Here is a 249905-nt window from a genome sequence, read left to right as displayed (position 1 = left end):
GCCACGCCTATCGTGCGCTGCGCGTGATTGTGAACCTTATCGGAAAGCACGAAGTTTGATATTTACCTGTAGCCACGCGCGTCAGACGTCTGGCGGTCGGAGTGTTAAGGGAGTGCAGGGGGTAGGTAAGAAAAACAAGTTTTTTTGATAAATCGCACCAGATTACTAAGATTAATCCGCAATGAAGAAGGTATTAATTGTAGAAAGGAAATTATTTAAAAAAATCTTGACTTATGACAATTGAACTAGATGGCGGTATAGTTTGTGATAAGTGAATAGAGACTATTATGAAAAACTGCGTATAGAGCGCCACTAGCACATCCTGAGGGCGCGAAACACAAAAATGGAAATTTCGTTATTGGCCTTCTCTTGCATATTCGAGCGATTGAGAAGCAGGTAACGAAATATAGATTTTCGCATTTCGCAATAGGCTCTCTGTAAACAAACCGCCTTGATGCATCAATGTCTTAACTTAGCTCATCAAAACTTGTTACTGAAAACTGTTTAAAGCATAGGCATGGTACGTATACGTCACTATGATTTACAATATGTGCTAGTGTTGCACTCTAGCGGTAGAACATTGCAGTAATACCCCCTATAGTTAAACGTCGACTTTTGACAAACGAAGATACCGCATCATCATTCGAGACACGTTTTTTCTTGGATTTAACATCTTTTAATGTAATAACTCCGTAACTTATGATAATCTGCTCAATTTGGATCCATTTAGTCCACTTTAATGATATTTAAAATAGGTAGTTCAGACTAAAAAATACTTTGAACGGTGTTACACGCTAAATCAGAACACAAATGTATTGACAGATGAAGTTAAAGTTTTTATGGACACTTGAAAATTAAGACGAAGACAGTGTAATAAATGCAAAGTATTATAGACTGAACTATACTCTGTATCTTTAGGTATTTAAATAAAAGTAAACAATCAATTTGTACATTTTCAGGTAGTTATAACATTTATTGGTTAAGCAACCAAATACAAAACCGCCTGGATCTGTCACTGAACGACCTGACTTTTACCTACATTATTTGAATCTACCCTCAACTAACTTAAGGAGACGTTTGAAGGTAGATTTTGTTTAATTTTATTAAAATACCTAAAGATACAGAGTATAGATGGCGCTGTATAGCCTTGCACAGTCAGCTGCAGAGAAAAGGAACCCTCCTGCATAGAAATTTGTATGAAAAAATGCTAAGCTAATAGTATTTGTGACCACATAATGAAATAACTATGATATGGTTGGGCAATCTAGTTATCGCATAATGTATGTTTATCACTACTTTGATATATCTATTGAGTCGTATGATGATTCCTATGAAAGTCCTTTAAGTCTCATTTAGTTGGACTTAATTTAACCTTTTGAACGCCAAGAACACCTAAAGACGTCGTTACTAGTGCCCACAGCGCCAAGGACAACTATAGGTGTTATGGCGTACGCTGTCAAAGTAACTTTCACACTTAGACTTGATATGAAGTCGTGGCGTGTGGGGCTCGAAATGTACTGACTTTATATCAAGTCGATGGCGTCGAAAAGGTTAAAAATTATATTTCTAAATGAATTAATGTGCAAAACTTCTATACAATGTCTACCAACATTGTTCATGACAGCTATTCCATATAAAAATGAAATGTCGTTGGGGTCATTATTCGACGCGAGATGTGTTTGTCTGTTCAGTATATCTGTCATCATTTTAACGTGTAACCACGCTCTTAATATACGATTTGCTATTCCTTCAATAGATAGCACAGGTTTTTATAATGAAGGTGACATTATTTGTAAATTTCGCAAGTGTACATTTGTTTCATTTAAGCTTGTATAGTAGAGTTGTGCCCGCTCGATCTTTAAAAAGAGCGCTCCGATCTCGGTCAATCGGTCAAACGAACTAGTTCGCTCTTTTAGGTCCTTTAGTTCAGGAGCAAATCTCGAGATCTGAATGAGGATGACTAGGTTATATCTTGCTCTCGCTCGCAAATAAACAGAGCGAGAGCGTGAGAGAGCGAATTTCTTGACCTTGACTCATTCCGATCATTCGCTCCCGACCGATTTGTTACTTGGTACTGAGGGCCTACCGCGAACCACGTTCGACGTGTTGCCTCTCTGTCGCACTTGTAAATTCGTACGTAAGTGTGACAGGGAGGCAACCCGTCGAACGTGGTTCGCGGTAGGCCCGCTGACATACCGACTACTGAACTAAAGGACCGAGACCGATTAAGAGCGCTTAAGATGAACTAGTTCCTTTCGGTCTGTGGTGGGATTTCATTCCTTTTAGTTCTTCGGTCCTGACCGACTCAAGCCTATTGTATAGAGAGGTAATAATATAAGTTTATATTGTGCCTCGATCTCAACTGTTAGTGGTCGAAATATCGAAACTCCTGGTTGGCGATGTTATCCTGGTACAGCATCAAATAGCGACGATCAAATTCAACTATATTTTAACATACTGGGTTCAAATCCTGGTAAGGCCATTTATTTCCGGTTCCATTACAAATATTTGTTCCTGGGTTAGACCAAGATAAGTTGGCAGCGATTTTTACAGCCCAGAGTGTTATTTTAAACCTCAAATTTCTATTATGACGTCTGCTTAACACTTGCACAGGCTAGGCTATCATAATCGCTGTCAACTTAGCTAGGTATGGATGTTTTTTTCTGTATATAAGTATTTATATATTTCTTATTTACTTAGATATATTATTTATTTCGTACCCACAACTCAAGCCTTATTGAGCTAACTGTGGGACTCGGTGGAGTGCAAGGTTATCCCATAACACAGGATGTTTATGTAATCACCTAATATACAAGTCATACTGAGGAACTTTTACTATGGGACCAACCCGAAATCGCGAAAATAAATTGGCTGTTTCATACATTTAGGCTGGCTGACCTTGACATTTTGACGGGAGACTAAACATTTTTTTCGCGATTTCGCGATCCAAAGTAGAAGTTGCTCAATATGACCTATATATTCAACCCGTACATGATTGCAGGTGACTATGTCTGTACCTTTATAATTTAAATAAAAGTAAACAAACTATTTGTACATTTTCGGGTAGCTATAACATTTATTGGTTAACCAACCAAATACAAAACCGCCTGGATCTGTCACTGAACGACCTGACTTTAACCTACATTATTTTATCATGTAATGTTTTCATCTACCCTCAACTGGCTTAAAGAGCCATTTGAGGGTAGATTTTGTTTACTTTTATTTAAATACGTAAAGATACAGAGTATAAGTAAACAGTATTTGTGACGTTTCACAACCTTATGGCGGTTGGCGCTTACTTTGCATAGGGCCTCGTTATTATTGGAGCATCGCTAATAATAGCGTAAACGCCAACCGTCATAAGGTACCTTTACATCGGAAAACATCCTTATTTCTAACGTAACAAAGGTGTGTTAAGATATAATTGGCCACTTCGCCAGTGACTATTTGATGTACTGTACCAGATAGTTTTGGTACCGATTTTTGATTGAACTGAAAACCGGTACCGAAATCCGATACAGAAAGTGTGTAGGGTAAGCAATCCTATTGTTGGTGCCTTTAAATCTTAAGGCTGCGTTTCTACCAGAGATGTGCGAGGACACGTACACGTAGCGAGGGATGTGTTTGTTCCGAACCAATAAAACCACTGCACGCTGAGCGCGAATAGGTAAATTCTATTAGTGGGATCACTTAAGTAATTTACCTACCACTAATGTCAAAAAGAAGTACCCACTTAGGGCGGCACGTATTGCATCCATATGAGGTACAAAACATACCGGCCCAAAGTATCAGGAACTTCGGGTATTAGTAATGAACTTTAAAGTGCTGTCACAATAGACCTGGTCGACGTGGCACTCAAAGGCCCACAAACTCCAATAATAATGAATAATAGTGATTCTATTGGCTCTTAACAAACACATTCCTAGCTACGCATCCTCGCACATCTCTGGTGCAAACGCAGCTTAAGGAAGTGCAGAGACTTCCCTAAAAAAAATTGGTACTAGATACTGGTTTCAGTGTCAACGATTGGGTAGTTTACCCTACAAGCGCTCTCTTTTTATCAGTACAGTCGCCATCAGATATCTCGGAGCGGCCGAGGTGCCCACAAATATCTGAACACGCCTCTATTGTCAATGCGCTAGAGTGCGTGTTCAGATATTTTTGAGCACCTCGGCCGCTCCGATATATCTGATGGCGACTGCACAATGAACTTCATAAACATCTTTACAAGCCAATGTTCCAAAAATATGTATACACGCCTCTAAGACTGACAATAAGGTTGTGTAAGGGGGTTTTCGGAAAAAAGTGTGACGTTTAATTTTTTCGAAAAACCCAAAACTTTTTGGGTTATTTCGACTCGGAACCACGTGGACTATTGATTGGAACAAAGAAAAAATGTGTCCTCAATTTTTCATACAAATTTTGGGCGTCAGTTTTGGGACGGTCCATACAAAATTAATGTGAAAATGTGTCTCAAAACTGTCATTTTTGTTCTTCGAGTAGAAATAACCCAAGAGTTGATTTAAAAAAAGTAAATGGTACACTTTTAAGTGAAAACGCCCATACATATATACATGTATATTTGGAACGTTGGTTTGTACAGTCGGGTTCATAAATATGTAAACAATTTTTCACCTTATCGTAATGAATTAAGGCGAAGAAATGTATACATATTTATGACCTCGACTATAAAGATGTTATTGAACTCGACCGTACTAGATCTCAATCAGAGACGGGCGATTTATATTCGAATTGTAATTTGGGAAGAACTGTAAGAAAATTTAGTCTAAAATGTTAAGTTTATTCTTATTTGCCAGAACTAACGTCACTTTTTAATAGGGAATATTACTCAATAATTTGCGTAGGGGGCGTCACTAGCACAAACAGTAACAAACCGCCTTGATGCATCAATATCATAATATATTTATTAGTAAGAAATAATCTGTGAAAATTTGCCAATAAACTTTTTACGGAATAGTATATAAGTGTCTTCCGGTTCGAGCGCCATCTTGATAGTTAGCCTCGTGTTTAATCCCTTTAGTTTTTTGCTCATTAATATTGTTTAAATTGTAATGTTGATAGCTTATTATACAGCAAACTAATATGGTAGTATGCAGTGAATGGAGAAATTAATATTGAAGCGCGTTTAACCACCATTTTGGAGTCAACGGTCGGTAGTCCACGTGCTACTTGTAAAGTCCAGCTATCGCTTCACAAGAGCTGATAAAATCACCGTACACTGTATTGTATTAACCATACAATTTTAATCGTATTTAAAGCTTCTAATACCTTGATACTGGGGAAATAGTTCCACTGGAATGAAACCATAATTTTAAAAGAATTAATGTATATATAAGTTATTCTGGTTCACGGGTTGTGCTAGTACTGCACTCTGGCGGCAGAACATTGCAGTAATACTCCCTATTGCGTGGATTTTTAAATGCTACCATAGACAAAGCAATACTAGAACACATGTAGTGTAAACAATTGTAGCTGCATATAGCTGCAATAGAGGGCGCTGCACCCATTCTGTGACTAGTCCCCGGCCAATGTTGACAGCTATGAATTGACCCTTATATTGACGAAGTTATGACCAACCGTTTGACTGATAGCCTTATTGTCATATATATACGGGTCAATTCATAATTCAAAATTGACTTCTTACCGTCCGGGGCTACAGCAAAGAGTAAAGTAAGTAACCCCCTTATTCATAAACGTCTACTAAAGTTGACAAGCCGCTAATAATTGTTTGTCCCTTTCCATCATACCAATAAGTAGGAAAGGGACAAACGATTATTAGCGGCTTGTCAACTTTAGTAGACGTTTATGAATAAGGGGGATAGTCTACAGGTTCTCAGTCAGCGCCATCTACATACTTTAGCTATCATTTCTGCTTGCTGCTGTGTCGTATTGTTTTGTACATGGTAGTGCTATAAAAATGGGTGTAGTGACTATAGTTATAAAATTTTGTAAATATAGATCAGTATATAACTAAAATACTAACAGGTCACACTTAAGGCCTGTTTCATAATTTCCAAGTAAAGTCCTGAATAAGTTACATGCCATTCTGACGAATAAAGTGATAGCTTAACTAGTGGATAAAGTGCTATGTTTTGCAGGGTGTTTTATCTGGCAGTTAATTTATTTGCTAATTAGCTACCCAATAGTTTGACATTGTTAAACAGGCCCTTAGAGTCACAGGTAAAGATGTACCCCCTTATTCATAAACGTCTACTAAAGTTGACAAGCCGCTAATATTCGTTTGTCCCTTTCCGACGTATTGGTATGATGGAAAGGGACAAATGATTATTAGCGGCTTGTCAACTTGAGTAGACGTTTATGAATAAGGGGGGTAGTGCATAATTGTTTTTCATCGTATTTTCTTGGAAACATTCGTATTTTTCATGCTACTTCAGTCAACCTCAGTACTTTTTGTACTGAGACTGACTGAAATAGCGTATCGTTCGTACGTTTCCGTGAAAATACGATGGAAAATAATTATTACTACGAGGGGGGGCGGGTTTAGGGTCGGCAACGCGCATGTAACTCCTCTGGAGTTGCAGGCGTACATAGGCTACGGAGACTGCTTACCATCAGGCGGGCCGTATGCTTGTTTGCCACCGACGTAGTATAAAAAAATAATAATTATGCACATCTGTATTTGAATGTCCATGCCAAGTTTCATGGCGTTTTAAAATGTGAGCTGAACCTAAATTGTATGGCGTCGGCTAGGTTTTTGTGACTCAAATCATAATGGGTAAAGTAAGGATGCTTACTACAAGGAATTTAGTTCATTGACTCGCTTGTTTCTATCTCTATCGCTCGCGCGTAATTTTATTACTGTCCATGATTTATTTGTTCAAACTATTTGTACAAATAAAGAAAGGTGTACAACACATGGCGGACTTAATTCTAAAAGGCATTCTCTACCAGTTTCAAACAGAGGCCTTTGTATATGTTGGTGCAGGAGAAATTAATAACTAACAAGGACAAATGGGACCGTAAAGTCAAACAATATTAAATATAAACATAAAATAAGCATACAACAAATATATATGTAGTTAAATACTACTACTTATATAATGTATAAAATATAGACTAATACATATAATTATGACATGATGACAGCGGTCAATGAACTGTGCGAGCGGGAAGCAATATAATTATGCGCGTGCAAAAGAGATAGAAACAGGTGGGTCAATGCACGAAATTTATCTTGCTAAGCATCTTTTCTTTAGCTAAATGTGTGTACATAATAAATAATAATGTAATAACTAAAGATCAGAATATATTAAGAACCTCGCTTAAAAGAGATCGCTTTTTAGAGATAAGACCGCCTGTTGTCTACATTTATTTTAAAATTATTAACTGTGTTTTTTATGTTATTTTTTTGTAAATAAAGATTTGTAATGTAACGTGAGAATGGAGTTTATTTCGATCTGCACTGGCAGTTGTGATCGAGCCTCATTTTAGGTAAAATCTAATACCTTACAACGAGCAATTCTTGTATATTTATATATGTCGGGGATCTCGGAAATGGCTGTAATTATTTCGATGAAATTTCCTATATGGAGGTTTTAGGGAGCTAAAAATCGAATCGTCTTATCACTAGGAAAAGATATTTAAATAAATATGCAAAACTACAGGGTGTAAATTTAGTCACCTGCAATAATTTACAATCTAAATATATAGGTCATACTGAGCAACTTTTACTATTGGACCAACCCCGAAATCATGAAAAAAAAATTTGGCTGTTTCATGTTGCTGGTCCGATGTTGACAGAGTAAATTTTTTTTCGCGATTTTGGGGTTGGGCTGATAATAAAAGTTGCTCAGTATAACCTATACACCGTGTACCCACTACCCACCCCACTTTCAGTGGCTGGAGTAGCACGTTGTATACGCCGTAAATTATTGCAGGTGACTAAATTTACAACCTGTATAGCTGTCGCGTCGAATGATCCTGGAACAGTTCATTTTATATCGAGTTACTATCACGTAAAATGTTTGTGGGCATTTTTAAAGAAATGTAATGTACCTACAAGTAATAAAAATATGGTAAAATAGTAGATTGTTGACCAAGGGCGAGTCAGAATGGCGGGTGTACTTAAATATAAATTCATAAAAATCTTCCTTAGAAAAATCATTTTTAAGACATGATTTACTGAGTTATTTAATCTTAACAGATTAAACATTAAAGGTACTAATTCCTGGCGTAATAAAAATAATTGTACTTTAGCGCTTTTTCTTAAAAATTAGATCGATAACTTGAAAAATTATAACGCCTGCAAAAGTGTAATAGCAAGCAAAATATAAATGAGTAAAACTTGGAAACCACAAATAAAATGGCTCATATTAAAATTGAATATGAAGGTACAAAAATTTGGCTTTTATAGAATGTATCAATATCCACGGGAATATAGCGTAATAAAGTACACCCGCCATTCTGACTGTCAGGATGGCGGGTGTACTGTTTTTAGGGTTCCGTAGCCAAATGGCAAAAAACGGAACCCTTATAGATTCGTCATGTCCGTCTGTCTGTCCGATTCTGTCACAGCCACTTTTTTCCGAAACTATAAAAGCTATACTGTTCAAACTTGGTAAGTAGATGTATTCTATGAACCGCATTATGATGTTTACACAAAAATAGAAAAAAACAATAAATTTTGGGGGTTCCCCATACTTAGAACTGAAACTCAAAAAATCTTTTTTCATCAAACCCATACGTGTGGGGTATCTATGGATAGGTCTTTAAAAATGATATTGAGGTTTTTAATATCATTTTTTTCTAAACTGAAGAGTTTGCGCGAGAGACACTTCCAAAGTGGTAAAAAGTGTGTCCCCCCCCCCCCCCGTAACTTCTAAAATAACAGAATGAAAAATCTAAAAAATATATATGATATACATTGCCATGCAAACTTCCACCGAAAATTGGTTCGAACGAGATCTAGTAAGTAGTTTTTTTTTAATACGTCATAAAAATTAAAAAATAATTTTTTTTTCATCAAACCCATACGTGTGGGGTATCTAGGGATAGGTCTTCAAAAATGATATTTAGGTTTCTAATATCATTTTTTACTAAACTGAATAGTTTGCGCGAGAGACACTACCAAAGTGAAAAAATGTGTCCCCCCCCCCCCCCGTAACTTCTAAAATAACAGAATGAAAAATCTAAAAAAAATATATGATATACATTCCCATGCAAACTTCCACCGAAAATTGGTTTGAACGAGATCTAGTGAGTAGTTTTTTTTTTAAAACGTCATAAAATTTAAAAAAAAAAATTTTCATCAAACCTATACGTGTGGGGTATCTATGGATACCCCAAAAAAATATATATATATATATTTAGGTTCCTAATATCATTTTTTTCTAAACTGAATAGTTTGCGCGAGAGACACTTCCAAAGTAGTAAAATGTGTGTCCAAAGTGGTAAAATGTTGAACAAGATCTAGTAAGTAGATTTTTTTAATACGTCTTAAATGGTACGGAACCCTTCATGCGCGAGTCCGACTCGCACTTGGCCGCTTTTTGGTGATAACTTTAAGTACCGTGAGGTACAATTTTTTTTAAAGGAGGTACTAAATAGTACAAATTAGGTACAAAAATATGGTATGGTTTTCATTTAATTTTATTTAGGTACACCCGCCATTCTGACTCACGACGAAAGGCATTTCTGTCGAGGTATGTTAACGGCATCAATTATGGGTAATTTAAGAGGAAATTTGGACTATTTTTGAAATTTCATGGACATCTGTAAAATTTCTACCACTTTATGCCTTAAAAGTCGAATGTCATATTCATCCTTTATGTTGTATTTGTTGAAAGCTACTGCAATTGGTTTCAATATTATTATAGTAGTTTATGTGACTGCGACATAATGAAAGACATTAAAACACAAGTGTGGGTTTAAGAAACGAACGAAGTGAGTTTGTGTATGTAATGTACGTGATTATCTTATCATGAGTAAGGTTGGATCAGTATGTTTGTCGACGAGTGTGTAAATATATATATATTGTAATGATCTTAGCCTAAGAGACTGCGGACTTTACTATAATAAAAGAGGCCACAATACAACATATTATTAAAACATACTGGTGATTTTATTCTACAACCGCAATTAATCTATCGCAAGAAAGACTCATCATCTTCCTGGCGTTGTCTCAGCTTTTTTCCATGTCCCATGGTAGGGCCCAAGAGCATTCTTCCGTTTCACCAAATATTAGCACTTAGTTTAAAATATTTGAAATTTAAAAAAAAATGGTTCATATGCAAAAATATCAGAGACAAAGTATTTTTTGCCTTTCAAATATTGTTAACGACGTTGGTATTCCGTGAAACGGAAAACGATTATTGGGACTGCTTATCGGGGCACGATATCGGGAAGTGTGGATGTATTGGCGCTTTAGAGCATGCTCATTTTTAGGGTTCCGTACCCAAAGGGTAAAACGGGACTCTATTACTAAGACTTCGCTGTCCGTCCGTCCGTCTGTCACCAGGCTGTATCTCATGAACCGTGATAATTAGACTGTTGAAATTTTCACAGATGATGTATTTCTGTTGCCGCTATAACAACAAATACTAAAAAACAGAATAAAATAAATATTTAAGGGGCCTCTCATACAACAATCTTTTTGCCGTTTTTATAGATGGTACGGAACCCTTCGTGCGCGAGTCCGACTCGCACTTGGCCGGTTTTTTTGACAATATCACCTGCTTTCTTTAGGTATACTGGAATTACTGGATATAGGAGCGGCAAGTGGTTGAATATTCTTATTTACGTTTCTTTATTTTATTGGATTTAATTTAGTTTGTTTTTAGTTAAATCGAATTGCATTCAATATGCAAGAATATCGTGTTAGGTTTAGACCAAGCCCAGACTGTGCGAGACTTATTTATAGATTTATATGTTGTTAAGGGTTCCGTAGCGGACAAATGGAACCATTAGTTTATTTGTGAAGTATAATATGGCCAATAATATAAGTTTGGATCAAAGAATATAATTGGTTTGGATCCTTTGAACAGTACATCCGAACTTCGACCCACAGAAAAAAAAAACTAAATGTCACTAAAACTAGAACATTGAGGTTATGTTTGTTATTGATTTAATTTTGTGATTGTAAATTTTGGAATCCTTAACGAAATAACATTGTATATCCATCAGAAAGTTCTTAATACATTTAATATGTCAGATATGGAGGAACCACCAATGAAAGTATTAAAAATGGATGTGAGTACCATAACTTCTCTTTTCGCAATTTCGTACTGTACATTTTTACGCATTTCTATTTCATTAATCATAGCTACAAATCAAAACCATATATTAAATACTTGCTTTTGGTACAAGAATGAAGATTTACATGAGTTAAAGTGTCTTGGTATCCACCATTATGAAGATTCTCACAAGAGATATGCATACAATCTTGACGATGATATTTCGTAGCAACTCATGTTTGTCATGTCGCAGGTAGCACCATCGTCCCTGGACTCTACCATGGAGGGTCAGGAGGAGGGCCAGGAGGAGTGGCTGAGTGAGGGGGTCCTCACAGATGATGACTATATGGCGGCTAATGTAAGTATACATTCCAATAGCACTATCTCTGTCACACTTACCTATGGTGAGTAGATGTGATAGAAAACACACTACGTATTTGTATGCAGCAAGTGTTTGATTTTACTATAAGTGTCATTAAATAGGTATTCAATTTTAATAGTTTTTAGTGTATTGTTTTTTAATACATCCTGACATTTTGAGACATTTTCTGCACTTAAGGTGATAAGGTGGACCACAGATCTACAACATTGCTTGTCAAATATTTAAATTGTGACCAAAATAGAAATGATGTCATTAATAGTATTGAATAAATAAATTAAATGTGTATTCCTAGATATAATTGCCCGCCTTATCTCCTTAATACAGCTTCTCGTATTTTCTACTAAACTTTATGTTTTAATACATTCAACAACAACCAGTCTGGCTTAGTGGGGAGTACCCTGCATATGAAGCCAATGGTTCCGGGTTTGAATCCCTGTAAGGGCATTTATTTGTGTGAGGAGCACAGATATTTGTTCCTGAGTCATGGGTGTTTTCTATGTATTTAAGTATTTGTATATTATATATATCGTTGTCTGAGTACCCACAACACAAGCCTTCTTGAGCTTACCGTGGGACTTAGTCAATCTGTGTAAGAATGTCCATTAATATTTATTTATTTATTATTTAACCAAGCCAAGCAGCCAATAGCAACTACTATTAGATCAAAAGTCGTCATGTTTTTTTTTGTTTGTAGTCTGCCTCTTTCGCACTCATGAATTGGTCATATATACAGTCAGTTGCAGAGATAACTGACTCTCCCTGCATAGATATTTGTTTGCAGGGGGGTCAACTACCTCGGCAACTGACTGTCTGCGATGACTTCCTTTTTGTACACTTCAGTGAAATTATCTTTAAGTGCAGGCATCATTCTAGATCTGTGCACTAAAAGAACATATAGATCGTGCCATTCACGACTATGCATGCCTTGACTTGTAATGTCATGTTATGAAAGGCTAGATTTGACAAGTCTGCGCATCATGGATGACACAAACTACAATTTTTTTTTTTTTTTTTCTCTAGTTATATCTGCGATCAGTCAGACTATAAGCAGATTGGTTGAATGCTTAATAACGTGACGAGCGAGTCCTCCAGTGAGGGCTTCTACTCTTTTTTTTTTCCCTCTTTCTATGTATCAAGGAAGATGTCTTTTCTTTTTAACCTTTTTTCATATCCCTTGTCTGTGAGTTTTGCTGCCAGGTCATTTGGGTGGTGGCTTAATCTACGTTGATATGCTTTAGTTGCATGAAGGATTTCTTCCTTCACAGTATTGATTTGCAGGTATTTATGTATTTCCGAGTTGGTTGTGAACCACGGAGCGTTACATATGGACCGCAGTATGTTGTTTTGCATTCTTTGTATTATTGAGATGTTAGAGTTACTGGCACTGCCCCATAGTTGTATGCCGTACATCCATGCTACACTACAATACAATAATCACTGTCAAAGTTACTGTTATCATCATTTAAATTGTAACCCAAGACAAAAATTGTAAACATGGTAGTCAACGCTTTATGCTATTCATATCTAAAACTGAAAACAGGGTTTCAATTTTGAGAGTTACAGCAATATTCAGCTGAAATCCAGTACCTATATTATTTTTTCTTTCTCAGTCAAGTCAAGAGCAACAGCCAGACGCCAACACCACAGCGGAGTCTTCCCAGAACCTGGAGCTGGAACCCCAGCAGGTGGTGCGTGAAGCCAACATCACTATGGAACAAAATATTGAAGAAACACTTAACAACTTGGAAGGCATGGAGAGTTCTAAGGTAACTGTAGTTTTGCAATGTTATAATTTATTTATATTACACCTAGTTTTTTCAGTGAAGTCAAGCAGCGCTTATAGCTAGCCTCACTCACCTGTAATCTGAAGTGATAGGTAAATTACTGATATTTTGTGATTTTTATTTTAATCTACAAAAACCATTTGTCAATAAGCTGAGGCCACACAGAACAAGCAAGTATATGATTTCCGGTTCGAGCGCCATCTTGATAGTCACGTCTTGTGATTAATTCCTTTGTTTTTTTCTCATACATATTGTATAAAGTGTAAATTGGTGGTTAATATTCAGTAAACTAACGTGGTAGGGTAGTGTGCAGTGAATGGAGAGTTAATCTTGAAACGCGTTTAACCACCATTTTAGAGTCAACGGCCAATAGTCCTCGTGCTACTTGTAAAGTCCAGCTATCGCTTTACAAGAGCTGATAAAATCACCGTACACTGTCTTGTACTAACCGTACAATTTTAGTCGCATTTAAAGCTCCTCATACCTTGATACTGGCGAAATAGTCCCACTGGACCAAAGCCATAATTTTAAATGAATGAATGAATGAAAAAGCAATATTGCTGTGTGAAGCAGTTTGGTCCATAAAGATGTTTATCGCAAGGCAGCTCTGTCTGTAGACCCCTGCATATCACAAACTGAGATGATAGACAAACTGAGGATATCAGTTGTCCACGACCATGAGAGGTCTACGTTGTATTCGAAATATCGCAATTAAACATACATACTATACAGCATTTGTTCAAATCGCAATTTGTAATGTTGTTGAACTCTTAGTTTCAAAAATATCTCAAGACAAGAGATGTGTCATAGCTCAGCAAATAGTTCTCCGTATCCGCGGCAACGTCAGTAGATGTAGATGTAGTGTAGGGACGCCCGGCCGGAAAAAGGCGGGCTGTCGATCGCATGCTGCGTTCATTCAGCCCAATTCCCTGAAGTTTGAGCTGCAGGTTACTGTCCCGGCGGTATTCCCATACCAATCTCAAATCCTCTTTAAGCTCGCCGTCCTTTAGTTCGTTTTCTTTTAGTAAGTCTCTACCGTGCCGCGTACATAATACACACTGCTAGTAAGTGGAAGCTAGTCTCCTCCTTACCACAGGAGGCGTTTCTTTTTATTTCCAAAACTTTGAGATGTTTGTTGAGAGCGTTATGACCAGTGATAATACCCGTCAGGAGTCTCAGACTGCTCTTACCTAGTTTCAAAAGATACCTGGTTCTCCTGTGATCTATACCATTGATCATCATCTTCGACTGTCTGCAGCTAGTCTCTTCTCATTCTCTCTGTGCTTCCATTTCTTTTACCTTTTCAATAACTCCAACGTCAGTAGATGAAGTGCAGACACGCCCGGCCGGAAACGGGCGGGCTGATCGCTTATTGCATTCAATCAGTTCAATTCCCTGGAGTTGGAGGAGATCGTCGGCGGTGGGCGGTGCTGTGAGTTTACTAAATGCTCCTTCCATAATTTCTCAGTTGAGTCCCAACACCATAGCGGAGCCAGTAGAGAGCTTGGAACAAAAAACCGACAGTCAGCCGCTTGAAAGTATCCTACAGCAGAACATCGAAGAGTCACTGAACAATTTGGAAGGCATGGAGACTTCTGCAAAGGTAATTTTGTCTTCATGCATACCAAAGGGCCATTTGCACCAACCACGGCTAAAGCAACGTTGGTGGTCGGTTCTGTAAGTGGTAACTAGAAGTGGCGGTGCGTTAATAATATTACAAGAATAAGTATTCTGACTGTATTAAAATGGAAATCGCGTCTTTAAATCGAAAACTGCTCGACATTTTACACATAATTTCATCATTATATTGAGAAAATAATGTTTGTTATCTGGACTTCAAAGTCAATGGAATTTGTGGGTAGATATATACGCTTCGCCACTGTAACTATTTAAGCACGTCTGTGCAATAACTTCTCAGCCGAGTCAAGAGCCAGCCAGCGCTATGGAGTCGGAGAGCCAAAAACAGCATGAGGACCTCGAAACAGTCATGCAGCAAGATATAGAAGACACATTGAATAATTTTGAAGGAGTTGAGACTGCTCCTAAGGTAATTTTTGGAAATTTTATCATAATAAATCATAAGTAAATGTGGCTTCATGCGAAGGACCCTGGACCTTCTCTGATGGAAAGTCACAAGTAAAATACCATAACAACATTGCATGAATTTTAACATGTTCATCTGCTTATTGGCTATATCATCCACATTCTATGGCTATGTACATGACTATGACGTCGCCTGAAGGCTATATACCCATCATAAACAATAATGTATGTACGTAATTTAGCTAGTAAGTTGTGTGCAAATAGTAGTCCAGATTCCTGTTAATTCGAGTAGGGTCTGTAAGTCTTAGAAATAAAGAAAACAATTCGGTTCGGTGTTCAACAGTTGAAACTCGTCGGTCGGTCCAGCATACCTAACTAACAAGGAAAGGTACCCAACTGTCCGGGTCCCATTTGATTTATATTTATATATGTTATAGAGTAGTCTAAAATAACGGACACGTATTTTTTCTAGCTGCCGAAACTCAACCTATTGGGAGAAATTGTCCTCCAAAGTACTAAAAAGTTACAAAATCTTCTAACTCCTATAGAAAGTGATGCTCAAGCAACTTGCTAGTTAATGGCTGATTTGAGTATATGTTTGAAAGCAGCAAAAAATAATGAGCACGTGTTTTGTTATATCAGCTAAAACTCATTTTTTCCTAAAAAAACACCCGTCTTTATGTCCCGTTGTCATGAAGAGTACAAATGGCGGACTTAAATTAAGTCACTTAATGCCAGACGGCATGTAAGGTGCAATTTGTTATTTGAAATAAATGATAATAAAAACACAAAACTTAACGCAATAAAGCTCTCGAAATTTGTAGTTAAGTACATTTGATTGCATATGTTTTCAGTCCTGTGCAATATCTGGTCAAGATGGTAACCGTTTGCGCTATGACAACGAAAAGCTATCTGTCTCTCTATCGCACAACGTAACGAGAGATAGAAAACTTCGTTGAATCGCAAACAAGTAGCGTCTTGTCTAGACCCTCGGATAATTATCGGTTGATACCACTGCAACGCTCATTTAATTTCATAATAAATTCACGCTTCTCCATCGGTTTCGGGTACCCATTGACTTCGCAGTGCATTATGATTATATGAAATGAAATTTGATCACAGGATGAGTTCAACCATCTGAAGAACCCTAAAGACAGCGAACCCTCACACTCGGAGCACAGTGATGATGGCCACAACACAGATGAGCTGCTGGTGAGTATCCTGGTACATTTAAGGTTAACAATCAGAGTAAAAACCAAAAATGCGACATTTTCAAGCAATAACTTATCAAATTTTAGATGGTTAATGTTGTACATTCGCCATCAAATATATCGGAGCGGCCAAGGTGCTCACGAATATCTGAACACGCACTCTAAGGGTGCGTGTTAATTATAAACAATGTTTGTGATACACTGTTTCTGAAACACTATGCAGACTAGTCTAGTCAGAGTAGTCTATCTTGACATGAACAATGTTTTAGCTCACATAGTGCGGACGGTCTTCATCCATACAATGAACATGGCGATAAACAATAGTGTTTGCTCAAACATACTCCGAAATGTATATGTTAATGTAACGAAATGAAGACATGAAGTTGTTCATTTATGGCTCCTTACATTACTTCTTGACCTAGGCTAAGAAGTAATGTAGGGAGTTAGTATGAAACGTACATTATTGTCCGCTGCTCTAACTTTTTAAATTTGCTCACTAAGATTAGACTGACAAAGGAAATATTACATACAGCCAACGACCACTCTCTCTCTGTAAGCATTAAAAAAAAAAGTAAAATCTATGGTACTATGTATATAAGCGGTTAAACATGGTGGTTAAAAAATAAAAAAGGCGGCAATTTACATGTTTATTTATTCTCGTTAAAATATATAATAATTAAGTAATCCAACATTAATTAGAAACAAAGATTTATTAAAAAGGAATTAAATGTCGGGCACAATAAAAATAAACTAACTTATCTATTAAATAAAACTAAATTAAAACTAAAAACTAATACTAAATAAAATTAAAATATGTCTAAAAAATTTGGCCCCTTTGGCATGGTGCCAAGTGGTGGATGCTGGCAGCATTTCCCCGCTGTATAGCGATGCTGATACGTTGTGCGAGAAAGCTGCCAGCTCTTCGGTCACCTGTGAAGTCGACCAGCCTTTTTAATAGCTCTTTAAAAAGTTGTAGAGCATTAGGACCCCACGGGCCAAGCGTCTCGACCCCAAATGGCATAAAAATGTATTCGGGGCCGAGACCCCTGTACTTTTGTATTTTAAGCTTTTCGGCCCCTTTAGCCGCGGCACCCGCACCGATACTGGTTCCGGTGAGGTGGGAAGGGGCTAGTGTGTCTACACAGGTTGCCTCCCACACCAGCGCCCTTCCCAAACTCCATTAATTAGTGTGTGAAAAAATATGCATTTTTTTTCATATTAAACTTATTTACTTGATTACTTAGTAGTTATTTTAATTATAATATTTTCTTACATTGTTTGAGAAAAGCACTATACAATCCTTGGCCGGAACAGGGATTGCAACACTTGCTTTATCCGCTGCCCTCTACCGCAATCTCGTCCTGCAATCCCTTACTTCACGGCTTCTGCAGTAATGTTCTATTTCTCAACCTTGCAATGAAATGTTGACATGACTTACTTCAAATTAGGTCCGGAAATACTACGTATCAGGTGCGATGAGTGAAGATGATATGTAAAGGAATTTCATACAGCCTTACACACCTAGGCCTGTAAGTCAACCTTCTTTTGTTTTTAAACGTCAAATTGTGACACAACGTCTTGGCATTCAACCATCAAACAGTGGTAGATTCGTAATTTGTTTTTAGTTGTACAGTTTTGTTTCATTGCCAGTTTGAGAAAAGCACTATACAAATCTCGGCGAGAAACGGGGTTGTCGGCCGCGTATCTCTATCACCTTAACCCAATATTAATTTTTTTTAATAACATGGTGTTTTTTACAACTTTTAAAATTTCTCGCGATACTCGGGAAATGCTGGTCGAGTAATCCCGTGCCTCGAAAAATGAAAAAGGTCGACAAACCAGAAACGCTAAAACTGACAGTTTTATTTGGTAAGATGTGCCGTTTTAGACATTAGTCATTAAAATATTGACTTTTCAACAGCGCATGTTGGGCGAAGACGACGGCGCGAAGAAAAAAGTGCTCACAACAATTCGTGAAAAGAACGCCCGACGCGCCGCCCGCTCCAGCGAGGAAGACTACTTTTTAGAGGTAATTTAAACCTTCTTTCAAAGGTATTAGAGTTTATTCTTCAACAGATGGTAGCAAGAAGATAGTGCTAACACTGCTAACCATTCGCCCGCTCTAGTGAAAATAACTACTTTTTAGAGGTAATTTGAACCTTCTGTCGAATGCATTAGAGTTGTTAATGCAACGAAGAAAAAATTATACACATGAAAATAATATGGGGACAAAATTCTTTCCTATCGCGCGATACCTTTATAATAAAAGGCCATCTTCCGTTCTTCGACAAGGCTGCGTTTCCACCAGAAATGTGCAAGTGCGACTCGTCTTGCACGTTTTCCTACTATATCATAAAAACCCATGCGAATTTGCGAACTTTTTAACAGTGCTGAACAACTGACCCTAAGGCTGCGTTTCCACCAGAGATATGCGATGATGCGTAGCGAGGGATATGTTTGTTAAGAAACAATAGAATAACAGTTATGAATGATTCAGGGTTAGTTTCACTAGACTTAAATCGACCGGGCTTTAAACCGTGATTAACTTTTATATTGTTTTTGAGCTCCCGATATTTCGACGCAGTTACATGCTTCTTGTTCACGGGTAACTGGAGATAGCGGCTGGGTGTCAAAGTTGTGTAGACCGCGCTCGGTCTACCCTCATTCGTGCGCGTCGGTTGCATTCGCTTTCAACGTTACCACTGGTAGCCACTGGTTGGTTGGTGGTTGCGTCGAAATATCGAGAGCTCAAAAACAATGTAAAAGGTAATCACGGTTTATATCCCGGTCGATTTCAGTCTAGTGGAACCAATAGAATATTGTCCACTAGAGTTGCGCTGAGGATAGGTAAATGACGTGATTCCATTGAAAGAAAGAAAGAAAATAAATTTATTCAGGACGCTTACAATATTGCTTAAATCTATTAAAACACAATTATTAGTAAAAAGTTCTATTGGTTCTTATCAAACAAAAATCTGGCCTGTGGTAGACCATGTCAGTCTCGCATCGGTCTATTCAGCCACCAAAAACGGTGTATCCGGCGTTACGCCATCAATCGTCTGCAATAGACGCAAAGCCTAATGATGATAATGATATCAAATAGATTTAGATTTATTTATTTCACAACATATGATTACAGTACAAGTTACATCAATGTCAATTTATAAGAATCTATATTGTGACCGTCAGAAATTAACTTAAATAATAGCAAGATAATCCAAATAAATTAATTTCAATAATAATATATATATGAAAATTTTCACCTGAAAAGGATCGTCAAATAATATCAAGAATAAGCAAAGACAATGTCAAATCATTATGCAATTATAAATTATACAGTTATGTCAAAAAATTCACTTATTGAATATAATGGGTTGTCCAGTAAAAAGTTTCTCAATAGACGCTTGAATGTTGTATCGGATGTTTCCGTCCTTATTTCTGCAGGTAATCGCTCTTAATAAGTCGGACCGATGACACGCGGGTTATTTGCTGCAAGTGCCATGCGACGTGGAACTGTTCGCAATCGACCTGTAGTTCTAATGTTTATACCAGCTACCTCAACGCGTTTAAACAAAGATAGGTTATTTCTAACATACATTAGGATTTCGATCAAATATAACGAATAGACCCCTCGCTTTGCAATCTTCGCATCCTCGCACATCTCAGGTGGAAACGCAACCTTAGGGTCGGTTGTTCAGCAATGTTAAAAAGTTCGCAAATTTGTTATATGGGATTTGTTATATTTTATGACATGGGAGGCAAACGAGCAAGTCGAGTCGCCTGATGGTAAGCGATTGACGTTGCCCATGGACACACCCACAACACCAGGGGGTTTTAAGTGCGGTGCCACTTTCCCACACTCGTGAACGGGTGCTGTTCGTGGAGACCGGTCTGTTTAAGCTTACACGGGCTACATGTTGTGTTATAAGTATGTAACTGTACTTTTGAGTGGCATTAACGTGAGACACTTCATAATTATTTATAAAAACTCAAGTCTTGGAGACCCTTTACATCTCTAAGTATATTTTAATGATAGTTTTTTTAAATTATATTTTATCTCTGACACATAAAGTCTTTTACATCTCTAAAGAATTTGTTGTTTGTATTTTTTTTATCATAGTTTTTTTGTGTAATTCGTCATTTAGAGACTGTATACATCTCTAAGTTTGTTTGTTGCCGGCTTTGAAGATGGGAGTACGCAATTATTTTTTTAAGTCGTATCGGTCCGGAAATGCCGCAGGCGACAGTTCATTCCACAGTTTGGCTGTGCGAGGCAGAAAGTTTCTGGAGAAACGCACAGTTAAGGACTGCCAACCATGACTTTACGACCTAGGAGGTCATGTAATAGCAAAGATACTTACATTAATTAAGATGCCTAAAATCTAAGACAATTTTTTGCTTACATTTGTTGTTATAGCGACAACAGAAATACATCATTTGTGAAAATTTCAACTGTCTAGCTATCACAGTTCTTGAGATATAGCCTGGTGACAGACAGTAATAGGGTCCCGTTTGACCCTTTAGGTACGGAACCCTTGGTGGGCGAGTCCGACTCGCACTTGTCCGGTTTTTTTTCTTAGACTCTACCTCTCTACTACAATCGATTCTTTTTGATAATAGAAATATTAACATAACATTAACATTTCAGGGGGCGAAAGTGACCAAGTTGAAAGTGGCCAAAAACGCCATCATACGGACACAGCCGGTAAAGGCCGAGCCCGAGAACTTCAGCGACAGGGACAGCGATATGGTAGGACTAGAGTTAGAGTGAGACGGTTATACTTCTACGTTTATACGTACATATTTTTTTGTTTCATTGTGTGTATGGTGGCGGCCGATCGTAAAATCCGGCCGATCATAAAGTTCCTGTGTAATGTTTTCACGGTAGTCACATTGAACCAATAGATAGATAGGATTGTGTATATGGCGGCGGCCGAGCGTAAAATCCGGCCGATCGTAAAGTTCCTGTGTAATGACTTTGACCGTAGTAACATAAAACCAATAGGTTCGTTAGGTTACTTCAGATGCCCGAAGGGCAAAGTTTAGAAATAGGAGCCCCGCGTAGCGGGGCTTCGTCGACTCGGAACGAGACAAAGATTTTCACATTTCACGATATGTCTAGGAGTTTCATGATCTGCCGGATTTTACGATCGGCCGCCGACATGTACACGTTGGTAACGGTGATTAACCGATGGTTTTTGTTCATAGTTTCATACGAATCGAAGTTACGCTCTTATTTTAAAACGACATTCTGTAATGATGTGAAATTTGACATGTACATTCAAGTAACATATATTTCTGTCTGTTACTAGTTTTCTTTGATAGAAATTGATATTATTTATTTATTTCATGAATTTTAGCATGATGAATTATTTATATTTATTAATTGTAATACAAATAAATGACAGCAAGTATAGTTTTTATTCTACTTGCTCTATGGTCCTAGATACCAGAGCCGCCAGACCTTACTCATTTTCTGATGAATAAAATGTATGGGATAATGTAGTGTTAGTATGTACTTTTGTATGTCTGCATACTTGCTATATTGGCCTGACGGCCATTTGTCCGGTACAAGGTGCTAAACATAGGTAAAAATATTACTAACTTTCCTTAAATTCTCATGGCTGATTTTAATGTATTTTTTAGAAAATACTGTTAAAAATTGATAATCAACTTTGCCAGACAATTTCCGCTGGCGGTAACGTTTACCAGACGTTTTAAAGCTGCCAAGAAAAATATTGTATTTCTTGGCAGCTTTTGCACTAGTTTATACGAAAGCAACTGCCATCTGACCTTCCAACCCACAGGTTAAACTAGGCCTTATTGGGATCAGTTCGGTTTCCTCTCAAAATGTTCTTTCACCGAAAAACGACTGTTAACCTTTTGAACGCCACGCCTATCGCACGCGGCGCTTAATCGTGAACCTTGTCGGTACGCATGAAGGTTGATATTGGACTGTAGCCGCGCGCGTCATATGACCTCTTTGGCGGTCAAAAGGTTAAATATCAAATGATGTTTCGTATATAAGTTCCGATAAAGTCATTGATATGAGCCGAGGTTTGATCCCGTGACCTCTGGATTGCAAGTCGCATGCTCTTACCGCTAGGCTGGTGGCTTGACTTACTTGTTTTTTTTATATCTTTTTATATGAGTCAATTTTTAGCAGAAAAGCTAGCACCTTACATTACATATTTGTTATGTAATTGTGAACGCCGGCAAAACGTCCCACTTTGTCGCTTGCCATAAGGACGAAATTTGCTTATATCTGTATACGAATAAGCTGACAAGGCGTCCTTATGGCAAGCGATAAAATGAGACGTTTTGCCGGCCGCGGTCATAAATGTACATGCCAAGTTTCCTTTTAAAAACGAGTGTGTAACTTTTATAGTACGTTTTAAATATCTACTTTTCTGTTCGTGTTAAGATACAAAAACAAATGTATAAAAACTATCTGTCAATCACGTATAGTCAGACCAAGCTAAGTTAGCAACGATTTTGATATCCCAGCCTGTGAAAGTGTTAAAAAAACGTCATAATTTCATAGCACTTTCACTGTCTAAGCTGTTAAAATCGCTGCTAACTTATCGTGGTCTGACTAGCTGTCAATACAGTACAATTTTTGACTTCGAAACGTGGAATTGAACCGGAGTGACAGTGTTCACAGGCGCAGTCGTAACCGAGGACACATACTTATACTCGTGTCAAATGATGGGCAATATGCCAGTTCCTTCCTGCCATTGACATATATATCTAAGGACGGGTCTTACGGGCACTAAGAATGGCGCTAGTTCACTGGTGTTACTCTCGAATTCGAGCCAATCGTGCAGTCTAACGCAACTAGTTGCGACCAATCGCGCGCGTGATGCGAACACATCTACCAATCGCGGTGTGGCGTTAGACTGCACGATTGGCTCGAATTTGTGTGCGTGACACCGCTGTACTGGCACCATTCTTATTGTCCGTCAGGCCCGTCCTTAAGTAAGTAAAAGAGTCATTTATTCAAGAAGGATTTTACAATCTCTTTTGAATCGTCAAAAGCAAATTATAATATAATTATTACATTTCATAAATTATTCATTTATTTATAGGAGGCCATGTATTTTTCTCATTAATATACTCTTCGACTGTGTAATATGCTGTAGACCAGATTTAACATATTTTTTAAGTCCAGGAAATGGTAAATCCAGTGCTTCCCTTGGCAACTTATTGTAGAACTGATATTTGACCCATGTTCTTTCATGTCCCATGTTAAAGGTATAAGATTATTAAATAAATATGCTTTACAGTACATATGGTGCTACTTTACCGCACTAGTGCGAAAATTAGCATATTACGTTACTATGTCAAACATTTAAAGAGCCATATGTACTGTAAAACGTTGTACGATACATGTGCGAATAGGTAATTCGCAACTCGTGTCGATTTAAAACACTCCCTTCGGTCGTGTTTTAATTTATCGCCACTCGTTTCGAATTTACTACTTTTCGCACTTATATCGTAATGTACTATTACCGTATTTTTATAACATGTAAAATAAAATTAAATGTGATAGCTAGTATTGCTACTCCTTATAAAAATGAACTGTCATTAATAAATATAGGATCATTTGATAAGATATGGGGGGCGGGGGGGAAATACCGAACGGGATGGTCTTATAGAACTTTCGGTAGGAGTAGCAGAGAAAACGCTATTATTCTTTGTCCTTGTCAGTCCCACTTTTCATTTGTATATGTTCTGTCCCTCACACACATGGCCCATTGACAGAAATCCTATGTATAAAGACCGTCATTCGACGCGAGAGAGTAAGTGTGTAATATGTTATTTGAGAATTTCATACAAATATTTTATTTTGAACCTTTGGTCGGCACATCTTCAACCTTCTATGAAGGCGTTAGTGGTGATTTTCCTATAAAAGTGCTAATAATTGAAAGTTTTTAGTGTCAATCATGGGCTGTTACTATTAGCCGATTTTTATTTTGATGTCGATTTTATGGTCAGTTTTCGATATCATTTGGTGAATAGATAGTTCCCTGTTCTGTACAATTTAAGCGCAATTTCACCGTATCTCGTAGAAAATCTTCCCCCGAGTTACGAAAACGTATGGAAATATCGTAAATCAATGCAAAATTACACTTATCTGTGATCTTAAGCATAGAAAACGTCTTGGTCTTCAGTTCTTTATGCCATCTTCCGCATTTAATCTTAGAATTTAGTCACAATATTTCACGAGAGTCGGTTGAGAATTGCGACCTGTAGAGGATAACATCCGGACATACGAAAGCAGATTGCCCGAGTCAAAACGGATGCCTTCACTAACGCTACGGTAATAGTTATTTGTGCAACAAGGGAGGAAAGTTAGTTTTTCTTGCGAGTGTTGATTTTGAGTCCTGAGTAAGCGAAAGATTCGCGAGTGATTCTAAGTTAGAATCTAACACGAGATGTACAATAACTTATCTCTCGTGTGACATATACAACTTATCACCTCAGTAGTGAGAGCATATTAAAGGTTAAAAAAATTCAACATCGAGTAATGTTAACCACATTTATTTACATGCATGAATAAAAGACATCATTATGATGAAAACTTGTCTCACTTCCTGGAGTGAGGAAAACTGCACTTTCGTCACTTTCCGGAGTGACGAAAGTCGGCTTGTTCGAGCTGCTGAGGTGAAAATATTTTTTTTTGTCGCAAATTGGATTTAGTGTTTATTCCGCCCAGAATGTGGAGCTCATACCAAATTTTATCAAAATCTGACCAAAAGAGATCGTCTCAAATCTCACTTCGGTACCAGGCTGACATAAGAACGCAGAACACAATATGTTTTATAAGAATTATATAAAACAGTTCCCGGGGGCCGCGGCAGAGGAGACGGCCGAGTCTCCGAGCTACGCGGCCGCTAAAAGTACAGCCAAGTTTTCTATACCTCACGCGTCGAATGATAATAACTGTGACAGTTCGTTTTTATATGGAGTAGCTGTTACGTATGTTTGTAGACATATTTTGGAAGTTTAACACATTAAGTTATTTGGAAATGTAACATTTAAGTAATAAAAATACGGTAAAACATATTTCTTGAATTCTTTTTTGAATTAAGCCAACCCAAAAGAGTTTGAATGCTGTCATAGGGACTATCATTCGATGCGAGGGGTATAGCGAAGCACAGCGTGCAAAATTGGTTTCATATCGGACACCTTCCAAATAATGGCTTGATAAATAACCGCAAAGGTAAAAGTATGAAACCCCTATTAGTCAATTCCTTACAGTTCTCAAGATGTACACGTAAAAATGACGATATTTTATGCACACGCGACTCTCAATTTTATAAATTTGCTTTTTAAACTGACTATAGAAATTAATAAATATTATAAATACATATTTTTCTTTTTGTCAAAAGATACTTCGTTTTTTGGCAGTAGAAAGAAGGTAAACAATCTTGACGTGTATTTATATTGAAAAACGCTTTTACATATGAAAGCAAATAAATGTTTGCTTGTGTATGATTTGTAATTGTTACATATATTTGCTGTGACTTATTTTTCAAAAGTGTATTTCAATAAAAAAAAGACACGTCATGATCGCTTACCTTCATTTTAATGCAAAAAAAAACGAAGGCATATTTTAAAGGCCGACAACGCACTTACAACCCCTTTGGTGTTGCAGGTGTCCATGGGCGGCGGTAATCGCTTACCATCAGGTGATCTGTCTGCTCGTTTGCCTTAAAAAACATAACTTAAAAAATTGCGAGTTTCGTTTTTTTCAAATACTTTTACAGCTATTCATTAGGCTATTTTTGGGAGATATCTGATTTGAAGCCATTTTTCCACTCTGTGTATAGCGTAGTGTAAACCTAGCCTGTACAGAGCACGAAATTTTACTTATACTCTTTATACCCGCTTTTTCTAATTATTAATGAATAACTAAAAACCTCAAATTTAACATTTTATCATTTATATGCCATATTATATATGATGTTAGATACATACGAGGCAATAAGGGATTAAATCACGCCTTGCCAATTCCTTAACGTCCTATATAGTATAAATATATTTATGTTAATAGGCGAGTCCACACATAGCGAGCATACGCGCGAGGCGATTTCCTCGCGCAAAAAATGGCCAGTGTAGACGTCCCTCGGCCGGTTTGTGCGCGAAGAAATTGCCTCCTGTGTATGCTCGCTCTGTGTGGACCAGCCTAATGGCTAATTTTTCTCTGCGATTTTGAATTTCCGATTGAATTGAGAGTTACCTGAAAATTTACCCTTGTCGCTATTGCCAATAGATATGTCGGCGTGTATGAAGTTCTCAAAAATATTGAAACAACCAACCTAACCTAACCTAACACCTAACATATTGGAATGTTCAGATATTGGTGAGCACTTTGCCCGCTCTGATATATCTGATGGAAAATAGATTTTCAGTTATCTCTATGAACAAACATGTAGACTAGATTTTTCGATTAATGTAGCTTTTTGGTGATGAATTAAGGTAAATGTGGGGAAGATCGCGATATACAACTTTTGGTTGGGAAGACCGTCAATGCAAGAACACTCGAATTTATATACGCACGTGCTCAGACACGGTCAGAAAGGACGAACTTACGCAGCTTACTAAAAGCGTCGGAAAAGCTTGTAGACGATCTTACCTATTAAACGGTCTTAGCCACATTTATCTTACCCTTAATTTAAGACTTGTTATAAGCAGGGACTGAAAAACCGCAAAAGACCGGTAACCTAAAATAAAGGTATCAATTGAATAGGTATCCAAAGCTAAGGGTACCCGAATAAAATCGCAAAAGACCGATACCTAAGATAAGGGTATCAATTGAATAGGTATCCAAAGCTAACGGTACCCGAATAAAATCGCACAAGACCGATACCTAAACTAAGGGTATCAATTGAAAAGCTATAGAACTGTAACGGTACCCGAATAAAATCGCAAACGACCGATACCTACACAAAGGGTATCAATTGAATAGGTATCCAAAGCTAACGGTACCCGAATAAAATCGCACAAGACCGATACCTAAACTAAGGGTATCAATTGAAAAGCTATACAACTGTAACGGTACCCGAATAAATAAAATGTAATAGGTACATTTTTCAAACGGTACCGCTACAGTTGAAAGGGTACCGTACGGTACCGTTTCAAGTAGACTTCTACTTTGGAATCCAAGATGGCGGCTGTGCACTCGTCATAAAAGTCGTCATGGATATCGTTTTATAGGTTTTAGGGAGTGCAGATTTCGAAATTGATGACCATTTTGGAATCCAAGATGGCGGCCGTGCACTCTGTCATAAAAGTCGTCATGGATATCGTTTTATAGGTTTTAGGGAGTGCAGATTTCGAAAATGATGACCATTTTGGAATCCAAGACGGCGGCCGTGCATTCTGTCATAACAGTCGTCATGGATATCGTTTTATAGGTTTTAGGGAGTGCAGATTTCGAAAATATTGACCATTTTGGAATCCAAGATGGCAGCCGTGCACTCTGTCATAAAAGTCGTCATGGATATCGTTTTATAGGTTTTAGGGAGTGCAGATTTCGAAAATGATGACCATTTTGGAATCCAAGATGGCGGCCGTGCACTCTTGTCATAAAAGTCGTCATGGATATCGTTTTATAGGTTTTAGGGAGTGCAGATTTCGAAAATGATGACCATTTTGGAATCCAAGATGGCGGCCGTGCATTCTGTCATAAAAGTCGTCATGGATATCGTTTTATAGGTTTTAGGGAGTGCAGATTTCGAACATATTGACCATTTTGGAATCCAAGATGGCGGCCGTGCACTCTGTCATAAAAGTCGTCATGGATATCGTTTTATAGGTTTTAGGGAGTGCAGATTTCGAAAATGATGACCATTTTGGAATCCAAGATGGCGGCCGTGCATTCTGTCATAAAAGTCGTCATGGATATCGTTTTATAGGTTTTAGGGAGTGCAGATTTCGAAAATATTGACCATTTTGGAATCCAAGATGGCGGCCGTGCACTCTGTCATAAAAGTCGTCATGGATATCGTTTTATAGGTTTTAGGGAGTGCAGATTACGAAAATGATGACCATTTTGGAATCCAAGATGGCGGCCGTGCATTCTGTCTTAAAAGTCGTCATGGATATCGTTTTATAGGTTTTAGGGAGTGCAGATTTCGAAATTGATGACCATTTTGGAATCCAAGATGGCGGCCGTGCATTCTGTCATAAAAGTCGTCATGGATATCGTTTTATAGGTTTTAGGGAGTGCAGATTTCGAAAATATTGACCATTTTGGAATCCAAGATGGCGGCCGTGCACTCTGTCATAAAAGTCGTCATGGATATCGTTTTATAGGTTTTAGGGAGTACAGATTTCGAAAATGATGACCATTTTGGAATCCAAGATGTCGGCCGTGCACTCTGTCATAAAAGTCGTCATGGATATCGTTTTATAGGTTTTAGGGAGTGCAGATTTCGAAAATGATGACCATTTTGGAATCCAAGATGGCGGCCGTGCATTCTGTCATAAAAGTCGTCATGGATATCGTTTTATAGGTTTTAGGGAGTGCAGATTTCGAACATATTGACCATTTTGGAATCCAAGATGGCGGCCGTGCACTCTGTCATAAAAGTCGTCATGGATATCGTTTTATAGGTTTTAGGGAGTGCAGATTTCGAAAATGATGACCATTTTGGAATCCAAGATGGCGGCCGTGCATTCTGTCTTAAAAGTCGTCATGGATATCGTTTTATAGGTTTTAGGGAGTGCAGATTTCGAAATTGATGACCATTTTGGAATCCAAGATGGCGGCCGTGCATTCTGTCATAAAAGTCGTCATGGATATCGTTTTATAGGTTTTAGGGAGTGCAGATTTCGAAAATATTGACCATTTTGGAATCCAAGATGGCGGCCGTGCACTCTGTCATAAAAGTCGTCATGGATATCGTTTTATAGGTTTTAGGGAGTACAGATTTCGAAAATGATGACCATTTTGGAATCCAAGATGTCGGCCGTGCACTCTGTCATAAAAGTCGTCATGGATATCGTTTTATAGGTTTTAGGGAGTGCAGATTTCGAAAATGATGACCATTTTGGAATCCAAGATGGCGGCCGTGCATTCTGTCATAAAAGTCGTCATGGATATCGTTTTATAGGTTTTAGGGAGTGCAGATTTCGAACATATTGACCATTTTGGAATCCAAGATGGCGGCCGTGCACTCTGTCATAAAAGTCGTCATGGATATCGTTTTATAGGTTTTAGGGAGTGCAGATTTCGAAATTGATGACCATTTTGGAATCCAAGATGGCGGCCGTGCACTCTGCCATAAAAGTCGTCATGGATATCGTTTTATAGGTTTTACGGAGTGCAGATTTCGAAAATGATGACCATTTTGGAATCCAAGATGGCGGCCGTGCATTCTGTCATAAAAGTCGTCATGGATATCGTTTTATAGGTTTTAGGGAGTGCAGATTTCGAAAATGATGACCATTTTGGAATCCAAGATGGCGGCCGTGCACTCTGTCATAAAAGTCGTCATGGATATCGTTTTATAGGTTTTAGGGAGTGCAGATTTCGAAATTGATGACCATTTTGGAATCCAAGATGGCGGCCGTGCAATCTGTCATAAAAGTCGTCATGGATATCGTTTTATAGGTTTTAGGGAGTGCAGATTTCGAAAATGATGACCATTTTGGAATCCAAGATGGCGGCCGTGCACTCTGTCATAAAAGTCGTCATGGATATCGTTTTATAGGTTTTAGGGAGTGCAGATTTCGAAAATGATGACCATTTTGGAATCCAAGATGGCGGCCGTGCACTGTCATAAAAGTCGTCATGGATATCGTTTCATAGGTTTTAGGGAGTGCAGATTTCGAAAATGATGACCATTTTGGAATCCAAGATGGCGGCCGCACTGTGGGCTGAAAATCGGCCTTCATAGAAATAGAAACCGAAGTATTAATTTTGAATTTTTTTATTGGAATAGCTTTTGTTTGGTTTTATTATGTCCAAAAATTAATCTTAGCTAATTTGGTTGGAGAAATAATTAATTATATTTTTTTTTTTTCAAAATCTTTGTATGGCGCGTATCAGAAAAATCGAGTTTTCTCCGAAAATAAAATTTAACCGTAATATCCTGACAGATGATTTTAAAACCAATTATTCTTGATTTTTCCATATAATTAGATTTTTCCTACGGGGTGCACTTTTTTTTTAAATCGATGTAATTTTTTAATTTTTTTTTGTATTTTTTTATTGTAATACGGTTAAACTTGTTACTTTGACTACAAAAAAATAATTTGAGTTTGATCGAACCAATAATCTACGCGTAGTGAATTTTTGTTTTAACCAAATGTATGGAGCGTACGAGTAAAACGGTTCTTTTTTTTCAAAAATTAATTGTATACCGTAATATCCTTGCAGATGTACCAACCTTGTATCAATTATTAAGGATATTTTGACATAACGCGAACTTTTCTACCGTATGCACTTATCTAATAAAAAATAAAAAAAACTTATTTTTTCATGCTGAAATAACTTTTGCTCATTGTTTTAATTAAGTAGATAAATAATAAACACACAAGTTACAAGTAGAAAATTGAAAATAAAACCATTACATCCATCATTCACTACGCGTAAGTTATTGGTTCGATCAAACTCAAATTCATTTTTTGTAGTCAAAATAACGAATATAACCGTATTAAAAAAAATCGATTTAAAACAAAGTGCACCCCGTAGGAAAATTCTAATTATGTGGAAAAATCAAGAATAATTGGTTTTAAAATCATCTGTCAGGATATTACGGTAAAATTTTATTTTCGGAGAAAACTCGATTTTTCTGATACGCGCCATACAAAGATTTTGAAAAAAAAATATAACTAATTATTTTTCCAACCAAATTAGCTAAGATTTGAGCTATATGTTTGAGCCTTTTGGGGTGGAAACCCTTGGCCCGTGGGGACCTGGCGCTCACAACATTTTTAAAGAGCTTTCGAAGCGCCTCGTGTAGGCAACGGGTGACAAGAGGGCTGGCTCTTACCTCGCACAACGCATTGGCATTGCTGTCCAGCGCGGCAATGCCGCCAGCCTTCTAGGCACCTTGCCACAAGGCACCGAGCTGGAGCCAATTTTTAGGGTTCCGTAGCCAAATGGCAAAAAACGGAACCCTTATAGATTCGTCATGTCCGTCTTTCTGTCCGATTCTGTCACAGCCACTTTTTTCCGAAACTATAAGAGCTATATTGTTCAAAAAAACTTAGTAAGTGGATGTATTCTATGATCCGCATTAAGATGTTCACACAAAAATAGAAAAAAAACAATAAATTTTGGGGGTTCCCCATACTTAGAACTGAAACTCAAAAAATCTTTTTTCATCAAACCGGTCTTCAAAAATGATATTGAGGTTTCTAATATCATTTTTTTCTAAAATGAATAGTTTGCGCGAGAGACACTTCCAAAGTGGTAAAATGTGTGTCCCCCCCCCCCCCCTGTAACTTCTAAAATAACAGAATGAAAAATCTAAAAAAAATATATGATATACATTACCATGCAAACTTCCACCTTCCAAATTGGTTTGAACGAGATCTAGTGAGTAGTTTTTTTTTATGCAGCGGAGGTCAAGGACATAATTACCAAGCCGCCAGCGACGGAAAAATACGACAAATTAAAGTCTGAGCTGATTTACAGATTGTCCGTGTCCAAGGACAAGCGAGTGGAGGAGTTGGTGTCTCAAGCTGAACTGGGTAATCGTAAGCCCTCGCAGTTTTTACGACACCTACGTGACCTGGCCGGTACCGACTTATCGGACGACTTTTTGCGCAGCATATGGGCTAAACGTTTACCGCCGCATGTGCAAACCGTTATTGCTACGATGTCAGATGCCAGTTTGGACAAGGTTGCCGCGCTGGCCGACCGAGTGAATGACATTGTAGTACACACACCTCACGTTGCGGAAGCTTCTGGGTCGGCTGTTCCTGTTCCCGTGCCGTCATCTGCACCGAGCTCTATGGAGGAACGTCTCAACCGCCGTATAGATGGCCTTGTGCGGCAAGTAGCTGCCTTAACGACTGGAAATTCCCGTGGGCGAGCTACATCGCGCTCGCGCTCCAGGGGACGTCTCAGCTCTCGCTCAAGGAGTCGCGCGGGGGACAACGGCAGATGCTGGTACCATGACAGATTCGGCCCCCGTGCAACTAAGTGTCGCGCGCCGTGCAGCTGGACCGAGGGAAATGCCAGCGGCGGTCACTAATGACGACGAGTGATTGCCAGGTTTCCCCAGGTCGTCTTTTCGTCACCGACAAGAACACTAAACTGACATTTTTAGTAGATAGTGGCTCTGATCTTTGTGTTTTTCCTTTTACTTCTGTAAATCCTCAGTACCGCACTAAAGATAAATACCAATTGTTTGCTGCTAATGGTACCCCTATACCTACTTATGGCTCAATTAGTCTTACGCTTGATTTTGGCTTACGCCGTGCTTTTCATTGGCGTTTTATCTTGGCCGAAGTGACAAAGCCTATTATCGGCGTAGATTTTTTAGCTTTTTATAATCTAGTAATAGATGTTAGGCATAAACGGCTTATAGATTATTGTACTCTGCTTACTGCTCGTGCTTATTCAGCCTCTTCTTGCTCTGTGAGCAGCATTAAGTCGATTGCAGGTACAACGGCGTATCACGAAATACTGCAGCAGTTTCCTGAAATTACGAGACCTGTGGGTGACCCGACGGAGCGAACCGTGAAGCACAATACGGTTCACTATATCCGTACCACCCCTGGTCCGCCGGTGTACTGTCGTCCTAGACGGTTGGACGCAGAGCGGCTCAAAATAGCCAAGCAGGAGTTCGACGATATGGTGCGTACAGGTATAGCACGTCGCTCCGATAGCCCCTGGTCGTCGCCTCTTCACATGGTCCCCAAAAAGAACAACGGCTGGCGGCCTTGCGGCGACTATCGCGCATTGAACGCCCGCACCATACCAGATAGGTATCCTGTTAGGCATCTTGCCGATTTCTCGCACAACTTACACGGCTGTCAGATTTTTAGCACATTGGACCTGGTTCGTGCCTACAACCAGATTCCGGTGTTTAAGGATGACATTGCTAAAACAGCCATAACGACGCCGTTTGGGTTGTTCGAGTTCAGCTTTATGGGGTTCGGGTTACGCAATGCCGCGCAGACTTTCCAGCGGTTCATTGACGAGATCCTCGGTGACCTGGAATTCTGCTTCCCGTATTTAGATGACATTCTCGTGGCATCTTCTTGCGCGACCGAGCATGAGAAGCACCTTAGGCAAGTATTCGAGCGACTGCGTGAGCATGGTGTTCTAATAAACACCGCGAAGTGCGTATTTGGTGAAGCTGAGGTTACATTCCTTGGCCATCGCATCTCCAGCTCAGGCACGTCACCCTTGCCTGAGAAGGTGAAGGCCATCATGGACTTCCCTCGCCCCACCAACATCAAGGCACTCCGTCGTTTCTTGGGCATGCTGAATTTTTATCGGCGTTTTCTACCGCACGCAGCCCAGAAACAGGCACCGCTAAATGGTTTGTTGGTCGGTCATCACTGCAAGAGCTCTGCTAAGATTGAGTGGAATGCTGACCTCAACGCAGCTTTCGAGGCTTGCAAGGCGAGTCTAGGTGAGGCTACACTTCTTGTCCATCCACGTCCGAATGCTGAACTGGCTCTGGTCAGTGACGCCTCGGACATAGCGATCGGTGGTGTGATACAACAATTGGTAGGTAACACGTGGGAACCACTGGGTTTTTTCTCGCGTAAGTTGAACCCAGCCCAGCGCAAGTTCAGCCCGTACGACCGCGAGTTACTCGCAATTTACGAGTCTGTCAAGTACTTTCGGCATATGCTGGAGCTGAAGCCGTTCAGAATCTACACCGATCACAAACCAATCGTGTATGCCTTTAGCAAACCCTTGGACAAGTGCTCACCTCGCCAGTTTCGGTACTTGGATTTCCTTGCGCAGTTTTCCACCGACATCCGCCACATAGCAGGTGAGGAGAACGTGGTCGCTGACGCACTCTCTCGTCCTGTCGATGCAATCAGCGGCAAGGCCATTGACTACAATGCGTTAGCTTCTGCTCAGGAACGTGATGCTGAGTTCCAGCAGTTGCTAAAGACCGGATCGTCATTGCAGCTTAAAAGGTTGGTTGTTCCTGGTACGGCTGGTGACGCTGCAGTTTATTGTGACACATCAGGACCAATGGCTCGTCCCTATCTGACTCCCCAGTTCCGTCGACAAGCTTTCGACTCGATACATGGACTTAGTCATCCTAGCGCTAAGGCTACGACGAAGCTTGTAGCTCAGCGATATGTCTGGCCTGGGGTAAATAAAGACTGCCACAATTGGTCTAGAGCTTGTCAACACTGCCAGCGATGCAAAGTGTCAAGGCATGTGCACTCGCCTATAATGTCGTTTGCGACCGAGACAGAGCGTTTTGCACACGTGCACATTGACCTGGTCGGTCCGTTGCCGTTTTCACAGGGTTTCCAGTACTGCCTGACGGCATTGGACCGCTTTACAAGGTGGCCTGAGGTGATGCCAATTTCTGACATTAAAGCAGAAACCGTCACTCAAGCATTTTTCTCCGGGTGGGTGTCGCGATTCGGATGCCCCAAGCGTATAACAACGGATAGGGGGAGGCAGTTTATTTCCGAGACTTTCCGGCGCTTGGCGAAGTCCATCGGAGCTGAGCACATACAGACGACTGCCTACCACCCTGCGGCGAATGGCATGCTGGAGCGATTCCATAGACAGATGAAGGCTGCCATTAAATGCCATGCGAGCGAGGATTGGGTTGAAGTCCTGCCTCTGGTTCTTTTAGGAATCAGGACGGCATGGAAGGACGATTTAGCCGCTTCCACCGCGGAATATGTGTACGGCCAGCAACTGCGCTTGCCAGGGGATTTCTTTGAATCCTCGGGTCAAGATGCGCCAGTTGACTACACAGACTTCCTCTCTCGCTTGCAGCTTATAATGCGCAAATTACAGCCTTCACCAGTGGTTCGCCATGGTTCGCGTAAAGTTTTTGTTCATAAAGACCTGACTACGTCCACGCATGTGTTTCTACGTAACGATGCCGTGCGAAAGCCCCTGCAACCTACGTATACTGGGCCTTATCAGGTAGTTGAACGGGGAGACAAGTTTTTCAAGATTCTTATTAAAGGTAAGCCAAATAATGTCTCCATCGACCGGCTCAAGCCCGCGTACATGCTAAGCGAACCCGATCCTAGTCCAGCTTCTGATCAGCAGCTCGTAGCGCCACAACCAGCAAAGACTGAACGCAGAACTCGTTCAGGACGTGTTGTACGTTTTCCTAGCTACTTGTAATCGACCTAAAGGTCTCCGAAGGGGCTGATGTAGCAACACATATTATGTATGTTTAAATCGTTTTTGTTGTCAATGTTAGTTGCCTGCGCGCCGCGCTTCCGCGCCGCGCGTTGTACCCAAAAGTAACGGTCCAATCTTCGGGCGCATTCGTGCGCGCTCGGTTTTCCTAGCCAACTCAGTCATATCCGATACTTGACGCCGGGAGGCTGCGCGCAGGCCGATCGCTCTCGCTTGCATTTTAATTACGTTTTATGTGTACTTTTCTGTATTTCTTCTTCTACGGTGTTCTGTGCTATTTTCTTTCTTCCGTACTGTACTGACTATCTTCTGTGGACTGTGTTTAACCTATAATAAACTTTATAAATGTTAAACTACAGCATATTATTTAATAGCCCCATAGCTACAATCTAGTAAGTAGATTTTTTTTAATACGTCTTAAATGGTACGGAACCCTTCATGCGCGAGTCCGACTCGCACTTGGCCGCTTTTTACTTATAACTTTAGTTGTAGTTTTAGTTTTGAATCTTTTTCCTTTTTATCTTTATGTAGTTTTGTTTAAGATATATTTTAATGTAGTTTTTATTTTTTATTTTTTAATAATATATTCTTAGACGCTACTTACGATAGATTAATTTTGGGACATAATAAAACCCAACAAAAGCTATTCCAATAAAAAAAGTTCAAATTTAAGACTTCGGTTTCTATTTCTATGAAGGCCGATTTTCAGCCCACCGTGCGCCGTTTTGTCACCTAACTAGAGACGGACGGACGGTCATTTTTTGGTAGGTACATGGAGATTGTATTCCTTACGTCCGACTTCCATATTTAAATTGTATCAATTTTATAGTGACATCTGGTGGCGTAGTTTGCATAATCGGAAGTCGACTTTAAGCAAAAGTTAGAGATGTCTCGCTTCAATTAATATAAATCGCCTCCATCTTAACTAATGTTAACTAAATTTCTAAGTGTCGCCCCATGAGTAAGACTGACACCGACAAGGCCAGAGTTGAAACGCGAGTGCAAGACATTCACCATGGAATTCGTGGATTTAGATAAAGTGAAAAGTAAAAGTAAGTTATGTTATATTCATAAAATAGGTCCTCTGGGATCCTCAGATATTGATTTTCATCTCAATCTGAGCTTAAATGCCGAAATCAAAACTGGCGTGCGTTTTCTAAAAATTTGACCTCAGAATCATAATAAAGGTCCTCTGGGATCCTCAGATATCGTTTTTCATCTTAATCGGACCTAAAATGCCGAAATTTAAAATGGCGTGCGTTTTCTAAAAATTTGACCTCAGATTCACAATAAAGGTCCTCTGGGATCCTCAGATATCGATTTTCATCTTAATCTGAGCTTAAATGCCGAAACTTAAAATGGCGTGCGTTTTCTAAAAATTTGAACTCGGAATCATAATAAAGGTCCTCTGGGATCCTCAGATATCGATTTTCATCTCAATCTGAGCTTAAATGCCGAAATTTAAAATGGCGTGCGTTTTCTAAAAATTTGACCTCAGAATCATAATAAAGGTCCTCTGGGATCCTCAGATATCGATTTTCATCTCAATCTGAGCTTAAATACCGAAAACAAAAATGGCGTGCGTTTTCTAAAAATTTGACCTCAGAATCATAATAAAGGTCCTCTGGGATACTCAGATATCGATTTTCATCTCAATCTGAGCTTAAATGCCGAAATCAAAAATGGCGTGCGTTTTCTAAAAATTTGACCTCGGAATCATAATAAAGGTCCTCTGGGATCCTCAGATATCGATTTTTATCTCAATCTGAGCTTAAATGCCGAAATTTAAAATGGCGTGCGTTTTCTAAAAATTTGACCTCAGAATCATAATAAAGGTCCTCTGGGATCCTCAGATATCGATTTTCATCTCAATCTGAGCTTAAATGCCGAAATCAAAAATGGCGTGCGTTTTCTAAAAATTTGACCTCAGAATCATAATAAAGGTCCTCTGGGATCCTCAGATATCGATTTTCATCTCAATCTGAGCTTAAATGCCGAAATCAAAACTGGCGTGCGTTTTCTAAAAATTTGACCTCAGAATCATAATAAAGGTCCTCTGGGATCCTCAGATATCGTTTTTCATCTTAATCGGACCTAAAATGCCGAAATTTAAAATGGCGTGCGTTTTCTAAAAATTTGACCTCAGATTCACAATAAAGGTCCTCTGGGATCCTCAGATATCGTTTTTCATCTTAATCGGACCTAAAATGCCGAAATTTAAAATGGCGTGCGTTTTCTAAAAATTTGACCTCAGATTCACAATAAAGGTCCTCTGGGATCCTCAGATATCGATTTTCATCTTAATCTGAGCTTAAATGCCGAAACTTAAAATGGCGTGCGTTTTCTAAAAATTTGAACTCGGAATCATAATAAAGGTCCTCTGGGATCCTCAGATATCGATTTTCATCTCAATCTGAGCTTAAATGCCGAAATTTAAAATGGCGTGCGTTTTCTAAAAATTTGACCTCAGAATCATAATAAAGGTCCTCTGGGATCCTCAGATATCGATTTTCATCTCAATCTGAGCTTAAATACCGAAAACAAAAATGGCGTGCGTTTTCTAAAAATTTGACCTCAGAATCATAATAAAGGTCCTCTGGGATACTCAGATATCGATTTTCATCTCAATCTGAGCTTAAATGCCGAAATCAAAAATGGCGTGCGTTTTCTAAAAATTTGACCTCGGAATCATAATAAAGGTCCTCTGGGATCCTCAGATATCGATTTTTATCTCAATCTGAGCTTAAATGCCGAAATTTAAAATGGCGTGCGTTTTCTAAAAATTTGACCTCAGAATCATAATAAAGGTCCTCTGGGATCCTCAGATATCGATTTTCATCTCAATCTGAGCTTAAATGCCGAAATCAAAAATGGCGTGCGTTTTCTAAAAATTTGACCTCAGAATCATAATAAAGGTCCTCTGGGATCCTCAGATATCGATTTTCATCTCAATCTGAGCTTAAATGCCGAAATCAAAAATGGCGTGCGTTTTCTAAAAATTTGACCTCGGAATCATAATAAAGGTCCTCTGGGATCCTCAGATATCGATTTTCATCTCAATCTGAGCTTAAATGCCGAAATTTAAAATGGCGTGCGTTTTCTAAAAATTTGACCTCGGAATCATAATAAAGGTCCTCTGGGATCCTCAGATATCGATTTTCATCTCAATCTGAGCTTAAATGCCAAAATCAAAAATGGCGTGCGTTTTCTAAAAATTTGACCTCAGAATCATAATAAAGGTCCTCTGGGATCCTCAGATATCGATTTTCATCTCAATCTGAGCTTAAATGCCGAAATTTAAAATGGCGTGCGTTTTCTAAAAATTTGACCTCGGAATCATAATAAAGGTCCTCTGGGATCCTCAGATATCGATTTTCATCTCAATCTGAGCTTAAATGCCGAAAACAAAAATGGCGTGCGTTTTCTAAAAATTTGACCTCAGAATCATAATAAAGGTCCTCTGGGATCCTCAGATATCGATTTTCATCTCAATCTGAGCTTAAATGCCGAAAACATAAATGGCGTGCGTTTTCTAAAAATTTGACTTCAGAATCATAATAAAGGTCCTCAGGGATCCTCAGATATCGATTTTCATCTCAATCTGAGCTTAAATGCCGAAATTTTAAATGGCGTGCGTTTTCTAAAAATTTGACCTCAGAATCATAATAAAGGTCCTCTGGGATCCTCAGATATCGATTTTCATCTCAATCTGAGCTTAAATGCCGAAAACAAAAATGGCGTGCGTTTTCTAAAAATTTGACCTCAGAATCATAATAAAGGTCCTCTGGGATCCTCAGATATCGATTTTCATCTCAATCTGAGCTTAAATGCCGAAAACAAAAATGGCGTGCGTTTTCTAAAAATTTGAGCTCAGAATCATAATAAAGGTCCTCTGGGATCCTCAGATATCGATTTTCATCTCAATCTGAGCTTAAATGCCGAAATTTAAAATGGCGTGCGTTTTCTAAAAATTTGACCTCAGAATCATAATAAAGGTCCTCTGGGATACTCAGATATCGATTTTCATCTCAATCTGAGCTTAAATGCCGAAATCAAAAATGGCGTGCGTTTTCTAAAAATTTGACCTCGGAATCATAATAAAGGTCCTCTGGGATCCTCAGATATCGATTTTTATCTCAATCTGAGCTTAAATGCCGAAATTCAAAATGGCGTGCGTTTTCTAAAAATTTGACCTCAGAATCATAATAAAGGTCCTCTGGGATCCTCAGATATCGATTTTCATCTCAATCTGAGCTTAAATGCCGAAATTTAAAATGGCGTGCGTTTTCTAAAAATTTGACCTCGGAATCATAATAAAGGTCCTCTGGGATCCTCAGATATCGATTTTCATCTCAATCTGAGCTTAAATGCCGAAAACAAAAATGGCGTGCGTTTTCTAAAAATTTGACCTCAGAATCATAATAAAGGTCCTCTGGGATCCTCAGATATCGATTTTTATCTCAATCTGAGCTTAAATGCCGAAATTCAAAATGGCGTGCGTTTTCTAAAAAATTGACCTCAGAATCATAATAAAGGTCCTCTGGGATACTCAGATATCGATTTTCATCTTAATCTGAGCTTAAATGCCGAAACTTAAAATGGCGTGCGTTTTCTAAAAATTTGAACTCGGAATCATAATAAAGGTCCTCTGGGATCCTCAGATATCGATTTTCATCTCAATCTGAGCTTAAATGCCGAAATTTAAAATGGCGTGCGTTTTCTAAAAATTTGACCTCAGAATCATAATAAAGGTCCTCTGGGATCCTCAGATATCGATTTTCATCTCAATCTGAGCTTAAATACCGAAAACAAAAATGGCGTGCGTTTTCTAAAAATTTGACCTCAGAATCATAATAAAGGTCCTCTGGGATACTCAGATATCGATTTTCATCTCAATCTGAGCTTAAATGCCGAAATCAAAAATGGCGTGCGTTTTCTAAAAATTTGACCTCGGAATCATAATAAAGGTCCTCTGGGATCCTCAGATATCGATTTTTATCTCAATCTGAGCTTAAATGCCGAAATTCAAAATGGCGTGCGTTTTCTAAAAATTTGACCTCAGAATCATAATAAAGGTCCTCTGGGATCCTCAGATATCGATTTTCATCTCAATCTGAGCTTAAATGCCGAAATTTAAAATGGCGTGCGTTTTCTAAAAATTTGACCTCAGAATCATAATAAAGGTCCTCTGGGATCCTCAGATATCGATTTTCATCTCAATCTGAGCTTAAATGCCGAAATCAAAAATGGCGTGCGTTTTCTAAAAATTTGACCTCGGAATCATAATAAAGGTCCTCTGGGATCCTCAGATATCGATTTTCATCTCAATCTGAGCTTAAATGCCGAAATTTAAAATGGCGTGCGTTTTCTAAAAATTTGACCTCGGAATCATAATAAAGGTCCTCTGGGATCCTCAGATATCGATTTTCATCTCAATCTGAGCTTAAATGCCAAAATCAAAAATGGCGTGCGTTTTCTAAAAATTTGACCTCAGAATCATAATAAAGGTCCTCTGGGATCCTCAGATATCGATTTTCATCTCAATCTGAGCTTAAATGCCGAAATTTAAAATGGCGTGCGTTTTCTAAAAATTTGACCTCGGAATCATAATAAAGGTCCTCTGGGATCCTCAGATATCGATTTTCATCTCAATCTGAGCTTAAATGCCGAAAACAAAAATGGCGTGCGTTTTCTAAAAATTTGACCTCAGAATCATAATAAAGGTCCTCTGGGATCCTCAGATATCGATTTTCATCTCAATCTGAGCTTAAATGCCGAAAACAAAAATGGCGTGCGTTTTCTAAAAATTTGACTTCAGAATCATAATAAAGGTCCTCAGGGATCCTCAGATATCGATTTTCATCTCAATCTGAGCTTAAATGCCGAAATTTAAAATGGCGTGCGTTTTCTAAAAATTTGACCTCAGAATCATAATAAAGGTCCTCTGGGATCCTCAGATATCGATTTTCATCTCAATCTGAGCTTAAATGCCGAAAACAAAAATGGCGTGCGTTTTCTAAAAATTTGACCTCAGAATCATAATAAAGGTCCTCTGGGATCCTCAGATATCGATTTTCATCTCAATCTGAGCTTAAATGCCGAAAACAAAAATGGCGTGCGTTTTCTAAAAATTTGAGCTCAGAATCATAATAAAGGTCCTCTGGGATCCTCAGATATCGATTTTCATCTCAATCTGAGCTTAAATGCCGAAATTTAAAATGGCGTGCGTTTTCTAAAAATTTGACCTCAGAATCATAATAAAGGTCCTCTGGGATACTCAGATATCGATTTTCATCTCAATCTGAGCTTAAATGCCGAAATCAAAAATGGCGTGCGTTTTCTAAAAATTTGACCTCGGAATCATAATAAAGGTCCTCTGGGATCCTCAGATATCGATTTTTATCTCAATCTGAGCTTAAATGCCGAAATTCAAAATGGCGTGCGTTTTCTAAAAATTTGACCTCAGAATCATAATAAAGGTCCTCTGGGATCCTCAGATATCGATTTTCATCTCAATCTGAGCTTAAATGCCGAAATTTAAAATGGCGTGCGTTTTCTAAAAATTTGACCTCGGAATCATAATAAAGGTCCTCTGGGATCCTCAGATATCGATTTTCATCTCAATCTGAGCTTAAATGCCGAAAACAAAAATGGCGTGCGTTTTCTAAAAATTTGACCTCAGAATCATAATAAAGGTCCTCTGGGATCCTCAGATATCGATTTTCATCTCAATCTGAGCTTAAATGCCGAAATTTAAAATGGCGTGCGTTTTCTAAAAATTTGACCTCGGAATCATAATAAAGGTCCTCTGGGATCCTCAGATATCGATTTTCATCTCAATCTGAGCTTAAATGCCGAAATTTAAAATGGCGTGCGTTTTCTAAAAATTTGACCTCGGAATCATAATAAAGGTCCTCTGGGATCCTCAGATATCGATTTTCATCTCAATCTGAGCTTAAATGCCGAAAACAAAAATGGCGTGCGTTTTCTAAAAATTTGACCTCAGAATCATAATAAAGGTCCTCTGGGATCCTCAGATATCGATTTTCATCTCAATCTGAGCTTAAATGCCGAAAACAAAAATGGCGTGCGTTTTCTAAAAATTTGAGCTCAGAATCATAATAAAGGTCCTCTGGGATCCTCAGATATCGATTTTCATCTCATTCTGAGCTTAAATGCCGAAATTTAAAATGGCGTGCGTTTTCTAAAAATTTGACCTCAGAATCATAATAAAGGTCCTCTGGGATACTCAGATATCGATTTTCATCTCAATCTGAGCTTAAATGCCGAAATCAAAAATGGCGTGCGTTTTCTAAAAATTTGACCTCGGAATCATAATAAAGGTCCTCTGGGATCCTCAGATATCGATTTTTATCTCAATCTGAGCTTAAATGCCGAAATTCAAAATGGCGTGCGTTTTCTAAAAATTTGACCTCAGAATCATAATAAAGGTCCTCTGGGATCCTCAGATATCGATTTTCATCTCAATCTGAGCTTAAATGCCGAAATTTAAAATGGCGTGCGTTTTCTAAAAATTTGACCTCAGAATCATAATAAAGGTCCTCTGGGATCCTCAGATATCGATTTTCATCTCAATCTGAGCTTAAATGCCGAAATCAAAAATGGCGTGCGTTTTCTAAAAATTTGACCTCGGAATCATAATAAAGGTCCTCTGGGATCCTCAGATATCGATTTTCATCTCAATCTGAGCTTAAATGCCAAAATCAAAAATGGCGTGCGTTTTCTAAAAATTTGACCTCAGAATCATAATAAAGGTCCTCTGGGATCCTCAGATATCGATTTTCATCTCAATCTGAGCTTAAATGCCGAAATTTAAAATGACGTGCGTTTTCTAAAAATTTGACCTCGGAATCATAATAAAGGTCCTCTGGGATCCTCAGATATCGATTTTCATCTCAATCTGAGCTTAAATGCCGAAAACAAAAATGGCGTGCGTTTTCTAAAAATTTGACCTCAGAATCATAATAAAGGTCCTCTGGGATCCTCAGATATCGATTTTCATCTCAATCTGAGCTTAAATGCCGAAATAAAATGGCGTGCGTTTTCTAAAAATTTGACCTCGGAATCGGAATCATTATAAAGGTCCTCTGGGATCCTCAGATATCGATTTTCATCTCAATCTGAGCTTAAATGCCGAAATTTAAAATGGCGTGCGTTTTCTAAAAATTTGACCTCAGAATCATAATAAAGGTCCTCTGGGATCCTCAGATATCGATTTTCATCTCAATCTGAGCTTAAATGCCGAAAACAAAAATGGCGTGCGTTTTCTAAAAATTTGAGCTCAGAATCATAATAAAGGTCCTCTGGGATCCTCAGATATCGATTTTCATCTCAATCTGAGCTTAAATGCCGAAAACAAAAATGGCGTGCGTTTTCTAAAAATTTGACCTCGGAATCATAATAAAGGTCCTCTGGGATCCTCAGATATCGATTTTCATCTCAATCTGAGCTTAAATGCCGAAAACAAAAATGGCGTGCGTTTTCTAAAAATTTGACCTCAGAATCATAATAAAGGTCCTCTGGGATCCTCAGATATCGATTTTCATCTCAATCTGAGCTTAAATGCCGAAAACAAAAATGGCGTGCGTTTTCTAAAAATTTGACTTCAGAATCATAATAAAGGTCCTCAGGGATCCTCAGATATCGATTTTCATCTCAATCTGAGCTTAAATGCCGAAATCAAAAATGGCGTGCGTTTTCTAATAATTTGACCTCGGAATCATAATAACGGTCCTCTGGGATCCTCAGATATCGATTTTCATCTCAATCTGAGCTTAAATGCCGAAATTTAAAATGGCGTGCGTTTTCTAAAAATTTGACCTCGGAATCATTATAAAGGTCCTCTGGGATCCTCAGATATCGATTTTCATCTCAATCTGAGCTTAAATGCCGAAATTTAAAATGGCGTGCGTTTTCTAAAAAAATGACCTCGGAATCATAATAAAGGTCCTCTGGGATCCTCAGATATCGATTTTCATCTCAATCTGAGCTTAAATGCCGAAAACAAAAATGGCGTGCGTTTTCTAAAAATTTGACCCCAGAATCATAATAAAGGTCCTCTGGGATCCTCAGATATCGATTTTCATCTCAATCTGAGCTTAAATGCCGAAATTTAAAATGGCGTGCGTTTTCTAAAAATTTGACCTCGGAATCATTATAAAGGTCCTCTGGGATCCTCAGATATCGATTTTCATCTCAATCTGAGCTTAAATGCCGAAATTTAAAATGGCGTGCGTTTTCTAAAAAATTGACCTCGGAATCATAATAAAGGTCCTCTGGGATCCTCAGATATCGATTTACATTTGAATCTGAGCTTAAATGCCCAAATCCAAGATGGCGGACGATCATTCAAATTGAGTGACCGGTTTGTATTGGGGTATCCGATCGCGTGGCAAGATACTTTTACTTAAGGGTAACGTTTGGACGGAAGCTTGTTTGGATACCCAAAGTATTGATATCGCTTCCGGAATGCTATTTTAACGGTCGGGTACCCTTTCAAAATTGTTTTAAAGTCTAAGGGTACCGTTTGAACGGAAGCTTGTTTGGATACCTAAAGTATTGATACCGCTTCCGTAATGCTATTTCAGCGGTCGGGTACCGTTTCAAAATGGTTTTAAAGGTACTTTTATTTAACGGTACCGTTTGGTCGGAAGCTTATTTGGATACCCAAAGCGTTGATATCGGTACCGAAATGCTAGTTTAACGGTCGGGTACCCTTTAAAAAGACCGGTCAAAACCGTTTTTAAGGGTACCTTTTCAGTCCCTGGTTATAAGTGGTGTTTAGTTCGAGTATGAAGACTCCAGGGGACATTGATGCCAGATGTTAAGTTTTTGCATTCGTATTGTCTTAAATTAAGTACCTTATTAACCTAAAACTTTTAATGAAGTATATTTGGTACAGTCGTTGTCAAAGATATGTTTACAGTTTTGCTCCTTACTAATAAGGCGAAAAATGTAAACATATCTCTGACGTCGACTGTACATTTTCTGAGTCTACTTGAAGTAAGAGTAGAATTGATAAAAAGGAACCCCCTGAACTCTTTGTGTGGGTAGATCAACTTTTTTGTGTAGTTATTCTGTCCCGCTGCCCAGGGAGCAATAGTGTTACAGTTTACTAGAACAAATGTTTTAGACCTAAAACATGCTTATAGCTCGTTTTTTTGCATTTTAGAAAAAAGTTAAACAATCTTTTTATTGAAAAACGCTTTTTACAAGCTTTTATTTAACTTGCCCTGTTAGTATGTATGGGACAAATCTTGCAAGTTAAATTTGCCCCACTTCCCGGTTTCCGATGAAGCTGAAAATTTGCATACATATGTTAGTTGGGTGACAATTTAATTTTATGGTACCATCAAGCTGATCTCATGATGGAGACAGGAGGTAGCCATAGGAACTCTGTGGAAAAAAGTACAGTCAGTGATAAAAGCTTGTATCAAAAATGCAATTTTTGCCAAAAACTTATTTTTCAAAAGTGTTTTTCAACTAAAACACGTTAAAATCGCTTACCTTCTTTCTAATGCTGAAAAACGAACTATAGCAGATGGTTTATTATGAAAATGGCTTATAGCTATCACAAAAATGCATGTTTGGTACATTTAACAATAAAATCAGGAGTTTAAGAGTTGTCGTGCTGAACGTAGCCATGGCAACCAGTTACACTAAAAAGTTGATACGCTCATATGCACGAGTATAATGAGATGTTTCTGTAACTATGCTGTTTATGTTTCAGTCCGACGACGAAGGAAGCACAGTGAAGAGAATGTTTACTTCCAAGCCCCGCCCGACCGTAGGACGAGCGCTGAAATCATCGTCATACACTAAAGTTAAAACTGGTAAGAACTTGGCGCGCACTTCCGTGCACCTTTTTTTAATTTATTTAATTTTAAATAAAAACCGGAAAAGTGCGAATCGGACTCGCCCACCGAGGGTTCCGTACTTTTTAGTATTTGTCGTTATAGTGGCAACAGAAATACATCATCTGTGAAAATTTCATCTGTCTAGCCAGTACGGTACAATTATTTTTATTACGCCAGGAATTAGTACCTTTAATGTTTAATCTGTTAACTTCAAATAACTCAGAAAATCATGTTTTTAAAAACGCTAGGCGCCAATTAAAAAGGATAGTTATTTGAAGTTAACATATTAAACATTAAAGGTAATAATTCCTGGCGTAATTAAAATAATTGTACCTTAGCGTTTTTTTCTTAAAAATGAGATCGATAACTTGAAAAATTATAACGCCTGCAAAAGTGTAATAGCAAGCAAAATATAAATAAGTAAAAAATGGAAACCACAAATAAAATGGCTCATATTATAATTGAATATGAAGGTACAAAAATTTGGCTTTTATAGAATTTATCAATAACCACGGGTACATAGCGTAATAAAGTACACCCGCCATTCTGACTGTCAGGATGGCGGGTGTACTGTTTTTTGATGATAACTTTATGTACCGTGAGGTACATTTTTTTTTAACGGAGGTACTAAATAGTACAAATTAGGTTTCATTTATTTTTATTTAGGTACACTCGCCATTCTGACTCTCACGACATTGATGTGCACGTATCAGCTATAAGCTGCCTGTGCATTCATAAATAATAATAAATAATAATAAAAATCTCAGGCCTTTAGTAACATCGTCGATACGAAACCTGATTTCTTGACTTTTGCTCGATATAAAAAATCTCGAACATAGGCCAAAAAAACACCTTAAAAACTTGTACCTAACTGTTTTTGCACATACTCATCGTTTACTTTTTTAGGGTTCCGTAGCCAAATGGCAAAAAACGGAACCCTTATAGATTCGTCATGTCCGTCTGTCTGTCGGATTATTTTTCCTCTACTTGAAACGGTCAACCGTAGCGGTACCGTTTGAAGAAGGTACCTATTTAATGTTATTTATTTGGGTACCGTTGTTGGAAATCTTTATTTTAGATTACCGGTCTTTTACCGTCTGATTCGGGTACCTTTACTGTTGGATACCTATGCAACTGATACCTTTATTTTAGGTTACCGGTCTTTTGTCGTTTTATTATGGTACCGTTACTGTTGGATACCTATGCAACTGATACCTTTATTTTAGGTTACCGGTCATTTGTCGTTTTATTATGGTACCGTTACTGTTGGATACCTATGCAACTGATACCTTTATTTTAGGTTACCGGGCTTTTATCGTTTTATTATGGTACCGTTACTGTTGGATACCTATTCAATTGATGGCTTTATTTTAGGTTACCGGGCTTTTATCGTTTTATTATGGTACCGTTACTGTTGGATACCTATTCAATTGATAACTTTATTTTAGGTTACCGGGCTTTTGCGGTTTTTCAGTCCCTGTATCGAAATGAGTATTTATTTGTATTTTGTATTAATATTATTATATTTTATTATTTATTGTTCAAACGGATACAATATTATAGTGTACGTAAATATTCTTCGCAGAGAAACCTGCACCCACCCCCGTGAAGCAGTACACCAACACTAGCAAGAACAAATCACTTCTCAAGCCAAAAAAGGAGCACCCGGAGATCATCAACGAAGAGGAATTCTTGGAGGACGACGACTTTGACCTTGACGAGGTGAGTGACCCCTTGTAGTATACAGCAAGAATAAATCAATTCTTAAACCAAAAATATAGCACCCGGAGATCATCAACAAAGAAGAGTTGGAGACTTTCACTTTGACGAGGTGAGTGACCCGCCGTGAGTGACCCAATATAGCAAGAACAAATCCTTTCTCGAACCACAAAAGGAGCACCCGGAGATCATTACCGAAGAAGAGTTTCTGAAGGACGACAACTTTGACCTTGACGAGGTGGGTGACCACTTTTAGTATGCAGCAAGCACAAATCCCTTAACAAACCACAAAAGGAACACCCGGAGATCATCAACGAAGAATAATGCCTGGAGGACCTGACGAGGTGAGTGACACGCCGTGAGTGACCTCTTGTAGTACACAGTATGCAGCAAGAACAAATTTCTTATTTTAAATCTTCATTTCAGGATGTCGGCGAAGAATGGCAACCCGACGACGAGGACGTGACGACACTGACGACAACCAAGTCGCAGCCGATCCGGCGCCCCGAGCGGATGGATGAGGAGATACCGAGCGACGACGACAGCCACTCTGAGGACGACAGCTTGTATGACGTGAGTACGACATGAGGGCGACACGACAACGACACGGGGAGGTGCCGAGCGGATGGACGAGGAGATACCGAGCAACGACGACAGCCACTCTGAGGACGACAGCTTGTATGACGTGAGTACGACATGAGGGCGACACGACAACGACACGGGGAGGTGCCGAGCGGATGGACGAGGAGATACCGAGCAACGACGACAGCCACTCTGAGGACGACAGCTTGTATGACGTCAGTACGGCACGGGGGCGACACAACAACGACACGGGGAGGTCCAGGGCGGATGGACGAGGAGATACCGAGCGACGACGGTTGCCACTCTGAGGACGACAACTTGTATGCCGTGAGTACGACACGCCTGCGACTCGACGGCGACACGACACTCACTCATCACTCATCAGTATTAGGATTTACCAGAATATAGCTTTACATATTGATCGTATACGATCCGGCATGGGTAGGTACTTTAACGGTTTGATAATGGAGATGTGTTTAGATTTTGTGACCATTTTAGCTTCGTTAAGTCTGATGGCGACCGTACACCGAGCTGCAAAAGTACACACCCATTTTATGAATGCATTCCATAATGTTTTGTCATCAAAAAAACTTACATATTTTAAGGTGGTTCGATTTTCATACAAAAAACAATCGCTATTAATTAATTAATTACACAATATTATTACATAAATAGTTGCGCATCTATCTAATTTCGAATATTCATTTGCGCTAAATTAATAGAAAAACTTTGTTTCATACAGAAATCATGCAATAATCAACGTTATATTTTTATAAATTTTACTCATGTGTGTGTGACAAATGTCGTGTACAAATACATTGCGGCGTTGCCACTCCATGCCTCGGCCGGTCATCGGCGCGACGTTGCGATGTTTGACGCGTTTATAGCTGACTTTGTCGACACTGACACTCAGTGTGACCAGGCGTACGATAATTGTCGTACATGTACGATAATTTGGGCCCCGGTATGACGTAATGTTCCAAAGAGCATTATCGTACACTAAAGTACTATACTTTCAGCCCTTGGATGATGCCACCTTAAAACGCTAGTAATTTGAAGCAAAATATGACACTTTCTCTCAGAAATAGGCTAAAATTAGTATCTTTTGGGTGTTCGGCTCCTTGGTGTAAGTTTAAAGTTTAAAATGTCACAATTTCCTGTATACCGTTTGAGTCTATCCCAAAAATACACAAACATAAACAGATTTTTTGCGCAATTTAGACGAAAATTGTCTTTTTTTATTATTAATTGGAAATTTAAGCTTATTTTGCTAGACATTTTTAGGGGCTGCCTTTTTGATTGGCGTAGGTACGATATTTTTTTCAACGGTACAATAATATTGACACTCAAATACGATAATTCTCTTCCGCTCACCTGGCAACACTGCTGAAACTTGACAGAATCTGGGGGCCTACCGCGAAAACCTAAATTCGCAAATTGCGGGGATCTTTCTCTTTTACTCTCACTAAGACGTAATTAGAGTGACAGAGAAAAATGCCCGAAATTGACGAATTTCGATTTTCCCGGTAGCCGCTCTGGTGCTTGAGGTACTTGATAGAAAACAACGCTGCCGCATGTTCTGAATTGTGATTTTATGTGTTTTTGGATTGAAAATGATAGCAACGTCTAAATCAAGTTACAAAAATCATCGATATTCTGGTCCGCGAAAAACCAGGAAAAGTGTAACTGTAATTGGAGTCTACAAAAATGACCAATTCATAGAAAATATAACCTAGAAACTAGTTCACTTTTATAAAACTCAATTTTGCCCGAGATTGTACTTAGGCGAATACCTAAGGGAGCTAAGTGTATTGATCTTGAATAATTAGTTGGCTAATACATATATGACTCCAACATGATATGGACATTTACATCATAACTATTATACCTAGTTGGTTACTAAGTTCTGTTACTCGATTTCTTTCTTTCTTCCTAGCGTTGTCCCAGCATATTGCCACGGCTCAATGGAGCTTGGGGTCCGCTTTGACAACTAATCCCAAGATTTGGCGTAGGCACTAGTTTTTACGAAAGCCACTGCCATCTGACCTTCCAACCCAGAGGGTAAAACTAAGCCTTTTTGGGATTAGTCCAGTTTCCTCACGATGTTTTCCTTCACCGAAAAGCGACTGGTAAATATCAAATGATATCTGTTCTGAAGTTCTGTTACTCGATTTGCAACCTCTTTATTTCCGTTAAAACAAATGCTACCGAAAAAATAAAAAATGACATAATGTGGTGGATTTGTGAGCTATAATTATATACCACACATAACGCTTATCTCGTCGTATCTATAATGAATTGGGGCCTAAAAGAGAATCGTATTCCAATTTTTTGAAACGCTTGTATTACTTTCTATATTAACTAAAAGTTGCCTTAAAATTCAGTTTTTATACTAAAAACGGCTTTAAATATGTTAAATTAACAAAATATATTTTGACAGATGCTTTCGCGCCCAAGACGCTCTTTGAAAATTGTTGACGTCACAGTTTATGGTTTGACACATAACTACATACATACGTAGAAGATACGAACTGTCAACTGATATTTGTCATTTGTTGTTAATCGCCTAACTGTCAACAGTGTCAATCCGAGAGTTGTGACGTCATCAGAATCTTCAATGACGTTTCGAGTTTGGTCACGTGATGTGTACCAAAAGTTATTTTAAATTCAATTTTTATAAAAATATGGTCATTACAGGTCCCCTAAAAGCAGTTTAACATGTTCTTATAATCCAAAAGAATTTATTGGGATACAATTATGCCCTAAGATTTGTAGATGGAAACAACCCTATTGCGTTGCACAAATGTGGGCACCCGCCAAACATGATTTTGGGTGTGTCATACTCAGGGCTAATACAGATTCATTTCTGTGAAAAAAGTGTGAAAACCGGAAACTGGAAACCGTTCTCGAACCAATAGTGAAGCACTTAAGCCACACTCTATTTCAAAACCAGCCATGGATCTTTGAACAGGACTCAGCTCCTGCACATAAGGCAAAAACAACTCAAGCCTGGTTTCGAAGGAACAAAATTGACTTTATTGCCCACGAAGACTGGCCGTCCTCCAGCCCGGACCTTAAGCCCCTGGATTATGCCATATAGCAGGTTATTGAGGAGAAAGCCTGTGCTAAACCCCACACAAATCTTAACTCCCTCAAGCGGGCCATAGTTAAGACAGTGACGGAATTAGACATGACAATCGTGCGTGCCGCTATTGATGACTGGCCTCGTCGTTTGAGGGCCTGTGTCAAAGCCAGAGGAGGCGATTTTGAATGATATTGTCATATGTAATTCCTGATTTTGTGTACTTCATTTTAATATATACTTTTTTAAACTTTCGTTGGTATATTTTATGTAGATAAAGATTATTGCAGTAACAGAATGTAATAACCAACTAGGTAGAAAATAAATTGGATATGATGTGATCCGTTGAATGAAATTGACAATAAATAAAATAAATAAATAATTTTCTATCTCTAGGCATTGTGTGAAACTTCTAGTTGTGTCAAAATATCGGGAAATCAATAATATAAACAAACATGGTAAATATCTCATTTCTTTTTATAATGGTTATAAATAGAAGGCCATGCAATTTTGTAACTCACTGTAATTTAATTAAATGTATCGTAAAAAAATGTTTTAATTCTACTGTAAAATAGTACCTACTTTTTTAAAGGCTGGGCAGTAAGGGATTGCTTTAATTTTAGAACAAAACAGCGTTTTTTTTGAAAAAAAATACCGGAAAATCTGACTTACAAATTTAGACTTTCTTAGGTTCATTCTAATTAGAATCTTCTCCACCCTAGCATTAAAAAAAGATATCCTAAAATATCCATACCATTACGTCACATTTTAGTGTGAAAGAAATTACAATGTAAAACTAAAATTTCAATACAAATTTTCGGGTTTTTTTTAGCACGAGGATTGATTATGCTAGTGATTCTGAGTTGGAAGAACCCAAAAATATCATGATGTGTGAGAATCAGATTTTTAATATTTTCATGGAAAACGCTGATATTTCTCATAAAATAATTTAATAATAATAGGTACTTCATAATACTGATAACAAAAAATTTTCTAACTAGTCTCGAACCCACATCCTCTTGCATGTATTTCCACGTACATACCGCAACGCCATTGAAGCTTACTCACGCTGTGCCAAATTGTCTACTACATGGATCCCAGTAAGACTGTTTCAATGTGTGAGTGATACTTAGAAATAGAGTCAAGAAACATTCTGTCGACATTAAGGGGTAGTTTTTGTACAATGAAGTGTTCAATGTTTGTTGTAATAGTTCAATATTTATTTAAAGAGTGCGCTAAATATAATTTACAGTATAGAAATACCAAGACTACTCCACAAAAAAATTAAAACTCAAAATTTGCAATTGTGGCGCCATCTAGTGAGGTTTAAGCTTTGGGTAACCTAGTCGAACCACCTTAACACGCTTTTATTAGGTCGACCTGTATGTAACTATGTAATGGAATGTAAGGTCATGTCACGTCATGAAAATTGGCAGCTGTATGTAGTTCTGATGACAATACAATAATATGGTACTGTCGAACTGATCTGATGATGGAGCCGGAAGATATGAACTGGAACTTCATGATGGAACATCGTATCATAGCTGTGTTTGGATTTGTTAGAACTTTGACCACGATTAGGTTTCAAGGTCTGATGATGAAGCCGGAAGATAGGCATTGGCATTCCATGATGGAATATCGTATCATAGTCGTGTGTGCACTTGTAAGAAAGGTCACTTAGTTTTTTTTTAAACTATTAATTATTTATAGGTTATGCCATCTTCAGACTCGGATGATATGGACGATTGGTTCACATTGGACATCCGTGCCGAGCGCGCGGGCGACTACTTGCCTTGGCTGGGTGAGTAACTGGCTTTAGGTCCACCGTTCTGAGGTTGGCAAGGAGTTATTAGGTTGCGTTTCCACCAGCGATGTGCGAGTATGAGTAGCGAGGGATGTGTTTTTTTATGGAGGATAGGCAGGCGTTTGACCACGATCACACCTGATGGTAAGTGATGATGCGGTCTACAATGGAGCACGCTTACCTATGAGATACCTATTTACTCTAGCCTTGAAGAGATCCAGATTGTACTCATGCGGAAACACAGACTCGGGCAGGGCATTCCACTCCTTGGCAGTTCGCATAAGGAATGTTGAAGCGAAACGCTTCGTACGTATTTGTGAAATACCTACCATGAAGCGAATTGATTGTTAAAAACCAAAAGCTACATTTCATTTACCTATCCTGGCTCAGCGCAGCTCTAGTGGACAATATTCTATTAGTAATATGGTTCATTATGGCTATATGAACTTATGTTAGTAGGTAATTAGTGACTTTTTGCTAGTCACCTGACGATATGGAAACCCAAACCCAAAATGAGAAAGACGTCAAGGATAAAATAAAATAGTATCGCTTTCATATGCGCTAGCAACTGATAAGTTTGAAGTCGGTGCCAAGCCAAACAGTTACAAACGTATGGAAAAAGAAAGCTTACGGCAATATCCGTCTTTTGTAGGTACGAAAAGTTTGTTATTGTATTATAAATAAAAAATCTTGCTTACGCCTCACAGGTGACAAAGCGCACAAACTCCTAACCGAAGAGAAGCACCGCGTGTCGTCTCGCCTCGCCGCCCTGCGCCAGAGCATGACAGCACTACAGAGCAGCGGCCGCGTGCAAAACGACCAGATCAAGGTCGCCACCGAGGCGCTACATGAACTCGATGCTATGTTAGCTGCCGCTTGATTTATGTGAGCCTGGTACTTCGATAGTAAAATGTGTCTTGTTAACTTGGTTTTGCGACTCAATTTGCTGTATAAAAAATACTTTGTTCAATATGATATCAGCTGTTTATTGTACTACTACATTACTGGTACTTCGATAGTAAAATGTTTCTTTTTAACTTAGGTTTGGTGACTCAATTTGCTGTCTACTGTTGTCTACTTATTCAATACGATATCAGCTGACTGCATATGTTTTATTCCTCTCAGCTACTACTATTTCAAAAAGCGCCCAGATCAAGGTCGCCGGAGGCCCTACATGAGCTCGATGCTATGATAGCTGCCGCCTGATTTATGTCAGCCTAGTACTGCGGTAGCGTTAAACAGCCAAAATACACTCATAAGCAATGAAAATCGGTCACATTTAATTGAAATTTCCATATAAAATGACCCTGCTTCGAAGTACATCATCAATCGATGTAGCTTTACTATCAATGAATCTTAGACATACAATTTTAAGATATAAACTAGGTGCAATGTAACGTCAAATACTGCCATCACTCAAAAAAAATGGGTACAGGTTTCCTCAAAATATGTACAAAACTAGTCTAAGTTTTATAACCTAGTCTAAAATATAATAAGTAGTCTACCACGGCCTTAGCAGTGTCCAACTGACATATTCGCTAACTTCTGCGTAACTTCCTTTCTATACATCTCGGTCGCACTGGAAAGTAAGTTACGGTAGCGAATATCTCAGTTTCAAACTAGTGGTTGCCCTATAGGTGTATTGGGGTAATTACGAATACTTCAGAATTTCGGGCAATTAGGATAAACGCGCAAAGATTAACCCTTTGACCGTCAAAGATCCTGACTCATCCATTCCAAGTTGGGGTTTATCTGTCAAATCCTTCGAATAGTGTCCAATGTGGAATGAGCTTCCTGCCGAGGTTTTCCCGTGGGGCTACAGTATGGGGTTCTTCAAAAAAGGAGTGTACAGGTTTTTAAAGGGTCGGTAACGCGCATGTAATGCCTCTGGTGTTGCAGGCGTCCATAGGCTACGGTGACTGCTTACCATCAGGCGGGCCGTATGCTTGTTTGCCACCGTCGTGGTATAATAAAAAAAATCCTTTTTTCGCCTCATTCATTTAATTTTTCCCTTTGAGAGGAAATAATAGTTTTGCGATACTAGCGAAATAACGGTACTTTTTCTATGAAATTCCATTTCGGGAGAAAACGTTTTCATTAACTAAATCTTAACAAATCACTTTGATTTTGATATCGATCGCTTCAGCATATATTCTAGGTTTATAGGTTTTGCTTAAAAAAAATGTTTTGCATAGTTTGAAAATAAGGAAAACCTATAAATCTAGTATTTCATTGTGTCAATAACGTACTAAAAAACATGGAGAATGGAAAATATTTAGAAGTGGAAAAACGTTTTCTCTTTTTGTATGGTCGATCATGTCGTTTTCCTCTTAAGCTTCATCTCAGAGACAGGTATAATATATGCTGGCGACATCTATAAAAACCTTCGACTATGAATTCACCCGATATTCTTAAATGTTCGAAATTACACAATAGGTAAACACTTCCAAAACGCCTCTAACATGTCTAAGGTCAATGCGGCGAAGATCGTCTTATATGTACATATAGGGAGCGTGTAGGGTTTGCAATCCGGATCAGGAATGTATGAAATTATCCGGATCTGGATCCACGTATTCCAATACATTTCATATCTGTCGTCCAAATCCTATACTCGGTATCTTTGGGTATTTAAATAAAAGTAAACAAACAATTTGTACATTTTCGGGTAGTTACAACACTTATTGGTTTATAACCAACCAAATGCAAAACCTAAATCTGTCACCGAACGACCTGACTTTATTTGACATTATTTGATCATGTAATGTTTTCATCTGCCATAAACTGGCTTTAGGAGCAATTTGAGGGTAGATTTTGCTTACTTTTATTGAAATACCTAAAGATACAGGGTATGCATCGAGTCAGGTCGGAGCGTGCATGAACTGTAGACGGCACAGAAGCCCCCTATACATTGGCGCGAAGCATTATGTCTAGTTTCCATTTTTAGATTTAAGCCAGTAGATGGCAGACCCTACTATGTGAAATAGAGCCATCGTAAAGTGTAGGGGGCAGCACCTGCTTAGAAGCGTGAATTGTTTCCGCTTTAGATTCGGGTCACGAGATGGCAGACCCTCTAACACGCACGGTCTCCACACCGTGTTTTTATTTAATTCCGTTAACTTCGGGGTAGGTATGGCTAAGTGCGTTTAAGGAAACTAAATGGCAAAAAATATTTATTTATTTTTATAAAAACTAATTAAATGTTGCATATAGCATTGTTGTAACACGGGCATTACATTTAACTTTTAACAATCGAAAACTGTGACATATCAATGTCATTTCGGACATCGATTATCCGAGATGTTTACGTACGCACTCACGTTTAGTAGCAAAAGTAGCAATCTTGTACAAAACACTCATCAATATGCAAACAGGTTCTAAGGTAAGTGTACACACTTGTAGGGGCCTTATCAGATACAAATAAATTATTGATTATCTCGGAAACGGAGTTAATAGAATACCCATGGCTTTGAGAAGGTTGCTTAATTTAAACTCAGGAGCACCCTTGAAATTAACGGAAATTAACAAAAACACGGTGTATAAGGGAAGACAGCCAGCTAATTCGTCGCTTTTAATCCTTGCGTTTGTACACACTACATATACTAAATATACGGTAGGTCGATAGAGCAGGGGCCCATTTCTCGAACGATATTAGACTAATATTATTAGTCCACCAGTCAAATCATATGGGTTACCATGGCAACACTAGTAATATTAGACTACCGTTCGAGAAAAGGGGCCCCTGGAATGAAGCTCTTCCTTTCTGACTGTCTAAGCGACGTCCGTATACAAATACTACAGCTCTTGCCCTTTGACGGTCTTCCCAACCAAACATTTTATATGCTGGAGCCCATTTCTCGAACGGTATTAGACTAATATTATTAGCCCACGAACCGTCAAATAGTATGGGTTACCATGGCAACGCACTAATAATATTAGTCTAATAAAGTTTGAGAAATGGGCTCCTGGTCTCCTCCACATTGACCTTAGATTGTGAAAGAACTATGGAATATCTAAATTCAAATGTGTTACCGTCAAGTGTAAAAATGTGGCTTTCCACAGAGAAGGGTCCAGCTTCATGTGCAGGACCTTTTTATCAGAATTTCTGTTGGAATATGCAATGGACTGATGGAAAGCCACAAATATGGGTGCACATATCTGACTCAAAAATCTGTCCCATAGAACTATGAGGCATACTTTTGCTTGAGTAAGTTGTATGCACTTATATTATTAAACTTGAATAACTGTACATATATATGAACTTATATAACACTTTTAAGGATTTTAAATATTTGTCAAATATTATATAACAATTTATTTTAAACTTATCTAAACATTATAATACTTGGAGGATTATTCTTCAATTTAAAATCTGTATAATCCCATCCCATTAACTTTTTATTTACTTATGATTGATGCAGGGAGGTTACACTTCGTTTAAAGTTTGTTTATTGATATTCCACGTGTAAACAGCAATAACTTTTTTTATTGTTACTAATAATAATATGTAAGGAATGTGTTAAAAATTCGAAGAATTATAGGAAATCTTGGAAAGAAAAAGAAAGGGAAATATATTTGCCGCCTTTTTAAAAGTTATTAGGGTTCAATTTTGTATACTTTTGACACCTTACGCCTGTTAGAGGGAGATTGGTAGTAGTTGGTGGTAAAATTTTGATCAGAATATTATAAAACTAATATAAGTGCGAAAAATAGAAAATAGTACGATCGACACAAGTTGCAAATTACCTATTCACACGAGTGTCGTACAACGTTTTACAGTACATACGGCCCTTTAAACTTTCGATATAGGCACGGAAAGTCCCCATTCCCGCCCTAGTGCAGGAAAGTAGCACTATATGTACGTTAAAATTGTTTTCTTTACTCTGGCACACCTAGTTTGTCAGTAAGAAAACACGGCAAATTTAAAAAATGTAAGTTTGCAGGGTAGTCTGCCCATAGAAAATTTGAATTTGGCGCCTTTTCTACTGACAATTTGGTTGTGCCAAAGTATAATTACAATGTATTTTTGTTTTAGTGAGTTCCCGATATTTCGACATACTTGCACGTGCCATCTTCACGTAGGGTTGCCATAAGTCATGATTTCCTCTGCTGACTTGTCAGAATTTTTGGTCCTTTGTCAGTATTACAGGGGAAGGGTTTTTTGGAAACCTCGACTAACATTAAGCCCCCTCCAGACTATGCGCGGGAATCGCGGCGCGATTTCGCGGAGTGAACATACCGCGACGTTGACGTAGACTCCACACTCGCACAACTTCACGGCGATTTCGCAGTTTGGTTCGCGGCAAGATGGCGCCGAAGCGTCAGCTGATCGGATTTAGTTTGCGGCAAGGCACTGATTCAAACTGGGAACTGTCAAATTGATTTTTGGTTGATCAAGTTCGCACCAAATATAACCAAGTAGCCGCCATAGGAAGTTATGACAGTTTAACAGATTAACCGACTCGAGTGTGGAGTTTTGCAAGTTCGCGTCGCGTCTTCTTTGACGCGGGCCAAATACCGACAAAAAACGGGGAATAAGGCGCGAAGGCGTGAACAATCTGCGAAATCGACGCCAGGGCCCTCCACACTCGCGTTCGCGGCTTCGCGCCTCGATTCGCGCACGAGTGTGGAAGCTACACAAGGTTGGATTGGGAGGAGGTAAGGGGAGGTTATGTAGTATTTCTTAAAGAGAGTGAGCACGAACGAAACAATTGCCACTCGGACCAATTATAGGTTTAAAAAATAAATATATCACCTAAAAGTTTTCTTGGATAAAAGTGTTTAATAAATTTACTAAAAGATTTAAAAAAAACTTCGAGATATGAATGTTGGAGGAATGATCGTCCAGGAAATGTCAGGATTTTCAGTCTAATGTCCGGACTTTGGTCAGGATATTCGATTTTTTCATATGGTGACCCTAAACTGTGCCGAAATTTCATATAGGGATCTCGCTAATAGTATTTATAATGTACCTAAATGAGATTGTTAGCTTGAAATTCGATCAGAACATTTGTCTGTGTGTAGTAAGCTTGTTCGGTAGATGTGCGCCTGTATTGTGTAAGATGAAATGTTATGGAAAATTATATTTTTGATTCCATTCAACGGTTTGTTTTATTTCACTTTTATCATACCTTTCCTTTACGTATAATCTTATACGTTTAGACGCTTGTATGTATATTTATATATATTTCAGGGATCTTTGAAACGGCCCTAATAATTTCGATGACTTTTTGTGACAGGAGGCAAACGAGCAGACGGATCACCTGATGGTAACCGATTACTGCCGCCCATGGATACCTGCAATATGGTGCTCCTATATGGTGGTTTTTGGGGGCAAAAAATTTATCAACCTAGGTCTTATCTGAGAAAACGCGCATTTTTAGTTTATATGTTTTCCGAGCAAGGCTCGGTCTCCCATATATTAATTATTAACCTGTGACCGCGAGACGTCCACCTGGCGCGCATGGCTACAGCCCCAATCAACCTTATGTGCATTGCCGGCTGCCGCGGCCACTGCTGGAAACCGTCGCGAGCGCAGACTTCTGGCCGAATCCCGCATCGGGACAGGTAGCGCACCAGAAAACTGCGTCGCCAAAATGATACATTTTATTTTTGAGGGAACTCCTTGATTAACACTTTCGACACCGCGTACCCGACACTCGGGCACTCGTAAACTTTACTCAGACGCCGGCGTACCCGGTAGTCGGGCACGAGCTATAAACCTACACGCGACGCCAAAGTACCCGACAGGCGGGCAAGCATTGCATCATCTTCGCTACCTCAGGGCTGCCACTGCCACTAACAGAAAAAGTCTTCTGATCATTATGTACTTGTGTGGTCGAAAAATTGGTACAGTTGATTATTATATTTTATTACTTCTCTTTGTATTTTTATTTACTTAACCTAATGCGATTACAAAATAAAAATTCTTATTAGTTGGTTACGTTAAATTGCATACACGGGTATGTATCAATAGGAGTTAGAATTTTCGTAAATCGTACAACCTAATTTTTGTTTAAGAATATTTAGCAACTATAGGTATACACCTATTTCATGAGTACTCAAAGGCTGTTTTTTGTGAAACAAAATTCGGAGAAAAATAAACCAAGAAATAAACAGATGAGACAGCAGATTTAATTTTATTTACGTAAGTATACGAAAGTTTCTTGGCACAGCCCCGAGCGTCCGCCGCTTGCCCGACTAGACTAGAGTTGCACGTCGTTGCTCGACTAGCGAGTACTGTCGGTTTCTGGGGTATTGTTCGAAATTTTGCCTGGTTGCGAAAGTGTTTGAAAGAAGCTTTTTTGGTTATAACTTCAAATTCATTCAAAAACATGATATCCGCGGCTCCGAGCACGCACATTCGTCTCGCTCACGGTTACGCTCTGTGAGAGTGAAAGAAGAACCCAAACCTAAGGGGCCTTAAGCCTTAATGTACGAAATTCTTCGTGCTTAGCATTCTTATAGACGGTCAATACTTGTAACCTCTTTAGAGAATAGCCTCCTTGACTGGTAACCAAGCAACCAAATTGATTTAACAATCAACTTGACAGATAACACCATGTTTATTTATCTTGTTATCGAATCGCGAACGCTCTACTAAATAGAATACCACGATAAAATAACTTGCAGAACAGAGTACCAGATAACGTTAGGAACATGAGTGAAACGGTGTTCGAGCGGCGAGGCCCGGTCGGCGACAGCATGAGAATACATGATTATTTGTACGGTGAGTCTGAAGTTCTTAACTATACAACATAATACATTTTTTTAGTAAAACCTAAACTAAAATAAAAATTCACCCCTCGGCAAGGTGCCGTAGATGCTGGCAGCATTACCCCGCTGGATTGCAATACTAATGCGCTGTGCGAGGAAGCTGCCAGCCCTACGGTCCCCAGTCGCATCCACAAGCCTCTTTGACAAAGCCCCAAAAAATTTCAGGGCACCGGGACCCCACGGGCCAAGTGTGTTAGTTCTTAACTTAGATGTCAAGATAACTTATTTGTTTTACAAGGGGGCAATGTTGTTGTTTATAATAACATTAATAACCCCTCGTATAGTCGAAATGTCGTTCCAAGTGACCCACGAGCGTGAGCGAGTGGTTCAAAATGTGGAATCTTAAGCGTTACGATTGTTTCAAGGGCTCAAGGTACTTTGGTACCAACTGAAACACAAAATTTGTCTTCACACCAACGCGAGGAAATTACTAACTTTAAAACATTACATGGGAAATCCAAATAAACTAGAAATATTACGATTTAAATTTGTTTTAATCATAACTTAAAAGTCAAATTCTACCTTTTTTTATTAGGAAAAGGAAAGCATTTGACCACAATCTCACCTGATGGTAATTACCGATGCAGTCTATAGTGCTTACCTAAAAGATGTCTATTCACTCTCGATTTAAAAAGATCCAAATTATAGTGTAATAGATTTGCAGGAAGTGAATTCCACTCCATAGCCGTTCGCATGATGAAGCTGGATGCACAATAGCGTTTAGTGCGAATCAGCGGCAGAGTAACGACGTAAGTCCGCGTCTAGTCCCACGGTGGCAGAACGGAGATGAGGAGAGTAGATTATGTAATCCCATCGCACACTCCCCGAAATGTATCCTGTTGAATACCGATAAACAGGCTACCTTTCTACGGTGCTCTAGGCTCTGTAGTCTAGCCTCTACCAATCTCGCATCTCCAATAAGCTTCCTAACGCGTTTGTCTATTGAATCTAAGGCAGCTGATACTTGGCAGATCCATCCCAAAGGTGGCTGCAATACTCGATACACGACCGGACTTGAGCTATGTAAAGCAGAAGAAGCTACCCCGGTGTGAAGTACCGTTTGACCTTAGAAAGGACGCCTAACCGTCTAGCTGCAGATTTAGCCAGAGATTCAATATACGCCCCAAGGCTCAGGTTAGACGAGATACTTGTGCCAAGTAGCTGAAGATGGTTGGATATCGGTACGGATACATCTCGGAAAGTCGAAGTCAGGTTGAAATGAAAGGACTCCGTTTCGCAGAGAACAGACCCGCCTGCGTTTTGGTAGCGTTGACCAGCCAATCTACTTACTTTGATTTAATTTATTATTTTCAAATTACACATTATATGTTTATTCATTATTTAATTTAATTTATTGTAATTGGTATATTGTGTATAACTATAGACTTATTATTATTAAATACATTTTACTTTTTTTGAAGAGTAAAGAGAGCTTTTGCGAGCTAATGTGGTGCGAGCGATATAAGGGCAGGGGCTACCGCGAAAACCGGAATTCGCAAATTGCGGGGATTTTTCCCTTTTACTCCAATGAAGGCGTAATTAGTGACAGAGAAAAATGCCCGCAATTTGCGAACATCGATTTTTACGGCTATAGCCCAGATTACGAAATTTCTGTTCGCGGCTGCAACTTCGTTATTTGTCTGCCTTTATATCGCTCGTTATGCAAGAGCGAGAGGCACAAGGGGCTGCCGCGAATACCGAAGTTCGCAAATTGGGGGCATCTTTCTCTTTTACTTCAATTAAGATGTAATTAGAGTGGCAGAGAAAGATGGCCGCAATTTGCGAACTTCGTTATTCGCGGTAGGCCTTCTGCTATCGATCGTAATGTTCGTATATGCAAGAGCGAGAGGCACAGTGTACTGACGATCACTTGTTGTAGACTCGGCCTTCATCGTGTCGGGCGCTCGAGACTACGCGCGGGCCGCCTTCAAAGCCGCCATGGCGTCTGCACAAATTGTAAGTTTATCATAGAATTATATATAGGTATCATATAAGGCTGTAGACAGGACCAGTGCCGGATTAACCCTTAAGCAAAATAAGCACTTGCTTAGGGCACCACGTCTAGGAGGGGCACCAAAATCGTAGGCAAAAAAAATTGTATTATGAAACTTTTTGTACGTGTACAAGTAGGAAAACGAAAGGACGTAAGACTCGTAAGAGTACTCTTACTCTCATAGTAAGAGCACGTAAGCACGTCTTCAACGTAGGCCTTTGATTCGACCTTATACGCGGAGGGCCTCAAAGCTCATGGCCAAAAAATCTTGCGGTCGGGATCGCCTACCCGTCAGCCGATTTTTCGACATAGGCTACTGATTTTGTAGCGAATTTGCTCTCTTGCACGCCAGATTTGTCGGCCAGGCCGAGCCGCAATCCTGCGACTGAATTGTCAATTTTTTAAGTGTTATAAGGGGCCCCAACCAAACCAAAAGAATCCTATCAAGTCGCGCATTCGAATAAATCCAAAGGCCAAGCAGTACATACAGGTGATTACATAACTTCGATTTCAAGCCACTGTTTTGCAGTTGGTGGGTCTTATGCGGAGCTAGGCTTTCTAGAGGTTCTCTGGATCATTGCCGATAGTTATATTGCCAAATGTCATTTCGCAGCCTATTATTCGCATAATTTCATTTTGCCTAATGATCAAGTAACAACTAACTATTAGCAACTGTATGTTTGGCTAACAACAAATAAATGCTTTTGACTTTTCGACTTTTAACATCAAAAAGACACTTTTTAAAACGTAACGTTTTCTCAAGTCGATCTTCTGCCTCTCTTACTCGGGTGGCAGTAATCGCTTACCATCAGGTGATCCGTCTGCACGTTTGCCTCCTGTATCATAAAAAAAACTTACACTATGGCCATGGATCCAAATCCAAGCTTTCCTCTCTCGCAGCTCGGCCTTCGGCCTCGTCCATACTTCGCCATTGATCAATTTCAAACTCTGCTTTCTTGCAGCTCGACCTTTTGTAACCTCATTCGTAAGCGCCAATCGGATGCTCCGCGCCTTCAGCCTTGTTATAATCTCAGCCATAGACTTTGCCTTTACACATTATTATTTTCGAAAACGGGACTTAATCGCGTTTAATTAAGTTCTAAAATTACCTCCAACGTCAAGATAATGATGTCGACTTTAGCCAGTCTTCTCCGAGACCATGGGGATAACGCCATCCTTAAAACGTCGGAGGTAATTTTAAAACTTAATTATACGTGATTAAGTCTCGTTTCCGTACTCGATAATTTGCTTTTTAAATTTGGCCATTAGTTGAGTCAGAGCCAAGCCCAAAAGCTTAAGAGGTTGAAAAATCCTGCGCGGAGCACGGCCAATGTCTTCGCTTACACTTGGACATCGGTTGGCTCGGCCTTCGGCCTCGCACGGATTCCCGACACGGTCGGATGTTCTGGGCCTCCGGCTTTTTTTACCTTTATTATATATTTATGGCATCGCACGGTCTTCAATAAATTAAATACACTGTTCAAAACTTTCAGGGTACTCTTGGGCAGGTGTATAAGTCATGTTGCCTACACGGGGATTATTTGAGGATTGGAAACCAAAACACGTTTCAATCGCATAGTAAAGCAAGCACAGAATGATAATGATGATATATGTCATATGTATTAGGTAATTTCGGTAATTTCGTTTAAATAGGCGCTTTAATAAAGGTGGCATTCAGATGGCGACTTCAGCAGCATTGCTGTTCCAACTACAACGTTACTGCTGCAGCACTGTCAATATCCATGATAAAATGATGTGACAGGTTGATAATTCTATTTTCAACAATGTGGCATTGAACGTCACTCAATTTACCAAGAAAATTCAATATAATCATGATGACTCTAGGGACAGGGGGCACCATGGTCTAGAAATGCTTAGGGCACCAAAACATCTTAATCCGGCACTGGACAGGACGCAAGCGGCGCACAACGCGGCTAGCGGCAATTCAAGGCCGTTCAAACATTGACGGCCTCCTAGGCTAATCGGTAGTGAGCATGGGCGTTGGCAGCAGGCAGCAGCAGCAGGCGCACCAGTGGCAGCAGGGGGGGGGGGGGGGGGACGGTTTTAAACAGATTTTCAGAAAAATGATATCATTGCTTATATCTTGTAGATTCTTTTTTTTCTGCTCAAAAAGCAGCAAATTCACATTCAAGCGCATGTTGCGCAAGTATTTCCTTGACAACCTTTCTTCTTCATCAACTTAATGATTCACACTTGGTATAATTATGTATGTATTAATATGTGACGATCCACGGTAAAAGGTACCTTATGGCGGTTGGCGCTTACGCTGTTATTTTCGACGCTCCAATACTAATGCCATGCTATGCAACGTAAGCGCCAACCGCCATAAGGTACCTTTTACCGTGGATCGTCACATATATGTATGTTTATTTGTATTAAGTATATGTGTACGTTTATCAATATATAATATAGTTTATATTCATACATAGTCTCGGTTACAAATTCATTTACTTTAAAAGACACTGCACCTACTTAATCTTTCTGGTAGAGAATGCCTTAAGGCATTAAGTCCGCCATTTGTACCTTCATGTATTGTGCAATAAAGATTAAATAAATAAATAAATAAAATTGACATATATCTATCTATCTAAAGACGACCCCTACGGGCAGTAAGAATGGGGCCAGTACAGCGGTGTCACGCACACGAATTCGAGCCAATCGCTCAGCGTAACGCCACAACGCGATTTGTTGATGAGATGGAATCACGCGCGGGATTGGTCGCAACTAGTTGCGTTCGGCGGCACGATTCGCTCGAATTCGTGAGTGACACCGCTGTATTGGCCCCATTCTTACTGCCCGTATATAGGGGTCGTCTTTAGATATATATGTCAATTTTATTTATTTCTTTAGGACTATTCTTAGCGCCCGCCCGTAGGCCCGGTCCTTGGATATATGTCAATGTCAAAAAGTGTCATATTTAATATAAAAAATGGTTCAGAGTACTTAGTTTTACGTTATTTTGCGGGAGGAGGAGCTTTAATTAATTTAATTATTTTTCACAGAATATACAGCCGCTGTACAAGACCATGTTTTCGGAGCTGAAAACAGCGCCCAGCGCACAAGTCGGTGAGTACAGAAATTAATTTTAAATACCTACATTAATAGGACTTTAAGATCCGCTTAATAGGTGTCCAATCACGGTCTTGCAATAAGTATCATCAATACAATCATCATATCAGCCTTTTATCGCCCACTGCTGAGCATAGGCCTCTCTTCTAGTACGCCACTTATCCCGGTCCCGAGCCAATCTCATCCAGAAGTGACCCGCAGTCTTCCGAATGTTGTCCACCCAACGAGCCAACGGACGCCAGGCACTCCTTTCGTCTGAAAGCGGCCACCATTCCGTTAGCATTTTGGTCCACCTGCCATCACTCTGCCCGGCAACATGTCCCGCCCAGTTCCATTTGAATTTGGTAATGACGTGTCCGACGTCTTGCACCTTGGTGCGACGATCAATACAATAAGTAATAATAAGTTGCATCGGTATTGTTTTTGGTTTCTGACCTGACTAACCCAAACATGTGTTGACCATCGTTATCGGTCTATCAGTTGCATTTTAAACGGCCTCCTGTCAACAACGCTTTCCTTAAGACACGTCAATTGAACGTTCAGTCACTATGCCAGCAAACTTAAGTGGATTGGAGAGGAGTAAAATTGTGGTCATGTGGGAGCAAGGTTACAAGAAAGCACAAACAGCAAGGGAGTTACACCTCACGGTAAGTTAATAAACTCCATTACAATAATAATAAATATTATACGGCATTATACGGCATTATTACACAAATTGACTAAGTCCCACAGTAAGCTCAATAAGGCTTGTGTTGAGGGTACTTAGTTTAGACAACGATACATATAATATATAAATATTTATAAATACTTAAATACATAGAAAACACCCATGACTCAGGAACAAATATCCATGCTCATCACACGAATAAATGCCCTTACCAGGATTTGAACCCGGGACCATCAGCTTCGTAGGCAGGGTCACTACCCACTAGGCCAAACCGGTCGTCAAATATAATAGTTATTTATTATACCTACACGGGAGCAAAGTATTTGCTCCCTCGCAACGCTCTAGATTTCCATCAATTCCATGAATGATCCCATCCACTTTTGAACCACTCGCTACTCTCGTGGCTCATTTTTGGCATCTTTCGCTTGCTTGGGCCTCATTAAAAGCGCGAGACGTTGAACAAACTTTGCTGCCGAGTGTAATACAACATTTTTCACCACAACAAACTCTTACCGATACCCCGAACCCCGAAGTGAACGGAATTCAATAAAAACACGGTATATACTGTAAAACGTTGTACGATATATGGGCGAATAGGTAATTCGCAGCTCGTATCGTTTTAAAACACTCCCTTCGAGCGTGTTTTAATTTATTGCAACTCGTTGCAAATTTCACATTTTTCACACTTGTATCGTAATATACTAATTACAGTACATATGGTGCTACTTTTCCGCACTAGTGCGTAAATTAGCACATTATGTAACTATGTATGTCGAAAATTTAAAGGGTCATATGTACTGTAAAACGTTGTATGATACATGTGCGGATAGGTAATTCGCAACTCGTGTCGATTTAAGACACTCCCTTCGGTCGTGTTTTAATTTATCGCCACTCGTTACGAATTTCCTATTTTTCCCACTTGTATCGTAAATAACTATTACAGTACATATGGTGGTACTTTACCGCACTAGTGCGAAAATTAGCATATTACGTTACTATGTCGAACATTTAAAGGGCCATATGTACTGTAAAACGTTGTACGATACATGTGCGAATAGGTAATTCGCAACTCGTGTCGATTTAAAACACTCCCTTCGGTCGTGTTTTAATTTATCGCCACTCGTTTCGAATTTCCTTTTTTCGCACTTGTATCGTAATGTACTATTAAGCAATTCAATAACAATTTAATAAAGGAAATGCATTTATAAGTTTTATAACACGGCAACAAACGTCCGAATATTAGTATTTTATACAATCTTCAAATTAAATCGTGGTACCTAACTTACACATTTTCTTGCACTTATTGTATGTGTATTATTATGTGTATTATCATGATTCTCTTCTTAATTGTATTTTATAAGAACAAGTACCTATTTGTTTATTAAATTATTGAATTACTAAATCTGTAGAGCACCTAGGTTCACAAGTGAATCAACGTAACTGCTTGCCTATTGCTTGCTTTAGATGAACGAGTATTTCAACAATACTTGTTTATCGCGCAATGGAATAAAAACGTTTACAACGAACACGATCACAATCAAGTACATAATGGCCTTAGTAATAACCGACCTACTCGCCTTGTTTCGTCATCCACGTTCCTCATGGCCGCGCCCGCGCGCCGTCGCCTTCGCGTAACGGCACCGTGAATGAATGTTATCTGTCTCGTTCACTCTAGGTGCTTAAAATATGGTCATCACGTCTTGTCAATGCGAAGCGCTCACTGCGCGATACTCGCATTCCGTCAGTGTGATCCAAGTCAGTGCCGCGCGCTCCACGCAAAATGGCGGACGTTCCATTATCAGACGATGCGTTATCAAAAGCCAGTAAATGTTTCAACTACAACGAAGCGAAAAAAAGATACTTGGAACAAGTAAAAATGTATTACGCGAACAAGAAGTTACCTGTAATAACACCGTTTACACGGGAGGTCGTGGATAGAATAAAAATGCTTATAAAAGAGATGCAGTTTTTGAAGTCAGTCGGATATCCTTCGGAGCATGTGAAGTATAAAGTTGCACAAAAATACGAAGTTATTGAACAAAATGGCGAGGAATTATTGATTTGTAAAAGATTTCTACCGGATGATCCTATAGTTCAAATTGTGCCAGCGGAAGACTGTTTCGATATTTTGGTTAAAGCTCATTTACAGACTAAGCACGGGGGAAAAGCGAAAATGTTGAACACAATAAAGAGAGGCAAATATGTCGTGCCACAGACTAGCATCGACTTTTTATTAGTCGTTTGTCAAGTTTGCAACTTCAGGGGTAGATCAAAAAGACGAGCTGATGAAAGGATACCTCACGTATTTCATTCTAGAGGTCAAGTAAGTTTAGTAGACATGAGTGACGCGCCAGATAATCAATTTAAACATATTTTGTGTTATGTAGACAGGTTCACAAGTTTCATGCTTTTGCGACCGCTCATGACAGACACTGTGCAAGAGACAGCCATGGAATTACTGAAGATATTCTTCGATTTTGGACCACCAGAAAAATTAGAGACGTACAAGAGACCCTTCTTCAACCAAGTAATGAGCATAATAAACACTGCACACAGTGAATTTAATATAAGTCTGGTGTTGCCAGTGAAAATGCCTGATATAACTCCGTTACGAGTAAAAGAAATGCTTCGAAAATGGCAAACTGAGACTGGTAGCAGCAATTGGGCCATGGGATGTTACATGGTTCAATGGAATAATAACTCTGAAATGAATATCAATAAACCATCGCCATATTTTTCAGTATTTAAACGTTCTTTGGTTGGAATAGGTAAAAAAGGTAAAAGAGAACAAGGAAAAGAGAAGCCTGAAGAAAATAGGTTAAACAACGAAAGTGCTACTGCCAGTACTTCTCGTCTAGCTTCTGGGGATGATAATAGTCAATCAAGCTCTTCCACAATACTAGACGGTGACGGTGAAGAAGTTATTATGCAACAAGAGAATGGCCTCAGCGAAGATGATGAAGATTGTTTAATAACGATAACCGAGGCCCCTAACGAATCTGTATCAAGTGTACCCTTATCGAATAAAGAACCTAATTATATACCTAATATCCTTAAAAAGAAGCATATGGAAGATAGTAGTAATGGACACATAGTTAATGTGAATGAGCCGTTGCTCGTTTTATCACCATTTAAAAATGTAGCGAACGCGAAAAACAATAATATTCTAAAAGAGCAGAAGCAAGATGAATGCAAAGATTCGCCAAAACCTTCGAACAAAAGGTGTCATGTTTGTAAAACTGAAATAAAGAACGCCTACATATGTACCAAATGCGATAGGAATGTGCACTTATTTTGTTCTGATAGATTATTACAACCTAACACTTCCCCAGAAGTTAAAAGTGTAACGTGTACCTCCTGTGCCCTCACAAATAAGAGGAATGAAACGACGAAACGGAAACGCGAAGAGACTAATAATATTATAACTATTACAGATTGAAATATTCACAATTTAAATTGACGTCCAAAAAAGCACAAACATGAAAGAGTGATTGTTTTTTTTTGTATTTTTGTATCTACCTACGAATGAAAATGAATGCTTTCGTCCTACCTACATTCCTTAATTTTTGATAGTGAAACAATATAAAAATGGACACCCTACTTTAAAACATGCTACGTGCGAAGTGCATGGTGGGGGTAAGTAAAGCGATCGCAGCGCATGCGGTGATGAAAATTGGAACTAACCGTAGTTATCATCTTTATAGACTAAAGGAAAATTAACCACAAGTCTCCTTCACGATTTTCGTAGACATCTCTTCTAAATACCTAAAACTGCTATGGATGTGTTCCCCGTTAAGTCCAGAATACGAATTGACTGGTTTTAGTTTATGGAGGTGGGGACGGGTCGATAAAAAGGGGGGGGGGGGACAGATGGCGGCCAACCATCATTGATATTTGTTCACATCTTGAGTGCTATGGGACCGATCGGTTCGTGTGAGGTGTGGTTCGAGAGATAATTAAACGTACTATTATTGTTTCTTAACAACCGTAGTCATAACTGTAGTCGTTTACAAAATATACGATTTTTTACCATGCATGGATGGCATAAGTACTGATAAAACATGCTTCTAACTCAATAAATTGTAAATTTACCGCAATTAATGTTATTACAAAATATACGTAAAATTTCATTAGCTTTCCAAATATATAAGTTTTATTGGTGTATGATATTATATAACCAAGTAATGATGAATTTTGTTCAGCATGGGTCACTACGCACCGTTACATAAATGGCGGCCGACCGTCGTCGACCTTTCGTTATTTCTCGTGTTCTATTTTACTGATCAATTCGTGTGATATGTTCATATGTTGTTTGAAAGATCTTTAAACGTACTATTATTGTTTATTAACAACCTTAGTCATAACCATAATAGTCGTTTACAAAACATTTCACAACGTGTGATTTTTACTGTGCATGGATAGCATAAGTACTGATAAAACATGCTTCTAACTCAATAAATTATAATTTAACCGCAATAAAGTTTACTACAAAATATACGGAATATTTTATAATATTTCCAAAAACATAAGTTTTATTGCAGTATAGTGTTACATAACCAAGTAATAATCAATTTTGTTAACATGGGCACTGCGCACCTTCATATAAATGGCACCCAGCTATCGTTGGTTTTTTCATTATTGTTCAAATTCTATTTTACTGATCAATTCGTGATGGATACCATTTGCAAGCATATTAAATGTAATCATGATACCCGGTTATTTGATATCTGAGGCATAAAATGAACCACTTTGAAAATGTTAAAGAAAATGTTACATTTTTACCTAAAAGGTTTGCTTAGTGACCGATAATTTGAGAAAGAGTTAATATAGTAAATATAGGGTGAAAATTTTCTGAATAAAAATGTATTATTAGAGTTCTATAATTACCTTTAGATTTTGTTACCATACACCTATAAACATATATGCCAGGATTCATTTCGTCAAGCAAGTACAAATGGCGCGGCGGGTGTCTCGGTAGACCAGCAGCATTCTATTATTGTTTGACAGTACATTTATACTGTTCTCAAATGTGAGGTGCTGTTATAGCATATCGTTAAAAATAGTGATTTTTTAGAGTACATTTAGTAATGGAAGCCAGCAGCGAAATAATTATTATTGTTTGACAGTACATTTATACTGTTCTCAAATGTGAGGTGCTGTTATAGCATATCGTTAAAAATAGTGATTTTTTAGAGTACATTTAGTAATGGAAGCCAGCAGCGAAATAATTTGGTTTCGATGATGGTGCCGCCCTTCCACACTCCGACCGACAGACTGACTTCTGAACTTTATCATTATCATAGTTAATTTTTTTGTATCCGACATTTATTTATTTAATTTCTACTATTATAATCTGTATTGTATTTGCTGAATAAATGTTTTTCTCTTTATTAATCAATATTTTTGTTTTTTATCACCAGTGATCGGTTATTTGGATTCTCCCTCGCGGGATATCATGTAGAAAAGTTAATATAGATACGACAGTTTCCCGCGATACCGAACAAACCGTACAAAAATAAAACAATTTAAATTATCTCTAAGGAATTTTTAACTCTTGCATGATACGGCAAAGTTAAGACAAAAACTTCTATTCTTTTCCTAATCTCAACATTTTATTTAAAGCAAAATATATTAAAACCTCCACAAAGTATTAGCTTATATCTCTGTCATGATGGAAAAAATACCTACTTCAAAATCTTGACATTGACATTTCATTATTTTCTCTGGATTTCAGTTCTAATTATTTTTTGTGAGCAATGAAACCATTTGACATTGTGGACATTGTTTTTCTCAAACTACCTCTCAGTTGAAAGAAGTGTAATTCACTTTTTGATAACGAATTCATTTATTCAAACAATTAACCCGAAGTAACCATATATTAGCTGATAGACACGCGTACTTACTCGCCGAACTTTTATCCAAACGGTACAAAATGTGCCGCTTTGGAGGCAGCAAATGAGCTGTCAGTGTAAACACTTGTGCTCATTTGTTCGATTTAGACAAAAGAACGGTGAGTAAGTACTCGTCTATCAGCTACTTAGATGTTTTAAAGTGTAATAAAATAAACACATTGTATTTTTTTGCCTTTTCTAACAACATAAAGCCTGGATTCCCGGGCATATCCATACTAACATAATGATTGAGGTCGTTCACCCTATGTCGAATCCAAAAAACCGATCACTGTTTATCACAGGTAATTTATGTTTTCACAAATAGTCCTAGTTTCATAACTTCGTTAAGCTTGTAGCTTCATGATTGCGAGACGACTGCACATAAAGTACTGAATATATGTGTCCTGTGTCCTTATTTGACTCACGTCTTCACATAAAACGTTTTCGAACCCACTCCGTAGTTATTAATTTAAAATCACCTTCAAAATCTAACGCTTGTGATAGTGATATTTGTCGTCGTACGCTTCAGGGTGCCAAATAAGTGACTACTAACTATTTGTTTAGGTAGTAGTATAGGTTCATAAAGATGATACTTTAGCTTTAGATGGTATATTTGCATTTATGGTCAACATTTGGAACAATCTACAAGGAAATTTTTTATTACTTTACTTTTTGCCACTTGGTTGCAGATGTTTCCATTTTGGATTATTAATCGTAGGTAAGCTTACTCTGTGACAGCCAGAGCCTGTAGGCTAAGACTATGTAGCTATTCGAGAGCCGTTCTACGTCTTTAGGTAATAAATAGGTGCTAAGGGTCGCCTAATTGTTTGTTGGGATTTATATGACGGTGCGCAGCGACTCATACTGAACAACATTCATCATTAATTGGTTCTGTAATATCATATACAAAAAAAAAAATTTTATTTGGGAAGCTCATAAAATTTCCCGTATATTTTGTAATAACATTAATTGCGGTAAAGTAATAGTTTATTGAGTTAGAAGCATGTTTTATCAGTACTTATGCCATCCATGCACTGTAAAAAATCATATATTTTCAAATATTTTGTAAACGACTACGGTTATTAAAAAAACAATAATTATAGTACGTATAATTATCTTTCAAACGACACCTCACACGAACCAATCGGTCCCATAGGACTCAAGATGTGAATAAATATCAATGATATTCCGGCGCCATCTCTCCCCCCGCTTTTTTCGACCCCCCCCCCCCCCCCTCCATAAACTAAAACCGGTCAATTCGAATTCTGGAGACAACGAGAAACACATCCATACTAGTTTTAGGTATTTAGAAGAGTTATCGACGACTTTTCTTAAAATATATAGGCCGGTTTACTCCAGACTATTAACATTTCATACAAGTTATATGGCTCGAAACGGAACTTAATTTACGATTACTCCTGACATATTCATTTAAATTGTACGGTGTAAGGGACCATTGTAATCTATATGATGTATGAAATGCTTAATATAAGTAACGTATTTAATTTTTTGAAAATTATTAATACTGTATCTGTGTAAATAGCTTTGCAAATGCCACAGGTTATGTGATCATTTTCTAGAAGTTAAGAATGGGTATAGTAATAGTAAGTTTAAAAGATAGACATTAAACATCGCGGCCTTTTTTGTAGACCCAAAAAAAATTGAAAAAGAGAACTCCACCATACTGGTCCTACGCCAGCGTGAATTTTTCCGACTACATCGTCATATTTCAACCAATTTAGACAAAACCTTAACAAGTTTTTTATCTAAGTAAACCTTCCTCAAGAATCACTCTAATGATAAGGGCCCTCCACACTCGTGCGCGAAGCCGCGAACGCGAGTGTGGAGGGCCCTTGCGTCGATTTCGCAGATTGTTCACGCCTTCGCGCCTTATTCCCCGTTTTTTGTCGGTATTTGGCCCGCGTCAAAGGAGACGCGAAGCGCGAACTTGCAAGACTCCACACTCGCAATCGCTTCGCGCCACGATTCGCTCACGGGTCGGTTAATCCGATAAACTGTCATAACCTACTATGGCGGCTACTTGGTTATATTCGGTGCGAATAGGTGCGAACTTGATCAACCAGAAATCAATTTGACAGTTCCCAGTTTGAATCAGTGCCTTGCCGCAAACTAAATCAGATCAGCTGACGCTTCGGCACCATCTTGCCGCGAACCAAACTGCGAAATCGCCGTGAAGTTGTGCGAGTGTAGAGTCTACGTCAACGTCGCGGTATGTTCGCTCCGCGAAGCTGCGCCGCGATTCGCGCGCATAGTCTGGAGGGGGCTATAGATGAAAGTCGTATGAAAATCCGTTCAGTAATTTTTACTTTTGGAGTATTTTTTTATAAGATGTAGTGAATTGACATTTTCCCCCAGATTTACGGATGCTAGGGTGCGTGACACTTGACAGTCGTGCACAGTATAGCGAATAGCTCAAACGGATTATTAGGCAGCGTTTCCGAATAAAGCTCCTAGCCAGCGTGTTTTTTTCCGACAACATCGTCTTCAACCAATTTACACAAAACCTTAACAATTTTTATACCTGAACCTTCCTCAAGAATCACTCTATTGATATTTTATTTTATTTTATTTTATTTTGATAGGTACAATAACACAATGCAGGCAACAACATTTTAAAATATTCCATATATAAGTATCTTATACACTACCCACACCACGATTACAATTGTACACAACACAACCACGGAACAATTATTAAGCTAAATACAATTTTTCACTATAAAATCTTGTTATTAAAGGCAGTAAAGAATATAGTAAAATATAACAAACTGTTACGATAAGATATTTACTTACAATTTTGGGACAGCAAAACATTTTGAACTTAGGTAAAGACACGTTCAAAATATCTAAATCAATATCTAAATTATTATATACACGACACATTCTAAAGACAGGCGCATTATTGGATACATTGTTATTAGAAACCATAGGCAAGGCAAACAATTCTAGATTCCGTGTTCTCTTATTGTTGGCTCTAAGTGAAAGTCGTATGAAAATCCGTTCAGCAGTTTTTAGTTTTGGAGTAAATTTACAAGATGTAGTGGATTGACGTTTTCCCCTAGATTTGCGGCTGCTAGGTTGCGTGACAGTCGTGCACATAGCGAATAATACAAAAAAGATATGGAGCTAAGCGCGTGCGTCGACGGCGGCTAAAAAGCAACTACTTCCGTCTCTTTCTCTCTCCCGATAACCCGCGTACCGCGCCGTTGCCGCTCCGAGCGAGAATCCCGCCTGACAAGTCTGTGCGATTAGCAAGTTAGCAAGTCTCTCAATACGCTTTAAATCTTCTAGTATAACTTGATCCCTCAACGAACGAATATAACAGCTAAGCGTAGTTGAATATATAAATTATAATACTGGTCATTTGGCACTGTATCATACATAACGCAGCAGAGTCAAGCGTCCTGAATTACCAGTGTAATCTGACCTACACATGTATAACAAGTGTGCGTAATCGAATAGCGCTCTTAGACTGGTTTCTGTGTATTCGGCTCGCAATCGAAAGATCCCAGTAGAGTTTAGAATAACAATGCTGAACAAACTTATTTTTGCGAGCAACAATGTCGCCACCGTCGATCACACGCTAAAGTTTTGTATTCAATGCTGTTAGTTCCAAATTTTACCACCCGATTAAGATTAGTTTGTAATTGTACGGAGCGCAAGTGAATGAATTATGAAAGGTGTTCTATTATGTGTTAAGGAATATTGATAATTTGTTATTATTTTAATTAAGTACGTTTCTAATAGTTGTTGATACTAAATTTCATGTTTAAGTAGAAAATTGTGAATGAAAAAAAAAACGGAGTTGCCTTAATAAGAAATAGTTATTGCGTTCAACGTGTTAATAATAGAAATATTATTATCTTATACGGTGGTTTTATTTAATCGTGGAAACATTATTATTATTATTGGTAAATCATTCCCCTTGGCATCTCGGTTTCCTGTTTTAATCGAAGAAATAACTACAATTTTCATTGATCCCCTCCCACTCCTATGTAAGAAAAAATAAGAATAGGTCGGCCCCCTCCCCCCTATATTACGTAAGAATGTAAAGGAAAAAATAATACACGTTTGGTTTGTATTAGTTTAAATTAAAAAAAGAATATTTTTGGATTGTTTATTTGTACCCACAAATATACTGGAGTCCGTCTAAGCTAACTCTGCATCGTGTTTGACAGCATAGAGTATGGTAATATTATTTAAAACAAAAAATCTATCTTTCTGATCTACAGCGGTGATGGCCGAGTGGATCTGACGTCCGACTTTCAATTCGGAGGTCGCGGGTTCAAATCCCGGCCCATGAATGAATTTTTCGGAACTTATGTACGGAATATAATTTGATATTTACCGCACCGGGAGGAAACCTGCATCCGCGAAGGAATTCAAAGGTATGTGATTGTGAAGTCTCCAACCCGCATTGGGCCAGCGTGGGGACTACAGCCCAAGCCCTCTCGCGCATGAGAGGAGGCCTGTGCCCAGCAGTAGGACGTATATAGGCTGTATTATTATTATTGTAGTCTTACGTAAAAACTATGAAGACCTTCCGCCCCCTTGTCAGAAAAATAACAACGGGTTGCACTCCAGGAGTGCCGGCAGAAGTGAAAACTTGAATATTAACGTTGTGCATTTTTGATATTTTGGAATGTTAAGGAATAATTTTGCACAAATTGCTTTAATTATTAGTATAAAAGTACTATAATTTATGCATACATTTTCGCCGCGCTGTAGAAAGAGAGGGGGATACTTCCTCTCCTACGCCGCGCCGGTGGTCTACTGGCTTCGATGACACACACAAACACAGTTAACAGTTTTTCGATCAGGTCACGTGTCCGCCTTACGAATTTTCAATCTGACGAATCTGTCGGTCACGTGACCTGTCGCGAGTTTACCATTTTTTCCCCATCACAAAAAGTGCACAGTGCAGCGCCGCTAAATATGTTTTCACTTCAATAAGATATGTTCGACCCCCCTGCCCCCTACATCATCTTACGTACTTAATAAATGAATGTCACCTAACAACTTGTATGGCGAATCTGGTTGCACGGTAGTGCCCCGCCAAGACGAGCTAAGCGAAGCCCAAGGGCACTACCTACCTTTTCTTGAAGCGCTTCGTCGTTTTTTTTAACCCTCATAACTTGGGTATCGAATATCCCAGATAAACTAAATTCTCGGGTTATGATTTCGTTAATGGACTTATTAAACATATAAAGTTTCAATTGTATAGGTAGCTTTTATTGATATCTTATATATACTTACTTTAGATTTTATTGATATCTAAAAAACCCAAATTTCGACACTGATTCACTGATGATCCTCAACAACCCTAAATAGCCGAAAGGGATAGTGCCATACATTAGAATGGGACAGCACGATTCGTCCCTGAATCGTTGCCAACCTTCGGTTTTGTAGGAAGTGTCATTTCTGTACAGTTGTACTATTATTTATTCTGTGGTTTAGCTACGGATTGCTTGAAGGTTTGACTGTATGAAGCTGATTTGTATTATGATATAAATAAGAATATATTGATTTCAAAAATTTGGCATTACATTGAACCCCTCACTAGGCTCAGCCTGTAACGTGGGAATCTCAGAGAAGTATCGAAATGGTGCGGTTAAATTACCTATGTTAATATTAAATAGAATACCTGAGATACGTAATACGTGGCAGACCTAGAGTAGGTAGGATGCACTATTATATAAGTAGTAGAAACTGAAGAAAGAACCATGAAAAATATAACTACTTACTGTCATTCTGAGTAAACTTGTAAATTCGTAAGTAAGTGTGACAGGGAGGCAACACGTCGAACGTGGTTCGCGGTAGGCCCTCAGAACTCCTACTAGTATCCTCGACGCCGACGAGTCGTACAGCGCCTTTCTCTCTCTGACAACCCTCATGACAGAAAAGAAAATGACACAACAGAAAAGTTAGTGAGAATGCCGGCATGTTAAAATTAAGAAACACAAGTTTGTAAGAATATATATTTAAATCATACGCAAATTAAAAATACCTACGTTTATAGATTAACAGTAACGTCAACGCGGCCATATCCTGCCTGCGGGAAATTCCATAAGCCCCCTCTAGAGGGCCTGCCGCGAACCACGTTTGTCGTGTTGCCTCCCTATTACACTTACGTACGAATTTACAAGAGCGACAGAGAGGCAACACGTCGAACGTGGTTCGCGGTAGGTCCTCTGACTTTCCGCATGAATGAGCTAACATACCGCGACGTTGACGTAGACTCCACACTCGCACAACTTCACGGCGATTTCGCAGTTTGGTCCGCGGCAAGATGGCGCCGAAGCGTCAGCTGATCGGATTTAGTTTGCGGCAAGGCACTGATTCAAACTGGGAACTGTCAAAATGATTTTTGGTTGTTCAAGTTCGCACCCAATATAACCAAGTAACCGCCATAGAAGGTTATGACAGTTTAGATTAACCGACTCGTGAGCGAATCGCGGCGCGAAGCAATTGCGAGTCTTGCGAGATCGCGCTTCGCGTCTCCTTTGACGCGGGCCGACATAAAACGGGGAATGAGGCGCGAAGGCGTGAACAATCTGCGAAATCGACGCGAGGGCCCTCCACACTCGCGTTCGCGGCTTCGCGCCTCGATTCGCGCACGAGTGTGGAGGGCCCTATACACGAGCTTATAGTACCTATAGCTTATTTTTTTTCAATCGTAGCTACAGAATAAGTAATAGTACTACCGTACAGAAAGGAAACTTCCTACAAAACCGAAGTTTGACAGCGATTCAGGGCCGAATCATGTTGTCCCTTTCTAATGTATGATAGATAGATAGATAGATAGATAGATAAATCATTTATTTGGCAGCTGCAAAAACACACAATATATAGTTTAAATCATCATAAAGAACACAAATTATTACAGGAACAAAATAAAAATAGCACAAAAGAAAATTGAGACAGCAAAATAGGCATAATTAATAAACAATAAAATAAAATAAAAGTACCTACCTACATACTGTGTGCGTTGCAGCAGGACAAAAGGGTCACGGCTCAGTGATACTCTTCACTCTTTCGAGTAAAGCACTGGTTTTCTGCCGGAACCCAGGTCACAGCAGATGTATAAAATGAGGGTATGTGTGTGTTACATGTTTATAATATATAAGTCGTATGTGATAATAAATAAGTCAGCAAGGGTGTGAACAGTGTGTAAAGTGTGTCTGCCTGCCATCTCCACCATGTTAGATTCTGAAATCTGCGACCAAAAAGCCGTATGGAATACCAGCGGTTTGTTTATCGAGGAGGATCTTTTTAAAACTATGTTTAAATGATTTTTTGGACTTCAGCTCTCTCAAAGAAACTATCCCTTTCGGCTATTTAGGGCTGTCAAAATTTATGTAATTATCTGTGGGAGTGCACGCAAAGAAACGTCAAGTTGTGTCAACCCTAATAATTGCTCTGAGCACTTGCTAGCAATGTTGAGCCGAACGGAGCCGAGAACGCCCGAACGCTCTAGTGTCCTCCCCCTGCCGTAGCGTAGCTAGGTATTAGAACACACCTACTTAATGACTGAAATTTAGAGCAATAGCTGCTTAGTCGACGAAGGTAGGTAAGTATACATATAACAATCGTGTATTATGGTTTGAAAAAGCGCTCATATATCGATGTTCATATACAGAAGGATAAAGGATTTTGCCGCATTGACCTCTTAATAGTTAAATAATTTAGGAATAACATAAGAAATCCTTACATTTATGGATAATGTTTAAATGCATTTACTCTAAAGTTGTATGAAAATGGGCTGTGTTTTAAACGCTTCACACAACTTAATTCAGATTCATCAAAAATGTAACCGCATTAGTAAGAGCCTGACTGCACTAACTTATAATATATAGTGGCGGATGGTTCAAATAACTCGATTCACACCGGCTTGTCTAATTTCAGCCCGTTGAGTACTATCACGATCGGTTCATGGAGAAAAGGAAAGCAATTTTTGCTTCGGATTTCCTCCAATATTTGTGACGCGCCGTCACTGCTAACTAGGAACAATTTTTGTTGGACTCTAGTTAGGATGAAAGTTAAAGAAGCATGTGTGTGAAGCGTTATAGATGAAATTTACCAACGCATTTAGTTCATTCACGGCAGTAAGCATAGCTTGAGTATATTAGCACTATACATATTATATTATGTTTATATAAATTTTAAAGAAACCATAATTGGAACGAAAATTAAATAGGTATCCCACTTGATTTCTAATTTCAATGGCGCGCCTGACCAATGATATTATAACTTCAGCAAGTTTTTTATACTAAGACGGTGACCAACAAGCATACGGGCCGCCTGATGGTAAGCAGTCACCGTAGCCTATGGACGCCTGCAACTCCAGAGGTGTTACATAGTACTCGAGAATGTAGAGAGGCGTCAATGAGATCGGACGTGTTTATGAAAATAATTAATTATTCGCGTGCAAATTTCGTGACTGTCTGCATTTCCAATCGTGCATTATCTGGGTCATTAGTCATCTATCGCACCCACGGCTATAGTATAATGTCTAAGTGGAGCAAAAATGTCGGAAAATAGCCCATTTAATCGTAGTGGACTAACACGCCGCAGCCCGCCCTCAACACCCACACCGCAGCCCGGCCCGCCCGGGCCCGCACCCGCAAACATGCAACAGGAAGAAGAGCCCCCGAAGGTATTTCCCACAAGTGACATCCAAACCTGGCTAAAGAAGATTGAACTGAACCTGCAAGACGTATGCGCTACATCTGCAGAAGGTAAACTTAACTCTGACCAGAAGATTAGAATTAACAACCTGTGTCGTACCGTGACCCACTATGCCTCACAAATGGCTGTTGAATATCAAGCCCTGAAACAACATGCAATCCAAGCATATCAGTCCCGCCAAGCTCACCAGGAAAAAATAGACCTCGCACAACGCTTCAAAGAACTAAAGGAGTCGATTGAGGAATCAAGCCGATCAGTCTCGGGATCTGTCTCGTTTGCCGACGCCCTTAAGAAAAATGGATCAAGGTACGTCCAACCATCTAACATCAGTTCAGTCGCAATTTACCCGGTCGACAAATTGAAATCGAGCGAGGAGACAAAATCCCTCGTTCAAAAGATTATCCGGCCCGACGAAATGAAGCTGCACGTGAGAGGGTTGCGCAAGATCAGAAACGGCGGTGTAGTTATAAGCACTGACTCCAGAGAGGACGTCATAAAACTCAAGCAATCAGCGCATCTTACGACCTCTGGACTTACTGTTGATGAGCCACAAAAACGCAAGCCCAGAATTGTAGTCATCGGAGTTCCCACGGACATGCAGGAACCTGAAGTTCTGAAATGTATTTACCAACAAAACTTAGCCGATAAATTACAAGGTTGGTCGCTTGAAAAATTTATGGCATCGATTAAGCTAAGTCACAAATCCGGGAAAAAAGGCGCCGAGACCTGTAATTATATAATTGAGGTCTCTGGAGTGATACGCAAGGCCTTAATTACGAACGATAGAGTTTTTGTGAACTGGTCATCGTGCCCTGTAAGGGATTTCACCCTGGTTACCCGCTGCTTTAAATGTCAATTCTACGGTCATGCAGCGAAGACCTGCAAAATGGAGTCTAACGTCTGCGGACATTGCGGCGAAGCGGGTCACTCATTTAAGGAATGTACAAAAAAGGACAAAGCACCAAAGTGTGCAACATGCTTCCACTACAAGAAACCATGCGACCACGAAACAGGCGACGCCGAATGCCCAGCTAGACAAATGGCCGAAAAAAGGTATATAAACTCCATAGATTATGAAGGCGCCTAAGAGCGCTAACTTTTCACATATTTATATAGCACTTATTGTTTTCATTAGTTTAACTACCTATGAATAATAGCATATTCTCTGACCTAGATAGTTTCTCTGTATCAGAGTCTAAAGCATGCGATGTCGAAACTTGCAAACAACACATTCGTCTCTGTCAGAATTCATTATCAATTTTAACTCAAAACATACGCAGTATTTCCAAAAATTTTGATAATTTTAATGTATTTCAACAAAGACTGGATATTACTTGTGACATCATTGTACTGACAGAATGTTGGCTTAATACCCATACTAATCTACCAAATATGCCAGGTTTCATATCGTATAGCAGTAAGTTTAATTATAACCAAAACGACGGGGTAGTAGTTTATGTTAAAAATAACTTAAACATCACAGTTGAGGAACCCCATATACTAGATTGCAATCGGCTTTTAATTAAAATCGGATCAGATACTGCAATATTAGCCTTGTATAGACCCCCCTCCTTTAAAAATATAAGTAATTTTATCGAATCTCTGGATGAAAATCTAAGTAAATTAACATCCTTTAAAAATATAATATTGATAGGAGATATTAATATCAACATACTAGCTGAAAGCAGCGAATCGTCTTTGACAGCCCAGAGCTACCTTAACCTATGCTCTTTCCATGGCTTACTCCCAGCGCACACGCTTCCTACGCACCAAAGCGGGTCTTGCTTAGATCATATTATGGTAAAATCGAATTATTCGGCATTAGCACTTGTTACTAACTCTACAGTGACCGACCATAGAGCTGCCCTACTAACCCTATATCGTAAATCACGTAACACATGCACTCGCACGCAATTTGTCTCTAAATTAAACATAAACAAACTTAGAGATGATTTATGCAATATTGACTTTGGCCCCGTTTATAATTCTGCTGATGCAGAAAATAGTATGCTCTACTTGATTAAAAATGTCCAACAAGCAATATTACTTAACACTTATAATACACGTTTAAATAGCAAGAATTTTAATATAAAACCATGGATTACCCCAGGACTTCTTCGATCCATGAGACACAGGGATAAACTTCACCTGAAAGCTAATAGACCAATAGTGGGACCGGATTTTTGCCCTATAAGTTTCGATAATTCTAAAGAGTGAAAAGTGATGTTTATCTGGTATGGGACATATTTTTAAGCATATTTGTAATATATGAAGAAAATTTAGAACGAGCGTTAGTTATAAATAAGGTATTTATGTATTTTTATTGATGAATTTTGAATATTGAATTAAAGTACAAAATTTAAGCATCGTCTTTTATAATATGTATGAGGCTTTATGCTATCAAATTTTTAGAAAAAAAATCAACGTGCTACTTTGTCAAACTCAAATTAGCTTATTATTTTGTCAATATTGAATTAAAGTTTGAAAAATCCACAATATCATATCTAAATTCTTAAGTTAATAGGCAAGGCAAAAAATTAGAAGAATAGGATATGTGCTTTACAATTAATATGCGTTTTTTGTCCTGTAAGATCTAATATTGAATTAAAGTCCGTAGAGATAAGTCTATTACTATAAAATAATATATGCAGCCATTTTATGGAAAGTAAGAAATATCTGTGTGTAGCTTGCATTGTAATAGTAAAATCAACTTAAAAAGGCGCGAAATTCATAGCCACGCCGCGCTGGTCCGTCAACATGTCGGCTCGGCGCGCGGGAGCCTATCGTAGCCGACCTAGTGAGCGATAGATACCTCGCCCCGCCCGCGCCCCCCGCTCAGCTTCGCAAGCGCTGTTTGTCTTTTCTTTCAAATCATTCATTTGTTTGTTTATCGTGCACATAAATTAGATGCGGACATTACATGAATTTAATTATAGAATAAAAGTTATTATGACTTCAAAATGAGTGAAAAATGTTTGATATGTGTACTGTACTGACTTAGTAACAGAGAAAAAACGAGGAATTGAGCAGCTAATAACTGCGAGCAAATAATCTTTCTTGGTGATGGGAAAGTTAAATATTTCTACGGGAAGGAGGAACTACGTTTCCATAAAAAGTGTAGATTATACATTGAGTCGAAGGCTATACCGGCGTACAAAAGACTAATGGAGGTGGCATCAGAGGGCTTACCGCGATCCACGTTCGACGTGTTGCCTCCCTGTCATACTTACGTACGAATTTACAAGTGCGACAGAGAGGTAACACGTCGAACGTGGTTCGCGATAGGCCCTCAAATGTACAGCCAAGTGACGATGATGAAAATTACATTTTCAAAACTTTTGTCTTTTGTTACCATTGTGTTAGCCGCCTGTACTTACTTTCAACATATATTAGTAGTTTATGTTACTGCTACATAATAAAAGGCATTAAAATACACGAGTGTGGGCTTAGGAAACGAACGAAGTGAGTTTCTTAAAAAGATCACACGAGTGTTTTAATGCCTAATTATCTTAAACCTTTAAACGAGCAATTCTTGTATATATATATTTCCGGGATCTCGGAAACGGCTCTAACGATTTTGCTGAAATTTGGTATATGGGGGTTTTTGGGGGTAAACAATCGATCTAGATTAGTCTTATGTTTGGGAAAACGCGTGTTTTCGAGTTTTCATGCGTTTTTCTTTCGACGCAGAATATGGTCGCTAATTTCGTGTTGCCGGCCACTGTCCGTCTGGTCCAGCGGGTTAAGACGCGGACTGCTAAACGAGTGTTACGGGTTTGAATCTCGCCTGGTGACTAACTTTTGTTTTTTTTTATATGTTCAATTTTATATATTTTTTTTTAATTTTTATTGTTTTAGACAAGTTTAATTTAGTAAAAGAATGTAGTTAAGATTATCACCTATACACCACCATATTACAATAAATAGTTAGTTATAACCGAGCAAAGCTCGGTCGCCCAGGTACTGTATAGTTATTGCAGGTAGTTCGCAATCACATTTTTAGCACAGGCATTATAAGAGAGGTATGGGCATTGTAAATGTCATCTGGCTCTGTGTGGTAGGGCACAGCACAGCGGATGTCATTCCAGATCTAGAGCAGAACCCAACTGGGGAAGTACCTCCACCTTACAGAAAATCGCAGCCAAATAACACTAGACCCTACTCATAGTGTTGTGTTCCTGCCGGTGAGTAAGGTTGCCAGAGCTCAACGAGGGGAGGGAGGGTGTTAGGGTCGGCAACGCGCATGTAACTCCTCTGGAGTTGCAGGCGTACATAGGCTACGGATACTGCTTACCATCAGGCAGGCCGTATGCTTGTTTGCCACCGACGTAGTATAAAAATAAATAAAAAAAAACACACAATTAAAATATTTCATACGACATGTGCTAATTATTTGTCTCAGTGTAAACAAAAATATATCATAATTATGATATCAATTTTCAAATTCAAAATGGCGGACATGTTATATAACTTATTTTAAGAAATTATGAGTAGTTTAAGACTTTAAAAAGCAAGAAATTGTTTCTTGCTTCTGTTTGTATATGTATCATGTAGTATTTGATGTTTTCATTATTTTTGAAAGTCCTCAGGGTGCCGATTACGAAAATGACATCCATTATGGAACCCAAGATGGCGGACATTCATTTTTCTTAAAAATCGGTATGGGTGTCATCTCCGAGGTTCTTCGAGGTTCCGATTACGAAAATGACGTCCATTTTGCAATCCAAGATGGCGAACATTATTTTTTCTTAAAAATCGATATGGGTGTCATCTCCGAGGTTCCTCGGGGATCCGATTACGAAAATGACGTTCATTTTGAAATCCAAGATGGCGGAAATTATTTTTTCTTAAGTCGATATGGGTGTCATATCCGAGGGTCCTCGGGATTCCGATTACGAAAATGACGTCTATTTTGAAATCCAAGATGGCGGACATTAATTTTTCTTAAAAATCGATATGGGTGTCATCTCCGAGGTTCCTCGGGGTTCCGATTACGAAAATGACGTTCATTTTGAAATCCAAGATGGCGGACATTAATTTTTCTTAAAAATCGATATGGGTGCCATCTCCGAGGTTCCTCGGGATTCCGATTACGAAAATGACGTCTATTTTGAAATCCAAGATGGCGGACATTAATTTTTCTTAAAAATCGATATGGGTGTCATCTCCGAGGTTCCTCGGGGTTCCAATTACAAAAATGACGTCAATTTTGGCGGTTCTTGTTGGTGCAGATTTCAAAAATAGAGACCATTATAGAATTAAAGGTGGTTGATATCACGGCTACACACATCGACACCCATTTCAAAAAGTAGCGTCCGCCATATTTATTTTCAAAATAGATGCCATTTTTGAAATCCACACCCCTAAAAACCCAGAAAACAACACCCATGACGACTTTTTCAAAAAAGTGACGTCCGCCATCTTTATTTCCAAAATGGACGTCATTTGTAAAATTAGTACACATACATCATACAACATGAAAACTAAAAACATTTCCATCCTCTTTTGGGCAGTTGTGTAAGTCTGTGATAACCCTAGGTAGGTATGGAGACCTTGAGCGGTGTCGGCATTTACGCAAACATCAAAGGCGTCGGCCCACTGTTACTTTTTACACTGTGCTTTTAGTGTGTAAACGAAAACGTCACATGATATATCAAAAGCAAAGTTATTTTATCTTATACCTTTAAACGAGCAATTCTTGTATATACATATATATATATATATTTCTGTGATCTCAGAAACGGCTCTAACGATTTCGCTGAAATTTGGTATATAGGGGTTTTTGGGGGTATACAATCTATCTAGATTAGTCTTATGTTTGGGAAAACGCGTGTTTTCGAGTTTTCATGCGTTTTTCTTTCGACGCAGAATATGGTCACTAATTTCGTGTTGCCGGCCACTGTCCGTCTGGTCCAGCGGGTTAAGACGCGGACTGCTAAACGAGTGTTACGGGTTCGAATCTCGCCCGGTGACTAACTTTTGTTTTTTTTTTTTTGTATGTTCAAGTTTATATATAATTTTTATTGTTTTACACAAGTTTAATTTAATAAAAAAAATGACCTATGTAATAAGAGAAATCGACAATAGATGGCGTTACTCTGTGACAAGTGCTGTAAGGTTAAAATCGATTGTAAATAATAATAATTGTCAGTTCACATTTTACTTTTTAAGTTTATGTAGATTATCACCACCATATTACAATAAATAGTTATAACCGAGCCAAGCTCGGTCGCCCAGGTACTATATTACTAACTGTTTTAGGTTGCCTTTTTAACAAGTTGGTCCAGTCCATGGTTGCCTACATTTTATATAAAAATCGGTTAATCTAGGCGACCATTAACTGGACCAACTTTTTTAATACGGCAACTTTCAAATAAGCTTTCATTTGATATATCATACGATGAAATAACAAACAAAAAAACTATCCGTACGCAATCTTACAAGGCAACCTACTTGAAATGTATCACTGTGAATTTTGTCTTACATTTATTTCTTATCAGAAATAAATAACATGAGGGTGCATATACCTTATAACGTATCTCTATATAACTATCGGTTATCAATATTAGCATTAGCGGTTAACAACAACATTCCCCTTAAAACAAATAACTATCGCGAGGAAAATACCAAGTCCAAACATCTGAAAAAAATCGGGAAAGAAAAGATGCAACTGGCTTTTAAAATGGTACAAGGAAGGGTGGTCATCTGTATGAGAATGTGTTTTTTTTGTCTCTATTTGACCCAATGGTTGACTGGTAGAGAATGCCTTTTGGCATTAAGTCCGCCATTTGTGTTTTTTTTTGTTTGTGCAATAAAGTTTAAATAAATAAATAATATTCATGTAACGCGATAACGAATTCTACGTGAATGAAACCGCGGGCAATACCTATTATAGTAACAACAAAATAACAATTTTCTATTGCTATTAATTTAAAACACGCTTTAGGAATTTTTTTGATGGACCGTAGACGCAGTCAAGGGCACCCCGCTCCCCACTACCGTTGTTCGCTGCCTCCTGCCACTTGCCGCTCGTTTGAAACGTAACGTATTTATATAAGCAAGGAATGCATACATATCAGTAATGAGTGTCGCCGTGATTTTATATTTCTAAATTTTTGTTTAGTAACTGAGATCATTGTTGATGATCGATTATTATTAACTCTACAAACTTTAATTCAATATTAGCTATACTGCTTAACCTGAAATCAATATCTAGACAAGCACATTGTCTACATGTCTAACTTTTTACTAGAATACTAAGTTGATCGATAATATCGTAATTTTGCAATATCAGCAACTCTAATTCTATATTTACAAAATAACTCGTGTTTTTACGTTTACCAGAAAGCAGCTGTTCCAGATTTCTAAAAACTGAAAATTGTACATAAATTGAAGTGTTATTCAATATGCTAAAGTTTTCTGTTACTTTAATTCTATATTTACTTAGTTATTAGCAAAAATTAAAATATTTAAATATAACCGAAAGCTCAACCTTAAAATTTCTAACTTTTTACCAAAGTATTATTTAACATACTCCCAATGACATATCAAAAAAGAAAAAACTTTAATATTATCGAAACCCATTTTTGTTCAACCGCTGGTCTATAAAGCAAATCCAGACAATCTTATATTGCAACTGTCGTATAAAAGATATCGTAATTGTTGTAACAATCTATTGAAAAACGTAAAAACAAACTACGACAAAAAACAGCTGGAAATTGCTGGAAAAAACAGTAAATTAGTTTGGAAATATATTAAAAACGTAACATACACAACAAAACAACGTGAATCATCTGCAAGTTTGTTGAAAGTAGGCCCGTCTGAATTGCTAGCTGCAAATAGCACAAATGAATTTTTCGTTAACATAGGAAAAAACCTGGCTGATAAAATCCAGGAGGATCCGTCTTCACCCCCCTCAAGAATACATTTTAGTACATATAAATCCTCGAAATCATTTGTCCTATTAAACACGGATGAAGCTGAGGTTGAAAGGATTATCATGAGCCTAAAAGACGATTCCGCGGTCGGTTGGGATGGCATATCGAACAAAATAATAAAGGCATTCAGACATATCCTGGTTCCACCACTAACATATATATTTCAAAAGTGCATCTCTGAAGGAATATTTCCGAAATGTCTTAAAAAATCCGTTGTAATTCCTGTCTATAAATCTGGAAGCAAAGTTCAAGTAACAAATTATAGACCGATTTCTCTTTTGCCAGCGACATCAAAAATTCTGGAAAAAATTATTAATAATAGACTTGTGCAATATTTGGAGAAGCATGCTTTTTTGTCAAAGACGCAGTTTGGTTTTAGGTCCAAGTTATCAACTGCAGATGCTGTACACGAATTGACAGACTATTTAGTTCAGGAACTAGACAAGGGTAATAAGACAATTGGAATTTTTCTGGACCTCGCAAAAGCTTTTGACACCGTTTCTATTTCCATTTTACTGCACAAGCTTGAATCACTAGGTATTAGGGGCACACAGCACAAATTAATCGCGAGCTACCTAAACGGACGAACTCAATGCGTAAAAATAGATAACATCATCAGCTCAGATTTAGAAAACACATCTTACGGCTTGCCACAAGGGAGCGTTTTGGCCTCTACCCTATTTTTAATTTACATTAATGACCTATGCAATCTAAAGATAGATAGTGGCAAAATCATTTCCTACGCAGATGACACTGCGCTACTTTTTTCCGCAAAGTCAACAAACGAGGTTTACGAGTACGCACAACGAGGATTCAATGTTGTAACTAACTGGCTAAAACTTCATCTACTAACACTGAACTCTGACAAAACAAACTTTATAAGCTTTTCCATGCGGAAATCAGACCCAATGTCAAATAATCACACACTTTACGCACATAACTGTGAGGACGAAACAAATAAGCCCTGTACATGCCCATCTATAGCTATTACTGACAACATTAAGTATTTGGGAGTCATTATTGACGAAACTCTCTCTTTTAAAAATCACATTGAAGCATTGTGCAATAGAGTTCGAAAATTAATATTTGTATTTAAAAAACTTCGATCGATAGGTGATCAAACTTTAATCAAGCAAGTATACTTTTCACTGTGTCAATCGATACTAAGTTACTGTATTTCTTCCTGGGGTGGTACAGCTAAAACAACACTAATAAACCTAGAAAGAGCCCAGAGAGCTGTACTAAAGGTAGCTACTTACCGCCCATTCTTATACCCCACTGAACTCCTTTATAAAGCATGTGAAGTACTAACTGTTCGTCAACTATTTATATTAAGCACAACACTTAAGCAGCACACCAAAATTCCTTTCAACACTGCATATACTAACAAAAGGCGCAAAGATATTATATGTAGGTATACAAAGCGTACAAAGAAAACACGTATTTTCTTCTAGATTTTTTGTCTTTTTGGGCCCTTATTTGTACAACAGGTTAAATTCAAAATTAGACTTATACCCACTTAGCTATGTTGGTTGTAAGAATATTCTACGACGCGCCCTTCAAAAAATGACATACGATGATACAGAGAACTTACTAATAGTCGTAAAATGATTTCTTACTGTACTTTGATATAGAATACTTAAATAAGTTATATTGTTAAGATTATCACCCTACCAGATTTTTATTGTGTACTATTTATAATTATAATTAAGTGAATAATTACAAATTAATTAATATGGTCCTATTCTGCCTGAAACACAGGAACTCCTAGTTCAGGCATTTGTAAACTTTTCCTTATCCTTAATCCTTAGTCTTTAAGTGCTAACACTGTACTTATACTGTTTTCAATAAAATTATTTGTATTTGTATTTGTATAGGCGTTCCTAAATTGAAGCGCTTAAAATGTACAGTTGCTCTTTAGTTGCGCCTAGACTCGCGCTAACGAGCCCACGGAGAAAGAGACGCAAGATTAATGTTCAACAATGATTGCAACAAAATGAATGAAGTTTGTTAAAGAAAATTTTGTAGCTACAGTAAATTTACTGCCATCTTTCGACACATGATTAAAACTAGCCGATGCCCGGTATGACGGCGCCACTTTTTGATATTTTACAAATTTTACATATATCAGTGAAAGTGAAAGAATAAGGATCAAAGTCAAATAGCGTTCCAAAAGTTTTAATCATGTGTCGAAAGATGGCAGTAAATTTACTGTGGCTACAACCTGTCTGTTATATAATATCACCAGGCCCAGATTTGGAGACCCCCCCTAACTAAAACATTGCCTGGGCCCCTAGGGGTGTGTGCCTGGGCCCCTAGGGGTGTGTGCCTGGGCCCCTAGGGGTGTGTGCCTGGGCCCCTAGGGGTGTGTGCCTGGGCCCCTAGGGGTGTGTGCCTAGGCCCTGAATATCATTGCCGCTAACCTAATCACATTAGAATCTTCTATCCTTTATAAGCATACCTGATAAAAATAGAAACTAAATTAACTAATACTAGCCGTTCTTTGTTTGCCAACAAGCATGTTCCATAGTCTTATTCTTATTTAACATTTTAATATAGTTAGAGAGAGACCATTAATTTGGGTTTCTCCAGATTTGACCAGTTTTTAATAAATGTGTAATTCTTACAGGACTTGCCAATACTTATAGTTTTATCTATAAATTTAATTAGTATAACAAGACAAGGTTTATTGAGCTTACTGTGGGACTTAGTCAATTTGTGTAAAAAATCATGTCCTATAATAATCATTTATTTATGAATATTATTTTTTATTTACTTAAGGAATATTAATACAAATATTAGTTAGTAAGGATAATGCATATATCTTATTTATTTTTTATCGTTAGCATTTTTCCCATTAATTTCCATCTTCGAAATACCATTGATAACATCATCAGGAATTCTTAATACCAGAGCTCTAACCAATTCAGGAATCCCCTTTTGGCAAGCCAGTTGTATGAGAGCATCAAATGTTTCTACCTTGACTGTTGAGACCAGCTTTTCGATACAAGCAGCCGCTAGCTTATCCATCAAACAATACTTAGCCACTACAAGAAGCGGCTCCAGCCCTTCATCGGGAACAGTGCCCAAGTACATATACTGTTTCAGGTGCTGAAGGGTCTGCACTGTCACCCCGGGCATCCTCATGCTGTCTGCCTCTGTTTCCTTCCACTGTCCTCTCAGCATTCCCCTGAACATTTCACTGTGAACGAATAGTACACTCTTGTGCATCGGCATACTACCATCATCTGCCTGAAGTTCAAAATCTGTGAACTCTGTTTCTTCGTAAATTTCATTACATATACTTGAGACTGCAGGCATGGTGGCATGAACAGTAATGTTTAGCTCAATAACATACAACATTGAGTATGGGGATGAGCCTACACAAGAATCATATTTTTTTGAACTCATTGGGACTTCTACCCCTTCATGTTGGCAGAAGAATTGTTTTTTGAAATCAGCTGAAGCGATATCTATTGTTACTATTAAGTTCTTTGCATTGTCAGTTTTCTTGAACTGAATATTCTGCCCAATGTGATATTGAGGTTCTGTAAGACCCTTTAATTTTATAATGATCTCAGCCATATCATTAATATTAATAGGTCCAGTGGTCATTTCGTTGTAATCATTATGGAACCTCATGACTGAAAGTGTGATTTTCACAAATGTGCCACGATGGTGTGTCTTCACTGTACTGTAATAGAAAATATATTAATAAAACATCAAAAGATATAAAAATGGATTTTGCAAAAATTACAATTTTGGTACATTGACTGTACTTTTACTTCCACATACAATACAACTAATACTCATCAACACAATTTTAACATCCCCAAATTGCGTGTTGTATCACAGAGTTCCCATGGCCATGTCCTGTCTCTATTGTCAGCTGATCAGCTCCATGTCATCATAATATTGCATTGTTATCCGATTTACATATGTATGCAAAATTTCAGCTCCTTCAGAAATCGAGAAGTGGGTTAAATTTAGCTTCCAAGATTTGACCCACACTACATACATACATACTAACAGGGCAAGTTAAATAAAATCTTGTAAAAAGCGAGGTAATTCTCAATTTGTCAGAATCTTGTTGAAGTGAAAACTTCTTTAGTTACGCTGTGCACTTTTTGTGATGGGGAAAAAAAGTTAAACTCGCGACAAAATGTAAAATTCGTAAGACGGACACGAGACCTGATCGTAAAACTGTTACAATGTCATTGAAGCCAGTAGTTAAATATTTAATGTAATATAAATTGTCATGTTTGTGTATGATCGCAATAAATGAATATGGTATTTTACCACATAAATGATAGTACTTTTTATGCTGATAATTAAAGCAATTCGTGCAAAATTATTCCCTAACCATTCCAAAATATCAAAAATGCACAAAGTTAATATTCAAGTTTTTACTTCTGTTGGCACTCCGGTTTACTTGGGTTGCACTCCGGGTGCAACCCATGGTTTTTTTTTTCATCTATATTTATATTTTACACAGAGACTATTACATATTCTTTTTTTGTTTGAATGTGTATGCATTCTAGGTGGTCCCATTATGAAGTCAGGATCTGATGACAGTATCATGAAGAAATTTAGGGATCTCTTCAATATTATAGGCACACGGACACCAATAGTGTTTTCAGTAGGTTGTGCACTTGCTGTTAAGAAGCATCATTTGGTGAAGTAGAATTACTGATGAACCCATAAAATAATGGTATTTTAAACTGCCTTGAGAAGAAGATTATTTTATTGCAAAAGTTATTTAAAAACCTATATTTAATGGTTTATTGCAAAATATACAAAAATAATGAGAAAACAGTGGTAGGAGAAAATTAAGATCGTAAGAAGATTAGAAGATAAAGAAGTTATTTATATTTACACAACAGACAGACCTGGTTACCTGAAATTCCTCAATCAGTCCCCTAGATTTAATTTATCTTGGAAGAGGGAAATATATAAAGCACTGGCATTTAATGTGTAATAGGTATTCGACTAAAACGATTAAGTACCTAAGTGCAAGTATTACGTTACAATAAAACTTTTACTTACAGTTTAGACATTGTCTCGTTATGTTGGAATTGTAACTACACAATTATTTGCCAACTAACACTTCATTAATTAGTTAAATAATAGAAATTGCACTGTTTATTTTATTTATATCTTGTATCATGACTGACTGCCACGCACGCATTGAGCATTGAGATTGTTGAATTTGTTGAGCTTTCGAGATTCATTTCCACCGCAGGAAGTGCAGGAACTCCCGTTCATCTGGCAACACAGCACTTATTTAAGGCAGTCCAGACGGAACAATTTATCGCACAATGTGATTAAACTGTCAATTTGATTAACGCCCTTATAAAATCTTTCCTTTTTCAAGTTACTTTATAAAGAAGGCCGGTGCATCTATTATCTATAGGGCCAATTACATCCACACTAAATTGGGCCTGATGTCAGGCCCGGAGTTAGGCCCGAGTAAGAACATCTTTCCGCTTCACCAATTATTAGCATTTTTTTACAATATTTAAAATACTTTGTCTATAATTGCCAAAAATGTTCAATGTTTGATATTTTTGCATATGAACCATTTATTTACATTTCAAATATTGTTAACGATGTGCTTGTGCTGATATTCCTTGAAACGAAAAACGATTTTTCAGGCTTGACATCCGGGGGCCTACCGGGAAAATCGAAATTCGTAAATTGCGGGGATCTTTCTCTTTTACTCTCACTACGACGTAATTAGAGTGACAGAAAAAAATGCCCGCAATTGACGAACTTCGATTTTCGCGGTAGGCCTCCGGGACTAAAGCGCCAATTGCATCGATACTTTATCGGGCCTATCAGACGCGATTTCAGGCCCGAGAAAGATAATTTTTTCCGTTTCACCAAATATCAGCATACCGTTTACAATATTTGAAATGTAAAAAAATGGTTCATATGCAAAAATATCAAACATTGAACATTTTTGGCAATTAGAGACAAAATATTTTTTACATTGCATATATTGATAACGATGTGCTGATATTCCGTGAAACGGAAAACGATAAAAATACTCTTGCTCGGGCCCGAAATCTGGTCTGATATCAGGCCTGATAAAGTGTGGATGTATTTGGCAAATCGTCGGACATCGGGCCATAGCGAGTGTGTAATCGGCCCTTAAGCCTCTATGCCAGATGCCAGCAAAATAATCGTATGCTTATGTTGCTAGGTCTGTAGTTGTTTTTTATTTATTGTCATTTTTTAATAATAAATTACCCTCCTCTTTTGCTTACTTTCACTTATTTTAATGCCTGCCTACGTGTCTCTATTCCACCTTATCCACGTCACAGTAAATACCAGGCAGATCATTATTTTATTTGTGCATTTATACAATTTGAAACTAATCAATTAATCATGTCAAAGTGGTAAGTACCTACATTTCTATTTATCCCAGTTTAATTTACAAATAGCCAGTTTGTAAATTAAACATTTGATAAATAATTACGTTACTATTTAAAAAAAGTAATTTATGAAGAAGTTAAACTGATCTTGTTTAAACAACACTCGTTACGTACAATGAAGTGTTTATTAAGTACTTACACTCTCAATCCTTTTAATGAGCTAAAATTACATGGATTTAGATGGAAGGATTTTATAAATAAGTACCTAATTATAAATTCCTCCTTAATTGACTAAATGTATTCGTTAATTAATGAGGATTTCATAAGTTTATTAGAAAATGTGGTAAGCTACAAAACTGAAGTACTTAATCATTTTCTTTTTCTTACAGTATATGGAAGACACAAAAGCGTGGGCAAACTTTGAAGATAATATATTTTCTATCAAGGTTTGGTAGTGTAAGTTCCTCTGAAATGTCCTCTGAAACTATTACTGTTGATGACTTGGCTGTAGTTGAAGTAAAGGTTAAGCTTTCTGGTAATAATACTATTATTTTTATTGTGAGACTGAAAAAGGGTGACAATGCAAAGAATTTAACAATTCTTGTCAATGTAACATATGAGAAAACTAATCAACAATTCTTTTGTCCAGATGATTGGGTAGAAATCGTTATAGGACAAAAAGAAAAAGATTATTCTTTCCAGAGTAAGGATTATATGTACATATATACTGCAGAAATAAACATTACTGTGCAAGAGATTAAGCCTGTAGCTTTAACTCTATGTGATGAACTATACAAAGATACAAAGTCGATGGACTTTCATCGGCAACCGATGGCACTGTGTCAGTGCACAAGAGCATACTATTTGTTCACAGTGAGATGTTCAGGACCATGCTCAAAGGAGAGTGGAAGGAAACTGAGCAAGACACCATTAAGATGCCCGGAGAGACAGTACAGACACTGCAACATCTGATAGACTACATGTACTTGGGTGTTCTTCCTGAAGAAGGGATCGAAGCCCTTCTCCTTCTGGCCAAACGTTGTTTAATGGATAAGCTGGCAGCTGCTTGCATTGACAAGCTAATCAAAGCAGTCAAGCCGGACACCTTTGACGCTCTTGTCAAATTCACTTGCGAAAACAACATACCAGAATTAGTGAGAGGTCTTGTATTAAGAACACCAGATGATGTGGTAAATAGCATGCCACTAATAAAAATATCAGAAAATAAATAAGATTGGTCAGCTGGGTTATGTCTACTTGGCGCGAACATTCTATCTACCATACCATATCATATTATTTGACTTACTTACATTACTTCATTCTTTAGTGTTATTAGGATGTTAATTGTTTCACTTTTGCTTATTTAATCGTTCCATCGTAATTCACCCTAATGCACCTAATCATTAACCATTTAAAATTACTTTCTTTTAATTTTATGATTTTTAATTAGTTAATGCTTTATCTCTTGAATTATATACTTTTTTATCTTTTGCGTGTTTATGTTCATTTTCTATCACATAGGTATCGATCCCTTTCTTGTCAATATGGTTCTTGGGTTTGCTGGTCCACATTATATGCTGGTATACATTACACATGGCGCCAGTATAAGTTTTACCTTTCAATTCTACAAATAGTTTAAAGATTAAATGGGCATTGGAAAAATTTAAACCATTTAAATCGGCGGGAGAAGACGGAGTGTTTCTAGCACTTATATAGTAGTATAGTAATATGTGATTCACAGCCAACAACTTAAAACTTAACACTAAAAAGACGAATGTGATTTTATTTTCCGCTACTTTGAACACTTCGGATAACCTAAACATTACTCGTAATTTAAACGGAAGCAAAATCTTACACGCTGAAGTTGTGAAATTTCTGGGGGTTCATATTGATGCCCAGTTGAATTGGAAACATGAAGTACAGGTACTAACCAACTCCATAAGCTCTGATGCATGCTATGCCCTTCGCTGCTTGCGGGATATAATTCATACGACTTCAGCTTAAAGCAGTTTACTATGCTCCAGTGGAGTCTAAACTGCGATACAGCATCAAGCAATGGGGTAATAGTTATCAATATAACATTGAAGCAGCTTTCATACTTCAAAAAAGGGCTATTAGGATAATTGTTAGAATACCTCAGAGGGAGTCTTGTGGAGAACATTTTATAAAGCTTAATATCCTCACTGTACCGTAGCTTTATATCCTCGTACTCCTAACAGATTTAATTAAGCATTTAAATAAATATGAGAGCATTACAGACAGGGAAATCAGGCTGTCGACTAGACGGAAGGATTTGAAATGCAACTTTGTCCCACGTCTTAATATCATGAAGCATGCCGCTAGCTATCATTATCAGTCAGTCTTTCTGTCTAACAAGTTACCAATCGAACTAAAATCTATTTTAAATAGCAAATTGTTTAATGCAAGGCTCAAACAGTATCTTTAAAAATATCCTATTACTCAATAGCAGATTTCTCATCAGACGATCAATGCTAGTGTTTTTTCTAAGTCTACAATATTGAAAGCAATTGTTAATGTTTTATATTATTGTAATAGGAATTTATTCAGTTATTTTTAAGTAGACCGACATTTGATTTGACTTGAGATTGGCATTTGTAATTTCTAGTAAGTGATTGTTAATTTGGATGTGTACTGTGAATTTTTATTCTAATAATTTTGTAAATTTGTTGACATTGTAATTGTAAAATACAAATTTTTAATTATCTTTAATATTTATTTTAATTTTTAATAGGTACAATGTAGATAATTTTAATTATTAAGTAATTATGTTCGACACAATAATTATTGTTGAGAATTATTAATAATAACCACGGGAGTTGTTCCTAAAACATTAAGCAACAGCTTGGAAACCCTACATATCCCAACCCAAGTAATACACACCCTACAAAAAGCTACAATCCTAAACACATGCCGAATAACAAGGAAATTTATGACTTCATCTATGATAACAGAAAACACCACTTAATAACTATTTATAATGCTTGGTTATGGCCCCTTTAAAAAGGAGATAAATAAAATAAAAACAATAATAATAATAAAACTTTTACAGCAAGGACGTACACGAGCTCCTCCTCCCGCATCAGGCCAGAATATTCCGAGCAAGTTTTGCATGGGGAATGATACCAGATCAATGGACTAGGGTCAAGGTACGCTTGACCCTAGTCCATTGGTCCGCAGGGAAAAAGGACTATTCACAACCTAAATCCTTCAGACCTATTAGTCCAACATCGTTCCTACTTAAAACGATGGAAAGAATCATTGATCAGCACATTAGAGCGAAATATACTTGGTAGACAGACCACTAAGTGTAAACCAGCATGCTTACCAAAAGGGAAAATCTATGAAGACTGCCCTACTTGACCGGGTTGACAAGGTGCAGAAATCCCTAGAGGATAAGCAAACCGCTCTATGTGCGTTCCTTGATGTCGAGGGTGCTTTCGACAATACGCCCACGGAGACCATACTCAATGATATGAATTCAAAGGGAGTAGACGAAACCACCACCAGATGGGTACATAACATGCTCTTGAACAAAGTAGCCACTCTAACCCTCGATACAACAGAGCATGAATTTTATATCACTAAAGGGTGTCCACAAGGACGCGTTCTATCCCCACTATTATGGACCCTAGCAGTGGACCAACTCCTTGCAATTATGACAGGCCAAGACTATGACACACAATTCTTCGCAGTCTGGTGTAACAAAACCAACCAAAAGACAACAGCCTGCAACGCACGGCTTATCTAACAGTAACAGGCGCCTTCTCCTCGACACTGGGGGCGGCCTTAGATGCACAGCTAGACATTATACCACTCCGCTGCACCGGCAAGTGGCCACTTGCCGGTGCAAAAGGAGGCCAAGCAGTGTCTACAGAATATGCACGCTAAACAAGCCAAAATGGCGCTCTTAAGCATTAACCAAACTAAAGGCCTGGGTTTTTGCAAAAAAACCCTTAGCTTGCCAACTGATGACACGCACACCGAAAGTCATTTTACCAAACTGTACACAGTGGAAATACCCCAAGAGACAAATGGGCCAACGACCAAATGTTCGTCGAAGAGGGAAGCCATATATGGTACCTACACGGATAGTTCCAAGAAAGGCAATGATGTAGGACGTGGGATCTATGGTGAGAGGCCTAAGCTCAGAGCTAGGGCAGACAGGCCTCAATTTTCCAGGTAGAAGTCTTCGCTATCAACAAATGTGCGGAGATTAAAAACCTGAGATACCAACATATCTACATCAACTCAGACAGCCAGGCTTCTCGGCTGGCACTAGCACTTCGACATTAACGGAAACGAAGAAGCAGACAAACTTGCTGGAAAGGGCGCAGTCACACCCCTGGTCGGCCCAGAACCGTTCTGTGGAATCACAAAACGGGATACATATTCTCTGCTCAACAACGTGGAAAAAACAAGAGCAATCGATTGGTGGAAGTTCGCAAGTTCGTCAAAGGACAAGAATACTCGAAAGCTCTAATCAAAGGGTTCAACAGCAAACCTGCTAGGGTCTAGGGCTCAAAAGACACAAAACCTGCGCGGTAACTAGAATATTGACTGAACACTGTAAGTTGAACAAACACATGTTTGAAATTGGAAAGAAACAAGATGCGACATGCAGGTTCTGCCAGGAGTCCGAGGAGACTGCAATGTACATTATCTGTTCCTGTGGACCATTAATGTCAAAAAGAAGTGCCTACTTAAAGCGGCATGTATTGCAACCCTATGAGGTACAGAACATTACTACCCAAAGAATATGGAACTTCCTGGATTCCACGGGCATTAGTAATGAACTTTAAAGGGCCGTCACAATAGATCACTGCTTGATCGACTTGGCCCCAAAGGCACGCAACACCCCAATAATAATAATAAATAAATAGCCCTTTAAGATTGAGTCGAGCGTCCAGTGGCGCCTTCATGAGGGGAATTGTGTTTTCTAATAAACCAATTCATTTTTGTATACACCAGTATACGAGGGTTGATTGAAAAATTCGCGGCCTTGCCAATTAAAAAAAAAACTTTTTTCTTTTTTCTGCCGCCATTTTGAACTGTCATTATTCAACTGTCTTCCCGCGAAATTTCAATTGGCGTCTATATTTAAAAGCAATTTTACGGCATATTTAAAGTTACGTGTCGGTAGATACCGTGAAAATGGAGAAATTAGAGCAGCGTGCTGTGATTAAATACCTGCATAAAAAAGGATTGACACCGAAGCAAATTTATGATGATATGCAAAGTACATTAGGGTAATCCTGTCCATCATATACGATGGTGAAAAAATGGGCAGCTGAATTCAAGCGTGGACAAGATAGTATCGCAGATGACCCTCGTCCCGGGAGGCCAACAACTGTGACTAACACGGACAATGTGGGAATTATATGCGAAATGATAACGAAAGACCGGCGATTAAAGGTGCGGGAAATACCTAGCTACGATGTCAGCTATTTCTGTTATGAAAGAACTCAAAATATTATAGTTAACGAATTAGGTTTTTCCAAGGTGTCGGCGAGATAGGTCCTGAGGCTTCTTTCAGTGGAACAAAAAATCGCTCGCCGTACTGTATGAAGCCGATACTCAAGACTTTTTGGACAGATTTGTAACTATGGACGAGACGTGGGTCCACCACTACACACCAGAGACCAAACAGCAATCGAAGCAGTGGGTTCGTCCTGGATCTCCGCCTCCCAAAAAAGCCAAAGCAATTTTGTCGGCCAATAAAGTCATGGCATCTGTTTTCTGGGATGCAAAGGGAATAATAATGGTTGACTATCTCCAGAGAGGTAAAACTATAAACTCCGACAATTATTGCGAGTTATTACACAGACGCGAGGCTCTGAAGATAAAAAGACCTAGAATGTTGACAAAGAAAGTTATCTTCCACCAGGACAATGCACGTGTTCACACGTCACTAAAGTCGATGGCGGAGATTGCCAAATGTGGGTTTGAATTATTGCCCCACCCACCCTATTCACCCGATTTAGCACCATCGGACTTTCATCTGTTTCCCAATTTAAAAAAACATATGGGTGGTATGAGATTTTCAAGCAACGCCGAGGTCCAACCTGAGGTGGATGCCTATTTTGAAGGTCTTCAAAAGCTTCTTCAAAAGTGGTGTAATGGCTTTGGAATCCAGATGGAACAAGTGCATTCAACTCGACGGGGACTATGTAGAAAAATAATAATAAATTAAAAAACCTGTTTTGTTTTAATATTCAGGCCGCGAATTTTTCAATCCACCCTCGTATTATAGTACATTGTGCAACGAGGGGGGTAAGTGAAATTTTGGATAAGAGGAATTAAAGACCCGAGTTTGCAATATTCTTACCCCCGGAGTTACACACAAAGTTTTTCATCACACTTGCGAAGAAAAAACTAAATTTTAAGCGAAATAATTCTTAAATACGGTGACATATCAAACATTCATTCGCCATTTTGTAATTTCTTGGAAGGTGAGGAATCGAAGGCACAGACCTATTCGGCATTCAGCCACGATTTAAAACTATGTAAAAATATTTTAAACGGCTGTTAAATTAAATAATTTAAAACACAAACAAAAATATTAAATGATAAACGTCAGTATTTTAAAAGTAAAACTCATTTATGCTACTTGGTTTGTATGAATAAGTGACATAATTAAAAATAGCTATAACTCCCCAGGGAGTTATACCTTTTTTTTTCACAATCCATAACTCCCGGGGGAACAAAATAGGCCATTGTCCTTCAGCCCACCTACACGAAATAAGATCTTTTTCGAGCAAGTGTGATGAAAATATTGTTGTCCTTCTTGTTGCCAAATGTTTGATCTATGGGATGTGATATTGTTTTATATTACTTTTGACTTCATCATCTATAAACGAAAAAAATAAAAGTAAAATTTTTTTTTAGGAAAGATTTTATTTAAATGCTCTAAAAAGATGAAAATAAAATTTTCCTTTAACATTTTAATCATCAACTTATAACCTCATTATACACAATTTATATGTTCATAAAAGCTTGTCGCGCGTAGGTACTCTTGTCGGTGCGGCTCGATGAAGTTGTCTCCACCTTGGTCGATCCGATGCCAGCCCTTTAGTGTCCTGGTACGACACGGCTCCTGATTTATACATGAATTTATTGGTTTATTAAAAAACACAATTCCCCTAATGAGGGCGCCACAATTCCCCTAATGAGCGCGCTTGGCACTGAAAGTGTTTAGCCAAATATTTTAGAAGAAAACTAGAGACAGATAAAACGTATGCTGGTTCCATCTTTAAAAAACCATTGACAGTTGTCAACCTAATTTTAACATAAGTTCTAAACTACTCAATGATTCTAATTCTGACTGTCTTCTTGTATACCTACTTGGTTTATCTACCAAGATTTTTTATCAAAGAGGACAAGTTATATAACAGGACATTTTCTCCATAGAAAACCGTAAAGTAAATTACCTTATGTAAATAAGTATAATTAAAATTATGGTTTTCTATCACAACGAAATATTTATTTTTCTACTCATCGACTGTAATAGTTGAATTAAGATTTCGTAGACCAAACTATAATTGCATACGTTTCATGTATGGGCTCCCAACTCAACTATAAAATTTCTTTCGATACGCTGTAGCCAACTATAAAACTCACGTGCCGCCGCGCTCCCATAGAACGGGTGACAGGCGGGCGGGGGCTCGCGCGTTTATGTCTTTTGTACTACATTTTTGTCTACTTAGATACTTACCAATTTTTATTACTTATTTAGGTTTTATAGTAAAAAAATTTTTTTTATTGATGTTTCGTAGAAAATGTATTGTATACAATAGTGATATAATCAAGCTTTTCAATCTGGAACCTCACTTAGGCAACTCTCCAACTCAGCAAGCTTCGTTGCCTAAACACGGTACTCGACTGAAAAGCTCTTTATTATGTCACGGTTGTATAAAATCAGGGATGCAACGATATGGCTATTACGATACCGATACGAATGACGAATGTATCGTAATAGCGAATACGATAACGAATGCATTACGATTATTTAATTTACATGTAATAAAACAAGTCAATTCAGTAAAATCAACATTTACTTAAGTTTTAAGGACAATTTACCACCTAAATGTCGTAATTAAAATCAATTTCTTTTAAATTCTTGTTAAGAAAACATATTTTTTTTAAATTATCTGGTTTGAGTCTGTTTCTTATATCCGTATGGATTAAACCGGCCTTTTTGGCATGGTTTTCTATTATAAACAACACCAAGACGTACAAAAACAGTAAATAGATACCACACACAACACAATATTTCCTAATGGGTAAAGAAACCTCCTGCGAAAAACAAACGTCACAAATTGTCAATGTCAGTGGCAAACGTCAAAAATATGAAAGATGCTGCCATTCCTTTTCACGTTTTTTTTACATCAATCTAGTTTTAAGAATCGTTATAAATCGTAATACTTTTTACGATACCGATGATCGTCAAAAATAACGATAACCTGCGGTTTACGATTATCGGCATCGGTATCGTTGCATCCCTATATAAAATGCTATCTTAAATTACTCAGTTATAAATACTTTGAATGGATTAGCAGTTTTTTGTAAGAATTGAGAATGTTTTTCCGTCTTCTTCTTCTCTTCCGTCAGAACCTTAAAACCTACACTAATAAACGACCAGTGCAGCGCTAGTCAATGTACTTATATGAATAAATATATATGCATATTACATATATTTGTATTGTAAGTTATGTAGGTACTGTAAATATTTGCAAGAAAATATGACACGTAGTTATTATACTTATTAATTTTTAAGATATGAGCGGTTTTTGCGATTTTCGAAGCGCTGTAGTTTTTTCAAAATAAAATAATCCAAAAAAGCAAAACAGCGGCACAGATGTTGATGATATTGATCTTATTTGAAAAAATCATTGCCTTAGGTTAAAAATCCATGAAGGAAACAGTCGAGGGCGTTTGTATGGAAAAATCGCAACTATTAGGAATTCCTCTTAAGGTCTGGTGATTGTGGTGGCCATATCATGTTTTTAACACACCTTGCTGTTCTTTATTAGCTGTGTACCCTCCACAGGTCTTTGTCGAATGTTTGAGATCATTGTCTTCTTGAAAGACAAAAGGGTTACCTATTAAACGTGTTCCTGAAATGAAAATGAAACTAAAAAGTGTGTTTGGTCTTAAACTTTTTGACGGTAGTGTACTTATAAAGTACTTAATCTATTATGCATATGTACGTGTTTCTTTGCAAACTGTAGGTACACGCTAAAAGTTTTTCCACCACACCAACTAGTAAAAGCCCTCTTGATTGTTCAAAAACTAATGAGAAAGTTGCATTCTATCCACATGTGGGGCAAAGTAACCGGATGCAAATTTTTAGTTGTTTCCTTATGTTAGCTGGTAGAACTGACTTTTGAATGATGATTTTGGATGATATTTTTAGGGTTCCGTAGCCAAATGGCAAAAAACGGAACCCTTATAGATTCGTCATATCCGTCTGTCTGTCCGATTATGTCACAGCCACTTTTTTCCGAAACTATAAGAGCTATATATATATTATGATGTATTCTATGAACCGCATTAAGATGTTCACACAAAAATAGAAAAAAAAAAACAATAAATTTTGGGGGTTCCCCATACTTAGAACTGAAACTCAAAAAATCTTTTTTCATCAAACCCATACGTGTGGGGTATCTATGGATAGGTCTTCAAAAATGATATTTAGGTTTCTAATATCATTTTTTTCTAAACTTACTAGTTTGCGCGAGAGACACTTCCAAAGTGAAAAAATGTGTGTCCAAAGTGGTAAAATGTTGAACAAGATCTAGCAAGTAGATTTTTTTTAATACGTCTTAAATGGTACGGAACCCTTCATACGCGAGTCCGACCTGGCCGCTTTTTTTTACTACGTTAATTGTATTGTATTGTATATCTTTATTTGCTAATTAATTAATAATTTGGATTTGATTTAATTAGATTCTTTTGGTATTTCATAGTAGGTAAGCAGTTTTCTCGCGTTGGTCTGGTGAAAAACTTTGTGTTTCACTCGGAGGCAAAGTTTGTTTTACCCTCGGGCCATGAAACCCTCGCTACGCTCGTGGTTCAATTTTGGAATCTTTCGCTTGCTCGGGTATCAATATTAGCACGAGCGGTTAAACAACAACTTTGCCCCCTTGACAACAAACAACTATTTTACCATTATATTTTTGTCCAGTATACCACCCAAACTGCCGCCTACCCCGCCACTTGGACCGTTCGTACGCGGCCTACGTGGCCAGAGTGGAGGTCGACCGCAGCGCGCCCACTCCGGAGCTGACCGGCAAGGACCGCTACCGCTTCGCCGCCAAGTAAGACTGTCTCTCTCCCTCGTGCTAGCTGTCTCTCTCTCTAACAGCCACCTCGCTCGTACGCCTACGTGGCCAGAGTGGAGGTCGATCGCAGCGCGCCAACTCCGGAGCTGACCGACAAGGACCGCTACCGCTTCGCCGCCAAGTAAGACTGTCTCTCTCCCTCGTGCTAGCTGTATTTCTCTAACACCCACCTCGCGTACGCCTACGTGGCCCGAGTGGAGATCGACCGCAGTGCGCCCACTCTGGAGCTGACCGGCAAGGACCGCTACCGCTTCGCCGCCAAGTAAGACTGTCTCTCTCCCTCGTGCTAGCTGCCTCTCTCTAACAGCCACTCGGAAGTCTCGGAACTAACCAGCAGACTGCCTGCCTGCCTCTGTCTCTGTAGGTCTGTGCAGACGATTTCCAATTTTGTAGTCTACTGACGCTTCCCGAAGACTGTCTCGGTGTTTTAAGGTGCGCCTTACGCGGTAAATGCAGCTCAAAGACGCCGAAGCTTCCCGAAGGCTGCTTCGGCGTTTTGGCATGCCTAGGCTAGGGTATCGAGTTGTGCCGTGCCTTACCGATAGTGAGCGACGGGCCTAAGGGCTGATTTAGACGGCACGCGAACTCGCATGCGATTTTACATTTCGGACTACCGATCAAATACCGCAATGTAAACTTGCATGCGAGGTTCTCACACCGTCTAAATGAGCCCTAAGACACCTTGGTATTTCTGAGAACGCCTGAGGGATGCCTCGACATTCCCAAGCGGCCTGAGGACTGCATGCATCCCACTATCGAGTGGGCGCCGGGCCTTAACTAGATACTTGACTAATACGTACCTTATATAAATAGTGTTTCGGTGAACTGTATGTCACTCCAGAATTTGTTTAATATGATTTTATTTACACATGATATGACTGTTAAAAACTTTGGCGGCAATTTGAAAACTAGATGTAATGTGGTGGCATTTCATCAATACAACCGAATAATTTTCAGGCCAAAGAAGGTTCTAGACATGGCCAGCGTGACTCCGCAGTTCCAGCCTCCCACGCCACTGGTGGTCCCTGGGGATGGCCGACCTAAGAACAAAGGGACCCAGAGCAAATACAGGTACAGAATCGTCCAATAACGTAGCAATTTGAATATACTTATGATTTTTTTTTCTGCTTTAAGGCAAGATTGGCATATGTCTCGGAGGTGAGGTTCTATTAAACCTTTTTTAAGTTCATAATTATATCGCCTTAGATTTAGAATTTACGAGGCTAAGTCACTTCAGTTAAGTTAAAGCCTCAGATCATAAAAAGTAAAGCGAACGCGGCTGCGTCGGTGAGCGCGTGTGGTAGCCTACTGCTTTTTGTTCTGTCTGCGGCGGGCGACGCGTAGGTATCAATCCAAGGTTGCGCGGAGAGTTCCATAGACATAGGAAGAAGAGGCTTCTGGACATAGCTGACGTGACCCCGTAGTGGTTCCCGGTAATGGATGAACTAAGAATAAAAGGACGCAGAGTACCTATAAATGCGCGCTGAGTGCGCGGCGATGCTCAGCAGAGTGCGCGCCAGCCGCAACAGCGTCCTAGCAATGATCGCAGACAGGCTGGACTGCCCCTATTTGAGTCGCAAATGTTGACTCTACCCGGCCTCTACATATTAGAAATCTCAATTTTTGTCAGAAAAAATACCGAACCATTTGAATACTGTAAAAGCTCACGCCGAAATAATAAACTCATCCCCCCAGAAGTAATCTTAGAAATGTACAAAAAAGGCCCGTATTTCAGGGCAATACAGGTGTACAACAAATTGCCCAACACAATAAGAAACATAGAACAATTAAACCCTTTCATATCAAAACTACAATCCTTTTTAATAGAGAAAGCATATTGCTCTACCCAAGAATTTATGGCAAATAATAAGAAATATTAATTATAAGTAGTACTTGGTAGGTATATATATATTATACTTATATGTATTTAAAAATAATGTTCATAAATGGGCACTACTAGGTATATTAAATAACTTTAGTCCTAGCTAGCTATAAGAATACTTACAATACCCTTTGTAGGGTGCCATGTGTTTCTATAATTTAAATGTAATAACTATGTACCATGGCTCGCAATAAATGATTTCTGATAAGTGTTCACGTAGGTACGGGTACCAGTAATTGACAAGAAGGATTTTATATAATTTAATGTATTTTTATTTAATTTATAACAAAGTTTAATTCTATTTTTATTGTATTGTCTATTTTAATCTTAATACAAAGTGGGTCTAAATAGCGCGGCCGAATCAACGTAAGCCTTAAAATAAAACCGATCGTCACGCCAGATGGCTATTCCGGGGTGGACAGGTATTTTAGAGCTTCGTCACTTTAGCGGTATCTTGAACGCCCGGACGGACGTTTTCCACCCACTTGCCCCATATACTCTCTTCTCACAGCGCGATCCTCTCCCATCCTCTCCATGGTGACCGAGCCAGCTTTGATCTCGCTAGTCATGTTGGGCACCGCAACCAGCTCTTCTTTAGCTCCCTCTTCTTCCTAACGCCTGCATTTTCGTGACAATCCCACATAAAATTTACTCCGGCATTCATTGTTTGTACCAGGGAGTCATCAGCGCAGACAGTCCCATGGCAGCCGGACGGCAAGCAAGCGGAGGATTGCGAGAATACACCTGAAGTGCTTTATCTAGACAAGCTGGAGTGGGGTGAGTGAGGTGTTTTTTAAAGTGTTATTAAATATATCCTCTCGGCGGATACTTTTATGATGGCATTTTGCTCCTAAGAGGAACTTTGATTCTAGTTGTGGTATTCTTCTACGTACTTTACACCACTATCTATAAAAATATGTACGAGCTTAAAAATGTACTTTTTTTTATTATCTTGAAGGTCCGGGGAAACCATTCCGACTCGGAGACTTACCAGCTGATTTTCACACAACGGAAATTATAAACAAGTACGTATTCTTAATAAGTTACCAGTGTAAAATCCTTGCGAATGCCATTGAATATCGTTACAAAAAAATATCTTTAAAGTAACTAGGCGTTACTACATATGGGGGCTGAAATGGACTCATCAGAAATTCAGAACCGGAATCGTAATACTAATAACTTTAGATATTTATTGTATGGCAATCGCACCTGAAGCGATTCCTGTGCTGTTTTTCTGATGATCCGGCCCGTGTGTGGTGTGCCTTATACGAGTAATATCATATGCAGTTAGTTCATTCCAATATGTTCAAATCATGAATAATTCAGACTTCTACCAGCCGTGCGTTTCGCACGTCTTACTTAATGAAGTAATTGACGACAGGACTGAGACGCAGCAATATGCAGAATTGAGATTTCTACCTTGTCTAATTTATAGCTGTGTCCCTGTCATCTAAATATTGCTGAATAAAGTAAAGTGTTTGAAGCGCTTTAATCTGCGTTCTTGTTGTTCAGAATGCGTCACGCTCGAACATGGACTTCAGTAGTAGAGAGCGCGCAGTTCCCGCGCTGGATGAAACGGCGCGACGACATAATCAGCGACGTGGAGACAAGGGACTGGATCTTCAGAGAGGCCGTACGTAGACCCTGGCTATACTGCCACATCCATGGCATATCTTCAGGTGTGCATAGTGTCCTCGAACATGGACTTCAGTAGTGGAGAGCGCGCAGTTCCTGCGTTGGATGAAAAGGCGCGATATCATCAGCAACGTGGAGACCAGAGACTGGATCTTCAAAGAGGCTGTACGTAGCCCTTAGCTATAGGTACTGCCACGACCTCCGTAGTATATCCTGTAATGGAGTTTTATGAACTTCTGGATTTTCTATGAGGCTAAACGTATACCATACTTTATTCTTCGGTATACTGGCTAAATGCACTGTATTATTCGTGAAACCTCTAAAAATATCTAGATGCGATTAATATTGGTCTGTAACAGCGCCATTGTACAATAGTCTTCGTTTAAGAGCGCTGCGCAGGTCATTGCAGCTTTTGCTCTAATTTAATAAGGGGTCTGTCTAAAATAAACTGTCTGGCAAACAGGACGAATAATAAACAAACCTACCCCGCTAGGAAAAATATGTTAAGGAAAAGTTAGAGACGTAATAATTAAAGAAAAGCCAGTAATAGTTGGATGTCCCAAACCGCAAGGTTTAAAGCATAACCAATTCCCGTTTTTCCAGGAGATCGACGAGCTGCAAGACATCCGGCTCGAGCTGCTGCACCAGCTGCAGAAGCAGCAGCGCAGCAAGCAGACATCACGGACTATGAGGAAGCTGCAGAATCTCTGGGTGGAGAAGAAACAGGAGATGGAGCGACGCGTCGACCATATACGGAAGATGAGAGATCGAGGTAGATTTCTTAGGAGTTTATCCCTTTTCTCTGGTCCAATGATCCTGGAGAAATCGAGAGAATTAATTAAATTTTATAGCCATTCCCTTTAGCGATATAGGTATTTTTAAAGTACAGTCGCTATCAGATATATTAGCCCGGCCGAGGTGCTCAAAAATATCTGAACACGCACTCTAACGCCTTGAGATAGAGATTAGAGGCGTGTTCAGATATTTGTGAGCACCTTGGCTGCTCCGATATATCTGATGGTAACTACATAGCATGTGTGTAATCGTGCGTTTGCTTTCGAAAGGTACAGTTGTGCGAAATAGACCTGCTGACAAAGATCATAAAATGATGGTGTTTTAACCCCTAAATTGCCAACGAAAAATAGCAGGTACATTACATTTGACCTTCTTTTTGAATTTTTTTTCTGAAACAGAATGAACAGAACAGGAGGCTTACGACCATCCATGTATTTTGGATGGGTTTAAATAAATCCTCCCCTGTTTATCGGTGATTTTCAGAGATCCGCAAACTGACCATGGCGCACGCATACGGCCGCGAAGGCCTTGTGGGGCGCCTGCGAGGCGCGCGCGGCGGGGGCTCGGTCACGTACACGGCCGCGGACCCCACGTCGGACCTGCACGCACCCATGGCGCGCCACGGGTACCAGGCGCGCAGGAAGCATGCCGTCATATACTACGATCCTTCGTTACTAGGTCAGTATGATCCACGGACTAAGAAAATAATCGTCTGATCATGGCGCACTCGTATGGCGGCGAATGGCTCGGGGGGCGTCTGCTATCCTTCGCTGTTGGGTAAGACTTTACTTGGCTTGCTGCCAGCTTTTCTGTTGTGTCTTATTATTGGAACCCTTTAGCCATTTAGAATTGCGCAATGATTTATAACCTAATTTAAATTTTAATTGAAACTTTAGGTGTTTTCGAAACTGATTCGAAGACTGGATGATTTTAATTGTCTCTATGTAATGCATGATGAAGTTTCTTCTTCGTCGGTACATTATTTGTTTTGACAAGAAAACATGTAGCACCAGATGCAGTTATACTTTAGATCTTCTTTAATGAAGAGGTTAGTCATAGCAAGAGAGCTTTGAAGTGTTATCTTAAACGTCAAATATCTGTGAAATTATGACGTTTAAAATAGTACTTCCACGCTCTGTGCTATCAAACTCGCTGCAGACTTATCTTGGTCCGACTCTATTAGATCTATCCTACAAATAAAGCTTTTTGCTTTTAACTGTACACAAAAGGTCAACTTTCTTGCCTTGCAGCATATTAAATGAAACAACTATCCATAATGTAGATTTAAAGGTTGCCTTGCACCATATTAAATGAAACAACTACCAATAATGTAGATTTAAAGGTTGCCTTGCACCATATTAAATGAAACAACTAACAATAATGTAGATTTAAAGGAAAACATAACAATAGATAACATCACATATAGACATTTCTGTTCCAGCGCTCGAAGACCACGAGAAGCTCTCAAAGCCGCCAGCATGGCTCGACCAGTGCGGTCAGAACTTAAAGAAGTCCTGCTCGGGACACCATCTTCCTAGGGATCCTATGCAGCTTTGTGAGCGCGAAACTAAGTGGAGCGAAGAGTTTTTGGAGCAGTTACATAATGATCTGAAAAGTAAGGGCCTGCGAGTAGTGTCAGAAATCAAAATGCTGTTGTTTTAAAGGAGCCTTCCCTGTCAATTAAGTTACTATGAAATGAAATGACAGCCTGAAACTGATCGTTTAATAGACAAAAATGTTTCAGCAAAAATAAATTATGGTTTAAATGCAAATTTCTAGGAAATAACGCTTACACTTTGGGGAGAAACCATACTCGTGCAACACATAAACCACACCTTTAAGGATTTTAAGTTCGTTTTACCATAAACACAGGCACAAAATCTACGTAATACATATATAGATGCGCTCAAATAACGATATCGTAATCAAATCGAGGAACATTAAATCGCTAACTTTCATATTTATGCAAGTGATTGATTAAATTCAATATTCTTTAAAAAAAAGTACAACCAGAAATTAGCAATGATTAATGAAAGTGGCTCTCGCGTATAGGTATTTAATATTGTAGAGTATGCAGAAGATAAATTACACACTACTGACACTTCCAGAGGCGCGTCTCGGCGCTGGCGAGAAACAATCAGCCGGGCCGCTGCGCGTGCTGAAGCCGCGCCGCGTCGGCCGCGCCCCGCGCCCCGCCACCCCGGAGGTGGACGCGGTGCCGGACAGCGACGAGACTTGCCACCAGGCGGCGCTCACGCTGCAGAGGATCATTCGAGGACGCGCTGTGCAATGTTTGGTAAGTTTTTTTACAAGCTGTGTTTGATAGGCCTGATGAGAGATTTTTGCATTTCACTAAAAATTAATGATAAAATACAAATTTCAAGGAAATAACGCTTACACATTGGAGAGAAATCATACTCATGCAACACTTGCAACATTTCTGTATCAGATAAACTCTAATTTTGAAGGTATTATTGTCTCCCGGAAGTACGTTGGAATTTGGGTGATTGGTGAATGTGTCAGTGACAAAATTAGAAAACCTTGGGTAGGGATGATAACCACCACCAGGCGGCGCTTACTTCTAGTAGTCTAGAGGATTCTTAGAGGACGCGCTGTGAAATGCTCTAGAGGATTCTTAGAGGACGCGCTGTGAAATGCTTGGTGAACTTTAGGTTTGTTTGTTTAGGTTTTATAGTAGCTTTTTACTATGCTCTGATAGACGGAGTGCAGTATATTTTAGTTATTCCTTACTTTATAACACTAATTGTGTTTGTAATTTGAGGCGTGTGCGTTGGCTCGAAGTTCTTTAGAATTTTGATGATCGGGGAGTGTGTCAGTAATTGAAAAACTTGAACAGTAATTATAATTATTGCTGTAATTTATTAACATAGAACAGTAAACCTTTTCACACTTAAATATTAATTTTACACACCTTACCGTACATAAACTGTTCATTCAAAAGAGTCTAGCAGGCAATAAAGTTACTATGAAACGAAATGACATCCTGAAACTGACCGATGGATAGACAAAATTGTTGCAGTAATAAGAACAGATGGTACAAACACAAATTTCTGGGAATTACCGCTTACACACTGGGGAGAAACCATACTATTTTAAGATAATAAACGCCAATTTTGAGACTGCTGTTTTTTGCCCACAGATGTATGAAGGCCGTACTCGCGCAGCCGAACTGACCGAAGAACTGAAGACCACACACGGTCTACAGAAGGAAGATAAGATCCACATCGCTAAGGAGGAGGCTCGTGCCCGTGACCATCACGTTGTACAGACGCAGGCGGATCGAGAGGTAATGTGTTCTTCTAACTTATCTCCTACTATAAGGTACCTGAAGAATGACCATACACGATTTAGAAGGAAGATAAGATACACATCCCTAAAGAGGAGGCTCCTACCCGTGACCATCACGTTGTACAGACGCAGGCGGATCGAGAGGTAATGTGTTCTTATAACTTTACTCCTAGTGCAAGGTACCTGAAGAGTTGACCGCACAGGATCTAGAAGGAAAACAAGATTCACATCGCTAAAGAAGAGGCTTGTGCCCGTGACCATCACGTTGTACAGATGCAGGCGGATCGAGAGGTAATGTGTTCATTTAACTGATATCCTGGTACAGTACAAGGTACCTGAGGAGTTGACCACACACTATCTAGAAGGAAGACAAGATACATATCGCTAAGCAGGAGGCTCGTGCCCGTGACCATCTCGTCGTGCAGACCCAAGCGGATAGTGAGGTCACATACTCTTTGCTATTCACTTAGGGGTTCTAATAGCTTTGGTAATGAAAGATTGTACCACAACAAATCAGAAATTTTTGTGTCTTAACCAATTTTACTTTGGAGCACAAACAAAGATTGTTTAGCCTAATCTACGGTTGACTGGCAGTTAATGTTGGTATTAATGCCGCATTTGTAGATTGTTCTGTTTTGTGCCATATTAGAACTTTATTAAATAAATTAAAAACATACATAGAAATATGCTATTTGAGTTGTCACCAAATTCTCTTAATTGTAACAGTTTTTTTTATTCGAAAAACCAGCAGCTTAAGTAACTAAAACTAGGTAAACATAGATACGAGTATGCATCAGAGAAGCGAATTAAAGGCTTTCCAAAGACAGGTCACAAAGAAAGGTTTACTACAGGCTAGCACAAAATTAAAGATATTACAAACGCCAAAACATGCTACAAGAAAAGAAAGAAGTAATTTGTTTATTATTTAAATTAAACATTAAATTAAACCTAAGCTGATTTCTGCAGACAGGAGAGCAAAGAAACTAGATGCCATGAGGTTTTTAATTATTGCGGGTTACTTTAGATGTAAATTCAGCTAATCGTTGCTATGACACAGTTCATTCATTGACCTCGGAGCTCGGTCAAAGTATGAATTTTGACGACGGTTGGTTTTGGTCGGTGGAAGTGACAAAGGGCGGTAGTGTCTAGAAGAAGCTCTCGGGATACGAAATAGTACATTACTATAGAGGCTGGGAAACGAAGGGTTGCAGGCCAAGTAGATACATAGATATACGCGGATAGAGATACGCGGTCGGCAACCCCGTTTCTCGTCGAGATATGTATAGTGCTTTTCTCAAACTTGCAATTAAAACAAAGAAATGTAATCAATTTGTTTTGTGGCGACCTACTCGGCTCGCCACTCTACCAGCGGTGTACAACCTTACGCGCGTAGGTCCGCGCGCCTGCGCGATGCGCCACCGCCTTTGCTTAGCAACGAATATGCACAACAAACCACCGTACCAAGCTAACTGAAGCTAATAGTTGATGGTTGGATGCCAAAACGTTGTGTCACAATTTGACGTTAAAAAACAAAAGAAGGTTGCTTTGCAGTCCTAGGTGTGTAAGGCAGCATGAAATTCCTTTACATATCATCTTCACTCATCGCACCTGATATGTAGTATTTCCGGACCTAATTTGACGTAAGTCATGTCATCATTTCATAGCAAGTTTGATAAAATTAATTTTGTTGGCCTACTCTAGGTCTTGTCACAAGAGAATGTGGTAATTTCAAAATCGAACTATTATAGTAATAATATAATTTCGTGTTTTGTTTTTATGTTTAGGAAACCGCCATTGCGACCCTAGTGGATGAACTATGCGGCAGCACGGTGTCGGCCGCGCTTGACTTTTTGGAGAAAGAACTGCGAAGACTGAAGGAGGAAAGGAGACAGCATGCGTTCCTTCTCATTGCAGGTTCGTTCCAACATTAATACCCATAAGGCATTCTCGTCTAACTTTATCAAACAGAAAATAAGAAACTACAGAGTCAACCCACAGCAATTGAATATTTACAATAGAATTATAAATTCTAAAAAAAGGATTACCTACATTGCAACGGAAAGCTGGGTGGGATATGTAGTATGGTCTATCAAGTAGGGCGTCACCAGCTGATGAGAAAGAGAGGGGGGGGGGGGCGCTTTATATGACCCATTGACCAAGGGGAGGGGGAGGGGCATACATTAATTAACAAATTATATTATGTAGGAGGGGCAGCTGCCCCCTTGACCCCCTTGGCGACGCCCTTGTCAATCAAGTAATATAACCTGGTAATAATTAATGCAAATAAAATACTTATGTACTTAAATCCACTTTTACTATTTGCCTTCTTTTTTTTTTCGCCTATGCCTAGTAAGAACAATGGTAAATGAGGGCCCTATCGGTTTTAGTTCGCGAGAAAACAATGCGAGAAGCGGCCGAGGCCGGAAGAAGGCAGAAGGAGGAGCACCGCCGGCGCGAACACGACGAAATGTTCAGACAGGTTTGATGCCTTCTAGATACGAACACAGTAGGAGTACTATGAAAATCGAAGTTCAAAATCGTCTATTTGACTTTAGGCGCGCAAACTACTGGAAATGATTGTACGTAGACAAATTAACAGCATACGTAGATAACACTACGATTGTCAAATGTTAGCGCTTATAAGTATTTTTTAATCAGATGTCATCTCCATATATGTAATTATTAACTTAAAAACGCCAAATCACGCAAAATTACATTGAAATTATACCTGTGAGCGTACCCATCGAGTTTTAATAATTATAACTTATAACAGAAAGCGGTGGTGGTGGAGGTCGCGGGTTCAGATTCTGGCTCGTACCAATGAGTTTTTCTGTACTTATGTACGAAATATAATTAGCTTTTCGTTGAAGGAAAACATCGTAAGGAAACCTGCATACATATGCGAAGAAATTGAAGTCACCAATCCGCATTGGGCTAGCGTGAGGACTATAGCCCAAGACCTCTCGCGCATTAGAGGAGGCCTGTGCCCAGCAGTAGAACGTATATATTCTGAATTATTATATTATAACAAAACGTTCATCCATTTAAACCTCTAGCTTTTTGACAGATCATAGGCGTAACCCAGGAGACAGTGGACGCGTACTTGCACGACGTGATCGCACAGGGGATAGAGCTGGGTGTAGAGGAGGAGGCGGTGCGTCGCGCTGAACGGAGGGCGGAGGAGATTGAGAGGGACATGCAGGAGAATGAGGCTATGTGAGTTTGACAAGGGGTGACTCAGGAGACAGGCGCGTGTCTCCACGTGGTCGCACAGGGGATAGAGCTGGGTGTAGAGGAGGACGTGGTGCGTCGCGCTGAACGGAAGGCGGAAGAGATTGAGAGGGACATGCAGGAGAACGAGGCTATGTACATGGGGTAACACGGGAGACAGTAACACAGGAGATAGAGCTCGGAGTTCCGTGCTGGTGCGTCGCGCTGAGCGGAGGGCGACATGCAGGACAATAATCCATTTTAGCTCGAGCTAAAATGCTTTGTCTAGCTGGTACGACGTCTTCTCTATATGTCGTGCTTCTTTACCAATTTTCGTGAAATTTCGAGAAAGTTCCATATTTATGTAGATTTTTTTAAATCAATTTAATGTTTAAGTTATGCGGTGTCTTAGTAGACATGTGACTTTGTTCGTCTATGATGTTAGTAACTTATATGTCGTCGAATGACAACCAAAAATCACTAATTACAAAAAATAATTAAAAAACAAAAACAAGTTTGTCTTGTTACTAGTAATATTTACTATGGCTCTGAACTTATGGTAGTAATTAGTGAGTTTTGAAACTTTTGAAGTGATGATATCTGGATGAATTAACTTTTTCCCCGAGACAAATCTATCTATAGCTGTAAACTTAGTTGTAAAATTTCACTTTTAAATACTTAATGGCCTTTTGGTGTTTCCCTTTATGGTGTTTGTTAAAACATTGAAACGTTTACGTATGTTAACCTAATAAATAGAAACTATATAAGTATATTAGTATATTATATATATCGTTGTCTGAGTACCCAAAACACAAACCTTCTTGGCTTTGCGTGGGACTTAGTCAATTTGTGTAAGAAAGTCCCTATAATATTTATTTATTTCTTGGTAACTCCAGAGACATTTTGAGTAATGCAGGAGACACTCAAAACTGATTCAAAAAGTTGATTCGCCCATCTTCTGTGTGCCAGGTCAACAGCAGAACAGAACGAGCTGGTAGCTGAGCTGGTCCAGCAGTTCCTCCTCCCTGAAGCCCACAAATGCGCGTCCAGACACCGCGTGTCCGCACTGCAGAGTGCTAGGACGGAATCCGCTAGGAAAACCATATTCGGACTCATAGACGATGCTGAGATTAAAGAAGGTAAACTAAATCAATCGATCGATGCATGTGTCTATAGATGGTAATAGTTTAAATCACTCTACGGCACGTGGACCAACGGAGGTCAATAAACTGTCACGGTCGCCATGTACAGAATACAGATGGCGTTAGAAAAAATGTTAATCAAACAAATGTTAGGCTCGACCTGAAATGTATTGGATACTAAGCACGATTAGGTATATAGTGTACATAAAGTTGAATATACATAACGTTTATTTATTTATTCGTATGAAATTAACAGAGTAGTATAATTTTATAAATTATAACACAATATCTAATTTCTTCACCCATTGGGCAGCGTTTGCATTAGGCGAGTCCGACAAATTTAAATAGTGTTGATGAGTTACCACTACATGTATATAGGGTCTATTTTTATTTAAAATGGTTCATATGCAAAAATATCAAAAATTGAAAATTTTTGGCATTTAGAGACAAAAAAAAATTGTACATGTCAAATATTGTAAAAGATGTGCTGATATTTGGTGAAACGGAAAAATACCTACTCTTGCTCGGGCCCGACGTAGGGCATCGAGCGATAGCGAGTGTGGATGTAATTAGCACTTAACGGAGAAAGGAACTAAAATTGTACGGAAATCTTCGAACAGTGTTTTCCTTCCTCCAAGGACAGAGCTCGTGATTCTAAGTAGAAATAACTTAAATCTTTTTTTTATGTTAGCACTCTGCATCCGCTGCGGCCAGTATTTGGACGACGAATGCCGCTGTCTGTCCTGCAAGATCACGATGGAACCGAAGGAGACAGAGCACCGACAAGACCCGCGCTGGAAGTACACCATAGGTACCTTTTATTGATCAAGTAACAGTAAGCATCAATAGTAACGTATTAAAATATGCATCAAAATCTGACACTCTCGAATACTTTCCAAAAAGAAATATGATTCGATTCTCGAAAGTTCGTTTTCAAACATATCTCAAATAGTTTAATTATTCTGTATAAAGAGACATATCTCTTTTTGTTAAGCTAGCAGAGAATGAGATATTATGCATAGTCTGATATAGTAAACACCCCTATAATTTCTTATTTGTATCCGTCATTGTTTGTCAGTGGTATGGTCGGGATGGATACATTAGAGTTGCGGCGGAAGTTGTTACTGATGGTGCATTACTATAAGCTACTACGCAACCTATTCGCGAATCCATCTGCACTGTCAAGAATAGGTCTGTCTGTTCCGCCCCCTCGCCGCTGCCCCGCGGCGGGGGCGGGCGGGGCGGGGCGGGGGTGTCGCGGCGGCGCCGGCGCCTGTTCGCGAGCCCGGCGAGGCGCACGCGCCCAGCCGCAAACGCTCCCTCTGCAAGAGCTATCGCTCTGTTGAATGATATGTCTCTGCGATTACCTGACGTTGACATTTTTTATCCTGCATCTTACCAAATTATTAAAGGCATTTATGAATTTTTTAATTTAACTTAATTTAATTGATTATCATTCCTATTTATTTACTTTATTGACATAATATTATATAATCGAATTTGGTTTTTGTTTTTGTAAGTTTGACATGTAATTCTAATAGTGTAAGTGGGTGAATCAACTTTTTTTGTTTTGTTATCCTGTCCCGTTGTCCAAGGGACAACAGTGGCACAGTTTGTTTGAAGAGACGTTGTATGCCGTTCTATTAACATGCTTAGTAGGGGGCCCATTATGGACATTGGTTATAACGACCACAAAAACGCAAGTTTGATACATTTAAGTACCATAAAAATCAGTATTTCAATGAACTTTTGTCCCCAGGACAACTAATCGTAACCATGGCAACGAGTGACGCTAAAAAGTTGATTCTCCCAAGTGTGACATAGCATGTATAATAATTGTAATAACATTACTTATAAGCCCCTTGGTTTATTAGACTGTAAGCTTATTTGTGAATAAAATCTAAAATAAATAAATGGAATGGAATGGATGGAATGGATGGAGCTGCTTAAGTTTAATTTTTCATTGATCTTTGTTAGTTCGAAAACTAAGGAGCAGAAAAGCATAGTTTTAATTGGTTAATAATAGTGAAACCAGTTCCAGTAGCTTTCATTAAATACATAGAAAATATAGAGCACGAATTGGACATTCAACTTATAAACCAATAATGCGGTAGAAATTTTACAGATGTCGGCGAAATATCAAAAATACTCAATTTTTTCTCTCAAATGTCTCATAATTGGTCCAGTTATCATACGCTACTTTTGATGCTGAGTGGACACTGTGTCAAGCCACAGTGACTGTGTCAAGCCACAGTGACTTTGTCAAGCCACAGTGACTGTGTCAATATGACGGGTATAATGACACTGTTCTGTTTGACTTTGTTTTGTTCGACTGTTGCTAGACCCTACCCGTGTTGTTCCTGCCGGTGAGTAAGGTTGCCAGAGCTCAACGAGGGCGCGGAGTATTAGGGTCGGCAACGCGCATGTAACTCCTCTGGAGTTGCAGGCGTACAGTCAACCAATTAGAATCCTAGGCCACTATAGAACCTTGTCGCTTTCAGAAATCAGAAATCAGAAATCAGAAATCATAGCATTTATTCGTGATAAACTATGACATACAAAAGTATAACAACATAACAAAAGGAAGAAACATAGAATAAATAAATATTTTACCACGAAATGGTCCCGCCTCAGCATTAATGCTAACCCAAAAGTCAGCGCTGATCTTCCGGCGAGACCATTTGTGGGTCACGAACGCAGCTGTACGACACGGCATAAACATAAAACAAAACTGAACGCGGCTTTGCGGCGGCGAAAGGGCGGCGATCAACGCCATCTAGTCTGACGGCGAGACGTCATGATGAGAAAAGAGGCCATGTCGTACGCGTGCTGATAGATACAGATAACAACGATAACAAGACCATTTATTACTTACTTTTTTAGTCTATTACTTACTAGCATCAGTGCAAAACATGAACGAAAATAAACGTGTTTACATGGCAAGAAATTAAACAGAAATTCAATTCAATCTTACAATATTAAAACTAAGGATACCACCTAGGTGATTAAGGTTTTATAACTACCATAACAATGTGTTAACTTCGCCAAAGTGAGAGTGTTTACCCATGAATGATAATAAAAAACAATCAAAATAATCAAACTTTAGCTTTAGCTTTAACTACTATAGATACTTGACACGCATCCTTCAATAAGCACTGTCGTAGAAGTCATTATGACATGGTTCTATAGTGGCCTAGGAATCAAATTGGTTGACTGTACATAGGCTACGGAGACTGCTTACCATCAAGCGAACCGTATGCTTGTTTGCCACCGACGTAGTATAAAAAAAGTATGTTTTACATATTTAACAATGTTATTTACCACAGGTGCTCCCATCAAGCATACGAAGACCACAGAGGATCGTTTCCCGCCTGCGCACGAGACGCGGCGTCTGCTCAACGCCATCGTGGATGACGGTAATTCATTACATTAGCATCAAAACTATCTACATTTCTATAATAAATAGCTTTACAAAACGTCGGCTGAGAATATGTTTGTGCGATATAATTTTTTTAGCAAAATCATATTTTAATGATTCCTAAAATAACAAAAAATATCCTATCATTGACACTAATCGGTTTAACAAAAAAACTTAATTTTTCAAAAATGTTGTTACACATATCCAAAACTTTGTCAATTGTACTTTTAACATTTACTCATTAAAAACCGATATGGCAATAATAAAAATCCTTTTATTTCATGATTTTCACTATGTATATACTACCCACACTAATAAGTTATTGGTGTTATACAGCGGTCCTGGAGTCCCGTCGTCGCTTCGCCGACCAGCAGTTCGTCCGGCGCGAGTTCACCGGGGCCCTGCGGGAGCGGCTGGAAGGCGAGCTCGAGGCTAGGGACCTGCTCGAACACGGTCAGTACTTTACATAAATAAACATTAATGGCCTGTTTCATATTGTCCAAGTGTATTGGAATGGCATAGACAAATCCTTTAAAACAAGTATTTACCATCAGTTTTTAATCGCTGGCAACATTTTACCATAAACAAGAGCCAAAGAGCTGCTTAAGTTTAATTTTTAATTGATACTTGTTATTTTGAAAATGAATGGCGCCATACATTCCATGACTGGAGCAAAAAAACACAGTTTTCAATGGTTAAAAATATTGAAACCAATTGCAGTAGCAATTTCAATTCAATTCAAATATACTTTATTCATGTAGGCCTAGCAACAAGCACTTATGAATAGTAAGACAGTATTACATATAATTATCTTAATCTAATTATCAGAGCAATTTATTGATGTTGTAAATATTATTCCATATATAATACTAATGAATATAATTCATAGATAAAATTTAATACTAAAACTTTCACAAAATAGTCATACAAAAAAAAAATGTATAAAAAATACTTGTCTAGATTGTTTCTAGAATAAATTCTAAATGTCAAACAAATATAATAAAAACAACAAAGGAAATACATGCATTGGAATATCCATTTCATCATCATTATTCAAATATAATAAATAATTAATCATTTCGAATCACAATTAATCCCACGTTGTTTCATCATTCATGTAGTCTTGTGTGGTATAATAAGCTTTAGAAATAAGTTTACGCTTTACATGATTCTTAAATTTATTAATTGGTAACTCAGTAATATGGTTTGGAAGTTTATTATAAAATCTCACACAATTACCCATGAATGATTTTTTAATTTTATGGAGCCGAGTGAAGGGCACGGCGAGCTTATGTTTATTTCTAGTATTAATATTATGAATGTCACAATTTTTCTTAAAATCGGCAATATTTTTATGCACATACAGAATATTCTCATAAATGTATTGACAGTGCACTGTCATGATGTCAATTTCCTTAAATTTATCTCTCAGTGAGTCTCTATGGTTCATTTTATATATTGCTCGAATAGCCCTCTTCTGCAGAACAAAAATGGTATTTATCTCTGAAGCACCACCCCACAGTAAAATACCATATGACATAATGCTATGGAAGTAACTAAAATATACTAATCGAGCTGTTTTGACATCAGTTAACTGACGGATTTTGCTTACTGCAAAAGCTGCAGAACTCAGTCTATTCGAAAGAGTAGCAATATGGGGACCCCACTGGAGTTTAGAATCTAAAGTTATACCAAGAAAAACTGTACTATCAACTAGTTCCAATTCCTCATCCTTCACAATGACACTTGTTTGTACATGCCTTACATTACTAGTGACAAACTTAATACATTTAGTCTTATTCTCATTTAACAATAAATTATTAACATTGAACCAATTTACTACTTTAGAAATAGCATCGTTTACATCATTGTAAGCTTGTTGCTGTCGTTTGACTTTGAAAATAAGTGAAGTGTCGTCTGCAAACAATACTATATCATGGTGGGTCTTTACAAGGAATGGCAAGTCATTTATGTAGATAAGGAACAGGAAAGGTCCCAATATTGACCCCTGTGGTACACCCATAGAGACCAATGACCCCGGTGATCGCTGTCCATTCACATCGACCCTTTGTATTCTACCATTTAAGTAGGACTTAAGTAAATCCAGTGCCGTTCCTCTAACTCCATAATAGTGTAGTTTCCTGATTAATGTTTCATGACAAACGCAGTCGAAGGCCTTAGACAAATCACAGAAGATACCTATAGCATCTCGTGACTCCTCCCAGGCATCGAAGATATGCTTAATTAGTTCAACACCAGCATCGGTTGTCGAGCGACCCCGTGTAAAACCAAACTGCTTATTATGCATTAAATTATTGACGTTAAAATGTCGTACTAATTGAGAAAGAATTAATTTTTCAAAAATCTTACTGAACGTTGGTAGCACAGATATCGGTCTAAAGTTAGTGGGGTCAGAGTTGCTACCCGATTTAAATAAAGGAGTTATTTTACTATGTTTCATTAAATCAGGAAACTCGCCGCAATCAACACTGTTGTTAAATATAATTACTAAGTCAGGCGCTATAATTTCTACTAAGGATTTGACAGCATGGACAGAGACTCCCCAGAGGTCATTCGTTTTTTTGACATTAACCGAATTAAACGCCTTTACTACATCGGAGGTACAAACACGTTCAAAATGAAAATCTCCACAACACTCTGGAGCGTTATCTTTTAATAGAGTAACAGCAGATGAGGGTGATGAATTTAAATCCTTAGTTGTGAAAACTGGTACGTCAGTGAAAAAAATTTCAAATTCTGTAGCTACTTCTAAATTGGAATCTATAATTTTGTTATCAATATTTAGTTTAAAATCATTCACTCTGTGTTTCGAGCGACCAGTCTCCACATTGATTACTTTCCAGGTTGCTTTAATAATGTTGGTACTATTTTTTATTCTTTGACTTAGATAATTTCGCTTAGCTATATGACAATCTATTTTAAACTTTTTCGAATATTGCTTGACATGTTCTTTAAATTCATCACTCGTGTTAAACCGCCGTTCCTCATACAAGGCATACAGTGCACGTCTTCGTTGATGTAAGTCCGCAGTAGCCCACTCACTAAAAACTGATGCACCACTAACTACGACCGATTTTGAAGTAAATATCGCATTATAATGATCCATAAAAGTGTGAAAGAATGAATTATACATACTATTTGGACCCATATCGGAAGACAAAAAGGGTAGCGCCTGAACTAAACTTTGCTTCATTCTTTCTACGCGGTCCGAGGTTACTGGTACAAAAGTTATTTGTTTTCTCAAAGTATTTTTCCTTAATGTCTCAAATACCATTAATTGACCTAAGTGGTCTGATTCTAAATTACTGATAACTTTTTTAGTAATAGGAACAATATCAGTGAAAATATTATCTATACAGGTTGCACTAGTAGCAGTCACTCTAGTAGGCTCCATAAACATGTGGTTGAGATTACCAGATTTGAATAGATTCAACAATCTACAAGACATTGTTGAATTTTCCAAAATATTTACATTAAAGTCGCCGCATATAAATAATTTCTTACTAGAAGATGATATTTTAAGTAGCACAGAATCCATTACACTTTCAAATATTTCAAAATTACTTAATGGCGGCCTATACACACAGACAACAATAAATTGCTCCAATTCTACTGCACTTAGTTCTATAGTCCGTTCAACAGACATGGATACAATATCCTTACGTTCCTTAAATTTTAACTGACTATTTAATATAATTAACGACCCACCATGTATGGAACTAATTCTGGTGAACGAACTTCCCACCTGATGATTATTAAATTGAGGCATTAATTCATTATTTGTTAACCAATGTTCAGTAATGCATAAAATATCAACATAAAAATCGTTCATAAAAAGTTCAATCTGCAAATCTTTTCCTCTAATACATTGAATGTTTTGATGCACCAGGTGGATATACTTTCCATGTTTACAGTATTTTTCATTATATTTATTTAAAACTAAATTGCCAGAGACAGAATCTTTTGTCTTAACAGCTAGTTTAAATCATTGGTTATGACTGGAACCAATTCCAAGCTCACACTGGGCTGCTCAATAGGAGCAGAGTTGTCTGCCAAATTCTTGGCAGAAATGTCAAGTAAATAGGATAGCGATAAAGCTATTTGTCTCTTGTAATAATTTGAAAGGTAACACTTACCTTTAGTCAAAAACACCATAGGCATATGGTATTTACTAACAAATTTGTTAGTGTCAATTATGATAAACTTACTACTATATGTACAAAGATTATATAGAGATATATTCAACTTATGTCTAATGTTATGCTAGCTTTCATTAAATACATAGAAAACATGAAGCACGAATTGGACATCCAACTTTTAAAGCGTAAAGCGGTAGACATTTTACAGGTGTCGGTGAAATATCAAAAACACTCCAAATTTTCTCTTAAATGTTCCATGATTGGTGCCGTTAACATAATTAACAAATAAATTAACTGGCAGATAAAATGTCCTACAAAACTTAGCATTTTATCGACCAGTTAAGCTTATTTGAAGATTGTGAAACGCCAACGATGACTTTATTCGTCAGAGTGGCATGTAGCTTACTCGTATTCAGGACTTTACTTGGACATTGTGAAACAGGCCCTAAGAGGGAAGCATACCAAATACTCGTAAATACAAAAAGAGAAAACGTTTTTCCACTTCTAAATATTTTCCATTCTCCATGTTTTTTAGTATGTTGTTGACACAATGAAAAACTAGGTTTATATGTTTTCCTTTTTTTTTCAAAATGTGCAATACGAAATAAAGCGAAACGTATAAACCTAGAATATATTATGCTGAAGCGATCGACATCAAAATCAAAGTGATTTGTTAAGATTTAGTTAGTGGAAGACGTTTTCTCCCGAAATGGAATATCATGGAAAAATTACCGTTATTTCGCTCTAGGCTCGCAAAGCTATTTTTACCTCTTACGGTTCAGGTTAAAAAAAAGTCGATACGGCTTTTTTGGATCACAATACGGTTGCTATAAATTTAATCAGCAATATGTGCATAGCGATGTCTCACTCACACAGCGGATCCGCGTCAATGTAACCGAAACATCGTGGGCATGTTTCAAATTTGGGATTAGAAATGGCTGTGATACTTATTGCCCCGAAAATCTCCTAAATAGACCGCGGGTATATCGTCAGTCATCGCCTCCCGGCTCATACTTTGTCAGGTGATAGTTTAGATGCTGTTTTAGATTTAAAAAACCGTCAGCCGGTTGTATCGCGGTGGAAAGACCGTCAGCTATTCACATGAACATGTAAAAAATACGCGCCTTACCACTTTATGTCGGCAAAGTATACGTAATGTGTAACATGCGTAATCAGTTTATTTGAAACGCCTGATGGAATGCTTCACGATTTTGTTTTACTATCATAAAAAGGTAAAGCGCTTATTTTTTACATGTTCACGCGACCAGTTGACGTTCTTACCACCGCGACACAACCGGCTGATGATTTTTTTAACAATAGCATATGAACTATCATCTGACAAAGTATCAAACGGGTGGCGATGACAATTTTTTTTACGCGTTTTGGTGGCTGCCATACCTCAACCCACCAACGGAGCGGCCGATGACGTCCACGAGGGTTCATCATACATAGCCGTTAACCACTACACGAGTTTTCGCCCGGGAGGCGATTGTTCATGGGAATCTGTTCCTGGCTCGTGGTTTAAAAGCATTGAGACAGGCACTGAGAGACTGTAAAGTAACGTACATAGACCTAGACGTCTACATACATACACGTCTACATACATACACGTCTACATACATACATAGACGTCTGGCCTAGTGGGTAGTGACCCTGCCTATGAAGCCGATGGTCCCGGGTTCAAATCCTGGTAAGGGCATGTATTCGTGTGATGAGCATGGATATTTGTTCCTGAGTCATGGCTGTTTTCTATGTATTTAAGTATTTATAAATATTTTATATTATATATATATCGTTGTCTAAGTACCCTCAACAGAAGCCTTATGAGCTTACTGTGGGCCTTAGTCAATTTGTGTAATAATGTCCTATAATATTTATTTATTTTATTTATAGAATTTGTTAAACTACCCAGTTTAACAAATTCTATGTGGATGAAGTCACAGGCATAAAAAAATTGACCTGTATCTCTGACCGTAGGTACCTGTTCTTACAAATAAAACAGTTTTGATTTGATTTATGGATACATTTTTCAGTGCTGGACCTCGCTACCGGCGTGACCATGGCGCCCGCCCGCAAGCGGCGCGACTACGGCTACGTCATGAGACGCATTCACGAGGACGCCTTGGAGCGCACGGAGCCCCCCACGGCAACCCCGGGTATGTGGAACATATACCTATGTACCTAATAATCTATCTATTCGATTAGCATATTAAAATAATGTAATAATGACTCTTCAAAAAGAAAAAAAAAAAACAAAAACTTCCTGCACATCTATTCCCAGTCCACTATAATTTGGATCTTTTTAAATCGAGAGTGAATAGACATCTTTTAGGTAAGCATGTTGCATCCTAGACTGTATCGGCACTTTCCATTAGGTGAGATTGTGGTCAAATGCTTACCTTATCCTAATAAAAAAAAAACCGGGCAAGTGCGAGTCGGACTCGCGCACGAAGGGTTCCGTACCATTTATGACGTATTAAAAAAACTACTTACTAGATCTCGTTCAAACAAATTTTCGGTGAAAGTTTGCATGGTGGTTGGTTTAGATTTTTCATTCTGTACCCCTAGTGTAAATTTAGTAGATAGCGAAACGTGACGTACGCGTTTGCGTTAAGTCTCATTTTGTATGGGTTTTTGAACAGCGCGCCAAGCGGGACGTTTTGGAAAGTCAAAAATCTCACACTAGGGGTACTGTTATTTTAGAAGTTACAGGGGGGGGGGGGGGGGGGACACTTTTTTTCACTTTGGAAGTGTCTCTCGCGCAAACTATTCAGTTTAGAAAAAAATGATATTAGAAACCTACATATCATTTTTGAAGACCTATCCATAGATACCCCACACGTATGGGTTTGATGAAAAAAAATTTTTTTTTTAAATTTTATGACGTATTAAAAAAAACTACTTACTAGATCTCGTTCAAACCAATTTTCGGTGGAAGTTTGCATGGCAATATATATCATATATTTTTTTTAGATTTTTCATTCTGTTATTTTAGAAGTTACGGGTCACACATTTTACCACTTTGGAAGTGTCTCTCGCGCAAACTATTCAGTTTAGAAAAAAGCGGCCAAGTGCGAGTCGGACTCGCCCATGAAGGGTTCCGTACCATTTATGACGTATTAAAAAAACTACTTACTAGATCTGGTTCAAACCAATTTTCGTTGGAAGTTTGCATGGTAATGTATATCATATATTTTTTTTAGATTTTTCATTCCGTTATTTTAGAAGTTACAGGGGGGGGGACACACCTTTTTTCACTTTGGAAGTGTCTCTCGCGCAAACTATTCATTTTAGAAAAAAATGATATTATAAACCTAAATATCATTTTTGAAGACCTATCCTTAGATACCCCACACGTATGGGTTTGATGAAAAAAAAATTTTAAAATTTTTATGACGTATTAAAAAAAACTACTTACTAGATCTCGTTTGAACCAATTTTCGGTGGAAGTTTGCATGGCAATGTATATCATATATTTTTTTTAGATTTTTCATTCTGTTATTTTAGAAGTTACGGGGGGGGGGACACACTTTTTACCACTTTGGAAGTGTCTCTCGCGCAAACTATTCAGTTTAGAAAAAAATGATATTAGAAACCTCAATATCATTTTTAAAGACCTATCCATAGATACCCCACACGTATGGGTTTTATGAAAAAAGATTTTTTGAGTTTCAGTTCTAAGTATGGGGAACCCCCAAAATTTATTGTTTTTTTTCTATTTTTGTATAAACATCATAATGCGGTTCATAGAATACATCTACTTACCAAGTTTGAACAGTATAGCTTTTATAGTTTCAGAAAAAAGTGGCTGTGACAGAATCGGACAGACAGACGGACATGACGAATCTATAAGGGTTCCGTTTTTTGCCATTTGGCTACGGAACCCTAAAAAATGATATTAGAAACCTCAATATCTTTTTTAAAGACCTATCCATAGATAACCCACACGTATTGATGGTTTGATGAAAAAAGATTTTTCGAGTTTCAGTTCTAAGTATGGGGAACCCCCAAAATTTATTGTTTTTTTTTCTATGTTTGTGTAAAAATCCAAATGCGGTTCATAGAATACATCTACTTACCAAGTTTGAACAGTATAGCTCTTATAGTTTCGGAAAAAAGTGGCGGTGACATAATCGGACAGACAGACGGACATGACAAATCTATAAGGGTTCCGTTTTTTGCCATTTGGCTACGGAACCCTAAAAACCCAACCTTAGGACTCAGTAATTTCACCAATGACAGGGGGAGGAAACTAGAGCGTTCGGGCGTTCTCGGTTCCGTTTGGCTCATCTTGTAGATATAGTGTTAAGTTTAAGTAGAGTAGCTTTGGTTTTGTTTGAAAATTAATCGACACAAAACATATGTGTAGTCGCCGTGCAGGTCAGGATCTCGACGACTCAAATAAAACTTCGATTTTGCAGTGTTAGGTACTCGTATAATCTTCCAAAAGGTACTGTTTTACAAGGGTTCTTGCCAAAACGGTTAAACGTAGAAAGTGGTTGGTTGTTGATAGTATGGAAGATGATGACAGAGTGATTTTGCAATATTTGATCAGTACAAAAGGTGGTTTAAACTTAGGTGCTTTTAATTGGCCGCGATACAGAATATGCGGAGCGCTCCTATTGGTCCTTTTGAAAAGCGTCTGAATACGAGCCGAGCCCGACGGCTGCGTTTAGCTACTGCATTAGGAATATTTTTATATAATAATTTGCATTTACAACAATATGCAACTCTGTTCCACTCGAATATGACATAAAATCGCTTGGTCGTAGGCCCGATGGAGTTGCCTTCGCAGCTCCGCGCGCGCGAGCTCGCCGAGCTGCTGCGCCGCGACCCGCGCTGCTACTGCCACGAGAAGAAGGACAAGGTCAAGTTCACGTTCAGTGAGTTCAAACTTCAACATTTATCCAGCGAGGCTTGTGGCATTTTTACACGGCAACGTGGAATTTACATACAAGCAAAAAACACAATAATTATAAAATACAACTAACTGCTTCAAGCTAAAATATTATAATTACTTAGAGATGTATAAAGTCTCTTACGGGGGTCCCTAACGCCAATGACTTTCGATCTGAATCCCTTAGTTTTCTAATATTTTTTGTAGCTTATCATTTTAACAGCAACGGCTGTAAGCAATATAGTACACCATTTTTACTTCAAAGTTCACTGTCTACGAGATAATTGGCATCAAAGTTGAACAATTTAAGGCCAAAAACTGGTTTACTGGCCATAACTTTTGTGTTAATTAGTTTAAAATTAAAATCTCTGACCAGTTTTTAGAGACGTCAAAGACGGACCCAAATGTGTAGATTTCGTACTTGTAAAATCCTTCACAGTAATGTAGTAACAAAAAAAGTGTTTATTAGAACAATGTTTAAAAAATATATTAAAAAATAAGTGTTCATTTCTTTCCAAAACCGGAAAACCAGAATGGAAATAAAAGATTGAATAACCGATAGCCGTTTGTCTTATAATTCTATCGTTAGAGCTATATGCTCCAGTAGTGGAAGTGAAACATGCATAAGACCCAATTTGGCACAGTGGCTGTTATCACTTACTCTATAACCTACCCCTAACTCCCCTTTCCCCTTACCATTACCTTTTTATTACCATTTGACCGCCAAGAACACAACTAACGCTTGCGGCTAATACAGATCAACCGTCGTACAATTCGACAAGGTTCACATGCAGCTCGCCGCGCGCGATAGGCATAGTGTTCAAAAGGTTAGGTTACCTAATTGATCAGAATATTCAGAATTCAAGCATGTTATAAATTTTCAGGTGACATATCGGAGAAAGAGAAACAGAAGATGCTGCCATCAGAGCTGAGAGAGCTAGAAGACATGCTGCGCTGCAAATGCGACATACCGACCCCTTCACCCAGTGCCGAGAGCGCACCAGGTGGGTTACTTACTGATTATATTGAAAATACGGGTCATTCACGTATTTCAAGTCGAAGACATATATTTTGATCCATAATGAGAAGCTTCAACGCTCCCGTTGGTGGAACGACACAGACTGCGGGCTGCAGCTCCCGCTCGGCGCGGGCGACGGCGGCAGGGGACGGGAAAAGCTACCTACCCTCGTTTTCGATAATATTGTCAAATGATTATTGATCGGTTGCATTTGTCGACGAAAAGGAACCAAGGTTGTATTGTATATCCCATCTACGTCATTTTGATGAGGTACTGCGACTCATCAAAATGACGTAGATGCCATGGATGTCGTTTTATAGTTTTCCGGGAGTACAATGAAAAAAACTTTCCTTAAATTTTCTGCTTAAAATAGGCTAAATCTTGATCGGTAGGTCCCTATTCAAGATGAGTAGGTCTAAACCTCATAAATTTCATACAAAACCTCTGAACATCCAAAATTGCCATACAGAATGGGTTTTGAGTGAATGCGCCATATGCGCCTGAGAGTGATCCTATCCTAATAAAAATTTCACGTCATCAGAATGAGTTAAAGCACGCATTAATATAAAGAATGACAGCCTAATTACTACAGTTTCTCTAATCTATAATCTTTTAGTTTACCCCTTTCACTTGTTGCAGATGGCGTAGTTGAGGAGGCTTCGGACGTTAGTTCTGAGGTCAACGACACCAAGTTAGACTGATGGAAGTCAGAATGTTTAACCATTTGACTGCTAAAGACGTCAGCTGACGCGCGCTGCAGCCCGATATCAACCTTTGTGCGTTCCGATAAGGTTCACTATGACGCACCGCATACGTTAGACTTGGCTTTTTAATTTTTCTGATAGTTCCTGGATTCTTAAAGACCGTAGTAGATACGATTTTTTTTATTGACTGAAGCGTTAGCGAAGGTCTCTATTTTAACTTAGGCATTTGTTGTCATCTACAGCTACAGGTCGCAACAATAAGTTATATTTTCAACAAATAAACATTTTCATTGCGTGACCTCTAAACTGGCTCATTCCAGAAACTGTCAGTATTACCCACGTAGTATAGTTATGGTTGCCATAATTATTGGGTACTGATACGGGACAGTGGGGTACGAACGGAATTACGGGGGCGGGGTGGGGGATTGCAAAATGCAAATACGTCGTATTCATATAGCTTTAACTCACATAGCTGAGGAAACAAGGTGGTTAAACAGAGATGATTGTGACCCGTTTTTGAAGGTATTCTGTTTATTCTGCAGCGGTATTGATATACGGGACAAAAACGGGACGGGAAAAACTACGGGACGCGACAAAAAAAATACAGTGACAATCCCGTATATGCAACCCTAAGTATAGTGCATATACCTGAGCGTTTCTTTAAAAAAAACTGGTACTTCCATTAATTTAGTATTTTTTCATACATTTTTTGTTTTTTCTACTTAGAATCACGAGCTATTTCGATCCTAATGAGATAAAAAATGTCCTAGAGTTTCTTTCCTATTGTGTTACCATTTCCCTATATATTTTGTAAGACGGTAACAAAAAGGAAAGTTTAACAAAGGTATGGAAATTTTGGGAGACTTTTTCTCCTATAAAGGTGAAATGGGCTCGCGATTCTGACTAGAAATAAACACAAAAATGGCAAAAAAATCACATAAAATAAAAAAGTAGCAAAAAAAAGAAACGCTCACCTAGTTAGTTAATTGATTATTTATTTTTACCGTATTATGGTCAATATCCATTGTTATGCATACTTACAAAAATTACGAAATGAAATTAATGAGTCTATAAAGATATACCATACTAAAGCCTTTACCGTGTATTATTTCAAAATATCCGCCATTTTCTTTTAACAAATTCAGTGTTCAATGTTAAACACGAGGAAACTCGTACACGCCTGTTTCTATCTCTGTCGCACGCGAGTAATTATATTACTAGCATACTGTCTCGCCCGTGATGTCGGCGGTCAGTGTCACTGTGCGAGCGGGACATCAACATAACTACGCGCGTGCGATAGAGATAGGTGTGTCAATGTAGGTACGAAATCCCTCGTGTTAAGCGTCTCTTTGTCAGTTTTATCAGTCAAATTCAAGAAAGTTTTTTAATTTGGAAAAAACATAAAAAGGCACTACAGCGCCATCTACCTATTCCAACTGTCAAATTTGGGGGTACGAATTCCGCATTAAGCTCCGCATCGATTTTATGCGGATGCGGATTTTGAAAATAATGTGGAAGTACCGCGGTTGCGGATGCGAAAATATTCGCAGCATCCCTTGATCGTGTGATCGAATCACGTGTTTGTTTAAATTCTGATATATAAGTAGATAAGCAGTTACCTAAACACAGACTATAGGTTAAAATGATAGACTAGGGTTAAATTTATATCGGACCGGTCAAGAAGATAAACACTATTATTTATATCTATTTTATTGCTCGAAATCATGGGCAGTATTGACAATCGGTATAAAACAAATATCCATACATGTCTATAAAAATTCGCAATATTAGGCAAAAGTTGCGTACTCACTTAGTAAAGCTTATTTTACGATCAGTATAACGGTGCAATATATACTACTTAAATTATAATTCTGAGTTTAAATTGGGATTACCTCAACTTAAACCTCAAAGACTTTCCTCAAAGTCAAAGTAACCTCAATTTGTTCTCGAGTGATGTTGATTCGAATTCTGTTGACGTCAAAGATATGTTAACACTTTTATATCTTGTTTTATTGTATGTAGGCACCTACAGTAGCTATCAGACATATAGAAGCGATCAAGCTGTTAGAAAATATCTCAGTATGAACTCTAACACCTTGGCTATAAAGGCGTGTTCAGATATTTGTGAGCACCTAGGCCGCTCATTTATTTCTGACAAACTGTAACAATAGTAAAAATCTTTGAAGTTAACCGTGTTTTTACACAATATATGATTCTAGCTTTTATTATGAAAATGTTTGACATCTCATACCAAAACATACAAAATAACTATTAACTAATTATAATAGCTGATAAATAAATGGTCAATTCCACATTAAAATATGAATCGTATGTCAGAAAAGACTTATTTCGTATAAATTTTTGAATTTCATTTACACTGTCCTAGATTTATTTAGTAATGTATAAAATCTATCTGGAACTCACAATTTTCTACGATATAAATCGTCCAATAACAATGTTGTTCTTTTTAGGAAAAATTCAAATATTTCACTGAAATGTATTCGACAAATTTTTGAATTAAAAAATACTTTTTAATAATATTTTGATGCTCTAAGTTTTCATTTCATGGTTTGATATTACAGTACTATCTATGAACGCAGCCAAGAAGCGTATTGTACATATATGGTAGAAAACTTATCACAGCCAAGGGAAAGAAACTTGAAATAGTAACTCTTTGGTAGGGTCCACGCGCCAAGTCTCCATTTTTAAAAATGGGCATTTTAAAAGTAAAAGTCAATTTTAATTTCAAACTTTTATTAACACATTCACTGTCTGTGCCCCGTATATGGGTCACGACAAGCCTCATAAAGCCGTAAGGTTGACAGTTCAGTTTGGGACAGTGAACGTGTTAACAGACAATAATCATATTTTAGTGTAAAGTGAAGTGATTCAAGTGATATATAGGAAAGTTTTCCACCCGCCACGGGATAGATAACCCGACACGTGGACATACAAGCTTATAGTAATAGTAGGATGTTTGCAACTTAATTCAACATATAAAAACTACGTACGCGAGTGAAGTACATATTAGTGTGGCTTGAAATATTTGTACACATTTGTCATTTATCTAGTCAAGTTTTATAAGAATTATAAGAGAAAAAAATGTGTAGTCTGTATGTATATTGATACAGTAATTATATAATATACCTTGGTAGTTTGTAAAGGTCATGCTTTCATCATTTTCAGTTAACTTTATTACCTCAAAATCAAAGTGACTGATCTAAGATCTTACCTCAAAGTCATTTTTATATACTTACTTACCTAAGTAGTTTTTAAGTCTTGCCCTTAACGTTTTCAGTTAGCCTCGAGATTAACATTATTACCTCAAAGTCAAAGTGACTGATCTTACCTCAAAGTCATTTTTATATACCTAAGTAGTTTTTAAGTAATGCCTTTATCGTTTTCAGTTAACCTTGCGGTTATCTCAAAATCAAAGTGACGTTTATCTTACCTCAAAGTAATTTTGATAACATGAAAATGGAATTTATGTTCAAATTATGAGGGGGCAAGGGTCCCCGAAACAATATAAGATGTTCAAATATTACAAGCCAAGAAATATAGTTTTGTATAGAATATAATGGCGTGATGTACCTTTAGCGTAAAATGCGACTAAACTAACAATATTAATATTAATTTGTTACGTTAATAGATATTTTAATGGACAAATTTCCTGCTGATTGTGCCCTTTGAGAGACTTTGGGTTAAGACGAATGGGGACGGCCGTCTTTCCATACAAACTTAGTCCCCATTTTCCCCTCTATATATTGTCATTATTATTCTTTTTGCATAATTTGATGTGTATTAACCATAGCTAATACCCTTACGTTTGACTTTATTCGATTTTTTGATTATCGTAAATGTAAATGCTTATAACTCTTATAAAATAAAATATTCGAAAACAAATCAACGTAGGAGGATAGCTGTGGTTCATATACAACTATTTGTGTCAAAATATTTTCAATAATGTTAATATATAAAAAGGAAAATGAGGAATACGTTTGTATAAAATGGCGATATCGCACGGGTCCTCTGCCTTCGTCTTAAGCGCTTATCACATCGACACGGTCGCCGGGTATAATTTGTAGGAAAGTCAGTCCTTACAAAAAGTGTCCGACGACCGTGTGGATGTGATAAACGCTTTACGATCAGGATTGTTTCACTATTTTTCTACTTCATAGTTAGTCTCTGTTTCTTTAGGTATATTAATAAAAGTAAACAAACAATTTGTACATTTTCGGGTAGTTATAACATTTATTAGTTAACCAACCAAATACAAAACCGCCTGGATCTGTCGCTGAACGACTTAACTTTAACCTACATTATTTGATCATGTAATGTTTTCATCTACCCTCAAATGGCTTTTTTGAGATTTGAGAGTAGATTTTGTTTACTTTTATTTAAATACCTAAAGAAAGATACAGAGTATAGTTATTAAAATTATAACTGGAGGAAATTTTAGTACCGTTACATAGGCCTTTATATCTTTCCGACCGTTTTCTCTAGTCTCCTACGATCAACTGTGTCGCTTAGTGATAAAGGTCAATTTTGATTAACAAAAAAGTTACAGGAAGATTAAATATCTACTAATCTAGAAGCAATTTCTTATAGCGACAGGAATCATGATGCCTGGATAAGCGTTGCGGAAATAATCGTGTCATTGACGAAGACGCTAGCCTTGACTCGTTTTGTCATGTCATGTTATTAACGTTAGATTTGACAAACCTGCGCGTCGCCGTGACACGAACTAGTACGTAAGTATTGCCGAAATATAAAGTGCTTCTGTTTTAGAAGATATTAGCGATTTTTTAATTTTACCCGCTTTCGAAGTGAATAGCCAAATTCTTTTGGTTCTATATACATATCCCTCCATCAATATCTTATACTTGCAGTAGATACTGGAAACTAAATCGAAAAGAAACAATCCTGCCTGCATTAGCCCGTCCTCTGTTAGCTCTGTATCAAGAGAAAGATGGTGGTGTATATTAGCGGTGCAAGAGCGCCGTGGAGCGTGCGAGGCGCGCCGTTGCATGCGTCCGCGTCGTTGCAGCTCTGCAGGCAGCCGTGCACGTATCTGGAAGATATTGAGTTATTATTATATATCATATAGAGAATCCTTAGAACACCCAGAAGTTTAGGATTAGAGTTACTTCGGGACTTTGCTCCAAGCTCCAACACGCAACACCGAGTACTCTGTGCAACACCAAGTACTCTGTGCAACACCAACACCGCTTCTGTCAACGCCCGGTGAGTAACTGTCGACCCCCACGTTAGGTGTGACGTATGCGCCAGCGATAAGACATAGCAACATTAGCAACAGTACACATACTGTAGGCGAGGAGAGCGGGGCGTAACCGCGACCAAAACCTCATAAGCGCCGTGAAATACATGGCGATTAAGCGTTTAGGTCGCCAGTTCACAAAATACTGGTTCTCTATGCCGGTTCTATACGTAGTAATAATAGTTCAATGCTGGAAGAACATTGTATAGCGCTTAGTACATCTATGCAGTCGCCCGGACAGTTTTCGTAGGAAAGCCGGTCAATCGCCGATACAATATAACTTAATTAGCATCCTAATGCAGTTCCATTTCACATAATATCAGGATACCCTTACCAATAAACTTAAAAATTTAATTTAATTCTATTTCCAAAATTTCCAAAACATTTCTATTTGAGTTTAAGCAATGGTTAAAATATAAAACATATAGGCCCACTTGCACCGTCCCACTAACCCGGGATTAAGCAGTTAAACCATTAACCCAGTGTCAAATTGTATAGGTAACCACGGTAACTCCAGGTTTAACCGGTTAACTCCGGGTTATTGAAATGGTGCAAGTAGCGCTTAAATTTTTGCCAATTAGAGACAAAGTATGTTTTTACATTTCAAGTTGTTCTGATATTTCGTGAAACGAAAAGCTCAGCTTTTCAGAAAATGAATTAATATCTGTGTACGTAACTTATTCTAGTTATTCTACTCGTCGATACCTACTACCGACTATTCGGCGCGGGCGACGGCGGTGGCAGGGGAGGCGAGTTACTGCCCTCATCTTCGGCGTGCTGCTGAAGCTCCTCGTTATGGAGCGATATTTTTATATTTAATATGTCTGTGTCTCGCGGAAGTTTTATATACCTGTCGTTGTAGTAGAACCGGCCGCAGTGCGACATGCGAATGATTTCTGTATCCGTCGTCGCAGTACCAGAGTCCAGTCCGCAGCCCCGCACCGTGATGCTCTCGCCTGTGTCATCTGCAAATATATAAATGATATGCCATCAAATACATAACTTGTAAATAAAACCAAGTCTCGCAACTCAGTTCCTCTACCGTAAAAAGTTGTGAGATCCATATAATACCAAGTCGGTTAATTTCTTCGGTACGTACTTAAGGGACCTTCGGTCTTAAGTTAATACGTAATTAGCTAACCTAACAACATCTTATAATAAATAGATCGACTTTGCAATCGCACTAAACAATCTAATTTAATCTAATATGTATTACTTGTGAGATACATTGTGTTTTCATGCAATAGCCAAGTCATTCTGCTACTGTGGTCAAGTCATTTATATAATGCCTGCTATGTAGTGTTTCAATTTTTATTTAAACCATGCCAAAGCCATGCCAGAAAGCGCTTATTTTTTACATGTTCATGCGACCAGCTGACGTTCTTACCACCGTGATACAACCGGCTGACGATTTTTTTAATTAACAATAGCATCTGAACTATTATCTGACAAAGTATCATACGGGAGGCGATAACTATTTTTTTGTTACGTGTTTCGGTGGCTGCTCAATCCATCAACGGAACGGCAGCTGACGTTCACGAGGGTTCATCATACATAGCTGTTAACCACTATACGAGTTTTTACTTAGTACGTACTTATAGCCGTTATAGGTAAACAAAAGAGCAACTACAAATTAAACACTAATCGACTCCCACTATCATAACAATTTTATAGGAAAAACTTAATAATTACCTACTTACTACTTATCTATGTAGTTAGATGAAGCGAATTTTCTTTTCTTTGACGTCGGAATCGTACATAAGTAAATACTTAAAATTATAAATGTGAAATTAGCAGAGGCGGCGTTAGGCGTGGGGGACGTGGGCCACCGCCTACGGCCTAGCGGTCCGAGGGGCCTCGCGCCTCTAATAAGTATAACTCGAACACAACGTAAAAAATGTTCGTTTCTTGCGGCACAAGAGGGCCTCGCTAAATGTACCTTGCCCACATAAAATTTTGGACTAGCCCGGCCACTGGAAACTAGGGTACTGCTTAGTGAAAACATATTAGCATAGGAAGGAAACTGCTAGATGTCTGTGACTGTATGCGTTGGTGTGAGACAGGCAGAGAGAAGGAGCAAGAAATAGGCAACTCACCAAAAACTCCAGCAATTTTTATACACGAAGTAGCCGGAAATAACCCATCGCGGCCCTTCCGCCCCCCCATACACGGCGCCTCCAACATCTGCAGCGAATGATTGTTGTGGAACGGGTCGTCGCACGCCGCGAATTTTCCATTCATTGAAACGCATTTGAAGCAGTCGATGGCTTGCACTGGAACAACGGAAATAGAGTCAGACCAAGATAAGTTGGCAGCGATTTTGACAGCCCAAATAGTGCAAGTGTTATTTTAAACATCAAACTTCTATGAAATTATGACGCTCACTGAACACTTGCACAGGCTGGGCTATCAAAATCGCTGCCAACATAGCTGGAGAGTATTTTTCCGTTTCGCCAAACATCAGAACATCGTTTACAATATTTTAAATGTAAAAAAAATAGAGATGTGCTGATACTCCGTGAAACGGAAAACGATTATCAGGGGGCCTACCGCGAAAATCGAAGTTCGTCAATTGCGGGCATTTGTCTCTGTCACTCTCATTACGTCTTAGTGGGAGTAAAAGAAAAAGATCCGCGTAATTAGCGAATTTCGATTTTTGCGGTAGGCCCCCAGGCCCGAATCCGAAATCGACACTAATCGATTACAGGCCCGATATCGAGAAGTGAGGATGTAATTGGCACTTTATGTAGTTTTTCCTGCATTCTGTTGATTGCAATCGCATGCGTTCAACGCTGCGTTGATCCCATAAAACAACCGCGCGCTTTAAATTAACAATAATATTTGCGTAGAATGAAACGCTTCATGTGTCTACCGGGCACCGGGTCTCCCGTCTCCCTAGTCACAGGGTTGCCAGGAGTACGACAATTTTTAAGGCAAATATGAAACTTTCACTTTCTTCTTTCAAAAAGTAATAATAGGATACAATTAGCATTATTCGGCTCTTGCAACGGCGTTTCGTGCTATTAAAACAAAAAAAATGCTATTTTGGTGATTTTTTATCACATAAACAGCGATTAGCCTTTTTATCGTAAACAAAATGGCGGAATGCAGTCCTGCATCAAAATTAATAGCATAGGCACGCCAAGCCACTGACAATCCTGCGCGGCGGCCTCCAAGCGGTGGGCGGGGCTTGCAGGCTTTACAGGACCCAAGAGGCATCCTGCTTCGGGGTTGCAGGACGCCCCATGCAATCCGCGACCACATACACAATCCTACAAAATGAGGCAGACTGCAATGTAAGAGTATGAATGTGGGGCGTAACGGGCTCTCAGTTAATGACGGATACGTTAAACGCTATACGGTGCCTATGTGTGAACAAAGCATACAGTTTTGTTGTATCCGTTAAAACGGGTACCGTAAATACGGAGACTCTGTGTGAACGGGCTGTAAGGCTACCTGCTTTTTAGTTAACTTAAGGGTAGTGCCTTTTTTTACAGGTATACGATAGTTTTTTCATCGGTATGATAATTATGACCCTTAAGTATGGTAATATTGGTAATTGACTTGCACTTACCTGGCAACCCTGTATCAATCATCTATCTATGTTCTAAGTTTCAGTAGATATAGATACGATACATACATTTAATACATTTTACAGTTTTTCTTACAAATATTAAAAATATCCAAGTACCAATAATAATTATGCCTCCTACGGCTCCGACTCATATTACGCGGAGGTGGTAAGTACCTAAAGTTGTTATCTATCGATTGAGCCATGCTTTAGCCTTAGCCGTTCGCGCTCACGAATCAAAACCTCGATGAAAAGAACAAAAGATTTATGATTATGATTTGATAAAATAAAGATTCAAAATACAATAAAGAACAACATACTTTAGAAATACAATATAGTTTGTTATTCTTCTCAAGTGTTTTTATTAATTTATGTGTTTTTATCATGTTTTACTTGTTTTTTGTTGTGCCAATAAAAATACATTTCTTCTCAACTGAGAACTCTGAGAAGGCAAGTGGGCCGATATTTTATTTTCAGTCAAGTTTGGATGAAGTATGGAAGTTTAGTAGGTAACTTATCGAAACAAATTGCAATACCTACCTATTGTATACTTACCACAGTCAAAAAGAAAAAAAAAAATACCAGTAACCTTACCACGACTGCCTTAGCAGTGTGAAACTGACATATTTGCTAACGTCTGCGCAACTTTATATATCTCACTCGTGCTCGCATATTTGTAAACCCGTACTGCAAGTTGGCGGCAGTTCCCATACAAGTTGCAGTCAGGTTGCAGCCTGTCTGTACTGACCCTATTATATGAGTTTGAGCGAGATACATAGAAAGGAAGTGTCTGGTGCAGCCGTAAGGTGCCATAAGGTTCTTGAATTATTATCTACTTATATACTATTTTCTTTGCAGCATAGTGGAGACACAACAGCGTGGTGCAATGATGAAGACAGTATTATCAGTTATGAGATTTGAAGATGATGCCGGTGAAATAGTCACCAACAACTTAGATGTAAATGGGATGGTTGTAGTTGTTATAACCATGAAGCCTCTCAAAATACCTGAATTTCATCTTCTAGTCAATATTAAATTGAAGAAGAATTTGAACGCAAAGAACAAAACATTTTCATTAAACATAACCACGGATGGTTTCAACAAGCAAATTCTTCTTTATCAGGATGAATGGCTAGAATTTCAAATACCAACAAAAAGATATGATTGCTTTCTACTCAAGCATAATAACATTTTTTTATATACAATTACAATTAATTTTGTAGTACAGGATGCAACACATGTAGCTGTTTGCAATGGACATTATAAGGAACTTTATGAAGAAACAGAGTTCACAGACTTTAAACTTCAGGCAGAAGATGGTATTGTGTCAGTGCACAAGAGTGTACTATTCGTTCACAGTGAAATGTTCCGAGCTATGCTGAAAGGACAATGGAAAGAGACAGGGCAAGGTAGCATCGACATGGTGGGGGTGACGGTGCAGATCCTTCAGTGCTTAAAGGCATACATGTACTTGGGGACCATTCCATGTGCAGAATCAGAATTAAAACCGCTTTTACTACTGGCTCAACGCTGTTTGATGGATAAGCTAGCAGCTGGCTGCATTGAGAAGCTGATTGCAACCGTCAAACCGGAGACCTTGGATGCACTAGTTGATTTTGCTTTCCAAAACAACATACCTGAATTGATAAAAGGACTAATTTTGAGAACTCCTGATAATGTTCTAAGTAAAATAAGCAAGGTAACACTTTAAATGATGATGGGTAGTGCAGAGTGGCCACTCATTGGTATTTAATTTAAGACAAAACTTTAAGTTTTAAGTATTTTTATATCATTATGATAATAAAAGAATAACATTTTTATATTTTGGTTTAATTTTCTTAATGTGATATGTGAGAAGTTCATAAACAAAGGCCGCCGGTCTGGCCACTCTGGCCTAGTGGGTAGTGACCCTGCCTATGAAGCCGATGGTCCTAGGTTCGAATCCCGGTAAGGGCTTTGTTTGTGTGATGAGCAAAGATACGTGGTCTTGGGTGTTTTCTATGTATTTGTATATTATAAGTAGTTGGGAGTTGCAGGCGTACATAAGCTACGGAGACTGCTTACCATCAGGCCGTATGCTTGTTTACCACCGACATAGTATAAAAATATATATATTTGTGACATGTCTGGAAGAAGATAAGCGATTTTTACGTGTCTTTTTTGGAAAAACACTTCTGAAAAACAGTGCCGGATTAAGATATTTTGATGCCCTAAGCATTTCTAGACCATGGTGCCCCCTCAACAGGATTACATTGAATTTTCTTAGTAAATTGAGTGACGTTTATTGCCGCATTACTGCTGAGAATAGAATTTTCAAACGCAGCAATGTTCCAACAGTAGGTAAGTGCTTTGCATAAGGCCGGAGGCCAAGTCAACTAATATTTGGATATTAGTTGACTTGGCCTCCGGCCTTATGCGAAGCACTTACCTACTTTGTAAGCGAGGACGTAAGACAGGCCGTACTCCGCACAGGGTTTTGCAACCTCTAGAGCTTTCTTGCGAAGCTCATTCGTGTGAGGGCAAAGGCCTTCAGTAGGGGCTTAGCCATTGGCCATTGGTTCTTGTCGTTGACGTTTCAAGGACGTTGTCCCCGTGGTCTCGGAGAAGACGGGATAAAATCGACATCATTATCTTGACGTTAGAGGTAATTTTAGAACTTAATTAAATGCGATTAAGTCCCGTTTTCTTAAATAATAATGTGTCACAATTAGGCCAATAAAATTAGATTTTTTCGAATTTAGTCCTAAAAATGCGTATAATCCGAGTTTGCTCCATTCCAGGAGGTGTGCATAAATGTTTCCTCTTTTTCGGTTTTTTTGCTTGTAAATCGAAAACAGTACGTCCGTTGGAAAAATTGGTTTGAACGAGATCTAGTAAGTAGTTTTTTTTTAATACGTCATAAAAATTAAAAAGAAATTTTTTTTTCATCAAACTCATATGTGTGGGGTATCTATGGATAGGTCTTCAAAAATGATATTTAGGTTTCTAGTATCATTTTTTCCTAAACTGAATAGTTTGCGCGAGAGACACTTCCAAAGTGAAAAAATGTGTGCCCCCCCCCCCCCCCTGTAACTTCTAAAATAACGGAATGAAAAATCTAAAAAATATATATGATATACATTACCATGCAAACTTCCACCGAAAATTGGTTTGAACGAGATCTAGTAAGTAGTTTTTTTTAATGCGTCATAAAATTAAAAAAAAAATATTTTTTTTTCATCAAACCCTAAATCGCGAAAGTATAAAAATCAGTGTTTTTAAAAGCAAAGGCTGAGCTTTCCATAAGGCTGAACGCGCGGAGCGTTCGATCGGCGCTTACGGATAGGCCAAAGGTCGAGCTGGAAGAAAGCCAGCCTTGAATTTGACCAATGGCTAGGTGTGAATGGCTGGACGTCCGGAGCGTCCGATCGCGGCGCGTTATCATACAATACAACCAATGGCGAAGTGTGAGCAAGGCAGAAGGCCCTGCTGCGAGAGAGGACTTGGATTTGGATCCATGGCCAAGTGAAAGTGAGGCAGTTTGCATAAAGTAGAAGGCCTAGCGTCGCATAAGACTTAATGCCGAACTGCAAAAGAGTGGCTTGAAATTGAACCTATGTAATCACGGTTCTCCTACTGCTCGGCCTTTGGCTTTACTCGAAAGCGCAACTTGATAAGATACTTTTGGTTTTCGGCCTTCGCGGGGCCTTTTGTAATACTTTGACAATTAGATCGCAGGATCACGGCTCTGCAGAAACTCGGCCTGGCCGACACATCTGGCGTGCAAGAGAGCAAAATTCGCTACAAAATCGGTAATCTACGTCGAGGAAATCGGTTGGCCACAAGCCCGACGGTAAGATTTTTTGGCCATGAGCTTTGAGGGCCTCCGCGTAAGTTTGGAGATGTGCTTACGTGTTCTCACTCTCTTACGACCCTTCGTTATTAGATGGGTACACACGTATCAAAAAGTTTCGTGTACATAAGTACTACACTACGACTGCAATGCTGATGCAGCCTGTGCGTTTTTTTCCCTACGATTTTGGTGCCCCCCCTAGACGTGGTGCCCTAAGCAAGTGCTTATTTTGCTTAATGGTTAATCCGGCACTGCTGAAAAATAAGTCAGGGCAAGCAAATAGGTAAGAATTATAAATCATATACGATCATTTACATTCTGTTGCTTTCATAAGGAATAGTTACTGATTTTTAAAAAGCGTTTTTCAATAAAAAGATATGTCAAGATTGTTCTTTTTCCTAATGCTAAAATAACGAACTATAGTGGGTAGTGACCCTGCCTATGAAGCTGATGGTCCCAGGTTCAAATCTTGGTAAGGGCATTTATGTGATGAGCATGGATATTTGTTCCTGAGTCACGGATGTTTTCTATGTATTAAGTAAGTATTTATAAATATATTATGTAAATATATCGTTGCCTGAGTGCCCACAACACCAGCCTTCTTGACCTTTCTGTGCAGCAGTGGGACTTAGTCAATCTGTGTGTGTGTGTGTGTGTGTGTGTGTGTGTGTAAAAGTAGCGATAGCTGGCCTCGGGCCAAATAGTTATAGGAATCTTTTCTGTCTAAAGTTCATCAGGATGTGTTGCTCTTGAATCCATTTTCCGTCAATTGCGGGCATTTCCCGACCAGAAATATATGATCATTGTCAAGAGGGCCCTGTTATTCTCATGTATAGGGTGACAGTTCATCAGTTTAGTATGAAAAATTAAATCATATATTAGTGGTCAGGCTTTCTACATCTTAGTGAGAGTAAAAGAGAAAGATCCCGCAATTTGCGAATCAGGGGGTCGACAAACCGCGGCTCGCGAGCCGCATACAGCTCTAAAGGTAGGATTGCGGCTCTTCAATTGATCTAAAGAAATCACGGCTCAATAGTAATCTTGCACCTTTGAATTCCATATTGGCGGCCCGTGGGGTCCCTAAACTAAAATTGATATAATTTCTACCCCGGTTGGTTCTTCTCAAATGTTTTCCGACCCCTGCGATAGAGGGCTGAGTGAAATTTCCGTATCTGTCTCTCTTTATCGCTCTAATATCCAGTGATAGAGAGGCAAATAACGAAATTTCGATTTTCGCGGTAAATCCTATTGCCATGTAAATAAATAAATAAATATTGGGGACAATCTTACACAGATCGACCTATCCCCAAACTGAGCAAAGGGGTCATCCATTAATTACATCACACGTTTAGGGGGAGGGAGGGGTTCAAGAAAATGTGACAAGGGGGAGAGGGGAGTCACAAACTTTGTGACGTCACTTTAACTTCATCAGTGTTTATTTAATTTTTTTTATTCGCTGTACAGTACAGTTAAATAACGAGTTTTTGGAACGATAATCGTTTTATGCGATTAATTTTCTTTCCTAATCGGTTTTGTGTTATAATTACCTACTCATATTTCTTTTGGCAAAAATATTATGATAAAATATCAATAGTACCTAATTCTCTTCGCCGATTTTGTTGAAAAAATTGCCAAAAATGTGACGTCACACCAGGGGGGGAGGGGTTTGCCAAATGTGACCAAGTGTAACAAGGAGGGGGGAGGGGTCAAAAAACCTAGAAATTCGTGTGATGTAATTAATGGATGACCCCAAAGCTTGCACTATGGGTACTAGGCGACAATATACATACTTAAGTATATAGATAAACATTTTTTTTTTATACTACGTCGGTGGCAAACAAGCATACGGCTTGATGGTAAGCAGCCTCCGTAGCCTATGTACGCCTGCAACTCCAGAGCACACAACATATATTTGTTTTTATATACATAGATAACAAATATAAATGACTAGAAATTACTTACGAACAAATATCTGTGTTCACCACATAAATAAATGCCCTTACCGGGATTTAAACCCGGGACCATCGGCTTCACAGGCAGGGTCACTACCTATTAGGTAGGACCGGTCGTCATATTTAGTCCTACAAGTAATTATATTTAGCCAATACGATGACTTACCAATTGATATGTAAGAAAGTAGCGCGACGAGACACACCACGCTTCTGCTAGGTCTCGGAAGTTTCATGTTTCAGCTGTAACAACAAGAACATCTTATCTGGTAAGTGACTCCAATAAGTTTGTTAAGTTATCAGGGCGCTTAGAGCCAGACCAAGATAAGTTGGCAGCAGTTTTGACAGCCCAGACAGTGAAGTGTTATTTTCAATTTTAAATTTCTATGAAATTATGACTTTTACTTAACACTTGCACTCTTTTTAGGGTTCCGTAGTCAACTAGGAACCCTTATAGTTTCGCCATGTCCGTCTGTCTGTCTGTCTGTCTGTCTGTTCGAGGCTTTGCTCCGTGGTCGTTAGTGCTAGAAAGCTGAAATTCGGCATGGATATATAAATCAATAAAGCTGAAAAAGTCGTACAATAAAATCTAAAAATTTAATTTTTTTGAGGGTACCTCCCCTACACGTAAAGTGGGGGTGATTTTTTTTTTTTGCTTCAACCCCACAGTGTGGGGTATCGTTGGAAAGGTCTTTCAAAACTAATAGCGGTATTCTACAAACATTTTTTTGATAAAGTGAATATATTCGGAGATAATCGCTCCGAAAGAAAAAAAAATGTGTCCCCCCCCCCTCTAACTTTTGAACCATAGGTCCAAAAAATATGAAAAAAATCGTGGAAGTAGAGCTTAAGAAAGACATTAAATGAAAACTATAGCGGACATGAGCAGTTTAGCTGTTTTTGAGTAATCGCAAAAAGTTTCCCCTTCATAGTAAAAAGACTTACTTTAATTAGGTATACTGATTATGCAAATTTGCCATTTGTTTAACTCACGTGAAAGGTACCGTTTCATCCCTTGGTTAACAATTTACTATACTTTAAGCTCCTGTTTAGCTTATTGTGACGGAAGAGTAACTACGGAACCCTACACTGAGCGTGGCCCGACATGCTCTTGGCCGGTTTTTTTTTATGATACAGGAGGCAAACGAGCAGACGGATCGCCTGATGGTAAGCGATTACCGTCGCCCATGGACATCTGCAACAGCAGAGGAGTTGTAAGTGCGTTGCCGGCCTTTAAGATGGGAGTACGCTCTTTTCTTGAAGGTTTGAAGGTCGTATCGGTCCGGAAATACCGACCCAATTCCTATTCCGATTCCTAGTGAGTATTGTATTCTTTGATCTTTAACATTTGCCTCAAACCCGGTATGATTAGTTTAACCTTTTGACCGCCAAAGACGTCATATGACGTGCGCGGCTACACCCCAATATCAACCTTCATGCGTACCGACAAGGTTCACGATTACGCGCCGCGTGCGAAAGGCGTGGCGATATTTCTCTATTCAGGCAATAGACCCATTACTATGGAAGGTGGAAGTAAGGAAAGGAATCTCCATATACCAAAAAGTGTCATCAAAAAACCTTAAATAGGTGGCGCTACAATACCTAGAGTACTTGAACAAAAAGATCAAATCATAGACAGCGCACTTCACTCCGTCAATAACGTCAATGTACGTCAGGCTCGAACGGTTATCGTCTCATAGAAACTTAAAATTCGAACACGTCACAACTACATACAACAGTACCCCTCGTGTAAATAAATTCGATTTCGAAACGTGACGTACGCGTTTGCGTTTAGTCTCATTTTGTATGTGATTTAGAAAGAGCGCGCCAAGCGGGACGTTTTGGAAACTCAAAATCCTATACAAAATGACACTTAACGCAGACGCGTTCGTCACGTTATGATGTCGATTAAATTTACACTAGGGGTACTGGTGACTTACTTAAGTTTTTTACCTATAATTCCTAGTATTATTTTAGTGCTCGCTATTTAAAGGCGAAGAGCTAAATAACTTCATAACAGTTTATGAGCACTCGAAGTGAAGTCATCCGTCAATCATATTCGTTTAAACCCATCGTGTTTATTACTGACGCGATGTAAAGTACTACTGGGTGCGTATTTTGAGCCCCGGGCAAGCAAAAATTCCATAAAAGAATCTTTAGCGGGACTCAATCTCTCCCGGGACCAGTCTGAAAATCAGCGCAGAGCCCTCTGGCACTGCACATGCTGAGATTGGGACCCTTTGCCACATTTTAGATCTAAGTTATAATTATTGTGTTAATTTAAGTTAATTAGTTTAAGTTATTTTGTATTTATTCAGCTATTTTCACACAAATTGTAAATTTTGTTGTGTGGCAATAAAGTTTTTTTTTTTAATGTTGTGATTTACTCGGTAGTGTCAGAAACGATTTTGATAGCATAGCCCGTGCAAGTTTTAAGAGGAAAGAGGACGGCCGATTCTCCATACAAACGTAGTCCCCATTTTCCTCTCCGATATTGACATTATGGAAAATATTTTCACTTAGGTACCTACTTTTGACTTTTTTTTATTTATTTATTTTTTTTTAAAATTTTTTTAAAATTAGGAGCGAAAAACTGATTTCATACAAAAAGTCAAGTACTTGTAACTCCGTAATAATTAAAAACTCGAAAAAAATCACACGTCCGCTACGTACATAGCTGTGGTTGATATGCAACAAATTGTGTCAAAATATTTTCAATAATGTTAATACCCAGAGAGGAAAATGAGGTCTACGTTTGTATGAAAAGGCTATTTGGCGCGGGTCCTCCACTTTCGTCTTAAGTAAACGTCATAATTTTTTGTTTGACGTTAAAAATAACACTTGCACTGTGCGGGCTATCAAAACCACTGCCAAATTAGCTAGCTAAGTTTTCCTGCCTTGAAACCTCGCAACGCTCAAGATGACTAATTTTAGAATCTTTCGCTTGCTCGGGTATTAATATTAGCACGGAAAACAACAAGTTTGCCCTCTTGCAAAACAACTATTCACCTCTTCTCTGTGTTATCTGTGTATGATAAGATTGATAAGAATCGTCAACGAATTTTTTGTATTTTTTTTTTTTGCGTTTTTAAGAGAATGATTTTTTTCTGCTTTACATATAGGTACAGCCCGTGTTGCCGAACTTTAATTAGAATTGAAAAATATTAAAAAATTAACCATTACAAATTGAACCGTAAACCGTAATTAATATTCGGCCAACACTGGGTATAGCACAACCAAGGAGGTATTCATCGAAAATGCGGCAAATTCTTTTTTTTTTATATACTACGTCGGTGGCAAACAAGCATACGGCCCGCCTGATGGTAAGCAGTTTCCGTAGCCTATGTACGCCTGCAAATCTAGAGGAGTTACATGCGCGTTGCCGACCCTAAACCCCCCTCCCCCTCGTTGAGCTCTAGCAACCTTAATCACCGGCAGGAAACAACACTATGAGTAGGGTCTAGTGTTATTTGGCTGCGGTTTTCTGTAAGGTGGAGGTACTTCCCCAGTTGTGCTCTGCTCTAGATCTGGAATAACATCCGCTGTGCTGTGCCCGACTACTACACAAAGCGAGATGATATTAACAATGCCCATACCTCTCTTTTGGACGTAGTTTAAGTTTAAGTTGTTAACCCGAGTCCATGGGCCATGAAATACTAGCTCGCAACTGTTTACTATTTCTAATTCTGGATGCGAATTACGAGATAAGTCAATGTTTACTTTATACATCGGGTAACAAACAGCGATTCGTGTCAAAAATAGCGACGTCGCTACTTTTAGGCCTCTACAGACCATGCAACAAATCGCATACGACCTTGGATACATTGCCGGCTAAGTAATTGTATGTAAAAAGCTGCAGTGTAACAAAATTGCATGCTATATTTGTTAAAAGGTGACTAGGTAGAGGCCTTTCATTTTATACCTGCTAAGTAGGTTTAATGTTCTCTTTTTCCAAAATAAAAACCTTAAAACGCAAAATCTCGCAAAATAATAAAAGGTTCAGTTTCAAAAGACCAATAAAAAAGTACAATAAAATGTTACTCGATTCAAATAACCCATCTAAAATGCCTATTACATCCACACTTTATCAAGCCTGATATCAGACCCGATTTCGGGCCCGAGAATTTTTTTTTCTGTTTCACCAAATATCAGCACATCGTTTACAATATTTGAAATGTAAAAAAATGGTTCATATGCGAAAATATCATACATTGTACATTTTTGGCAATTGGAGATAAAGTATTTTCTACGATTCAAATATTGTTCACGATGTGCTGATATTCCGTGAAACGGAAAACGATTATTAGGCCCGAAATCGGGACTGATTTCAGACCCAAAATCGGAAAGGGTGGATGTAATTGGCGCTTAAGGCGTAAAGGAGCGACGTGCGAAGCGCATCCAGTGTGGTAACCGCCAAAATATTAACCAAATAATTATAACTATCGATAAAAGGTCACGGTCAAGGTACAATACAATCTACAAAATAAGTAAATAATTTCGTGCCGATAGCAAGTTAAACTGCAAACTGCAACAGGGAACAAAAAGATTCTATAAGGTTTTTATTTATTGATTTTCTTAGCTTAAGTCACATTCATTCATGACGACCGGTCTGGCCTAGTGGGTAGTGACCCTGCCTATGAAGCTGATGGTCCCGGGTTCAAATCCTGGTAAGAGCTTATATTTGTGTGATGAACACTATAAATATAAATGTACCTACAACACAAGCCTTATTGCGCTTACTGTGGGACTTAGTCAATTTGTGTAATAATGTACTATAATATTTATTTATTTATTCACTAAATACTGTTTTTGCGATTAGTACTCTGAATTCTTATAAACTCTTCTGCTGACATCTACTTATATATGCGCGTACTTTTAAAAGTTTAAACCCTTTTCCAGACAAAGTACGATTTATCGACCACATTCGCGCCAATAGAATTTCAACAGCAGCATTCTGATTTAAGGTTCAAATTAGATTGCACTTTCGAGAAATGTGACTTGTCAAATGAATTATCAGAGCTGAATTAATTGGAATATGTTTGGATTTTTTTTGGGAAAACCTTGTAGATCGGTGCAGCCTCGAAAAGGATAAGGGCTTGCAATATCGGACGGTTTCCAATTCCGGAACTGATTTTCGATATTGGGTCCCAATTCCGGAATTCCGGAACTGGTTCCGGAATTGGGGTTCACCATATTTTTGTTAATTTTTTTAGTGAAAATACATTCTGATACTTTGTTTATCAAAAAAAGTATTATTAATCGAGAAATATCAATAAATTGAGTAGTGCCGTCTTCGTATCTCTTATTTTAGCACCTTATTACTATGGTCACTTTTATTCACTTCAATGATACGGCGTATTTATTTGGGGAATCTACGGATGCTAGCAAACCATTTGATGCCAATCTTATATAATGTCTGAATATAACGGCTGCGTAGCCTTGTAGGTAGTGGCTCTGTTTACGAAGATGAAGGTTCTGGGCTTCCGATCTCGGTAATGCCATTTATTGCCTTTATAATTGATTATTTGTTCCCGAGTCAAGGTTGTGTTCTGCGTAAGTATTCAGCGATACCTATTACCTTTGTGCATTGCCGACTAATTCCCAAAACTCAAGCCTTGTTAAGATTAAACCAAACTTTCTAAATTATTAGTATTATTTTATTAGCGCTTCATTACAGCCGGATTAGCCTTTTTATGAAGTGTAAAATAATAACTGTAATGGCTCATAATGCAAAACATAGGTACTTTAACGTTACGCTTTTCAAGTTTGGTTTTTTCCTTACTAGTTCCTAATTCAGAATTTAATATGTGCTGATACAACATCCGAAATCTTTCATTAAGGAAACTTCTTTCTGAATTGTGAATAAAATATCAAAATATTTATAAATTTTAATTCAAAAGTGTTAGTTAAGCGTAGGTAGGTTTCTGGAAAAGTATAGATGTATGGTTTTGCTTTATACTTCGTTTTTAGCATTAGAAAAAAGGTAAACAATCAAATCTTGACGTGTCTTTTTATTGAAAAACGCTTTTTAGAAATAAGTAACTTTTACTTATGAAAGCAAAGTAATGTAAATGAACGTATATATATGATTTATTTTTCAAACGCGTTATTCAATAAAAAGACTTATCAAATATTGCTCACATTCTTTCTAATGCTAAAAACACGAAGTATAGCAAGTAGGTGTCAAAAGTAAAAAAAACGATGGGCAAAGCTGCTAGACTTGAGACTTTTGTCAGTGACAGCTAATAACACCAGCATAGTGCAAAGTGTACTTAGTTTTTTAACGATTATCAGTAGTAAACGTAATAAAAACTAATTAAAGTGCATAAATCCAATTCCGGAACTTTCGATATTCAGTGGTCGTAATTCCGGAATTATAATATCGGAAATTTAGAAATTCCGGAATCTCGGATTGCAAGCCCTAAAAAGGATTAAGCACAAATATGCTTAATTTTAAACCATTTACACTGGGATCTCTTTTCTCCCGTAAAATTTATCAAATATTACTTAGTTCTACGATCATTACAAAAATATCTGCCTAATTTATATAAAAAAAAACTGAATTATACCGTTGGTCCTTCGAACCGGATCGAATATGGCCAACGTGGGAATTGTGTTAATGTACGTACTTTTCAGTCATTTCAAAATCCAGACATAAAACAACAATTAGCATTAGGTATTTTTTTATATAGATGACCCCTGGAATATAATATTATCTATTGTATAAGCTATAATAGATGTTGCAATGTTTTTATAAATTTTCAGCATCTTAATAAAGTAAAGCAAATACGTCTGGATATTTAAAAAAAATCCTAAAACGGCGCATTTACGTAGTTTTTAACACACGCATATCGAATATAACAGAAATCGTACTGAAAAAACAGGCTAAAAAGAACACAAGTAAATATAATTACGCACACGGAATTAGTGTAATAAAATATTCCGAAGATTATAGTCGGGTTATTTATAGGCCAATCAAAAAGCACGTTCAATGTGTGGCCTCGTTTTACTCACCTGAGCTTTAGATTTGTATCACAAAATATCAATCAATAACATTTCTCGTTCACTAAAATGTACGCGATTATAACTTATCAATGTAAAACTTTGCACAACTTAGCACTAAATAATAAATTTACCAATATTAGTTAGTATGTAATTAAAAACACTAAAAGAAAGCTATGCAGTGGAAAGTAGTATGAGAGTCTTGCATTCACGACTGCTGAAAATATCGACTGAACTGAAATTCAACGGTGTTGCTAGCAGGGAAAGCTTTCGATGTACCCTAATAGTGGGGAAAACTAAAGCTTTTACCACGTATTTAATTTCATAAAATAATACATATAAAATATAAATCCTTTGGGGTGTAAAAATCCAATTTGATAATAATGTACATTTTAAAAGTTTTAATTGTTTGTATTTTTACATTTAATCAGAATCAGTGTACTCGAACGTCAGATGAAACGTCATTTGCGTTTTATTTATCGTAATGTTTCAATTGTCTTCTTTTGATACATTTTTAAGTAGAAAAGCAAGCTAAATTATACTGTAAAACTATTCAGTACAGTTCAATTTTGTGTAAAAGAATTATAACTCTCAATAAGGAAAGTGAATAAACTAGCATTTAAATTTTAGAACGTTGTTTTGGTATTTTTTTGTGTCGTATTCGTATTCAGATTTTATAAGTATTTCTGACTGTAGTGTGTATTATGTGCAGCAATTAAAGGTAATTTAGAAACGAGGATTTGCTTTGCTATACATGTAATATGTTATCATTACTGTTTAGTGTAAGTATGTATAATAAAGTGCAAAGTTTCATACTTCGGTGCACAAGAGATTTTAACTTAATATAAGCTAAACTAGAAGCAAAAACGGTCTGGCATTTTTAAACTCAAATTAATAAACCTAATAACAACATTCATTTCAACATGGTTACTGTGGATCTTTTGATTGAAATACCTATTTAATGCAATGTCGTATATCACTTAAATCACCTTGTTGCAAATTATTTATTCCAGAATAATCACAAATATGGAGAAAACACTAATCTCTTTGAGCAAAGAAGATATATATTTTTCATACAAACATAAATGCCTCGTTTGCAGCAAAGAATTTTCTCAAAAAAGCAGCTTAATATCACATTTCAAGCTACATACAAAATCTGATATGTATCAATGTGATTACTGCCTTACATCCTACACGAGAAAGTCTACTTTAGAACAACATATAAGGAAACATACTAAATTAAAGATCTTCCAATGTGAATTATGTGATAAATATTATACAATTGAAGCAAAACTACGGAATCATGTTAGAAGTCATGAGAATGTAAAAGCGTTTGCTTGCCATATATGTAATAAAAGTTATACACATAAACATACTCTGGCATCTCATTTACTTTCACATAAAGGCCTAATACACACTTGTGAATACTGTGGCAAAGTGTACAAGAATAAAGCAAATGTAAAAAGACATTTGTTGACGCATGAAGGTTCAAAATCATTTGAATGCAATGTTTGTTTAAAAAAATTCTCTCAAAAGATACATTTATTGAAGCATTTAGTTGTCCATAGTGGGGAGAAGATATTCCTATGCCCTGTTTGTGGTAAAAGTTTTAGCAGGAAGGACAGTTTGATGAAACATGGTAAAATGCATACTATACAACATAAGGACAATAATATAGAAATGCTAGATGCTGATAGAGATAATATACAAAGGATTTACAAACATTATAATAAGAAAAATGACAATATAACAGTAGATAATTATGAAATTGATGACAATCAAGATTGTGGATTTCAAAATAGCATAGTAAGTAATATCATAGATGATAAAGATTTTAAAAATACAAGTTTCACTTCCACTTATGCTGACAGCACAAATGACATTCTAAACATGAATTCAAAATTAGAAGACACAAAACACAAATGCCGAATATGTAATAAGAGTTACAAGCACAAGAAATCACTGAAACTACATACTAAATTGCACACATTAGATGCAATAGTATGTGAGGTATGTTCAAAAGTTTTCGCTGTGTTTAGCAAGTATGAAGCGCACAAGCTGTCTCATATGGGCGTGAAGCTGTTTGGATGTGAGTTGTGTGAGAGGAGGTTCACAGCGAGGCACTCGTTGGAGGCGCACTACAGGGCTCATAATGGCGACAAGCCGGTGCAGTGTGCGGAATGTGGGATGAGGTAGCTATAACTAAGAAACAAATATAATAAGGACCGACCACACCGTCCTTTACATCTCTCAGGATAATTAAATGATTGTTTTATTCATTGTTGGCCGAATGTTAATTGCAATTGACCATTAATAAAATAAAAAAGCCGTTTATTTCTGGTAAACTACTTATCTCTACATGCTTTTTTTTAAAGTTTCTTAGACCTAGGTTACACCAGAACCCTCCTTGGAGGTGTAGGCCTCTTCCAGCTGTCTCCATTTGATGCGGTCTTGGGCCACCCATATCCAGTTGGCCCCCGCTACTTTTACCAAGTCGTCTTTCCATCATACTAAAGGCCGGCTCCTTTTTCTCTTCCCATCTGGACCTCTCCAGGCTGTTGATCGCATGGTCCATCTATCATCCTGGGGCCTAGCCACATGGCCAGCTCACCTCCATATCTGTTTCTGGGCTTGGCTTCGTGCGTCTATGATCATAGCATAGTAAGCAGTTTTTCCTCAGATTATTGGATGTCTGATCTTGTCTATTTTTCGTATCTTTAGCAGATTCCTCTCCATTCCCCTTTGGCATGAGAACCTTAACGGACGGTTACAGTTTACGGTTCAATTTGTAATGGTTAATGGTGATTTGCGTTTACGTTTTGGCCAACACTAGTTTTTTTTATTTTACATATATATATATATATATATATCTCGGACACTTGGTAACTTTTACTTCTCTACAGAAATGTAGTATTTGTCTGTTGTTATTTTTTGATCATAGTTTTTTTTTTGGAATTCAACATTTAGAGACTGTATACATCTCTAATAAAGTATCTAATATTTCATTGATTCCATATTTGTAATTTTTTATTTATTGTTTGTAAGAATTTGACATGTTAAAGTACCCCTGTGGCCTATTTGCTGAATAAATGTTTGAGTTTGACAGCTTTGACTGCTTGTGCAGTGGTGTGGTCGTGGCACCCCGAATGCAATGGACGCTCTGAAGGTGTACACCGAACACCGAAGTTCGCAAGTTGCGGGAATCTTCTCTTTTACTTAAGACGTAATTAAAGTGACAGAGAAAGAAGCCCGCAATTTGCGAACTTCGGTGTTCGCGGTAGGCCGTTAGTGTAGGTTTTTTTTGATGCCACGTCGGTGGCAAACAAGAATACGGCGCGCCGTTGCCGACCCTTTAAAAACCTTGGACCCGGGTATACTACGTCCAAAAGAGAGGTATGGGCATTGTGAATGTCATCTCGCTTTGTGTGGTAGGGCACAGCACAGCGGATGTTATTCCAGATCTAGAGCAGAACCCAACTGGGGAAGTACCTCCACCTTACAGAAAACCGCAGCCAAATAACACTAGACCCTACGCATAGTGTTGTGTTCCTGCCGGTGAGTAAGGTTGCCAGAGCTCAACGGGGGGTGGGGGGGGATGTTAGGGTCGGCAACGCGCGTGTAACTCCTCTGGAGTTGCAGGCGTACATAGGCTACGGAGACTGCTTACCATCAGGCGGGAGGTATGCTTGTTTGCCACCGACGTAGTATTAAAACAACGTTCGACGTGTTGTGTCCCTGTCACACTAATGTACAAATGTACGTGGTTTGCGGTAGGCCCTCTGGGCTATAACCGCGAAAATCAAAGTTCGCAAATTGCGGACATCTTTCTCTGTCACTCTAATTACGCCTTCATTGGAGTAAAAGAGAATTCGCGAATTTCCGTTTTCGCGGTAGGCCCTCTGAGGACGTGTTGCCTCTCTGTCGCACTAGTGAATTTCGTACGTAAGTGTGACAGGGAGGCAACACGTCAAACGTGGTTCGCGGTATGCCCCGTGTATGTTACTTACAACGAATTCCCTTTTCTCACAGGTTCACAAAGCAAAGCTCCCTATCTCGGCATTCGCGTACACACCGACCGCACAGGCCGACGCGCGCACACCGACCACCCCGCGAGCGCGAGCTGCTGTGCGCCGCGTGCGGCCGCCGGTTCCGTAGAAAGGACGTGCTCGGTGTTCATATGAGGACTTGTTTTAAGTGAGATTGTTTGTGTACTACCTAGTATGAAATTGAAATAAAGAGAATGAAAGAGGAAAGTCTTGATTTTTATTTACATCATGAATGCAGCAAATAATATAGTTACAAGTGGGAAGTTTTTCTAGTCATTTGTTGCCATGCTCACGTGATCACCGCCATACTGAAATACTGAGCACATTTGCTGCACATTTGAGGAATGTGTTTGTTAGAAACCAATATAATCACTACACGCTGAGCGACAGAGGAAAAGAAATGAAGTGGTTTTATTAGTTCTTAGGCGCAGGAGGCCTACCGCGGAAACCGAAATTCGCAAATTGCGGGGATCTTTCTCTTTTACTCTCACTAAGACGTAGAGTGACAGAGAAAAATGCCTGCAATTGACGAACTTCGATTTTCGCGGTTATAGCCCAGAACAGAACTCACGTAGCGGCGTGGCACGCGCGGCAGGAACCGTGTATGACGGTGTAGTCGAAGCGCGTTACCTACACCGCGATACAAAACTTCGCGCCGCGCCACCGCCGTACCGCGCGGCACAGCGGTGCCTCACCGCTGCCTGTGGGTTTTGCGCCTTAACAAACACATCATGTTGCTACTGTTAATATTGATTTATTTTCCACCTGTTGGTGTTTGATCTTTTCGCATTTTCTCAAAGGTTAGCTGGAAGAGATCCCTTTTAGGAATAAGTTCGCCTTTGTACATAATTTTTTTTTTTTTTTCGTTTTTTGTTGTCTGTTTTATGTTAACCTGTTTATATGCAATAAAGTGACATACATACCTCACTACGCATCCTCGCACATCTCTGGTGGAAACGCAGCCTTATACTTCTTATAATAAAGAGTTCCCCTATTTTTCCCTGGACAATGGGAAAGAATAACAATAATAACAATAGCTTATCCACCCAGGTAAGCCATGGAATTCAATAGTGGTGTGTTTGCAACTGTACAAGTATGAAGGTAAGTATTCAATAAAACTAGTCTAATTCTCTATTCAAATGGTTTTTATGTACATAATTACAAATACATTCATAAATATTAACAAGTTAAGGAAAGCTGATAACAATCACTTAATAACAAAATGGACCCTTGTAACTTTTGTCAGGTACAGTAAGGTAACATAGCTATAATTGCTATAAACTTAAAAGTGGTATGCACAGGCCCATCTATGAACATAATCAAGTGATTAAATTGGGTTACTTTGTTTGGATTTAAACATAGAATTTGACACATTTTTCTTGTTCTTTGACAAAGTATGAAAAGTGAGCCTTCTGAAAAAAATCTAAATTTTGTAGTAGGCCCTCTGGAGTAGGATATAGGATACTACTTGGCTTACGATTATTTAGTTATAAATCTATAGTAATACATTCAAATTTACAAACATTAACTATTAACCTTTTCTCACCAAAATTAAATACTTGGTAAGGCTCATACAACTTGAAAATACTATCTACACTAAAAACACAATTATTTACACAACTATTGTTAATAAAAATTAAAAACACCTCATCATGTATATCCATAGTGTCCAGTAGATAGCTTCCATATTTGAATTCAACTTTTTGAATTCGGAACACCAAGTGTTCTCCTTTGGGAATTTTGAAATTTGAATTTTCAGCCAGGAACCGTTCATGTTGCCATAGAGAAATGTTAGCACTGTGTTTTTTTAAAAGTGAACACAGTCTATATGCGAGACCATCTTTCTTATATCTTATTTTCTTAGATTTTTCTGCTTCTATCGTAGAATTGTCTGTAGAATTTGTGTGTTTTACTGTTCTTAAGCTACTTTCAGTTGAAGTCATCTGAGTTATGGATATTATTTCTACATCATCATTTGAGGTATTCTGTGGTGTAGGAGTATCGGAAATTGAAACTTGTGAACAATTTTCAGAACTAAACTGATTTTCAAAAAAAGATTTAACTTTTTTTATTAATTCTACTTTACCAGAGCTCTTTGAACTTTCATTACTATGTAACCTGTCTTCTAACTGTAAAGAATTCTGTGTTTCTATAATTTGAGTATTTTCAATTTCTAACTTGATGTCATCATCTTGTATTTTTCTTCGGTCACGTGGAAAATAGTGACTAAGTACAGGAGAAATCCTCCTTTTCTCTGTTTGGATTTTATTAGCCTTCTTACTTTCACTAAATAATGCTTTTCTCACCTTAGGACTGTGAACCGGTGATGCAAATTTCTGAGCTATTACAGGACTTTTCATGCTAATATTAGCGCTATGTGCACCAGTACACAGCACAGGTGACATCAGATTAGGCTTACCGTTGTAATATTCACCTGATTTTGGTAACGAATACGTTTTATCAAGAACATTTTCAATCGGCTTACATTTAGTTTTACAAGTTAAAACTGGCGATTTATCACCATCTGTATCTTTAGTTACGTCAATTATAGTGATATCTAAGTTAGAAACGTTGCTGGGAGCCTTTGATTTGCGTTTTCTTTTACGATTTAGTTTCTTGTTGGTTATGTTATTGAAATTCGCTTTGTTGTCGGCATCTTCGAACTCGCTGGAGTCACTTGATGACCAGATTATCTCTTCTGAATAATCTTGAGAATTCAATAAGCGAAACTTCGTAGAAAATAGGTTTTCTTTATGTTTCTTCATTATAAATTCGAATACAAAGCAATAACATAGACATACAATATAAAGCAATAACAATAGCGTTGACAACTGACATTTACGATTTTTTATTTTTATTTGTAGGGATGCTCCCACTGTTGATTGTGATGCAATATAATCGATCTAATTAATGTTACCATTATCTATAATCTGTGTTCCCCTATGCAGTGATAGGAATGTTTTTCTTTGTCCACATTATTACCCAAATATTTGTACGAGTTTATTGTGACAACACTTTCATTTTTGTTATGTTGTAAACATTGTCGACATATGGCGTTACTAATGTTTCGAGCTTCAGCAATAGAGCGTAAACTCGAATATTATTCACTGGTTCGAGTTTAAAGTGACTTTGTGTGGCAAGTTGTAAGATAACATCGTAGTTGTTTTTAAATTTAAATGACCGATACGGAAGTATTCAAAGCATAAATTTATCAATTATTATAATTTATGCCAAAAAATATTGCAAATAGAAAACTAAGAGTATGGAATAAAATAATGCGATCAATTTAAATGAGTACTCGTGGTAGCACAGCAATATGTCACGTTGGCAGCACTGTACAACTACCGCTTGTTATTTACCAAACTTCACACCGGTGTGCGCTCTCAAAACAAATACGTGCTCGCTGGAACTTATTGTTTATCAGTGCGTTAAAAACACATTTTATCTTAGCGTTTCTTCAAAATAAATCCAAATAGACTCTCACTAGTGCTGATTGTGGCTAATAAGAACCCTCGTTTAACCCGCGTCAGTTATATCTCGCCACAATGGAAGTCGAGCCCATCGCTTCCGAACTAGAAAACGTGGCGGCGAGTGATACTGATAACGCGAAGCCGGCGGACGAGGGCGCCGGAGACGCCGCAACGTCCCACTCTGAGCGTCTGAAACGCCGTCATAGGAATAAGAAGCTCGCAAGAACCAACAGCAAGGAGGGAGGCGTTAGCACGCCGACGCCGCTCCCTAGATATCGAAGCTGGAAAAATAGCCGCCGACCGCGCAATGGCCACGGGCGCGGGCTGCCTAAAAAAGGTAAATTACAAATCTACCTTCAAACTACATCGCGATTTAACCTGCCGGCAACGCGGTAGATTTTTCTAGAACCCCTACGGCGTGAATTGAGCCGCGAATGGCTATTTACATAATATTTTGTTTACTACGCACCGGTGGTCGCGTATACATTTTGAGTCCGTATTGCCGCATTTCTCAAGGTCACGCGGGCCCGGCTCTGCGCAGTTACGTCGTACGCTGTTATAGGGCTCTTCTTATCGATTGGCGTAGGTCACTAATAGAAGTCTACGTCTTATTACGAAACTAAGCTTGTAAACAACTTTCGATCGCTCAAGGCTATTTTAGGGCGACGATAATCCTGCCGGTTTAAGAATAGCGCCAGCCGGTTCGCTAAATAGTTAATGCTTTTTTTTTTCTATTAAACGCATATGGGCCAAGGTCATTTATGTTTTCCATAGACACAACAAAGGGGTCTGTCTGTTTTATGTTTAGAACAGTCAAACATGTTTTCTGTATTAATTAATTTTCCCGACCAACTTTCTCACTTATGCTCTGAGGACATGTTTAACGACATGTCAACAGGACAATTCTTTGATAGTAATTTTGTTTTATATAATACAGTTTGATTACTACAAGTTTTTGTTAAAAAATATTAGTTACAAGTTCTTGTTTATAACCAGATAGTTCCAAATGAAAACTAGTATGACCCAGCCTATGAAGCTGATGGTCCTGGGTTTGAATCCCAGTACGGGCATGTATTTGTGTGATGAGCACAGATATTTGTTCCAGAGTCATGGATGTTTCCAATGTAATTAAGTATTTATATTTTATTTTCTGAGTACCCACAACACAAACCTTCTTGAGCTAACTGTGGGACTTAATCAATTTGTGTAAGAATGTCCCTAAATATTTGTTTATTTAACTTACATTTTAGTAAAACACATATGTAGAGCCCTAATCTTTATTAACTAAATTGGATGTGTCACATCGCATACCCTCACTGGTGTTATTGTCACTATATTATGGTCGGTGTATAGATTTGTACCTATATCTAACCTCGGTCAAATACTCATCTCTGCATAGTTGAGGCTAAGTGCGAGCCCAAAAAATATAACTATGTACAGTGTAAACTCCATATGATGTCACTGAATATAACAATTCACTTCTTATAATGTCCACATTTGTTGGCTATAGTTTGTTTAGTATTAATTTCTCTCTATACATATAATGAAAACTATAGCATCAAAAAACGTCCAGTCCCTTGAGTGTTGCTATATAGAGTTTACACTATATATGCATTAATGTCATGTAACTTATTTGATTGTTTACCTTGTTAATTGAATTTGCAATACGTATAAATACTACAATGTTAAGTGTTTATTTACAGTATATATGGTGCTACTTTCCCGCATGTGTGCCATGAGCCATATGTACTGTAAAACGTTCTACTATACACATACGAATAGATAATTCGCAACTCGTGTCAATTTATAACCATTTATAACTATCATATCTTAAAGGTGATAAGAGTGATTGATCACCATGATTACAAACCATAATATTATTTACTATATCTATTATACAAGGTCAATATGGGGTAGGCCTGGGGCCCATTTCTCGAACGGTTTTAGACAAATTATTAGCTAAGAAAACCCCATTTGTCTTAGCGCCAAAATTCCAGAACATTCTCCTTACCATCTCCAGGAGTATTGGGATACTCGTGGTCAACATTAGAAGCTCGGGGTGCTCAATAGAGTGAAACAGTACTTCACACCAGGTCACCGGCTTTCGTTATACAAAGCGCAGGATCAACCACATATGGAGTACTGTTCTCATCTTTGGTCTGGAGCACTGAAATACAAACTTCTTCCACTTAACTCCATCCAATGTCGGGCAGTTTGTATTGTTGGTGACTGACATGGGGTTCTTCAAGAAGCAGATATTTAGGGCTCTCAAAGGCTGGCAATGCATAAGGGGCTCCTCCAATGTGGCTTATGTCCATGGGTGGCTATGACTGCTTCCCATCAGGCAGCTCTTTTACTCGTTTGCTGCCTTTTACATAAAAAGTCGTATGGGTTACCATGGCAACGCACTATAACACTACAACACACATATTATATTAGAATACCGTTCGAAAATAGGCCCCTGCTTTACCAACCTGTAAGAGGAGTACATATGTGTACAAAACAAAAGGATATGTTGCATCTCAGTTAAGATATGGACTCCTTGTATGGGGTAATTCCAGTGACGCGTTTGGGACTTTCATAGCACAAAATAAATGTTTAAGGGCAGTGTGTGGGATACCTCAACGGGAATCTTGTAGGATTATTTGCAAAGGATAAAAATTTGACATTACCATACTGTATGTATTTTTTTAGCAGTTATTTTTGCAAAAAAACACTCATATCTTTCAAAAAAAGCTAAAGATGTTTAAAGCATTCATATAAAGCACAACTTTATCGTTGGCTGAAAACAAAGATGTTTTACACTACAGATGACGTGTTTTGCGTGTTAGATAATATTAAGTAAAAGTTAGATAGGTATTTATATAAGTGTACATTTGCATGCTAAACTAGCAAAATATGTTTTAATACAGATATATGTTATTCTTACCATTTCATTGTACCATATTTTAAGTAAATAATAGTATTTTATACAATCGTGATATAATAGAGAGCTTTTCAGTCGAGTACCGTGTTTTGCTGAGTTGCCTAAGTGAGGTACGAGATTGAAAGGCTTGATTATATCACTATTGTATACAATACTTTTTCTACGAGGCATCAAAAATAATATTTTTTTAAATATAAAACCTAAATAAGCAATGTAAATTAGTAAGTATCTAAGTAGACATAAACGCGCGAGCCCCCGCCCGCCCGTTTCCCGTTCTATGGAAGCGAGCCGGCACGTGATAGGTTTTTTTTTAATTTGACGGCGTATCGAAAGAAATTTTATAGTTGAGTTGGGAGTCCATACATGAAAAGTACGCAATTAAAGTTTGGTATACGAAAATTACGAAATCATAATTCAACCATTACAGTCGACGAGTAGAAAAAAATATTTCTTCGTATTATTACTCACCGGGTTCAAATCCTGGTAAGGGCATGTATTCGTGTGATGAGCATGGATATTTGTTCCTGAGTCATGGGTGTTTTCTATGTATTTAAGTATTTATAAATATTGATATATTATATATATCGTTGTCTAAGTACCCTCAACACAAGCCTTATTGAGCTTACCGTGGGACTTAGTCAATTTGTGTAATAACGTCCTATAATATTTATTTATTTATTTATTATTATAACGCAAGAGTTGGAAGCGACAAAGAGGGTCTTACCTACATTGACCTTGTTTATTTTCAAGTAGAATAGAATATCTTATTCTATTCTATTCTTTCAAGTATTCAGTGCATGTACTTCAATTTGTACTTTTGTCACAGTTGGGGTAACATAAGAATTACACGGACCCATTTATACTGAAGCTAAGACCTTTAGCTTCATACGATTATATAGGGGTCACCATGGGGTCACTATATTCAAGTGCATCCATTTTTTTCCACTCCACTCTTAATTTCATAAAGTTATACAAGTAAATTACCTCTAACCTGATAATTACAACATTTATAAACCATTGACAAGATAACCAAATCCCTAATAGTGCAATATAAACAATGTTTACTAATATACCCACTAATAATACCTTCTATTATCTTAAATACCTAAAACACACAACATGCAAGAATTACTATTATGTTTAAACTTATAAGAGCTATATTTGATTGCATAGCATGTTTAAAATGGTAAACAACTGCTTGAATAATATTACAAACATTATGACATTTATGCATATACATGAATATACTTATTTACGGAATATAAATTGATATTCACCACTAGCTTTTCTGTGAATGAAAACATCGTGAGCTAACCTGCATACATCCACGAAGAAATTTAAAGGTGTATGTGAGGTCCCCAATCTGCATTGGGTTAGCGGAAGCCCTCTCGCGCATGAGAGGAGGCCTGTGACCAGCAGTGGGACGTATATAGGCTGAATTGTTAGTGTGTGCATGAATATAAATTATCATAACAGTGGCACGTGAATTGAAATTTGCCTGGGCAAATGCCAGAATATTCTGTTGGATGTCTTTCTATTTTCTAGGAATTTAGGTTACCCATTTACTATTTCTAGGAAATGCACTCTTATTCTTCTGATAGGTTAGTGCCAGCTCTCCTTGCCAGTGTAAAAGATTACATGAAACTTGGTACTAACATTTTCGTAACGTATATCTGTCTTATGATAGTACTAACAACCCGCCCCGGCTTCGCTCGGGTTACACAAAACAAAACCTTAATAAATTATACACCTAAACCTTTCTCAAGAATCACTCTATTGATAAGTAGGCGGGTCCACACAGAGCGAGCATACGCGCGAGGCAATGTCTTAGGCCGAGGCGGCCCACGCGTTTTCCTCGCCTGAGCGAGCGTGCCGGCTCGGCCGAGGCACGTATACACTGGCGAGTTTGTGCGCAAAGACATTGCCTCGCGCGTATGCTCGCTCTGTGTGGACCCGCCTATTGGAAACCGCATGAAAATCTGATCAGTAGATTTTGGGTTTATCGCGAACAAACACAGACAGGCGCTGCGGGGGACTTTGTTTTAATGTGTGGTGATGGCGGCGGCCAGTTTTGCGAGACTCTTAAACTTCTCAACCGAGTTTTCTGAATGTATGGATCTACAATGAGAGCTAACGCGTTTAATTTCGCCGCTAGGGGCGCTAGTGTAGACGGAGGTCTTTCAAAATGTCAAATGCGGTAAATCTTTTTTCTATTTTAGATTATTCATGGTAAATAATAGATATAATTCATTAAATAAACTATATGCAAAATTAAACAAGTTTAAAAACCGGCAAATTTAGACGTTAAAATACTTTTGTGTATATTAAAACGTATAATTTTTTTAAATAGGCATGGCATAACTTTGAGAGCTGTTTTTCTGGACCACCATCTACAGTGGCGCCACCTTGTGAGCACAAAAAGGTTGCCCTTAAGGCACGTCGCGCCCGCTCACGCCCTGCTATCATAAAGCGCGTGTGTGACGGGGCCTTTGGGTTGAGTGACAGCTATTACTAAGCTTTCACTGTCTCCCTGTCACAAGGGCTGTATCTCAGGAATCATAGTAAATAAATAAAATCATAAATATAAAATTAAATTAAAAATTATCGCAGGGCGCATCGCCAGTTTTTGGGGGCAAACAAGCAAATTAATCGCCTATGGTAATCAATTACCGTTGCCCATGGACACTGCAACACCAGAGGGGTCGTAAATGCGTTGCCGGCCTTTAAGATATACTCTTTTATTAAGGCTGCACCCGACGCCAACGACCTCGCGCGTGTGGGCGGAGCTTATACCCGTCACTGCACCACCCGCTGCAAAACATCGAGCGCGCAGAGCTATGCGTTTGAAATAGAATTTCGTTTGCTCGCACGTGCAACGCTGCACAGGTCCGTCTAGCAACACGACCCGCACTGACTATAGAGTGGGGTAATGGTAGGAAACCAGGCGGGATTTAGGCTTATTTTTTTAGGACTTGAGGCATAGTTTTATGAATTTGCAAAAAGGAAGAAGACCAAATAATTTTATAGTGTTTTGTGAAAAAGATTATAAAGTTTCATATATTTTTGATAAAAGTTGCAGTAGTAATAAGGATACAAATATATAACTGAAAAAAATAGGGATGACTTCAAGATTTTTTTTCTGCACTTATTTAAATTAAAATAGATTACCAGAAAAACCACATCATTGCTCATATCTTGCCGATTGTTTAGTATTTTTTCCTGCTCAGAAAGTGTCATATTTAATATAAAAAATGGTTCAGAGTAACTTAGTTTTAAGGTATTTAGCGGGAGGAGGAACCTTAAGGTCGTGTCTGTCCAGAAATACCTCCGGCGACAGTTCATTTCACAGTTTAGTTATGTAGATGTTTAGCAATCCCACAGCCCCCATACATGACCCGTACTATATATTAAAATTTTATCTTATTTTATCCAGGAGGCGCCGGCGGCAAGGGCGTATGGGGAGCCCCGGGCTCAGAACTCCTGGAGGAGTACATGGAGGACGAGAACGACCCCAACTACGACTCGGAGGCCGTAGCCAATGGAGACATCGAGTTCAAGCAGGTCATCGTAGAAGCTGACCCTGAGGAGATCATTGTGAGTAGTAGTTATAGTCAATATATTTTTCGTTCAACTTCATGTTTATATAAAAAAAAAAATGAAAACACTGTGCAATCAATCTAATCAATATGAAAATATTCAAATAAATAAAACTACACGTCAAAAAACCTACTTTTGTAGAATTAAATAGCGTTCTCTAACACAACCTAATAACACGTGGCGCGCGTTTTTTTTTTATACTACGTCCGTGGCAAACAAGCATACGGCCCGCCTGATGGTAAACAGTCTCCGTAGTCTACGTACGCCTGCAACTCCAGAGGAGTTACATGCGCGTTGCCGACCCTAACCCTCTCTCACCCCTCGTTGAGCTCTGGCAACCTTACTCACCGGCAGGAACACAACACTATGAGTAGGGTCTAGTGTTATTTGGCTGTTTTCTGTAAGGTGGAGGTACTTCCCCAGTTGGGCTCTGCTCTAGATCTGGAATGACATCCACTGGCTGTGCCCTACCACACAAAGCGAGATGACGTTCACAATGCCCATACCTCGCGTTGAATTGAATAGGGTTGTTTTCATCTACAAATCTTAGGGCAGAATTGTATCCCAATATATTTTTTTGGATTATAAGAACATGTTAAACTACTTTTAGGGGACCTGTAATGACCATATTTTTGTAAATATTGAATTTAAAATATCTTTCGGCACACGTCACGTGACCAAACTCGAAACGTCTTTGAAGATTCTGATGACGTCACCACTCTCGGATTGACACTGTTGACAGTTAGGCGATAAACAACAAATGACAAATGTCAGTTGACAGTTCGTATCTTCTACGTGTGTATGTAGTTATGTGTCAAACCGTAAACTGTGACGTCACACAAATTTCAAAGGGCGTTTTGGGCGCGAAAGCATATGTCAAAATATATTTTGTTAATTTAACATATATTATTTAAAGCCGTTTTTAGTATAAACATTGGATTTTAGGGCAACTTTTAGTTAATATAGAACGTAATACAAGACAGACAAGGAAACAACCCTATTGAATCCAAGTGGAGGGCCCACCGGCTATCACGTGATGGCGGCGAAGTGGTGTTTTGACTAATAGCTAAACCTACAGAGCAATGATTACTTTTTACCCGCTGTTACGTTTGTCCCCGCCTCCCCTATTACATTTTTTTTACTTGTATGAAGTGATCTTGTTAAGGTACTATAAGAAGGGTTCCATGAAGCGAAAACATTTTACGATGATTATTATTATTATTTTTTTTTAATTAACAATAACGAAGTAAGTTCGAGAAAATTTTGTTAATTAACAATTGACTAACATGTTGAAAAAAATTTCTACTCGTCGACTATAATGGTTGAATTAAGATTTCATATACCAAACTATAATTGCGTACTTTTCATGTATGGGCTCCCACTCAACTATAAGATTCATTTCGATACGCTGCAGTCAACTATAAAAAAAATGACCAATCACGTGCCACTGCGCTCCCAAAGAAGAGACTAAACGTGCGCGGGGCGGGAGTCGCGCGTTTATTTCTACATTGTTGTCTACCGAGATACTTACCAATTTTCATTAATTATTTAGGTTTTATAGTAAAATAAGCATTATTTTAGATGATTCGTTGAGAAAGTATTGTAAGTTACAATAGTGATATAATGAAGCTTTTCAACCTCGTACCTTACTTAGGCAACTGAGCAAGCTTCGTTGCCTAAACACGGTACTCGACTGAAATGCTCTCTATACCACGGTTGTATAAAATACTATTAAGTTTTTTTTATATTCTCTAACGTGTTCAAAATACACCATCATTTTGAACACGTCTTTTGAGGCCGCGCGCCCATAGCCGCATACCCAAAATGAGGCGCGGAGACCTTTTTTCAGCTTCGAATAAAAACTATAAACAAGATACAGTACTGCAAGTAAGAACTTTTTTATTGGAAATATCCCCGTCTTTAATAAAGTTTAATTTTGATTTCTTAATTATTCATATTTTTTGAGATATTGGGGAAATAAGATATATCTCCTTCCCCCTTTTTTGTTTTTTTTTTTTTTTTTGTGCGGTAATAAACACTCTGAATACATTTTTCTAGACATCATCACGAATCCAATTAGGTAATAACGCGTATTATTAGGAGTAGTATCTCTATTTTTCACCATTTTGAAGTTGTCGACGATTCGGCTCTCAGGGGTGATTCGTAATATTTAATTCGTAAGTTTCGTATTTTTCAAAACGCTAACGCTATTTGACCTATCAAACGATGCAAATAAAACTCACGTTTAATAAAATGAGAAATATATAATCAATAGAATGATAAAGAGAAAAGGTATAAAGAAACACCATTATCTTTAATCGGACATTATCGACCTTGCGCGAGCAAACAACGTTATCGACACACTTGAGTCAATGTTTTGCATTTTAAAATGTTTATAGCTGCCTAAAGGTATATAGGCCTGAGCAGGCGCGGATACAAGGGGGGGGGCCATAGGGGCAATGGCCCCCCCCCTAAAACCCTGGCTCTCACATTACTAAATTGAGTAAATTTTTTTTTACCTTATTTTCTGTGCAAAAATATATGATTTTCTCAAAATGGCCCCCCCCTAAGCCAAATCTTGTATCCGCGCCTGGGCCTGAGGGCCAACCGCGAACACCGAAGTTCGCAAATTGCATACGGGATTCTCTGTCACTCTAATAACGCTTTATTTGGAGTAAAAGAGAGATGCCCGCAATTTCGGTGTTCGCGGTAAGCCCTCTGACGTTCGTAAGGCGAGATGTTTTATCACTTTTATCAAATACATATGTGTGAGCATTTCAGTCTGAAATGATTTGATTTAGTGTTGATAGATCTTTCTATTATGTTTTTTTTTTACGTAGTATCACACAACTGTGTATCAGTGGCGGCGCGTCACAAACATTCGTAGGGAACCCGGAGCTAATTTTGCTTTCCTTTTCTCCATGAACCGATCATGAAAGTACTCAACGGGCTGAAGTTTAGACAAGCCGGTGGGAATCGAGTTCTTTGAACGATCCGCCACTGCTGTGTATAGATGGCAGCACCCATATCTCGCTATATCGTATTTCGTAATCCCGTAAGGCATTCGTACAAAACACATTTTGACTGCGGTATTGCCACTTTGAGGTCTAGTCTGGACATACCTATTGATTGACATCGAAAATTTAAAAAAATGTATTCGAGAGGCTACCCCCAAATAAAATAAAAAACTTTTTAGTTAATTTTAGGTTAGGTGTTTATCAATAAAAAATACGTTTTATGTACAGGAGCGTTAAAAAAAATTTTTTTTTTTTCGAATTTCACAAAAAGTGATATATCTAACATTTTTTGCTTCTGTTGCCATCAGGAATGCACCGTTAAAACCTCTCGCAATGCTCACGGGCACCTTGTATATTGTGCCGTGGTATTGATATACGGGAAAATATACGGGACGCGATACTAAAGTAAGCTGGCAGCCCCGTATATACGAAACGTATGTCAACCCTAACCATAGTAGCTTGTAATGAAAACTCCAATCACGCACCCATGCGCCGACAAGTACTTACGATGTTTCGCCTTGCGAAGGGAGAGGTACCTAATGTCATCGACTGTCATTGACCCGTGTTGATACGCGTCGCACGCGCACTACATTGTGAGGGCTGCCAAAAGGGACACGGTGCCAATATGAACTAGGGACTCTGTGTGAGTTAAAAGAAATATTATCATATTAAGAGAAAATAATAAATTTTCGAATCTAGCTAAATAACGGTATTTTTCACTAGACTTCACCGGGATATAAGCACGTTTATATTATATTTTTGAGTTAATCACGGTTTATATCCCGGTTGATTTAAGACTAGTGAAACTAACCGTGAATCATTCAAAACTATAACGGTATTTTTTCTATGAAATTGCATTTCTGGAAAAAACGTTTTCCACTAACTAAATCTTAACAAATAACTTTGATTTTGATGTCGATCGCTTCAGCATATTTAATATATTCCAGGTTCATAGGTTTCGAATTTTAAAAAAGCTTTTTTTTTTAAAAGGAAAACCTATAAACCTAGTTTTTGATTGTGTCAATAACATGCTAAAAATTGCTTTCGTAAAAACTAGCGCCTACGCCAATTCTTGGGATTAGTTGCCAAGCGGACCCCAGGCTCCCATGAGCCATGGCAAAAAGCCGGGACTACGCGAGGAAAATGATGATTACAACTTCTTATTAAATTTTATATATTAAAAAATTTGTGCCTTCAAATTATATGTCAAAATTGAATATAGTAAATGAATATGTGGCATAATCTAGCAAAAGGGACCTTGTTGTCGATGGCGCTTACGCCGCACTGCGTCGCGCAGCGTTGTATTTTTATCGGGGCATCATAAGGTCCCTTTGCATAGATAACGTCACATGTATTCAACAACAACATTCAATACAATATCTGAATTAATCTTATCCTCTTAAATATGTTTTGTGCGCCCAGATGTGCAACAACTTATTGTACGCGACTGTCATAACATAAGTATTATGTATTTATGGTTTATGTAGCATAGCAGCTTTTACTTCTTATACTATTAAATTAAGTATGGCAACATTGGCAACTGACCCATGTAAGGACCTTATTTATTTTAGATCAAAAATAAAACTGAATTTTAAGAATGAAGAAACAAAATTTATTTAATCATTTATTGAATCATCGACAGACTAATAGCACCTTTGGCTTAAAAAGCATTGATTACCGTTTTTGTTACAATTATCTATTATTTAAAAGTGGGCTTTATTAGGCACTGGGCCTTACTTGGGCCAAGTCAAGTGGCTCTGTGAGCTGTAGGCTAGCGATAAGCTTAAAAATGCCATAAACCCACTGGGACTTAAGTTCTTAATGCCAATTTCCATCATTTTAAACATTTTCCAAAAACAGCATTCTCTAACAGTCAATGCGGGAGCACCATAAGCTAGCTGAAACGGGTTTTAAAACTTGTCTAATATGATGGCTGGTATAAGGAGACCTCACGTGTATTTTTCTATAGTGAACGAAAGTAAGAAAAAATATCTACTACATACTTTTTCTCGGTTTCGTTAAACATAAATCTTCACTTGGCACTTCAAAATAGTATAAACAAGATTTGCTCTATACAATACTATTTATCTTAAAATTAGGTCGAATTAAAAAATAAAATAAAAATACACGTGAGGTTATATATACCTCACCAAATATCACCAAGGGGGAGAGGGGGTCTAAAAAGTAGCCAAAAAAACCTCGCGGGATTTGTGGACAAGCCCTTATGTATGTATTATCGTTTGTATAATGAATAGTGCTCATAAGAATTAATATCGGCCGCTGCTTTCATCCATACCCTAGAACCTAATAGATCGCACACGGTCTCATAGAAATGAACTCCATGCCTGAGCTTCACGTCCGTAGACTACAGTAACCGCCTATCATCAGGCGGGCCGTATGCTTGTCTGCCATCGGCGTCTTACATCTATACCAACTAAACATCTTTTAACTTTTAAGTAGTTAACTTTCAAATTCATCGTAAAGCGTGAATTTGTACGAATGTATTTTTTCAACGCGCGTTGTCAGTTCTGGCGTCTAAATATATCTTATATCTCGCATGTGTGGCGTTAACGAGCCAAATGACAATAACAAAAACAAACCGAAGCGAGATAATAAAACGCGACACACAGTCTGAGATACTGACTGCTAACCAGACTGTATAACTAGATTAAATATCCATTTTACTTACTGCTGTGGCGCAGCGACCTGAAGTGGATCTTGGCCTCCGACACCAAAGACCGCCATGCTTCTCTGTCCAAAACCGTTTCTGTCCAGTCGACGGCGCCCCAAGTTCGCTAAGGTCTTTTTGCATTTCATCTCATCAGCGGTACCTTAGGACGTCCAGACGGACGCCCGGATTTCTCTGGGAGTTCCAAATGGCCGAAGAAATATTCATTTTACCCTCGTCTTATATTGGTCCTTTCGTTCGGATTCAATGAATTTCCTCAAATATAATTTTTATTATATATAGCTAAGGTGGATTGTGATTTGTAATCCCTTTAGATAAACCATAACGTCTTGGATAGTGCAATATACCGCGCAACTAACTAAGTTGAAAGAGTTCGAAATTCTAACAATGTTCAAGGTAATTGGACTCCTCTACACGATGGCCCAGCCCTGGACCAGCGAGATGGCCATGCGATGGTTGAGAGCACGCACTATGTAATGGGCCACGTGTAGTTGCGTACGCACCATCGCTGGCCCACCTTTGATGTGCGGACGAAAATCCGACACCCCATCGTCATAAACCATCCGACACCACTATCCTCTACACGCTGGCCCGTCTTATTGGGCCAGTATGATGGCCCATCGTGTAGAGGAGTCATTACACTACATTTGTTACTTGGTATCAAGGCTCGGAAACCGGTTAAATTTCCAAACCGTTATCATCTACTTGGTGCACAGCCTTTTAATATCGGTTTCGCTCGGAAAACCGTTATTTTTAAACCGGTTTTTAAGAGAACAGTTCTTGTCGTATTTTAGGTTACAATAAAGTTCTTATAAAAGCTCGGAAGAAAACCGAAATAAACCGGTTTTGTACCGGTATTTTATGAACCGGTTCCGAGCCTATTGCACTATCCCCGACGATATACCATAGCATTTGAGTAATTTACTGGTCCATATAAGACAAGTTAAACTAGCATTGTTAATGTAAGTGCATCTTCATTCACTGCGCGCTTGAACTGCATTGGCCCTCGAGTTGTCAACGCTGTTTTTCGCTGGTGTTTTTCTCGTCCAATAATAGTTATGTTTACGCGGCCGCCTGCCCTACAGCGGAGGTCGTTGAACCCGCTACGGGCTAGCATTCGTGAAGGTTGCGCGAGGCACACAGGGGAACCAGCGTAACTTGAGCTGCGTCGCGTTTTTGGCCGCGGACTGACCGCACGCGACCGGCAAATTGAGGCAAAAAGTACATTGCGCTCCGCGGCCGGCAAAATGTTCCACTTTGTCGCTTGCCATAATCACGTCTTGTCAGGTTAGTCGTATAAAGATACAAGCAAAGCAAATCTCGTCCTTATAGCAAGCGACACAGTTGGACGTTTTGCTGGCTGCGGTCACAAATTTATGAACGGTCTTGATTTGCCGCTCGCGTGCGTCCAGTCCGCGGCCCTATAAAAGGCCTGTTAATCTGCAATTGTAATTACAAATATACTACTAGAAGCCCTAAAATGCCCGAAAGAAATATTTCTCTAAATATGCCTGGGCTTTTTGCGGCGATAACTTTTTTCACACAAAGATTTGGGACTACCTGCCATAGTAAAAGTTCAACAACTTGGAATAACCTATCCGGTGCAGGGATCGGAACCGGTTTTTTGCAAAAACATCGAAATAACCATATATTTCGGTTTATTTTATACTCAAAATGTAGGACTCAGTTGTGTTTTTAGATAACGACTTCGTATTATTAGATTGCCCGATTAGGAATGAAATAATTAACAAAGAACGAAAAAATACCGTTTTTGTTCCCATACAAAAAATACCGGTTTCCGATCCCTGATCCGGTGACACAACGCTTGCCCTTATTGGTCATTGGTCAAATAGCCCACCCTCCTTTAGTGGGACATGGTTTGTTCGGGCGATCAACTCGCTCGCGTTTTACTGGCGTTAGGAATATGCCTAGGCTTTTCGCAACTAGGGTCTTAGTTGCGAAGCGAAGCTATTGACCGGTCTTAGGTATACCAAAGATTCGTTATACAACATGTTTAAAGTTAAAAACACTAAAACTTTAAAAACCTTTTAAAATAGCACCGATACGGCGACAGATCTCATCTGAGTACATGTTCATTCTCGGGTCAGAGGTGTGGTTAGAACCGGCGTTGCTTTATTTGACGTTCATAAGCGCATTGTAATATGATGCCTACTTGGAAAATAAACTATCTTTATTGCGCTGCAGAGTTATCTTGGTCTAACTCTACTTGGCGTTGAATGCAGGCATTTTATATGTTATCCATTATTAAATTCTTGGGCACTTGTTTATGTTCTCATTATTAATATGCATTTATATCATAATTTCATCAATTTTCTTTAGCTCTAGTGAAAATAAAATATACATATGTTAGGGTTTTCTTTCTCTTGTGTAGTTTACAACATACATTGCCTATACAAGATGTTTTTGAACGTTTTGCCATACTCTACCAGGGGAGTATTTAGGTTACCTACAGTAGCGGCAAATAATGTATCATAACGTCGATCCATCTAGGTCCAATTGTTGGTAAGATTCGGTTTTGAGTGTTTATAAATAACAAATTCAATACATATTTATAACGTAAATTAATTGGTGTGTGTGAACTGTGTGAAATCCCCAATCCGCATTGTGCTAACGCGGCTGCCTGTTGCCACGTGGACGTTATGATGATGCAATCATTGTTTACGTGATATAAAGTCTTTCGAATGAATGCCTGACAAAAAAAGGCTAGAAGATAGTTTTTACCGCTACTATATATAATATTTATGGGCCAACATTAACCATCGCGCAATAATGGCGGTTTAAAGATTTTTTTATTTTTTTATTTAAATAAGCAAGATTTCCGGTTTTTCCACTATTCTTAGTAAAAAATAGTTCTGCATGTAGGACACGGAGAACACCTCATAGCTCTTAAAGGTAGGAGTTCTGACTCTTTTTTTGTAGCGCGACGTTCCGGAACTCCTCAACAGACAGTTTTCAAGGGTATCGAAGGGTCGATAAAACATCCAGCGGCCGTAGCACGGTCGCATTTCTATCGTTTGCCACCATGCCTGTCACCTTCGAGCAACGCCGGGAAGGGAGACGGCATTCGTACTATTTCCCCTCTGCCGAAGCATAGGTACAACTGTACCTATGGCGGTGCATGTTGTGACTCGTCCACACACAAAAAGAGATCGACGTGTGCAAGATTTGTCTTTGACGTGTGTCATTTTCTATGTACTTGTGTCGTCATTACAGATTAGATTTTGTATGTAGTGAGTGCGAAGTGCGACTGTGTGCACGTTTCCCCCCGCAAAAAATGGCAGAACGATTTGTACGGTGACATATCGCTTGGGCTCCTCCCTTCCGAGACGTGTCGGAAGCCGGTGTTGCTCGAAGCCTGTCACGTTCTAACAAGTATATACGTCCGAAAGTGACCGGCGATAAAAATGGAACCATGCTGCCACCGCTGGAGCTGTAGAATACAAAAAAACATGTTTTTCTATTCGTTTGTTTACTGTGCAGCCTATTCTGTCGTAGACTTGTTTGTATAAAATATGCACGTGTGCCCGTAACTGGGCCACTGACGGTCGATATATGTTATCTTTGGATTTGAGACGCTTTACGCTTGACGTCAGCGACACGTCTTAAGTATAAGTATTATGAAATGAGAACTGTTTTATCCCCGATTTTCCCCGATGTAGTAGTTTCGAAAATATTTAATCAAATAGCCGAAAATGTATCATTCCCCTCCTTATCGCTGAATATAATGGGCCAAAACAAAAAAAAAGATACAGAAAATAGTTCTTTGCTTGTAGACTGCAGGAAAATGTATAAGGTAAAGCTTTATTCGATGAAAAAAAGTGTAATGTACATAAATATCCATAGATTTAAATCAACCGGGATTTGGACCGTGATTACCTTTTGTATTGTAATCACGGTCTATATCCCGGTCGATTTAAGTCTAGTGAAACTAACCGTGAATCATTCAAAACTGTTATAAATGTAGGTACAGTCAAGTGTTAAAATATGGGTGTACACATCTTACTCAAAAATATGTATATAGCATCTTATTCCAGTGTAATAAGAGCGTAGTACCATATTTATGAGAGGATTCTCTCGATACATATTTTTGCACCTGACTGTACATACTTTGGGACGCGAGTCTGACCGTGTACCTGTGGCAAAGATTTGAATTAGAGGTGGATTGTCAAAGTAAACTTTGTAGCCACAGTAAATTCACTGCCATCTGTCGACACATGATTCAAACTTTGACTGATATGTCTAAAAAATTTTAAATATCAAAAAGTAGCGCCATGTACTCGAGCATAGGCCAAAGGTATGGTGCCATCGCTCGAAAAGATGCCGCTATACCTTTGGCCTATGCTCGAGTTGATGGCGCCACTTTTTTATATGTAACAAATTTAACACATATCAGTGAAAGAATAAGGAACAAAGTCAAGTGGCGTGCTAAAAGTTTTAATCATGTGTCGAAAGATGGCAGGAAATTTACTGTGGCTACAAGTTTTCTTTGACAATCCACCTCTATTTCAAATTCTCTTTTTTGATGCATTTTGGGTAGCATAACAAAGATTTAATAGGCAATTCTCTTTAATTTGTTTGAATTTTAAAAATTCGTGTAGAAAAAATCGTATTGTCGTTTTGTTAATATACTCGCACGATCATATGAAACGATCTGTTTCATTAACTACCTCGCCATGTCAGCATAACTAATAAGTAATAACCTTTCCTCGGTTTATGACTTACCCCATTTGGATCCAATTAGTACTGTTAATTGTCTCCTCTCACTCGCTACTGGGTGGAAGTGGCGATTGGCAGGGTTAAGTAGAGCAGGTTCTCTGCCCTGCTTGTCTTCTTTATTTAGTATCTTCTTTATTTTATTTTTTGCTTTAGTTTTTGTACTGTGCCACTAACATAGTTATTAAGATACTCTGTAACCAACCCTATATGGATCAACTTGATCTGAAATAAATGTTATTATTATTATTATTATAATCTAGCACTTCGGGCGAAAATGAGTTAAATTGATAGAACACAAACACTGTGACTAAATGTAAGCTCAAATCTTCAAATGAACGTCACTAGATAGAATAAGATGGTATTGCTTTCTGGTTCCATATAAAGTCGTCTGATATATTACTTTACTTATTTTATGCCTTCGTACAAAGTAAATTCGGAATGTAGACTTAATCTTTGTTGGTAGAGTCGGACCAATGTATCTCTGCATAGAATTTGCAAAGTGTGGCTATGTCCTCGATATCTCTTTCCTTCCTCGCGTTGTCCCGGCATTTTGCCACGGCTCATAGGAGCCTGGGGTCCGCTTGACAACTAATCCCAAGATTTCGCATAGGCACTAGTTTTTACGAAAGCGACTGCCATCTGACCTTCCAACACAACGGGTAAACTAGGCCTTGTTGGGATTAGCCCGGTTTCCTCACGATGTTTTCCTTCACTGAAAAGCGACTGGTAAATATCAAATGATATTTCGTACATAAGTTCCGAAAAACTCATTGGTACGAGCCGGGGTGGCTATGTCCTCGAGATATATATATATTAGGGACAGTCTTACATAAACCAACCTAGCCCCAAACTAAGCAAAGTTGTACTATGGGTACTAGGCGACGATATACATACGTATATAGATAAATGAAATAAATACATACTTATATACATAGAAAACAAATATCTGTGTTCATCACACAAATAAATGCCCTTACTGGGAATCCAACCCGGGACCATCGGCTTCACTATCCACTAGGCCAGACCGGTCATCAAATTAATTACTTATGATAAATTTCTATGGAGATATGACGTTTATAATGGAACTGATCTACTCAAATCGGTGCAAAGTTAGCGTAGACGGACTCCATCGATGTTTCCTATTTTTCATGTTTTTTTTTTTCGTATACTATTTCGGTGGCAAATAAGCACACGCATAAATAGGTATACGGCCCGCCTGATGGTAAGCAGTCTCCGTAGCCTATGTACGCTTGTAACTCCAGAGGAGCTACATGCGCGTTGCCGACCCTAACCCCCTCACCCCTCGTTGAGCTCTGGCAACCTTACTCACCGGCAAGAACACAACACTATGAGTAGTGTCTAGTGTTATTTGGCTGCGGTTTCTGTAAGGTGGATGTACTTCCCCAATTGGGCTCTTCTCTAGATCTGGAATGACGTCCGCTGTGCTGTGCCCGACCACACAAAGCGAGATGACATTCACAATGCCCATACCTCTCTTTTGGACGTAGTTTAAGGACGTAGCCGGTTCCAAAAAAAATGTGAACAAATATCTTCCGGCCGAAGTTACAGTCAAAGGCATACATTTTAATAATTTCATTATTTATTTTCCACTTTATGATATGCTTATAAATATGCCCATAAAACATAATGTATATGTATATTGCAATGTATTGATGTCCACATTGTGTATTACAATAGCTTTTCCTTCCACAGCGCAAGTCCGAGCCTGTGATCCTCGAGTACTTCGAGCACGGCGACACCAACGCGGCCGCCGAGGACTTCCTCGAGTTCGTCACCGCCAAGCGGAGCCACCTGGTCTGCGAGACCATCATAGAGACTGCCTTAGAGCACAAGCCGAGCCACTGCGAGATGGCTTCTGTGCTGGTGTCGGATCTGTATGGAAGGGTGTTCTCTGCCAGGGATATTGCCGTAGGTAAGTCTGCGTTTAGAATTGTAGTAAAACAAAACTGAAGCACCATTTTCGTTGAAAATCCTGGTCACGGCACCAAAATGTATGAGGCCACTTCCAAAGACATATAGTTCTCTTGTATTACATAGAGGTTGTTGGTATGTGAATCCACCTGGTCTGCGAGACCATAGAAACTGCCTTGAAGCAAATGATAATGCTAACTGACTATTGTCTTGCAGCGTTCGAGCACCTCCTTGAGAAACTCCCGGACTTGGTCCTTGACACGCCCGACGCGGCAGTTCTGCTATCCAACTTCATCGCGCGCTGCGTCGCCGACGACTGCCTGCCGCCGCGGTTCGTGTCGCAGCAGCGCGACACGCCGCTTAATTCTGCCGCTAGGTGCGTTTGACAAACATACTATCGATCCTTGAGAAGCTACTTATGGTCAATGTGGAGCAATTGGGAACACCGTCATATGGCGAGAACTCTCGTATCTATTTGTTTACGTACTTCGCTCAGACACAGACAGAAATTAAGTGCTTCGCTCCTGCTCTACCGTTGTTTAAATGGAGCATGTGTACAAGCGCATGAGTTTGAAGTGGCTCAAGAACTTGCAGATGATCTTCTCCATATTGACCTTAGTGCTTGACACGCCTTATGCGGCAGTTTTGCTGTCAAACTTCATCGCGCGCTGCATCGCCGATGACTGCCTGTCGCAGCACTTCGTATCGCAGCAGCGAGACGCCCCCCTTAATGCTGCCATCAGGTAACACATTGTAGCCGACACTTTCTATTTTCATTTGTTCCTTGAAAATATCGAAGCAGGATAGAACGAGTAAGTGTTGCTGTCTCTTTCACGTATGACAACGAGTTTAAACGAGAGTCTCCGAGAGATTAAAATAACCGGTATTATATCGTTCCCCGCGAACCATAAATTCCGTTGCTTCTTCTTACCGGTTAGAAGAGAGAACGTATTTTTTTAGTAAGTGTTCCATCAAAAAACCGGTTTTTTTAACGAAATAATATAACGGTTGTGGAACGTTATTAACAGGTACTTCAATACCAATTCCAAGCCCTGAAACGTGCAGACGAATCGGCTGATAGTAAGCGATTACCGTCGTCCATGGACACCTGCAACACCACAGGGGTTGTAAGTGTAAGGAATTGTTTAAGTCCTGTGAGTTTTTCTTACAATAATCCGTCTTTTTTTGGTGCAGGCAAGCCATCCACCGAGCTGAAACGCTGCTCTCGATGAAGCAGGGTCTCGTGCGACTGGATAACATTTGGGGCGTCGGTGGTGGCATCAGGTACGTACGTAGTTAACATATAATTGACAAATAACGCCTGAAGTCAACGCCATATATCATGGGAAATCATAGTAACATGTAGCTGCTATAGAGTGGTTATGGTTACATTTTAACTAAGAAGGCAGTAACGCGCGCTTGACGCTATTGGCGACCATTAGCGTTAATATATTTGATTCAGGAGTTGTTCAAACTCTTACATGTTCTGTAAGTTGGAACAGTCTTAGAGGAATTTAACAAGGCTGGACCAAGTCTTGCCTGTCAAGAGGTCGCAACTCTCGCAAGGGAGTCTGATTGTTTTTTTAAAGGTAAACCTAGATTGTTTTTCCAGGCCAGTGAAGTCCCTGATCCGGCAGATCCAGCTCCTCCTCAAGGAGTACCTGACCTGTGGGGACCTGGCCGAGGCCATGCGCTGCGTGCGCGAGCTGGAGGTGCCGCACTTCCACCACGAGCTGGTCTACGAGGTGAGCTGTTCCACTGACCCAGGAGTCGGCTGATGATGGAGTGGACCTGGCCGAGGCCACGAGCTGGAGGTGCCGCACTTCCACCACGAGCTGGTCTACGAGGTGAGCTGTTCCACTGACCCAGGAGTCGGCTGATGATGGAGTGGACCTGGCCGAGGCCACGAGCTGGAGGTGCCGCACTTCCACCACGAGCTGGTCTACGAGGTGAGCTGTTCCACTGACCCAGGAGTCGGCTGATGATGGAGTGGACCTGGCCGAGGCCACGAGCTGGAGGTGCCGCACTTCCACCACGAGCTGGTCTACGAGGTGAGCTGTTCCACTGACCCAGGAGTCGGCTGATGATGGAGTGGACCTGGCCGAGGCCACGAGCTGGAGGTGCCGCACTTCCACCACGAGCTGGTCTACGAGGTGAGCTGTTCCACTGACCCAGGAGTCGGCTGATGATGGAGTGGACCTGGCCGAGGCCACGAGCTGGAGGTGCCGCACTTCCACCACGAGCTGGTCTACGAGGTGAGCTGTTCCACTGACCCAGGAGTCGGCTGATGATGGAGTGGACCTGGCCGAGGCCACGAGCTGGAGGTGCCGCACTTCCACCACGAGCTGGTCTACGAGGTGAGCTGTTCCACTGACCCAGGAGTCGGCTGATGATGGAGTGGACCTGGCCGAGGCCACGAGCTGGAGGTGCCGCACTTCCACCACGAGCTGGTCTACGAGGTGAGCTGTTCCACTGACCCAGGAGTCGGCTGATGATGGAGTGGACCTGGCCGAGACCACGAGCTGGAGGTGCCGCACTTCCACCACGAGCTGGTCTACGAGGTGAGCTGTTCCACTGACCCAGGAGTCGGCTGATGATGGAGTGGACCTGGCCGAGGCCACGAGCTGGAGGTGCCGCACTTCCACCACGAGCTGGTCTACGAGGTGAGCTGTTCCACTGACCCAGGAGTCGGCTGATGATGGAGTGGACCTGGCCGAGGCCACGAGCTGGAGGTGCCGCACTTCCACCACGAGCTGGTCTACTAGGTGAGCTGTTCCACTGACCCAGGAGTCGGCTGATGATGGAGTGGACCTGGCCGAGGCCACGAGCTGGAGGTGCCGCACTTCCACCACGAGCTGGTCTACGAGGTGAGCTGTTCCACTGACCCAGGAGTCGGCTGATGATGGAGTGGACCTGGCCGAGGCCACGAGCTGGAGGTGCCGCACTTCCACCACGAGCTGGTCTACGAGGTGAGCTGTTCCACTGACCCAGGAGTCGGCTGATGATGGAGTGGACCTGGCCGAGGCCACGAGCTGGAGGTGCCGCACTTCCACCACGAGCTGGTCTACGAGGTGAGCTGTTCCACTGACCCAGGAGTCGGCTGATGATGGAGTGGACCTGGCCGAGGCCACGAGCTGGAGGTGCCGCACTTCCACCACGAGCTGGTCTACGAGGTGAGCTGTTCCACTGACCCAGGAGTCGGCTGATGATGGAGTAGACCTGGCCGAGGCCACGAGCTGGAGGTGCCGCACTTCCACCACGAGCTGGTCTACGAGGTGAGCTGTTCCACTGATCCAGGAGTCGGCTGATGATGGAGTAGACCTGGCCGAGGCCACGAGCTGGAGGTGCCGCACTTCCACCACGAGCTGGTCTACGAGGTGAGCTGTTCCACTGACCCAGGAGTCGGCTGATGATGGAGTAGACCTGGCCGAGGCCACGAGCTGGAGGTGCTGCACTTCCGCCACGAGTTGGTCCACAAGGTGAGCTGTTCCACTGACCCAGGAGTCAGCTGATGATGGAGTACCTGACCTGCGGTGCCGAGGAGGCCATGCACTGCTTGCGCAAGCTGGATGTCAATAAATGCATACATTAACATTAAAAAGCGTATTACAAATTACAATCACGTTTACGTAATGAAGTATTCTTTTTTCGTCTGGATGCAAAAGCGTTGTCTTCAAAACCTGTGAAGATGCTAAAGGTTTCCATTGGTTTCAGACTATCTTGCTCGCGTTGGAAACAGTCAACTCCTCGGTGGAGGAACAGCTCTGCACGTTCTTGGCTGAACTGAGGCGCTGCGTCATCGTCACTCCCGACCAGATGGACCGGGTGAGTGGCCAACCTCGATATTCTATGCTTTGAACGTTGGCAAGGAACCCGAATGATATATAACTCCATACCTACATGAATCTAGTATAACTGGAACAGGCATGAGCGGTGGGGGAACTTACTGAATGGGATAGACCTTTGTACATCAAATTCTAATAGATCAAAGGCCAAATATATGGCGGCATCGTTTTAATCGATGGCGCCACAACCTTTGGGTTATGCCCGGTAAGATGGCGCCACTTTTTAATATTTAACACATCAGTGAAAGAATAAGGATCAATGTCAAATGGCGTTCTAAAAGTTTTAATCATGTGTCGAAAGATTGCAGTATATTTAATGTGGCTACAAAATTTTCTTTCACAATCCACATCTATGTATACATATGTATACATTGACATTTTCTTTTTTGTCGTGACATTTCCTTATTTATTAATTTTATATTTTTTGTTTTAATGTTAAGTTGACGATCTTTTAGTGAAAGCCTTTGTTTTATCCTTTTGTGTAAAATACTGTGTCTTTTTCTTTAAGAAATAAATAAATCTAATCTAATCTAATCTATTTCAAATTCCCTTTGGTTATACCATGCGGTTATTGCATACAAATCAAAATTCTACAGTAAATTAAAAACCGCAGCAACGGAAACCGCGCCGAAGTGCGGAGCACTGATAACCGCCAAAGCGTTTAGTGTCCTTTTTAAAGTAAAAAATAAATAAAGATGTGTGAATTCTGTGAATAGGAGTTTACATGGCGACCTTACAGGGCTTCCTCCGCGTGCTGGAGGACATGTCGGACATCGTGCTGGACGTGCCGCTGGCCTACATAATGCTGGACCGCTTCCTCGAGCGCTGCCAGCAGAAGTTCAAGCTGGGAGACGTGGTCATCAAGCGTATGCCGAGCAGGTGTGTTACAGATTTTTTTTTTTATACTACATCGGTGGCAAACAATCATACGGCCTCCCTGATGTTAAGCAGTCTCCGTAGCCTATGTACACCTGCAACTCCAGAGGAGTTACATGCGCGTTGCCGACCCTAACCCCACCCCCCCGTTGAGCTCTGGCAACCTTACTCACCGGCAGGAACACAACACTATGAGTAGGGTCTAGTGTTATTTGGCTGCGGTTTTCTGTAAGGTACTTCCCCAGTTGGGCTCTGCTCTAGATCTGGATTGACATCTGCTGTGCTGTGCCCTACCACACAAGTCGAGATGACATTCACATTGCCCATAACTCTCTTTTGGACGTAGTTTAAGGACATACCCGGGTCCAAATGGATGTTGCAGGTGTAGGGTTTCTTGCATGTGCTCGACTTGTTTGTCCAAATATTTGTGTTGCAATTATTTCCTTAATATCGCACGTATGATACCTACACCATCAACGAATTTACCAACTTTAAGTATTAATGACGGCGACATCTGTTATCCTAATGAAAACTGTATTTTTTTTTTCATTTGGCCCTGTCGTTTGTCATAATCCCCTTACTGCCCTGACTCTATTTTAGCCCTTAGTTTGTAGCACACAGGTTGCTCGGTGAAGATCGTATTTGCAGTTGTAGGGAAGAGTCGGAAATTGAAATCGTATCGTGTAATCCGATATGTATAAGTAAATAATTAATATTATCCCATACAGGGATAAGTTCGCCTTTGTTGTATTTAATTTACTCTGTAACTGTGTTTTTCGTGTTTTTATTTCTATGTACAATAAAGTATATACATACATAATTAATATTATAGGGACATTTCTTACACAAATTGACTAAGTCCCACGGCAAGCTCAAGCAAGCTTGTGTTGTGGGTACTCAGACCGCGATATATACAATAAACAAATACTTAAATACATAGAAAACATTCATGACTCTGGAACAAATATCTGTGCTCATCACACAACTACATGCCCTTGCCGGGATTCAAACCCAGGACCATCGGCTTCATAGGCAGGGTCACTACCCACTAGGCCAGACCGGTCGTCAAAATATATAATACAAATTTTATTTTATCGACAGAGGCCGCAAGCGCTACGTGTCGGAGGGCGACGGTGGCGCCATCAAGGACCACGCGCTCAAACTGCGCGAGTAAACTGCGTTCCGCCGTCGCACACACACACACACACACACACACACACACACACACACACACACATGCGTCATACTGAAGAGATGCTAAAAAAATTGCCTGCCGTTCCGTGAAGTTGAGTACAGTCGCCATCAGATATATCGGAGCGGCCAAGGCGCTCACAAATATCTGAACACGCCTCTATTGTCGAGGCGTTAGAGTGCGTGTTCAGATGTTTATGAGCACTTCGGCCGCTGCGAAATATTTGATAGTGACTGTACAATTAAGTCCGCTGCAAGTCCATACAAACGGAGTTTAGTTCTCATTTTAAAACTACTTGTTGGATTGTAATGAAATTGCACATCCAATGACATGAGGTATATTTATGCCTGTCAATCAATCAATCAAATATTTATTGATAAAATATAAGTATTTTACATGTCAACACTTTACAGCTAATGGGATTACACATATTATTATTTATCTAATTAAACATTACTTATCTATTACTTATCTAGGGTACATCATTATCTTGAGCCAAACATAATTTTTAATTTATTTTAATTCAAATTATACCGACTATTTTTTATTCTTGCATTTCACATAATGTTGTTATTTTAAATCAATAAAAAGACTAATATAAATAGTAACTTATTTTATAACATGCAATATATAACTACTTTATTATTAGATCTAGCATATATAAATAAATAACAATCTCACAATTAATATTATTTAATGCTATATAATATACCTCCTATTTTCTTGGAGCTTGGAGCCTGTAGTTCGTTTATATGGCTCTAGCTTATAAAACGAAGGAAATAGAGCAGAAACAAGTTCTGTATGAAACATTTAAAGTCGTTGTATTTTTATAACTATAGTATCTGAGGCTACATAAACTTATTCCAGGATATCCTTATCGTATTGTAAGTACAAAGTTTCAGAGCAATCTAGCTAGCCGTTTTGAAATGAGTGCGTAACTACGTTTGTATGGAGAACCGAGCTTGCTGGGGTTTCAAGTATGGGAAAAAAAAGATAGCATTCAAACCTATATGACCTATACACATACACAGTTCCTGTACGAAGCGATGTGGCGAAATCAAATTTTGTATCGCTTTTTATAGACATTTGCATACTGTTAAATAGTACACAAATACATAGCACCTAAAGGTTGGCAGATGAGTCTTCAGAAATGGATAGATACAGCCACTTTTTACGCACTCAACTTTAAAATTAAACTGGCGACCAAGCTAACTCTGCACCGAGTTTGATTGAATCAAAGTGTGGACATGCCAATCTAAACGTAATACATAGGTCACTAGATAAGTTTTGTAATAGACATGAAACAAGTGTAAGTAAATTTTAAAATAAAGTAAATGATTTCTGGCCAATCATTCTCTATGGAAATAAAGTTTTAATAAGTATATGTGATAGGCCACCTCTTTGTTTCATATTTTTCTATTGCAAAACTTATCTAGTGACCTATGTATTTACTATGGAAGGTAGAGGCATGGAACAAAATCTGCTTAGGCAGAACTGTTGCATAAGTGTCCAGCTGTCAGCTATAAATAATAGTTCCAAATCTCTCGAGTAGCGCTAGAGTAGCTAAGAACCTGGGCGTTATTGACGGAGTGAAGTGCGCTGTCTATGATTTGATAATTTTTTCAAGTATTCTAGGTATTGTAGCGCCACCTATTTAAGGTTTTTTGATGTAATTTTTTGGTACATGGAAATTTAATTCGTTACCTCCACCTTCCATAGTTCCATGTTGTCCTTTCAAGTAAGGCTGACATTGGCTGATATCGCCTATAATCTTGAATTGGTGGCTTTTTTGTCTATGACTAGAAAAACTAGAGATTTCTGTAACACTTTATCAGCTAACCAAGAAGTACAATCCACACAACAAACATGACAAGCAATATGGATAGCGGTAATTTAATAAAAGCCTAACTGTAACGTCTAAAGACAAAATATATAATTACTATTTGGTTGCGTAGTGAATGTAAGATATTGTATGGCTTTTTGTAAGTGGGCGTATCAACTTTTTATTGTCGTTTTGTTGTCCAGGGGAAGTAAAACTCGTAAGATCGTAATTTTATGGTGTTTAAGTTAGTCAAACGTACATATTTGTGTTAGTTATAAGCCATTTCCATAATGGGCCATCTAAGTATGTTAGTCGAACTTGATATCATTTCTTGAGACATTTCTTTTAACCAACTGTGCCCCCATGTCCCTTGGACAACGAAATAACAACACGAAAACAAGTTGATCCACCCAAGTAAATTTAAAGTTTAATAAATTTAGTGGCAATTAAAATGCAGTATATTTTGAAGTATTGATAATAATCGTAATAAAATACGATCACTAGGGTATGGTGATTTTCAGGGAATGAAATTTTGGACTGTACCGTCATATTTTTGACTCGGCCACCGCTTTTTTACTTCGTAAAAATAATTATTGACAGAGAAATTGTCAAAGTTAAAAAAGTAATCCAGCTTATGTGAAGGTTAGTGCTTGAAATCGTATGTTTCACGTTTAGTACAAATCGTGTCTTTTTTTATGCGTGCGACGGCGCGGTGTTGCCAGACTTGTATTTTAAGAGTAGCGGGTTTTTTAATTTGCATTTTATTGGGTTGCCATAATAACTAAATCACATAGATTTAAATCGAAAAAAAAACCTTTAAAAATGTGAAGGTATATAAAGTTGTACCTCCAACCTTTGTATTATAATTGTTTTTTTTTTATATATATTATTTCTACTCAGAAACACGAGCCTTTTAATTTTACTAAGAAAATAAATTTTCTTAGTAAAAATTATAATTTTCTAGGTAAAATGCTTATGCTCGTAAAAATGGTAATTCGCTAGTAATAATGCTAATGCTAGTAAAATTGCTAATTTGCTAGTAACAATGCTAATTGGCTAGTAAAAATGCTAATTTGCTAGAAAATAAATGTCTTGATTTTTTTTGTCTGTTTGGTTACGTTTTCAATACAACCTTCTATGACCTCAGCAAAACGGAGACATAATAATGTATGACTTTGGATTTGGACCCTTTTTCTCATATTAGGATTGAAAGAAGTCTTAGTGAAAATATAGTATAATAAATTCTAGTAAAAAAAAGTAAGTTGGAGCTACAACTTCAAATAAAAATGCCCATTTAAAAACATATAGATTTTTTTTTTTAATATCCATCTAGTTAAATGCAAATTAAGAAACCAACTGCTTTCTTTGGATATTAATTTTATAAAAGATAATATGTTCTAAGTTGTATGTAATCAATTCTACGATTTCACACGAGGCGCGTGGGGTAACATGAAAAATGTGTTGGACGTTCGCACCACCGTTCAAGTCTTTAAGTTGTTGAAAACCCAAAGTAAAGTGTTTGCTTAAAGTCGGCATACCACGAGTGTGCGGCACAAGCATATTCAGTAAAAAAAAAAAAGAAAAATGTATGGAAAATTTTGGACACTTTTTTTTCTATAAGGATTAAAAGGGCTCGCGATCCTGACTAGAAATAACAGAACAATGGCAAAAAAGGTCACATAAAAAGTGGCAAACAAAAAGAACCGCTCAGATAAATGGTGGTGTTTAAAATCTTGCTGTCTAATACCCATTACAAAAGAGGGTAGTTTTTATGTTACTTCACGCGTCCGTGTCACGCGTTGATATTTTTTATAACGTCTAGAGACGTTTAGAATAGGTGTTTTAAATTTTTATAAAGTCCAAACTGGGTGTGTTGTGGGGTACTTCACTCGCCTATTTTTAAACGGAACAACTTATGACTAACCAACATTTTGAGTATTACAATTTATTTAAAAGAAATTGTATGACGGTTTATTAAATCAGGTATATTTATGGACTTGGTAATGATCCAAAATTAATAACACTAGGTTTTGCAATCATCATAGGCAGTCACATACTGAAGTATATGTCGTAGTTAAAAGAGAACAATTGTATTGATCAAACGTTTTCATTAGGGTATCGGACTAAAACAATAATTAAGAAATACGTGGAATACAATTTTACTCAAAAAATAAAGTTTTACCTTTTGAACGCCAGCCGGCCAAGGAATATGTCCTGCCCCGGACGCCAGTCGATCGCGATTGTTTAAGCGAAATTGAACTTTACGGAGTCCCGCGTAAGTCCCTATTGCATTAGCGAAGCTGTCGGCGACGTTGGCGTCCTTGGCAATGCTTTCCGATGGACGACTACAGCTGAATGTGGCGATCAAAAGGTTAACCACACAAATTGATAGCGTCTCTCAGATTTTTACTACCAAAATAAACATGAAATATCCAAAAAAATACATTTTAAAAGCCTGTCCGATACCCTATTAAAAATGATATATTATATCAACAACTACTCATAGCATTGGTTTCGTTTTGACATATATCTAAGAACGGGATTTACAGGCAATAAGAATGGGGCCAGTACAACGGTGTCACGCACACGAATTCGAGCCAATCGTGCAGTCTAACGCCGCAACGCGATTGGCTGATGAGTTCGCATCACGCGCGCGATTGGTCGCAACTAGTGTTAGACTACACGATTGGCTCGAATACGCGAGTGACACCACTGAATTAGCACCACTCTTAGCGCCAGTAAGGCCCGTCCTTAGATATACGCCAATGCGTTATGCCATTTAAGATCATTTGGGGTAGGAGAAACATAGTTTTTTTTGCTCGGGGCAAGAGGATTCCCTACGTGTTTCTCTTACGTAATATAACAATAAGTTAGTTTGCTCAGACCCCTGCAACACCCAGTTATTTAGAGGCGAGAGAAAGCTTTGATTCTTTCTGATTATTTTCAGGTCACACGACAATTAATTTTTTGTTACTTGTTTGACGAGACTAATAATTAGAGTCATGAAAACTGCAAATATCTATGCAAATTTACGTTTGAAGTATAGTATGGTTTATACTTAACACATTCACTGCCAACGTTTTCGTAGCGCTACGCTCGTAACCGATCCCAGCGTTTTCCCGCTTTGTAGAGGAAAGCGACTACGAACAGAGAACCCGCCGAGCGGGTTCCCGGCACTCAATGTGTTAATCGTGTAGCCCATACATTTTGTTTCCTAAATACATATAGTTCGTGTCATCCACGATCACGCGCAGATCTGTCAAATCTAACTTTTAACCTCTTGAACGCCAGACAGCGAAGGAATTTGCCGTGCCCCGGACGCAGGCGAACACGATTATTTAAACGAAATTGAACTTTACGGAGTCGCGCGTTAGTCCCTATTGCATTGGCGAAACTGTCGGCTGTAGCCGTCGTTGGCGTCCTTGGCAAGTATTTCAGATGTCGGCCATAGCCGACGGTGGCGGTCAAAAGGTTAATAACATGACAATATGAGTTAAGGCGCGCGTCTTCGTGAATGACACGATCTCACAGACATGCCATTATTAATAAAAAATCTTATAAAACGTCAGTTAGAGCAGTCTCAAAAGGGTTATCTCAAGCATTTTGAATGTCCTTGTGGCATTATTATCATTCCAAAGCATATTAAATTAACGTAGCTTTCATGCCCGTAACTGCCGAAAAGTATGTTATTTTGGTAGATTATAATTGTAAAGCGCTGGTGGCCTAGCGGTGAGAGCGTGCGACTTGCAATCCGGAGGTCGCGGGTTCAAACCCCGGCTCGTACCTATGAGTTTTTCGGAACTTACGTACGAAATATCATTTGATATTTACCAGTCGCTTTTCGGTGAAGGAAAACATCGTGAGGAAACCGGACTAATCCCAACAAGGCCTAGTTTACCCTCTGGGTTGGAAGGTCAGATGGCAGTCGCTTTCGTAAAAACTAGTGCCTACGACAAATCTTGGGATTAGGTGTCAAGCGGACCCCAGGCTCCCATGAGCTGTGGCAAAATGCCGGGACAACGCGAGGAAGAAGAGACTTTATAATTGTGAACTAACGATAAGCACGTCTCACTGGCGCAATGCCATTGACCGCCGGCATCGCAGGCGGGACAGCAATATAATATGCGTACAAAAGAGAAACAGGCGGGTCAATGTACGAAATTTGTCGTGCTAAGCGTCCTTACTTAGCATATTGAAAAAAAAATGGAGTGTTGTGGAGGGGCAAGAGGCTCCCCAACATAAAGGTTCATAGACTGATTGAATGAGGTAATCTACCAAACTGATATTTTTAGCCATGAGACTGCTCATAGGGAGCATTCCACGGCTTGCCCCGTACAAACGCATGTTATTTCGTGTATTACAACTTAGTTTCGTCGTTTAAAGCCGGTTATTTTTCTGGCTATATATTCTTACCATTTGTCACAGAAAAAGAAACTCCTACACCTGTAATTTTTTCAGGAAAATCGCGTTTGAACGGGGCAGCGGTAGACAATTTCATGGAATGCTCCCATAGACTGCATTTCGCCATTTACCCACCACGTTTGCATTTGGTCGTGTGGCCTGGCAGTCATTTAGGTGCCTGGTCCTATTGAGGATGAATTGTGATTTATTTTGACTGGAGAATGTTTTGAGTCAGTGATTGGCTAGTTTGTTGATAAATAAAAATAAATAGAGGATATTTCATATATTGTTGTTTTATTTTTTAACCCTACATTAAAAATAAATTCTTTTATTAGTATTTTGGGATATGCAAACAAGGTTTTAGGTGATATACATGTCTATGCAATGTGGAAACCGCCTCCTGCATGAGTAAAGTAATTTTGTAGATTGTACAACAAGGGCATAAAGCGATCCATTTTTATCCGAGGCAATTTATTGGCCCTGCGCTCGGACAAGGATAAAAAGCGGCCAAGTGCGAGTCGGACTCGCCCATGAAGGGTTCCGTACCATTTATGACGAAAACTACTTACTAGATCTCGTTCAAACCAATTTTCGGTGGAAGTTTGCATGGTAATGTATATCATATATTTTTTTTTAGTTTTATCATTGTTATTTTAGAAGTTACAGGGGGGGGGCACATTTTACCATTTTGGAAGTGTCTCTCGCGCAAACTATTCAGTTTAGAAAAAAATTATATTAGAAACCTCAATATCATTTTTTCTATTTTTGTGTGAAAATCTTAATGCGGTTCATAGAATACATCTACTTACCAAGTTTAGTTCTTATAGTTTTGGAAAAAAGTGGCTGTGACATAAACGGACAGACATGACGAATCTATAAGGGTTCCGTTTTTTGCCATTTGGCAGCGGAACCCTAAAAATTGACAGTTTTGATTGAGGATTGTGAGGAAATCATACAAAAATATCCAATATTTTAAGCTATTTTGCCGTATTTTTTCAAGGCTAATGGACTTTATAGCTAAATGAATAAGGATCATAATAGATTATTATACTTTATGCTCAAAGAGCATAATAAGCAATTTTACGCCGCTTACACGGGACTTAAACGTCAATCTTACGAGCATGAGAAGTAAAAAGAATATTTATTCAAATAACTATTTTATTAAATAAACCAATCTTAAATAATAACGTAACTGGCGATAAATAATATTAATTTCTATTAAAACTAATAATATCGCATTATTATTGCTGTGATGTGAGTAAATACTTTGTGCAGGAAGCTCATCTGAAACAAAATAGAAAATTGAATTAACAATAAGCAACTGTCTTATTTAAATACATTTTGATAATTATTATTATCTTCGAGCAACACTGGCTTCCGACACGTCGGAAGGGAGGAGCCAAAGCGATATGTCACCGTACAAATCGTTCTGCAATTTTTTGCGGGGGGAAACGTGCACACAGTCGCACTTCTCACTCACTACTTACAAAATCCAATCTGTAATGACGACACAAATACATAGAAAATGACACACGTCAAAGACAAATCTTGCAGACCTCGATCTCCTTTTGAGTACGGACGAGTCACAACATGCACTGCCATAGGTACAGTTGTACCTATGCTTCGGCAGAGGGGAAATAGTATGAATGCCGTCTCCCTTCCTGGCGTTGCTCGAAGATTATTATAGAGCTCTTTGTCCCATCTTACCATCAACATGATCTGTTAACATTACGGCTCCATATTATATTTTGACCTTGAAAAGTACATATGCACACAAATCTTATTGAGAGATTGTATAGTAGCGAAAATTTTTTAGCTGCAATTTTCTTCTTCTTCCTCGCGTTGTCCCGGCATTTTGCCACGGCTCATGGGAGCCTGGGGTCCGCTTGACAAGTAATCCCAAGATTTGGTGTAGGCACTAGTTTTTACGAAAGCGACTGCCATCTGACCTTCCAACCCAGAGGGTAAACTAGGCCTTGTTAGGATTAGTCCGGTTTCCTCACGATGTTTTCCTTCACCGAAAAGCGACTGGTAAATATGAAATGATATTTCGTACATAAGTTCCGAAAAACTCATTGGTACGAGCCGGGGTTTGAACCCGCGACCTCCGGATTGCAAGTCGCACGCTCTTACCGCTAGGCCACCAGCGCTTTAGCTGCAATTTTAATATCATAATACAGATGTTATAATGCTAACAATTACCAATAGTTATTTTCCGTGGATGGGTTCTATTCAAATTGATTATTTGGTATAATGAAAGTGAGTGAACCAACCGTAGGCAGCAGTGAAGTGTTAATTTAAGGCAGAAGGAGACTCTCTAACATAGTACAAAGAGTGGGGAAGTACGTTACCTTCATACAAACGCACCGCGCGCGGCTTGTATGTGTGTGCCATAGTATCTGTGCGTCGCCGCACGCAAACTCAAACAAAAGCCCCTGACTGGCGCACTGAGAAATGGGTCAAAATTTTGTTTGAGTGCGTGCAGCATCGCAAAATAGGCGCAAGTCGTCGAGTTGCGGAAAATCGCCCGAATACAATACAATACTTCCCCACTCTTTGTACTGTGCCTCTAATGTGCACAAGCATGCAAGCAAGGAAGAGGAGTTGAGATTTACCTCAATCTCGCCTAGGCCGCTCGCCATGAGTGGAGTACCGAGCCGGCACCTGCCTTATCTGCCACCACTGAACTACTGCTGCTACCGCAGCCACCACCACCGCTGCGCTTATCATAATACCCTTGGCTAGCACCTCCATTCTGGAATAAGGTGGACTTTAGGTTGGGTCTATTTTTGCATTTGGATATTTTTTTCTTCTCATTTTCTACAGTTTTACCTCTTAGCTATAAAAAATGGATGTGAAAACTTAAGATTATTAGGCGGGTCCACACTCGGGCGAGGAAAACATGCGCCGCCTCGTTGAGGTACATCTACACTGGCCATTTTTTGCACGAGGAAATTGCCTCGTGCGTATGCTCGCTCTGTGTGGACCCGCCTATTTAGGCATAAAATATGAGTAACTGGTAAATATATTTAAAAAGGCTACTCTGTGCCAAATATTTTACACATCCATTACAAATTTATATATATAACTGAAACATCGTGTGATGTTTATCGCACCTAAAATTAAATACCTTATTAGTGATACATATAAAGAATATCATCATTCCGTGATTCTGATTACTTTCAATTTCAATCAAGTATCCTTAATATATCACAATTTGTATCATAATTGCTTTAAAGTAGCAGATATTGGAAGTTTGTCAGAGATAAAACAAGCATATGCTTTAAATAGACATGAAACGAGTGCGTAGAACCTACAAGAAGTGTGTATAAATAAATAATAAGATAATTTGCAAACATATTGTAACGCTGTTCTACTTAACGCATAGAAGACCTGAACGATTCTTATGGCAATCTTGCATTGTTTCTTTCACGCTTTTTAACTCACCACTTAACGATACTGAATTTATTGATCAAACAAATCAAAATGCCACAAAAACCAACGAACTGCATGTAACTTACATAAACTACAGTATTTAAAATCTTCAAAGTAAACTTCGGTTGATTCACTGGAGGCTAGATTAAAACTAAACTAACGCTCGAAAGTCATTTTCTTATCTCCGCTTTTGTTTTCATGTAAATCCCCGAAGAATACTCAGACAAAACCACAACAAAAATACTGAAAACAGAAATAATAACTGTGGCCCTAGTGAAAAAGGGTACAAGTCTCTGGCAGCGCAGGTGTAAAGGGGTGTAAGTTCCACGTAACACTTATGCCCTTATACATCTAAACTGCCAGAGACTTGTACCCTTTTTCACTAGGGCCACTTTAAAATGTATTGTGCACGGTTCCGTTCCGTTCTCCTCAAAGATTATGTCAAATAAAATAATATTTAACAAGAAGTTTCTATTAAGACAAATAATGTTTGGGTTTTGTAATAATTGAAATATAAGATGGGAAAATCAAAGAGTAAAGTAAGTAAGATATAATCATCAAGAGAAAATAGTTAATCGTTTCCATGTCAGTTATCATTTTGGTTGTGTGTAGGTTGTGTGAAACGGAACTGAGTTGATTTATTTTTTGGTTGCGTAGTTGCGTTGCTCGACCGTCCAAAGATGCGCGAGTATACTTACTTACTCTTTGGCGAGTATTCAATTAAACCGCGGCTCGATCATTCGTTTATTTTATGTGAATTAAAACAAATAATTAACAAAAAGCATTACTAAAAATAAATTGGTGTTATATACTTTTAAGTATTAGTATTACAATATGAAATTAAAAATAGTCGATTTAAATCAATTTAGATCGATTGCGTATAATTCATAATCACAATCTAGCAACATCCAACACTATCTGTCAACGTCAACGCTCAAACAGTCAAACACGAAACGAAAATATTCGTAGTGATTATATGCTCTTTGTTCACAAGGTGATCAAAGAACGTAATAACGAAACAAAGATGAGTATGCGCGAGGAAGATCGGCAGAAGAACAACAACTGTCCTAGCCGCGGCCTCGGCTTGGCGGCCGCAGCTCTAGGCGTTGGCGTTGGGGCTGCGCTGTACTACTTCCTCAGCAAGAAGCCAGAGAACCCCGATGGAGAAGGCTCTACCACAGGCTGGTCCTGCGAGCAACCTCATACCTTGTGAGTTGTAGCATACGACCTATTTTACCTAGTTTTTTTACGCTTTGCTTTCGCTTTTGAGCATGGCGCTTTGTTTTCGTAGTCGTTAAAGTAATTATTCCGTTATCTAATTTTAATAGTTTGACGTTCATTGCCTTGATTTAATTAGTAATTTAGATGTAATTAATTAAAATGAGCAAACATGTTAGTTATGTTAATGTTAATTTCACATCTACCCTACATTTTCATTTCTCACATTATCTTACTTATTATGATTAAATATAGATGCTGTTACTTCTGTTCTTTTTTTTAAATGTGTAAAATAGTTTCTTATTTGTTCAATGCAACATTTGATATTATTAATATATTTTAAATTACCTATGTATCTGCAAATTGTAATATCAATTTGCAAGTCTGCAGGCAGTTTTTTTATACTTATTTTTGTATTTATGTAAAAGTCTCAAGTTCTGGATTTATGATATCTGGGCTATAACCGCGAAAATCGAAGCTCGTTAATTGCGGGCATTTTTCTCTGTTACTCTTATTACGTCTTAGTGAGAGTAAAAGAGACAGATCCCCGCGAATTTCGTATTTCGCAGTGTCTATTACAGAGTATACAATTTCCCAATTGATGACACATGTTGAATTTATAATTTATTAAACAAAAAATTTGCAACTTATCACAATCAATTGGGCACAGAAAAATATAGATTATATAAAAATGTAAAATTGAAAGTTTAAAAAGTATTCTTTTTAAATTCCCAAACCAGATACCATTTGTTTCCTTAGTTAATAATATGGCAACTATAAAGGGTGTCTCAAAAATGACCCTTTTCAGTGTCACTGGAGGTAGGCCACTGAAAACAATCCGCCAACGTCCAATGTGCGAGCGGGATCAGCGGGATGTCGCTGTAATACGTGCATAGCGCTGTTAATAATAAATTTAAATTGATTACGTGACTAGAGGGCCTACCGCGAAAACCGAAGTTCAAAAATTGCGGGGATCTTTCTCTTTTACTCCAAAGAAGGCGTAATTAGACTGACAAGGAAAGATGCCCGTAATTTGCGAACTTCCATTGTCGCGGTTATAGGCTTATTTTCGTATTCGTAAAACTGCCCTTTAACTTAAATCTCATAGAACGAAACTAGAAACAAGTTAAACCTATGCTGGTGCCCTCTATAAAAACCTTTGAGTTTCCAAACCCATTGATAACTTTAAATGCTTTCATGTCCTCCTAAATACCAGGAAAAATAAAACGTAAATTAACTATAATTGGGTACTTGACACATGTTGAATATTATAACAAAATATTGTTAAATGGATAGAAAATGAGCCATCTATTATAAAAAAATGGAATTTAAAAAATTATACTGAGATTATAAAAAAATATCGGGCTCCAAAGTCTCAAAAAAAAATTTTTTTTGTCCTTCATAATAGAGAAAAAAATGGTACCATTCGATTCCATACATTTTATTGAAAAATAAATTGTATGACAACTATACACATAAACGCCATATTTCAGGGTCAAAATGGTAATTTCCTTGATCCTCCATACATTTAGGACAGACTTATATAATGTAACGTCACATCATGTTATCATTTTGTTAGAGGCGTTTCAATCGTCGAGTGCGAGCGTCAGACTTTAACTCTAATTTCTGACCTTTGTGTTGCTTAAATGCCATGAGTCCTATATAGACATTTGATCCTCGGGAAAATCAAGATCGTTTGACATTATTTACAAAAAACTGTCAAGTAGCCAATTAAATCGACCGGGATATGGAGCTCAAACACAATACAAAAGATAATCACAGCCCCTATCCCAGTCGATTTAAGTCTAGTGAAACTAACCGTGAATCATTCAAAACTGTTATTGTAAATTAACTGTCTGTCTATGATTCATATTCGTTGATATTCGCGTATTTTCCCTTTGATGATATAACGTTATACAAGGAAAAACAGTTTGATTAACTCTCATTTCCTAATGGTTCATCTCAAGTTAACTATCCGCTTAGCAAAGAAATTGAATACAAAATGTGCAAAGGTTTGAGTTCAACAAAAAAAGTGTAAAAAGTGACGTAATAAGTGCAAAAAAATAAGTATAAAAAAAGTTAAGGAAACTGCCTGCGGAACTGTGTGTGGTGATATGGAAATATTCACTTATTAAAGGTTGCTGCAAAACATTAACATGATACTTCTTGTCATTTTGTAATCATCAATCATCCATACACAGTGTTTTTTTTTAAACTCCGTTAACTTTGGAGTATGGCTAAGTGCATTTTAGGAAACTATTAAATCCATCAAACAATTGAAGACTATGACATTTCTAATATCAATCGTCCGACATAGTACTTGCGTTTAGTGGCAAATGTATGAATTTATACTCAACACTAATCAATATGTAAATAGGGCCTTAGGCAAGTGTACACGCTCGTAGCGGCCTTATCGGATAAAAATAAATCATTGATTACCTATCTCCAAGATGGAGTTATTTAAAATACCAGTTTCTCTGAGAAAGCTACTTAATGCTCAGGAATTCACCCTTGTAATTATCGGAGTTTAAAAAAACACCGTGTATTCACCTTCATTTTTTCACCTCACCCATTCCATTATCACTAGCAACATTCTATTCGACGAGTCGGACACAAGCATGGAAAATAACTGTAACAACTCAAGCACTTCCATCGAAGACTCCTACACCACCATCTCAGAAACTACCACCACAGACACAAGCATCCACTCCGACTCTGAGGACTCTTACATTGATGTGATACCCAACTTAGAGGAGTCCTTGTCCTTCTCCGAAGACGAATGGGATGTGACTGGGTCGTTAGATGTTCCGAGTGAAGAGAGGAGCAGTGTGTCGCCGGTTAGGATGATGTTTGGGAGCATTGGAGCGCTTTTTAGCCCTAGACCTAGTGAGCGGAGGCGTGGAACGTAAGTTTGCTTGTTATTTTTTTATTTTGATTTATTTTGAGTGCACGCGGCGCATATCTTTGTAAAGAATTTGTCTATAAGTTAATCGTACCTAGCTATACTATGTATCTTTAGGTACTTAAATAAAAGTAGACAAAATCTACCCTCAAATGGCTCCTTAAGTCTGGTGAGGGTAGATGGAAACATTACATTGATCAAATAATGTAGTTTAACTTTAACCTACAGGTCGTTCAGTGACAGATGCAGGCGGTTTTGTATTTGGTTGGTTAACCAATAAATGTTATAACTACCCGAAAATGTACAAATTGTTTGTTTACTTTTATTTAAATACCTAAAGAGTAGGGAGTACAGAGTATAAATCTCGACACGTTTTTTGCAAAAGGATTCGTTTTCTAGCGAACTAATAGGAATAATAGATAGTCAGACCAAGCTAAGTTGGCAGCGATTTTGATAGCCCAGCCTATGCAAGTGTGTAAACGTCATAATTTCTTAGAAGTTTGACGTTTAAAATAACACTTGCACTGTCTGGGCTGTCAAAATCGCTGCCAACTTATTTTGGTCTGACTATTCGACTTCGCTTCTTGTCGAAAACCTTTGTTTTCACATTATAGCGACATCTACCGGCACATAAGTGCTTATCACAAGTAATTTAGAGAATGCATAAGTTATACAGCATAAAAAGTAATTTTATTAGGAATGTCTAAAGGTTTTTTTTTAACAACCCTATTGTACGGTCAACCAATTTGATTCCTAGGCCACTATAGAACCATGTCATAATGACTTCTACGACAGTGCTTATTGAGTGATGCATGTCATGTATAGAGTAGTTAGAGCGACAAGGTTCTATAGTGGCCTAGGATTCAAATTGGTTGACTGTACGTATAGTTACTTACATTATTTACAGATCCCAAGAGGAGCGAGATATTATGCGAGCGCAGGCGTTGTAAGCATTTTTTTTTTCTTTTCGTTATTAGTTTGGTAGTTATCGTGGTTTGACTTTTATTTTTAGTTTTGAATAGTGAGGATAGTTTAGAATCTTGGTTAAATTTAAAGCAGCATGTTTTTTCTACGTTTAGTAATGCAGGGTGGCAGATAAGAGGTATACACTTAAGTTTTTAAATTTTAACTACCATATTGACCATACCATTTGAAGACCGGTTTGGCCTAGTGGGTAGTGACCCTGCCTACGAAGCTGATGGTCCCGGGTTCAAATCCTGGTAAGGGCATTTATTCGTGTGATGAGCATGGATATTTGTTCCTGAGTCATGGGTGTTTTCTATGTATTTAAGTATTTATAAATATTTATATATTATATATATCGTTGTCTAAGTACCCTCAACACAAGCCTTATTGAGCTTATTGTGGGACTTAGTCAATTTGTGTAATAATGTCCTATAATATTTATTTATTATTTATATCAAGTGCAAAAATTATGTTTTTTTTTTTTTCATAAAAAAACAAGTGCAGTTATATACACGCATCAACTTTCAGCTGCTAGTGTATTATTATACAAAATAATAAGAATAATAAGCATTTTTTCTCAAATGTTTGTGTTGTTTAAAACACGTTATTTGCTCGATTAATTTCGAGAAACAGTGATAGTGATCACACAAATTCCCCAAATTTTGTAGCTCCTGACTTATTTATGTGGGGTTATCTAAAATTACGTGTCAATGCTAACATTGCTAACAAGCTGATGAAATTTAAATAGTTAAAACCACCGACCGTCAGACATAAATTTACTAATATAACGATAAGCGAAAATATGCTGAAAATTGCGATGATAAAGGGCTCACATTTGCCTGCTGTTAGCGCTGGACATTTGTTAACACAATGTTGTGTAAGTACCTATTACGGTTTTTATTTATTTCAGATCCGAAGAAGAACAGATAAAGTTCCTTAACGCTCAGAAATTGTAAGACTGTGATTTGCATTGCATGTTGTTAATTTAACTACGTAATATGACTAAGTTCAATTGTTTTGTAATTAGATGCTCACTAAATTATGCCTACATCATATAGTTAAATTAGTTATACCCTTGGAGGATTTTTAACAACTGGAGACGCCTCTGTAAAAAAATGTATGGCTATTTGTACAGTCACGTCTGAAAATATCGATACGGACAAAGCGCCAAAAATATGTATACGCTGTCCATATATAAAGGTAGTGTATACATATTTTTGACACATACGTATAGATATTTTCAGACGTGACTGTACGTAACGTACAAATGGCCATGTTAGATAAACGTCAGTCCATACAATACATATGACCATTGGCCGAGGTTTTCGTTAGAGGCGTAAGCTCTTAAAGGCGAGTCCGGTTGTTAAATCCTCCAAGGTTATACCCATTAGTTACATAGTTTTATTTTTCATATGGCTTAGAGGGTCACACTAGCGTCTTTTGAGCGTCGGCGTCTAGACAAGGCTATGGAAAATGGCGTCACTGCGCAGTTGCGCCAACGTTGCGTCAAGCAGCAGCCATTATTGAATTGGTGGAATTATTGAATACTAGGTATTATTGAAACGAAATAATTGCATATAATTATTACTGATTCTTGTACAAAAACTTGCATAATCTATAAAGCCTATAAAGTTGGCTAGACGCCGACGCTCGGGAGACGCTAGTGTGCGGTGACCCTTAGTTTCATACAAATAATAAATAAAACGTGGATTTCCATCAGAGAAGGGTCCCTGCATATGAAGTATAAGGACCCTGGATGGAAAGCCACAAATATATTCGTAAACTCGAAATTCCGTCCGCATGGAGCTTTCATACAAAATTACAAATAACTACTGATATGATATGAACTATGATTGATATCGCAATGTTAGAAGAACACGTCACGTATACTAATGTGTCGGAAAGTTTTTAAAATTGCGAAATTTTGATAAGGAAATTTATTGGAAATTTCTCAAATTTTTGTATGGGGGTGGACATTTTCTATTGCGAAAATGATAGTTTCCTTTATTTTCTGTGACATTTCCCTGAAATTTCCGAGAATTCTCCAAATTTTTGGAAACATCTTTCACGTAACAATAATGGTTATAAAATGAAAATGTCAGCGCGTTTTTGCAATTCTCTTCTATTATTTTATCTGTGTATGTACTTAATTCGATTCAACATTCGTTTAATCGCCCTTATCTTAAAAAAATGCGTGACCGACCTACTTATACGTATTTTATAAGTTAGTTAGCTATAATGGGCATTTTCTGCAAATCGACGACCATTGTGCCTATTTTGCGTGTTGCATGACATGATAGGTACCTACCTACTCTAACTACCCCAGCTCCACGAAACCTAACAAGGTTTTCAGATTGCTAACTACCTCCTTTACGAGTGCACGGAGACCCTTCCCGTTCCTATATGTATAGGCCTACCTGCGTGCAGTCCAGAAGAATGTGTTTAGTTGTTGTTGTATAGTTTGTGGCAGCCTAAATGGCCACATATTTATTTTTAAGTATGACTGTATAGTATGCATAACTTTTAAGTATTTTTGAGAAATTGATACTAAAACTAACTTTTTAGCGATAAGACCGCCTGTTGTTTACCTCTTCTTTATGTGTTGTATTATTTGTACTGTTTCTGTATTGAGGTGTGCAATAAAGTATATTTGTATTGTATTGTATTGTAGTATCGCATGTTGATTGTTGTTTAGAATACTTTTACATTGTAATTTTTTTATTCATAACGATATTATGTTATTTGTATAATATTTATTACTGAAAAAATTGTAACCATTTTATTTACACAGATGATTTTAATGTATGCATCGTTTCATTCACGAAGACGCCTGCCTTGACTCGTATTGCCATGTTATTAAAGGTTAGATTTGACAAATCTGCGCGTCATCGTGAATGACACGAGCTATACTGAGGTGTCAGTAGATATTATATTTATTTGCATGCTTTGCTGTTGCCATTGCACTGAAATAGTAAAACTTGTATGTTGTGTAGTAATATTTTTCAAAAATGTCCAATTGGTACATAATGTATCTTTAGAACAATGGTATGGTTTTATGCAGTTATGAGTGACTCCACCCTACCAAAAAACTAGACGCCGCCGCTAGGGAGACGCCAGTGTGGGGTGGTCTAGTCAACTCTATGGCTGCTGCTCGACGCAACGTTGGCGCATCTGCGCAGCGACGCCATTTTCCATAGCGCTGACTAGACGCCGACGCTCAAAATACGCTAGTGTGGGGTAGCCCTTAGCCACTTAACAATATAAAACGGTTATGTTCAAATTTGAATATCTTGTAAGTACACATGGATGCTATGGTATAATGGCCTAATGGTCCTAATGTTATGCCACTTATGACATTATTAATTTGTAGCTATTTATGCGGAATATCTTGTTACATCTTCCTTTCATTCTGACTTTTTAAGATCATAAATATCACAATGCCATTGTCCTAAAGATAAGCGCGTATCATTCGGACATCTTAGAAAAATATGATAATAACATAATAATATTTACTTGTGTAAGAATCAAAGATTCATTGATCCAGACAGTATCAGATGTGTGAAATCTAAGAAAAAATCGTGCCTCTGAGATAACTAGAAACGATGGTGCTATACCGCGCAATATGTATTGTCAAACGTCAATTTTTAATCCTATACTTACTACATAATGTAAGGGACCGTATAGCGCGTCTATCTTAGCGATCAAAATCGATGCACGAATTTATCTTAGATATCTACTACAGTCAGCATCAAATAATGACGGCCAATGTGGCTTTGTTACCATAGAAATAATGATGTGTTCCGATATATTTGCGCCCTTTGGCCGTCACTGTCTATCTATGTATTCGATACGGACTGTACAACAATGATCTTTGGCCAAACAGCTGTTTCGATACTAAAACTAAACCGCTTTCCAGCCGCGAACGCTCGTGGTCCCTCGAGGAGTGCTCCATTTGCTTCGAGATCATGCTCAAAGATCAGGACCTGACCAGCCTGCCGTGCGCGCACAACTTCCACTCGGCCTGCCTGGCGCCCTGGCTGGCGGAGCAGCAGACCTGTCCCAACTGCCGCAAGGCTGCTGAATAAAGGTGAGTGCTCTGTAGCTGACAACTGCCACTCGGCCTGCCTGGCGCCCTGGCTGGCGGAGCAGCAGACCTGCCCCAACTGCGGCAAGACTGCTGAATGAAGATGAGTGTTTACGTTTAGTAGCTGACAACTGCCACTCGGCCTGCCTGGCGCCCTGGCTGGCGGAGCAGCAGACCTGTCCCAACTGCCGCAAGGCTGCTGAATAAAGGTGAGTGCTCTGTAGCTGACAACTGCCACTCGGCCTGCCTGGCGCCCTGGCTGGCGGAGCAGCAGACCTGTCCCAACTGCCGCAAGGCTGCTGAATAAAGGTGAGTGCTCTGTAGCTGACAACTGCCACTCGGCCTGCCTGGCGCCCTGGCTGGCGGAGCAGCAGACATGCCCCAACTGCCGCAAGACTGCTGAATGAAGATGAGTGTTTAGTAGCTGACAACTGCCACTCGGCCTGCCTGGCGCCCTGGCTGGCGGAGCAGCAGACCTGTCCCAACTGCCGCAAAGCTGCTGAATGAAGGTGAGTGTTCTGTACCTGCCGACAGCTGCCACTCGGCCTGCCTGGCGCCCTGGCTGGCGGAGCAGCAGACCTGCCCCAACTGCCGCAAGGCTGCTGAATGAAGGTGAGCGTTCTGTAGCTGCCGACAACTGCCACTCGGCCTGCCTGGCGCCCTGGCTGGCGGTGCAGCAGACCTTCGTAAAAGCCAGCAGACCTGCTCTCTGGCTTTTACGAAGACTGTCATCTGAGATCAGACTGATATCATTGCCTAGAGAATCAATAGAACTATTGTGGGAATATGCTACACTGAAAAATTAACTGTTTTTTACAATATCAACAAATGTTTGAAGAACTGTAAAATACAAAACAGAACGTTAAATGTTTGAATTTTTCAAACTATTGAAAAAACGATAAAAAATAAACGAACAGTCACTACACTTTAGCTACTCGAAACAGTAAAATTTACTGTCTTTGCGGAACAGTTAAATTTTGCTGTTTTGTTCGATAGGCTCATATGGAACTGTTTAAAGCATTTATCGTTAATGCTATTTCTATCGTTTTAAATGGTTTTTTTTTCGACAAAATGCATTGAAAATTCATTATTTTTAATCATTTTTTATTTATTTCAGCCATTACTTCGCGTTTTCTCATCGTATCACTGGGGCGAGCGTGAGACGGGTCTCCGCGCCGAACACCGCATCTGCCAGGTTGGTGAACTTCTGAAGATAAGACATTGAAGACAAGCTAAGCAAACAATATTTCATCGTACGTACTTAAAACATCCAAAATGTTTACTGAAACATTGTAAAAACTTAACTACAGTATAGGAGTTACGTATTGCCTGTTTCTACAGCAGTACGTAAAGTTTCGTCCAGTAGGTAGTCATATCTTATAAGATGTCTCTCTAAGCGGCATGGGCGTAGGCAGATTGGAGCGGGGGGAGGGGGCAGCTGCCCCCTAGAGTTCAAATTGCTGCCCCCTCTAGGGTTTCGGCGATATCTATTATCAACTTCCCCACCTAGTTCAGTGGCTGGCTACGCCCTTGCTAAGCGGCATCAATGAAATTGATAGGTATTACCTAAAATAAAAACTTCCTTTTACTTCAGATGTCAGCCAATCGATAACATAAGATTACGCCTCTCAGTTGTCATGAAAATATTATATCATAATTGGTGATTATTTCCTGTTAACCTTTTTGAACGCCAAGAACACCTAAAGGCGTCGTGCGTCGTGCCCACAGTGCCAAGGACATCTATAGGTGTCATGGCGGACGCTGGCAATGTAACCTTCACACTTTCGAGTGAGGTTTACATTAGCTCGCTTGCGTCCGGGAGCTTGGCGTTTGAGTGATATTTGTGTTCATGACTTAAAGCGTTCAAAAAATTAAAGCTAACTACTGACGGTCCTAATATCTTCTATAGACTCATAATCTCTTAAAATCTAGTCATTGACTGTGTAGTTGACAGTTTATGTGACAACAAGGAAATATCACTGAAATAATTTGTGTAAAAATTGTATATATTTAGAGACTTTTAACTGCCATTTATATTTTAAACATCATGGCATGTTTATACATGAGTCCTGAATATGCTTTGTGTTAATTTTATTTTTCAGAATAGAAGTTAGAATAGTAGTAATAAATCTTGTTGAGCAATGAATTTGTTTAGTTATAATCAGAGGGCCTGCCGCGAACCACGTTGGACGTGTTGCCTCTCTGTCGCACTTGTAAATTCGTACGTAAGTGTGACAGGGATGCAACACGTCGAACATGGTTCGCGGTAGGCGCACAAAGCCCGGAATTTTCGCGGCATAATTGATAGTCTACTCGTATCACAAACCAAATAAAATGCTGCTGTGTGTACTGACGTGGATTTCGAAGAAGAACTTGCATCTGTTTCTATATAATTCTATTAGTACAGTAAGCATCAAAAGTAGAGTATGATACAACGCCCCCCAATCTCTAAAATTCAAATCCAAAAGTATATCTTTCAGAGTCTTAATTGTTCTAAATATAGAACCATCACTTTTTGTTAAGCTGTTACAAAATGGTAGAAACTTTTGAAGCGTTGTTTGATCCGCTACTTTTGATGCTGACTGTACAAATCTCAAGTATATATTTTATTTGATGGACCGTGTTTTTCTTCTATTACACAACTATCGATATCGATAAAAAATGTTTGTAACACTAGCTAGATTGCGACAGACTTTTGTTTTGCCGCGAAAATTCCGGGCTTTGCTAAAATAATTATGTAGTTTTATCATGAGAGAATGAGTTACGCAACTAGCAATCATATATAATTTATTAAGTCTTTTTTTTCATAGAGTGAGACTAAGTTGGCAGCCCAGACAGTGCAAGTGTTATTTTAAACTGGAAACTTCTATGAAATGATGACGTTTATTTAACACTTCCACAGGCTAGGCTCTCAAAATCGCTGCTAACTTATCTTGGTCTGACTATATATATTTATAAGTTTTCTTATTCGTGGCAAAGTGGCAACTTGGAAAAAAAGATTAATTTTTTTGCTTCTTAGTAATTATTCGGGTTCTTTTTCGGGATTTTGTGTTGTATTAACTCATTTCTTAAATGATAAATTAACAGCTTGATAATGTTTTTACCATTAGTGATAATATTTGTGGATCAAATAAAATGTTATAAGATTTTACTCTTCGATAAATTTTAGGGAATTTAGATAGTTTCGCACCTAATTATGAAATTGTATTCTAGGCACAAACGCTTAAGGTTCAATTTACTGTGGTAACATTGTTCGTCACTTTGTAAAAAAAAATTAAGTTTCGTCGGTAAGTATAGTCAGTAGAAAGCGGATTGTCAACTGACAACTGACAGGTTTGTGATGTTTAATGGCTTGACTACTAATACCACTAATACATTTTTTTTAAATTATTATTCAAAAACATTGTAATTACATGCAGCGTTCGCCAATACATTACAATTAAATACCAACCATTACCTTGACCTAATAAGTAAATTCACTCCACTAGACTACGTAATTAACCTTTTGACCGCCAGAGACGTCATATGACGCGCGCCGCGACAGCCCAATATCAACCGTTATGCATACCAACAAGGTTCACGATTACACGCCGCGTACGATAGACGTGGCGTTCAAAAGGTTTATACTGCGATTCAAATATTCGTTTACATTGTTCGGCTGTGTCCACTTGGATGCAAACACATCAATGTGCGGTGGCCACATTAAGCACAGAGTCGAGCAGTGTGAGTGAGCCTTGTTACCCGTTATTGCTTCGTGATTTTACTCGTATTTTTTTTTTATACTACGTCGGTGGCAAACAAACATACGGCCCGCCTGATGGTAAGCAGTATCCGTAGCCTATGTACGCCTGCAACTCCAGAGGAGTCGCATGCGCGTTGCCGACCCTAACCCCCTCCCACCCCTTGTTGAGCTCTCGTATGAGGAATCCTTGGTTTTTCTTACTGTGATATATACAGTAACATCAGTTAACCCATATTTGTAGCGGGCAATGTTACCACAACGTTACAGTAACAGAACAGTAATATTTTGAAAATTGTGATTTTAACGTAGTAGTTAGTAATTTTTGTCTCCGGCAGAGTAGGAGTCAATCACACCTATCAGGTTATGTCTAGCTGACTGAGTATGCGGATACCGTGCAACCCCAGAATCTCGAAAAAAAGTGTTTTAAATGTATTTTCCAGGGTTGTCCTCACAGTAAAGGTTGCTCAGTGTGACCTGTATCGTCTGATTATGGCTAGACACGATAAAATCAATCTGTATATTACAATGCGCAATCTCAGGCAGGCAAATAAGGGTAAGGTCCTTGGAAATTGGGTAAACCGGTAAGTCCTCTTACCTTACCTCCAAGAGGACGGCCGATTCTCTATAGTAACGTAGTCTCCATTTTCTCTGGGTATTGACATTATGGAAAATATTTTTACATAATTTGATGTATATTAACCATAGCTATGCCCTTACGTTTGACTTTCTTCGATTATTGTAAAAATTAGTAGCGAAAAATAACTCCTATAGTAATTTTAAATACGAAAATATACAAGGATATACAACAAATGGAGTCAAAATATTTTCAATAATGTTAATATCCGGAGAGGAAAATGAGGACTACGTTTGTATTTTCATTTCGCGATTTCGCTCAGGTCCTCCACTTTCGTTTTAAGGGCTTCCGCAAGCTGACGCGGGTGCACGGAGCGGGCGCCCGCACGCGGGTGCCCTTGTAGGTGAAATCCGCCGCACGCGTCTGCACCAGTTAGAAATCAGAAATATTTATTGTGTAAACTCCAAAATAGATAAAAAAATGTTAATAATGGAAATATTTATTGCGTCACTCATAGCATTTTTCGTTAACTTTCTCACCCGCTCCGTGCAACCGCGCCATCTAGCGGATGCCTTAAAAACTACTTGTCGTTAAGTTACAATCTGTAAAAAGCATTGAAATGTTTGTTGTCTATTTCTACTTTGCCGGAGACAAGTTTTAAAATTGCTTGTAAATTGTCCATCCAGCTAGCATAGAAACTAAAACGCTGTTAAGATTTTTAAAATGTATATTTTTTCATAGATGTTTTGTACAGTTGACTAAATCGAAAAATGTAATTTTACTAACCAACGTTGACTGTTTTAAATGAATTACTTATATCGTCTATATATTATAAATTTTGTTTTGCTAAAATTTTAAATTGTGTAGATAGACGTCATTCAAATGTAAGTAGTATTCCTATCATATAAGAACTAAAATTCAATATTGCGTCGAGAGCGGCGTTTGAAAAAAAGAGCCAAGTTAGGATTTAAAAAATAGCAATTTTTAATTAGCAAGTCTTTTTCGATGGTGTGATAAATTGTAGATATTGTAGTATTTATTTTAATGAGGGTTTTTTAACATTAAGACTTTTTAGATATCGATAATAGGTAAAGTATTAATTGTTAGAAAACTCTCATGGTATAGGTATTCTTCCATAATTTCATGTGATGGCTTTATTTATGTATTTGTAGCGTTTTTGTTGATTAAGGCCTAAAAATATAGAATGATTAATAAATGCTCAATTAACAATAATTGACTTATTATTTATATTTCACCCTTTTTAGGGTTCCGTAGCCAAATGGCAAAAAACGGAACCCTTATAGATTCGTCATGTCCGTTTGTCTGTATGTCACAGCCACTTTTTTCCGAAACTATAAGAGCTATACTGTTCAAACTTGGTAAGTAGATGTATTCTATGAACCGGATTAAGATTATTACACAAAAATAGAAAAAAACAATAAATTTTGGGGGTTCCCCATACTTAGAACTGAAACTCGAAAAATCTTTTTTCATCAAACCCATACGTGTGGGGCATCTATGGATAGGTCTTCAAAAATGATATTGAGGTTTCTAATATCATTTTTTTCTAAATTGAATAGTTTGCGCGAGACATCCAAAGTGGAAAAATGTATCCCCCCCCCCTGTAACTTCTAAAATAACAGAATGAAAAATCTAAAAAAAATATATTATATACATTACCATGCAAACTTCCACCGGAAATTGGTTTGAACGAGATCTAGTAAGTAGTTTTTTTTTTATTACGTCATAAATGGTACGGAACCCTTCATGGGCGAGACCGACTCGCACTTGGCCGCTTTTTGACCTTTCGCGCGGTCGTTAAAGGCACTGTCCAATGAGCAAGAAAATGAACGTTTTCGAAGCTGTGTTAGAGAAGGGAGGGACAAATGATTAATGACAATAATGACCTATGTGAATACTAGATAGTATTAAATCTTATCTTCTATACTCTGTATCTTTAGGTATTTAAATAAAAGTAAACAATCAATTTGTACATTTTCGGGTAGTTATAATATATTGTTTAACCAACCAAATACAAAACCGCCTGAATCTGTCACTGAACGACCTGACTTTACCCTACATTATTTAATCGTGTAATGTTTTCATCTACCCTCAAATAGCTTAAGGAGCCATTTGAGGGTAGATATTGTTTACTTTTATTTAAATACCTAAAGATACAGAGTATAAAATCAAACACCAAAACATATTCATAGATTAAATTTATTTAATAACAAATAGTTTTAGTATCATTTATAACAAAATCAACCTTGAACAAAACAACTCATACATGTAACAAAATAAAATCAATATTCTTATTCTAAACATAATCTTTCATCTCAGAATAATAAGACGTTGTGTTCGATTCTCAGGTGACGGGACCAGGCTTCTAGATTTTGAAATACCTGTAAAAAACACAGTTTATATGCGTGTGCTTTAAAATAAGGGGTTCAAGGTAGGGGGTAGTGGGAGAGTGGGATAAAGTTATACAATCTCAAGTTACCCTATTTGAGAGTTTATAAAAAAAAAAAAATATATATAAAAAAAAAATATATGATAAATTTGAGGTGCGGAAACAAAGTAAATATAAAACAAAGAGCATAAGGCTTATAAAAATTGTACAAAGCACTGCTAAAAACTATTATGGCAAAAGAACTAATATATTTTCTATACCAAAATTGTGTAATGAAATCAGCTTGCTAAGGGAAGAAAATAAATGTAGTATAAATGAATTTAAGAAAAGGTTAAAAAACGTTACTGGAAAATTACCCAAATAATATTGCTTTGACATTAACCTGAATACATTAAAATCTTTATGTACAATAACAATATACATAATGGATATATACAGAGGATTACTAGAACTAGCTAATACTTATATGGACACATGTCTGAAATAAACAATTTTTTTTTTATATCTAAAATAGGCCCTTGAGGCATTGTACCAAGAATTTTTTTTTTTTAAAAGGTTTATTGTGTCAGTTGAAGACACAGGGCCCTCGCTAGGGATACGGGCGACCCTGTGCCCGAGGTGACATTTGTGAGAGTCTTTAGTGAGTTATGCGATGCCGGGCCCGGCATCACCATCAGACGAAAAGCAATGGTGATGCTCAGTTTACAGGCCCGGCGTTGTTTTAGTGGTTTCGCTATAAATGGACCCATGGTCCCCGCATTGACTACGGGCGGCCATGGGCCCAGGTTGAGATTTGTGAAGTTAGTTGTTGCGATTTTGTTAGATTTTTAGTTGGTGAAAGTTATGTTTGTTTTGATTAATGTGAAATTTAGTTTGGTTTGGTTGGTTGGAATTTTTGGTTTGGTTTGGATGTTGGTTAGAGAAATGGTTTAGTTTTTAAATTAGTGAAATTGGTTGTGGTTGGAGGGACCGCAGTAGAGATATATAAAAACACAACGGACGCTGCTGCCCGTCCGCCGGTTTTCCCTTAGTCGCCTTTTACGACACCCACGGGACGAGATGGGGTGGTGCTATTCTAAACGCCGGCACCACACGGCGGTACCAAGAAATTAGTTGAATTAGTTGTTAAGTACCAGTGACTATTTCGTTTTTGTTTGTTTTTATATTCATAAACTATCGCCATGCATGTTCGCTTTACACATAGTACCTAAGCTTAGTATTAAGTGCATAGCATAAATATCGAAATGTATAAATGAGCGCTATCTCACCAAAAAACTGTGATAGCAGTTTGGCGAGGAATAAACTGGTGTCACAATGTTATGTACCTTTATAAAAAATAAATTAAAAAAAAGTACATATTTAGATTCTAATCTCTAGGCAAATACGAGTCAGAGCAAGATATGTTGGCAGCGATTTTCATAGCCCAGACCAGTGTTGGCCGAACGTTAATTGCAATTGACAATTAACCATTACAAATTGAGCCGTAAATCATTAATATTTCGCATTAACGTTTCGGCCAACACTGGCCCAGACGGTGCAAGTGTCTAGTAAACGTCATAAATTCATAGAATTCTGTCTTCATACGTCTTCAGTACCAGGCTAACATAAGTAACAAGGAGACTCACACTCTCGCAGTACTGGCACGGGAACAGCACGAGCCCATGCGTGGCGACGTGCTCCCGGAACTCGCTGGCGTCCATGAACATGCCAGTTACCAGGCTACCATAAACAAGGAGACTCACACTCTCGCAGTACTGGCACGGGAACAGCACGAGCCCATGCGTGGCGACGTGCTCCCGGAACTCGCTGGCGTCCATGAACATGCCAGTTACCAGGCTACCATAAACAAGGAGACTCACACTCTCGCAGTACTGGCACGGGAACAGCACGAGCCCATGCGTGGCGACGTGCTCCCGGAACTCGCTGGCGTCCATGAACATGCCAGTTACCAGGCTACCATAAACAAGGAGACTCACACTCTCGCAGTACTGGCACGGGAACAGCACGAGCCCATGCGTGGCGACGTGCTCCCGGAACTCGCTGGCGTCCATGAACATGCCAGTTACCAGGCTACCATAAACAAGGAGACTCACACTCTCGCAGTACTGGCACGGGAACAGCACGAGCCCATGCGTGGCGACGTGCTCCCGGAACTCGCTGGCGTCCATGAACATGCCAGTTACCAGGCTACCATAAACAAGGAGACTCACACTCTCGCAGTACTGGCACGGGAACAGCACGAGCCCATGCGTGGCGACGTGCTCCCGGAACTCGCTGGCGTCCATGAACATGCCAGTTACCAGGCTACCATAAACAAGGAGACTCACACTCTCGCAGTACTGGCACGGGAACAGCACGAGCCCATGCGTGGCGACGTGCTCCCGGAACTCGCTGGCGTCCATGAACATGCCAGTTACCAGGCTACCATAAACAAGGAGACTCACACTCTCGCAGTACTGGCACGGGAACAGCACGAGCCCATGCGTGGCGACGTGCTCCCGGAACTCGCTGGCGTCCATGAACATGCCAGTTACCAGGCTACCATAAACAAGGAGACTCACACTCTCGCAGTACTGGCACGGGAACAGCACGAGCCCATGCGTGGCGACGTGCTCCCGGAACTCGCCGGCGTCCATGAACGCCATGCCGCACGAGTCGCAGATCCACGCGGCGTCATACCCGGCGCTCTCTTCGGGCTCGGGTTCCGGATCGCGGTCGGGTGGGAGGCTTGAGATGGTCTCCGTTTTGGGTTTCTTGGTTTCGCGGGGCTGGTAGTATGGGCAAGCTGGAAAGGGTGGTTGATATTTGTTTCCAGGTTTTTCTTATTTTCACTAACTACTTATAATTATCGTTTACTATTATATATTAGACGTATTAGAACAAATTAAATTATTTTCAGAAAATATTTTAATTTGTTTTTATTTCAAGTAGAAACATTACTATATAAATTATAAACTGAAATAAATGTCATATACTAAGAAAAAGTGACCTAGGCCTCCAGTGCCCCAGGCTGGAATCCAACCAGCGTCCTCTGCTATCGCGGCAGGTGCCGGCCTAGCGGCCACCGGGGTCACGGCAGAATTTTTTCTTTGTATATGACATTTAGTTCAGTTTATAATTTATTCCTGAGGTCATAAGAAGGAAAAAAACTCATATAAATTTAAGTCAATTCCGCCAAACAGAAAAAAATTTACTTGTTTACGTTTTGTATGTTTTTATACATAATAAGTACATGTTCTTAGAAAATTTATGGATTAATATGAATTAGTAATTGATATTGTATTTTATTTGAATTGATGAAGATATCATATGATATATTGATAAACATTTTACACATTGCCTAAATTAGCAAGGTTATCTAGATATGTACTTATAAAATATGTAACTATCCACTGCTGAAAACATGTAAACATAATCTAGATACCTATGTTCATATTTGTTTCGAAGGGTGTATATATTTCACATATTTTATTCACATCTTGTGTGAAAAATTTGAACCACTTCCTAAAGTACAATTGAGCTGAAATTTGGTATACTTCCAGCTAACACGGAGCTCGAGTCGGATGGCCTATAGATCTCATCGACGAAAAATCGCAACCACGTTAGAAAGGTTTCGAGGTAACTCACGGCCATGCCCGACGTGTGTCTTGTGGAAGGTGACGAGCACGCCCTCGGTGGTTTCGGTCACGATCATGTGCGCGGGGCACGCTTTGCCCGTCTTGTAGATTTGCCGCTCCGGCGCCGGACGCTTGCCTTTACCCTGTAACGAAGTGTTTTGAAAGTTGGAGGCAGTGGCGGGGCAAGACCAAAATTTTATGTGGGCAAGGTACATTTAGCGAGGCCCTCTGGTGGCGCAAGAAATAACGATAATTTTTACGTTGTGTCCGAGATATTATACTTATTTGAGGCGCGAGGACCCTCGAACCGCGAGGCCGTAGGCGGAGGCCCACGTCGCCCACGCCTAACGCCGCCTCTGGTTGGAGGAACGCCTTTCAGGTCTGAAATTTTTTTGCAAAATGGCGGACCAATAGACTGAACATCTACCTTACAGAAAACCGCAGCCTATAACACTAGACCCTACCCCTAGTGTTGTGTTCCTGCCGATGAGTAAGATTGCCAGAAGTCAACGAGGGTGTGGAGTGTTATGGTCGGCAACGCGCATGTAACTCCTCTGGAGTTGTAGGCGTACATAAGCTACAGAGACTGTTTACCATCAGGCGGGCCGTATGCTTGTTTGCCACCGACGTAGTATAAAAAATCTAACTCTGCACAGACTTTGCATACATAGATTCCAGGATTGGCTGCGCATATAATTCGACCGCACGGCGCACGCCCTCTATCGTCTGTTTGCTGGCAGTTGTTTTCAGAAGCGATACTTGGTGGAACAAAACGTGAGTGACTCGTTAATATAGAGGAGAGCGGGCACAAACGTAACAGCAGGTGGAAAGTAACAATAGCTCTGTAGGTTTATCTAATAGTCAAAACACCGCTCCGCAGCTACATAGCCGGTGGCGCCTCCATGGGTCTCGATGCTATCCCGCTGTATCTGGTAAAGGATTGTATATCTGCTCTGGAAAAGCCGCTTTTACACATATTCAACCTCTCATTCCAAACCAACGTATACTCGTCCTGTTAGAAGAAAACAAGAGTGTCACCTGTACCCAAGGGTAAGTTGGGGTCAGATATAAGCACATACAGACCGATCCCGGTCCTTTCTGTCTTCGCCAATTGTTTGAAATAATAGACTATCAAATCAGTCGTCAAATTTCATCACAGCTTACTGAAGCACAACACGGGTTTCGCCGTGGTACGAAATGTTACGCGTGTCCCCATTCTACCCTACTTAATAAAAAGGTTTTATTATTTACTCGACATACATAAGATTCCGGATAGTCCGGATTGGCTGCACATGTGACCGCGGCCGGCAAAACGTCCCACTTTGTCGCTTGCCATAAGGACGAGATTGGCTTGTATTGTATCTTTATTAGGTTATTAGTAACCTAACAAGGTGACCGCACGCCCTGTATAGTCTGTTTACTATCAGTTGTTTTCAAAAGCGATAATGCGATCGCACGCCCTCTATTGTCTGTTTAATGGCAGCTGTTTTTCAAAAGTGATACTTGTCGACCAACACGTGAGTGACCCATTAATATTCTTAATCAAAAGGTTAAGTGTTTTCCTGACATACATAGACTCCGGAATGGCTGCATATATAATGCGCCCGCACTCCCTCTATCGTCGGTTTTTCAAAAGTGATACTTGTCGACCAAAACGTGAATATCGTCTGTTTACTAGCAGTTGTTTTCAAAAGCGATAATGCGATCGCAAGCCCTCTATTGTCTGTTTAATGGCAGCTGTTTTTCAAAAGTGATACTTGTCGACCAACACGTGAGTGACCCATTAATATTCTTAATCAAAAGGGTATGTGTTTACCTGACATACATAGACTCCGGAATGGCTGCAAATATAATGCGACCGCACGCCCTCTTATCGTCGGTGTTTCAAAAGTGATACTTGTCGACCAAAACGTGAGTGACCCTTTAATATACTTAATTGGAAGGTCATGTATTTACCTGACATACATACACTCCGGATTGGCTGCACATATAATGCGACCGCACGCCCTCTATCGTCTGTTTACTGGCAGTTGTTTTTCGGAAGCGATACTTGGTTTCCTCTTGTATGGCGCTTTTGAATAACATGAACTCTGGAAAGAGTTGAAGAATTACTTAAATAGTACATTACGAATAAAAAATCGATTTAAATCGACACGAGTTGCGAATTACCTATTCGCACATGTATCGTACAACGTTTTACAGTACATATGGCCCTATAAATGTTCGACACAGTAACATAATATGCTACTTCTCGCACTAGTGCTATAAAGTAGCCCCATATGTACTGTAATAGTACATTACGATACAAGTGCGAAAAATAGGAAATTCGAAACGAGTGGCGATAAATTAAAACACGACCGAAGGGAGTGTTTTAAATCGACACGAGTTGCGAATTACCTATTCGCACATGTATCGTACAACGTTTTACAGTACATATGGCCCTTTAAATGTTCGACACAGTAACGTAATATGCTACTTCTCGCACTAGTGCTATAAAGTAGCCCCATATGTACTGTAAATTAATCTTGGAAGCTAAATTTGACCCACATCAAAATTTCCGATGAAGCTGATAATTGGTATAGGTACATATGTAAATTGAATGACAATGCAATATTATGGTACCATTGAGCTGATCTGATGGATAGACAGGAGGAGGCTATGGGAACTCGGTGATAAAACAACGCAAACTAATTGTATTTGAGTATTATACAATTGTCTCGATGATAATTGCCTGTTGACAAAGAGTAGGTAGTCAGCGACAACATCATGTATCTAAAATGAACTGTTTGACAAAAAACTTATTAGGCGGGCCCACACATGCTCGCTCTGTGTGGAGTGTAGACCCGCCTATTGTTTTTGAAATATATACTTACCGTCCATGGAATGTAGATGTAGCCTTTCCACGTGTTCTCTCACTCGGTGTTCTGTGAGTAGGTGTCGGCTGAACTGAGCGCCGTAGCTCACCCGGTTTGGACACAGAGGGCAAAGGAAGGCTTTGCGTTTTTCCACCTGTGTTTAACAAATAAGTATGTATACTTACGTCTTTTCAATACAATAACTTAATCTAAGATAAAATAATATACCTTTAGGCCTATGCTGCCTTGGAGGATTTAACTGGAGACGCCTTGTCTGTAATTTTCTGTACAAAACAGTTTGCCAATTTTTGCGGGGGAGGGGCACGTCAAATGTATGGCTATTTGTATGTAACGTACAAATGCTTACATTTCTTGGGGAATGTTGCTTAGTTTTAGGTATTACGTCTCAATCTAACAGATAGTTGCCTCCTGCTCTTACCTCGTAGCCATGCACCTTCCAGAGATGCTTGTTCAGGATCTGCTTCTGACTGAAGTCGCGATCGCAAATGTGGCATTTTTTGCGTTCACGGGGCGTGTATTTTGGTGTTTGATCGTTGCTGAGTTTTACTGAATCAAACAAGTAAAAATACATCAAAATTGAGCTAAGAATGTTTTCTAACCGTGAAACTATCGGGTTTAAATTATTCACAGCTCAGACCTTTAGTCGCGCGTAAACACGAGTAAATCAGCGGCTTTATGATATCGACCCTATACTTTTGCCTGCTTTTCAGCCTACCTTAGCGGTTAGGCCGACTAATATAGTCTGGCAAACCCAATTTGTCAATAAATAAGAATAAAAAACTGTAGGTACTCATCCTTTTTTTGGATGCTAGTACTAGCGTAAGACTAACACAGTATGATTATATCTATCTATGTTTGAATTGAGACATTCGGGTCTAAATTCTTTTCGTTGTCTTGTTTCTGACCACTCTGTCACTCTTGTATTTATGTCTTTTATCAAATAAATTAAAAAACCGAGTGCTATTGTAGATCTTTCTAGATCTGTATATTATATTTTAACTAGAGAAAAAAATTAAAACTAAATTTGCTCATACAAAAAGCTCAACTCTGTCACATTTTTTGGGAACTAAAAACAAGACAATGAAAAGAATTTTGACGTAGTCCCTGGCCAAACTATAGGTACCTGTAAAGTGTTGGGTAGATACTCACAGCCGTGTTTCATCCGAAGGTGAGTGTAGCAGGCTTTTCTACTAGTATACACGTTGTCGCAGAAGTGACAAGGATAGCGGCGGTTGTCTCCCGAACTGGCGCCATGGCATCTGCGACAAGGACTGTCTTTAAAAAAATCTACTTTTAGTTAAATCTAGAACTCAAAAGAACTTTGTCAAAATTAAATTACGTTACATGGAAATAAAATATTATCCGATCTCATTGAGTAATCAAATAGAAAATAACTGAAATTAAGTAATAAAGAAATACATTACGATCAATATCCTAATACCGATGTCGTGACAACACATATTAGTTCACAAGTCCACATTTTTGTGTAAGTAACAAAATATTTTTTTTCACTTATTTAAACATTTCGTTCAGTATAATTGCGACTGTCCTCTCCAAACTTGGATTAACTGCGAATCAAAGAAGCTTTACTTTACCAACACCCACCGATGGTAAAGTACCCGGTTTTTGGTCAGGACCAAAAATCAGGAACAAGTCATTAAATCAAGGTACCTATAAAAAAATGTGGATTGGCTCCACTCTCGTACACCTTCACGAATCACGATCCGATAGGATATGGAAAGCGAGGGTAGAACTTTGCTGTATTCCTATATGTCCCCGCTTCACGTGCCCGGGGCGGGGACAAATGTGAACTTTGCGCTGAGTTCGCGTCGCACTCTTGTTTTGCATGAAGGTGCAAAAATGACTGTGAAACTATCATGATGTCATGCGACTATGGGGCTTGGCGGTGTATTCGAATCGCACCGTGACGCACTATTATAGAGCGGCCTCATGGTTTTACGTGGTACACAGAATACAACACCTGTTGATGTGGTCGAGCACGTCGTGTGTGAGCGTGGCGCCGCACATGTTGCACTCTTGCAGTCGGAGTCCGGTTCGGGGCTCTAGCCCGTGTACGGAGCGGACGTGCTCTTCTACCTGCACAGCAAAAATTGGGCTTAAAGCCGCAAACTTTTATAAAGCTAAACGTATAATAATCAGCCGGCGTAGCGAAGGTGACAATCGCTATCGCTTCGACAACGAAACGCTTTGTGTCTCTCTATCACTCTTCCGTATTAGTACAACGGTGACAGTTGTGTTTCGATCGCTATGGAGCGTAAGCGATTTTCATGTTAGATCGCCAATGTGTACACTTGCCCGTTGTACTTGGGCAAATATAGCTAGGACACTTGATTTCGCGATATTCATTAAGCACTTGCATTCGCTACGATTGATTTGCACTAAAACGCGAATTCACATTGCAGGTAAAGGTTTTGCTAGTTTTATGACATTTATAGTTTTCCAATTTCCAAGTTGCGGGGTGTGCAGGTTTTTTGGTGCACTTCTAAAGACCGAGCCTCTAGTCTCCTATAGGTACACTCAGCAAACCAATTAGCTTAGCATCCTTGCATACAAATTATGTAATATTGCAGGTGCAAAGCTAACAGTTTTGCTGACAGTACATTCGTGCCACTAATGCAACTATCAAAAAGGTACCGAGTGGCACAGAATCGAATTTCTTGACTATAATAAAAAAATATATATATATTGCAGACTCTGAGTCCATAGCTTGGTTAGTACTACACAACTACAATAGGAAAAAAAACTATTTAAATACAATTAACTGTTGCTAAACAGAGAACAAACAAACTATAATAATAGAAACTTAACACTGGCAGGCAGTCCGCCCGTTCAGCCAGCACACTCAGACTAATGTCTACTAATTTCAATAACAAAACTTCCGCGAGACACAGACATATTAAATATGTTAAAAAGGGTCACTCACGTATGACGACACTCCTCGGTACGGAGTGAAACATGTCGAGCATTTTCGACTTAAAATACGCGAGTGACCCGTTTTAACATATTGAATGTGTCTACTAATGTTTATAAGAATGTTTCGGAAAAACACATATAATTTATAAAAAAATTACAAAGTGGAAGTGGGTAGAGTGGGAATGGAGGAACAGTAAGGTAGGTACCTCGGCAGCATCAGACAGCGTAAGATCGCAGTAGATGCACGTCGTCTCGTCCAGGGCTTGGATGGCGTATTGCTCGTCTAGCTCTCCTGCGGGAGGAAAGGGGGTGAGGGGGGGATGACTGGCAAAAGAGGATGGAGGGGCAAGAGCAAACAATAGTACATTACGATACAAGTGCGAAAAATAGGAAACTCGCCACAAGTGGGGATAAGTTAAAACACGACTAAAGGGAGTGTTTTAAATTAAATCAACACGAGTTGCGAATTGCCTATTCGCACATGTATCGTAAAACATATGGCTTAAATTTTCGACATAGTTGCGTAATGTGCGATAATTGCCACTGGCATGTGAAAGTGCTTGTTTCGTGTAAGTTTAGAATGAGAAATTGAAAAGCCCTTTAATTATTTAATCAAAAAATAATAATTATAAGGGAAGAGGAAGCCATATTTAATTGCTCATTTGTAATACAACAAATGCAAAGAAAACAACTTGTTTCACAAAATTGCTTTCCAGTTTAAAGTAGTGTCAACAGAAATAATAACAAATACATAATATCTTACCATCCATTTCATTTTCATCGCCGGCTTCCAAGTTTTTGCCGGAGGCTGCTTCCTGAGACTCCACCTCCTCGGATGCATCTGCCTCTTCTAGTATTGACTCATCTAGGTATTCTTCATCTGAGAAAATATATTTGGTTTGGATAATGGTAATCTATGACTATTTTATTTTCTGGGTTTATTTAACATTTTATTAAAGCTAAATAACTAAATATTTGACATAATTAATAACTAAATATCAACCGGTTTGGCCTATTGGGTAGTCAACCTGCCTGTGAAGCCGATGGTCCTGGGTTCAAGTCCCGGTAAGAGCGGGCATTTATTTGTCTATATACGTATGTATATCGTTGCCTAGTACCCATAGTACAAGCTTTACTTAGTTTGGGGCTAGGTAGATCTGTGTAAAATTGTCCCGACATATTTATTTTTTATTATGTTTTTAATAAGAATAAAATGTACGCTAATATTACAATTATCCACAAAAACCTAAAAAAATATGTGGGTGACTTAGCTCAATCTGGGCAAGCTAGATCACCCAGGTCCAACCCAGTGTGGAAGAGTTCTATGACTTTTTTTGTTCCAGAAGCTAACGCAGTACACACTAGGAAACTATTGGTAAATAACTTCTGATATGTCGATGTAATTTTTCCTAAATTGTGACCATGGCCAGCAAAAAGTCCCACTTTGTTGCTTGCCATAAGGATGAGATGTGCTTATATGTTTATGCGAATAACCTGACATAGCATCCTTATGGCAAGTGACAAAATGGGGCGTTTTGCCAGCTGCAGTCACAATTGTGATTTTCAGCACATGGGAAAGGTATAAACTACTTTTTTTCATAGGGTTACAAACTGGAAACTTCCTTTATATATCTTTTCTGACTCTTTGGAAACATTCCGCTACTTGCACCTTGGTAGCTTAGTAAAAATAACCATTGAACCCAAAAAATTAATCATACATAAATAAATAAATATTATAACAACATTCTTACACATATTGACTAAGTCCCACGGTAAGCTAAAGAAGGATTATGTTGCGGGTATTCAGACAATGATATACATACAAAACATCCATGACTCAGGAAGAATATCTGTGCTCATCACACAAATAAATGCCCTTACCGGGATTCGACCCCAGGACCATCGGCTTCATAGGCATGGTCACCAGTACTAGGCCAGACCGGTTGTCTCGAAAATAAAAATCATTTAATTAATTACCTACTACTATAAAACCTTGGTGAAAGTGATAGTATTTGACTTTTTTAGCTTGATACCTCAACTATGTAAACTATAATCTGTTTTTATTCTGTAGACTAAAACATGCTAGTGGCTGATAGTCATAAATCTAGAATAAAACTTGGAACTAGTAGTACTAAAACCTTTGAAAAGAGTTACTAGTTTCGAATTTTTTTTATTTAAAATTTTAATGATTTATTTTACCTTTTATAATTTGCAACATGGAAATGTTCTTTAAAGTCTGTTCTTTGAAAACTACTGCTTCTTCCAGCTTCTGAGTACATACCGCACAAATATATTTAGAGATATTCAACACCTAAAAACAAATTGATTATAATATAACTTTAAAACTTAGGTCCTAGTGTGGAATCACCATAGTATAAATGAGGAAAAATGATGGTCATGTTTAAAACTGCAATTTGTATGCATGTTGTATGACTTGAGATCAAAATAAACATGAAATAAAAAGATTAAAAAATAAATGGTTACCTTCAAGTCGAAGCAGGTTTCAAACATTTTTGCATAAGTTTCCACATTGTCGGAATAAGCAGCAAATAGGTCGTATAAATCGGTGGTGCTCATGCAACTAACGCAACCTACAAAGTCTGGCTCCTCCATGTTTTATAACAATTTATCAGCAAACAAAAAAGGCCATGTATGAAAATTGATTTGAATTTGTTTTGACAAAAGACGGTTGGTTATGTTTGAGACGTTTTTACGACTTAAAATTTTGAAGAATTAGGCTAATTATACAATAACAACAATAATAATACTTTACTGCACGAATCTTCAACTCAACTCATGAACGAAATTACTATATGAGCATGGATAATGCTTGGACACTTTGAAATGGTGTTTTAATATTACTAGGGCACTTAGAGGGAATAATAGCTTTAAAAACAATTTATTTTTTCAAATTTTGATAAAAAGGAAAACCTGTAAACCTAATTTTTAATTGTGTCAATAACGTACAAAAAATCATGGAGAATGGAAAATGTTTGAAAGTGGAAAATCGTTTTCTCCATTTGTATGGACGATCACGTGGTATAGTTCCGTCTTAAGAGTTTTAAATATTTCACATACAATTTTTTTTTACTGTTCTAAAGGTCATGTATACCATACTTTATAGAGCATTTAGATAGTCTATGCAATATAAAAAAAAACTAATTTGACAGTTGACAACCGTGACATTGACATTTATTCTTATTGCTTCTCGCTTGGGAAGGAACGCGATACAATAAATAGAAAAAACAAAAAGGACAGAAGCGGTGTACGATATAAACTTATGGAAAATACAGATTTATTGGTACAATAAGTGAGACACGAATAAGGAGGTGTTTCTAATATATTTCTTATAGCAATAATGACTACTGAAGCAGAAAAGAATTGTTTCGTTTGCTCAAAAACCGGCGGCAACTTGAACATCTTCACCACTTATAATATCTGCAATGACAAAGAGGAATTATACGTTGAAGTCATTAAAAACTGTTTCAGCATTGAGGTAATTAAAATTTCACTACAAATTGTATCTCCTTGTTATTACTGCTTTAGGGTTATAGGTGTGTCAGCTTTTTGCAATTCACACGGATATCTATATTCCGAGAATTTCTGCTGTTAATATGGCAAAAAAATGTTTAGCTCTTTTCTTATTTATATGTAATTGTACGTTGCAGTCAACTAACCATAGTCTGCCCATGTTTCTTACACCATAAGTGTATCATATATTTTTTTAAGGAATGAACAATGACTTTTAGTTTAATTGTTTTTTTTACAGATTGGGCGGGACTCAGGTCTCTATGCGATGTGCACTGGTTGCAGCATTAAATTGAGAAGGGCATATACATTTAAAAATGATATAATACAAGCAGTGAACAAGTTGGTTGTTTTACAAGGTAAGTGTATATTTTTATCAATAAAATCTCCGTTGCGCTAAAGGCCTGATACCCCCTACTTAATTCAGTATCCTATATGCCTTAGTATATTATGTTTAGCAAGTATATAAGCATTGTAGAGTCAGACCAAGCTAACTTGGCAGCAATTTTGATAGCCCAGCCTGTGCAAGTGTTAAGTAAACATTATTATTTCATAGAAGTTTGTTGTTTAAAATAACACTTGCATATATAAAGTAGGGGCAAATAATCTATAATATTTTTTCAGATACATTTTAATTTTTTTTTTGGTAATCTCAAAAACGTCGTTAATGATTTCAATGAAATTTACAATATAGGGACAAATGAAACATTGATCCATCTAGGTTTTATTGTTGATAAGATTCACTTTTAAGTGTTTGAAATAAGCAATTAAATATTTATAACTTACATTCATTGGTGTGTGTAAAGTCCTCAATCCGCATTGTGCTAACGTGTCTGCCAAGTGTAGTGGGACGTAAGTATATAACGGTGTGATGATGATGATACAATCATTGTTTATATGATATAAAGTCTAATTTAGTTCGCAGGAGTCACGACCTAACAAGACCTGGGAGTCATTATATCCAACGATCTCAAGTGGGAACCCCATATTTCAAAAATGGTAAAAAAGGCCAACTCTATAATCTACATAAAAGCTTTTTTTTGGGTGGTAGACATAAAAAAAGTAACATAGCACTGTTGAATTATTTATTGTAATATATATTAAATACTTACATTTTTAAGCCCATTCCAAAGATAAGTGCTAATTAACTTACAAATTCACTGCAGTAATATTTGTGACACTGTACATGTGTTAATTATCAATCTTTAAGTACTTGCTATCCTGTTGGTTACAAAACTGTCAAGTACATAACCTATAAGAGCAACACTACAACAATGTCAAGCTACACAGATATTGCCGAGTCACAGAAGTCACTGGAGACAAGAGTGCAGAAGATGCTCGCTGAATTTGAAGCCAAGCTACACAGGTCACCGGCAGCAAAGGCGACAGTCACCAGTCTTAGTGAGGAATTTTCAATTTTTAAGGAGCAAATATTGAGCTTGATGAAACTTCTTGGGAACCAGATTAAAAGCCTTAGCCACGCTCAGGATGTTATGGAGATGAGACATCGGAGAAAGTATCTACTCTTCAATGGTGTTCCAGAGGATCCGGCCGAAACTGTAAGTTTGCGCATCGCTGACATTATTACTGACCAATTAAAAATCTCCGGTGTCTCGACTGCTTCATTTAAAGCATGTCACCGACTTGGCAAGCCATCTGAGGGTCGCAACAGGCCTATTCTTGTGAGGTTCACTGATATGGACCTAAAGTCAACTGTGTGGCAGAAGAAGACCTCTTGTAAGGGAACCACATACGCCATTTCTGAGTTCCTTACGCCTCAGCGGCAAGCATTGTTTGTGCAGGCACGTAAGGCTTTTGGGATGAGAAGTTGCTGGTCCATTGGTGGCAACATCTTTGTAAAGTTGACCTCGGGCAGGCGTGAACGCATTGAATCGAATGAAGATGTTGAGCGCCTGAAGCCTCTTAGCGACAACCAGCAGCCTCGTTCGTCGTCGACGCCTGACTCCGGCGCTGCTGGTGCGAAGAATGCCGATGCCGTCTTAGATGTCCCCAGCAACCAGACCGGCCGCCCCCGGCGTGCCGGGAAGTCATAATTTCTAAGTTTGTAGTGTGTTGTATTCAATTTTTCTCCTGTTTCCTTTTTTATGTTATCTTCACCATGGCAGTAGGTAGTTCATAGTCCATTTGTTAATATTGTCATCTTACCCGTTTTTTTTTTAGTTATAATTTCATTTGTTTTTGCACACACTTCACACTAGCTGGTCTGACAGTGACATTGACATTTTTGACGTCAGTTTAGTCTGGAGAGTTTGAGTCAATGTTTAAACCGTTTCTGTTTACTACAATAGTATGTTTTGTCATTATAATCGTGACCTGCTGCCATTTATGTAATTTTACTTTGTTTTTAATTTCCGATAGTTGTTTATTCTGTAATCTCACAAGCTAACCAGCAGGATAAGCAGAGTTTTTTTTTTGTGGCTATATCTTGTATTTATAATTTATTTTTTATAAATATTTTGTAGTCATATTATTATATATTTATTACGTATTTTAATTATTTATGTCTGACGATGAAACTTTTTATTCTGCTAGTATTGACAGTATTTCTTTTCATTCTCTAGATTCCTTTGATATTTCTCACACTTTGGGCACTCTCGTGTCTCGCGAATTTCTCAACTCCGGTGACTTTAATGTATGCCATATTAATGCCCAAAGTATCCCTTCTCACTATAGTGAACTTATTGAGACATTTCAGTCCGACTTTGTCCATGCCATCTTGGTGTCGGAAAGCTGGTTAAAGCCTACCCTAGACTCGACATCCTATGCCTTGCCTGGTTATGTGTTGATCAGGAATGACCGAATTGGCAAGGGCGGTGGTGGCGTAGCCATTTACCTTAGAAGTACCATTCCGTACAAATTGTTAAATTCGACTCCTTCTCTTTACACTGGCTCAGCGGAATGGATATTTCTCGAGGTGATTGTCAAAGGGGTTAAGGCAGTCCTGGGTGTAATTTATAGTCCCCCCACCGTCGACTACTTTTCTCATCTGGAACGAATTCTTGAGTCCGTGAGTTCTGATTACGCACATCACCTTATCATGGGGGATCTAAACACTGACCTTCTGAAAGACACGTCACATTCTCGTAAACTTAGGTCATTACTTCAGTCGGTCAGTTTCTCTCTTCTTCCATTGGATCCGACTCATCATACAGCGTCATCGGACACTTGGCTCGATGTGATCATTACTTCATCGCCAAGTCTTGTCACTAAGTTAGGGCAGTTCATGGCGCCAGGTTTCTCTCACCATGATCTTATATATGCATCCTACAAAATCAAGGCACCTAAATGCAAACCGGCTCTAATTCATATGCGTAGCTTCGCCAAGATTAATCCTGAATCTCTTTTAAAAGATGCCGCTGCTATCGATTGGTCTCCTGTGCTCTCGACCTCATCAACTGACGCTAAGGTTTCTCTGTTTAATGATGCGATTCTGGGGCTCTTTGACAAGCATGCGCCTGTTCATACTGTTAGAGTAAGGCGTCCACCGGCTCCTTGGATCACTGAGGGCGTCCGAATGGCAATGAGAAGGAGGAACAGAGCTTTCGGGCTCTTTAAACGTGACCGCACGGATGAGAACTGGAATCTCTTTAAATCAGCTCGTAATCGTTGCAACCAGATGGTACGTGCAGCGAAGCGACGATTTATTCACCGTAATGTTTCCTCTTCGTCTATGGCCGATGTTTGGAAATTCCTCAGATCTCTTGGCCTGGGAAAATCCCCCAACAGTTTTAATGGCAGTTCCTTTTCTCTCAATGACCTTAACAGGCATTTTTCCTCCGCTCCTTCTGTTGACACCGCTACTAAGGCCATTACACTTTCTAACATCTCTTCTTTGATTTCTCTTATCTCAGATTCCTTCTCATTCTGTCCTGTTTCTGAATTTGACATAAAGGTCATTATTAAAGCTATCAAGTCAAAAGCCGTAGGTTGTGATGATGTGAGTCGTTACATGATTGTGTCGGTCCTCGACTGCGTACTTCCTGTACTTGCTGACATTATCAACACTTCACTGGCCACTGGCGAATTCCCTTCTCTTTGGCGTAAAGCATTTGTGATTCCACTGCCTAAAATTAGTAATCCCACCACTCTCAGTAACTTTCGGCCCATTTCAATTCTTCCTTTCCTCTCGAAAATAGCTGAGGCAGTTGTTCATAAACAACTTTCCGTCTTCGTTTACTCGCATAACCTTTTAAGCCCTTTGCAGTCAGGTTTCCGACCAAGTCATAGCACCAGTACTGCGCTTCTCAAGGTAACAGAAGACATCAGGCGAGGCATGGAGAGGCAAATGGTCACGGTGCTTATTCTTATTGACTTTTCTAACGCGTTTAATACCGTTGACCATGACATTCTCCTTGCCTTGCTCAAACATATGAGTGTCTCTGAAATAGCCCTTAACTGGTTTGCTGCCTACTTGCGAGGCCGCCAGCAGGCAGTCCGAGTTGACCGGTCTTTGTCTGACTGGTGTGACCTGGCGACTGGCGTGCCTCAAGGAGGTATCTTATCTCCACTTCTTTTTTCTACTTTTATTAATTTTATCACACCTGACCTTCGCTGTTCCTACCATCTGTATGCTGATGACTTGCAACTCTACGACCAGTGCTCCGTGACTGACGTTCCAACTTGCATTGGTAAACTAAACCTAGACCTTTTACATATCCAGCAGTGGTCCGAGAGGTTTGGCCTCTTTGTAAATCCGTCTAAGTGCCAAGCTATTGTTATAGGTAGTTCCAAACAGCTTACTAAACTAGACTTGGACGCACTTGCACCAGTAAACTTTAACGGCTCCCCAATAATATTTAGTCAAAGTGTTAAAGACCTGGGTGTGCTTTTAGACAGTACCTTGAGTTGGAGAGCACAGGTTACTGAAATCAGCCGTAAGGTCATGGGCTCACTTCATTCTCTCAACAAAATGAAGCACTTCTTACCGATCAAAACTAAAGTTGCACTAATTAACACCCTTATACTGCCCATTATTGATTATGGTGATGTGTGTTATCCGGACTTAAACGAAGAGTTGCTCGATAAATTGGACCGCCTGCTTAATAACTGCATTCGCTTCGTTTTTTGCCTCCGCAAATATGATCACGTTTCTTCTTTTCGCGCACAACTTGGCTGGCTTCCCATTCGTCAACGACGCAATATTCGCTTGCTTTCCACTCTTTTTTCTGTGCTTAACGACCCACATTCTCCTGAATACCTCAAATCCTTCTTTCAATATTATGGCGTTACCCGCGACCGTCAACTTCGCTCTTCTGGCAATATGTCTCTGTCCATCCCTCTTCACCGGACTGGGTTCATGTCAAATTCGTTCACCGTGCAGGTGGCGCGTCTTTGGAATGGACTTCCTTTTTACATCAAAAATGCGCCAAATAAGTTCGCTTTCAAAAAATCATTACGTGCTTTCTTTGCTAGCAGAATGAAAGATTCTTAATGTATTTATTTATTAGCTTCAGATGTTTCGTCTTTATTTATATATATGTATATATATATACATATTTATTTATATATGTATGTGTGTATTATGTTTGTATGTATATGTTATTTCATGTATTTTTGCTTGATTTGTTTTGCTATTGTAATTGTAGCACCGCTCTCAATCTCTCTGCTTAGCCTTAAGGTTGACTGGTAGAGAATGCCTCGTGGCATTAAGTCCGCCTTTTGTACTATAAGATTGTTTTCTTTTGTGCAATAAAGATTAAATAAATAAATAAATAAATAGAAGAGCTTTTCGTATTCTCACCACCGAAACGATGCTTAAAATATATAAGACCTACATAAGACCAATTCTGGAATATGGTTTTCAGATATGGAATCCATATTTCAAAAAAGACATTGATATGATCGAGCGAGTGCAGCGTAGATTTACTAAGATTCCCGCGCAGTTAAAGTCACTTTCGTATGAGGAAAGATTGGTCAAGCTGGGCCTGTCAACACTACAAAAAAGGCGTGAACGTGGCGACTTGATCAAGACGTTCAAAATAATTCACGGATACTACGACTGTCCAGAACTAAGCGACCTCTTCACTCGAAATCCAAACACGCGCACAAGAGGACACTATCTTAAACTAGTAACTGTATGATCTTCAATAAAACGATACTTGAAAGTCTTCGGATATTTATTAATAACGTCTTCTTATAGATATGACAATATTATTAATATTAATATTATAGCGAGCTGTGTACCGTGTCAGGGATATAAAGCAAGAGGGGGGCTGTCATAGTGACACTTGGTAAGGTTTTACAGCACGTTGCATTTACAAAGAATGTTATGACAGGTGCGTTTATAGAGTATGCTACATCTTTCCCTTTTCAATGAAAATAAGTTTACAATTATCAATTACTTCGTTTTTTAATATTATACAATTAGCAATACAAGTTGTTTACTCTCATACATTGGTTTTTCTTCCCCCTTAAAACAAAGACATTCGCTATCTATTAAGGTAGTGAGACTTAAAATAATATACAAACTATACTAATTACACGCAACCTAAAACTACGCATTCGACCAACCCCGTGACTGTTTGGCTGGTCTGGTGAAACATCCAAGTCATCATGCCGGCCTTATATGATACGATGTCCTCGTATATTTAACATTATTTTTATCTATGAGATCATACGACCTCATGCCATTACACTTGATTATGTTACCCTGTAACCATACATTTTTATTAATATCCTTCTTCCACCACACATCTTGACCCTCAACAAATGGTTGCTTATTTCTAGATCTCTTATTATAATTTATTACATTACTATTCCTAGTTCTATTAAATATATTTTCTGCATTTTTGATCGTCTTTGGTTGTAAATACTGTGAAGTAACTATTAACTTTGTTTTTAAATTTCTATTCATTACCAGTTCACTAGGAGTGACATTGGTGCCAGATGTGGGTGAAGCCCTATACTTTAGTAAAGCTAATCTGTAATCACTTTTATCTTCTAAGCATTTGTATAACATTTTTTTAGCAATCTGAACTCCTTTTTCCGCCATACCATTCGATTGGGGATACCTAGGACTTGTGTATGTGAACTTAAATCCCCACTCCTGTGCAAAGTCCTTACACTCCTTCGAGTCAAATGGAACATGGTCAGATACTACTTCAGCCGGAATTCCAAAATTAGAAAAAATTTCTATCAGTGCATCAATTATGGACTTGGAACTTTTATTTGTTATCTTTTTGATGTCCAACCATTTAGAATAGTAGTCATAAATTATTAAATAATTCTTTGTTTTAAAATCCATAATATCAATAGCTATTTTATAAAATGGTAAGCAAGGTATGTTGTGCGACAGTAGTGGCTCTTTAACATTATTATTTTGAAAAGTTTGACAAGGAAAGCAACGCTTAACATATTCTTCAATATGAGAGTCAATATGTGGCCAATAATATAAATTTCTCGCCAGTTGCTTCATTTTTGTCACACCGATGTGTCCTTCATGTAAGGTTTTAATGAATGACTGTCTCAAACTTTTAGGAACAATTAATCGATTATTAAAAAATATCAAATAGTTATCTATAGTCAGTTCACCTCTTAATTTATGGTAACTATGTAGACCATCAGGAATATCCTTATTATGAGTAGGCCAGCCATTTGTTATGAAATTTCTTAATATCTGTAATTCGTTATCATTGGTACTTTCATTTATTAATACTGTTTTTTGTTCCTTAGAGCATTCTAAATTGTGTGCTAAGCCCATGCAATGTATCACTTCATACATGTAAGACTCATCGGTGTCCTGTGACAATTGATAAGAGCGTGATAGTAAGTCCGCAATGTACATAAATTTACCTTGTAAATATTTGAATTCTATGTCATATCTTAATAGTTTTAGTTTCAATCTTTGTAACCTTGGCGACGGTACTTCATGAAGATGTTTCTTAAGTAAACTTTCTAGGGGTTTGTGATCATTAAGTATTGTCACTTTACGTCCATATATGTAATAATGAAATTTACGTGTAGACCAGGTTACACTTAAGAGTTCTTTTTCAATCTGTGAAAAGTTACGCTCAGCTGATGTTAAACTTCGTGAAGCAAAGCAAACCGGTTTGCCATTTTGAAGTAGACAACATCCAAGTCCATCTTTGGATGCGTCACACTGTATAGTTATGGGCAAATTATCATCAAAATTTTGAAGGACCGGAGCTGTACTGATTTTATTTTTAATATTAGTATATACATCTTCATGAATTTCTGTCCAAAGCCATTCAACATCTTTTTTCAATAACAGTTGTAATGGTGCTGCAATATTAGCCAAGTGTGGGATAAATTTTCTTAAATAATTGACCATTCCGAGAAAAATTTGAAGTTCCTTCTTATTATTAGGACTTTTCATATTAACAATAGCACTGACTCTATCTGGATCAATTTTCATGCCTTGTTCTGAAAAAATATGGCCAAAATACTTTACTTGCTTTAATTTATATTGAAATTTATCTTTATTAAAGCGAACATTGTGTTCTCTGGCTCTACTAAACACCTTGTCTAAAATTGCATCATGTTCCTGTTGAGTGTCAGCACATATTAAAAGGTCATCACAATAAACAATAACTCCGGGGATGTCACCAAAGGCAGTTTCGCTATATTTTTGGAATACCTCAGGAGCTACTGAGATCCCGAACGGACACCTTACAAATTTGTAACAGCCAAACGGGCTATTAAAAGTACATAAGTCACTTGAGCTGTCTGTTAATTTAATATTATAAAACCCATCTGATAGGTCGAGCACAGAAAATATCTTCTTATTACTTAATTTTGGCACAATCTCATCTAAGGTTGGTATTAAATGGTGCTCTCTTATTAGCACTTGATTCAAATCCTTCGGGTCTAAACAAATTCTAAGTGAACCATTCTTTTTTTCAATTATGACTAAATTGCTAACAAAACTTTTAGGGTGGTCTACCTTAGCTATGACTTTGTGCTTCACCAGAGCTGCCAGTTTGTCCGCGAGGCGCGGCTTCAGGGAGTTGGGCACCCTCCGTGGAGGTCTCACCACAGGCTCAGCGTCAGGTCGAATGCGCAGTTGCAGTGGTGTTTTGAACTCTCCAACACCCTGAAATAGTTCGATGTTTTTATTAATTACCCAGTTTTTACTATTATTATTAGTTACCAGATCAGTTTTTAAAATATTAGTGGCAATATGATCAGTCTCAATTGAATCAATATTAGTATTATTTAATAACTTCAATTTTACTAATGAGGCTAATCCTAAGATTGGTCTGACACTTTCTTTGACAATTAAAAACTCAGTCATGACTTCATCACTTTTAACTGCTTTAGAAAAAACTTTTAGTGTGACTTTACCTATTGGGAACAATTTCCCACCCCCGAAGACTTTAATTATTACTCTCGTCTCAGATATTTTGAAATTGTAATCATCATTGACAATTTTCCTAAAATCCCTGACACTGATCACATTAATTTGAGCTCCGGTGTCACATTTAAAACAAACATTTTTATTTTCTACTCTGAGCGTCTCAGTCCAATCATTTTTACCCAAATCTATGGAATAAACCTCATAAGTAATATTATTAGACAGTCATAAGTCATGAACATTGTTACAGGCTTCTTCAATGTCATTGTTATTAATGTTATCAACCCGTCTCTTATAAAAAGTACAACCCACACTAAAATGATTCAGCCTGTTACAGCTCGAGCAAGTCTTACCATAAGCAGGACACTGTTTAGGACCATGCTCGGTGTTACACTTTTTGCAGTTATAAAACCATCTATTATAACGACCCTCCATATTAACATTTTGAGACATAGTCTTTTTATGATTACTGAAATACTTAGCTTTATTGGACTGCTGTGCTGCCCGGCCGGTCTGAACTGCATGCACCTCCGGGTTGTTGAGCGTCTTCACAAATTCTCTGGACAGCTCTGCAGACCTGCAGATGTCGATGGCCTTCTCCAAAGTGAGATCCTTGATTTCAAGTAGCTTCTGTTGGATACGTTGCTCCCGAACACCAATAACAATCTTGTCCCGAAGAATCTTCTCTTTCTGGTCCCCGAAGTTGCAATTCTCCGCTAGTTTTCTTATTGCTGTGTAAAAAGCATCAAATGTTTCTCCCTCTTCTTGGTTCCGCTTGTTAAGATTGTATCTGTTTATAATTTCATTTTGTTTCGGCTTGAAGTAGTCGTCGAAAACTTCGATCACCTCCTCTAGCTTGTCCTTGCCTTCCACTTTAAGAACATTAAAATATAATTCTTGCGCTTCGTGGCCAACGCAGTTAATAAGTATTGCTGCTTTTCTTGTTTCCGATATTCTTTCTAACCCCGCCGCTAGCACGAAGTTGCGAAAAGATAGCTTGAAACGTTGCCACTGCGGCCAGCAGTTTTCGATATCTTCTAAATTGAGCCCCACGGGCATTTTATATTCGACGGCAAACATTTCGTTAAAATCTTCTTAATCTTCACTTGTCTTTGTTCAATGAACATATGCACTCAGTAGCGATTTGTAGGTTATCTTATCCAATCCAGTTTAATCTTCCTGAATTTGACTCCTTTTCGGCTGCGCCATGTATGATCTTCAATAAAACGATACTTGAAAGTCTTCGGATATTTATTAATAACGTCTTCTTATAGATATGACAATATTATTAATATTAATATTATAGCGAGCTGTGTACCGTGTCAGGGATATAAAGCAAGAGGGGGGCTGTCATAGTGACACTTGGTAAGGTTTTACAGCACGTTGCATTTACAAAGAATGTTATGACAGGTGCGTTTATAGAGTATGCTACAGTAACAACAAAGCATAAAACAAATATCAGCAAAAACTTTATTGCAAACCGAATAGTAAATGCCTGGAACAAATTACCCTCTGAAGTTGTGAACTCTTGTAGTGTGAATCAATTTAAAAACAATCTTGACAGACTATCTAAGCAGTGAAATCGTGTAGTGAGCTCTGATTTAGACGTACCAGCATCAGCTGCCTGTCTTAAACCAAATAATAATAATAAATAATAATAATAATTTCACAAATTTTTAAATGAATGCCTGCATAAAAATAGCAATATGATAGATTTTTTGTCGCCACTGTACGTTGTTTCTGTTTAACATGCATAAAAATACTTCATAACATAAACTTCAACCGGAACTCAACTTTTTGATCAATGATTTCTAGATGCTGTTGCAGAAGAAACTGAATATTCCAAGCTTGAATACTTCGAACATACATTTGAAAACGACTATGACATCAAGTCGGTCCTCAACCCAGAAACCGGACAAATATCTTACACCTTAGACAAAATCAATGAAAATAAAGAAACAAACGAACTTGATACTTATATGATTGATTTAGAAAATGATGTCATCATCACTAAGGAAGAGGCAGAGCAGAAAGTGAAAAAAACTCAACGAAAAAACGAAGTTGTTAAAGAAAACTTGCCTAACAATATTGAAAGTAAAGTGAAACCAAGAAAGACTAAGAAAAAGAAAACTGTAGAGATCAATCATGAAAACTCTGATAAAGTAGAAAATAATATAAAAGATGATGTAGGGAAAGCTTGTAAGAAAATCATAACAATAGAAGGGAATTTGGTGAATGCACCAAGTACTGATCAAGAGGAGAAAAATAAAAAGCCAAAGAAAGTAAAAAATGGTAAGGTTTATGTATTTGCTCTGCTTGCAACTGCGAACATTTAGTGCTATTACTTTTACAGGCATCTTTCTCTATCACTCTAATTAAACAAAACTAACAAAGATGTCCGTAATTTGCGAACTTCGGTGTCTGCAGTAGGCTCTCTGATGTGCTGTGGGAAAGTTTCCATAATTGCCAACTTCTCATATTTTTGTATAAGAATTGTAATTTTCCATATCCAAAATGAAAGTTTCCTATGTTTCCTGTTAAGTTTTCCTGAAATATTCCAGAGATTTTCCATCATTTTGACGATATTCCGCAACTTGCACATTGTACAGCTAACCTCTGCTTGCAAATGCGATTGTTGAATTTCAATAAATTCTTTAGTGCTTCTTTACAGCAGGGTAGTATACGGTAGTCGTTAGTTTTCAAGCTGGCCCTTATGGCTAATGCTTTGTCTATTGTAAGGAAAACCGCATCTGCAAAAAAAAAACTAATGGCACCTGAGCGCGGGATTGTCCAATGCTTAAAAAACCAGTGTAAGTCTCTCCGATAGCGCTCCTTTGTTACACATCTCGATGAGACATTTTAGACTGATTCCGTAGCGTTCGACTCGCCTTGTAGAGGGACCACATAGTCTCGCACCCTTTTTTTTCATTAGTTCATTCTAAATATTATTGCAATTTCTACAGAAGTAGTAATAATACAATAACCGGTTAACGTGACCCAAGCTTTTTTTTATGCAAGTATGCACGTGCGGTTTTACTTACAATAGAAAATGATTTAACGTGTGTAACTGCTGCTCGTAAAGGCCAGCTTGAAAACTAACGCCTATACCCGACAATTTCATTTTCTATCCAAGAAAACAAAGGCAACATTGCCTCCTAATAGGGCAACACTGGCCAGCTACTGTAAAGTGTTGCCACGTTAAGAAATTGGCTATGTTATAAAGATGACTCAACTTTTTAGTGTCCCTCTTGCCAGGGTAACAGTTGTCCAAGGGAAAAATGATTTTTATTTTGTGATATGTATCCATCTTGCATCATGAGTTTGCGCACACGCGCAGCATCTATATTTTGTGGGATAACAGCCAATTTTGAGCGGTTTTTTCGTCCTTAGGCATACGAACCACAATTTAACTCACTGCATCATTGATACACATTGGCCTTCCATTGTTAAATTCGTAATGTCTGCCTGTGGCATCATAGCTCTCAAACGGATGGATCGATCCCGATGCGGTTTTTTTACGTAAATGCGAGTATCCTTGCGGCAGTTCTTAGCTATATTTGATAAAAACTGATTCAGCAGTTTGAAAAGTATCGGCTATTTTCCAAAATGAAGCAAGGCTTTTATCATAATTTTTTTTTAAATTCATGTCACTGTAAATGTATTGACTTGTGAAAAAGCTACTTACAGAATATTTTATTATTTCCAGCCAAAAAGCCCAAATTCACCCTCGAGCCGGGCCAGACGCAGTGCTCCCTTTGCACCACCCAGTTCGAAACGAACAAGGCCCTACGAGTCCACATGAACGCGCACTTCCCGGACCATGTGTGCGGGGACTGTGGAATGGCTTTTGCAAGTCAACAGAGACTGCGGTCACATGTATATCAGACGCATAACGCTGAGGAGTCGCAGGCCTGTAAATATTGTGACAAGGTCGGTTTTTTCTTCTATTAGCTTTTAAGCACTAACATTATTTTTAAGAATTTACTAACATTTTTTTTTTTTTTTTTGGTCGGATGGCTGACTTGCAATAGTCCGCAATGTAAATTAAATCGCATGCGTGCTCGCGCGCCATCTTAATTCTTCAAAAGGCATACGCCGTTTTAATGTTGTTAGAATTTTGGTTTTATTTCAATTAATCAAATTTAAATGACAATCGGTCGAGAGCCGACAGCCTGCCACTCCACGCGTATAACCTGATTCGACTGTAGCTGCTTCCCAAGAATATTACCATGGAGTCTTACAGTAAGAGAAAGTAGATTGATGAGTAAGAGTATTAACTGATGATGAATTCAATTAAATAATTCTTTATTCCCTGCCAAGTTATCCTGTAATTTCTGAGGACTTAACCAGCTTATAGAAAATTTATATTTTAACCTTAGGACAGTCTATATTGTAAGGCAAAAAAAAATTATGACAATGAGAGTTTTTTTAATCCATTTAAAAGTTAAAAGGAGTTATTAGTCATGAGTTAAATAAATAATAAATATTCTAGGACATTATTACACAAATTGACCAAGTCCCACAGTAAGCTCAATAAGGCTTGTGTTGAGGGTACTTAGACAACGATATATATAATATATAAATATTTATAAATACTTAAATACATAGAAAGCACCCATGACTCAGGAACAAATATCCATGCTTATCACACGAATAAATGCCCTTACCAGGATTTGAACCCGGGACCATCGGCTTCGTAGGCAGGGTCACTACGCACTAGGCCAGACCGGTCGTCAGATAATAAGTATATTTCATTATAAATTTACTCGCAATAAGCTATCCCATGTCTAGATGCCTACAACGTTTAGTAACCAAGACCGTTCACCCTGTATAATTATTAAATCGACTTGTACAGTCAGCTGCAAAAATATGTATCGAGAGAATTGTCTCATAAATATGGTACTACGCTCTTATTATACTGGAATAAGATGCTATGGGACATATTTTTGAGTAAGATGTGTACACCCATATTTTTACACTTGACTGTTAGTACCACAATTCGAAATTTTCAATTTTTAGATTTTCACCAACGTGAACACCCGCAACGCACACATGTGGCGCGTACACACCAAAACCGACCCGTACAAGTGCGCGCAGTGCGGCGAGCGTTTCAAGACGTACCTCAAGCGGCTGCGGCACATGCAGGCCGCGCACGGAGACTCGGTCACCGAGTACCCGTGCCAGTATTGTGACAAGAAGTTCGCGTATGCTGGTAAGCTCCTTTGATTTATGTGATCCTGGTACTTTTTGAAAAGATTGTTTGTACTATCTTTGGATATTCAGCCATGATGCGTTGTGGAGTCATTCTGATGGGCTCATATACAATATTTTGAAGTTATGTGGTCATATTGGGTATTTCAAAACGTACGTCAACCGGTTGCGGCACATACAGGCCGCGCACGGAGACTCGGTCACCGAGTACCCGTGCCAGTATTGTGACAAGAAGTTCGCGTTTGCTGTAAGCTCCTTTGAAGTATGTGATCCTGGTACTCATCGAAAATATTGGTAGTAGAATTTTTAAGTCATGTTCTTTGTGGAGTCATTCTGATAGGCTCACATACAATATTTTGAAGTTATGTGGCCATACTGGAAGCCATAGTATTTTAAAACGTACGTCAACGGGTTGCGGCACATGCAGGCCGCGCACGTAGACTCGGACACCCGTGCCAGTATTGTGACAAGAAGCTCGCTTATGCTGGTAAGCTCCTTTGATTTATGTGATCCTGGTACTCATCGAAAAGATTGGTAGTAGTATTTTTGGTTTTTAAGCCATGGTGTGTTGTGGAGTCATTCTGATAGGCTCACATACAATATTTTGAAGTTATGTGGTCATATTGGAAGCTATAGTGTTTTAAAACGTACCTCAAACTGCGGCACGTGCAGGCAGTATTGCGATAATAAGTTCGCTTATGCTAATAGCAAGCTCCTTTGATTTATATAATCCTGGTACTCATCGTGGAGATTGGAAGTAATCTTTGGGTGTTAAGCTATTATGCGTTGTGGAGTCAAGCCTTCAGTAGAAAAAAGCGGCAATTGAAAAAAAAGTACTTAAGCGCGAAGGGTTATCGTCCAATAGAAAATTTGATATTCGCGCCTTTTTCTACTGACAAAGTTGTTTGACGGACTATAAGTTATGTGAAATCGTATGAATTATGATTGTCTTTTGCGTTATACAATCTTGCTATTTGTGCGCCAATAGTCCACGAGGAACAAGCGAGGAGGAAGCGCTTGGTGGCCTAGCGGTAAGAGCGTGCAACTTTAAATCCGGAGGTCGCGGGTTCAAACCCCGGCTCGTACCAATGAGTTTTTCGGAACTTATGTACGGAATATCATTTGATATTTACTAGTCGTTGTGAGGAAACCGGACTAATCCCAACGAGGCCTAGTTTTACCCTCTGGGTTGGAAGGTCAGATGGCAGTCGCTTTCGTAATAACTAGTGCCTACGCCAAATCTTGGGATTAGTCGTCAAGCGGACTCCAGCCTCCCATGAGCCGTGGCAATATGCTGGGCCAACGCTAGGAAGAATACGAATAGTCCATGAGGGCCGAGGAACTAAACGAAACTTGACCGAGCTGACTTCCTCACGCATGATACTTAATTGTAGTATTCGGGATCAGGTATCTAAGTAAAACCACCAAAATAGCTAGACCAAGAGTGATTAATTTTTATTCAGTACCTATCGCACTTTACCAAGCTACCCACATGTATCATTATGATATACACCGTGTTTTTTTTTAATTTCCGTTAATTGCAGGGGTGCATTCCTGAGCTTAAATTAAGTAACTTTCTCAAAGACACCGGTATTCTAATTAACTCAATTTCGGAGATAACCAATAAAAAAAATTTATATGATAAGGCCCTTACGAGCGTGTTTACTTACCTTAGGGCCTGTTTACATATTGATTAGTGTTTAGTACGAGTGTGTACATTTGCTACTAAACGTAAATACTGTCTCGGACGATTGATGTTTGAAATGACATTGTATGTCACAGTTTTCAATTGTTTGGTTTAATTAAATGTAATGCTCGTGTTACAACAAAACTATATGGAACATTGAATTACTTTTTATATGTAATTTTTTTTTTTTTGAAAATTACTTCGCCATTTAGTTTTCTTAAACGTCAATAAAAACACGGTGTATACCCATAGCGTCATAAGCATTTCTCGATAGGAGTGTCACGTCTGTTATTAGCCGGGTCCACACAGAACGAGCATACGCGCGAGGCAATTCTTCACGCACAATACGACCAGTATATGTAGACGTGCCTCGGTCGTGGCGGCGCGCGGGTTTTCCTCGCCCGAGTGCGCCGCCTCGGCCAAGGCACGTCTACACTGGCCGTATTGTGCGTGAGGAAATTGCCTCGCGCGTATGATCGTTCAATGCGGACCCAGCTAATGTTTATTTTTCATAATCTTCCAGTACTGTCTAATCCAGTGGTTCCTAACTTTTTCAGTCCTGTCACCCCTAAGACTAACTAGGGATCCTAATTTGACCTCTCCTCCCAATAATCATTAATAGTTTTTTTATAGGTCTAAGTTTTTATAGGTTAAGCTTATTACCCCCGTGAAATACCAGTTTTACTCCCACGGGGATAATTACCCCCAGGTTAGGAACCGCTGGTCTAATCGTTGTTGCTCCCACAACAACGATGTATGCATACGAATTACACTTCGTATGTGGCATGTGGCCCTGCTCCCCCAGCGTACAGGACGAAGCACGTGCGCACGGTCCACCTGGAGGCGCGGCCGCACAAGTGCGCGGACTGCCCCTTCAGCTTCGCGCGGCGCCGCGAGCTGGCCGCGCACCGCGCCAGCAAGCACGGCGACGGCGAGCTGAAGTACCAGTGCCATGTGTGCGACAAGAAGTTCTTCTTCAACACGGCTCTGAAGTTCCATGTCAATCTGCATAACAGGTAAGTTTCTATACTCTGTATCTTTAGGTATTTAAATAAAAGTTAACAGATTTGTACATTTTCGGGTAGTTATTACATTTATTGGTTAATCAACCAAATAAAAAACCCATGGGCGCCGCCAGGATTACTTTCAGGGAGGTGCATAATAAATGGAATAGAAGAATTGATGCAGTAATTTATTTTTTTTGTGTTACAATAGTTCCCAGTTATTATTTCAAAATCATTGCAGACTTATATTGATGCTCTGATGCTGGTGCAGAACAAACGCGTAAAAAACATGTAATTTTATAATATATTTTCTTTCCTGCCAGGGGGCTGCAAGTGCACCCCCTTGCACCCCGCTGCCGGCGCCCATGAAAAAACCGTCTCGATCTGTGACTGAACGACCTGACTTTAACCTACAATATTTGATCATGTAATGTTTTCATCTACCCTCAACTGGCTTAAGGAGCCATTTGAGGGTAGATTTTGTTTACTTTTATTTAAATACCTACAGATACAGAGTACAGTACCTTAGCACTGTCTATAAAACAATACAGTCGTTTGACGAAGCCGTCTAGACAGGGCAATCGTGCGGGTTGCTAGGGCGAGGGGTGGGCCGCGCGCACCCGAGCTGCATGCATCGCTATTGTTAGTAGCTCGGTACTAACTTACAGCTGCCCATATTGTTTTATCCAGCTATCCTTATAAGCAGTTGTATAAGTCTGCGACAACCCTACTGTGTTCTTGTGCGGTGTCGGCATTTACGCAAACATTAAAACCGTTGGTTTACTGTTAATTTTTACACTGTGAAGTATCGAGCCTACAGCAAAATTGGAGCAGAGATTGAAAAATTCTCGGAAATTACAAGAAACAAAGCAATTTACATTTTAGAAAATTTAAATTCACTTACATTCACCTTGTGTCACAAGGGAGCAAAAATGACATATTTCCGACGAGGGCGTACGTTGAATTCCGAGCATACTGAGGAATTCAAATGTTAACCCCTAAGGTGGAAATAATTTGGCTACCATTAGGCATATTTTCATACATATTGCTTTTCACATATTTTAAGGGGTCCACTGATTACCAGTTCGCCGGACGATATCGGCCTGTCAGTTATTAGCAAAAGCTGACAATCGCGTATAACTGACAGGCCGATATCGTCCGCCGAACTGGTAATCAGTGGACCCCTTGAGGAAATGATTAATTTCCAAAATATTAATTAAGCTAAATAATGCAAGAAAAAATCAACAAATAGTGTTCTAGTGAAGAAAAGTGCCAGTTTGATCCCTCCTAGCAGGGACGAAATAGTTATTTGTGTCTCAAGAGAGGAAAAGTAGGAAATTGCGTGCCGCCATTTTCTGAATAGGCGATGTGGAAAAATATGAAAATATGAGAAGTTTCCTACATTTTTCCATGTAGAAATTTAGCAATTTTAGAAACTCACGATAAGTTTTTCTTTTCCAATGAATATTGTAATTGTTCACAGACACACCTGCACCCAATGTGACGCCAAGTTCACCAGCAACGAGAACCTCGAGGCGCACCTGAAGACCCATGACCCCCATGAGCCCCTCGACACGTCTCTAGACGGCCTTCCGATCCTGGACTCATTGGAGTTTAACGAGTTAGCCGACTATGCGCTGGACTCAGCCTTCTGGGTCCTGGGGAACGAGTTGTAGATGGGTGTAACTTTCATTCGTTGCCATGGTTACATCCTTAGATCAACGGTCGACAGAACCTCGAGGCCCTCCGAAGACCCACGAGCCCCTCGACGCTCTGCCGATCCTGGACACATTGGAGTTTAACGAGTTAGCCGACTATACGCTGGACTCTGCCTTCTGGGTTCTGGGGAACGAGTTGTAGAGGGGTGTAAGTTTCATCCGTTGCCATGGTTACGTCCTTAGCTCAGTGGTGACACCTCGAGGTGCACCTGAAGACCCATCACTCCCATCAGCCCTTCGACCAGTCTCTAGACGCCCTGCCGATCCTGGATATATTAGAATATAATGAACTGGCTCATTACGCGCTGGACGCCTTCTGGGTCCTGGGAAACGAGTTGTAGACGGGTGTAACTTTCATTTCGTTGCCATGGTTACTTCCTTACGTCAGTGGTGACACCTCGAGGCACACCTGAAGACCCTCGACCAGTCTCTAAACGCCCTGACGATCCTGGATAAGTACATTAGAATTTAATGAACTGGGTGATTACGCGCTGGACGCCTTCTGGGTCCTGGGGAACGAGTTGTAGATGGGTGTAACTTTCATTCGTTGCCATGGTTACGTCCTAAGGAACCTCGTGGTGACACCTCGAAGCGCACCTGAAGACCCTCGACCAGTCTCTAGACACCCTGCCGATCCTGGATACATTAGAATTTAACGAACTGGCGGAATATGCTGGTAATAGTTTAAAGTATGCAATTAGTTAGAAAAAGGGAGCTCAGAGTCCTTGTTAATGCAAGTAGGGTTTATAAGTACTAAAATAGAGATACTAAGTCGTTTGTCAAAAAAATAATATTTGATACAAGCTTTTCATGGGGGAAAGTAGCATCATACGTACAGTCGCCATCAGATATATCGGAGCGCCCGAGGTGCTCACAAATATCCGAACACGCCTCTATTGTCAAGGCGTTAGAGTGCGTGTTCAGATATTTTTGAGCACCTCGACCGCTCCGATATATCTGATGGCGACTGTACTGTAAAATACTATTATCGCTGACTATACTATTCGTTCAAGATACGATTTTTCTATTGAAAATCAACTCTTCACACCTACGTTTTTAAAATTGGCCACCTTTTTTTACTGAGAAAGTGCGTAATACGACGCCCCGTATAATGTAAAGCCCGACCAGCAATATATGATCATTGTCAAGAGGGCGCTGTTATTCTCATGTATAGGGTGACAGTTCAGTTTAGTATGATAAATGTAGTTCCAATGAAATTCCGCAATATGGCGCGTGATCATATATTACTGGTCAGGCTTTACGTATACGATACAATAAGCCAACCTTCACGGGTTGAAGGGAACATTAGGTATAAGGAAAACCGAAGCTTAATAGTATAATACATTGTGCAACGAGGGGAGGGGGGGGGGATGAAATTTTGAAGGGAATTTTCACTATTCCTACCCCCGGAGTAACACAATGTTTTTCATCACACTTGCGAAGAAAAAATTAAATTTTAAGCGAAATAATTCTTAAATACAGTGACATTTCAAACATTCGTCCGTTATTGTCATGTCTTGACAGGTTAGGCGTCGAAGGCACAGACCTATTCGGCATTCAGCCACTATTGAAAATTATGTAAAAATATTTTTAAACATAAATAAAAATATTAAATTATAAACGTCAGTTTAAAGTAAAACTCATTTACGCTACTTAGTTTGTATGAATTAGTGACATAATTAGAAAAAAACTACAACTCCCTAGTTTTTTCTTCACAATGTATAACTCCCGCGGGAACAATATAGGCCTTTGTCGTTCAGTACACCTGCATGAAATAAGATCTTTTTCGAGCAAGTGTGATGAAAAACAGAAAGCAACTGGTAACATGACTATGCTACAAAACATCAATTTGTGTTGAAAAATAAAAACTTATTCAATATCAATAACATTTTAGTTTTCTTTGAATATAAAAAAAGTAATAAGCAATATTAGCTATAAAATTTGAATGTGACACACATTTAACATGTATATTTCTTGTATATTCTTTTTTTATCTTTAAGCCTTGTGTTGGGACTATTGTAATGTTTTGTCACTTGTACATTTTGTAAAATTGTCGAACGAAAGAGACGTGGCTGTATGTTAGAATGAGAAAAAATCCCTCATTCTTGCAAAATTGTGATTTGTATTGGATCCCTCTGTGATAAGTACAAGTGTATTTCCTTTTTTTTTTATTGAATCTCAGTTTTTAATATGATGAGAGCATTGACATATATCTAAAGACGGGCCTTACGGACACTAAGAATGGTGCTAGTTCAGTGGTGTCACTCGCGAATGCGAGCCAATCGTGCAGTCGAACGCAACTAGTTGCGACCAATCGCGCGCGTGATGCGAACTCGTTAGACTGCACGATTGGCTCGAATTCGTGTGCGTGACACCGCTGTACTGGCACCATTCTTATTGTCCGTAAGTCCTTAGATATATGTCAATGTATGAAAGTTCTTTTAAGGGACTAGTAAATTGAACAGACTGTCAATGTAAAAAAATCGAAATAATTAGAAAGAAATTAGTAGTTCTTTAAATATTGGCAGTTTCAGAAGTTGAAGTTCTAAGATAAGTAGTGTAAGTACGTCAGCAATTGTATGATTAGTTAGAATTGACATTGTAACTTTTGTATGTATGTAGTGTAATTTTTAATACATTTTAAATATGCGAATGTGCCTACAGTGGCTTTTATAGGTAAAAAACTTAAGTAGGTCACCTGTTGTATGTAGTTGTGACGTGTGCGAATAGACATTTATTTTGTTTGTGTGTGTCTTTTAAACATGTATTGTCTATTCGAACACGCCACAACTACATACAACAGGTGACTTACTTAAGTTTTTTACCTATAAAAACCACTGTAGGCACATTCAGCAGGTATTTTGTAGGTACTTAAGTTTTTTACCTATACCTTCGTTGATCTAGATATTCTCGAATAGGAAATAAAACCGGGCAAATACAATAATATAATTGAAACAAAAATATATTTTACTTGTCAAAAATTGCTACGTTTAGAAAATCAGAATTACATGTCAATATGCCCTTCAACGTATCATTAGTGTATTTTTTATACCATGTATATTTGTCCCGTCATATATTTATTGTATTTTCCCTGTTTCAATATACATATAGACATGGATATATAAAACAAAAAGTGCGACAAGTCTATACAACGCGTTCATCCAATATTCAGTTCATTGCCTGAGCCCCTAGCCAATATGCCAATAGTCAACTCGCTGTAGCGTAGCGTAATCATCTCTCTGTTATTCTTCCATATTAGTGCGACAGTAACAGTTGTGTTTCGTTCTACAGAGCGTAAATTATTGGTATTTTGGCTACGCACCCTTGTGACGTCACTAACGCAGCAGCCCGCGTAGCCAACATGCCAATCGTTAACGCTCCGTATCGAACGATTCGCAACTGTCACTGTTGCACTAATATGGAAGAGTGATAGAGAGAGATGACTACGCTACGGAGCGTTAACGATTGGCATGTTGGCTTCGCGGGCTGGTCTCCATCCATCTTGCTCGGCGCTGGCTTCTGGCCTGGTACCGCCAACATCGAAAATTCGATTTTCGTTATCTCCCTTGCTGTAGTTGAGCGAAAGGGACGCAGATAATTAAAATAAGACGTTTTCGATGTTCTCGGTAGGCCTGGTTTCTGCTTCAAGTTCCGCAGAGTCATCTATTGAGCGAAAGTTGAATTATTTGAAAGAACTTCTCGGTTCAATCAATTTTGTTCGGCGCTTTTTTATACCACGCCGGTGGCAACCAAGTGGCTTAGACCTCTGGTCAAAGTAACTCAACTTCCGTTCAATAGATGGCGCTGACTATTGGAGGAACGATTTTGTATGGACACTTAGACACTGTCAGTCTTCTTGTTTTATTTATCTATGCTATGCTCCTAAGGCCTGTCCTTAGTAATTATTTCAATGTACCTAATTTAAACCACTGGAACAGAGCTTTTTTATTTATTTATTGGGAAACAAACGGTCAAATGTCAAATACAAAAGTTAAGTTAAATTCAACCATGTTTCCTCTTCACAATTGATTTCAAATTCAAGTGGCTTTTTTATTGTACGGTGGGCTTTAGGAGGCTAAAGAATAATAAGCTCATTATTTATAGTGTTAACGAAGGAAAACAATTGTGGCTTTCCATCAGAGAAGGGTCCTTGTGCACATGGAGCATAAGGACCCTTTAGGCATTTTTTTTTTTTTAATTTATTGAATAAACAAACAATTTACAGTCTAGAATTTAATTTAAGACCCATCGTAGGCAAAACCTTGAGGAGGTTTGTGTGCCGATGGGGAGTTCAGAGAACAATACATATATTAATGTCTTATGTCTAATTTAAAAAAAAAGAAAACATTGTAGGATTCTTAGTATAAGTAGCTTGTGTCGTCTGATGTCAATAAGTGCATTTTAATTACTTTTTTTATATGTTTACCATTTAAGTACTTTACACGAACATCTTCTGGCAAATCGTTTAATATTTTAGGTAATATTTTTATAAAACGCCGCTTTTAAATTTATGTGAATGATAACTGCTAAAGCAGCGCTTGCTTTTAATATATTTTGTGAATTATTATAATCGTATTTGCAGTGCATTTCTTAAATAAAAAAAATATATTATACTGTTGTTTTTTTGTTACCTTCACTTATGGATAATAATATCATTGTGTATGGGAGGAACCCCATTTTTTTAGTTTTTATTTTACCGTTCTGTCGCCATGCGTGATTTATGTATCCATGCCAAATTGCAGCTTTCTAGCACTAACGATTACGGAGCAAAGCCGCAGACGGACAGACAGACGGACATGGCGAAAATATAAGGGTTCTTAGTTGACTACGGAACCCTAAAAAAGTCACTTGTGTGGACAACACAACTCTTATAATAATGAATAAATTAAAGAAAAACGAAGGAGCTAGAGATCAATATTATAATTATTTTGAATTTAATTACTTATTATTTTTATATTTAATGACATAGGAAAAAAATGAAGTAAAAATCTCTAAACTTCTAGATATTAAAATAATGGAAATTATTTTAATTGCGGCTCCTTAGCCCGAGGTATGGTCCCATCCGACAGAAAGTACGAAACTTGGCATGCATATAGCTTTTAGGTTTATAAGAATAAATACATATTGCACGTTACACGGACAAAAGATGGACATTAGAAAGAAAGAAAATACATTTATTTAACGCCACAACACATTACATTTGGAAAATGAAGAACATACAGAGAAAGAATAACATTGGACGCTAAAATAGGATCCCCACTCAGCATAATGCCGCGGCAATCCGTGGCGCTGGTCTTCAGTGGGGACCTGACTTAAAACTATGATAGTGGCGGCACATACGCCAACGCAACATACAACAGAAAAAAAACAGACATAAAAAAAGCGGCCAAGTGCGAGTCGGACTCGCCCATGAATGGTTCCGTACCATTTATGACGTACTTATTAAAAAAAACTACTTATACTAGATCTCGTTCAAATTCAAACCAAT

The 249905-nt window shown here is 38.7% G+C and overlaps 14 protein-coding genes and 1 long non-coding RNA gene across 23 annotated transcripts; 10 read left to right on the top strand and 5 right to left on the bottom strand.

Moving 5' to 3' along the window:
* The first annotated feature begins 10835 nt into the window (after positions 1-10835).
* On the top strand, positions 10836-55068 carry LOC133531332 (uncharacterized). 3 transcript variants are annotated; one of them, XM_061869472.1, is made up of 13 exons: positions 10839-11229; positions 11467-11571; positions 13206-13361; positions 14848-14982; positions 15298-15426; positions 16545-16634; positions 18555-18662; positions 21282-21383; positions 46714-46816; positions 48426-48562; positions 48986-49132; positions 53934-54024; positions 54735-55068. In XM_061869472.1, exons 1-13 carry the CDS (start codon positions 11185-11187, stop codon positions 54905-54907), a joined length of 1521 nt encoding a protein of 506 aa, XP_061725456.1. In that variant the 5' UTR covers positions 10839-11184; the 3' UTR covers positions 54908-55068. The 3 variants fall into 3 exon arrangements, with proteins under 3 accessions (XP_061725458.1, XP_061725457.1, XP_061725456.1); XM_061869473.1 differs by lacking the exon at positions 14848-14982 and having other exon boundaries at positions 10838-11229; XM_061869474.1 differs by lacking the exons at positions 14848-14982; positions 15298-15426 and having other exon boundaries at positions 10836-11229.
* A 6414-nt stretch (positions 55069-61482) lies between these two features.
* On the top strand, positions 61483-134091 carry LOC133531322 (cilia- and flagella-associated protein 91-like). Of its 3 annotated transcripts, XM_061869458.1 has the most exons (24): positions 61483-61753; positions 63680-63756; positions 66817-66880; positions 106669-106801; positions 107783-107896; positions 109384-109484; positions 109666-109732; positions 110220-110340; positions 110946-111114; positions 111621-111815; positions 112579-112752; positions 113246-113433; positions 114298-114444; positions 116231-116360; positions 116834-116925; positions 117514-117662; positions 118626-118795; positions 119490-119609; positions 122125-122214; positions 122553-122669; positions 128410-128532; positions 131149-131259; positions 132158-132277; positions 132931-134091. In XM_061869458.1, the coding sequence occupies exons 1-24, from the start codon at positions 61684-61686 to the stop codon at positions 132990-132992; spliced, it is 2904 nt and encodes a 967-aa protein (XP_061725442.1). In that variant the 5' UTR covers positions 61483-61683; the 3' UTR covers positions 132993-134091. The 3 variants fall into 3 exon arrangements, with proteins under 3 accessions (XP_061725442.1, XP_061725444.1, XP_061725443.1); XM_061869459.1 differs by lacking the exons at positions 61483-61753; positions 63680-63756; positions 66817-66880 and adding exons at positions 96266-96488; positions 96854-96920 and having other exon boundaries at positions 106669-107087; XM_061869460.1 differs by lacking the exons at positions 61483-61753; positions 63680-63756; positions 66817-66880 and adding an exon at positions 71057-71186 and having other exon boundaries at positions 106669-107087.
* Positions 69316-71002, top strand: LOC133531330 (SCAN domain-containing protein 3-like). Its single transcript, XM_061869470.1, has one exon. It carries the CDS (start codon positions 69331-69333, stop codon positions 70987-70989), a length of 1659 nt encoding a protein of 552 aa, XP_061725454.1. The 5' UTR covers positions 69316-69330; the 3' UTR covers positions 70990-71002.
* Positions 80786-83941, top strand: LOC133531340 (uncharacterized). The gene has a single exon (XM_061869493.1). It carries the CDS (start codon positions 81990-81992, stop codon positions 83235-83237), a length of 1248 nt encoding a protein of 415 aa, XP_061725477.1. The 5' UTR covers positions 80786-81989; the 3' UTR covers positions 83238-83941.
* Positions 92821-95256, bottom strand: LOC133531346 (uncharacterized). Its single transcript, XM_061869505.1, has 2 exons — positions 95134-95256; positions 92821-93781 (listed from the first exon to the last, which is right to left on the bottom strand). Exons 1-2 carry the CDS (start codon positions 95142-95144, stop codon positions 92917-92919), a joined length of 876 nt encoding a protein of 291 aa, XP_061725489.1. The 5' UTR covers positions 95145-95256; the 3' UTR covers positions 92821-92916.
* Positions 134092-134689: 598 nt separating the features above from the next.
* Positions 134690-154791, bottom strand: LOC133531349 (uncharacterized). The gene is made up of 5 exons (XM_061869510.1): positions 154640-154791; positions 147795-147868; positions 140370-140546; positions 139124-139238; positions 134690-138066 (listed from the first exon to the last, which is right to left on the bottom strand). The coding sequence occupies exons 2-5, from the start codon at positions 147859-147861 to the stop codon at positions 137943-137945; spliced, it is 483 nt and encodes a 160-aa protein (XP_061725494.1). The 5' UTR covers positions 147862-147868; positions 154640-154791; the 3' UTR covers positions 134690-137942.
* Positions 141904-143664, top strand: LOC133531345 (uncharacterized). The gene is made up of 2 exons (XM_061869504.1): positions 141904-142013; positions 142703-143664. Exons 1-2 carry the CDS (start codon positions 141976-141978, stop codon positions 143553-143555), a joined length of 891 nt encoding a protein of 296 aa, XP_061725488.1. The 5' UTR covers positions 141904-141975; the 3' UTR covers positions 143556-143664.
* Positions 154792-155258: 467 nt separating the features above from the next.
* Positions 155259-159144, top strand: LOC133531351 (zinc finger protein 84-like). Its single transcript, XM_061869512.1, has 3 exons — positions 155259-155348; positions 155641-156819; positions 158657-159144. The coding sequence occupies exons 2-3, from the start codon at positions 155654-155656 to the stop codon at positions 158823-158825; spliced, it is 1335 nt and encodes a 444-aa protein (XP_061725496.1). The 5' UTR covers positions 155259-155348; positions 155641-155653; the 3' UTR covers positions 158826-159144.
* A 656-nt stretch (positions 159145-159800) lies between these two features.
* LOC133531339 (uncharacterized) lies at positions 159801-161488 on the bottom strand. The gene has a single exon (XM_061869492.1). The coding sequence runs from the start codon at positions 161436-161438 to the stop codon at positions 160161-160163; it is 1278 nt and encodes a 425-aa protein (XP_061725476.1). The 5' UTR covers positions 161439-161488; the 3' UTR covers positions 159801-160160.
* A 555-nt stretch (positions 161489-162043) lies between these two features.
* On the top strand, positions 162044-193461 carry LOC133531338 (programmed cell death protein 4). The gene is made up of 9 exons (XM_061869491.1): positions 162044-162480; positions 168503-168663; positions 180823-181042; positions 181258-181417; positions 182236-182325; positions 182654-182786; positions 184756-184866; positions 185626-185765; positions 186864-193461. The coding sequence occupies exons 1-9, from the start codon at positions 162219-162221 to the stop codon at positions 186934-186936; spliced, it is 1350 nt and encodes a 449-aa protein (XP_061725475.1). The 5' UTR covers positions 162044-162218; the 3' UTR covers positions 186937-193461.
* Positions 193462-194317: 856 nt separating this feature from the next.
* Positions 194318-196868, bottom strand: LOC133531358 (uncharacterized). The gene is made up of 3 exons (XR_009801515.1): positions 196699-196868; positions 195793-195932; positions 194318-194461 (listed from the first exon to the last, which is right to left on the bottom strand). It is a non-coding gene; the product is annotated as an uncharacterized LOC133531358 (long non-coding RNA).
* A 736-nt stretch (positions 196869-197604) lies between these two features.
* Positions 197605-211331, top strand: LOC133531805 (E3 ubiquitin-protein ligase RLIM-like). Of its 2 annotated transcripts, XM_061870212.1 has the most exons (6): positions 197605-197821; positions 200418-200735; positions 201640-201678; positions 202609-202650; positions 205615-205785; positions 206900-211331. In XM_061870212.1, exons 1-5 carry the CDS (start codon positions 197637-197639, stop codon positions 205781-205783), a joined length of 753 nt encoding a protein of 250 aa, XP_061726196.1. In that variant the 5' UTR covers positions 197605-197636; the 3' UTR covers positions 205784-205785; positions 206900-211331. The 2 variants fall into 2 exon arrangements, with proteins under 2 accessions (XP_061726196.1, XP_061726197.1); XM_061870213.1 differs by lacking the exon at positions 202609-202650.
* A 971-nt stretch (positions 211332-212302) lies between these two features.
* On the bottom strand, positions 212303-224808 carry LOC133531422 (zinc finger protein 77-like). 4 transcript variants are annotated; one of them, XM_061869623.1, is made up of 12 exons: positions 224420-224808; positions 224135-224246; positions 222699-222815; positions 222142-222227; positions 220983-221098; positions 220151-220260; positions 219420-219547; positions 218999-219134; positions 218082-218215; positions 216136-216268; positions 214134-215293; positions 212303-212500 (listed from the first exon to the last, which is right to left on the bottom strand). In XM_061869623.1, exons 1-12 carry the CDS (start codon positions 224546-224548, stop codon positions 212435-212437), a joined length of 2427 nt encoding a protein of 808 aa, XP_061725607.1. In that variant the 5' UTR covers positions 224549-224808; the 3' UTR covers positions 212303-212434. The 4 variants fall into 4 exon arrangements, with proteins under 4 accessions (XP_061725607.1, XP_061725610.1, XP_061725609.1 ...); XM_061869626.1 differs by having other exon boundaries at positions 215070-215293; positions 224420-224788; XM_061869625.1 differs by lacking the exons at positions 222142-222227; positions 224135-224246 and having other exon boundaries at positions 224420-224540.
* Positions 224809-225176: 368 nt separating this feature from the next.
* Positions 225177-249028, top strand: LOC133531423 (zinc finger protein 160-like). The gene is made up of 8 exons (XM_061869628.1): positions 225177-225431; positions 225705-225822; positions 236613-237089; positions 238504-238727; positions 239817-240009; positions 242501-242711; positions 244183-244620; positions 244821-249028. Exons 1-7 carry the CDS (start codon positions 225294-225296, stop codon positions 244373-244375), a joined length of 1554 nt encoding a protein of 517 aa, XP_061725612.1. The 5' UTR covers positions 225177-225293; the 3' UTR covers positions 244376-244620; positions 244821-249028.
* On the top strand, positions 226505-227828 carry LOC133531507 (uncharacterized). The gene has a single exon (XM_061869768.1). The coding sequence runs from the start codon at positions 226738-226740 to the stop codon at positions 227515-227517; it is 780 nt and encodes a 259-aa protein (XP_061725752.1). The 5' UTR covers positions 226505-226737; the 3' UTR covers positions 227518-227828.
* Positions 249029-249905: the final 877 nt, after the last annotated feature.

Source organism: Cydia pomonella, chromosome 25, assembly GCF_033807575.1.
Source record: "Cydia pomonella isolate Wapato2018A chromosome 25, ilCydPomo1, whole genome shotgun sequence".
NCBI lineage: Eukaryota > Metazoa > Arthropoda > Insecta > Lepidoptera > Tortricidae > Cydia > Cydia pomonella.
This window is presented reverse-complemented; position numbering and strand designations above follow the sequence as displayed.

Excerpts from the sequence above, each read along its gene's own strand:
- LOC133531332 (XM_061869472.1), top strand. The coding sequence starts at position 11,185 with ATGTCAGATATGGAGGAACCACCAATGAAAGTATTAAAAATGGAT. Across the intron at positions 11,230-11,466 it reads TGAAAGTATTAAAAATGGAT|GTAGCACCATCGTCCCTGGA; the intron begins GTGAGTACCATA and ends GTCATGTCGCAG. Across the intron at positions 16,635-18,554 it reads ACAACACAGATGAGCTGCTG|CGCATGTTGGGCGAAGACGA; the intron begins GTGAGTATCCTG and ends ACTTTTCAACAG.
- LOC133531322 (XM_061869458.1), top strand. The coding sequence starts at position 61,684 with ATGAGTGAAACGGTGTTCGAGCGGCGAGGCCCGGTCGGCGACAGCATG. Across the intron at positions 113,434-114,297 it reads GACGCGCTGTGCAATGTTTG|ATGTATGAAGGCCGTACTCG; the intron begins GTAAGTTTTTTT and ends TTTTGCCCACAG. Across the intron at positions 117,663-118,625 it reads ATGCAGGAGAATGAGGCTAT|GTCAACAGCAGAACAGAACG; the intron begins GTGAGTTTGACA and ends TCTGTGTGCCAG.
- LOC133531330 (XM_061869470.1), top strand. The coding sequence starts at position 69,331 with ATGGCGGACGTTCCATTATCAGACGATGCGTTATCAAAAGCCAGTAAA.
- LOC133531340 (XM_061869493.1), top strand. The coding sequence starts at position 81,990 with ATGTCGGAAAATAGCCCATTTAATCGTAGTGGACTAACACGCCGCAGC.
- LOC133531345 (XM_061869504.1), top strand. The coding sequence starts at position 141,976 with ATGCCTCCTACGGCTCCGACTCATATTACGCGGAGGTG. Across the intron at positions 142,014-142,702 it reads ACTCATATTACGCGGAGGTG|CATAGTGGAGACACAACAGC; the intron begins GTAAGTACCTAA and ends TTTTCTTTGCAG.
- LOC133531349 (XM_061869510.1), bottom strand. The coding sequence starts at position 147,861 with ATGAAACTTCCGAGACCTAGCAGAAGCGTGGTGTGTCTCGTCGCGCTA. Across the intron at positions 140,547-147,794 it reads ACTTTCTTACATATCAATTG|TGCAAGCCATCGACTGCTTC; the intron begins GTAAGTCATCGT and ends CCGTTGTTCCAG. Across the intron at positions 139,239-140,369 it reads AAAAATTGCTGGAGTTTTTG|ATGACACAGGCGAGAGCATC; the intron begins GTGAGTTGCCTA and ends ATATATTTGCAG.
- LOC133531351 (XM_061869512.1), top strand. The coding sequence starts at position 155,654 with ATGGAGAAAACACTAATCTCTTTGAGCAAAGAAGATATATATTTTTCA. Across the intron at positions 156,820-158,656 it reads TGTGCGGAATGTGGGATGAG|GTTCACAAAGCAAAGCTCCC; the intron begins GTAGCTATAACT and ends CTTTTCTCACAG.
- LOC133531339 (XM_061869492.1), bottom strand. The coding sequence starts at position 161,438 with ATGAAGAAACATAAAGAAAACCTATTTTCTACGAAGTTTCGCTTATTG.
- LOC133531338 (XM_061869491.1), top strand. The coding sequence starts at position 162,219 with ATGGAAGTCGAGCCCATCGCTTCCGAACTAGAAAACGTGGCGGCGAGT. Across the intron at positions 182,787-184,755 it reads ACCACGAGCTGGTCTACGAG|ACTATCTTGCTCGCGTTGGA; the intron begins GTGAGCTGTTCC and ends CATTGGTTTCAG. Across the intron at positions 184,867-185,625 it reads CTCCCGACCAGATGGACCGG|GGCTTCCTCCGCGTGCTGGA; the intron begins GTGAGTGGCCAA and ends GCGACCTTACAG.
- LOC133531805 (XM_061870212.1), top strand. The coding sequence starts at position 197,637 with ATGAGTATGCGCGAGGAAGATCGGCAGAAGAACAACAACTGTCCTAGC. Across the intron at positions 197,822-200,417 it reads TGCGAGCAACCTCATACCTT|CAACATTCTATTCGACGAGT; the intron begins GTGAGTTGTAGC and ends CATTATCACTAG. Across the intron at positions 201,679-202,608 it reads ATTATGCGAGCGCAGGCGTT|ATCCGAAGAAGAACAGATAA; the intron begins GTAAGCATTTTT and ends TATTTATTTCAG.
- LOC133531422 (XM_061869623.1), bottom strand. The coding sequence starts at position 224,548 with ATGGAGGAGCCAGACTTTGTAGGTTGCGTTAGTTGCATGAGCACCACC. Across the intron at positions 220,261-220,982 it reads GTGCTCGACCACATCAACAG|ATGCCATGGCGCCAGTTCGG; the intron begins GTGTTGTATTCT and ends TCCTTGTCGCAG. Across the intron at positions 219,135-219,419 it reads GGAAGGTGCATGGCTACGAG|GTGGAAAAACGCAAAGCCTT; the intron begins GTAAGAGCAGGA and ends TGTTAAACACAG.
- LOC133531423 (XM_061869628.1), top strand. The coding sequence starts at position 225,294 with ATGACTACTGAAGCAGAAAAGAATTGTTTCGTTTGCTCAAAAACCGGC. Across the intron at positions 225,432-225,704 it reads AAAACTGTTTCAGCATTGAG|ATTGGGCGGGACTCAGGTCT; the intron begins GTAATTAAAATT and ends TTTTTTTTACAG. Across the intron at positions 225,823-236,612 it reads CAAGTTGGTTGTTTTACAAG|ATGCTGTTGCAGAAGAAACT; the intron begins GTAAGTGTATAT and ends AATGATTTCTAG.
- LOC133531507 (XM_061869768.1), top strand. The coding sequence starts at position 226,738 with ATGTCAAGCTACACAGATATTGCCGAGTCACAGAAGTCACTGGAGACA.